A 235,055-nucleotide genomic window follows, 5' to 3' on the forward strand; every position below is an offset into this window, starting at 1 on the left:
TTTGACAGAGAGAGAGACAGCCAGCGAGAGACGGAACACAAGCAGGGGGAGTGGGAGAGGAAGAAGCAGGCTCCCAGTGGAGGAGCCTGATGTGGGGCTCGATCCCAGAACGCGGGGATCACGCCCTGAGCTGAAGGCAGACGCTTAACGACTGAGCCACCCAGGAGCCCCAAACTCTGTGCATTTTAGCAAACAAGTTGTGTTGAGGGGCATGAAGGGTATAATATTTGTAGGTGGAGACCCAAACCCTATCCCCGCTTTGATACTTGAAAATGCTTTGAAATTTCAAACAGTCTGATATAACCTGAAGGTGATAGGGATCCTTCTGGAACCCTGCCAGAATGCTGGCTTGGGGAAGAAACTCTAGTTTAGAGGCCCCAAATTATGGAATATCACCTGGCCTAGGACCAGAACCCTGGGCTCCAAATCCTGCCCCTAAATACCTGCATGTAGCAATTTACTTTTTCTTCCATTCACCTGTTTTCTCATCTCAAAAACAAAATCGTTGTCGTTGATTAAGGATCGATATAATGGAGTAAAGCATATACAGTGTGCTCTTACCTAATTATGGAAGCAATTAGGAAATCGCTTCCTATGGGCTCAGACTTCACTGTTTGTTTGTTTTATGGAAATGCACGTGGCTGCTCTCTTTCTGTGTCTGTTCTGACTCCACAGTTCATTGTTGGGCAACCTGAAGAAGAAAGAAGATTGTCTGTAACTTACGTGGGTAAGGTGACCTAGAAGGGGAACTGGAAAGGAGCACCCAAAAGTGAACAGCTGTCTGATAGTCACGTCAGGACAAGCACAAAAGAAACTCTCTTGAATAAATGTGGAAATTGACCACTGAAAGGGAAGAAGGCTTCTGCATATTTAATATATACAGTCTGGTACCACTTCCAATACTGCTGAATACATTTTTCTTCCAAGCAATATTTTTATCAGACACTTAAACTTTCTGCTGGCAACAGAGAGAGAACAGAGTTCCTGCTGGTAGGATAATTACAATCCAGAGAGTAAGATGAGCAAGTAAGCCAACGGTTGCAAATCAGTGGGGTAGGTGCTTGGATAAATTTGTGCACAAGAAACTTTGGTTGTACGCAGGACTGCTGTGTGTGAGGGACTGCTTCAGGGGAAGGGGCATTGGGAAGGCTTCCTGGAGGCAGTGACTCCTGAATCTCAAAGGATGAGCAGGAGTCAGTTAATCCAAGGAGTGGATGGAGGAAACACACTGATGGGCACCATTGGCAATATGTGAACAGATGCTGGCAAGTGCGCTGGGATGGAGTGGGCTGTGTAAATGTCAGGGCGGGCGTCCGCCAGGGATAGGGTTCAGTAATTGTGTATGGAGTGACTGAATGAGAGAGTTTGTCCAGCACCCTGCTAAAGCCCAGAGAAGTGTTTTCTACTGCCTTTTTCCTGAGCAGGCTGTTACAAGAGAAATGAGGTTCGTTTACCACAATTCATTTGACGTGACTATAGTGGTTGTAGCGATCACTGATTTGTTTCTCAAGGGCTACAAGTTGCCCTCTTGATAAGGGTCAATAATAAAATTCCTTAGTGTAAGACTGTATTAGAATTACATTTTTCTCACATTTATATTTTCCAGAATTTGAAGATGAAGTAAAGGTTTAGAGATTTTATCAGTAGGTCCTTCTCTCTGTAAAGTGGTATGGAATGATCACCTCCCCTCAGGCAACAGATTCCTCTGTGTTGATCAGATTTAGGTTCCAGAAAGGGAGCACTTTTGTAGAGAAAGGAAAAGTATGGATGTGAGAATGAAACCAAGCCTAGCTTTGAAGCCTAGTTCCCCCACTCACTAGCTGTGTAACCTTGGGTAAGAGGAGTAAATGTGCCAACATCTGGGAAAGCAATGATGAATTTTCCTTTGCTGTCCCCTCTGCGTGGGTAGTTCCATAGATTTCCTCTTTTTTTCCCCCCACAAAAATGAAAAATTTTTAAAGGGATAGTTTTTCCCAATAGTACCATCTCAGGGTTTCATTTTTCCATATTCTATTTTAATTCTTCTATGTACTCAGATCCTTTATTATATTGCTCACATTCACACTAGCCCCCCACTGCTTGGATTACTTTATAAATACAGTGTTTCAATGAGGAATATTGAAATTTGTTTGTTGGAAATTTTTTTTAAGATTTTATTTATTATTTATTTATTTATTTGACAGAGAGAGAGACAGTGAGAGAGGGAACACAGTAGGGAGAGTGGGAGAGGGAGAAGCAGGCTTCCAGCTGAGCAGAGAGCCCGATGCGCGGCTTGATCCCAGGACCCTGGGATCATGACCTGAGCCGAAGGTAGACTCTTAACGACTGAGCCACCCAGGCGCCCCTGTTTGTTGGAAATTTTTAAAAAGTTCAATAAATCTAGAAATCAATGTAGAAGTGAATTTCAGACTGCATGATAAATGGCTCATCACTCTCTATGGATTATGGAAAGGTCTGATCGTGGTTTTATACTCTACATGTATAGCTACATAATATTCTTCATAATCCACAAAGTCAGAATCACTGTACTCTTTTTACAAATAGAGAGATTGAGGCTCAGAGGGAGTCAATAGCTTATGCTAGGTTGTGTCTACAAAGTGACAGAGCTGGGATTCAAAGACAGGTTTTTCCCCATAGAACCACGATACCTTCTATCTGATGATATGCGTTCTTCTCATGTTTTATGACCTTACAGTTAATATGAATTCAGCAGTAGCTTTATTCCTAAGGTTCGTAGAGTTAATAGATGCTCATAATATGTCGTAGTTGCTTCAGATGATTTTTTCTGTGAAAGAAAGAAAATGTTACCGATACAGTGGAAGCCCATCTTTTCTTCTCCCTTCCTCCTGGGAGCTAGATAGTACCTTGAAGTTCTCACACATGTCTTAAATCTTTGACCACAAACGCATATCCGTAAATGTAGTCTTTAATTACGAATAATATAGCCAATTTCTCTTACATGTTTTCATATTTAAAAGAAGGAGACATCATTTCAAGATGAGCCAATAAAGCCGATGTATCACTTAACAAAAATGCGGGAGGAAAAAAATCTACCCAAAAAGCATTATATTTAAAACAGATGCTCTAGGATCTGAACCGATTGAAAGAAAAGAATATTTTCAAAGCACAGGGTGAAAAAGGAAAAATGGTCACTGCAAAAAAATTTCTGTTACTTTATATTTCAGGAGGGAGATATGTTAAAATAGTTACTTTGGTTAAAACTATCAAGTATGGAAAAATTGATACTGAAGGAGGAAATGGAATAAAAAGAAACCCAATGAGGCTTTTATACCCTTTGCATCCTGAGGACTGCAAGATTTCCTGACATGTTAGTTAAAGGCTCCATAATTGGAGAGCTTGCTGATGAAACAAATTAGTACAGGGCTTTTCTCCTTTGTCTTATTAAACTTCCTAAATCATGGAATTTAAATTATACGTGGAGATGCTCTGTCAAAACAGACTCTCCTGCTTCTCAAGTAATTGAAAGCACCTGGATGTTTGCCCCTGGCCCACAACATCTGGGAGACATCCATCTTTTTTGTTCCCCCTGCCCCCAAGTATATATACCCACAAAAAAGCAAATATCACTATGGTCTCCCAGGTAGATTTCAAATTTTTCCCTTATTCAGTTTTTTTGTTGAATTTTAATTTGTTGCTAAAATAATGCCATAGACATAGCAAAATAAAATCAAGGTGAAGGGAAGTGTAGTTTAAGCTCCCCTGCAGTTCTTGTATGTTTTTACCTGGGCCATATGTTTACCCTGGCTTCACGTCTATGCCAAGATCATGGCATTTCAGGGTTATTTCCCTTGGGTTTAGGATTCTTCTGTGGCATGCATCCTCTGAATCATAGCCCCTGGGAGCCAGGAAAATTAGGATGGAACTCAGGTGAGTTCTGCCTCCGAAGTGAAGACATCCCCAGGCCATTAGGCTTCTGTAGCCAAGGGAGTGCTTTCTAAAGCCCTGGGACTATTTAATTCTCCATGATAGGTCCCAGTCTTGACTTCCTCTTATTTTTAGCTTGTCGGGCCCTTCTTTTGAAGCGAGGTGGAAGCAATTACTACAATTGCAGGATAGAAGGGATCTTAAAATTTACAGGTCTGTAAATCTTTTGATTGTTTATTAAAAACATCCATAGAACTTGTAGCAGAAATAACTGTCTATACTGAAGCCATCAGTCACTGATTTTCAAATAAATATTTATAGAAATATAAGTATAATGCTTGGAATGACATAGAGCAATCCTATCTCCATTTTAGAATACTTAGGCAAAAAGGAAAGTAAATCAGTTGTTAAACTCTTAATCAATATTTAACTTGGAATATGTCCAACAGATACACGTGAGGTTGCTGTCGGTAAACATGGCTTTAGAAATAGTTTCCAAAGAGATTGATTTTTAAAAATGTTTTTTTTTTTTAAGATTTTATTTATTTATTTGACAGAGAGACAGCGAGAGAGGGAACACAAGCAGGGGGAGTGGGAGAGGGAGAAGCAGGCGTCCCGCTGAGCAAGGAGCCTGATGTGGGGCTCGATCCCAGGATTCTGGGATCATGATCTGAGCCGAAGGCAGATGTGTGACGACTGAAACACCCAGGCGCCCCTAAAAATGGTTTTGAACAGCAAAACAATATACTTTAAAAGGAAAAAAACCTCCCTGCACAATTGGTAGGCTTTTTAGCAATATAAACAGAACTCAAGCTTTGAAATCAAACAAAAAAGCTAAAAATATATCAGAAAAAGATTTACCTTAGCTTCAGGTGTATAATTGCGATTTCACGAGTCTATGTGCTCTGCTGTGCTCACACGATGGAGCTACCAGCTGTCACTGTAGGAAGCTATTACAGGATCATCCACTGTATTCCTTATGCTCCTTGTAGTCCCGTGACTTCTTCATTCCATCGCTGGAAGCCTGTATCTCTCTCTCCCCTGCACTGTTCTGCCCATCCCCCCACCCGCTTTCCTCTGGCAACCATCAGTTTGTTCTCCGTTGGTCTGATTCTGCTTTTGTTTGTTCACTTGAGCTTTTTTGATTCCACATGAGTGAAATCATATGGTATTTGTCTTCCTCAGTCTGACTTATTTCACTTAGCATATGTGCACCCATGTTGTCGCAAATAGCATGAGCTCATCCTTTTATATGGCTATGTAATATTCCGTGGCATATGAAATAATTTTTCTTTTTATCCTGAATATTTGTCCCTAGAGGGATGTGTGCAGGTTAGAGAAAGGTGTCACCTACACAGGCAGGATTTGCAAGTCTCTGCGAAAATCGGACCCTTCCTTATTGCTTAAAACCTCTTTGGTGAATTAGACAATTGATGAGAAAACATTAGACTAAAAATACCTCACATTAGACTGAACCCATTGTGTTTCGGAACTTTTTCACTGTTCTCTTGTAGTGAATTCTTGCCTCCTCATTCTTCAAATCCCAGCCTGAGGTCCTTCTCCATGAAGGCTTTAATAACACCCCCACATGCTTCCTTTGCACCCCTCTCTCAGTTTGATGGTTGGCTGCTTCTTTCATGCTACTTCCACACCTTGTATAGACCTTAATTGCCTGTTTATGACCACTGAATCACATGCAGTTACTGACACACTTGTAAAATATACTGTGAGATCTTTGAGAATAATATTTTTTTTTAGCCTCAAATCATTGCAAAGAACCTGTCATATGGTACACTCAATATAATCCATGCTTCACAAGTAGATAATGGGAAGGTGAAGAAAGGGCCTGGTGCGCCCCCTGGGTGGCCCATCAGCTTAGCTGATCATGACTCTGGAAGCTTGAGAGGAAGGATTACTTCAAAACCAAATTTGAGAGGAATGGGAAGTGGTTATTTAATCAGTAGTATTTCAGGTTTCTGAGGTGAAAAAGTTTTGGAGATTCGGATTACACAACAATTTGAGTGCCAAGGAAGAGGAGATATGAACCCAAAAAATCATAAGTGACCTAAAGGTCTCTCGACTGTGTCAGGTGGAGGTAATGGCCATGTTAATTGACTGCTCAAACTTTTTGGTCCGTAGTGTTTTGCAACATAAATCTTGCTTGATTTTCTCAGATTGTTTTCTCAGATTGATTTTCTCACATTGTTTATCCTTTATTTTAAAGACCAAGAGATGAAGATGAAAAGAAATGAAGTGATTTGTGTGAATTGAGCTGGGTATCTGCTGAGCTGAGCTGTTGAGGTTGGCAGTCAGCTGTCCTGTGTGAACCATACAGGCTGGGCACTCAGTCTCGCCATGACTGGTCCCACTGACAGTGCGCTAGGCTCAGAGGAAGCCACCGCATCCACATTCCACAGGGACTCTTTGGTGGCTGGTCCAATAGGCTGCTTATAGGAGGTCATTCCAGAGGAAATAAGAGAGGAAGAGTTTTCTCTCAGAGATGGCAAGTGTCCTTTGTCAGGACCAGAGTTCTCTGAAGCAGCTAGTCTTTTTGGTGGTAGACAAATCGAAATCTGTGATGAGGTCCACTCTTCATTCATGTTCCCTTGATGGGATCCAGGTTTGTACCTCTTTGTTCTTGCTTGCTTGGCCAGCCCTCAAGTTCAGCTGTTATATAAGGGAAAACAGAGTGGGCATATGCCCCAGCGGACATTATAAATACCACTCTCCAAGCCAGCTTCAGCCAAATGTATTGGATCAAAGTGTTGATCTACTGCCAGCTTTCTGTCTTCTGTATTGGCCAAACGTCGCCCGCCTTAGCCTCAGCCTCAGCAGTGCTGGCCACTATAACAAACCTACCTTTACACCAACTCAGAGAAGTCTCTCTTTGAATGCCCCGAAAGTCCAGTTTGGGGAGTATGACAGAGACCTCCAATTCCTCCCTCTGCTTGCCCGAATGGAGACCAGGTCTCCCAGCCTCGGGGCAGCTGGCCGTGGCCATGGAACTGAGTGTTGGCCAATAGGTTGTGAGCAGGAATAGCGCATGCAGCTTCTGGACTGGCTCTGTTTCAGCAAACCACTTTGCCTCTGCTTCTTTGCCCTCTTCCCAAGGACCTGCCCAGTGAGCTAGCTTCAACCACACTGACTTGTTTCATACTCTAGAGCGGGAATTCTCAATTGTTTTGGTCTCACGACCTCCTCAAACTATTAAAACTTATTTAGGACCCCAACTAGTGTTTGTTTCTATGGGTGAATTCACCACATTTAGAAAGTAGAACTAAGAAAATTTTATTAATTATTTATTAAGTCATTTAAAAGTAACTGTAATAAGCCTATTACATATTCACATAAATAGTATATTTTTATGAAAACAATGTATTTTGCAATAAAAATTTAAATTATGTATTAATTCATGTAAAATTATTATATCTAGTACGTGTTACTCTAAGTAATATTTTAATGAAAAAGAACTATATTTTCTAAGACAAAACATTTAGTGAGAAGAGGGTGATTATTTTACATTTTTCGCAGATCTTTTAGTGGCTGGCCCTAGTAGAAGACAGCTGGACTCTCACACACGCTGCTGCAGGCAATCTGTTGTGATATGTTCTTTTGGTTGAAGTACATGAGGAAGAGTTAGTGTCATGTGGATTGGTAGTTGGAAGAGGGAGGAGTGTTTTAGCAGCCATTTCAGAAAATTTTATTCTCCTTTGACATTGCACCAAATGACAAGTGGTAGTTTCTCCTTCTTTCTTAGAAATCAATAAAAAAAATTTATTTCAACAGAAAACTCTAATATTGTACTCTACATAAATGTGCTGGCTCCTCTCGCTTTAAATTTATGACCACAAACCTCAAGTGGGCCCTTGGGGGCTGCCTAGCAGGCCTCCTCCATTCTCCACTCAGTTCCCTTTCCCTTCTTTGGAGCTCTTGCCTCTCCTTTCACTGAGAACATTACAGTCAGGACAGAGCTTCCATATCCTTGTGCTTCTTCCAAGTAATTAATTAATTGTCTGCAATCCTAAAGGCAGTCTCTCCACCCATGCTCTCCAGCCCACTACGTACAGCCTTTACTTCAGAAATTACCCTTTGACAAGTGGTAGTTTCTTTTCCTTCTTTGTTTTTTTTTTTTTCTTAAGATCTTATTTATTTATTAGAGCGAGCGAGCGAGCTCAAGTGAGGCGAGAGACAGAGGGAGAGAATCTCAAGCAGACTCTGTGCTGAGCACGGAACCTGACGCCAGGCTGGATCTCACGACTCTAAGATCATGACCTGAGCCGAAATCAAGAGACAGATGTCCAATAGACAGAGCCACCCAGGAGCCCCAACACGTGGTAGTTTCTTTAAGATTAGTTGCATTGTGGAATCTGAAACTGTATCAAAGAACTCTTATCCACAGGTTCATGAAATGTCTATTGGTCTATTTGGTATTTTGAATGGATTCTTTGCCATTTATAATATGACACTATTGGTTCACTGAGCTATATAGATCTTTAAAATGTTGACATATTTTATTATATACCTCCGAAACATTCGAACTGTTTATTTCAGCACTAGTCTCAGAAAAACAAAGCAACTTAAAGAGAGAAACATCTCTAAGACTGGCAAGCTGTCAATTTCATGATACAGGTACAAATTTTCCAAAATTGTAATTTTTGCTTCAAAGCTCAAATTTTGTAACTGGCAACAAATACTTCCGTACGATGGATTCAAGGGATGGATTTGCTTTTTAATTTTCTGTCAAACACCCAAATGTGAATATGAATATTTATCTTTTAGCTTCCTTTCCACTAAAAAATCATGCTTCATGAAAAAAAAGTAGCTAGTGCAGCTTGAAATTCAAAATTGCACAAGTGCTTTTCTCTGAGACAAACATGTTACTTTGTTATGCATTAACTTCATGCATTCTGCCAAATCCCTCAGACAGAATGAAGAAGAATCAAGAGTTAATGAAAGTTATACTTTTTACTGCTTCATCAAAGACATTAGAAAGGGAAACCGGCTTGCCCTCTTGTGAATGTGTGGCAGTAGGGAGTTCAGTGACTGCTGGCCTCCTGGTACATTTCGGTGTCCCTGCCTTGATTCGTGCCAACATGTTTACCCGCCATTGCTTTTGTTCCATCAGTCCAAATAGGAATGCGGTGAAAAAGACATATTATCTTACTGTTACAAAATTAGCTTTGGTCTCTGGATCTCCTGAGCAGGTCTCAGGGACTCTAATGCTGCAATATTGGGGAAGACAAAGACTTTCATGTTCCTGGAAATCTCCCCAGTGCCCACACAGAGCTGCAAGAAGGTGCTAGATGCAATACCCCAATGGGGGCTACCCACAGGACTCAGACTTATGATCTACTGTTCTGAGTATTCTTTATTCCCAGCCGAGCTGAATTTTCAGGAATGGGAAAGTGAGCTCCTGATAAAACCTTTCTTCGGGGCCTGGGAGGATGGGGTAGGAGCAGCAAGAGGTATGGACTGGTGGTTTGCCAAAGTCCCTGCAGCCACAGGCTTTCTGGGAAGCATAATGGACCATGTTGTTCCGATGCTTCTGAAAACCCAGATGACAAGGGATGTCAGAGCTTACTTGGCCTTGGAATTCTTCCACCAAAGACTTTGTAGCTTTCCATAGCCTGATTTGGAGATTACAAACCCACCCCTCTGTCTGTTAGTCCTACAAGGCAACCCTGCCCGCATCCCACCTGAGCTCAAGGGATCAGACGGAGCTAAACGCTGGGGAGGCTTCCCGCGCTCTTGCAGCCAGCTCTGTAACTACAGCTCCAGAGGGCTAGCACGGCTCCTGCAGGCTTCTAGTGGTCTCCCTTGAAGAACAACACTCTTATGATTGTAGGTGACACTTGCTTCAAAGTAAAGGACACATGAGGGAAATGGGAGAAGCCGTGTCTGATCCCCTTTGGAATGAGAATTCTGATAGCATTTTGGGAGCTCTGTTTGCGGTGAGGGTCTCTTTGTGGTGTAATTCTGATGGTGTCTTGACTTACCTTGTTGCTGGTTTAGGATTCACCTTTCTTGGGTCTGCTAACTTGTTTACTGTTTGTCTTCCTGCATTTTTAGCTTCCAAAAAATCTGTGTTATTATTTTACTCTGAGTCAGCTCTGGGAGGGTGACGATAGACCCCTTGATCCGGTGTTATGACGCTCTATTGGTCATGGTCCCTACCCTGACAAATTTATTCTGTAAATGAGGACCTGGGACCACTTTAAATACTTGCAAAGTTTGTCCATTTGACAGACAAAGGTGCCTGGCCCAGGAGTAAACGGCGGTGGGCATCTAGCCCTGCTCTGCTCAGTGAGCTGTGCTGCCATGGGGCCAGATCTGCCCAGCGTGGGCTTCTTTTTCGGCCCACAGAAGTGTTGCCTTTCTCTGGCTCATACAAGGATACTTTGATAGAGGCTAGTGGCCCTGTGGGGACCCACATTGGCCCATCCTGGATCCTTTGGATGATGTTTTTCCTGCATGACCTGTTCATGTATGTTTTACTTGGAAAGGCTATCTGGAAGGCCTTCCAGATACAAATCCAATTGTTTGTCTTCTTCTTGCCCAAAGGAACAGGGCCCTGGAGGAGTGGGCCAAAAGCTATACTTCCTCCCAGCTGGACAGCTGGACTTTCTTCCTTCTACCAACTACATTGCCACAGCTAAGTTCTACCAATTAATCTTTTTCCTGTATCCACGTCTAACACATACCCTTGCACTCAGCAAAAGGAAGGCATTTTTTCCCCTGCGTGAACGTAGGAAGGAGTATCTGATCAGCCAGAAACCAAGACACAGCTGGCAAGCCCCAAGCACTCACCCGGAGACCATGTGAGTGAGGACACAAATGTGGTTTTGCTCTTATCACAACCAGATGACCCAGACGACGACAAGACCATGCACAGTGCTCGCAGCGACTCTCCTGTTGCCGCCACAGTTCCTGTTGTGCAAGCCTTTGTCCGGAGCTGCAGCGTGCAAGCAGGATCTGATACACACATTTCTCTCTTTGCTCTGCCCCTTCACGGCAAATGGTGCTCTCAGCTCTCTGCACATGCAGTTCTGAAGTGCCTCCAGGTCCCGGGGTTCCTTTCATTGTGGACTTTGTGACCAGTTCCTTTATTAAAAAGCCTAAAAAAAAAAAATGTCATCTGGGAGTATGGTGAGTTTCCTGCCCTTGGCTGGTACTCTCATAATCATGAAATTACAAAACTCTGGCAACAAGGAGAAAATCCTGTAAGCTTGGAGGTAGAGGAGGGGGTAGTTGGGTGAAGCATGCTGGCAGTAAATGATTTTGGTTTTCTTTCTTTCTTTTTTTAATTTTATATCCATTTGACAGAGCGAGAGAGAGAGTGAGGGAGCACAAGCAGAGGGGTGGGAGAAGCAGGCTCCCTGCTGAGCAGGAAGATGCGGGACTCAATCCTAGGACCCCAGGATCATGACCTGAGCCAAAGGCAGACGCTCAATGACTGAGCCACCCAGGCACCCCTGATTTTGGTTTTCTTTTTTTTTTTTTTTAAAGATTTTATTTATTTACTTGACACAGAGAGAGAGACAGCCAGTGAGAGAGGGAACACAAGCAGGGGGAGCGGGAGAGGAAGAAGCAGGCTCATAGCAGAGGAGCCTGATGTGGGGCTTGATCCCATAATGCCAGGATCACGCCCTGAGCCGAAGGCAGACGCTCAACGACTGAGCCACCCAGGCGCCCCCTGATTTTGGTTTTCTTAACGGCAACCAGGGAAGCTAGAGACTCATGGTGGCTTTTCTTACAAATTCTGAATGAAAATTATTTCCAACTTAGATTCTATTTCCAGGAGAGTATCCGTTAACTATGAAATAGACTGAAGATGTTTTCAGACAGACAGGGTCTCTAGGAATTTACCATCAACACATCCTTTCCCAGGGAACTTACTGAAGGAGATGCCCCACCACAATGAGAGAGTAAATAATAAAAAGGAAGACACGGGAGTTGGGAAACAGATCCGTGGGAGCTGGGGGTGAAGGGACTCCTCAACTGAGGGCCAAGGGAGACCCCAGGATGGCAGCTGTGTAGCTGGCATAGGGAGCCATCGAGCTCAGGGAAACACTAGCTAGCTCCAGGACAGAAGGCTCCAAAAGAAGAAATTCATAGAGTCTCGAAAGGAGATTTAGACAGTAGAGAAGAATATGAAAATGCATTAGTGATAAATATACAGCAAACAAGGCAAAAGATGCAATGATTAATACCGTAGAAGGCAAAAGCTGTTCAAGAATGAAACAGGTAATTATAGCACCGCTTCCTGGCTCAGCTGCAGATAATGTCAACACAGCCTATTGATCTCACCGCAGTTCATATATAAACATATCACGAGTACCAGGAGATAAGATACGTGTGATTGTGCGTGCGTGCGTGTTGGTGATAGTAGTGACGGTGGAAATGAGGAAGAGATGCCGAGGTGCCAACCAAACAATAAATAACATCTACAACTGAGAAATCAAGAAATATTACTATAAGCATGCTATCGAGATGTATGGAAGTAAACATTTAAAGAACCAGCTGGGAATTCTTTAAAGCCGTTGTCTCTGGGCAGCAGGGCATGGGAGGGATCTATGATACAGAGGATTGCTATTTTGTTTGTTGGTTTGTGATTTATTTTTATCTTTGTAACAAACCGTATAAACTTTAAGTTTTGTGCAGGTGTAATTTTGAAAAATATGAAACTAAATTTAAAATACATTAAGAGAACATATTTATAGAGAGTGTATTAATATAATGGAAATAATTTTGATTTTAATAATTCTGTTATAAGACAAAAGCAGGGTACAAATTGTATATCTAGTGTAAACTTACTCATTAGAAAAATAACAAAACCCAAACTAAAACCTAATTATGGGGGGGGGAAGATGTGAGAGTAATGGGATTCCTGTGATTTTCTTTTCTTTTCTTGAATTTGCCTTATTAATAAATAATTGTTCATAGGACAAAAACAAAATCCGTTAACAAGTGGATCTGAAACCAGAGAACTGGGTAGAAAACACTGTCCCCCTGCTGCCCTGGGCTTGCTCAAGGGCTCTCACCAGATGGCACACTCAGCATCCAGACAGCTCTGGTCTCGGAACTTCAGATGAAAATCCCATTTCCTTCCTGGGCATGGTCAGAGCTCTCCATTTTCTAATCACGCCTCCCTTCTTGACCTCTCTTACCCTTGACTGTGGTAGTTTGTTTGGACTTGTGTTTCCCAAAAACTATGTCCCGGTCTTAACCCCTGCTACTTGTGAATGTGACTTTATCAAGAAGGAGGGACTTTGATATATTGTGAAGTTAAGCATCGCAAAATGAGGTCATCCTGGTTTTAGGGTGAGTCCTAAGTCCACTGACTGGTGTCCTTATAAGAGAAAAGAGAGGGAAATTGAGACACAGAGACACAGGAAGGAAGGCCACGTGAAGATGCAGGACGAGACCGGAGGGAGGCAGCCACAGGCGAAGGAACACCTGGGGGACATCAGAAGCTGGAAGAGGCGAGGAAGGAGTGTCCCCTAGAGCTTGGAGAGGGAGCACGGCCCTGCCAGCATTTTGATCTCAGACTTGGGGTCTTCAGATCTGTGAGACACTAACACCCGGTTGTTGTAAGCCTCACAATTTGTGGTAGTCTGTGATGGCAGCCATGGGAAGCCTCTACAACAGGCTAATGCTGGTGGAGAAGAAACAAGCCTCAGATGTAGCGTGTTTCTCAGGCACTCCTCTCATTAACCAAACATTTACTGAGCACCTGCTGTTCCTTAGGCCCTATGCTGGCCTCAGGGCTGGAGGTGAGAATGTGGAGGCGCAGGCAGCTTGACGAAGATGCTGTGGGCCTCGTGGAAGCATCTAGGCTTCAGCTCATGAACCGGAATAGGCCCCTGTAGGACTGGAAAGAGGAGCTCTGTGCTTCGGAAAAAGAACTCAGGAGCTTGGTGTCGCAGGGTCGAATGGGTCACAACAAGGAAAACGTCAGTGGGGACTTGGGTTTTCACTTGGGGAGCTTGAACCCCTTCATTGAGGACACTCAGGTGGGAGGAACTAGTGATATTTAAAACAGAAAATTCCATGTGTCTGTTGTTTTCATAATATCAATTACAAGAAAGCCAAGCACAAGAAAATCTTGCCTGGTGGAATTACGCAGAAGAGAGCATGACAAAACGTTGTAAGGTGATGGATTTTAAGAGGTTAGTAATAGCACACCTACTATTTTGAGGAGCCTACCATGTACCCACCCCACATGCTTCTTAACTTGTTATTTCACTACATTCTCCAACAGCCCTCTAAGGAGAGTACTGTTACTACCTCTGTTTTAATCATGAAAATTTGAGGCTTAGATTCGAGTGAGGTCACACAATTCGTCAAGGGCAGAGCTGGGACTCTAACTCAAGCGCCTATGCCCCTTGACCTTTACACAATGTTGCGTTCCCTCCAAAAAGTTTAGTTAGGTGGACAGTAGAATGGGCCAGAAATTATACAAGTTGGGATGAAGGCAGTCGCAGTGAGTATGGGTGGGAAAACAGAGGTGAGGCCAATTTCAAAAGTTGTGTCTGTAGGACTCGGTGACAAGTTGAAGGAGAAAGGAGAGGGCTTGTCACACAAGCAGGGACATTGTCCACAATATTTTCTTTCTGCTTTTGAAACGTCTTCTTATATTCAGAATTTTATGTTTCATATATTAAGAGTGTTGCAGAATCATTGCCATACAATCTGCCTAAAGCAGTTCACTACATCTTAAGGTACGTTAGACACAGGTCAGGTCCCATCTGAGCCACAGACAGGATGTAGTCCCATGAAACTCAGTCAGTGAATTCCATAGCAGTGATGATACAAAACTCGAGTGCCCACACGCTAGCTTCTCTCCCGGATGGTTAGACTTCTCTAGAGCTTGTAAATCAATTAACATATTTTTACACAATACAATTATGCATCATCAATACCCTTAATTGGAAAATAAGTCCAATTTTTTTTTCCACTTAACTTCATCTTGGGAGATCCTGGGCACGTAGCTGATACATTTATAATTGGCTGTGTTGGTTTCTAGGCGTGCTTAACGAAGTATCACAGACTAGGTGGCTTAAACAACAGAGATTTCCTTTCTCACAGTTGTGGAGGCTAGAAGTCCAAGACCATAATCAAGGTGTCAGCAGGTTTGGTTTCTTCTGAGGCCTCTTTCCTTATCTTGCAGGTGGCCACCTTCCTGTTGGGGCCTTCCATGGTCTTTCTTTTGTGCCTACCTGTGTCCAAATCTCTTCTTATAAAGACATCGGTCATATTGGATTACTGTCCAGCCTGAAGACCTTATTTTAACTTAAGTACCTCTTTAAAGACCTTGTTTCCAAACCCAGTTACGTTCTGTGGTACTGGGGGTTAAAACTTCAACATATGAATTTGGGGGCGGGGGGTGGCAGTGAACATAATTTGGCCCGAGGTCAGAACCATAGTCGCACTGTAATAAGCTGTTTCTCGAGATGATGGGATCCAATCTCACAGGCCATTTGTACAATCAGAGTGGAGCCAAAAGTGACTTCACTGCAGGATGCTTAGGGAAATAACCTCCCTCTTCCTCACTGTGTGGCCTGTTTCCCAGGGCTGGCTAGGGGTTTCAGTCATTCTTTGGCTTTCTTGCTGGCCATGGGGAAATCTACATCTGATCTTCAAAAGGGGTGAGAACATGGGTGGTGGACGTTGCAACCATTTGTTTAGATACAAGTACATGGAGAAGCTGAACGAAATGTTGTGATCTCAGAGGGTGTCTTGGAACTGTCAAGAAACTTTGAAGGTCAGTCCTATGGGGCTTCTAGAAATATGCCCCTTTTTCGCCTAGTGCATCTCTCCCTCTGAAAGGTCATCACACATTCATCAATTTGACATCATGGAAGAAAGATTTCCTCCAGTCTTGTTTTTCCATATATGTGGTTCAAAGTCCATTTTTTTTAGGGGAAATATCGTGGAAGTGTATGTAGATCTCTTAATCACAAAGGAGGGGGGAGTGTTTTGCTACATTTTAATTAAAGCATCTATTTTCAACTAATTAGTTTCTAATAAAACAAAACACTATAATAACCTTCTATTGTTTAAACTCCTGCCTCCTCTCCCCAGTGGAAAGGTCCTTTTGCCTCCCTCTTCAGTGAATGGCCTTCTGTATTTGCCTCACCTATGGCCTTCAAAGCTGAAGCTACCTTCTAGAATTTTCTCTGGAGCTTCACCAGTCTACTGTCCATTTCCCCTAGGTCTCGCCTCTTGACAGCTTTTTGGGCCTTACACTCAGTATATGCATTCAGTAGATACAAAACTGAACTTCTTAGTGTCCCTCAGAAATCTGCTCATCCCTCTACGTGCCCTGTCTTCGTTCATGAAACTTAATCACCCAGTTCCTCAAAGAATTTAGAGGTACATTTGCTTTCTTCTCACCCCTCATCTTCCACATCCAGACCCCAAATCCTACGAACTTCTGTCTTCAATACATTTGTTTCCTTGCAATACTTTCCTCTTCATTCTCTTAAATTTAGATCCCAACCAAGCCTCGTGCATTTGCTTCCCTGGGTGTCTTGCTGTCTCCCACATCACTTCCTTCTTCTTCCATTGGCACCCTAAGCCTATAAAATTAATTTCAACTTCCTTTGCCAAACACTGCAGGCTCCCATCCTGAGCCTTGCCAATGATCCAGCATCCTATCCTGAAATATATCCTTTGCTACAACTATTTACAAGCAACTTACTGTTGCTTTAACATAACCTGATGTTCCCTGACTTGAGGTCATGAGAGCATGTGCAGTTTGTCCTTCTGGCAAACTCGCATTTCTCTGGCAAGCTTTACATCCTTGGGATGGCTTGTGTGGTCCCCACAGCCTGGCCCTGTGCTCCTAGCTGTGTGGCTCTTGGCATAGTTTGCAGCTCCTTCATTTTACTTAATCAACTGAACTGGACCCGTTTCCTTATCTGTCCTTTATATCAGATTTCCGGTTCCTTATACGCAGGGACAGTTTTATTCCCACTTGTGCCTCCAGCGTCTAGCCAGTGCGTGGCACATGACAGTCCCTTTAAGTATATTGAGTCAATGTGAAAGTGCTTTGAAAAGTTTTAAATTTGATGGAAGTATAAGGAATTTTTGACATCTGTAATGAGTTATTGCTTTATTGTAAGAAGAGTGATGGAATGAGGGTTAGAAGTACCTGCCTGTCTGTGTCAGTCTGTAGTAGTTAATTTCCTCAACTGTAAGCTGGGGATAGTGTTACTATCTAAGCCAGCTGTTGGGAGAATCAACTGTGATAACGTGGGCAAAATTTATTTCTAAACTATAAATACTGTTCTGTGAAAACGTGAACTATGAACTAACATCATCTATGCTCAAATCTTTCCAGAACTGAATGTATATATTTGTATTTGTATGCATATGTACATATATGTATATATGAGTTTTTGTGCTTTGTCTTGACTATTTTCCCTTGAATGGTGAGAGAGCAATTTCCTCATTTTTGAAGGAGAACAGTAGGTTTTGGGGGTAAGATTGGGTCTCAGTGAGCTGCTCATCGTCTATCAGTGTAACTAAATATAGAATTACCTATCAAAATTCAACCTGTTCTCAGAAATCATAAGGGAAAAGTTGGATCCTATTTGATTTGAGAGAATTGTTTCAAGCTAGAAAAGTCAGTGGTTGAAAGACCTGAGCAATATTTTTATTTTACCTGAAAGAACCAGAACTTTTCGGTATTTTGAGAAAAGTTGGGGTTAGCAGTGATTTTTGAATCTAGGAATGAAGAATGGCCCCTTTCCCCACTCCATAGACATTTTCTGATTTTACACCAGGTATAGAGGAAGTGTTCAATTATTAAGGTGACCATACCTCCCATTTTGTTCAGAACAGTCCTGGTATGTCCTTCTGTCTTGATAGAAATAATAAAGCATCGTTTTCATTCTCCAAACTATCCCAGTTTGGATAATAAATCATATATATGTTCATCCTAATCCCAGTACATATTGGGGAACGAACGAATGAATGAATTCCTAGCTTCATCCCACACAAGGAAAACAAAGACAGACATTTCAACTGTAGCATTCTGCATTATGTTGTTTTACCTGGAAGCATAATCCAGCCAAAGAAATAGATTCAGATTCCATAATACAGAAAAAGTGAAAAGGGGCCTCTTCCCTCCTCACTTCTCTTCTGTCTCTAAACTTTCCCTATTTTCTTCTTTAAAAAAATTAACATAATGATACAGCCTGACAGAGCAGTGGAGCCATCAGGGTTCCGGAGAGGGAGAAGCTCTTGTGATAGAAACAGAGAGATTCCAAGGATCACTAGATTTCAGTGGTCTTATCTTATTATGTGTGATTTTAACTTTAATCTGGCGATGAGATTTATAACATTTATTTCTAGAATTAACATTGGTTCCATTTGACCAATAATTTGAGTTGCCTTAATCTGACTTTAAAAAATGGGATTAATATTTTTATTATGGTTATGGGTATATTCTGTTTGTCCTTTGACCTTTCCATTTCAGAACACCTAGAGGTCATGGGAAAACAAGTCCTTTAACGTGGCTAAAATAAACACCTGCTGACCTCTTGGGAGAGTGGCTGGGAATAAATTCGCATTTATAGAAGTTCTTTGAGCAGGAACTCTAGGGCTCCTTTGGCAGGAGCTCAGGCAGGCACAGCAGCATCTCTCCTGGGGACAGAAAGTGTGACACAAGCAGTCCAATTAGCATTAGCAAGAAGCTGTCTGGCCAGGGAGCCTGCTGTGGGCTGCAAAAAGCCCTCAAAAGCAACAGGCTCTCGCTCCCAGGTATCTACTTAACACCCTTGAGCCAAGACAAAGGGAAGTTTATGGGGTAGGATCTTGCTGAGGGAACAAATGCCTAAGGGAATGGAGGAAGCTAATTAAGGAGGAAAATCAGAATCCTGCTGGGATTTCATTTCCTTAAGTGTTCCAATCACAGGCTGGTTTACCTGGCCCTGCAAATGTCATTTTGTGCAAATCCCCACCAAATGTCGGCCTTCTGTATCTGAAAACACCCCACAAGGACAGTGAGTGTCATAGGGCCGCCAACCTCAAATCTGGGATGCAGCAAACACACACAGGGCACCATGACTAAGAATGAAGGGAGGGGCTGTGTGATCTCATTTACTCGTGGAATCTAAAAAAGTGAGCTCACAGAAACAGAGACTAGAATGCTGGGTGCCACGGGCTGAAGTGTGGAAAAGGAGGAGATGCTGGTCACAGGGTCTAAACTGCCAGTTAGAAGATGAATAAGTTCTGAGGATCTAATGTACAGCCTGGTGACTATAGTTAATAGTGTATTCCATACTTGAAAGGTGCTAAGAAAATGAATCTTTGGTGTTCTCAACCAGACACGTGTACACAGAAACAGGTGTGTGGTGGGTGTGTTAATTAGCTTGATGGTGGTGACCATCTGACAATGTATACATACGTCAAATCCTCACACTGCGGCTGTGTGCCCTTCATAGAAGAAGCACAGGGCAGTCTGTGGAGTCTGGTTTGCAGACGGGCACGCTGTGCTGAGGGTGGAGGAAGGCAGGTAGGTGTGAGTTCAGGCTGATAGGACAAGGGCTCAGACTGTTAATGTTCAAAATCATTAGCCATCAGGGAAATTCAAATCAAAACCACACTGAGATACCACCTTACGCCAGTTAGAATGGCAAAAATGGACAAGGCAGGAAACAACAAATGTTGGAGAGGATGTGGAGAAAGGGGATCCCTCTTACATTGTTGGTGGGAATGCAAGTTGGTACAGCCACTTTGGAAAACAGTGTGGAGGTCCCTTAAAAAGTTAAAAATGGAGCTACCCTATGATCCAGCCATTGCACTACTGGGTATTTACCCCAAAGATACAGCCGTAGTGAAGAGAAGGGCCATATGTACCCCAATGTTCATAGCAGCATTGTCCACAATAGCTAAATCATGGAAGGAGCCGAGATGCCCTTCAACAGATGACTGGATTAAGAAGATGTGGTCCATATATACAATGGAATCTTACTCAGCCATCAAAAAGAACAATTTCTCAACGTTTGCTGCAACATGGACGGGACTGGAGGAGATAATGCTAAGCAAAATAAGTCAAGCAGAGAAAGACAATTAGCATATGGTTTCACTCATTTATGGAACATAAGAAGTGGGAAGATCAGTAGGAGAAGAAAGGGAAGAAGAAAGGGGGGGTAAACAGAAGGGGGAATGAACCACGAGAGACTATGGACTATGAGAAACAAACTGAGGACTACAGAGGGGAGGGGGGTGGGGGAATGGGATAGACCGGTGATGGGTAGTAAGGAGGGCACGTATTGCATGGTGCACTGGGTGTTATACGCAAGTAATGAATCATGGAACTTTACATCAAAACTGGGGATGTACTGTATGGTGACTAACATAATATAATAAAAAGAAAATTATTATTAAAGAAAAAAAAGAATGTTAAGGGGGTCCTCCAGTGGGTAAGCTGACCATCTTCTAGCTCAGCCTGACATCCCAGCTCCTCATGAAGAACATCACTCCATAAGCAAAGAGGTAAATCAGGCCCGGCTGAGTTGAGTGGTTTCTTGAGATCCTGAGTGAATAGCTGGTAGCTTCCCAACCTCTTGCCTGGAACCTGACTTTTTAGAAAAAGAGCTTTGCATTCTGTAATCTGAGATTGGTTCAGGGGGATAGAGGTCTCATTTCAGCGTGGCTGAGTGTCGCCTTACAAGTGACTTGTCCGTGCTTGTTCTGATGGTGCGGCAAAGTGAACATTTGTTGGGACCATTAGGAAGAGGAAGGCATAGAGTGGTTGCAGTTGGGTCTAGGGAGACAGACCCAGAGCTTAGTAGTGCTTTGTCCCTTTCTAGACGTTTCCCGTCAATGAAGTGGAACTAATAACAATTAGGGATTTAATGAGATTTAAACCCATGTGTTTTCGTAGTAAGCTCTCATTGAATGAGACCAAATGGTTTATGAATGGATTTGTTAGGGAAAATGAATCACTGTTGTACTGCTCACTTCCACCGTCTCTAAGGAGTTATCATTGGTCAATCATTAACAAATTGTGGTTTTGCCTGACTGTGTTCCTGTCTGCAAGCTCTTGTATAATAGACATAAATCTCACTAAGCCTCCTAGGACTGGTTTTGACCCCTGAGATAAGTCTTCTGAGGTACAGATTAGACAAATTCCATCATCATAGTAAAAATAGTTTCTAAATTTATTTTGAATGTCTATGTGCCAGTGACCATCATAATGTTTTAAATGCATTTTCCCATTTAATGAACTGTCAATTTTCCCTACGAACTGTCAATATTAAATGTATGTCCTTCATTAAGCAGATCAGATAAGCAGAATTCATCAGGGGAGTCTTTAAAATTGCAAGCCCTTTCCCCCAGCCGTAGTGATTTTTCCCACCAGCTTTACTGAGGTATAGTTGACATAAAAATTATGCGTATTTAAGGTATACAGTATGATAATTTGATATACATATATATTGTGAAATGATTGCCACAATCAAGCTAATTAATACATCCATCACCTTACATAGTTACCTTTGTGTGGGGGTGGTGAGGGTGAAACCACTTAAGATTTAATCTCTTAGCAACTTTCTAGTATAGAATACAGTATTATTAACTATAGTCACCATGCTGTACATTAGATCCCCAGATCTTTTTCATCTTACAACTGGAAGTTTATTACCTTTGACCAGCCTCTCCCCATTTCCCCCATTCTTACCTAGTCCCTGGCAGTCTCGTCTAGTCTCTGTTTCTGTGAGGTGACTTTTTTAGATTCCATATATAAGTGAAATTCTAAAGTATCTATCTTTCCGTGTCTGGCTTATTGCACTTAGCATAATGTCCTCCAGTCTCATCCATGTGGTTGCAAATGACAAGATTTCCTTTTATGGTTGTATAATATTCCATTTTCTTTATCCGTTTATTGATAGACCCTTAGGTTGCATCTATATCTTGGTCCCTGTAAATAATGCTGCAATGAACATGGGAGTGCAGATATCTCTTTGATATTTCATTTCCTTAGGATATATACTCAGAAGCAGCATTGCTGGATCATATCATAGTTCTGTTTTTAATTATTTGAGGAAGCTCCGTAGTAGTTTCTATAAAGGCTCTACTAATTTACATTTCCACTAACAGTACACGTGGCTTCTCTTTCTGTATAGCTTCACCAACATTTGTCTGTTGTCTTTTTGATAATAGATGTCTAGGGGTACCTGGCTGGCTCAGTGGGGTAGAGCACATGACTCCTCATCTTAGGGTCATGAGTTCGAGCCCCACATTGGACGTAGGGATTACTTAAAAAATTTCTAAGATCTGGTAATAGATATCCTGTGAGTTGTTATCTGATTGTGATTTTGATTTGCAGTTTTCTGATCATTAGTGATGTTGCATAGGGATTCAAAGTATCATTTGATTTACAAGAATTCAACGGAGAGTTGTTCACACACTTTGCTTCTATAAGGCAAGGTGCATTGACAGATTTGGGTTTTTGAACATTGTTCTTTCAGGTTGAGTTCTTCTGTTTCTTCTAATTCTTAATCTGGTGGGTCGTAAGGGAAAGGGAAAACCTCAGGGCCCTGGGAAGTGGCAATTAAAAGCTTAAATGGTCTCCCTCTCTTGAGGCTTCCAAGATGGTGCTCCCTGTGGTTAGACATGCTGTTGTTCCTTGGGCAACATGGAATTGCTCAGACAGGAAGAAGCCTGTGCAGACAGCCTGGATCTCTACGGCTCATTCCTGGGAATTGTGCCTTACAGTTCCATCTTTCTCTTAGTGACCTTTGGGGCTCCATCTTTGGCTTTGCCTGCATTACTTCTTTCTGCTTCCTCACCCTGTACTCTGGGCGCTCACATGCTCCCCTTTCTCTCCTTATCCCCATCAAAGTCTACTCTCTGATTCTTCTGCCAACACTAAAGCAGTGGTTTTCAAACTACGATGCAAAGAGCACACACAGAATTCCAACCACGGCTTGTAGAAACTGCAGATTCTGGGCCCCGTTCCCAACTTACCAAAGGAAACTCTCTGAAGTTGAGGCACAGGGAATCTGCATTTTTAAGAAGCAACACAGTGGTTGCCTTTGCACATTAATGTTTGATTGCCGATGGTGAAAAATAGCTGAAGTATGACCTCTTCCAGGCAACCTAAATTTTTAACAGAAATTGTCATTACACCAAAGGCTGTTAAATTAAAAGAAGAAAAAAATCTCTATAGCAATGGTTCTCAGCCCTGAGTTTATATTAAGATCCCCTGGGGAGGTGGTGGTTGTTGTTGTTTTGTTTGTTGAAAACAAAAACCAAAAACCAAAAAACAAAACCCATGCCTGGGCCACACTCTATCAGAATCTCTGGAGAGAGGACCCACGCAGCAATATTTTTTTAAAAGGCTTTCCAGACGATTCTAATGTAAAGCCCAGGGTGAGCACTCCTGCTCTGAAGAATGGAAGGGGGAATCGGGAAAAGCCAGCAATGTCTCACATGGAGTTTGCATTTGAGGCACATGGGGGGTTTTAGTAGAGTGGAGATTCAGATGTTGCCTGTGGTTTGCATTTCTAACGAGCTCCTCAGACCACACTTTCTGTCACAAAGCAGTAGAGACCTTGTTCTCAAGCTTTGCTGCACGTGAGAATCAGCACGGGCCGGTACCGTAAGCGGATCCCAGGCTCACCCTAGCGCCATTCAGTCAGAATTTCTGGGAACGAGTCCCAGGACTGAGTAGTTTCTAAAGCTTCCCAGGTGATTGCATTGTGGGCAGGGGCTGGGAATCAGTGCAGGAGAGGGCTAGCAAAGACGTCTGAACTCCCAAAGACGGCAGGAGGTTTCAACCACATTGACCCCCAAAGGGCAGAAGAGGTTTAACCCTTAATTGATGCTGTCACCATCTAGCCTCCCTGAATTTTCCCATCTTAATTTGTTTCACTTGGTTTATGGGACCGTTATTCTCTCTTAAGATCCCCACGCTCACCTCCGTGCACCTCCCTTGTTCCACCTTCATGGCGACCACATGCTTCTGCCATTTTCTGGTCCCCAGCACGAGCAGGGCGAGCTTCGCACCCCGTTATTCTGTCGTATCACGTTGCTTTGCTCTGACATGGGCTGTGCTGACTTTCTAAATAAGACATAAAAAGCCCCCAATTTAAAAACATGTGAGGTCATAGGAAATCTTTTTAAAACAAATACTTTGGTGCTCATGGAAACAAGAAGCTTAGTGACATCGTCTAAGAAAGTTGTCTGGAGAGACTTCCCACAGCTCTCAAATGGCTCTTGGTTATCAGTGGCTGGGAGCATCCCAACTGGCTGGAAGGGGATCGGTTTGATGCCATGGAAAAGCTGCTAAACGGGGAATTTTAGAATTTCGCTCGCTGTTCAACTCCATAGGGACAGATATTTCACTTTTTTCTCAGTGATCTAATAGAGATTTTTTGATTTTCAAACAAGCCTAAAAATAAATGCATGTGTCAACGCTATTTCGTGTGACCTTCATTTTTTCCCCGGTGTGTGCTAAGATGGGTCTCATCTGAGTTCTTTATGTGAACCCTATTGCTTTTCTCCTGAGATTATTCCAGCAGGTGACATAACCCGGGAAGCCTTACCTAGTGACTTTTGTGTCTCCTGTAGGGGTGGCACACGAGCTTCCTGCTTTCTTTGTCTGACTCTTCTAGGTTTTTGTCTTGGGGTAAAGGTCTCAGCGCTATATTCCTATTTAAGTTGTATAGTTGTTTTCCACAGAGGGGAGGGGATAAGTCTGTCACAACCAGAAGAAGTCTTCCAATCATCTTTTAAAGAAATTAAAAAAGCAGAAGAGGTCTTTTCATATTTACTGCCGCATTTGCCATTTTACTTCTGTATTGACCGTGTTGAGTTTTACTGCCCTTTATATTTTGTTGCTTTTATATTTACTGCCAAATGTATCGTATTAATTGCATAAGGGATCATTAGGTTCTCAGTCGGAAGCACCAACTAGTGTACACCTGAATTTCTGATTCTTGGAAAATATGAGATAATGCGTTTGCTATTTACACTGCTAAATTTTGGGCTAATTTGTTACACAGCAACACATAACTAATACAATACTTTAACGTAGTTATAATCACTGTTTTAAAGTCCTTTTCTGGAGGCACCTGGGTGGCTCAGTCGGTTAAGCATCTGATTCTTGATCTCAGCTTAGGTCTTGATCTCAGGGTTGTTAAGTTTAAGCCCCACGTTGGGCTCCACAGTGGGTATGGAGCCTACTTAAAATAATAATAAGAAGGAAGTCCCTTTCTGCTTATCCCATCATCTCTTTCATCCATAGATTTGTTTTTATTGTCTGATTTTTCTCCCTGTTTTCTAGTACAAGTTCTAAACAGAAGAGGGGGGGAACCGCAAGAATTTTCCTACTTCTTAACACATATAATCATAATTTTTAACAATTGTGGTAAAACATACATAACATGCAATTTGCCATTTTAACTATTTTAAAGTGTATAATTCAGTAGTAGTAAGTATATTCACAGTATTGTGCAACCGTCACCTCTATCTAGTGTCAGAACAATTTTTTTCACCCCAAAAGGGAATATCTACCCATTAAGCCGTCATTCCTGCTTTCCTCCTTTCCCCACCCCCTGGCCACCACTAATCTGCTTTCTGTCTCTATGGATTTGCTTATTCTGAATATTCCATATAAATGGAACCATACAGTATGTGATCTTTTGTGTCTGGCTTAAAACAACATTTTCAAGTTTTCGTGTCATAGCATGCACGTATCAGTACGTCATTCCTTCCTGTGGCTGAATAATGTTCCGTTGAATGGACATACCACCTTCGTTTGTCCATGTTCCGTTGATTGGTGCACATTTGGGTTGTTTTCACCTTTTGGCTCTTGTGAATAGTGTCGCTATGGGCATCATGTACAAGTTTTGTTTGATGTGTCTCAGAATGGGATTGCTAGGTCATAGAGTCATTCTGTGTTTAATTCATTGAAAAACCACTGAACTGTTTTTCCACAGTGGCTGTACCACTTCATATTTCCATTTGTGGGAATTTCTAATTATCCTTGCCCTTGTTATTTCCCATATTTTTGTATTAGGGCCATTCTAGTTGGGTGTGGATTAGTGTCTCACCGAAGTTTCAATTTGCATTTACCTAATTTCTAATGACATTGAGCGTGTATAATTTTTATTGGATTCTGGACATTGTGGTGATTGCCTTGTTGAGCGTCTAGCATCTGTTGCCTTCCTTTATTTTTTTATTTAAATTTTATTATTTTTTTTATAATAATATTTTTTATTGTATTACGTTAGTCACCATACAGTACATCCCTGGTTTCTGATGTAAAGTTCGATGATTCATTAGCTGCGTATAACACCCAGTGCACCATGCAATACGTGCCCTCCTTACCACCCATCACCAGCCTCTCCCATTCCCCCACCTCCCTCGCCTCTGAAGCCCTCAGTTTGTTTCTCAGAGTCCATAGTCTCTCATGGTTGCCTTCCTTTAATCTGTGTTGGATTTTATTCTGGAAGGTAATTAATTTACTTCTAGATAGTTTTTGTCCTTTCAAGGCATTTTTAAAGCTCTGTTAGAGCGGGTCTAAGGTAGTCTTTGCTCCAGGGCTAAGCCCTATTCTTAAGGTGTAGCCTTCTGCAGATTCTAATGAATGTCTTGAGTGTTCAGTGAGGTTTCTCCATTTTGGCTGATCAGATTGAAGTGTTTTCTAACTCTGTGAAGGTTCTAGTAGTTGTTCAGCTTACAGCTTCACATAAATGTTCTTTCCCTACTAGTTACTCTTGTGTTGTCTCAGGCTTTTAATGTACAGCTTATTATTTGGTCAGACACTCAAGGCAATCCCCATGCAGATTTATGGAGCAGTTTATCTATGCACCTGTCCGTGCAGTCTTTCTGGTGCTCCATAAAAATTCTAGCCAGTTTAAAAAAAAAAAAAATTCTAGCCAGTTTTGCCTCCCTGAACTCTGGTCTCTGTGTCCTCAGCTTATTAAGACCACTGTGCTGGGCTTGGATTCTTCCTCCTTTTGTCAATGTCTGGTAAATACCTCGCTACGGGAAGCTGGGATAATCATAGGATTCAACTCATTTGTTTTCTTCTATTAGGTGTCACAATCCTGTGCCAATTGTGTGTTGTCTAGAAATGGTTGTTTTATATATTTTGTCCAGTTTTGTAGTTGTTTACTGCAGGAAGACTAGTCTGGGGTATCGTTACTCTGTCATGGACAAAAGTAGAAATGTAATGTTTTGTTTTAGGTACTATCTCAAAGAGCTAGGAAGCTTCTTTCTCAAAGCCCAGTTTACCTGCAAACCTCCAATGCCTCTCATTAGTCATAGTGGAGTCATAAATTTGCTTGCTTCTGAATCAGTCTCTTTGGTTATCAGATTATGATAATTGTAAATCAATCACTATGGCAAGGTGGCCTTAGTCCTTGATTTCCTTAATCCAACCAAGACTCACCCTTTAAGGATTCAAACTGAAGGTGGAGTCAGGTGACCTCCTCTATTTGAAATCCATGGGGCAGGGGTATACTTATGAATGAGAACTATGGATAATGTTAGGGTGACAGAGGTGGGGATTAGATTCTGGGGTAGGCAATTAGCAAATATTCACTACATCCATTTTATAAATGGTAAGTGGAAAGACAGAGAAGTTAGGTGACCTGATCTGACATACCAGGTATAGTCAGGGACTGAATTAGGACTTAAGCCCTAACCCATTTGACTCCAAAGGCAATGAGGATGACAGAACAATGTAATTAAATAGATTTTATAAATTATACAACACTGATGTACTTTCTCTTATTTTAATTCTTCCATCAATCTATTGGGTTAAGCAAGGCAGATACAGGCCCCATTTTACAGATGAGGAAGCTGTATCTCAAAGAAATAAAGTGACTGATTAAAAAATGCATGGCTTGTGCAGAACTGGGATTGCCACCCATGCCCTCGTATTCTTTCCATGGAATATGATCATTCCAATATTCATTTAGTTACTTAGTCCAGTTTTTTGTTTTTTCCATTTCCCTCACCTGTTAAAGAGAATAGATTCCAGAACTTCATTGTGAACCATTTGGTTTTCGTTTCTTAATTTTACAGCCGAGTTCCTTTCACTGGGAGTCGCAAACCACATAACGAAAGATAAAATAATGTGTTTGTTTTATTCCTTTTCTTGGTGAAAGGCCTTGGCTCATAGGATAAGTTAGCTTTGTTTGGCAACTTGAGATAACCAGAAATTGATTACTTGAATCATTTAATCTCTTTATCATTTTAATCTTTTCATGCAGAATTAAAGATGGTCAAAGGTCAGAGACTACAGGCGGGAAGATCACTGTGCATGCTTTTTCTAAAAGTAAAGAAAACAAGTGAAAGACAGTATCCTGGAAAGAACAAGGGCTTTGGAACCTGGGAGACCTCAACTAAATCCTGTCTCACTACTTAGTCGCTTAATTATTTTAAGCCTCAGTTTTCTCAGTTATAAAATGGGGAAGGTAATAAGTACTTGGAAGGGTCATTTTAAGAATTAAATGAAATAAGGAAAATTCCTAATGTAGCACCATCACATAGTGATGTCAATAGCAGCTATTACTATTATTATTATTACAAAATAGAGAATTTTAGAAAATTCTGGTGCTCCGAGAGCAGTGTGTTAACATTTTTAGCTTTGTCAGATCCTTTCTTCAAGGCTTATCAAATGCATCAGGAAGAGAATCAGGGTCCAAAGTCTTAGAAAAATGGGTTGGACTGAATTGGTTACTTTCTCTTAGCCTAAAAACCGAAGTAGACTTAAACCCCTTCGTGTAGAGCAGTGAGCCCTGGAGCCGGAATGTCTGATTTACTCCCTGGCTTTGCGACCTTGAATATCTTTCTACGCTTCAGTTTCATCATCCATAAAATGAGGATGTGGATAATAAATGTGTCCACTTACAAAAATAGAATGAAATGCGATAGGCGGCCCCTGGCTGGCTCAGTTGGCAGAGCGTGCATGCAACTCTTGATCTTGGGGCTGTGCGTTCAAGTCCTACGGGGTGTAGAGATTACTTACAGATAAAATCTTTCAAGATGAAATGAGATAACCTATATAAAACACTGTGACTGACACCTACTAAGAACTCAAAAAGTGCTGTTTTATGTTGCTCAAATTGGATAAGAACCTGAGGTAGAGAATGAAGACAATTTCTTGGTTCTCCATGATCTCTGCATCGAGTTCCCAATATGTAGGCTTTCCCAACCACGTGGCACATTTATTAGCTTCTCCTGAATGTCTATGCCATCTTTTTTCTTTTACTTTGTTATTTTTATGTATTTATTTTTTAAATCTCTCAAGAGCTGGACTAACCCGGGTAGCTAGACTGCAGAGAAGCCTACTGAAGGTGTAACAGGTAAATGTAATGCAGGGCAGACTATTCCTGGACAAAGGCTGTGAAACCTTAAAAAAAGGATGGGGAAAATGACTGAGTTAGAAAGTGCAGCCCGCAGAGGAGGGTGAGAGGTACGAAGTGGGGCCAGAAGGAACATGGGGAAATGGCATTCAGTGCAATGGTGTGGAGCAAAGGTTTGAAGAAATTGTAAGAAGAACTCTAAGTTTCAGGGGAGGAATAAAAAGCATATTTCTAGGTCTGAGGATGGAGAAGTGGGTAAAGGGACTTGAGGTCAGATAACACATCCATCCAGTGGCAGCCCAATGTGATGCCAAGTGGGAAACAGAAGAGTCTCAAAAGGGTCTAGCACCCGGACATCTCGGAAGGAAACACCATTCACTGATCAGCTCTTATGGGCCACTTAGTGTCACAGACTTGTCACGGCAGTTAATCCTCACAGCAGCTCTACGGGGCAGGAACTATTATCAGTTCCACTCTGGTTCTAGTCATCGTCCCAAGGTCACGTGACGAGTCGATGTTAGAACAAACCATTTTGTATCATTCAGTTTCACATAGTTACCTTGCCTTCTGTAAGAACTGTGGACTGATTCCACTGGAGATAGCAGAAAATTTAGATAAGCGAAAATTCAGTAGGTTAGGTAGTAAGCATCGGCTCAGTAAGAGAATACGTATAGCTATAGTGCGGAGAAATAGAGAAAGTAAATTCGGCATATTGACAGCAATTATTGATAAGCTAGGAATCATCTGCACTGTAAATGCCAACTTGGAAACATCTGAAGTTATTTTATGATTATCCCATGCATTAAACTAGTTTGTAATATAAAATTTATGCTGCTTCCCTTCTGCCTGCCCCCCACGTGAGAGTACTCCCTACCACAGCTGGATTCTTAGGAATCTGAGTTTAAGGCATTTTTTAGAACTCTTAAGGAAAGCATGTAGTTCAGTAAGCACTTCCCACAATTTTCTGCCAAACCCGAAGGAGTTCCTGCTGGTCACGTACGGTGGCCTCTGGGAGCTCAATCTCTTCCCTCCACTTCAGCCAAGAACAGATGAAGGGTATTTACCAATTTGTAAAATCCATCCAGGTACCTGCTTACCTTGGAATCCACTCTTACCTCAACAAATTCAGCCTGATGAGAGAGATCTGGGCCAAGACATTCAGGTTATCTGCCTCCACATGCTCGAGGAAGGTGGGGGGAATCTTTCACCCCTAAGACTTTCCTTTTAATTGGTTCCTTCTCTAAATAACTGTTGGTCTGACAAAGTGACCTCAGAATTGGCCCGAGGCCAGCAGAATATTCTCCCAAGAGCAGGATTCAGTCCTCCAAGTCATCACCCTCTGAAAAGAGGTCACATAGATCCTTCTGAGGATCTCTGGAGACCCTTGGGGTAGGCATTTTTCATCTGATCTCACAAAATTCTTTTTCTTTTTTAATTAAAGATTTTATTTGTTTACTCAAGCGAGAGAGAGACCATGAGTGGGGTGGGGAGGGGCAGAGGGAGAGGGAAAAGCAGACTCCCCGCTGACCAGGGAGCCTGACTCAGGGCTCCATCCCAGGACCCTGGGATCATGACCTGAGCCGAAGGCAGACGTTTAACCCACTGAGCCACCCAGGTGCCCCTGATCTCACAAAATTCTTATCGATGACATCAACTTTGCCTCTTTACTTTCCTACAGGCCATGAGAGATGTACTATCGGCTCTTTTGAAGGCTACCCTGCCCCTACAACCAAGTTTGTATTTTCCATTTCTGTAGCTCCTGCCCTTTGCCTGGGTCAGTTTCCAGAACCACCCTTTAATTAAATTAGCTGTTTCTTTAGCTTTTCTATGTCTCTTCATAAATGCTTAAACCAACAAGTCACTATAACTGTTCTCTTGGAGGAAAGATTTTTCTCTGAGGTGGGTTCCACAGCCTCACCATTTATTTAAGATGGACAACACTTTTCTCAGGAACTGCTTTCTACCAGCCGACCCCAAATAGGATTTTCCTGTGACTGAGAGCTCGGGTATTCCTGAAGTTCTTCTTGCTTCTTCCTTTGTCCCTGGACCAAGGCATTAATTATCTTAATGCCACCCCCCCCCCATCAGGGTATTGGTGCAAAGAGAAGTGTGGGGTAGAAAGAGTGCTGGAGTTCTCTTCTAGTAGGACGTTACTGGTCACACTCCCGAATAACTTTTTCCCTGATGTGTAACTCATCCGAAACTGGGAAATATCCAGAGAATCAGCTGCCCCGCCAACATCTTCTACCCGTAGGATTTTGATGTGACCCAATTTTCTACTTTGGAGCTGTATTTCCCCACAGTTTGCCCCTGAGAGAACAGAGGTGGGGATGAGAAAGTTGGGATTGAGGCCTTGCAGCCAAGGAGCTTTGTGGAAGCTTTGAGGGTCTGTCTAGGACGAGGTTCATTCTCCCGTGTGATGGAGCAGTTTTTCACCCCGGAAATAAGAGGCCTAACACTAAAAACAGTGTCTGGCTTTTATAAGTCAGTCTAAAACCTTAATGAGACTCTAGTACTGAGCCGATGGGCATAGTGCTGAGGTGCTTTCTTTTAGTCCATGACCAGTCCCTGTGGGCAGGGTTTGGACTGCGGTCCCTGGTGAGCAAGAAGAGGAAGTGAGTAAGAGAAAAAGCTGATGAGGAGAGAGAAAGAGTGACAGGTCCCAGATTTCCTTTGTTTTCCTTGGTTTTCTTTTCTTTTCCTTTCTTTGGCTCAGGATGGGACGGGAACAATGATAATCTTAGGAGTCTACCCCGTTACTACCTTAAGGCAACAGATACGGAATCCTTAAACAGTAAGCAAAAATAACGGAGAGTAGACAACTTTTGGGAAATTTTAGTTTGTGGAAAGTACAGAGGGAGTTGTCGGAGTTCTTGTCCATCCTACCTGATGTATTCCTTTACTGCCTGCTCCTGCACCTGCCAATTCTTTTAACCCACATTCTAATAAGGGGTGCGCTTCAAAGTAAAATTGTTCAAACACAAAACCAAAAATAGCACGGCAATGTAACTCAGGTCAAGTTTGAGAAAGTTATCTTTCTCACACATTCTGTGGGTCTGGAAAAAAATTGAAGTACAAAAATTGTGGAGAACTTGATGTTTTGGTGTGAGAATAATTGTAAACGGGGAGCAAAGGTCATGACCTCCAGGATTTTCTACCTGAGAGGGAAGGCGTCTGCGTCCTCATTGCCTCTCCTCAGGCCAAGTGCTTGACCGAAATTATTTCTTGCTGAAAGGGTGCTGAGGGAAGGGGATCCCCTACTTTTGGAGCTTGATTTCTAACTAAAACATAGTCAGCTCAAAGTTCCGGCAGTTCTTTGTTTTATGGGGGTGGGGGTGGGGGAAATATTTCTTTGTTTTGGGAAGACCACCACAAATGCCTTATTTTGGGTTGGAACGGAGGGAGAACATGCGGTTGCCAGGAACAAAAAATCCTCTGCTATTCCTATAAAAGGTTGACTTCATTGTGGGCAGAGTTGGATCTTTGCAGATTTATTTCCTTTAGGAAAATACTGCTTTTCTAAATATGACTTGGACTGCACCATTATTGAAAATTATTTGTTATTCTTATGAAGTGCGTGTGTGTGTGTGTGTGTATGTTTTCACACTTATCCAGAGGCTATATATACATAGTATAATATATATTATGTATTTTAGATATTATTTTGTATTTGGGATATGTTATATATGTTGTCATATGTGGTATGTATTATACATATGAAATATACAGTATACTCTTTACACCTTGTATAAAATATACACCATACTCTTTACGTAGAGTACAATTTGTTTAATGCAAATCAGTTGTCAACTAAGTCAGTGAGGGTTCAGGGAATTACTATGCTTATTTTAACTTTTTCTGAGAAGACCTCTAATGAAGGCTGGGATTTCAAGAGCTCTTAGCACACAGAAAAGGGTCGTAACTTGACAAATGGTATTGGGTGGTGGAGCATAAACCGATAGCCATCAAAGATGGGGACATGGGAACATTGGAGTAAGAGGGGTAGCAAGAAGTTTAGCCTGAAAGACATGAAGATATTATGAGAGAGTAGCCTGGTAGGAATTAAAAAGGGAGAATTAAGCAGATAGTGTTGGACTCTGTATGCAGTGAGCTATGTGAGTTGCATAAATGAATGGGCCCGAAGCTTGGAATCTATAATAGGATCTGCATTTTAAAGCTAGATGGGACTTCGGAAGGGAACAGAGCACTAAATATGCGCCAAGCATGATGCTCTCATAAGTGTAGTTTCAGGGGAGGCAGCAGCTCCGAAGCTAGTTAGACATAGATTCAAATCGGAGGTCCGCCTCTTCTTTGCTTTGTGACCCTGGGCAAATTAATTAACTTTTCTGAGCTCCAATTTCCTCATGTAAAACATGGGGAGAGAAAGTCTGCCTTTGGAAGGGTTTTGTGTGAATAAAAATTTAAAAGGTCTCCGAAATGCATGGAATATTGTAGCTACTCCGTGAATGTCAATTTTCTGCTCTTCCTTTAATAGTTGAGAACACCGAGGCTTAGAGATTGGGTGCTGTCTTTAATAAGGACGTTTGGCCAAAATCAGGTTTCCCTTTTCCCTTGCCTGACTTTTCCCTCCCATTACACTTTGTCACCACTCAAATGTGAATGACCTCTACTAGACCACCTGGATGGATCTGGTGATGCCCGGTCACTAGACAGCTTCTAGAAAGGCAACTACTCCTTTCTGTTTCCTAGAAAAGCATAAACAGCAGTACTATTGTGCAGACGGCAAGGCAGACGGCCAATCAACTGTCCCCGAAGGTACATAATTTAATCCTGTGGTTGACTTCGAAGGGAACGGCGAGGTCCTGTGCAGTAGGGGTGGAAGGCATTCGGCAGGTCTGAGCAGAACGGTGCAGGGGTTTATTAAGGAAAAAGTGTTTCCTGATGAGCCACTAGGATAGTGAAGCTAAGCTTTGGGGTTATTGTGGATAGAAGATGAAAGCTATTTTTCAACTTTGAGATAATATGTCCCCCGTCATTTCCTGGCACAATTATCTGACATTAACAAGACACATGACTGAACTTTGAACTCACTGATTGGGATTTGCAGGGAACGGAAAGGTCCGAAAAGTCTATGAGGTCGTTGTCCGCTCCTACCTAAGCGCTCTGAGCCTCCAGAGTCGTCTTAGTCACTCTGGAGAGATTTACTAGGGCACCGGTCCAAGCTCCTTCTCTTTCCCCATTTGTTTTCTATGGCAAAATGTACAAGGATGGTCATGTCTGCGTATTGTACAAGTGAAGAACCATGTGACTTGTGGTTTTCTGCACTTAACTGGTAGCTCTTTCCAATGTGTAATAGGCACCCAGCTCCTAGGGATACAACCGGGAGCAGATACGTAGATCTGTTGGCGTGCGGACATGAGACATCGTACCCTGTGTTGGGACTGTGGTCTTGGTGGGCAGACGGGAAGCAGACCCGCTGAGTGGTGTATTCTCAGACGGTAACTGGAAGGACTGATGTCATGTTACAGTCCATATTTCACAATAGGGCACTAAGCCTACCTCTCTATCCTCTCAGAACTGCACCACGTGCACAAGCCTAAAAAAGGAAAACTAAAAGCAGAACATGAAGAATATGTTCCATGATAAGCCGAAGAGGGAGGTGAAAAGTTTAAGCAAATGAAAAACAGAATCATTGTCAATGGTTGGACATTGTGATTCAAGATACAAACGCATCCAGCCATTAAGCAACTGTCAACTGTCTTTTGGGGGCAAAAGAAAATACTACAGGATAGAAGATAGATGCTTAGCTATCCCCACACCCGTACCCCAGCATGATAAAATGCAGGCTTTTTTTTTTTTTTTTTTTTTTTTTTTTTTTTTTTTTTTTACCAATTCTTCTGTGCCGTGGAGACAGAGGTTTAACAGCAATGAAAGAGCAGACTCCTGCCACAGGGACATGAAGCTGGGATAATCAGAGAAGGGAAAAGACCATATTAGTTAGGATCAACAAGAAGGGGAGAGCCATTTAATTGGTTCCTAATGTTCCAAAGAACACAAGCCAGAGCTCTTAAAACCTAGTGGCTTATTTTTATTTGTGAATAGATTTGACTTTTTTTTTTTTTTAAATGGGTTTTCCATCTGTTAGTGGAATTCCAGTCAAGAAACTCAGATCCTGGCTCCTTTGATCTTGTGCTCACCTTTCAAAGCCATAAAAAAAGGTCTTCTTTCTCCTTTATGTAAAAGTACTTCCAGCCAATATTTAATATGAAAGAGATGTTTATCAGACGGGATGGGCATATTGAAGCCATTGGGGGGGGGGGGGTCTACGCTTTCTCTCCCTCACTTCGTTTTCTTTACTTTTCTTTTTCCCCTCCCAGCCTGGGTCTCTTGACTGATAGTTCCTGTTGTGAATTTGTACATCAGAGGGAGGTATAGGTGTCAATTAATCAAGTGATTATAAAAGTTAAGCGAGAAGAATAAGAATTCAAGGGAGATTGCTGTGTAAGGGAGAAATGTGCATTAATTCAATGGCAAAAGCTCTGACTGACAGCGGGGCTGTGGTTATTTCAGAGAGCTGACGATTTCAGGACTGTGTCCGCCAGATCTTGATGTGAAGTCCAGACTTCAAGGCGGTATTTGGAAAATGATTCTCAGTGGCCGCTGCTGTTACTCCCCCTCCCCTTCCTATCTCTAGGAAAGCTATCTGTCTATAAGTGATTTAAATTCAGCAAATCAAATAGGTCTCTTTGTGAACTTTTGCAAATAAAACAGAATTTGTTATTTTAAAAAGCCAACCGAGGATGATAAAATGGATCTTTTTTTCAAGTGAAAGAACTTTTCTCATTCCTGGATACAAAGCCTAGTCATCTGAGACAATTCTACTAACCAGTTAACTTACATAAAATAAGCATTTTTTATGCGAAGTAAACAGGGGTATAGAGTTCCTGCTTTTCCCAACATTTAAAGCAAAACACTCAGACTGAAATGCCTCCACTTTAAGGAAAAAGGATGTTTAACCAAACTTAATGTATATTTGCATAGCAAAAAGAAATTATTACTTAACAAAAAAATTTCCTTTAAATTACAGACTCTGGGAATACGTTTGGTTTAAACAGACTTTTATAGCCATAATTTCATTAACATGCAATTCTTCAGTAACTGTGACTACAATAAAAAATAGTGAATTTCTAAACAGTTTTCTTTTAGCTCTTTGTGTTTAATAAAACAAGAACCACAGGCTGTGTGTATTACTCACTTCTGCAGGCAACAGGTTTTGAAGAGATTTTTTTTTTCCTATTCTACTAACACAGAACTCTAAAAGCATATGGAAGAATTAAGCCTTTTTCTATAAGGCCCATCGGATGGAAACTTTCTTGAAAAATAATTAGTGAAATTGTGGTAAAGAATAAGGGAGGGCAGGACAATGTCGGCTTTTAAATATCTATTTATCACACGTTCCATATGATGGACAAGGAACGCTGGAGCAATAGGTCGGCTGTTTAAATGCCTCTCCCCAAATCAAAGAGGGGGGGCTTTATGGATCCCAGCTGTGCTTGCTTTTGGGTTTCCTGGCTCTTTACCATTCTGTAGTTTGTAGTCTACGTGTCCAGAGCTCAAGGGAGATTTCAGCCCAGCAGCTCTGGCCCAGCTTGGTATCCCCTTCTCCCCTCCCCTCCTCTCTGCCCCCTTCCCCTCCCTTCCCTCCTTTCCCTTCCTTTCCCCTCCCCTCCCCTCCCCTCTTTTTGGTAAAGAGTATCAGATACTTGTAATGCTCAGCATACTGCCATGATATACTTAAATTCCAGACCAAAGCAGGGCAGGATAGGAGAGAGAGACAGAGACGGAGGGAGGGTGAGAAGGAAGGGATGAAGAAAGAGTAAAGGGAAGAAGACTGAAAACCAGGAAGTGAGTGCACTGTATTATATTAAGTTCCAAAGAAGGAAAAAAGGAAGGGAGAAAGGAAGGAGCCAAAAAATGAAGAATTGAGAGGACCAAAGTTTATATACATATGTTTACTTCCTAAGGTTTAGTATGCATCATAATCACCCAGAATGCTTGTAAAATGAAGAATCCCAAGACTTGCTGACAGTTTTTGATTTGCCAGAGGCCCAGGAAACTGCATCTTAACAAGACACACCTTAATAGCCATAAGGTTGAATAAGAGCAAAACTGGTGAAGGGCAGTTTCTTTCAGGTATGGATCGGGGCCTATAGATGTTGCTGGAAGATGGGCTATATGGACATGATGAAACCACAGAAGCAGAAAGAAGAATGCACATTTCAGAGGGAACATTTCCGGGGAACATGGGCAGGGAAGTGAATAATGAGTCAAACAGAAGTGACACTAATGAGATATGAGAGAAGGGGGTTCAAAAGATGGGGTGAGTAGTTACAGAGATTCTTTTTAGCTTATGACATCCAGATTTGCCTCTCTTGAGATGAAACACAAGACAGGAAAAGGAGAAGAAATAGAAGAGGACCAAGTTGCATCAATTAAATTAGCCAAAACTTGTGGCTAAGTTCCTTGATTACTCGGTCAGTCATATGTCCCAACATTTCTTTTTGAGAGACGTATTGCACAATAAGGAAATCATAAGAAGTACTGTCAGGAAGAAACGACTGGTTGAATTTATGGACCTTATTCCCAGAAATTCTCCTGAGGTGCCTGCCTTTTGTGAGAGAGGAGGATGGAGTTTTAAAGTAACTCAAAGGAAATCCGACCCAGAGGAGCTAGGATCGAAAACTGTCAGTAGAAAGATGGCAGCCTGTTATTCCCTGCCTCGGAAAAGACAACTTCAAAACTTCAGAGTTCAAGTGCCCGATTTCAGAGTTGAGAGTTCAAGATGGTATTTGGTTTGCCACTGATGATTATAAAATTTCTGCGTATGAGGGAGTCAGATGCATTCATAGTGTTGGATGGAAGCCCAAAGTTGGGTTTGCAAAGCACTTTACGTAGTCTGAGAAAGTCTACTGTTCATTCAAAGAATAAAGGGGGATAGAGTTACTGGGTGGGGTAGGGGTGGCTGAAGCCATCCCAGTCTCCCTTTTGGTGTGCCAGTAATGAGGCTACTACTCCCCAAAGCAGACTCACATGAAGCCTCATTAAAATATCTATAAAACCACAGAGAAAACAAAAACATGAGTCAGAAAGAGACAGATAAACTCTTGTCTACATTCTGGAGGGGACTCAGTTGACTACACAGACCTTGAAATCACCTGTGTATCCCCTCCCATCTGCAATGAAGCAGGATGCCAAGACCCTGCCACCGTAGACTCTTGGTTTGAACAGCAGACACTCACTGCTGAATCCACTCCGTGTCCTTGGGTCATCCACAGGAAGGCACGTGGGAACATCTGGTTCCCCTGCGGGGCACATCCAGGTGTGAGAAGCCATCTTCCTAGGCACCTCCCTGTGCCGGTGCTGCGTGATAGCTCTCACACCTTTCCGAACATTGCTGGAGCTTCTAGGGAAGCAGTCTCCTTGCTCCAGGCCCTCAGTTCCCACGACATCTTTCGTAGATGTTTCTCACTGACCGCTACACTAGGAGGCCAAGGTGAGATCACTGGCACTTAACTTCATCGCACCTATTCTTTTTCTCCAAACTCCACTGCAAAAGGGAAGGACGGACTTTCACTCCTTCCTCTGCTGGCAGGGCCTTTGCTTCACGAGCCCTCTCTGTGTGATCCTCATAGCGGAACTCTCTGATCAAGTCAGCAATCAAGTAAGTGAGAGCTCAAAGAATTTAGAAAATCCTTTTCTTTCTGAGCAAAGCCATTTGACAGTGAGAGGCTGAACATTCAGTCTTGTTTCTCCTGCATTCCTGCTGTTCACAGTGCTAATTACCCCTGACCGGCATCCAAATGGATGGGTGCTCTTAAAAGGAAACCACATTAAAATTCTTACCATATTTCACAAATCTTTACCCAGTTTATCATTTTTTAAGTGTTGCTTGTCTTTATTTGGAGGCTTTTTAATTTGATATGTACCCCCCTTATCGAATAAGGGGAGCCAAGTGCCATCTCAGGACGGTTGGGCTTATCTTCCCTTCTACTTGGAGCCCTGACTCCCACCCCTTCCTCACCCCTTTGTCTGCGTTCCTCAGGTCTCTGTTCAAATGCCATCTTTACAAAAAGGTCTTTCCTGCCCATTCTGTCTCAACTAAGCACTCCCCTAATAACTCGGAGCTCACTTTTCTCCCATCTTCTTTATAACTCTGATTGCTACCTGATGGGTAGTTTATCTGTTGATTTTCTGTCTCCTCCCGCTGGAATCTCGGCTCCTTGAGGGAGAGCTCTGTTTTGTTCACTGTTGGGTCCCCAAGGCCTAGTGGGACTTTTCTGCATTTATTAAGATGCCCTTTTTTCTGCTTTGACCTCATTTGGGGATGACTTATGAATGAAATTATAAATCATTTTTAAACTCCTAGAAGTAACTTTATGTAGTTATTTTGAAATCTTGCACTATTGCCATCTGTCTTAGAATAGTTGCTTTTAGAATATTTTCATTTATAAGTCCAATTGATTAGTACTTTCTTTTACCGTATTAAAATCTCCTTGTTCTTCTAATAATTTTTGTTTTAGATAGTTAATGCAATATTGTTTGAACACGAAGTTTCATGGCTACGTCTTTTGATAAATTAGACCATCTATTCATATGAACTGTCCACCTTAATCTCACTTAATTTTTTCCTTGAGTATTACCTATTCTGATCTTTTTTTTTTTTTAAAGATTTTATTTATTTATTTGACAGAGAGAGAGACAGCCAGCGAGAGAGGGAACACAGGCAGGGGGAGTGGGAGAGGAAGAAGCAGGCTCCCAGCGGAGGAGCCTGACGTGGGGCTTGATCCCAGGACTCCGGGATCACACCCTGAGCCAAAGGCAGACGCTTAATGACTGCGCCACCCAGGCGCCCCTACTTATTCTGATCTTAATAATGTTCGTTACCCAGGAGTTTTAAACTATCATTGCATAGTATCTTCTGATTTCGTTTATTTTCAAACTTCTGTTTTCTTTTTGTTTTAGGTCTGCTTATTTTAAACAGATAATTGTTATTTTATTCAAACACTCAACCTTAAAAAAAACCTTAAAAAATTTTTTTCATCAATAACTATACCCATATGTGTTTTTTGATAATTTAGAAACAATTCTCAGACATTATATATTATTTCATATTTAAATACTTCAATGTATATTTCTAAAAGAAAATAACCCTTTAAAACATACCACAATACTTTAATCACACCTAAAAATTAAAAATAGTTCTTTAATATCTCAATATCCAGTCACAGTACAAATTTCTCAATTGTGTCATTTTAAAAACAACATTTATTTGTTTGAATCTGAATCCAACTAAGGTTCATACATTGCAAATGGTCAATATGTCTCTTAAGTTCTGTTAAGTCTAAAGTTCTACCTCTACTCTGTGTTTTTTTCTTACTATTGTATCTTTTTTTAAAGATTTTATTTATATATTTGAGAGAAAGAGAGAGAACAAGAGAGAGAGCATGAGTGGGGAGAAGGGACAGAGGGAGAAGGAGAAGCAGACTCCCAGCTGAGCAGGGAGCCCAACACAGGACTCCATCCCAGGACCCTGAGATCATGACCTGAGCCCAAGGCAGGAGCTTAACCCACTGAGCCACCCAGGTGCCCTTACTACTGTATCTTTTCATCAATTCCCCCAACTAAAACTTGCCCAAGTTGTCAAGAGAGAGCCTTTGGACTTGATAATGAATGGTACTCCTCACTGATTGCCTCCTACTTACTTGACATTCCTTGGGTTTCATTAATATACTGGACTGAGTCAGGTACAACAGATTATCTGTCCCTGCTGCTTCTGCTTTGTTCACTGCTTAATAGCAGTTTCACTAGATAATATGTATCATCGGTGAGAATCACATATAGTCATTTATATAAACTCTCTGAAATCCTCACTCTTCTACTATCACCTGTTATATCCTGAGGTTGGGGAAAAGGTGCTGTTAATGGTTAGGGGCCATTGGGACATCTTTTATTATATCGCGTGAGTCTGTCCTCACTTGTTAGCGTCTCTCTTTAGGAAGTGTGCCCATGAGTTTCTTTGTTTTCAGCTGTCAACCTGAGTTACCATTTTTTAAAATATATATATTTTAAAAGATTTATTTATTTATTTGAGAGAGAGAGAGAGATTGCCTGAGCTGGGGGAGGGGCAGAGTGAGAGGGAGAGAGAGAATCTCAAGCAGGCTCTCCGCTGAGCACGGAACCTGATGAGGGGCTCAATCCCAGGATCCTGAGATTATGACCTGAGCCGAAATCAAGAGTCGGACATTTAACCGACTGAGCCACCCAGGTGCCCCCTGAGTTACCATTTTTATAAAACTGGAAAAGTTTTGCTTAACACTCCATTAGATACATATAGCATCCAGTCTCCCGTATTTCTCTTCCATGTTCTTTATCTTCTCTATTAAGAATTCTACTTCTTTGCTTTTTGCTGGGTGCTAATAATGATAATTAACATTTAAGTATTTTATGTATCAGACATTTAGAGTTTGCCTAAATTACTTAGTTGAATCTTCATGGCAATCCAGTAAAAAAGACACTCTTATTAGCTCAATGTTATAGATGAGGACTAAATGCCTAGAAATTTAACTAAAACAGTTAATTAAAAGTTCTCTTTAGTTTTCACCATTACTACTGTTCACTGAGGTAATTTTTCCCCTGATTTTTCAAAAGAGAACCACTCTTCTTTTGGGTGGCAGATTCTTTTCTTTTATCTAGTTATTTTTCACTGTCCGCTCATTATGAAGAGGGTTAGAATGACGAGCAGTAGCCACCATGGGCTTTCTTAATGGTCTTGTTGGATCATGTTTACTATCCCTTGGTAGTTCTCTTTCCTCCACTTCCCTCCTTGGGTAGGGCAGGCAAATGTAAGGATCCGGGATGGAGTGAATTGGCTGGGCTGGGCCAGCAAAGTTTCTTCTTTTCAAGATAGAAGCAGACCTGAAGAACGGCCTCAGAACTACTGTTTTAGTGAATTCTTGGGTGTCAGAGCCCCACGCAGTTTACCCTATTACTTGACGCAAGTGAAGCTCAGGTTAAATGAGGTATATGGGGTACCCCAGCTATGCTTTCGACATCCTGTGGTTTGCTCTCTGGTAACTGACGGCTCTTTAGCTTGCCTATTCACACAGTCTTTGCTCCTGGGATCCCAGGGACGTTGACATCTTGCTGCTGGGAAGCAGGGAGGGGTTATCATGGTGCCTAAGCATGAGTGGGGTTTTACCGATATACTGAGCTATTCCCCCTCACTCCCATGTAGTTTTGTGGTAGAAATTTTACTTAGCAGAATTTTAAAAAAAAATTTAGTTCTGGTATAGTTAGCAGAGAGTATTATATTAGTTTCAGGTGTACAATATAGCAATTCACCATTTCCATACACTGCCCAGTGCTCATTAAGATAAGTGTACTGTTAACGCCCTTCACCCATTTCACTCATCCCCCCAGCCACCTCCCCTCTGGTAACCATTAGTTTGTTCTCTATATTTAAGAGTCTGATTTTTGGTTTGTCTCTCTTTCTTTTCCTTTGTTTTATTTCTTAAATTCCACATATGAGTGAAATCATGGTATTTGTTTTTCTCTGACTGACTTGTTTTGCTTAGCTTTATACTCCGTAGCTCCATCCATGTTGTTGTAAATAACAAGATTTTGTTCTTTTTTAATGGCTGAGTAATATTCCATTATATATCTTTATCCACTCATCAATCAAGGGACTCTTAGGCTGCTTCCAAATTTGGTATTGTAAATAATGCTGCAATAAACATAGGGGTACATGTATCCCTTCGATTTAGTGTTTTTGTATTCTTTGGGTAAATACCTAGTAGTGCGATTACTGGATCATAGGGTAGCTCTATTTTTAATTTTTTGGGGAACCTCCATACTCTTCCACAGTGGCTGCACCAGTTTGCATTCCCACCAACAGTGCAAGGGGTTCCCTTTTTCTCCACATCCTCACCAACACTTGGTGTTTCCTGAGGTTTTGGTTTCAGCTATTCTGATGGGTGTGAGGTGTTATCTCGTTGTGGATTTGATTTGCATTTCCTTGATGACGAGTGATGTTGAGCATCTTTTCATGTGTCTGTTGGACATCTGTATGTCTTCTTTGGAGAAATGTCTGTTCATGTCTGCTGCCCATTTTTAATTGGGTTATTTGTTTTGTGTGTGTGTTGAGTTGTATAGGTTCTTAATACATTTTAGAATCTAACCCTTTATTGGATTTGTCTTCTGCAAATATCTTCTCCATTCAGTAGGTTGTCTTTTCATTTAGTAGAACTTTTCACCCCACTCTACCTTAGAAGCCTGCTACACAGAAATGTCCATTTTATTTATTTGAGCTGTCCTCACCAAATGCAAACTGGAAATACACACCAGATTTGGCCACTCCGTATGAGCAGCTCAAGTTTAGTGGACTTTATATTCATTACTGTGGTACAATGGTTACTCACAGTGCTTACCATCCCCATAGCCATGTCTCAGAAAACTGGTTCTGTCCTATATTCTGCCCCACAAATGAAGGGAATAGGCGGGTATGTTTGACAGCATAGGACCCTCCCCTCTACCTCACTACATTGCAGTTGTCAGGGAGGACAGAGGGCATCTCACCCAAAGGTAGCCAGTCCTATAAGGAAGCCTGCAGCAAAAAAGTTTGTCCAACTAGGAATAAGCGGGGCCAATGGGATTCTCACTCTCAAGAATTCAAATGAAATAGAGTGAGAATCAGGCAGTGGCAGGAAGAACAGAAGGAAAAAAAGGGTGTAGAGAGAGAAGTCTTGGGGTACTTCAGGGAGCATCATCAACTTAGAGTTATAAAGAAGCAGAAAGCGTTTTACTTAAAAGACTTATCATTGAGAGTCTTTGATGAATGCAGTTGGTAGCAGGAGCAGCAAGACGGTAGAGGTGAGAACAGAGGTTGAGACAGCTGAGTCACGTTAAAGGTGGGTTTAAAGTATTTACCAATCTGCTGCTCAGACATCCAGCTCTGTCTCTGTGAGACCTCTCACAGCCGCAGAGTGCACCTGGACTGAGATGTGGCTGTGACAATCACACCCTTGGACTTTTGGGGGGAAGACGATCGGGTTCTTAATCATCAAACCACACACACACACTTCTAAAGGTGAGAAAATAGAAAAGTGGCACATATTTTATGGGGAAAAAAATTTCTCAGCTTTCATTTTTTTTCACTGTCTTTGATGAACTTAAAATTATAGGATGAGATATGGTATTCTGATCTGAAATATTTGGGAGACTCATTAGCGGAGCAAGTGCCATCCTCCTGATGATGGAGAACGATATAGACATACCTCCCATAAAATCCAAGCAGTCAAGTCTTAGAAATGAATCAGAACGAAGTTCTCATAGTCGAGGGGCTTCCCCCTTCATATTTAAGCAGAGAGGGTTTCCTCAATATTGTTTGAAAAAAGTCTCAGCTTTGTTGTTAGAGGACAAAGCAGTAAGGTGATGGCTGCAATGGTTTGTGAAGAATGAAGAGACACTAAAGGACCCTGGCCAGTTGGAGTGTGATTTAGGAGACATGGAATGGAAATTACTTGTTATGAAAAGGTAGATGAGGAAATGGTGAAAGATTCGGAAAATAGGAATATTAGAACAGAGGCTAAGCTGCTAATATTAAAAAAGAGAGAGAGAGAGCTCCAAAATACAGGGGCTTAAAAAATAGAAATTTGTTTCCCTGTCAAATAACAGTCTAGTGGTGAGTGGTCCTGGTTGGTGGCGCAGCTCTCCTGTCTTCAGTTAGTCACTCCAAGACATTGTTTCTTTCATCTTGTTGCTTCTCTGGTCCCTAGGGTGTTGTCCTTGCTAATTGTTTGAAATTGAATCAAGCTAGATGATGGAGGGCAAGCAATCTCCTTTTAAGCAAATGATGTAGAAATTGCACACATCTCTCCCACTCACACTCTTCCACTTCCATTAATGCGAACTAATCACATGATCGTAACTGGCTGCAAAGTTGGCTCGGGAGTGGAGACCCTGGCCGAACAGCCATGTACCCAGTGAAAATTCCACTAGTAGAGAATAAGAAAAGTAAGGGTTTCTGGTGGCCACTGGTAGTCTGCCACACCATGCTAATCCCCATGTAGGGAACACATTTCATGGAAAGTATGGAAACTCAGGTCAATGCCTTTCCCTAAGGCACAAAACATCTTTGTGGGTTACTGGCTAAAAGGCAAGTCTTTGAAATCTGTCACAATAACACAAATGAAACCTTTTAGTTACTACCTGTTGAAATTGTTTTCTTTTCAACTTTATCCCCAAGGATTCTGTGTGAAGGTACAGAACATTTTCTTTGACTTTCTACAAAGGGCAATCTAGACTCTCTCTTTTAATGCCCTGAAAGATTAGCTCTGTTCAGGGATATCCTTAAATCCCAACCTTTTTGTTTTTCTCCAGAGCCTTCTTCAAGTGCTTCATTGTTTCCCCTCACAAAGGAACACAAAGCAAACTCTCTCCAAAGGGGCCAGGGACTCTTAGTTCTTTCTTCCTGTTAGAACTCTTCGGGTAGCTCAAAAAGCTTAAATATGGTTTGGAATTTATTGGCTTATGTAAGTTAAAAGTTCGAGGGACAGACTACAGGTACACCTTGATCCAGGGGTTCAAATGATGTCTTCAGTCTCTGTATGCTACTTTTCTGAGTGTTAGCTTATCCCTTTGGCAAGTTCTCATTCATGGTGGCCTCCCATCATTTTAGGTGTTCAGTCTCACAGCTCGAATTGTAGCAGGAAAAGAGAATATATTCCTTTCTCATCAGCTCAAGCGAAAGTATCCTAAGATTGTACATTATTGGCTTTGAAAGGATCACTGTCTCATCTTTGAATTGATCAACGTGACTGTGGAATTGAATGCTTTCAGTGGCCAGGACAACAACACAGGAAAAGGTTACGTCAACACGAAACAGTAGAAAGGAATATCAGGGTGCTGTCGGCAGAAGAGAGCATGGATGCAGCGGCAGTGAGATAACAACAGATGTCCACTACGCCATCCATTTGCCTAGGGAGTTGACAAATCAGAGCCAGTCTTAGGATGACTTTTAAATACTTGCCTGTGAGTAAAGGTATTTTCTAAAGCCCTTGGAACTACTTGGTCTCCCTGAGGCATCCTCTTGCAGCGCCATACTCCAAATGTTTGTCATTATCATGTCCCCATGTCCTTTTACCTCGAGGGCAGGCTTATGCTTCCTCACTGGGACCTACTGATCATGAGTTCTAGCACAGTAATTGCCATTTTGCAATTGTAACTCCTGTAGTTTTGATTTTACAGCCCCCTTCCATTTTCTGTAACTTCATGCTGTACTTTATTTCTAATGCAAATGAGTGGCTTTTTTTTTTTTTAATCATGACCACCTTAACATAATGGGGGATATCAAGACTAGAGCATTCATCGCAAGAGTAATTTGTACAGGATTTCAGGAAAGAAAACCTCATTTATCTATCTATCTATCTATCTATCTATCTATCTATCTATCTATCTATCTACCTACCTATCTGAGGGAGAGTGACAGCTCGAGCATGAGCAGGGAGGGGAGCAGAGAGAGAAGGAGAAGCAGACTCCAGCTGAGCAGGGAGCCTAAAGGGGGGCTAGAATCCCGGAACTCTGGGATCATGACCTGAGCTTAAGGCAGACACTTAACCAACTGAACCACCCAGGCACCCCAAGCCTCCTTTATTTCTTAAACAGAATAATAGATCTCTCCGAGATATAGTTTTGACTGGTCCTATTGATAGGTGGTTATACACACTGGCATGTTCTCTAAGGTTTGCAATAGATAAGACATTTGCCACAATCATAGCAAGGCCCCGTCTACTTTAATGAGGACTAAATAGGGAGCAGGGAATGTAGTTTTGTCACTTTTCTCTTGGAACAAGCTAGATTAGTTGGGACTTAAACAATGTAGTGTGGGGTGAGGGGGTTTAGAACATGGACTCAAACTTTTCCCCCCAAGGTTGACATCCTACTTCTACCACTGCCTTTTTGACCTTAGGAAAGTTACTTCAATTCACTTTTCCCTAATTTCTTCATCTATAAAATGGAGATGGTCATAGTATTGACTTCACAGACTTGGTGTGGTGCTCAGATGAGTTACTATGTATAACATGTATAGAACAGTTAAAACTGCAAAAGTAATATACGAGCCATGGAAGTACACAGTAAGAGTTTTGTTTGCTAGCATTATTTAATTTTTTAATGAATATTCACATATACCTATTCAAGGAACAGAGTGAGGGAAGAATTATTCAGTAGCACGCTCCTTGAAGAGAACAACCAAAGCACAAAACCCACATTTTCTTTTTATGAATCCTGCCTAAATTATCCACATCTGAGTAAGAAAGTGGGAATGACATACTAATGGAAAAACAGGCTAATAAGCCTCCCCTAGTTTCATATTCTAGGGGTGGAATAATTTATGGGAAAGCTCTCAAGGCTTCTAAATGCTGCAATCAAATCACTATATGGAGAAAGCTACAAAATCAAATTCCAAACAATGAAAACATCAGTTTCTTAATGGAACAGTTCCAACCATCTGGCATTCATATGTTGTTTGTAGGGGCGGTTATTGTGTAGACATAATGACCCAATCCCACTTCTAGGCAAGAAGCTTTCATGAAGGAAGTTTACCCTGGCCATTTGTGGTGGTTAATATTACCAGAAGAGGGTTTTTTTTTTTTTTTAACTGTTCCACTGTTAGTGTTTCAAATTCACTTTTTTTTTTTTCCCCAGAGAACACAAAAAGAAGGAGCTGCAAATATATTTGTAGAGCACAAGAGGGTGGGCAGATTTCAACATCTCAGAAATAAATTTTTCTTCAAGGCAATTTTTAAAAAAGAGGTGCCCAGTTACATAGGCTGGATACAGTCTTAATAATCAAGTTATTACTTCTAAACAGATTGAAATTAAATACTGGATCATTCTCTTACTGTACCTTAAAAACTGATTTTGAATAACACTGGAAACAGAGATTAATGACATTTCATTTTTACTCGATTGACCTGCCAATTTTGTTAGCATATTATTTTCCCCTTTGCTTTGGAACTTGACCTACAGTCAAAGGTTCGTTCATTTACTTAAACTTAATGAATCCAACAAGTATTTACTAAGTTCTAGATATCGAGGCATGTATATGTAACAGAGTGTAAAAAGAAGAGTTTTTAAGAAATGGGAACAAGTGAGTTATGAGAAGGGCAGGTTGATATAAAGTGTTAACAGCAAGAGTTTTTTAAAAACTATAATTGGTTAAGATGAAAAAGAAGAAGGAAGATAAGAGGGAGATGTGCAAGCAAATTTAGAATTCAATGTAAATAAGATCTGTATTGGAGTGATTAAAGAGAAAAAATGCTATGGATCATAGGATCAGTAACAGGGATTTCCATGTTATAAGCTCTCCTAGGATGCAGGGAGAAAAGGCAGAGATAAAAAATGATAAGAGAGTAAGTGAATGGAGAATAGGGAACAAAGAGCCAGTGTATGGATGGGGCTGTTCCAGAAGGAGACCAAAAAAAAGAAAAAGGAAGCAAAGTCACAAGTAACTATGTAGTAGAAGAGAACTCTCCTGGACCTATTTTCTAAAGGTTTGTAAACCTACTACATAAAGACCTATTTTTGTAGATTTGAAGGGGTTTCTAGGTTACAACGTAGTTCTATTTTTCTTTTTTGGGAGAGAACAGAAAACGTTCAGAGACAGGCAAAGACTACAACATATACATCCCATAAGAGCCTTGTTGAGAAGTGTAAAAATTAGTCCCAGTGACTGAGTCATGTCTCAGGTTGACAGCACTTAAAAATTATCATTAAAAGAATAAAATAAATTAATTAAGCATTCAGCACCAGAAACTAAAGAGAGTTACAGAATAAATGCAAGGAAGTCACTAGGAAGGACTTCACTGTAAACAAAAGAGTTAATGAGAGACTCGGCAGAAAATGAATAACAGTGATAAATAGATCCTAGATTGATTTTTTTTGTGAAAAGTTAAAAAAAAAGACCTTTGGCAAAGCAAATCATTAAAAAAATTACATATTAATTTATAGTACTAGGATAAACAAAAGGATAAATACCTTAACAATTCCAGTTAAAGCAATTTTAAAATCTCAACGAAGTGAGTATTACATGACAATTATTTAAAGATAAGTATAACCTAATTTTATAAAGGCGGTAACTATGGAATATACTTGTTACAGGTTGCGTTCTCTGGGAAGTAGGTGCTGGGGCTGAGTTGGGCGTACAGAGAGTTCGTTGGGGAATAACATCTATGAAAGGACAGGTGGAGAAGCAGGACAGGGCAAGGGGAGGCATCAGACCATGATACAGAACCAACAGTTTTTTGCAGGTGGGATATGATCTTGGGAACAAAGACGGTCCATCAGAGCGGTCCCACACTGGGACTTGTGTCACCCCCTTGCTCAGTCATTGGCCATGGCCCACCATGAGATGACCATATTCTTGGCTATCACTTTGCTCCTTCATTGGCTGAAGGGATGTCCTGGGAAGAATGTGGCCTCACCTGAAAAGCCCCAGAGGACCCTGAAAGTGCTAAAAGCCATGGATGTTCTTTGCAGCTGGTCAGTGAGTTCTTTCTTGAAGCATCTTCACGTGTGCTCTGCGTGGATCCCCTTCTGCAAACTGGTAGCGGTAGCAGTACCTCCAGGGGTCAGGTGGGCCTCTCTTCCTGAAGATAAACTTAGAAGAGGGAGGTGAAGGGGACCAACTATAACCCTTATCACTGCTGTTTGTCTCAGGGCCACAACTGGTACTTAGCTGCTCCCCCACTCCTCCGTCCCCTGCCCCTTACACCTTCTAAATCCCCTCGTCCTCAGCTAACAGGTCCACCAGTCTTGATAACGCACCTCATGGTGGGACTCAAACTCTCGCTCCTCAGGGCTCTGTGTCCTGGGTAACCATGTTCTTTTTCATTTGCTATGTTCGTTCACGGTCACAATGCCTTGTCTCCTGGTCTCTACACACAGGTCTCTACCAGGGCCCCAGACTGCCCAGGCAGAAACCACAGCTTGTAGTTCAATGGGACTTTTGCTGTAAGACTTTTAGGCCTGATAAGAATACAGAACCTCCATCTTGCAGATCCCTGAATTGTATGGAGAGAAGCACAAAGTCCCACAGTGGGTCATCGACAGTGATGGTAGGTGGGGTTACTTCTTGCACCCTCTAATTTCAGGGACCTGTGTATTTTTCCTGTTGGTGATAAAGCATCACATTAAGTTCTCTGATCCAATGCATATACTGCATCCTGAAAGATAGTTCCCGATCCTTGCAGGGTCTTGTCTCCAAGTTGGTACTTCAGCTGTGTTCTTCAGCAGCTTCTCAATCCCTCCACAGGAAGCTTCTGGGTGGGGCTTTATGTGATAAGACCGTATGACACACCTTCTTCACTGTAAATTAAATGCCTTGGTTGCTGTTGTATGAGATTCCATGCCTGTGGATCAGGCATTCCGTAAGATCCGGAGAGTGATGCTAGCCGAGGCCCTGAGGGCAGGAACAGCAATGCCATATCCAGAATGGATGTTTATTCCTGTGGAAATGAGCCACAGCCCTTCTAGCACGGAAGAGGCTCAACCTAGTCAACGTGCCACTAAGTTGCCAGTTGGTCTCCTTGAGAAATGGTCCGTACTAGGAGCTCAGAGTTGATCTGTGCTTATGTCCATTCTTGGGCTTCGAGTAGGTGTTTGTAGCTGGCAGTTTGGACATTTAGAAGCAGCATCAGAGAGGTCAGCTTTGGTAAGTGGGCGTCTGTAGCCTCCTTCTCTGCCACGTGGCCACTTCATTCATGCGTCCATTGTGCTGTTGACAAAGGCTGGCTCAGCATTCCGGCTTGGGGAGAAGTATAGAAGCTCTACCTCTTCCCTCTCCTTTACGAGTCAGAGGAATTATGGAGGGGGGAGGGTCATGTTCATTGAACTCCATCTTGGAATAGATTATGAGACTGAAGATAATTTACACTTGACAAAACCTGTGCCGAATGGGTTAAGTTCACGCTCTCTAGGTCTACATTTCTACAAGTCAGTGCCATTCTCGCTCTGGGAGGAAGTCCAGCTATGGTTATTGTTGCTAATCTTTCAGAAACTTAAAGTCCCAGAAACGGGTTTTAAAGATAACTTTTCACAGATATTGTTTTAGATCTTTTCTTGGAAATTGGAGATAAGCTAACCTCATCAGCAAATTCTATCAAGGCTCAACAGCTATTGCTTCCTTCCTTCTGATCATACTACATTGTCCCAGGAGTTTTAAAGTGTTCTGTATTACTGTTTCAAACTCCTTATAGTCCATCTGTATCGTGCAAACTAGCAGTGACTTCTGCGAGGTTACCTCTTGTCTGCATAGTAATCCTCCCGAGGTTGTGGCCACATTTTGTATCAAATTCATTCCTATTCTAAAGTTTGTAATATTTCTAAGGTGCCGACATGAGGTGGCCAAGTGTTCTTAGCAATCATGGATAAGAACTCCGACCTTAGTTGGTGTTACAGGCTGAATTCTGTCTCCCCCCAGTTTTTTGTTGAAGTACTAACCTGCAGACAGTGACTGCATTGGGAGATGGAGCCTTTAAAGAGGTAATTAAGATAAAATGAAGTTCATAGGAGTGGGTCCTAGTCCAAAAGGACTGGCGTCCTTATAAGGGGATGAGGACACAGACACACACAGGCTGAGGGGAGACCAAGTGAAGACATAAGGAAAAAACTGTCATCAGCAAGCTTAGGAGAGAGACCTCAGAAGAAACTGTGCTAACTCCTTGATCTTGGACTTCTAGCCTTCAGATCAGTGAAACAATACATTTCTGTTGTTTAAGCCACCAAGACTGTACTACTTTGCTCTGGCACCTCTAACAAACTAATACAGTGGGTGTGAATCTCAGTCAGTGAACTTAGATATTCAAGTATTTTTCTATGTTTCAGATTAAATTCTAACTCTGGATCTCCCATTCTTCAGGGTTGGTGGGAAAGCATGAGCTCAGTTCTTCTGGAGTTTTCTTCCATTCTTAGGGAATTAGTTATACACATGTATCCAGATTGGTCATCCTTTCAGAGTTTTGTATAATGTTAGTGTGTTGGAAGGGCCCATCTACCATTGGTCTTTAGAGCTTGCCTCTGAGACTTCGTTTGTCCAAGTCCCCTGTTGCTATGCCACCCATGAGACATGAGCATCTGTTACTAAGCTATTCTAGGTCCCCTCTACCTAAACACATCTTGACTTTTTTCTCAAGGGTCTTGCTTGGAACATTTGCTAGGAAGAAGGACAGAGGTGCCCTCTGTTCCTGAGATACACAAACCTTTCTCTGTCGCTCTCCTACTCCAAGAGTATTGTTTTTCTTTCAGGTCTGTACAAACCACTCCATGCCTGTAAATCCTTTGATCCTAAGAGCTTAAGCTCTCTGCAAAGATTTTTGGCTCTTTTGTTCTCTGTTTTGCCACACACCTTCCTGGGCAATGAGCACAGAGCATATGACTATTCAACAACGAGAGGGAGGAAAATGGAAATACAGGGAAAAGAAAACATTGACTAAAAATCTTAAAATGTAGTCTTGTCATATAATTAGTATATCCCACTAAGGGCAGAAGAAACTCTAAAATATTGATTATGGAAATATATTCTATGGTTACACAGAATTAGGATACTAGCTATGGAAAATCACAGACTTTATATCTAGGAATAATCTATTGACTTATCATAAAATTAATTTTTCTTTGGAGGTGTTTGTTGTATGTCTTGGTTTTACATAGGAATATAATCACTTTCTGCTCTTAGGTGTTGTGGCGTATATATGTGTTTACTCACAACAGTGGCTGCCAGAGAATGTGATGGTGGAGCATTATTCCATGTTTGTTTTAGGAGTATTATTGTATGGATAGTATGGATAGATCCAAATAATTTCACTTGCATTTACAAATATATTATTTAGGCATAATCTACAAACAATAAATTACAGTGATCTTAGATGTTCAGTTCAATGAGTCTGGGTAATTATATACACCCATGTTACCACCACAGAAAGCAAGATACAAGACAAATCCTTCACCCAAGGAATTCAGTCAGTCTCTACTCCCTAGGCAATCATTGTTCTGTTTCTAACATCATCGATGAGTTTTGCCTGTTCTAGAACTTCATGGAAATGAAATTGTAGACTATACACTGTTTTGCGTGTGTCTTCTTTTGTTCAGCGTGTTTTTGAGATTCATTCATATTTTTGTGTATATCAGTTTTTTCCTGGTGTCACTCATTCATCTTCCATTCATGTCCGTTTTTTGTTTTTTTTTTTAAAACCTTTGGAATTTACCCCGTCTCTGCTTCTGGCAGAGTATATGTTGGTGGAGCCATTCAGTTAAATGTAATCAGTGCTTAACTGAGCAGAGTTTGTGCAAAGGTATAACATCTCTGAGTTGCCCACTCTTGATGAGTGCCCACTCCAGAAGGCAGTACATCAGAATTTCTCCTTTTCTCAGATCAATCCACAGGTGTCATTGACCTGCACACACATTACAGTCAAAATGTGTGTGAGTATATATATTAGTTAAGCCAAGCTAACCGATAGATTCCCAAGATTTATTGGTTCAAAGAACAAGAAATGTCTTTCTCAGGTAAAAGCCCAGAGAGGGTGTTCACATCAGTAGATAAGCTCTCCTTCATATGGACACTAAGGTGTCAGGACTTATGGTTGCCTATCATTTTCAACCCATGGCTCCAAGGTTGGTGTGGGCATCACCATTCCAGTCAACCAAGAGGGACTAAGACAATAAGGAAGCACATGTAAGGGAATTTTATAGGTAGTCCAGATCAGGCAGAGGTCACTTATGCTCATTTTCTACTGGAGAGAACTCAGCTATGTGGCCTCAACTACCTGTAAGAGAAGCTGGGAAGTCTAGTCTAGCTGGTACCCAAGAAGTCAAGAAAGGATATTATTATAGTCAAAGGCCTCTGCTACAAGATATATACTCTACATTTATCTGTAGAGCAGTTTCATAGCTTTGATTGGGTTCTGAAAGGGGTCTACATCATAAATGTTTCAGAGCCTCCTGTACCTCTAATATTGCTGCTTTCATCTTGCTCTAGAAGGTATAGTAGGCTATGAAGTCAAAACAACAAAGACGACAAAACACACATGACTTAGGAAAACCCTCTGCCCCACTTTTGCCCAGGGTGACACAGTGCTGTTCATATCCTTTGGACTACTCGTTGCAAAGCTTGGAGCAGACATCATATAAACTATGGGAACGCACAAGAATCCAGCATATTACTATCAGTCATATTTTTTTTTTGACAGAAAAGAGCAGACACTTTTTATGGTTTGTGCTTTTTGCGCCTTGTGTAAGAAATTCTTTTCTACCCCAAAATGCTAAAAATCTGGAGGTGTTGCCTTGTTTTTAAAATCATTAAGAACTTAAGTTTGTTTACAGTGTGAGGTAGGGATCCCATTTTTAAAAATATATAAAGAGAGTGCTAATTATCTCAGCGTCATTAACTAAACAGATCATCTTTGATTTACTAATTTGCGTTGACTTATCTGTCATTCATATGAATGGTTGTTTCTGAACCTACTATTCTCTTTCATTAGATTATTGAATGACATAATAGACCCTGCAGGTCTTTGTGGTTCTGTTTCTGAACCTGCTTTTCTTGCTCATTAGATTATTTACCAATCACTGCACCAACACCACATTATTACAATATGAAGCTTTTGATATCTGAAGGGAAAATTTTTCCTCCCAATGCTTCTTCAGAATTGTCTTGGTCATTCTTGGCCTCTTTCAATTCGGCATGAATTTTGGAATCACTTTGTCAAGGTCTACGAAAGACCCTATGTTACAATTTGGAGTAGATTGCTATTATGAGTGAGACCTTTGAGAATTTATAATATCTAATGGGCTGTGGCTTCTTTGTATATTGACCTTTTATTCAACAATGTTGGTAAACTCTCTTGTTCTATTACTTTATTAGATTTGCTTGAATTTCTTAGCAGACAACTACATCATCTATAAATCATATTTTCTTGTTTTCTGACCCTTATAGCCTCTCATTTCTGTGGGTGTCTGTGTGTGTGTTATTGGCAAGGGGCTTCAGTACAATGTTGAGTAGAAATGGTAAAAAGGAAAAGCTATCCTTGTTTTGTTGCTAACTTTAATAGAAAAATGTTAAATGAATTAAAATTAAGAATAATGTTTCTAGAATTAGGTTGTTGGTAGCAACTCTTTATTGTGTTTAGGAAATTCCTTCCTTTCCTGGTTTGCTAAGATTTTTAAAAAAAATAAATGAATGGCAAATTACTTTATATCTTCTAATATTAAATCATCCTTACATTATGATGTTAACATGATGTGCTTATGAAGTATATTTTTAAAACCCATTGCTGAACTGGGTTTGATAACATCATATATAACATTTTTTAATGCCTTTTGAGATTTGGCTAATAATTTTCCTTTTTATGTTTTTTTTTCTGATTTTGGTATCAAGATTTTATTAGTTCATAAAATCATTGAGATGCTTTCCTTCTTTTTCTAATCTTTGAAACCATTTGAATAGAGATTGTCTATGAAGATTTCCTAAATCCCCCCTAAATCCTTGAGCTTTCTTGTAGGTAGCTTCAGAAATGGGAATTCAGTTTATTTAATGGTTATAAATATATTCATGTTTTAAATTTTTTGAATCAATAGTTTTTGTAATTTATATTTTTCTAAGAAGTATTTATTTTAGCTAACTTTTTAATGTTCAGAAAGGATATAGGACTATACTATTCTCTTAGTATTAAAAAATTCTACTGAAACTCTAATTATAATCTCATAGTCTCTTTTTTTTCTCCACTGTTTTATTAGCAATTTACCTATTTTTGTTGGTTTTTTTGTTTTATGACTCTTTTTATGATTTCTTTGTATATAGGTCTCTTGTTAGCTCTAAAATTAGACATGTGACATATGTTTTTTCTTCTTCATTTTCTTTTTTTCCTGTTTGTTTTCTATCAAAGCCTTTTTACTTGGGTACGGAAGACTACAGGAAAGGGATTGCTAGTCCTCGATCTGCTTCACACTAGCCAGGCTATTCGTGCGAAACGTGTGATGAGAAGCAGGTGAGCACAGAGGCACTCCATTGATGGTTTTCATCTTGTTGCTAGGTAGCCCTCCCACGTGGCTGTGGCGCACACAATCCCCAACATCTCCTCCCTATTCCTGGAGACTCCTTATGCCACTTCTACCCTCAAGAGCGTTTTTTAAAAAACTAAATTGGGCTGCCTCACCCACCTCTGCTGCTGGCCTTTTAAAAATAGAAAGGTTTCCTAAGGAGAATGGTTTGTTTCCAGCCAAAGGAAAAACACCAGAGAGGCACCAATGCTCCCCCCCCCTTTTAAAAAAGATTTTATTTATTTGCCAGAGAGAGAGAGAGAGAGTCACAGAGCGCGCACAAGCAGGGGGAGTGGCAGGAAGGCTTTTCGCTGAGCAGGGAGCCTGATGCAGGACTAGATCCCAGGACCCTGGGATCATGACCTGAGCTGATCCCAGGACCCTGGGATCATGACCTGAACTGAAGGCAGACACTTAACCGACTGAGTCACCCAGGTGTCCCACAAATGCCCCATTTTAAGAAGGACGAAAGGCACCAAAAACTTTCCCAACAGCCTGTATTCTCTCAGGTATTGTTTCATCAAAATATATTTTTTGAACCAGTCTCTACATTAACTGACCAGGGGGAAAATTTCCAACAGATCTTTCTGTTGATAGTTTTGATTACTCTCTTGTAGAGAATTTCAAAGGCTTTTTTGCCAGAGGAAAGGTAACATGGGGAGGCAGAGAACTGGCATGACCAGCAATCCCTTCTGAGCGGATGATAGAGCCTAATGCAGTGACAGCCAGTTTTTCCATCCTAAATGCTTCTTCAGTTACAGCTCTTGGACCACTCACTAGATAACATCGGTATTCTAACAAAGTCTATAGTATCCTTTGAGATAATAATGTAAACTGTACTTGAAATATTCCTCATTAAAATTCTCTTCATTTTGCTGAAAATATTTTTTCTCACATTTGACGGCACCAGCTGCCTTTGAGTCTTCAGCTCTGCTGAAGTCATCTGAAGAAACCAATCTAGAGAAACACTGCTTGGTAGGGGATAAGAGACAAAGGTTAGCGCAGAAGGCACTGGGATGACTAACCAGGAAAGGGAATGGCCTGAACGGCAAGAGGGCCCCAGGCAGTTAAAACATTGAAGAAAGTATATCACGGCATGTTCATCTCTGCTGAAACAACATCACCCGTTTCAATGTTTTAAGAAGACTGTTCAAATATATTACCTTACTTTGGTAAGGACAACTTAGAACCCAATAAAATAGAAACACCAGCATTATTATCCCATTTTACAGCGGAGAAAACTGGCTCATTTGGAACACAGTATTAGGTTTGATGAATTAATCTCTGTGCTGAATTGAACTCTGTCTTGGATTTCATTTTCTCACTCCTTTTATACTGGGCACACAACCTACATTTGATTTGAAAGTTATTGTCCTCAAGCTGGCGGAAGAGCAATCTCATTCAGACAGGTCTGCGCTTGTTAGAAAGACAGGTCTGTCCAGGCTGACCTTGAATTTTGTTCTCCATTTCATTTTAGGCCAGATAAAGAGGAAATGAAGTGTTGTACAGCAAATAACTTAGAACTCTTGAATACATATATCTTTGTGGATAGAACTCCCCATTTGATGTGAGGACCACAGAGTAGGCAGTTAGATATTAAGGCAGTTAATATATAATCAAAGCACAAGCAGCAATATTCCTTAAGATGGTAAGAGATAAAATCAATATATTCAAAAATATTCAAGGGGAGTGGTAGGCAAGAAACTCATTTACATTTCGATTTATGAGGAGGGGCTAAACATTGAAATACTTTTTAAATTAAATAATCTAATGTTTATTGATAAAATTAATATAATACTTTAATTAATTTTAAATAAAAATGTAAAATATTCTTTTCACTAGATATTAAAGTTTTGATATTGAGAAACCTAGCAGTAAATAGTGTGTAATAAGGAGAGAGGAAAATTAGCTAAGTGATTTTCTGAGTTGGGTAGAGCTGTGGTTGAAAACAAAACCCTTTCAGGATGTTTTCTTCTCTTACCAATATATACTTTGTATTATACTTAGACTTTATAGTGGATATTTTCCTATTTGTCCAATGTAATATTTTTTTATAGTTTAAGATTGACACTTATTTGAGATGAGAGTATGTACATGCATTTCTGTGCTGTGCATGAATATATTAGCACTGTGCATGCATTAACATTTCTAATTTTTCACATTTTAAGTGGATTATTGTAAAATAAATCATAAATTGGTAGGAAAGGGGAGAAAGTGGAATCGCTTCAAGTTGATTTTTTAGAAAGGGGGCGCTTGGCTGGCTCAGTCTCTAGAGCGTGGGACTCCGCCTCCTGGTTTTAGGTTCGAGCCTCACATTGGGTGTAGGGATTAAGAAAGAAAAGAAAAGAAAAGAAAAGAAAAGAAAGAAAGAAAGAAAGAAAGAAAGAAAGAAAGAAAGAAAGAAAGAAAGAAAGAAAAGAAAGAGAAAGAAAGGGGATTTGAAACTGCTTCAGATAGTAATTGACTAGCGGACAGATCTTAGCCCTGAGCATCCTGTGAAAACCACAGGGCAACACAAAGTTTTCAGCAGTCGCGGGCAGGAGATGGTCACGTTCTGTTACAAGCATACCTAACTTGAAAAGTTAGCTTGAAAAGTTTCCATCCCTTACAAGAAGTCTTCCCCTCCCCGCCCACTGCGGTTTAAAGGGATCTCTCCTTTCCGAAAGCTCGAGATTACCGGGTGACTGCCACCAATGCAGCCCCCCATCGCTGTTGTGCGTTTCTTTCTCAGACGTAGTTATCCGTGCTGCCGAGCGAGTCCCCCTGCCCCACTGCTGTCCCCGTCTCCTACGTGCCCTTTCAGGCAAGAGCGCACTCAGCTTTTACTCCTAAACAGCCACTTTGGATGCGTGGCGGCTTTAGCAGCGGAGCGAGAGGCAGAGAATTGCCAAAACTCCGGAAATCCTGGGAAGCCAAGGGTAGGAAGCGGGAGGTGGGTGGGTGGGAGGTGGCGCGGCTGGAAAGCCCCCGATGGACTGGGTGTTGTTATAGGACCTGGGCCATCCTCCGTGCCTGCCACTTTCTCCAGAACGAACCCCAGGCCTTCGTCCGGCGCAGCTCCCGCCCACACCTCCAGGTGTGCATTCCCCGCCCTTAATTACTCTCCTAAAACTGATAGTTTGCACTTGCAAAGTTTCACTGGGAAAGCGGAAGAGACCTAGCTGAGGAGACCTAGGGGAGCACAGTCACACTTGTTTTGGTCTGCAGACCGAGTCAATGGAAAACCCAGAAACAGAACCGTGTGCACCTTTCTAGCAGGAAAGTCGACGCTTGGTCTTTTGCAGCCTCCCGTGAAAGGCTGTGCTGGGAGAAACTTTGTGTCTTCTGCAAAGTTGAGAAACTGAACTCCGAAAGAGGCCATACTTCAGGGGTTTTGCGGGCCCGCGATGTTTTCCAGAGCTTTTCGAGTGGGAAGAGTAGAGCGACAAAATGAGAATGCACCGTGTGGGGGAGCCCACCCAGCCCAGCAAGCTGGCGGGCGCTGAGGTGAGCGCGGGAGGGTGAGCATCCGAGCCGGCGGCCGTAGATCTCCCGCCGCGGGTGGGTCACGCGGGGCTGCGGGGTGGGGTGGGTAAGATAGTGACGGGAGGCTTAGGTGCCCCTCAGCCCCCGCCCTACCTCCGGGGCGGGGGGGGTCTCAATGAATGGGGGAGGGGGCGCGGAGGGGGTGGGGGCTCCCGGGGCTTCACACCAGGTGACGGAACGAGCTAGGGGGGAGGGAGTCGGGGGTACGGGAGTTGCTGACTTGTGCTACGTGGAGCCGGCCGAAAAGAAAGAAGGCGGAGGAAGAAAGGAGGCTGGCGTCCGCGCCGCGGCTTCGGCCCTCCCTCGGCGCCCCCTCCCCCGCCGCCCGGGCCAGCGCGCCAAAGCGCAAGCAGGCGGCCCGAGCGGCGGCTGGCGCTCCCCGGGTTGCGACTCCCCCGTCCGCCGCGGAGTGCTGCCCGGATCTTGGGCGGCCTGGGCCCCGGCGCCGCGGAGCCCTCTCCGGCTTCCCCGGGGGGTGGGCGCACGGGGCGGCCCGGTTCCGGGCGACCGCCAAGGGGGCGGGCGGAGGGCCGGGCGCCGGCCGCAGGGAGCGAGCGCGCTGCGGGAGGCCAGCCCGGGGCCGGCGGCGGGCGCAGGTAAAGGGGCGGGCGCGGCACGGGGCGGGGGACGGCGCCCCCTGGGCGCGGAGCCAGTGGCCGCCGCGTCGCCTGCGCCGCCGCAGGGCGCGCTCGGCTCGCACTGTCCCGGGGCAGACAGGCTTTTGTGGTTGTGCGTGCGAGTGTGCGAGCGAGTGTAAGTGTGTGTGTGCGCGCGCGCGCTCGCCTGTGTCGGCGTTGGGTGGGCGTGCGCGCTTGCGAGCTGGCCTGCAGGAGGCGAGGCTCTCCTGGCCTCCGCCGCCAACCAGTTGACCGAACCCCGGGAGGGAAGTTGCCGCAGCCGCCCGGGCCGCCGGCCCTTCCGTCCCCCGGCCAGGTCAGTGCGCCCCGGGGCCCGCGCTTTGTGCCGCGTCTGCGGCCCGGACCCGCCCAAGTGACACGTAGGTGGCCGCGGGTTACCTGGGTCTGGGTGGGAGCACGAGAAGGCTTGCAGGGGATGGAGGGCTCGAAATTACCCCAAAGCCGGGTCCGGGTGGACGTGGAACGCCAGGATTCCCCGTGCCCAGCAGCGCGGAGCTCCCGCACCACTAGCTTCTCACGGACGACTCCTTAGTCTCTCCCGAGCTGCGGACTTTCAACTTAGTTTCTGTGCAGCCGCCTAACAAACACGCTCAGCAAGTAACTGGGAAATTGAAGGCAAGGGAGGGACCTGGCTTAGAGTTGGTGGTTTTGAAACCGACAGGCTCGTTTGGTTTGTGTAGGACTAGTTTGTTATGAATGGATATAAATTTTATTCTTGTTTTTTCTTTGCTGCCATTTGGCTTTTGATGTGTAAGGGATGACGGCATCCAGGACTTGTTGCTGCCTTCAGTCTGGGGCCTGAGATTGTTGCTCACTGTCGCTACTTCTCTTTCTTTTCTCGTTTGTTGAGATCTGTGCATTTTTCATAAATGTGGGTTTTCAGTGAGTGCTCGCTTGTTAAAGTTTCACGGTTTCGCATTGGAATAGGTGCATATTTGCAAACCTGAATATCGGAAACAGGTAACTGCAGTTATTAGGATAAAATCCTCTGTTCCTTCAGGCTCTAACAGTCCGTGTTTTTCACCTATTTGCATAAGTATTATTTGCCCAGTGTAAGCATAACTCTGAAGTCAGTGGTCTGTGATTCAAAGCCTGCGATTCTGCTTAAAGGGAGACTGCACCGGGAAACCTAAGTTCTCCTAGGAGGTGATTCCCTTGCCAAATAGAAGAGTAAGTTCCAAGGGAAATGGGTGTATACTGGAGTTATGACTGTTTGGACCGAACTAAATTGCATTCTCTCTCTCTCTCTCTCTCTCTCTCACACACACACACACACACACAAACGCACGCATCTAGTTGTTTCTGTCCTTGGTTCTCTAAATCTGGTAGGAGTGAGCAAATTTGCCTCAAATGCAAAATTGTGAATAACGATTAGCATTGTAAGTATGATAAGGCTGTGTTTTACTTGACACCGTTTAATTTGAGGATAAAGAAACTAAGTAACGAGAAAGAGGTAGTGCGTGAGGGAGAAGGCATGGGCAGAATGAAGGGCCTGGTGGGAGGGAAGAGTGGGCTGTCATAATCTGAGCCCCTGTGCTCACCACGTCCCCTAGCGGTGCCACCTTAGCCAGTCAGGTCAGCTTGTCCTTCATCTCACGGTACTCACCTGGAAAATGGATGGATTTAATGATCTTTGCTGTTCTTTCCAGCTCCCCCAAGTAATTAGAAACCGGCCATTGGTTATCCCATGCTAGAACAGTAGGAAGAGTAAAGTGTGAATGGGTTATTCCAGAAGGGAAGTGAGAGGACAAGAGGGCAAAGGTAGAAAAAAAAAACCTGCAGTAGGGGATTCCTGGGGTTGGGGGGGGGGGGACCTTGACCTGGGGGTTGATTTTCCTCTATTTTTCTTAACTCCTCCACAAGGGCATCAATAATACTCCCCCCACTCCCAGTTAATCTTTCATTATTCTACTAGTGAGTGAACATGCTTAGCCTTAAAAGTGATGTGGAGTGAGGGTGATCTCTATCGTGGGACCTGCCCAACTTCCCATTTGCATCAGTGTCTCTTAGGCTCAGCAGCTGCCCCGTGCTGTGGGCACTCAGCAGATCTCAATTTCCCTGTGAATGATGGGGAAAAATACAGAGATGGGTAGGGCAGCCCTTTCAACCAACTTGTGTTTGGAAACTTCTATTTTTGTTTGAAGCTAATATTTACCAAACAGAAATTTTTTTAAAAAATTATACCATAGATTTTTTTTCAAGGCTTTACTGAATGGAACTGTTCTGTTAGACCAACTGGGAAATTCAAAGAAAGTAAAACTCTCACTTGCTAGGTCTTTTTGATACATAATGACATTCAGTCTGAAGTTTGTGATTGTTAGGGCCAAGAACCTTATTTCAGATGCTTAGTAAGGAAAGTTGCAATCTGGGCAGAATACACTGTGTCATTTTCACTGGGAAGCTCCAAGCGTTCAGCAAATAACAAGACTTAAAATTAAGTTTGAGGTCAAGTTTTTAATGTCTGTGCTTAATGTGTGGCTTGTCTTCCTTTAGTTTTTTTGGTACTCATATGCATACACACTTGAGGAACATGATTTATTTTAAAAGTGAAGTGTGATGTAATAAAACTGGGAACATAAGCTCTTGGTTTAAAGTCTCAAAGTTTGCTCTGGCCTTATACTATTTGGTTTCTTGTTTTTACATATCATGTTACCCCCCCCCCCCCATTGCGTTATTACTTAAATACCTCATGGAGAACTATTATGGATGTCTTAGAAAGTTGGGAGAAAAGGAGAAAAATTTAATTGGATAAGCAATTACTGAATTCCTCCTATAGAAACAGATGCAAAGATGCTTAAAAGGAGGCTTTAGAAAGAGCGGCAGTGCAGAGGGAAAACAGGCAGCTAACTTCAATACATAGTAGCTGGATTGCATAACTAGGTGGTGGCTGCAGAATCCAAGAACCCTTGGCACGCTCAGGAATGGAAAATGAACTTCTGACTCTGGGGAAGACTTCACAGAAGGGCCTGGAAGGGTGAAAATGATGCGTCTCTTAAAAGATGAATGGTGGAGAATGAAGATGGAGTTGGAGTCTGGGGTAACGAAGGGTGGAAGGGTAGCAGGCGGTAAATTAGGGGGGACCTTGGATGTTATTTTAAGAAGTTGTGCTACGTGGGGTTGGGAAGGGCTAAATATTAACCCCCCAAATGCAGGAAGACCATGGTGATGCCTGCTGGGGGCATTGTGAGGGGCGAAATGTGTGGCAGGCCTGAGTTTTGATTCTTTTACGTTTCATTTTAACTCATGGCTCGTGAATGTTAGGGCACTGCTGTCGGCTTATCCAGATTATATAAAAATGATAGAATACACGATACGTAGTTTCTTCCTCCACAGTCCTCCCAAACTGATAGTAGTCTTTTGAGAAATTTAATTTAGCAGGAATTAATGATGTTCGTGAGGCCTTTTGAGCATGTGAGTTAAAAAATTACTCTCCAGGCACAGAGCTGACCAAGAAAGCATTTTGTTTTGTTTAGGGAAGGGCCTGCTAGTTAATGCTAATTTAAACATGACTCTAATGGCAACCAACATTCTTGACCCTGTTTATCTTATACATAGTATTTAACCACAGCGGTTGAATATTTGTCGTACAGTAGAGAAAGAATTATTATTAGTTTTGAAATGGGGCTAATGCCCTTGGAAAGGGGAGGAGGAAATGATCCAGAGAGGAGGTGGGGAGAGAGCAATACTTTGGTACAGCCGTGAGGGCTGACCCACCCCCGAAAATCCTTTAAATGTAATTCCAAAAGAGTCGCTTAATGGTGTAGATTTATACTTCTTTAAGAACCTCCCTTCTGATCATCTGCTTTTTTTCCTCCCTAGAACTCTAGAGCTGAGGTGTCTAGTTCATAACCTCTCGGATAGGAAGAATCTCTGTGGGGTCCACCTGAGAGAGAGGCATTCGGCCGCTCTGTCGGTTTCTTCTCGTCCCACGATGCCTGCATGTCACAGGTGGGAGTGGACGGCTTTTCAGCTGTATGTCACAGGTGGAGCTGGTCTGGCTAAGTCTTCTAATTGCCTTGCATCTGGAGAGGCTGGGCTACCGAGGAGCCTTAATAAAAGGAGATTAGATCAGCTGCTTTTTATTATCTTCTGAATACAATTTGAATGAAGGATCCTCCCACCAGTTTTTATCTTTTGCAAGGGAACTTGGGTTTGGCATGTTCAGTTAATTTGCAGGAGCCCAGGGTTAGTATACTGTTTCTTAGAAGGATACTTTTTTTTGTTTCTTTGGTTCTTAGGGAGGGAAGAAAGAGAGGGTGGTGGGGATTGTGATTTTATTTAAATGCCCTGACATTTTTTCCTTCAGGTTGGTATGATTTCAAAGTAGCATAGTTATTACTGACTTACGGAGATGGGGCAAAGAAAATTGTCCTGATAACTTTGATGTTAGCTACTGCCATCTGATCGGTGCTATAGAAACTTTAGCCTTGAAGTGCATGTAAAATTCAAATTTCTTTCAGCATTGAAGGAGGACTGTTGTACTGTGTGCATGGATTTAGGTTATAGTTGTTTTTTTTTTTTTTAATTTTTGTAGTACTGTTTTTGAAAAAGTGCTGGAATAGACAGGGCAGACTCTTTAGTCCGGTGCTAAAGCAAACGTGTGTAAGCCTGAATGAGCTAGATCAGGCTGTGTTTGTTGTATTTAATATGGAGATAAGGGAAAAGAGTTTCAAAACCAGCCTCTTTCTCTGAAAGAGAAAAAGAAAGTTTGACGCACAACACCTGGTCATGGGTCTCTCTGGGCAGGGTGGGGGGTGGGATGTCCCAGGTTGAAACTATTAAAGGGAATTTTGTTCATTATGGCCATCATAGGTGCCTAGACCTCTGAAGGTTTAGGACTCACTACTGTAGGGAGTGCTACTGTGAACCATTTCTTTGTAGCAATTTTCCCTTTATCCATTTTCTTAAATATCAAAACAATGGACTAGATGTGATTTCATGTAAATCTGTCATCCTGGGTTTTCTTTCTCTATGTTTAAGTGGTTCTCCTTGACCAGTCTCTAAGCTGCCTTCATTCTTGAAATTCTGCCCTAACAGAAGGATGGTCCCAGCTCTTTGGAAGGAGAAACAATTCAGGGGCAGAGGAGACAAGTTCTCTTCAACTCTAGCAGCACTGAAGTGACTGCTTGCTGTATTATAAGCACTGTGCTAGATAATCGGTGCTGGGAGTCCGGGCAGGACTGCTGCCCTCCAGGAGGTACAGACATGTTAGCGGATTCGGTGTAACAGGTGATTCGGTGTAGCAGGTGTGATGAGCGAGATGAATGAGAGAAGCGCGTGGCCGTATGGGAGCACCGAGCGGGGACACCTGACCTTCAGGGGCGTGGTGGTGGTGGTCAGGGAAGACTGCTGAAGGGTTGGGATTTGGAAGGACGCTAGGAGATAAATCAAGGAACCTGAAAGAGAAAAAAGAGATCAAGATAGAGGGAATCAAAAGGCTTTGTGTTTCCAGATTTTTTATTATTGGGTAAGTCACTGTTTCTCTTTTTTTACATCTGTAAAATGTGAATAAGACCTGACATTATCTGCTTGCTAATTCTAGTTTTCTTTTACTTGTTCCTTAATTTAATCTTTCATTTGTTCATGTATTTGTACCATAGTCGATAGATATTTGTTGCGCACTACCATATACTGGGAAACAGTAGAAAACAAGATGTGTAAGGTTCCTTTTCAGGGAGTTCTCATTCTGTCATACTGTTTTAATGCAAGTTGCTTCAAATATGGAGCATGCTCGTTGAATTATTCTTCCATTTGAGTCTCAGTTGCTCTGGGTACGTTAGCCTTTCCCTCGTAAACAGGAGGAGACAGAGCCGGGTATTCTCATTGTCATAAACTTGAAATGATTTGCTGAGATTTACCTGTTTGTTTCAAGTGTGGAGACAGATGCAGCTGTGTCTTACCTGTAACCTTGGCTTCCATCTCGGTTTGGATATTTTAATTTTTTTAAAGATTTTATTAGAGATAATGAGCAGTGGGGGAGGGGAGAGGGAGAGGCAGAAGCAGACTTCCCCGCTGAGCAGGGAGCCTAACATGGGCCTTGATCCCAGGACCCAGAGACCATGACCTGAGCCAAAGGCAGACGGTTAACCAACTGAGCCACCCAGATGCCCTCATTTTGGATATTATGTGACCCAACTTGTGTTTGAGTTTCTATATTCAGTTTATGATTTACTAGAGTAATCCAAACCTAGTGTTCACTGGGGGAGTCGGAGTTATTTTGAGGTTACACTATCTCTGTACTTTGCCGTTAGTGCGTTTTACTTCTTTAGATCACTGAGGGAATGAACACAGTAGAAATTGTTCTCATCAGAAGAGTTTATGAAAAGATGTGGATTTTGTAATGATTCAAACAATATAGATTTGTCTAAAGTAAATGTAATAACCTCCCTCCGCCCCTTTAACCTTAAGCATGTGATGTAGCTCCTTTGTCCACAGTTTGTTACGTGGCCTTCCGTCCTCGTACTTCTGCTGCTACACATCTACCAACTTGTTTGTGTGTGTATATATTTGTGTGTGTGCATCCAGGTCAGTCTATACACGCAGGCACCTGTGTGTGTGTGCACACCCTCGCTCCTGCCTCTGTTTGCTCTAGAGTCTGTTCTGAAGGCTGCCACCGTGGCTCAGACGTTTGAAGTCCCAGGAGCACGTGAGGCTCTTCTTGAATCAGTGCAGTATGGTATTACTCAGCGAGGTTTCTATCAGAGAGCGATGACTGTCTGGCTGTCATGAACAGGGAACAAGAAAACTATTTCCAGCTGCGTGACAACCGAGACAACAAGTATCATTGCAGAGAATGTCATTCTCACAAGGACGCTGCTTCATCTGGGTCTCGGGTGGGGGGAGGAGGGGCATTGCAGAGCACGTGTTTGGCTTCTGCGAAGCTTTTATTAGGTGGAAAACAAGGCGTCTGCGGTAGGCCCATCAAGCACTCCAACACAGAAGACAGGTGGAGTTCCTTCTTCCAGGCAGGTTTCCTGGTGCGAGTGTTAAGCGAGGACCCCTCCTCAAAGGCAGCAATCAGACGGGAAGGGTGGAAGGCTCTCGCCAAGGGAGACTCACAGCTGGAACAGAATTGCCTTTTGTGAAGGGGCTGCTTTGCCATCTTGGGCTGTGATTTGTTGGGAGCGGGGTTATTGTCCCATCAAGAAAATGAGGCATTCATTCTGTATTCAGTATTTCATTGTCGTTCCATACAGAACTGCTTGCTGTCCTTGGAGGAGACACAGAGACCTGAAGTTCAAAGGCTAGGGCAGGATAACAGACTTCCAAATTCAGCAGAAACTGGTTCCCTTGTCACTCTGTCTGAGACCCTATCAATTCACTTTCACGTGGCTGAAATCTTGGAGCACTTCCATGGTTAAGTCCTTATGCTTGGCCCAGGACACTAAAATAAAAAATAATAATAATAAAAAACCCACCAAGAAATTATGGTCCCTGCTTTCAAGTAGCTCATAAAGATGGAGAGCCGTGGAAACAAATGCTTAGGATTGGGCAGACGCTGATAAATATTTTAAACTGAGGTTTAAACAAAGTGCCCTCTGAGCATCTGAGGGTGGAGAGAGTAACTGTGCCTTGGAGTAGAGGCAGGATTTGCAGCAGGATACTGGCCTCCGTGCACAGGTTGGCTGAGAAGCTCATTCCACACGGAAGCGTAGAAAGCCCAGGTGCTGCGTGTGAGTGACCGACCGGTTAGGGTTGGTGGCAGAGTGGTGGTATGCTTTGGGTCAGTCTTGGGCCAATAGAAGGGGGCAAAGCCATTGGGGACCAAAAAAAGAAAAGGGCATGTCGATGCCATTAGCAGATGGGACGTGACAGTATAAGAATTCTTCCAGTGAGGCTTGTTGGTGTGAGGCAGAGATTTTCAGCTGGTAGCTGGAATTGGAGTTTGAAGCTTAGCCGAGAGGTCTGAGCTTGGCAGTATTGGGAAATAATTGTTATATGTCAGAGTAAATACCAGTGAAATTTACCGGATAATCTGAAGAGAACTTTTAGAGTGAGAAGACTGGTATATACTCGTTTTTTGAAAATATAAAAAAAATTCCCCCCAGCTTTATTGAGGTATAATTGACAAATAAAATAGTAAGATACTTAAAGTGTGTAATGTGATGATTTGATGTACACGTACATTGTGAAAGGGACCCTCACCGTCACTATACTCAGTGTTTTAACAAGAACAAGATGTACTTTGGTTCTTTAGGCTATTTTTCTTTCTAGCAGGTGATCGAAATAGTCTTACAGGCTATCACACATTCACTGAGCACCCACAGTGGCTTCTCTTGATGAGGTGGTCCTGGGATGATACAGCAGATGGAGTTCCACCTTGATGTTCCTTTGGGGGCATAAAAGCTCCTGAAACAAATCATTCCAGCAAAGGAAAGGACAATTCTGAAACTAATTAGAAGACTAGTGGTGGTTTGGGGTCTGAGAGGAATTGCAAAATATAGTTTTTTTAATTTACTGCATGACGACAGCAGTGAGAGTCCTATTACTGTCATTGCTACAGCAAAAGACAGGCTGAGAAACTCAGCACAACTCTGCAAACCCCACTAGCCTAAAGACCAGCTGTAGAAGCCCCCACAGGTTTGTCATGGGAATTTATAAAATCTGGTCTAGTACATGTAAGCTTCCATTGCCTGATTAAAGTAAAAGTAGGATACAGTATATAACTTTGCTGTTTACTTGGTTTAAAAAAAAAAAACCCACACAAAAACCTTTTCTAATTAACAGAATATTTCTATTTTGTATAATTATATTGGCATGGCTTCCTGCATGTGAGCTAGAACAAAGATAAATTGTTCTTAGTCGTTTTCTCTCTAGGCCAGTATGATTCTTTAAAATTCCACTCTTTTCCATTTGATAGTAAAAACAGTATGTGGTCATTTTAGAATTTGGAAAGTACAGGAGACTCAGTCCTAGTGCTACCCCTTGAGAATAACTTCCTCATTCCATTTTGGGATCATTTCTTAGGGTTTTTCAAATATTTGATCTACCAAATAGTTAGCATTCCGTGTTATGCCCTAAGTATGCATGCTGTTAAAATCTTAAATTTTTAATTTCCAGTGATGACATGGTAGTCACCATGTTTCATATGTATCATGTTTAATTATTTCCCATCTCTGCTTGCTTTTCTCTCTTTTTTTTTTAAAGGGTGTGTGCTTCTCTGCCATCTTTAGGTATTGGTGTTCCCAGAGCTCCAGTCTTCCTCTCAGCAGTCTCCATGGGTGAGCTTATCTCCACAGTGGACTGCGGTTTCCAGGCCTTTGCCTCGGACTGTGGCTTCTGCCTGGAGTTCTCTGTTCCCTGGTATTTCTATGTTTGCTCTCTTTCCATTTTCAGGTCTCAAATGCCACCTTTTTAGTACAGCCTGCCCGAATGACTGCATTTAAAATTGTATGACCTTTCCCATTTATCCGACATACCTGATGGGTTTTTTTTTTTTTCTTTCCTCCACTGTATTTTCTTTTGACTTCTTAAATAAGGGAAAGTGGTTTTTAAAATTTTTCTTAAAGTTCCTGCCATTTTCCCAATGCTTAGTACGGTCCCTTGCACACAGTAGGACTCAGATTTTCTGAGGAAAAGGTCTTTTGAATGGACATTTTTTTAATTAAAAATTAATATACAGAGCACGTTCTAGTCCATAACCTGTGGTCTTGAGTGCTTGGGATTTACAGTCTAGTGAAGGAGGCAGCCTTGAACAAGTAACTGACAGTGTGGTTGGAATGATTGAGAAAAGCCTGGTGTCCTGGAAGAGTGTTGCGGGGAGACCAGCTTTGGGAGGGTGGGAAGAGTTTCTCTAAGAAAGTGGTATTTATACAGAGGTTGGAAAGATGAGTTGAATTAGTTAAGTGAAACTGGGAGGTGAGGATGGAAGAGGAAAAGAGACCTTGATAGAGAAAAGGAAGGGGTGATTTGATTGGGAAAATATTAGGGAAATCAAAAATCTGAGCCTCACTTCAGGAGTTGAAATTAGGTCATTTGTTTTAAGTGATGAAATTGCGTGAGGGTGAAGATTGATCAGCTTTCACATTTTTGATACATAGTACTTAATTTCAACAATTTTGAATTATCAGCAGTATTTTTGCTAATTTTGCCTGTCATTGAGGGAGGAGGAATTTTCAATCTAAAGGCAGCAATGTTTTTAATGGACCTAGCTTAAATTCTGTTTTGTGCTAAGAAAAATGCTGTGAAAGTGTAAAACAATACAGGCAAAGTAAACATTCTTGTTAATACCTGACTCCGTCGGGAGTGCTACTGGTGGTTCAGTGTGACGTGGCTGATTATTGCTATATTGCATACATGTAAACTTTTGCATAAGCTACATTTATCATGGTAACTAAGTGAGGTTTGTACAGTTTCTCTTTCTGTTCAGTTGAGGGTTTTGTGTTGTGACGTTTGAAAAGAGCAGGATTTTCTCTATGTGACAAGTACAGATAGGTTTATTAATTCAGCCACTCTAATAATATTCACATTTTCTTTGCTCTGGTTCTGTGCTGGAGCTGACTAATGGTCCTTTAGTCTCTATCTACAAATGGGCTTTTGTCAATTTCTTTATAGCACTTTCTGTGTGTTAGCATAATATTGAATAAAGATTCCTGTTGGGCCTTTATTATATGTTTATTAATGTAAAATAATCCTCTGTGCATTTGGAACCACGCCCTACTTTTTCCCTGAGATTAATATAGCCAGTCTTCTTTTTTGTCTTTGTCTGAAAAGACTTCACTCATCCTTTCTGATTTTAAACTTTCAGTGTCATTTTATTTAATGTATTTTTGCCTATAAACAACATTTAGTTGGATTTTGTTTTAACATACTTCTTATAGGAAACGCATGGTGTTTACATTTATTGTTATAACCAACATATTTGAACCTAATTCTTACCCTTAAGTTTTCTCTTTGTTATGGAAGGTACCATAGCCTTGAGCAAAAAGTACTGGCTTGCCTTTTTCCACCGATATTTAGCCACGTGGGCTTACATAAATTACATAATGTCTTTAAGCCTACAGATTTCTATTTGTAAAGCAACCACACACACACACACACACACACACACAAATCGTGAATTAATGGTTTAAAAATGTTTGGCACACTATTTTCATTGTTGATAGGTTCAGTCATGTGAAATTGTTGGTAGTTGATTGCTCTTGACCTGTAAAAATGGCAGGTTTTGTATGGTTCAATCTAGTATTATGCTTCTTGCCTTTATTTTCTCTCTGTGTGTATTGTTTGTTTGTACATCCATAGTATTTTGAACTGGCCCAGTCTAGTTTTCAATTTTACAAGTGATTGTCTCTGTTTTTCAAATATATTCCTAAACCGGGGTTTCTCTGGTTCTCAGAGTCAAAGAACTAAATTACTTTGATCCCACTCCTCTGCACAGCAAAGAATTTAGAATGCCTTAATTATTCTTGCCTTCTTTCCCCTTCCCAATTTCCATTATACATTTAATACATAAATTTTGTAAGTTTCACCTCCGAAATTATAAGTATAGACTTCAGATTTTTGTCTTCTATTCTGTAATAAAATCTGCCACTATATTTTTGTATGTGTCTGTTTTGACCATCATTAGCTCTCAGGGCCATTAGGCCCCTTGCTTTAGCTGCCTTGAAAGGTGTCTCCTGTGTAGTTGGGGGATGTCTTCATATTTATCCGGCCAATGGCATCTTCTGCATTCCTGAGTTAGACTCAGGATTTTTCCTACATTCATCAGAGCGTCTGTCTTGTTGAAGTTCAAAAGATGCAGTGTGCATCTTACAGATTTATGTGGTCCAAGAATGTGCTGCATATCCATCTTTCGGAGTGTAGTGGAAATAATGGCTTGATTTTGGCTTTCCCCTCTCTTTCTAGTGCTGTTGCTGATTTTGCCATTTTGTGCGCCTTCTTGAGCATTTTAATGGGAAGCTGGGAGGAGTTGTATTGGGACATCGGGTTTAGTGGCTTTCAACGTTTCTTTGACTATGCCCCAGGGTTAGCAATGGTTATGTATGTGAATAAAACAAGTTTCATGAAGCTTAACTAAAACAGAAAACTATAACACTTTTTGTTCCTCTGTTTTCTATTATGGTCTGTTCATTTTCATTAAAAAGTGCTAGTCATAACTCAGAAATTTTGAAAACAGTGATCGGGTCTGTTGCTGTTCTATGTGGAATTAGGGCCATTCACTATTCAGCATGTCTTCTTATGTACAATACCGGCTCCTGTGCTGGTAGCTGGGAATAGAGCAGCGCATAAAGCAGTCCTTACCACTGGAGGCATGAAGCATGGAGTCTAGTGGGAAGGGGGATATTGACCAAATGATCACTCAAATATATACTTACAAAATACGCTGACTATTAGAAGGGAAAAAGAACAAGGGCTTTCAAAAGAGATTAAATGGGGAACCTTATCTGACTTTGGGGTGAATCAGGATTTCCCTGGGGAAGTGACATTTGATTAGATCTGCAGGATGAGAAGGGGTTAACTCTGCAGGGCTGAGGTGGGCTGTGCACACATGGGACTGTAGAGTCATGGAAGAATTGAGTCATAGACGCGAAATAGAATACTAGAAGTGAATGATGGATAGAAGGCGGGCCTTTTGGTCTGGTGAGTCGGCAATTTTTTGTGATACTTAACGGGCCTTCCTCTTTGTGACTCCCCCCCTCACCCCCAACTTAATAAAGTTCAGGTAGGAATAGAAAGCATATTTTGGGGAGATAGGTGTAGGTGTATGTTGAAGCCGTTTTATGTTAGAGCAATTTTGTGTATGGCTAAGAACAGCTAGTATTTATTGAAGGCTTTCTCTGCGTTAGGGACTGTGTAAAGCTCTGCCTGGATATGTAGATGCAGTTTCAGTTGGGTTAAAAAAAATACTCATATAGGGTTGTTACCAATTTAGTAACTACCCATAATTCAGAAGAAAGTAAAACACTGAAATTAAGTTGTGGTAAGTGAGGACCAGGTGATTAGGTGAGAGTTTCATAGCTTCTTAGTGTTTTTTGTTTTTTGTTTCCAATCATGGAATTGGGAATTATTGCTGTGAGGATTTTTTTTTTCCACTTATTTTGCTACAGTAGGATTTTTAGGGTTCTCCCCTCACCTTTTCTAAGCTGTGCGAAGAGCTTTTTTAAAAAAGAAAATACGTTACACTGGAAATTCATCAAGTAAGTTTGACACTACCTGCGACAGATGGGAGAGGAGGAGTCAAGTGCCAGTTTTGCCGCCACTCTCCTTGGGGCCTTTGATCGTACCCACACTTTCCAGGCCTTCAGGTCCTTAAAATAGAGGGCTTGGTCAGACTGAAAAGGACAAGTACCATATGATTTCACTCAGAAGCAGAATCTAAAAAACAAACGAACAAAAGCAGAATCAGACCTATAAATTCAGAGAACGAACGGGTGGTTGCCAGAGAGAAGGAGGTGGGGGGGGTGGGCAAAGTGAGTGGAGGGGGGAGTGGGAAATACGGGCTTCTAGTTATGGAATGAGTTAAGTCATGGGAATAAAAGGTCAGCACAGGGAATATAGGCAGTGATCCTGGAATAGCGTTGTGTGGTGCCAGATGGTAGCTACCCTTGTGAGCAGAGCAGAACCTGGAGAGAAGTTGAATCACTATGTCGTACACGTGAAACTAATGTAACATTGTCCACTGTACTCAAGGAAAAAATTAAAAATAGAGGACTTGGAATCAGTTTGCACTAATCATTCTCATTATATTCGGTGACTCTATACTTTTTATTTTCAACTTTGCTCTGGTTGTTTAATGTTCGAAGAATTGATGACCCCATGCCATTGAGCTAATGTCGTCTGACAGGCTCAAGCTAAATGCGGGGAGAACTCCAGGTATTTACGTCCTTATGGGTATTTTAAGGTCAGGCTCATCGGACAACAGGGCTGGTGCTTCTCTTGGCCACATGGACGGGTGGGCAAAGATTAGGACTTTCCCGAGCAGATCCTTACGGCTTTACAGTCCTGGGTTGCAGTTTGCCCATACTTGAAATTAAATTTGTTTTTTTAACCTTTGAGAGTCCGTGAAGATGAAAAATCATTATTTTTGGTTTATTTTCTGAGTATTTGCTTTGGAGGAAATGTGCAGTATCTAAGTTACATATAATCCACATTTTATAAAAACCCATTGAGCAATGAGCGATGTTATTTCCAAGAGATTTAAAGGGCTAAGGAATCACATGGAGGACTAATTCAGTTTTAATGACTATTCCAAGTTTAAGAAATATTTGATAAAGATGTGGAACAGAAGAAAAGTACTTGACGACTCCATTTTTCTAACACATGTATTACATCAGTTGATTAAAGTACATTTTTTTGGTAATTTCAGAATTTTAAGTCACAATTTTACTTAGTGCTTTATTTCGCTTGTTCTTATTTTTGAGTAACATATACTTGAGGGGAAAAAAAGACGAGCTGCATGCTTTGTTGAGCTTTATCTAATTCCTCATTCATAATATTTATTCAAGAAGTTCAGGTAGCTGTGCGTATTTTATGTAGTGTATTTTGGTGCTGATTCATCAGCTCATATTCCTTTATTTGCTGTTGAATTATCTTCTCTTTAAGCTGATACTGTATGGAAACCTGGCCAGGACCTCAGGGCTCCTGCTCTGGGACAAGGCAGGGGCAGGTCATGTAGTTGGCGTTTGGGATCCAGGTTGGGCATAAATCCAGGCAGGTAATAGGCACGGGTATTGCTTAAGGCTAGTGCTGGAAATAAGTGAATCAGAAGGGTTTGGAGTCATGGAGTTAGGTTAAGTTCAAGGCCGGCAAAGCCAGAGAGAGGCGCAGAGTGTTCTCATACTGCCTAGTGTTCTCAGGAAAGGCGTTCTTGATAGCTCTAGGAGAGAAGCTGTGTAGACAGAAAGCTAAAGCTCCCGGGCTAGGAACATCACTTGAGCATCTCTGCTTGTTCAAGGGGATGTCAGCCCTCAAGCAGGGCTTTGTCACCGTGACCTTGGGAGATGGAGTCTTGGCAACTCATCAAGCATTTCGCCACCTCGAAGGGGAAGACCACAAATCACAAATTCTTATCTGATTCAGGGATTAGGGACCTTGTAGAATACCTTCTCTAGGAGCAAGAATCAGCTCAGGTTTCATGTCTAAATATATTACTCCTGTAATAGTTACTGTAAAACATACTTAACATTCCATTAATTTTGGGAAAAAAGGTTTAAGCGTGTCCATTGCTGTGATGACAGAGGTTAGTGGACTGTTTGAGGCTAATTCTCATACGGAGAACGCACTGACCTAATCATTTACTTACCAAGGTCCTTTCCTTTTTTGTCGCATTTTGATGGTGGAATAACTCAGCTAATAAAAATTTTTCAGTAATCATATCTTAAAGTATTTAAAACTGTTCAACTCCTTTAAGAAATGTTTTTATATAAAAACACTGATTAGAATATTCCTTAAAACGCTAAAGAATTTTCCGAAACCAGACATTATGAAACCATTGCATTATGGCAATATTTAAATAAACAAACCCACTCATGTTTGCACTTCCCTAATGTAGTATATTTTTCATTTAATCATGTTAATTTTATGGCCTATTTCCACTGTGGTCTATTTTATGGTCTGCTTCTACCTAGAGTTAACAAATGTGTTTTTGTTTCTCCTGACCATTTTCTTTTTTAAAAAAGTTAATTAATTTTTTAAATTCAAATATAATAAACATACAGTGTTATATTAGTTTCAGGTGTACAATATGGGGATTCAACAATTCTCTACATGACTCGGCGTTCATCACAATAAGTGTACTCTTAATCCCCTTCACCTATTTCACCCATCCCCCCACCTACCTCCCCTCCGGTGACCAACAGTTCTCTATATTTAAGAGTCTGTTTTTTTTGGTCTCTTTTTCTTTGTTTTGTTTTTAAATTCCACATACAAGTGAAATCATGTGACTATCTGACTTATTTCACTTAGCATTATACCCACTAGGTCTATCCATGTTTTGCAAATAGCAAGATTTCATTCTTTTTTATGGCTGAGTGATACTCCGTGTGTGTGTACATCACATCTTTATTCATTCATCTATATATGGACACTTGAGCTGCTTCCACATCATAACTATTGCAAATAATGCTGCAATAAACATAGGGATGCATCTATCTTTTTGAATTTGTGTTTTGTTTTCTTTGGGTAAATACTGGATCATAGGGTAGTTCTATTTTTAATTTTTTTGAGGAACGTCATACTGTTTTCCACAGTGGCTGCACCAGTTTGCATTCCCACCAACAGTGCATGAGGGCTCCTTTTTCTCCAGAGCCTTGCCAACACTGTTGTTTCTTGTGTTCTTATTTTTAGCCATTCAGACATGTGTGAGGTGATATTTCATTATACTTTTGATTTGCATGTCCCTGATGATGAGTGATGTTGAGCATCTTTTCATGTGTCTGTTGCCCATCTTTATTCTTTGGGAAAATGTCTGTTCATATCTCCTGCCTATTTTTAAATTGGATTACTTGATTTTTTGGTTTTGAGTTGTATAAGTTCTTTATATAGTTTGGATACTAACCCTTTATCAGATATGTCATTAGTGAATATCTTCTCCCATTCAGTAAGTTGTCTTTTTGTTTGGAGTTGTTTCCTTTGCTGTGCAGAAGCTTTTTTATTTTGATAAAGTCTCAGTAGTTTAATTTTGCTTTGTTTCCCCTGCCTCAGGAGACATAGCTAGAAAAATGTTTCTATGACTGATATTGAAGAGATTACTGCCCATGTTTCCTTCTAGGAACTTTATGGTTTCAGGTCTCACATTTAGGTCTTTATTTTGAGTTTATTTTATTTTATTTTTTTTTAAAGATTTTATTTATTTATTCGACAGAGAGAGACAGCCAGCGAGAGAGGGAACACAAGCAGGGGGAGTGGGAGAGGAAGAAGCAGGCTCATAGCGGAAGAGCCCGAGGTGGGGCTCGATCCCATAACACCGGGATCACGCCCTGAGCCAAAGGCAGACGCTTAACCGCTGTGCCACCCAGGTGCCCCTATTTTGAGTTTATTTTATGTATGCTGTAAGAAAATGGTCCAGTTTCATTCTTCTGCATGTAGCTGTCCAGTTTTCCCAATACCATTTGTTGAAGAGACCATCTTTCCCCCATTGTACATTCTTGCCTCCTTTGTTGTAGATTCATTGACTGTATAAGCATGGGTTTATTTGTGGGCTCTTTTATTCTATAGAACTATGTGTCTATTTTTGTGCCTCTATTGACCATTTTCTATTTACTGTTAGGTGTGGCCATATAGTCTGAATAATTATATTTTTTAATGACCTAATAGTAATTCATTCAGATTAAGTTGTCAAACTGTTGTTTGTTTGACCATTGACCTATTTTTGGATGTTTAGTTTTCTCATTTCTTTGCTATTTTAAAAAACATGGCACCCAAAGGCTTCTTATGTTATTTTCTGAGACTAATGAAGAGTGGGACCACTAATTTGAGAGCAATATCATATGATTTCCAAGTATATTAAAAAAAAGTTTTCTAAAAATCTTTTAAAATTATGCAAGTAATATGTGTTCATTGTCGATATCGAAGAAAAATGTAAAGAAGGTAAAGACTAGCTGCAGTTACCACTAGGAGATAGCGGTTGTCAACTTTTTATGAGATGTCTCCTCCTAATCTCTTGGTACATTTTATAGGGTCAGAATCTTACTGGGTACAATGCATATACTATCCTCTGTCTTAATAGTACGTCCTAATTAGAGGTGACCCTAATTCCAGCAGTAGCTCCACCTCTCACTTCAGTGAGCGCCTTTGTGTGCAAGACTTTTTCTGCATTTCAGACGATTTCTTTCTTTTTTTAACACTTGTTTTTTTAGAGAGAGATCACACATGCACAAAGGGGAGAGGAGCAGAGGAAAAGGGGAAAGAAGCAGATTTCACGCTGAGCGTGGAGCCCCATGCGGGGCTTGATCTCAAGACCCTGAGATCAGACCTGAGCGTAAACCAAGAGTCGGAGGCTTAACCGACTGTGCCACCCAGGGACCCCTCAGATGATTTCTTTAGAGTAGATTCCTAGTTACAGGCTTACTGCCTCAAAAAGTAAGGGTGATTTTTATGACTAGTGATGAGAAATGATTAAATTACTTTCCAAAACAATGATAACACTTCACACGACTAACAGCTGAATTGCAGAAAAATTTAAAGATTGAAATTTGTATAAATGTGGATTTGTAGAACTTGGAAAATGATCAGAGTGACAAGCTTTGATAATAATCAGTCCTGGATGACACTGAGTGGAACTGATCTGACCTCACTAGGGGATATACTTCTCTCCTTTGTGGTGATATTTTCACTCCCCTACAGTTTTATAGTCTAACAGAGAACATTTTCTTGAGGTTTCTCTTGGTCCTGTTCCCTTTGAATGCACAGATTTTAATATGCCATAAAATATTTTGGTTTTAACTGCATTCACCGTATCAACTGATTGTGGAATATTCCTGGTTAATCGGCTTCTACAAAAGAATTGGTTAACTACTAGCAAACGGAACAAATATTCTAAAAACGGATAGCAAATAACTAAAAATTATGTAGTGTTTATACCTGTACTTGTTTACTGTGTTTTTCTGAAACTAGTCCTCATAATGCCTTCTAGATGCCATTGGTATTAAGGACAGAGGCCACTGTTATTTTTCTGGGGAAATTAAACGACCTTCCTTAAGAAGGAGGTAGTTTACCATTTCATCCATAACTGGAAGTAATCACAGGTGATGTAATTCAATTTGACAATAAATGATTGCTTATTAGACTCTGGAGATACAAAATGAGTGAGAAAGGTAGGCCTTGTTTTTAAAAAACTGACAAACTGTAGAGGTGGGAACTAACTGAGAATACTGTGTTAGTTACTTGTGTATTTCCCTCCTGAAGAAAAAAGTTTAATATGCACAGGGAGGAAATGCAGAGAGAAAAAGAGAGTGCGAATTCAAGCAAAGACCAAGATGGAGGGCCCCTTGAGGGGTCCCACCCATGTATTAGGAAAGGACCGCACATTTCACTCTTTTTCCTAGTAGGTGACATGGAGAGGGGACATGATCAGCTGTATGATCTGGACAACCTGTGAGCATCAGGACTAAGGAGAGGATGCAACTCTTCATGGTGCTGGGAGGAGAGAAGATTTTATCTATAGTTCTTGAAACAGATATGTTAGTATAATTAACAATGTCTCCAAGCCCAATGTTTATAATGAATATAACAGTGGGGTTAAAAAAATAGTGTTGCTCAATATGGGTCAAGGGTGTAATGCCAAAGCTTATCTCAGAAAGGCAATTCAATGGAAGTCAAAGCAAGATAGTTCAGACAAGTAGCTCTTTGCTGGTGTGGCTGTGTCCAAGGATAGACCTTCCACATTCCTTGTGGAACAGTGGGCTCGGTACCTTTCAAGATAGTGCCTGGGAATGTTATTTTTCACAAAATATTTTTGGTAAACATTGAGTAACAGTGAGTTCAGCTCAACACTGCATCCTTTCCTTGTAATCAGTGAAGTGTGCTTTAAGCGTCAGTCCCATTGAGGGCAGAGTGAACATGGACCAGACTATGAACCGTAGGTAGTCAGGCTGTGAAAATACCCACAGGCATGGTCTGTAGCTTTTTCCATCTCAAGAAGTAGAAGGAAGAGAAATGAAGGCCCTGACATTATGTGTCTTTGGCTAAATGAACTTGGCTCCTTACGCATTTTATTTAGTTCATGGTTTTAAAAGGTAAGACCGCGAGCAGTCATTATGATTGGTTCTAGTACAAGCATGGTTCCTGTATCATGCACATTTAAGACATGTTTCTGTTAGATACTTCATTGATTTATGATACCTGGTTGGTTCTATGGGTATTTGTGTTAGTGACACCTGCCAAAGTATGGTCGCGGTGTAATGTGAAGTATTGTAGAAGTTTCAGAGGCAGCAAAGAACAGGTAGTAATTAATCTGGGTGGGGAGGAGGTTCATAAAACGTTTCATTGAGAAGTGATTCTGAGGCTGAGACCGGAAGGATGACGTAGGTGTTTGCCAGGCATAGAGTTTGGACAAGGGAGGCTATTCCCCTTGAGCCAAGTGAATGTGTACAGGCAGTTGCAGGGATCAGCATTATGTGTTAGGGAAGTTCTAGGTGGATCCAAAGTGAGGGAGCTTAAGGAGCAAGGGAGGTTATGGCTGAAGCAGGAAGTAGCTGGAAGACCCTGTATGCTCTTCTCCAGGAGGTCTGACTTGAGGGAGTAGGGAACTGTGGGAGGGCTTGAAACAGCATTGGCCTGGTAGATTGCTCTTTCAGGAAGATGGTTCTCCACACAGCCAAGAGAAATGGGAAGTGGAAGCGACTGGAATATCCTAGGGGGGATAATGTGAGCCTGAATTAAGGCAGTGATAGTGAGTTTGGAGGGAAGGAGGCAGAGGTGAAAGATATTTAGGACGATGAGGAGTAATAATGGAATCACCAAACATTCACCAGCATGGAGAAGTCGGAGAGAGTAAGGAGGGCATGGGAAGTGTATGAGTTTGCTAGGGCTGCCATAACAAAATACAGCAGACTGGGTGGCTTAAACAATGGAAACTTTTCTCACAGTTGTGGAGTCTAGAAGTCCCAGGATCAAAGTGTTGGAGGGTTGGTTCTTCTGAGGCCTCTCTTCTTGACTTGCAGACGATCCTCTCCCTGTATCTTCATGTCTTTCCTCTGCGTGTACACGTCCAAATTTCCTTTTCTTGTAAGGACACTTGACATATTGGAATAGGGTGCACCCTGATGACCTCATTTTAACTTAATTACCTCGTTAAGGACCCTATGTCCAAATAAGGGCAGATTTTGAGGTACTAGGGGTCGGGACTTCAACATAATTTATCTTTGGGGACACAGTTCAGCTCGTAACAGGGAAGCTCCTACTGATTCTAGTGTGCATCCAGGGTCGAGAGGCGTCGTCTAGGCTGTGTGTGGTGGGTGCGCCAGAGAAGGTATGTGAAAAAATGTTCCAGATTATTCAGGTGATGGGCAGTAGGGGAGAGCAGGAGGGGAAGGGCAGAACTTAAAGGGGGTACTTGCCTGATGCCTACTGATTTCTCCATGATGGATGTGAAAGTTATGGAGTTTGTTTGAAAGGATTAAAGGCTTAGAAGAAATACCATGAGAAATGGAAGAGAGCAGAGAGAAGTGACAGCATTAACGGCTGCTGTTGTAGGCTCTGCTGAGATTAGAATACATTGATTAGCAGTGACATCTTCATTCTGTCCTTTAGTTTTCTCCACGGGACCCCTGGAGGCTGTGAATGGGAGCAGAACAGGCAGTTTGGAGTGTAATCAGAATTGGGGTGTTAAAGGGCAGAAAGGAGCCTGAGAGGTAGCAGGCTAGTGTGTGGAGAGCTCGGGGGGTGGACCGTGGCATTTGGATTGGACAGGGCTGTTGAGCTGGGGGCATGGAGGGACGGGAAGCTGGGAACTTGACATCCAAGGGCAGATATATTGTATGTGAGTGAGAACAGCTGTGTGGATGTCCAGTTCCAGTTAGAAAGGGGGATTTTGAAGTGTCCCGGGATGATTCTGGGTCATGAGGGACTAGGCAGAGAGGTCAGACTTTTGAATATGTTGAAATTGCCCTTGATAATGATTTGCTCGATGACTGAGTTGTTTGGAGGAGGGAATGGAGGGCGGAGGGATTTACTAGATAATCCTTAAGTTCCCTTCCAGTTTCATGATTTAACAGAATGTCATTTTTTGAGTCACTGTTTGTTTTTTTCCTTTCCTTTGTTACTTTGGAATTGGAACAATCTAGAAAGCAACCATATGACAATTCCTTTTTTATTGATCCCCTTGTAATTGTAAATGTTTGACAGATTATGGAATCCACTAATGCTTGGTTCGTAGGGTTCACACAGGGTGAAGTAGTGCATTGGTCAGAAAATGTCTCCACCAAACTGCTGGCTTTTGAGGCCTATCATGGGCAGTTATAACAGGAAAGAGAGGAGTTACTGAAATTCTTTTTAAGGTAACATTAATTGGATTCATCTTTTACCACATGGTAAGGGTCATCGTTATTACATTTACCATTCCGGGTTTGGACTTTAGCCCCCTTTATTGTGGATTTGTTGGTCCCGGGCATTTTCACATTGAGTTTTGTGGTAAGATGTTTTGTCTGCAGTTTGCATCTGTATTTGGCAGGAGAATGAAGTGTAGTTTGAAAAACTAGGACCTAAAACAACAGAAAGAATTGTGATGGGCACAGTTTGTGTTCAGGGTCAGGATTTCTCCTTGATATTTGAGGAAATAACTTTGATCCTCATCTCTGCATATGAAAGTGACTCTCGGAGTTTGGTTCTTGTTGCAGCGAATGCAGACTTTGATTTTGAGTGTGCTCACCTGGGGAAGAATGTTTTCTAAATCACATAAAGCTTCGTTTGACGACAGGAGAACTTGACAACATTCTAAGCGTGGAACAACAGAACCTTCATGAAGCCCCGGGCTGAATCCTACTGGCGTGTCCCGTACAGTCACAGGAATTCCCCTTCTATGTTGCTTGGCATTTCCTTCCTTCTCTCCTCTTTTGGCAGGTTCCTCTGCATGGAACGGTTTCTCAGCTTTTTACCACTTACCTCCAAGGATCAAGTGTGAATAATTGCTTTCGGCTCTTTCCCCAGATTTAGCCCCATCTCGTACTCGGCCCCTCTCCTCCTTCTCCTACTACATCCTGGATAGCTGTTCTCCTTTTAGGGACAAGCTTGGACTGGAACCAAAAGAAATGATTACCATTATTTGGTTCTAATCCTAGTTGAGCCATCAGTTGAAACCAAGTTAGATTGTACTGGTCATTTCGTTTCTGCCTTTGTAGACTGCCAGGAGATGGAGGGAGAGGGCGAGGGAGACGTGTGTGGTCAAGCAACAGCAGCTTAGCAATCATGGGGTAGGGCACTGGTGCGCACCTGTTACTTTGCATCACAATCACCAGAGAATATTTAAAACTCAAAGTCCCAGGCCCTCTCACACAGGTTCTGATTCATGCAACCTGGGAAGGATCCAGGACTTTGCATTTTTAAGCACACTCTATTGGCGGACCACATTTGCTTTGAGAAACAGTGGATTTCAGAGCTTTAATTTTTATAATTCTCCGCTTCATGGTAGTAGCATTTTTTGAAGCAGGGTCCATTTGAAATGGCTGTTACACCGAATTGTAGACTTTCTTTCGTTGCAGTGTGTTCTCTGTACACCTCCTAGATGACGATTAACATGAGTGCAGATGAGAGATTGGTTTCGCCATCTTATGGCTTGGGCACAACCATCCAGCAAGGGTTCTGTATTGTCAGGTGTTTTAGCTGTCACCCTTTGAGAATAGCTGAGTGGAGAGTGGAAAGTTCTCTGAAGGATGCGTGAAATGCATTGTGAGAAATGAAGAAAAGAAAGAGGCGGGTGACCTGACCGCTACGTTCATCTGCCTGCTACACCTTCAAGTGTTTGAAGGATGAGGTTCAATTTAATTACAGGAGAGCAGGTGGGTCCCGTGGATGGGCTTCTCAGTCAGGATGACTTGAACTACATCTAAGAGAATTTCGAGTAGGCAACCTGCTTGAGGACTTCATGGCTGGCCTTGGAAGGTAGTGAGCTTCCCATCATTGGAAGTTTCCAGCAGCTCCTGGAGAATATAGACAAGATTAAAGCATTGGGTAAGAGGTAGAACTAGACTAGAAATTTCCTTCCATTTGGGAGATGCTATTAATTTTATGAACAGCACACTTAAAAGTTTTAGGACACTATGCAAGAATCCTGGGCTGAGGAAGACTAGGTAAACTATAGTTTATCGATTGAGTATACACACATATACTTATGCACACTAGTGATAAATGCCAGGCTAGTTTGGGCTTGCCTTTGAAGTTTATTATTTGCAGGTGTAGAAGCTTTTAGTTTTTGCTTGTAACGTTTCTGGAAGCAAAGTGCTCTCTTGAACTGTCTTTGATGATTCGATGTTTATACATCAGGTCTGCTGTGAATGTGGAAAGCACTGCAGATTCACTCCTTTAGAGATCAGAGGAAGACTGGATAGAATAAGTTAAAAGTTGTGTTCTGAGACTTTGTATTCCTGTCCTTTGGTTAGGGAATCTGCTTGTAGAAAGAGAGGGGGAGTCGTGACATTTTGTGTGAACTCAGCCAGGCAATGTGAGGTTTTCCTGTCATTTGCTAAGAATAATGCATATTGAAAGTCTCATGAAAGTATGTTGCCTGTAGTCTGAATTTTTATTCCTGAATACATAGAGATTAAAATCTGGTTTTTCGGTTGAAGATACTCTATGCCAACACACAAATCATGTATCTGATGTGGATTTCGACGTCATTTAAAGAGAAGTGGCAGCCGCCACGCATTATTAGCTTTGCCCCTTTTCCTTAGTCGCATTGGTCTTTCCTCCTTATGTTGAAAGGCCCTAGTCAATGTTGACTTTCCCCCTCTAAGTGCCAATAATTCTAAATTTTAATGTGTTTTAAGATAGGTGGTTTTAGTTCCTGTCTTATTTTCCCGGTTCTCTTGTTTGCACTGCTCTGATTCCCAAGACTCAAAATTGGGGCCAGATGTGTGTCAACACTGAGAAACCCTGACTAGCCCTCTTGTTCTCTCTCTCCCCTGATATTAATGCAAGAAGGAAACTGCACCACCAGGGACAGCCACTGCTAGCTTTCTGTTATTTCTGCCTGTTATCCTCCTGCAGATCGCTTGTGAGATCTGTACCTATTTTTGTTGTGTGCTTTCAACTTTTAACGTGTAAGTCTCTGAAAAGATCGTATGTAACTGTTTTCATATTTGTTCTCAATTTTGATAATTTTAAAATGGGGTTTTCTTGCACAAGGTCCTACCCAGAATTCGAAGACCAACTGACTCACCTATACATCCATATACATATGTTATTTTTTTCTGAATTTTGAAACAACAAATAGAAATGTATAAACTGTAAATGATATTAACAATAAAATAATAAATGAAGGTTTGTAAAATATAAAAATTATAGATCATGTAGTAACTTGGCATTTTTGTAAAGCCATGGTTAATGTTTCAAAATACCAACTCTTTCCTTCTGTATTTGTACATAAAATTTATCTGTATTTATACATATAATTGTTTAATCATCGATTAGAGAAACTACAGGTAAAAATTCAAATTCTTATAAGCTGAAATACTAGCTATTGACATTTTGATATGTTTCTCCATATACTCGAATATAGATGTTCAGCATTGTTTTAAAAAGTTTTAGTAACTTATTATAAAAGTGATACATACATGATTCAGGATCCCTGGAAAAGATTAAAAAGCACAAATCAAAAATTGACAAAGTTTTCCACTTAAACACACGCTAACCATTTTAAAAACCAGTTCTAAGTACGTACACATGTCTATAAACCCACACTTCTTATAAAAATGACCCTAGAGCATAATAGACTTTTTTTTAACTTAGGAATATATCAAATATGTATTTTTTAATTGTATTTATTTGAGAGAGAGAGTGAGCACATGAGCAGGGGGGAGGGACGGAAGGAGAGGGAGAAGCAGACGCCCCTCTGAGCAGGGAGCCCACTGAGGGCTCCATCCCAGGACCCTAAGATCATGATCCCAGCCAAAGGCAGACACTTAACCCACTCAGCCACCCAGGCACCCTCATATCAAACATTTTTGCATCAATATATGCTGTATTTGTTTTGGTGTAGATTTCCTTTTGATTTTGCTGTTTCTTGAATCTGAGAATTCGCATGTGTCACCAAGTGTAGGGCATTTTTGTCCATTATTTCTTTGAATAACACTTGACTGGTGTTGGCTTTCTGATTCTGGATCTCCCTTTATGTTGATGAGACTCTCACTATCATTCCTACCTCTGACCTCACTTTCAAATCTTCATCTCTTTGTCTCCGGCTTCCATTCTGTGTTATTTCTTTGTAGCAGTGGTCCCATTTGCTAATTTTCCCATGGGTTGCACTTAATCTGTTATTTAATTTACCCGTTGAGATGCTAATTTGAAATACTGTGTTTTTCATTTCTAGAAACTGGGTTTTTTTCAGAGCTGCATGGTCAGTTCTTGGTCTATCACACCTTTCATATATTCCCTTTGATTGTGAAACATACAAACATTTTTTGTTTTTTTAAAGATTTTATTTATTTGAGAGAGAGAGCGCGTGTGCACACGCACGAGCAGCGAGCGGGGGTGGGGGGCAGAGGGAGAAACAGACTCTCCTCGGAGCAGGGAGCCCAGTGTGGGACTGGATCCCAGGACCCCGGGATCATGACCTGAGCCAAAGGCAGACACTTAACCGACTGAGCCACCCAGGCGCCTATAAACAGTTTTATTTTATAGGCTGTATCAGGTAATTCCATTATCTGTAGATTCTGTAGGTCCGACTCTGCAATTTGTTGTTTTTAATGATTCTTGTATGTGTTGGCTTGCTTCCTCATGTGTTTTGCTTTTTTTTTTTTTTTTTTTTAATGTGATCTCACGTTTCTAAGAACTTTTCCTTTGGGACTTCTTTGAGAACTCAACGTGAATCAGTTCGGAGAAATCTTGCATTTGCTTCCACTGGATGCCTTGAGGGCCCCATGGGGTCCTGTCCACGTCAGTTTAAATGTTCAGCTTGAGATCTTTTGAGCGACTACACAGATTGTGTGAATTCATTCCTCCCCAGTCTGTTAGGGGCAGGTATCTGGTTGTAAATTCTCAGGGGAGACTCTTTCCTACTTATACTCAAGTCTGAGACAGTCCTGTTTCCTCACGTGCTTCCTATGTGATATGGGTCAGTATTTTTTTTTTTCCTGAATCACCTGTTGTGAGTGGGATGTCCCAAGTTTTTACAGAGGTCTTTGATTTGCCCCTTTTCACTTGCTTTCTGCCTGTGAAAGTCAAAATTAGAAGTCACCTGGGATGGGGATGTAACTGGTTTCTAGGTTCAGTGCTCTTTCACCTTGACTGACTTAACACATTTTGCCCTTCCAAGAGGGCTTCGCTACCTTTTTGGCCAGCTTGGCTAGGCATTTATGAGGCAGGTGTGGGTGTATGTGTGTATGTTGTGCATAGGTATACAAATACTCAGCAGTTTGAGATGATTTTGTACTGGGAGGATATTGAGGGTATTTTGTCCTTAGTATTCCTGGCAAGGAAGTCTAAAGTGGGACTTCTTAATTGTAGGACACATGTCATCCTTCAGATACATTTTTTACTTAAATGATCCCCTTCCTTGGAACATTAAGGTTGCTTTCAATTTCTCTGTTACAAACAGTGTTGTAATAGATGTCCTCATAGAGTCGTCTTAGCATTAGGCCACTGATTATTTCCCCAGGATAAATATCTTGAGGCAGAATGGCTAGGTCAAAGAGTATGCTTGTTTGGTTTTTGATAGACATTGCTAGAGTCCTCCTGAAGAATCAGGATGATTGTTCTGTAATGAAACTTGTGATCACAGTATTTGAAAGTGCCATACTTTATTAACATTGAGTATTTTTGACCATGTCTTTGAAAGGTGAATTATAACTTTTTCTTATGCTCATGGACCATTTGTATTTCTCTTATAAATTTTCATTCATGTTTATCAATTGTTTTTCTATTAGGATAGTTATTTGTAGGTTTATTTTTATTTGTTTAAACTGTATTCATATATAATTCTTTTAAAACTTTTAAGATAGTAATGGCTTTCATGTGATGTAAAACATTTTCCAGTGTGCATTTCCTTTTTTTTTTTAATGAAGTGTTTAATGTTTAGATAGTCACCTCTATCAGTCTTCTATGGTTTTTGCTTTGGCATTATGCTAAAATAGCCTTCCCTTTCTCTAAATTACATAAATGTTCTATTATGTTTTCTTTTAGGTCTGTTAAAGCTTTATTTTTCATAGAAAATGTATTTGTTTATGTGATACGAAGATCTGTCACCTTAGACCAGTGCAAATTTTTATTCATGTTGATTTGTCTTTGTACCTGTCTGGAGGTACTATTGGATAAAGTCAGAGTATTTCGGAATGTTTTTCATGTTGAGGCTGTAACTTTTGTCAATAGAATTGGCATAATATGGAATTTTGTAACATAGACGTTTATACAGACAATGGTGAACTCCAAATTCATGATGAAAAAAGCAGGTGAGTGTGTTAAGGAAGAAGGAATGAGCTTAGGGATGTGTTAAGAAGTTTAAGTATAATGCTTAGGGTCATCTTTCTACCAATTTGTGTATGTTTTTTCTTTGTCTTCCTAGTGACCATTGGGAATGTGTGGGATTGACCAGGAAGGCTCTTGTATTGTTGGGGTTTGCAGTGATTTGAGAAAGCGGAGAAGACTGTGTTACCAGCACTTTGTTTCTTGTGTGGTATGGCCTTTCATGTGATGTGGGTGCTCAATAAGTATTTGTTGCGTGAGTGAATGAATGAATGAATGAGATCCACTGGCTAGGAAATACAGTTAAGTTGTATTTAAATACTTTGCACTTTGGCGTAGACCAGTTTTTTAGTTCATTCTTCATTTCTCATGGCCATGTGTCTTCATTCACTTTTTTCTCTTCTTACTCAACAAGCCTTTATTGAGGACTGTGTGTCAGGCAGACTGGGCATTAGTGTAACAAGATAATTATGGTGCTGACTGTGTCCTCAAGGAGCACAAAGTCCAGCAGCTGTGTCATAAATAGTTTCGTGATGACTGTTATCTCTTATGTGCAAGGTGCAGAGATGACGGCATATATGAGGCTACACCAACTCTCTTCTGGCAGTGATGTCTGTGTGTGTGACTAAGAAGGAGACTTCGGAGACTTGATAATGAAAGATAAAGAGAAGTTTACTTTGTGTATCGGTAGTGGAAGAGGGCATTTTTCATTATCCATGAAAATAGATATGAAAAGGCTTAAAATAATATGGTGTGTTCTAGGAATTTCAAGTAGTTTGATTGGTAAATAATGGAAGACTTGCTCATACATGAAGCAGAGGCCAGAATATGGGAGGTCTTGTGAAGTATGCAGATGAATCTAAGTTTGTCTCCTCCCTTCCAGTTCTTAACAATCGAAAGGATTTCCACAGGCTTTTCAGATAGATCACTATGTCAGATTAAGTTGGAGAGGGGCAGAGAAGGGCAGTAAGATTAGTGATGGAGAGTCTTGAAATTGTCCTGGGGAGATGACCTCAGCTAAGTAAGTGACAGTGGGCACTAGAGGAGAGAGAATGGATTAGAATCTATTGGAAAGTATCATCAACAGGATTTAGTGGCATGTTCAAGGTAGGAAAATAATAAGTGGGTCTGGAATATTCTAAAATTTGAGGCCCTTAAATTATATATAGGTCAGTTGGAGTGTGGGAGAATGTTCTGGAATGAGGATGCATAGTTAAGAGACATCCGCCTGCAAATGTCTGTGAGATTCATTGGTATGAATAAGGTCATCTAAGAAGAGTGAGCAGAAGGAGAATAGAAAAGGGCTAAAGAAAGAACTCAGAGGTGCACCAACATTTCCAGATTGGCAGAAGAAGAGGATCTTGCAAAGATAGCTGAGAAAGAGCCGTCAGAAAGTTGTTTAAGAATCAAGGAAGTATGGTGTCATGAGTAGGGCCAGTTTCAAAAGACAGTGATTAACAATGTAAAATGCCACTAAAGGGTCAAGTAAGATAAGGACAGAGAAATGTCCTTATTTGGAGGAAAGTGTTCTTTTCTCAAAATTTGGTGAGGGCAGAAATCCTGGCACATCATAGAAGGATGCAAAAGCAATGAACACGATCAGTGTTCTTGGCCTTAGAGAGGGTGGTGGGGGGAACAAAATGGGGGGAAAGGAAGAAGTAGTAGTTGGGGTCAAGGGAATATTTTTCTGTTTTCTTTTAAAAATAAGAATTACAGTATGTTTTTATTCTGAGGGCTGGGAATGGAGGAAAGAACAAAGCTGAAGGTACAGGAGAGAGAATAAGAATGAAGCAAACTTAAGTTCAAAACTAGATATGGCCAGTTGAGGACTAGGATGGATGGGGAGAAATGTCTTACAAAGCCCGTGTTGGCCAAAATTGGTGACTGTTACTATCATTGGAAGGTGAAGGTTTTCAAGGCATATGCTTTAGCAATGTTTATGGGGACAAAGAACTATGTCAGCTGTCTACTGGGCATATCATAGTCTTGATTATGACTTCATGGAACGATGAGTTGGCTGTTTCCTCCTAAGTCTGACTTGTTGGGATAAACTTTATTGGAATCACTAATGGGACTTTGGCATGACTAACAATATAAGATTACTCCAGCATCTTGCCTTCACTCCCATAAAGACTGGTTTAGTTTTCATACGCCAGCTCACATATGGATGCCTTCAGATGGGTGGTGCTCTTGGGAAGGAAGGGAGCTCCTGATCCTACCATGATGTATGGAAATCTGGGTAACTCTGCTCATTCAGTGATTGCTGCCAGCAGTTTGTAGTCACTGAGTCCCAAATAATAGTTCACCTTACTGCATACCCCCGAAACAGAAGGAACTTTTCCTTCTAAGTAGGGAAACTCTTCCAGGCATTCTCAGAGATGCCTGAACATTTGAAGGCACTTCCCACTAAGCAGATTTTATATTAGGTTTCCCCAAAGGATGGGCTCTAGGATGACTTGTGTGCCATCCTGCTTTTTGCCCTTAGGCCAGTCTTTCTCTGAATCAGCACTTGAGATGTGAGTGTGCCCCTGTGAACTCTCTTCTACCTTGGAGAATTCTGGCTTGCCCACTAATTCTAGGGATTGGGGCCGCCATAGTCTGCCCGCCTCTGTTTGCGAATGTATCTGTGTGGTTGAAATACTTTCCTATTGATTCCATGGGAACTAAGGATTCCACTTATAAATGGGTTCTCGATGACCTACTTGGATTTCCAGAGTTTCTGATCTAGGTATGCAAATTAGGCTTCCTGTAACACCCTTGGTGCTTTAGACTTTGGGTAGACACATCATTCTAGAGCCTGGTCCTTACATTCCTCTTTCATTTACAGTTTGAATTGCTTTGTTCTATTACCCTTGGCAGGAAAAATCCTATCTGTATTTATGGCTTTAGATCCTCTGGTTTATTTAACTTTGATTAGGGATAAGAGAATGCCCACCTATTTAGCTCTCAAATCTGATGGATATTGGTTTGTGTTTATCCTCACTATTCTCCCACTGTTAGTTGATGTCGTGTGACCCTTTTCTCCATTTTAAAAGGTTATTGCTTTCTGAAATATGTTCTGGTTTTGTTTAATTAACTTTGACACACAATGAATATTATCTGGTAAAATTAAGTTTATTTTGCCTTAAAATAGCTACAATACATACTCGTATTACAGTGATTTACTGTTTAGTGTGCAGTGTGGGGTGGCTTAGAAGTAAGTTCAAAAATTGATTGCTCAAGGGAATTTTACAAGGACAGCATTATATAGGAATATGGATGAATATGTCATTAGAACCCTGTTCCTCTTAAGGGATTTACTTAGGACAGCTCAGTGTTTCCATGTATTTGACTTTTATATATGAAAAATTAGGAAACACAATGAATAAAAATAGTTGATTATGAGCTTATCATCACTGCCTTAATGTATACTTTGTTCTAGCTAGATTTCATTCGGACTCCAAAATGACAGAACTCTCTGGAAACTACATTTTGTAGAAGAGAATAATCCTACTTCAATTTAAATTAAAAAGTAACAGAGCTTTTTTCCCACTTCGCAGTTTCTGTGGACAGCATGCCAGCACAGTCCGGTAGAAATTTTTGCAGTGATGGAAATGTTCTGTTTTGGCACTATCCACATAGGACGCGTGACTATCATATTGGACCGTGTAGGCCCTGACTTTGGACTGAAAACCATCCCCTGTCACTAGTGTATAGCTCCACTGGTTTTAGAAGGCTTGTTCTTTTGGACAAGCACAGCTCCACAGTGAGTGGTACAGTGTTTGCTGGATCCCACCCCTGCCTCTCCCACTTAAGCACGTGCTCTTGTGCAGTGAGCAAATGGCACCATTGGCAAGGCTGATTCCTCCCCTCACCCCCCTGGGCTCACATGGGACAAACCCTAGCCCCGCGCCCCAAAGACGTCTCCCCACTCAAAGTGGGGCCCATTCTTTCCCGAGTTACAGATCAATACTAAGAGACTTGGGTGTAGTGATAAAGAAACTCTTCATGTGCAAATTCTTCCTGTACCCAGATCTCTTTAGAAGAGACTTGTGTTCTCCCATATTCAGGAGGCCCTGAACCTACCAGTGGATTCTTATTGTGCCTACTGACTTAGGAAAAAAAGTTCCTTGCACAGGATTTCTGAGAGTGATGGGAGAAAGGGGAAAAAGTGAATGGCTACATGGTTGTTTCAGAAAACAGAGCTTCACAGTATAGGGCTGGTCCCTGCTGTTCTCTTTGGTACCTACTCTTTATTCTGGAAAAGGCGGTAGAGTGGAGGAGGTCTACACCTTCTCGCTTTTAGTTGTTCTTTTTTGGCAAAGCATTCAGTGGACATTCACTCCTTTTAACTCATCCCCACCCTCACTGTGCTTCATAGATAATACACTGTATTTAATAGATATCACCACCAGTTTGTCTGTTTCTTTCTTTCTTTCTTTCTTTCTTTCTTTCTTTCTTTCTTTCTTTCTTTTAAATGGCAGGCTGTTATTCTTAGTTTCAGAACCATGTTGAGGTTTTCACTTGTCTTTATTTGTATTTTAACTGGAAATTGGGTGGAGACGTATCACGGAATTGGGGCTGATGTCATCTTTATTCAGAAGTCTGTTTATGACCATTTGTGTGATTTATTGATTTAACCAAAGCTTTTGATCCTAATGAAATGGTTCTTGGGTCGAACTGACTGATCTCAAAGATTTTAGACTTCAGTATTTAAGACGGTTGATCTAGCCACCGTGAGAATCATGTAGTATATAGGAATCATCTTTAGACGGATCAAATTCCGTTTCCAAGTGACATAAAATCTGTGTCCACATCCCTCTGCCTTCTTTTAAATTTATGATTAATGACTTAAGCCTTTCTATGAACCAGCTATTTCCTTTACGGTGGTATGATCTCAGGCTCATGACCAGGAAATGAATTTAAGATGCCTCAGACCTGTTGGCTGGTCCTTTTCTTAAAGGAGAGCTTGCTGTTGACTTTGTCCATACGAAAGCTGTTGCTTTTGGCAGATGCCTTTCACCATTCAGATGGACAGCATTAAATCGCTTCCTTCCATAGGTCGATTCATATAATGGTGTGGTGGGGACATTTTGCAGCTCTCTTATTCTTGTGGACGCACAGTGAGATTGAGTCCTGCTCAGAAATACCGTGTTCTTAGCTTCACGACGTATGTTTTTGTGCATGTCCTGGATTTATAAAGGCAACACCTGCACTCAGATCTTTTCATCGCGGACCCGTGGAGTTTCAGTTAGTGTTTATTGAATAATTCAAAAGCTCCTTCCTAAGAAAATTTCCAGAAATCCTCATAATTGGATAGGTAAAATTGCCTTCAACTTGAATTGCAGTGTAATTTTTTTTTAAAGAAAAGACCAAATTTGCTTTTCATGTCTCGTATCAAAAGCACGTGAGACTGTTTTTTATTCAGCAGCCCCGAACACGTTAGCCACTTAGCAGAGACTGCAGTCCTGAGTTATCTACTTTCTAGTTGTATCAAAGGCCATTCAAGGTAACTGATAAATTAAAAGAACAGTCTCGTGAGTGGTTCTCAAAGTGTAGTCCCTCGCGCAGCTCCGCGAGCATCACTAGAGAGCTTGTTACTAAGTGTAAGGTGTGGGCCAATTGCAGACCTACTGAGTCAGAAACTCCGTAGGTCGGCGCTCAGCCATCTGGTGTTTGAACAAACCCTCCAGTGAAATCTGGATGTTGTAGGCTATAGTTTGAGGACCACTAGTCTCATGCATTAGTTAACACACACACACACACACACACACACACACACACACACATCTTTATCCATTCATCTATCAATGGACACTGGGCTGCTTCCATAATTTGGCTATTATGATCAATGCTGCTATGAACATGGGGGTACATGTATCCCTTCGAATTCGTGTTTTTGTAATTTTTGGGTAAATACCCAGTCGTGTGATTGCTGGAATGTCAGGTAGTTCTATTTTTAACTTTGTAAGGAATCTCTATATGTCTTCTACAGGGGCTGCACCAGTTTGCATTCCTACCAATAGTGCAAGAGGGTTCCTTTATCTCCACATCCTTGCCGACACTTGTGGTTTCTTGTATTTTTTATTTTAGCCATTCTGACAGATGTGAGGTGATATCTCAGGTGGTTTTTTTTTTTTTTTTTTTTTTTAAGATTTTATTTATTTATTTGACAGTGAGAGAGACAGCCAGCGAGAGAGGGAACACAAGCAGGGGGAGTAGGAGAGGAAAAACCAGGCTCCCGGTGAAGCAGGGAGCCCGATGCGGGGCTCGATCCCAGGACCCTGGGATCATGCCCTGAGCTGAAGGCAGATGCTTAACGACTGAGCCACCCAGGCGCCCCTCTCATGTGGTTTTGATTTGCATTTCCTGATTATCGGTGATGCTCAACATCTTTTCATGTACCTGCTGACCATCTGTATGTCATCTTTGGAGAAATGTCTGTTCATGTCTTCTGCCCATTTTTAATTGGATTATTTGGGTTTTTTTGGTATTGAGTTGTATAAGTTTTTTATAGGTTTTGGGTATTAACCCTTTATTGGATATGTCATTTGCAGTTATCTTGAGAACCATGGATTTTTGTCTTCTTTCATTGAGGATTGGTAGAGAAGAAATGGCCATATTAATATTTTTCTCTGTTTTGTGCCACATAATGACTCTTACTTAGATTTAGTAGAAGAACATAGTCTCTTTCTCTCGATAGTTAATATGCAACTCTTCATTTTTTCTTTTGCTTTAGTTACCAGAGAGCTCGGTAAAATTTTGCACTCAATTTAGAAATACCTATTTCCCTTGTCCACTTCAATCCATGAGTCTTTTTACCCCCAGCTGTATTGAGATATTATTGATCTAATAACATTGTCTAAGTTTAAGATGTACGGCATGGTGATTTGCAGGTCTATATCGCAAATATAGGATAGTTAACCAAACCATTATCTCATACCTTTTTTTTTGGTGGTGGTCATGACACGTGAGATTTACTCTCAATAAATTTCAAGTGTATAATATAGAATGTTAGTTATAGTAACCATGCCATACAGATCCCCAGAGCTTATTCATTTTATCACTGGAATTTTGTACTGTTTGACCAGCATCTCCCCATTTCCACCACTCCCTAGCCCCTGGCAACTACTATTCTACTCACTATTTCTGAGTTCCGTTTTTTAGATTTCACAAACAAGTGAGGGCTTGCAATATTTGTCTTTCTGTGTCTGACCGACTTCACTTAGCATAATGCATTCAGGGTCTATCAGTGTCACAGAAGGCAGGATTTCCCCCTTTTTATGGCTAAATAATATTTCACTGTACATATATACACCACATTTCCTTTAGCCATTCATCTGTCCATGGACAGTTAGGTTGTTTCCGTGTCTTTTTCTGTTGTTAATGGTGCAATAAAAATAAGAGTGCAGAGATTTCTTTGAGATAATGATTTTATTTCCTTCAGCTGTAGGCCCGGACCTGGGGTTGGTAGATCATGTGGTATTTCTAATTGAGGAACCTCCATACTTTTTTCCACAGTGGCCGCACCAATTTACATTCCCACCAAGGATTGTGCACAGGGATTCCCTTTTCTCCACCACTTCACCAACACTTGTTATCTTTTGTCTTTTTGATTATAGCCATTCTGACAGGTGTGAGGTGACTTCTCATTGTGGTTTTGATTTGCATTTCCCTGATGGTTAGTGATGGTGAGCATCTTTTCCATGTATCCGTGGGCCATTGTATGTCTTTGGAAAAATATCTATTCAAGACCTTTGCCCATATTTAAAATCACTTTTTATTTTTTTTGCTGTTAAATTGTATGAGTTCCTTGTATATTTCAGATGTTAATCCCTTATCAGATAGATGGTTTGCACTTTTTTTTTTCCCCGATTCTGTAGGTGCCTTTTCATTTTGTTGATTATTTCTTTTTGCTGTGCAGAGACTTTTTAGTATGATATGGTCCCACTTGTTTATTTTTGCTTTTGTTGTTTGTGCTTTTGGTGTCGTATTCAAAAAAATTGTTGCCAAGGCCAATGTCAAGGACGCCATTAAGTTTTCTTCAGGTGGCTTTGTAGTTTTGGTCTTATATTTAAGTCTTTAAATCACTTTGAGTTAATTTTTGTGAGTAGTGGAAAAAGGGATACAGTTTCATTCTCTGTTGCATGTGGATATCCAGTTTTGTCAGCGCCATTTGTGGAAAAGTCTGTCTTTTCCCCCACTGAGTATTCTTAGCTCCCTTGTCAAATATTAGTTGAACATATATGTTGTTATTATTTCTCAAGCCTCAGTTCTGTTTCAGTTGTTTCTGTGTTTGTTTTTATGTCAATACCATATTGTTTTGATTACTATAGCTTATGATAAAGTTTGAAATCAGGAATTGTGGTGCCTCGAGGTTTATTGTTCTTTTTCAGAAACAATGGCAATTTGGGGTCTTTTGTCGTTCCACATGAATTTTAGGATTTTTTTCTATTGCTATGAAAAATGCCATTGGAATATTGATAGAGAATGCATTGAATCGATAGATGGCTTTTGGTAGTATGGACATTTTAACAATACTCTTACCCGTGAACACAGTGGATATCTTCCATTTGTGTCTCCAGTTTTTTTTATCAGTCTTCTAATTTTCAGCATATAGCTCTCTTTATTGACTTCATCAAATAATTATTTTATTGTTTTTGATGCCATTATAAATGGGATTGTTTTATTTATTTTTCAAATAGTTGGCTGTTAGTGTGTAGAAACAAATGATTTCTGTATATAGATTTTATATCCTGCAACTTTATTGAATTTATTCTAACAGTGGTTTTTTTGTTGTTGTTGTTGTTGTTTTGGTGGAGTCTTTGAGATTCCCTATTTATAAGATCATATCATCTGCAAACAGAGACAGCTTTTTTCCTTTCTGATTTGGATGCCTTTATTTTTTTGCCTAATTGCTTTATGTATGTAGCAGTGGTGAGAGTGGCCATCTTTGCCTTGTTCCTGATCTTGGTGGGAAAGCTTTCAACCTTTCACTACTTGAGCATAATGTTAGTTGTGAGTTTGTCATATGTGGCCTTTATTATTTTAAGGTATGTTCCTTCTATTCCCAATTTGTTGAGAGTTTTTGTTACGAACAGATGTCACATGTTGTCAAATGCTCTTTCTGCGTCTGTTGAGGGGATCGTAAGATTGTTATCCTTTATTGATGTGGTTGTATCATGCTTACTGATTTGTGTATGTTGAACCATACTTGCACCCCAGTGTTAAATCCTGCTTGATCATGGTGTATGATCCTTTTCAGGGGCTATTGGATTTGGTTTGCTAAAATTTTGAGAATTTTTGCACCTGTGGTTTTTGTTTTTGTTTTTTTTAAGATTTTATTTATTTGAAAGAGAGAGAGAGCATGCACACGTGAGCACATAAGCAGGGGGAGTGGCAGGCAGAGGGAGAGGGAGAAGCAGGCTCCCCATTGAGCAGGGAGCTCTATGTGGGGCTCAGTCTCAGGAGTCTGGGGTCATGACCTGAGCCTAAGGCAGACGCTTAACTGACTGAGGCACCCAGGTGCCCCTTGCACCTGTGTTTATCAGGGATCTTGGCATATGTTTTCTTGTATCTTTATCTGGCTTTTGTATCAAGTTAATGTTGGCCTCATAAGATGGGTTTGAGAGTATTCCTTTCTCTTTAATTGTTTTGGGAAGCGTTTGAAAAGGATTGGCATTTATTCCTCTTTAAATGTTTGGTAGAATTCACCAGCAAAACTATCTAGTCCTGGCCTTTTCTTTGTTGGGAAGGTTTTGATTACTCTTTCTGTCTCCTTACTTGCGTTTGATCTCAAATTTTCTATTTCTTTTTAGTTCAGTCGTGGTAGGTTGTATGTTGCTAGGAATTTATCCATTTCTTCTAGATTGTCCAATTTGTTGGCATATAATTGCTTGAACTCATGACTCTTGTTCTTTTAAAACCTGTAAGCTGGCTGAAACTGGAGATGGACGGGGTCCAGAACCTATGTAAATGGTGGACTGTCTGCCCTTTGCTTTGAAATAGACTGATTTGGAGAACGTCTCCCAGCTCCGGATCCCTGTTTCCTTTGTGTCTTCCTGCATATGATGAATGGACTACAGTTGTCAGTATCCTGATTGTGAAAGAGTTAATGTTTTCCATTACCAGGCACTGACATAGGCAGTAGGGGAAATCTGGTTCATTTTGTTTCAAAATACACCATACCTCAAATAAGTACAAACAGCTGCAACACAGGATCGGGGCCAAAAGAAATCAGTGTGGTGTTATGAACTCCAGCTGAGAGGAGTTCATGTAACATGGGTCTGAGATCAGGCTCCAAAACGAAAGCATCAGGCCCCAGCAGGAGAAGAGTCCTCTGTTGTCATCCTGGTCACCTCCACAGCCACCACTCAAACTGGGACGGCTCTTCAGAGAAGTGACTGGTTCCCCTTCCCTCCGGATCCACTTCTCGGTTGTGGACTGAACACTCCACATTCAGTTTCTTGGAACCCAGAGCCGTAGTAGTGTACAATGCAGAAATCTTGGAGCACAGCAGATTTAAAGATCTGTTGCCTGCTTATTTTATCTCCATGACTTGGCTTAAAACGGCAACCACACGAACCCCGGCCCTACAGCACACTCCTTCCTTCCTGAAGCCCCAGGAAATTCTTGGTCAGGTAGAAACTGCTGCCACTGAGTCTGGTTGGTTGTTTTTCCTTCTTCCAGATTTTTAGGTAACATCAGTTGAGCAAAAGTTTTTTTTTTCTTTTTTCTTTTTCTGATTCCTTTTCTACCAGCATTCCCTTTTGAATTTTATCATGCGTTCTCTCCTCTTTGGCTTAGCCATGTCCTATCTTTTCACACTTGTGAGATGTTTTTCTGTAGGACGCTCTCCATTCTTTACATATTTGGATGTCCCCCTGTGATTTTTCTGGACAAGTAGGACAGCATTTTTCAGACTGATGATTAGATGGTCAGAAGTCTTTAAAGTGGTGTCTCCAGCTGGTTTTTAGGTCGTGTCTCCGGCACAGGGGTTCTGTGGCTACTTGGTGGTTTTATCATCTTTGCCGTTTGTAAAAAGGCTTCTTCGCCTTTCCATTTTCTGCTGCTTTCATGATCAACAGCTTCAACAATAATTTAAAAAGATAACCACTGTCACATTAAAAATCCTTGCATAAGAGGAAAACAAGACTTACAGTGCCATTCACGTAAGTTAGGGAGGGGCCCCTTCTTGTTTGTTCGTTTTCATAGTTACTAAATCATTGCAAACGGAGGAGAGTCCTTTAATTCCCTTTGCTCCACATCCCTAATTTCTTCAACAGGGATGATAATGTTTTGAAATGTTACTCATGACATTGTTATATTAATGAAGGAGGCCAGCCTTTCCTTACTGACCTTTCAAGCTGGTGAAAGCATCTACGTGAATTCTCAGGAAACGATGGTATTTACATATCCTCCGCCCAGCTGGGAATAATTCATGCTGTCGCACAATCCTAGTGTTCTTTAGATTTCCCTCCATACTTAACTGCTCTAAAGAAGTCTGTTTTAAGGAGAGATTGCCAGGAGGGACTTCACTGAGCAGCAGTGGTGTATGTTGAGAGCCGGAAAGGAAATCAAATGAAGTGCCTCATTTTTCCCATGGCAAGAAAGATAACTAGAATTGTATTCAACAGGTATTATTTTTTTCCTCCTCAGAATGTTGGCTAGGATGTCTAAGTCTAGACTTAGAATGTACAGGAATTTTTTTTTTTTTTAAGGTAACTTATCTCCAGTTTAATTAGAGATTAGTGAAGGGAACTAGGTTTCTTATTTGGCTCTTGAACTTTGAAAATAAATAAAACGTTCATATTTTTGAATAGCCCATTGTGGGCCAAACAACATCTGGAAGAGATTATTCTCACTGGTAGGCAGAAGAAATTTCGTAATCCACCATCTTCAAAGAACGTGGTACCTTGTCACATTTCCCCCATAGCCTGAAAACAGAAGACAGACTCTTAAGACCACATTGCTGGGGCATCTGTCTTTTCCTTTGTTTTGTGTTGCATGTAAATGTATCTCTTTGGTACTGTAAGCAAAACTTGGTCCTGTGATGCTGCCTGTACTCTTTGCTGTGGTCCAGACTTCTCCTTTTTCAAAAGACCTATTTGACTTTTGGCAACACGCCGCTTAAATGCGGCCATTTGTCTGAGACATCTTTTCCTGTCTTCTCTAAAATCAGGCGCATGTGTGTCTGGGGTAGTCGTGTAATTTGTAACAGTAACTCCTAACCAGATTAAATTTTGTAAAATTCAGTTCATTCTCGGGCATGTGTATTCATATGTTAAATGGTGACACATGGGCACTCCTTTCCAATTAAACACATTTTCTCTTAGATGGCGGGGCTTCTGCTGCCCCAGCTCCTCCCCTCCTCAGCCTCTACGTCTCCCTCGTCTTTCAGACTTACAGAAAAGTTGCAAGTAGAATACAAAAGTATGAGGGACCTTTTATCTCACCAAGTCAATTAGGAATGACTTGTTGACATGGTGTTGACACCCTCAAATGCTACAGAATGTATTTCCTATATATAAGGACGTTCTTCACATAGTCACAAAGCCACCGTCAAAATTAGGAGATGAGCATCATTATTGTATCTAGTTTTCAGATCCTACTGAACTTTCCCCAGGTTATCTCAACAATCTCCAGTCCAGAATCTTGCACTGTATCCGTTTGTCTCCTGTCATCTTTAGCATGGAACAGTTTCTCAGTGTTTTTTCCCGTTTTATGACCTGATCTTTTAAAGATGATAGAATGGGGTGCCTGGCTGGCTCAGTCAGAAGAGCCCGCGACTCTTGATTTCAGGGTTGTGCGTTCAAGCCCATGTTGGGTGTAGAGATTATTTCAATAAATAAAACTTAAAAAATGAAAGATTATAGGAAAGTTATCTTGCAGAATGTCCTTCCATTTGGGTTTGGCCCATCTTTCCTTTAGATGAAATTCAGATTTTGAACCTTTGGCAGGAATATCACGGAAGTGATGCTGTGTTCTTCTCAGTGCATCCTGTCAGGTGGCACACAACGTCAATTTGTTACAATTTCCCATGATGTTTACTCGGATGACTTGATTAAAGTCGTGTCTTCCAGACTTGTCCACTGGAAAGTTACCGATTTCCCTTTGTAATGAATACGAATTTTGTGGGAAAGCATTTGGGTCTACGTAAATATCCCATTTCTTGCCAAACTTTTATTAGTTTATGTGCATTAAAATGAACTCCTGGATTTCTATTTAAAGGGTTGTAAAGCTGTTACTGTCATTTATTTTGAAGCTCAAAATTTTTTATTTTAGGCCAAGGGGGTGCCCTTCAAGCTAATTTCCCTGTTCTTTTAACATGTCCCTATAATTCTTTGAGTGCTGTCTTTCTGGCAAAACAAGATATTCTGAGTGATATCATGTACCATCTCAGGGCTTAGTAATGTGTATGTATTGTCTTTGTATGCTTTTCCTAATGGGGAGGGGGTATATAGCACACAATTTCAATACAGTTTAATTTTTATTGAATAAAAATTGTATAAATTTTTATTATATAAAATTAAATTGAACATAAACAGAGTTTTAGTAACTCACTTTGGCAAGTATCGTAGTATGAGATGTTTAAATTGTTTCTAAAATTTCCCAATCATATATGATAATGCATTAAGCATCCTTGTAGCAAGATCTTTCCCCTTAGTATTAATTCTTTACACAGTATCAATTCCTAGATGCCTTTGTTAAGGGACCCTTTGCTGTTACAAACTGTATTTCTGGGCTGAATCACTGCTCTTATCACAGCTGTAGACTTCTGTATTCCGGCCAGCTATTTGGATACTTTGCTCCCCCTCCCATTTACTCTCTTTTCTTCCCCTTTTCCCTTCCCCTCACCTCCAACTGACAGGAATATGCATGTTCGTATTCCTTCAATTGTAGACCATTTGGGAATTCTGGCTTTAGAAACATGCACTTGCTCTCAGAAGGAAATATCTTCCGTCTCCTCCAGTGGCTCTGTTTGGCAGAGTCTAGCTTGACCTGAGGCTTGGCTATCGAGGTTGAAATTCTCCTTGTCTTGAAACTGAGGGACCACAAATACTCCAGCATGGCTCAGAGGCTCCCTCCCTAAACATTCCTCAGTAAAATTTACCCATGCTGTGCTGCAGGGTACTTCTTCCTAAGTCCCATTAGTCTTTGCACTACTCTGGGTCCCTATGCAAATGGCTGAGGGTCATGGCGTGAGATACCAAGAAGACCAAGAGCTTACACAACGTAGGCCTTGGACTGTGGAAAGAAACAGGACAAAGAGAAATTTGTCCTGCCTTTCAAGAGGATTTTCTCTATCCTTTTAGATGATTTGTCTTCCTTCATCCCCATCCCTTCCCTCCCCCTTTGTGGTTGAGTGCACACACTTGTTCATTTTTCTCTAACTCTGAAAGCTGTAATTCTAGCTCATTCCTGATCCACTCTTCCGAAAACTACAACCCCCCTCCCCCATTTTCTAAGCAATATAACACAAACTAGCTTGAGTTTGAGATGATAAACAGAGTATGGCCAACACATCTTTCGCATTAGTAGTGACAACTGTTCTGAGATTTTTCTGTCATTTGCGTTCTAACAATTCCTGGTTATTTTGATACATTTCAGGATAGTATCTCTCCCAGTCAAGAGCGCTGTTCAAAAGTGAAAACCGTATGCCTGTCAACGCACTCTTTGCAATCAGAACAGTGAGTTTCTTTAGATAATTTTGGGCCAATTTCTTCAATCTGTAGAATACTGGACTCTGAACAGATAAGATGCATGTTAAACTGGGCGATGGTGGTGCTTTCGTCTCTCTTGCTGTAGGCAACATGTATTCCTTCCTTGGAATGCGTCAGCTGAGTGCCATATGGAAAGAATGATAGACTTTTAGGCCAAATGTAGAATGAAAGGTCTGATTGAAAAGCTGGAGAAGCAAATGGAAAAACTGATCCTATATGTAGGAAAAGAAAAGATTTAAGAACATGAAACATATTGTCTTCAGTGAATATATTGAAGCAACATCTTGGGCCTGATACTCTGAAGAAGAGAGGAGAAGTTTCTGCTGCCACAGGTAGAGATGGTATTTTAAAACAAAACATGAGGAAATGATTTGGTTTCTTAAGTGCTTTTCTGATTTCTTTGTTCTAACTCTGCATGGGAAGCAAATGGACCCTGAGAGCGATCACAGCTTTCTTCATCCCAGCTGAACCATTTGCCTCACCGGTTTTATGGGAAGCAGTGGTAAGGCTAAGAAATTGAGCTAAAAAATGTACAATGGACCTTTAGTGGCCCGTTTTTTTTTTTTTTCCTTTCTTCCCCTTTTCCTTTTAGGCTCTTTGAGCCTGAAATTCTCTTTTTATTGACTTTAGAAATAAAACAGTAGTGATTAACTCTCAAAAGGTGAAGAATGTTTTCCTATTTCTTGCAATTTTCTGGAGTTTTGTGTGTTTTGTTTTTTTTTTAAGATATTATTTATTTATTTTAGAGCAAGTGGAAGAGAGCAGGTGCAGAGGGAGAGGGATAAGCAGACTTGCACAGGGCCTGATGCAGGGCTTGATCTCACGACCCTGAGATCATGACCTGCAGCGCAACCAAGAGTCAGATGTTCAGCCGACTGAGCCACCCCAGTGTCCTGATTTTCTGGAGTTTTTGTCGTAGTTCATTACAGTTATATGCATTTCAGTTATATGGCTTCTGATAGTTATAATAACTGCATTTTAGGCCCTGTCATGATGACAGGTATTTACATTGACAGTCTGCTCATGCTGAGGCTCTCCTCAGCACCTGATTTTTATTTATCCCATGATCAGTTGCATTATGACATTGGGTGGATTTTTCAGCGTGAGGTACATCCTGGTTATATTTAATAAAAGTGCCTTGTTCTTGCTATTGCAAGCAAATGACAGTTTGGGCGAACATATACTTTTCGAGTCATTCCATATTTCCGACAAAATCATGAAAGTTGCTCCTATTTTATCTGTTGTGATCGTGATGGTGGCTATGTCCTGCCCAATTTTTTTTTCCCCTTATGATTTGACTTCCCCTCCCCCCCACTTGATTTTTATTTTAATGGGAAATTCCTTTAACTCTTGCAGTTTGGTAACTTCACAGACCTGTGTTTCAGTTGCAGGTAATGTACTTCCTATTTTCCCTGGAATGTGGTACCCCCTTTAAATTGTGGTAACAGATACATAAGATAAAATTTGCTGTCTTAACCATTTTCAAGTTTATATAGTGTTAAGTATATTCACACTGTTGGTAAACAGATCTCCAGAACTCTTCTTCTGGCCAAACTGAAACACTGTACCCATTAAACAGCAGCTCCCCACTTCCTCCTCCCCGCAGCCCCTGGCAAACCACCCTTCCGCTTTCTGTCTCTATGAATTTGACTACTTTAGGCACCTCATATGAGTGGAATCACGAAGTACTTATATTTTTGTTACTGGCTTATTGCACTTAGCGTAATGCCCTCAAGGTTTATCCATGTTGTAATATATGTCGGAATTTTCTTCCTTTTTAAGGCTGAGTAATATTCCATTGTATTTACGTACCACATTGTTTATCCATCCACTTGCTGATGGGCGCTTGAGTGCCTTCCACTTTTTGGCTCTTGAGAAGAATGCTGCTGGGAACACGGATGTACGGATATCTCTTTTGAGATACTACTTTCAATCCTTTTGCTAATATATCCAGCAGTGCAATTTCTGGGTCACGTGATGATTCTATTCTTAACTTTTTTTTTTTTTTTAAAGATTTTATTTATTTATTTGACAGAGATAGAGACAGCCAGCGAGAGAGGGAACACAAGCAGGGGGAGTGGGAGAGGAAGAAGCAGGCTCATAGCGGAGGAACCTGATGTGGGGCTCGATCCCAGAACACCGGGATCACGCCCTGAGCCGAAGGCAGATGCTTAACGACTGTGCCACCCAGGCGCCCTTATTCTTAACTTTTGAGGAACCCCGATCCTGTTTTCTAAAGCGGCTGAGCCATGTTACCAGTAGTACACAAAGTACCACCAGCAGTAACATAAAGGTTCCGATTTCTTCACATCCCTGCCAATACTTATTTTCTGCTTTTTTGATAGCAGCTGTTCTAATGGATATGAGGTGGTATCTCATTGTGGTTTTGATGTGCATTTCCCTAATGATTGGTGATGTTGACCATCTCTTCATGTGCTTTTTGGCCATCTGTGTATGGAGAAATGTTTGTTCATGTCTTTTGTTCATTTTTTAATTGGATTGTTTGATCTTGTTGAGTTGTAGGAGTTCTTTATATATTCTGGATGGTAACTCCTTTTTAGATTTAGGATTTGCAAATATTTTCTCCCATTCCATGGACTGTATTTTTACTTTTGATTGTATCCTTTGCACAGAAGTTCTTAATTTTGACTTAGTGCATCTTATGTTTTTTTTTTTCCTCTTGTTTATGTTGTGGTGAGCTCTTTAAATCTTCTTCAACATCTTTTAAGAAAAGTTTGCTTTTATTGTTAAGTACTATTGTGCCATTTGTCCTCAGATCTACCAGTTATTCTTACAGTGAATCTTTACTTTCTGTGCTCCATAGCCATACTGTCTCATCAGTTTAGTAAATTCCATTATTAGAAGTATGTATGGTTTTTCTCAAGCTCATCTTCCATGGCATCGACCTGGTTTTCTATAGTGGCACTTCTCCCTGTTGTAGTTTTAAATTTTTAGTGTCGGCAGTAATGCTATTTTTTCTTTTCTTTTTCTTTTTTTTTTTTTCGTAAGTTCTACATGTTTGTAACTTGAAGTGTCAAGTAGCTGTATGAGGCTTACTTAAGAAAAGGGTTCTTTTCTCCCTATCCTTTTACCCTCACCATAGCCAGCATTTTCAGTTCTTTTAGCTGCTTTGTTTCGTATTTTCATTGCATCGCTAGGATCTTTACTTACGCTTTTTGATGTATCAGTTTTAAATGTTTCTAGCTGTCCCACGGGGAAGATGTGCCACACACACGTTCCCATCCTGTACCTCTTCATCCTAATACAGTTAGGTCATGATTTTGAATAACTGATTCATTATTCAGTGTTAACGCCATCGTGACCTTGTTAATGTTGTTAGTAGTGGAGCTATCTAGAATTCTCTGAATCCTTTTCCTCTTCTGCAAATCCTTAGAAAGTTTTAATCCTTCTTTTTATGTTTGTGTTCTGTGTGCTTTGTATTCTGTGTACTCATTCAGTCCCAAACTCTGTCAGTTCTAGAAGTCTGCTCTCGATATATCCAGATGGACAGTTATTTTGCCAAAGCTACTTTTTGAGCCCTATTACCTGTCAGCCAGGATCTCTTTTCTCCGTGATGTCAGAAATTCCTTTTGTTTTTCTCCTGTGTTGAACTCCTATTCCTGTATTTCATGCCTTTCGTTTTCTTATTTTTCTCCGTTTTGCCGAAGAACATCCTCCAATGCAATTGTAGGTCGCAAATCACTTGCCTCGTTGCCTCACTGTCTTCCGGCTTCCTGGTTGCTGTTGAGAAGTCCAGAGACTTTCCGATCCCTAATTCTTTGTTCGTGAGCGCCCCCGCCACCCGTCCCCAATTTCTGACTGGTGACCAGATTTTTATCTATCTCTACCGTTTAAAAATTTCTCATAATGTGCTTAATGTGGGCATAGTAACATCAGTTGAGGTGGGCAGGTAGGCACTCAGTGGACCCTAATAGTCCACAAATTTATGACTTCACTTTAGGAAACGTTTGAAGTTATGTGATTTCTCCCCCCCCCCCCCATTTCCTTTATTCTTTCATTCCGGAATTGCTTTCCTTTAGCTATTGGGTCTCCTGGACTAGGCCTCTATTTTTCTCCTTCTTACTGTTCTTATTTTCCTTTTTTTTTTTTTTTAATGATTTTTTATTATATTATGTTAGTCACCATACAGTACATCCCCGGTTTTCGATGTAAGGCTCGATGATTCATTAGTTGCGTATAACACCCAGTGCACCATGCAATACGTGCCCTCCTTACTACCCATCACCGGTCTATCCCATTCCCCCACCCCCCTCCCCTCTGAGGCCCTCAGTTTGTTTCTCATTATTTTCCTTTGTTTTTTTGCTCTATATTTTAGACAAGTTTCTTGATATTCCAATCTTTCTACTGCATTTTGAATGAGCATTGGTTAAGTATCCTACTTTTGTTTCTGTGGGTGCAACGTTATCTTTCTGGTGCTACTATTGTTATGTTTTCATCTGCTTAGAATCGAGAGAAGAGCATTAGTCCCTAGATGATGGAAGGCCAAGGCTGGCTTCTGATGCTATTTAGCTCTGGTAGGGGGAGTAAATACTAACAAAGACAAGCCATAGCTCTGACTTTCCTATATCACATCTTCCTGCTCCTCCGGGTTTGAGATTCAAAGTGTTTTGTGGTTTTTTTTTTTTTTCCTACTTGGTTTCTGCCAGACTATAGAGCTCTCTGTGGAAGGATACACAAATTTCAAGTGTGAAATTTTTCCTACTTCCTCTAAAAGGCTCTATATGTAACGCTTTTCTAAAGCTTTGAAGATAAATTTATTCTTTCCTGGTTGTAACATTGATGACTTCTTTCCCCCTTTAGTACTTTTCATTCATCTGTTATGTTTTGGGGATGGCAGCTTTGAAATCTTTACCCATGAAGCCCCTCCCCCACCAAGCCCTGGTTTATCTTCTGCTTCATGAAAACCGTCTTTTGCTTAATTTTTTATTGTTTTCTGCTTTATCGACTGTCTTCATTCAAGTTCATAATTCAGATTTTTTTCCCTTTTTTTTGGTTAACACAGACTCATTCTGACCTCATAATTTTTTTTTTTTTTTTTAACTTTATTATTAGGTTTATTTATTTATTTATTTTTTTTTTAATTAATAATGATTTTTTATTATATTATGTTAGTCACCATACAGTACATCCCCGGTTTTCGATGTAAGGCTCGATGATTCATTAGTTGTGTATAACACCCAGTGCACCATGCAATATGTGCCCTCCTTACTACCCATCACCGGTCTATCTGACCTCATAATTTTGAAAGTTTTTTTCTTAACGTAGTACACCCATTCCTTAAGTAAATATTTGCTCTGATCCTAGAATCTCCCCTTCTCTTGAGCCATGATATTTTTCATTTGCCTGGTAGATTTGGATTTTTCTCTGTTGCTTATCGATAGAGAGGGAAGTCTGAATATTTATTATCAGGTATTGCCCTGTGTTCTTTCAAGAGACTGAAATGAGTCACTTTGACTCAAGTCCAGATAGAGGAAAATGGTTAGATTTATAGTACATTAATTTGTCAATTAGAAATTCATCTTCTTTTGAGGCCTAGGGAAGGAGCCAGCATCAGCTGCAGAAGTAAACAAAGGGGAGTTTGCCTCAGAACCAAAGACTTTCTTTTAGGTGTTTGGTGTGGCACTCAGTAATTAGTAAGGTCATCGTCACTTGGCAAGGTTGCCCATGTCAGAAGCCAGCTGGTAGAGTTTTTCCCCACATGTTTTCTGGGGCAGTCATCATGGCCACATGTAAATCAGAAGCAAATCCAGCCGGAGATGTCTTGCTCAGTTGAAGCCAGGAACCCCTTCTAAGGAGTGAGTGTATTTTAAATGTACTCCAATGCTTCTTGGCTTCATTCCCCCCACTCCTCATCCCTCTGAACTAGGAGTATCATTATGAGTCTGTTAGGGTCTCATTTGCTTCTTTTCTGTTCATTCAGTGCAGTTTCACATGAAGGGGATGTTGTGCCTTAGTCCTTTTATCAACCTCCCATATTGATTCTTTCTAGTATATTTTTCTGAAAATTCAAGCAATAGCTGGGTTCCATCTGTGGCTTCTAGGGCTGATTCAGGATATTTCCCATTCTTATAGTGAATTGGTGATTTCTCTAGTAATCTGGCACAGAGGAATGAGCCTATGTAGCTTTCTTCCTTATGGATTGTATTTTGTACATCTGTTTTGAATCGTAGGGAGGGATAATGAGTTAATTCATACCCAATGACTCTAGAGGAAGAGATGAATGGGCCAGTAAATAAATAAGTGATGGCTGATGTTTTGCAAGTGAAGGGCATGAGAAGTGGTTTGTGGTTTGGGGAAGGATGGTTCAGATCAGAAGAGATGCCTAGAACGAAGAACGAAGAGAAGTAGAGAAGGAGGAGAACGGCAACAGTAATGACCCAAGGGCAGCTGGGGTCAGCAGGGCCCACCCCCTTCACTCCATGGCTTTCTCTAGCTGGGGCACAGTCTTCCAACTCAAGCGACGGAAATGAGAGCTGGATTGATGGCAGGTTGCAAGAACTACAGGACAGGTGTCCAGATACTTGGAAGAGTTCAAAGAGGGATGGATTTCTTTAGAAATTCAGTGCGATGCCGTGGTTGATGTTGTGAGTCTGTGGGATAGCAGGGGACTAGTGTGTCACAGGGAGATGGCTTACTTGGTTAGGGACAGAATGGCAGTATTAAGGATGTCATCTTGTCTGTCCCCCATGATCTGTGCAGTTTGGTAAATAAGCCGGGAAGTACATAGGTTTTATAAATGTAATTTCAGGACTTCACTGCCACAAGAGAGCTGGTTTAGACCCTTTGTGGTAATATTGCTTAACCCTTGTATTTTTAGAGTTAAGTAACTATATGCCATTTCATAAAAGACTCTTGTCATGTAAGAATAGGTCCACAAAAGCCTCACAGCTCGATAGGTCTGAAATGCTTTAGGAGAAGGCAGTTAACTTTCTGCCTTATTTTCTTGCTTGCTTCTTGAGGATAGGAAACTAAGAATCTGCCCTGTCTCTTAATGTATCTCAAGGATGTGTAACGTAAATCAAAACGAGGAATGACATCATTACCGTTTTTTACAGATGAGAACAGCAGCCCAGGAGTCTCTGTTTCAGAGTTTGGGGAAGTTAGTTACTCTGCAGAACCTCCGACTTCCACCCTGCTTTTTTCAGGACCGTCTGAAATTTGTCCTTAAACCCTCAGCACTTGCCCTAACTTATGTTCCCATGGGGGGCTAGTCTGTGGAAAGAGTACGGCCCTGGAGTGGGGCCTGGATCAGGTGTCCGCTCCCTCATTTCCGGGCTGTGTGGCTTTGGTTATGTCTGCTACGCAAACGTTTGAATCCTCGGGGTTCTTGTCCACGAAATGAGTTAACAATATGTGCCTCAAACTGTATGCGAAACGAGTTTCTCAACGCTCAGCATCTCCTAGGCTTTCATGACATCCCAGTGTCCTACCTGCCCCCTTTGCTTGTTAGCAGTGATGCCATCTGGCATATTTGTCACACCCACTTCTATATCCTTCCCCCACCGCAGGCTAGCTGCTCTCTATTCACCTTTAGGCAATCTTCTGTGCCCTGAGTACAGAAAGTCTTTTAAGGTCCTATTGCTTAATGACTTAGCTTAGATATCGGACCCGAGCACATAGTGTGAGTCTTTCAGAATAGAATCTCACTTGTCTGCTTATTTTGGTTTTTTTTGGTTATCATGCTATTTATATATTCATCTCTCCACCCCACATATGATAGAGTAAGACGGTGTGAATTATAAATACATGAGAAAGAAAGAGGAAAGATTTAAAAAAGTAGGGGGGGCATAAAATGATGCCAAGAATAAGTTCAGTACAAACAGTGCACCATGGGGGTCCTGTAATTTTTCTCAGTGTAGGCTTGGCACTCAAGCGAAAAGGCCCCTCCCCTATACACACACCCTTCTCCCAGGCTGTCCACTTAGATTAGCAGTATGATAAACAACGGGTCTTTTCCCGCCCCCTCCCGCCCCCCCCGCCCCGAGCTAGGATTAAGGAGAACATTAGGGCACCTAAGGAATTTAGTGTTGCGTGTTCTTCCAAAACAGTTTGACAGCTTTATTCCTTATTTGTTAATAACTATAATCACTCGAACAGCAAAGAGAAAGTAGGAAGGAGCCATAGTTCTAAACAAAACCTAAAGCGATTGTAACTATAGTATGAAGGATAATATGCAAAGACAGGGTAAAAATCAGAACTTCAAGTTCATAGAAGTTGCTGCCAAACCTAGACTATTACTTAGGACACGGTTGTGAGGTTTTGTGACCTGCCCGGTATCCTCCAGCTGGTACAGAGTAGTGTCAGAGGATTCGGGGTTCAGAAGGCTTGGATTAAATGTCCAGCTCAAGACTTGAATCTTTACTTCTACTAGAATGAAAAGTATCATCTTCCAGTAGTTGAGAAGTGTTGAGGTATCGTCTTGCCTGCTAGTGAAATGAGAAAGTATATTTCCAGACAAAAACTCCCTGAGGTCAGGGGCTGGCTCAGTTTTATTCATTATGCTCCTGGTTCACTGTAGATGTTCAATAAATATCTTTTGAATAAAAGAAAGGAGATTAGGTGGTCTGAAAACAACCTGAAAATGGGAATTTTCCTCAGAAGGAAAGACTTTCCATAAATTCTTAACAAAAATTTCCCTGTGGATCAAATTGCAGTGTGGAAACAGTCACATCGGTCTTTGGACTGAACTGGGGCCATGCTTTACTGCAGAGAATTCAGCATCTTTTTGAGTTTCCTTAATGGACATATTTGTAACAGAAGATTTGTTTGTATTTTGTGCCTCTCTAGTGTCCTCTCTCCAAGGATGTCAAGAAGACTGTAGAAAGGCACTTCTCCCCACTCGGGGGCAAGACTAATGAAGCCCCCCACCACCAGTTGGAGTACTTGATTCATCCTTGTACTGACTCCTATAACTTTGGGATGTCTTGCCTTTCTTTAATCTTAGTGGTGACTAAGTTTCCTGAGGAAATGTTAACATGGAACATACTGTCTTATGTTCCATACGAGACTGGGAATCAGTTGTGGCTCTGATCCTGCTTCTGTTGTTAATGAAACGTGTGACTGTAGTTTCTTTCTTCTCCACACCTCAGTTTTCCATCATCAAATGGGTACACTTGAACTGGGTGATCTTTAAGACCCCTGATGGTATTACTCTTCTTGCCCTTTGTATTTAAACTGGCAGTTATCAGTCGTGGGTCACTTAATTCCTTTATTGTCAAATGATAGAATGGTGTCTCCCCTTGGACCCATCTCCCCAACTTTACAGCTTGAAACGGCCTCCTAAAAGCATTTGGCTAGCAAGGAAAGCTGGATTCAGACTTCTGAAAATACATCAACCTGACCTGGTTTGGCTGAGTGGTACGGGAGTCCTGGCTCTGAGATGTTAGATGCTCCCTTCTGGGTTCTTCTTTTCCTTAAGTTAGGAGTTGGTACGTGGTACAGGGATTTTTGCTTCCTCTGGCCAGTGGTACTTGACTCCCATGCCCTAGTCCTTTCAGGCTAAATGTGGATTTTCCTGTCCTTTTCCAGGTACACAGTTCCGTCTAGCATGACCGTGATCTGATCCACAACAAACGTGACTTGGCTCCTGGGTCTGGTGCTGCTGTGCTGGGGCCTGGTCGCTGCCCACAACTACAGAGCTGCCATGGTCGCTGCCTCCACTTCCACCCCTGTAAATTCACCACCCCAGGTAAGTGATTCAACCTGGCGTAAGTTTTAAATTGAATTTCAGAAGGTGCGTCTGACTCTAGGGATGGTATGCAACCTTCTAATGCTCCTTTGGCGGGCATTTGGATAACTGCGCTTTCGTGAGGCAGGTGCTGTTGAGTTCGTAAAGCAGCTGGAACAGGGAGCACGTGACGGTCGTGGACCAGCCTCCGTGCGTGGGGGTCTTAGTTTTCAGTGCTTAGAATGCCTGGCTGTTCCTTTCGGCATCAAACTCCCAGTCAAGACAGTCAAAGGTAAATCCTGCTGCTTTCCGGAAACTCTCTTGGCTTTTTTAGGGTTTTAATGAAATAGAACAGATCTCCTCTTATAAGTTTTCTGAATGCAGTCTCATTGTCTGCTTCCTCTAATTACTGTTTTGCCTTGACCTGTTCCGGGAGCTTTGGAAAGAAGACGCCCCTCCAAAAACTTGCTTAGGGTAGTCACGCGTTCCTTTTTCTGTCCAGTGAAGAGCAGTTACGTGGCAAGGACACTGCCTGCAGATTATTTGACAATCTGATCTATTAGAGTAGTAACCGGATTCTTTCCGTCTTAGCAGGCAGTGTGCTGACGTGGGGAAACAGCCTTTGCAAGCATTAGGCCTGAAGTCACATCCTGATGGTTGGATGACCTTAGTCATGCTAACCTCGCTTAGCTTCAATGTCTTCTCCTGTCACGGTACCTCGCAGGATGGTTCTATGGGCTTAAGTGATAGGATATATGCAGAGCACATGGTAGGTGTTCAGCAGTTTCCCATCTGCTCTTCCTTCATCTTCTCCCCCTCCTTTTAGCGTGTGACTCCCCCATCTCATTCATGATAATCATTTTTAAGCCAAAGTTAAAAAATATATACCTTTGAAAAAAGAGCCATATTGTTTGAAGTTTAGATCTTAATGATACAGAATGTTTTTCCACACTTTTTTTTTTTTTTTTTTTGCCCTATATAATTTTTCAGGCTACTAGATTCTATACGTATTTCAAGTTAGGGGTATGTGGAGAGGGGAAGGAAGAAGGAGGAGGGAGAAGGGAGCGTTTTTACTTCATCTATCTATAAATGCTTCTTGTCTCTTCTAAAAAAAAAAAAAAGACCTTGGAATTTGATCATATGGATAAAGTCCTCCTGTTATTTAAGATTTTAAAGCATTTGGTATTTTCCAGAAAGTTTAGTGTTACCGCCATCGTGTGTATTTCTCTTGCTGCCAAATGGATCTTAATTTTTCAGCATTTCATGGACTTGGGCGGTTTGGTTTCCATTCCCCTCAGTAGGGTTTTTGGGGAAGCAGAGACTTCGTAAGTGAGTGAGAAGATTTAGTGCCCGTCGCCCGGGGTCACCACGTCAGAGTCCACTGCGGCGGTCCCCGTGCAACACCGTTCTGAGTCTTTGCTGAAGGGAGGTAGGCCCAAGCACAGGTTTTCTGGACAAGGATTCCAGCACCTCAGTCCCGCTGTTGGGTTTGTCAGCATCTCCAGGGGAAGCATCCTATCCGCGCGCGGCTCTTTGCTCTTACACGAGCTACTATCAGCTGGCAAGCAAGAGAATTATTTCTCAATGACTCATTTAATTAAAAGTTTAACACCACCCAAGGTAGAAAGACGTCGTATTTAATATAAACACTTGGGGAAAATATGGGCTCTTGGAAATCCTCTGTGGGAAGGTTAATTGGTACAGTCCCTCTGGAGGGTAATTTGATAGCATCTATTAAAATTCTGTCCCTTTGCATCTGCCCTCTTCCCATCTCAAAGACTACGTTAGAAAGACACCAAAGAGACATGCATAAAGATATTCACTGAAGCATTAGTTGAAGGCCAAGAAGTACACAACTTCCTGAATATATGGTAGTGGAACGACAATAAATTTAGGCATGCTGATATGATTTAAGTACCATGTAGCAGTTAAAGAAATGATAAATACAGATCTCAACACAGCTACATCTCCCTAAGATACCTGATGGAGGGAAAAGAAAGTAAAATGCAGACTAATTCAGGAAGATATCATTCAAACTGTAAAACAAGATCGTATGTTTTTAGGGATCATGTGGTACATTAATGTAGGGCACACAGTGAAAGGTCTAGAACCTGGCATTGTCAGTGGGAATGACGTTTTCCCCAAGAGTGCAAAAATTGGATCTTGGGAGATAGAAGAAGTCCCTCTAAGGTTTAACTCGACCTGACGACATCCTATTCCTTAACATTTCATTTCTCTCATTAGGGAGAATTTAAATCTAAGTAAAATTTTCTCGTTGAGAATTGCCAAGGGGGGGTGGAATCAGACACCGGGCTAGATGTGCAAGGGCGCTCCGGTCACACTGCCTGGGGTTTAAATCCTGGCTCCAGCGTTTACTACCTGAGCCCGCGGGGGTGGGAGAGAGGAATCCACCCTGCGAGGGCCGCGGTTTCCTCATCTGCAAAATGAACATAAAAATTACAGAGCCAACTTCATAGGTTTGCTTTAAGGATGAAATGAGATAATATGGATAAAACTTAGAACAAAATCTGGCACTTACTGCTCAGTACATCTTCGTTAATAGTGTTCAGTAGCTCACTTGTGGCAGGCCTGGGGAATCCAAGAATAAATAAGAGAAACAAGGCTTTTGCCCTGCAGGGTTTAGAAATGCAGTGGGAAACATACAGACGAGGAAACAAAAAATTAGAGAGCCGTGTCACACCTGCTAGGGTAAAAATATGGGGACTTTTGGAGTAAAGTAAAGCAGCCAGGAAAGACTTGGAGAATCAGGGAAGGCTTCTGGAAGGAGCTAATGTATCTGTACTTTGACAGGGCAGGACAAACAGCACGTGTGAATCAAATGTCCCAAGGGGAGAGCGAGAGCACAGCCTCTGGAGGTTCGTTCAGGATAGTTGCAGTCTGCTGGGGTGTGAGGTCCTAAGCAGAGATGTTCTACAGCTGGCTCTGCCAACTCCCAAGAGCTGATGGTTCAAGTTTCAGGAACTGTGTGAGCCAATTGACTTCATGCTTATAGCTTGTAATCAGACAGGGTGGAGTATTTAACCGTGGAAATTGGCAAACACAGTCCCTGACTCTTAAGAGCCCATTGTTAGATATTTATCAGCATGCTTCTGGTTGTAAAGGAGGTAGGTGGGTTAGGTTACAAGGTTGGAGAAGATTCTTGCAGCGCCTTGCAAGCTACGTTGAGGAATTTAACCTTAATCTTGAAGCCTGTGTAGCTTTGGAGTCGTGGGGCTGGATTCAAACCCTGACTTTTGACAGTTCCGTTGAACAAGTTCATTCATTAATCTCAACGAGGGTAGCAAGTCCCGTTATTCTTAACACGAGCTGGGAACAAGTAGCCTCTGATTGTTGGAGGAACCCAAGCCCACCTAGAAGAAGTCAGCTATAACTAGGGGATTAGGACCCAGGGAGAGGACTTACTCTCCTGGAGAGCTGCCGTTCACTGGGTCACTTCGTTCCCAGAGCCTCTGGTCAGTGACACGCCTTCTGATTATCTGTATGTCCGTTCTTCACATGGAACTTGCGCAGTCGGATTTTGGTCCCAGGCTGACTCGCCCTCGCCCCCAAGTCTGCATGGATGTCTGCTCTCCCATTATCAAGGTTTCTTCAGGTTCAGAGAAGGTAAAAGTAATTTAAATACACCATCTCCTCAGGCAAAGGCGAAATAAGCAGTTGACTCAATCGGCTTAGCCTGGTATCTTCTGATACATCCACTTGCATTCTTTCAGAGTGAATTCAGGGACCTGTGTAAAGATAAACCCACATTCGAATGTGAAAGGCCTGACAATCCTTTTCTAAGGCACAAACAACAATAAAAAAAAAAAAAGCAGCTTTTGGTTTTGTTTTCCTCTATTCATTTGGTAACAAAGAGCATTTTTCTAATCAAGGCTGCCTAATACTAGATATAAGCTAATTAATATGAACAGATAGCCTGTGATTGTTTCAAACAATAATAGGGAAGAAAGCTCCCATTGTCACTCGGGCGGGGGTTGCTGTTTAGTCAGTGAAAGATAGGCCTTGTGCTTTGAAGTGGGACAAGTTTGTGTTCCCTGCTTTGCTCCTGACTAGACTGTAAGGCGGATTTTTGTTTTCTCCTGTTGAGAAAGCACCTTATTCTTACAAAGCTAGATAAATACGGAGGCGAAACTGCACTAGCAGCGGCAGGAAGACCGTATGTAGCTAAGTTCCTGCTGTGTTAGTCCAGGCACCGATAAAGAATTCCTTGCCCAAGGAAACCTTTAGGGAAATGTTTGCAGACGGGAACACGTTCACCATTAGGTTAAATTAATGTGTTCACATCCTGCAGATAGGAGCTGGGGGTGGGGTGGAGTGGGATAGGAAATAAAAAATCTTGCCACTCTTAATGGCCAGTTTCTGTTTCTCGAATTCTGGTTAGTGTTGTTTGAATTGTGCTTCATCCAAGGACTGCAGGTAGAGTATGGATTAAAAGTTTTATTTTCCTTTTGAAGGGAAGGGTCAAGTGGTTCACTACATGCATGAATGGTTTGACCTCTCTCAAACCCAGGACTGGTGTGGAGAATTTCAAAGGTATTCTGATCCCACACCTGGGATTCCAGAAAGGGAGGACTCTGTTCTAGCCGCATTTTACAAGGTATTTCATTCTGTCTGTCATTTGTGAAGTGGCTGTCTTGGTTTTAAGCCTGGGAAACAAAGATATTTTGATCCCTGCAAGTGATGTCCTGTAGCTTTCATTAAAGACATGAGATTGGGTAGAGAGGTACTCCGTGTCTTCACAGATTCCTGTCTGGTTGTTACCCAGTGTTCTGATGGAACTAACACAAGTAGGTCTCTGCTTGTCTCTTGGAAGACAGGCGTTTCTGAACATTACCAATAGGTTCCTCTAACAAAATCCATCATATTTTCAAAATGTATATTCTAGAGGTTTCATTGCTGGTATTAGAGACTAGGTACTTTTGGAGTAAAGCAATTGAATTCCATACGAAGTGGGTTGCATTTTTTGAGATTGAAAAACTTCTGTTTTTTAGTTTTTTAGAACTTTTTATGATGGCAGTTTTCAAACATTCACAAAAGTAAAAAAGAATAATATAATGAATCCCAGTAGAGACGTCACGTAGATTCCACAGTTCCTTGTATTTTGCCATACTTGTTTCACTTCCTGCCATTTTGGGAGAGGAGCCGTTGTAAAGCAAATGTTTGGCATCGTGTCCTCTCACCTCGACCCTTGTCCATCAGTATGCATCTCTAAAAATAATTCACTTCTATAACCACAATACCATTATCACATCTAACAAAATTAAAAACAACTCCTTAATGTCATGTCATATTCCTCCATATTCAGATTTCCCCAATCGCTTTTCTCAAAAGTGGTTTGCAGTTATGTTATCTTTTAAACACATCAATCAGATCAGTTTTCTCTATAAGACTATTCAATCACTTTTTGAGGTTTAAAAGGCAGTTCCTTTTCCTCCCTTTAGTCTCTAAGTGGGAGGTAGATTGACCTATGGGCCATAGTATTTCACCACTGAAGAATAAGAAAAAATGAGACATACACTGAAGGCTTTAAAGTAAAAGAATGATTGTAATTGCTAAATTGTCAGTCTCTAAAGGATCACAGATGGCTGGATAGTGCTTTTAGACTAAAGTGTGAATAGTTGGAATATGAAATATATTTCCAGTGCCACACGGTGAAGACCCAGTGTGGTCTGGCTTCATCTAACATGGAATTGAGAAGACAGAATGCCTGGGCTTTGATATAGGTGAATTTGGGTTCAAATCCCATAGCGAGGGCATGTTTCAATATAGGTATCTCTTTTAGTTTTATTTCTTTGAATCTCTAAAATTCAAGTGATATACACTGCGCTCCCAAGTTTCAATGGCAAAGTATCTGTGAGGTACATCAACCCCTTAGTTAGATATGTGGCATATATTATGTCCTTCCTTTCTCCCCCCATAATTATTCTGAGAGTTCTTTACAGGGAGAAGGTGGTTACCTCTACATATGGTCTGTGTATACGATGTCCTTCTGTAATGTGCCAGAAGGCCCATCAGAGGAAAGCCGAGTTGGATAAACAGTCGACGGAAAACGCCAGGGAATTGCCAGGAATAAATGCATGCGTAGATAAACACTGAGATCTCTGACTTACTCTGTCTTGAACCGTGTTTCTCTTAGAGGTAAAATTTCTTCTCATATTGCAGTCTGAATTCATCTCTGCTCTCTTTTGTGTTTATAAGCTCAGATAAAGCTTGAGAGGATATTTTATTTCAGAATATGAGGGCACATTTCCCACCCCCCCCAAACTAACTTAAGTAAAATACAGGTGGGGGAAGAGGGATAGGGCGTTAATTTGCTCACGTGACAAGAGGTCATGTGGTTTTTTAAAAACAATGTATTTATTTATTTTCTTGAAGTAATCTCCACATCCGGCGTGGGCTCAAACTCACAACCCAGGAGTTGCCTGCCATACTGACTGAACCAGCCGGGCACCCTGAGGCCATGTGATTTTATTTGGAGTGGGTCCAGACAGTGGTGATTGGGGAATGTTTAACAATTATACTCATTTTAATGAGCTTTGAATTTTAATTCCGTTAGAGGTAACGTATAGTGTTGTATTAGTTTCAGGTGTGCAATATAGTGTGCAACATAGTGATTCAGCAGTTGTGCATGTGACTCAGTGCTCATCCTGACAAGTGCCCTCCTTAATCCCCGTCACCTATTTCACCCATCCCCCGCACCGGCCTCCCCTCTGGTGACCTTTGTTCTCTATAGTTAAGAGTCTGTTTCTTGGTTTATGTATCTTTTTTTTTTTCTTTGCTCATTTGTTTTGTTTCCTAAATTCATCAAATGAATGAAATGCTATGGTATTTGTCTTTCTCTGACTTATTTGCTTCGCATAATACCCTCTAGGTCCAGCTACGTTGTTGCACATGGCAAGATTTCATTCCTTTTTATGGCTGAGTAATATTCCATGATATATATATATATATCTCACATCTTCTTTATCCAATCATCTGTGTGAGGGCACATTTTGAATTTCCTATTCATAAAACTGTACAAAGGTATCTGGGTACAAAGACCTTTCATGTTTGCTTCTTTTTCTTAACAGTATTTTCTTCCTGATTAGTTTAGTTTTTAATAATTAATGAAGCTGCCTCTTTATCCTTCAAAAGGGATGTGGTTTTCTCACTTTTCCTGCCCATTCTGATGCTGTTTGCCTATTTTCCTTTTCTCATGCCTAGCCTCTCCAGCTATTTTTCTTTGAACTTTTATTGCAGCTTTTCCAGGAATAAACACTAAGGTGGGGCCGGGCCCCGATGTGTTTCCCAGCAGAGGAGAGCATAATCACAGAGTCCAGATTTCTGTCTTTGGAGAACCGTACCTTGCCATAAGGAGACTGTCATTTAAAGAATCAGCCTTCGTCTGCTGTGTGTGATGATACTGCTATTTCATAATTGTATGGCATCCCTTAGGAACTGCCCTTCAGTTAAACTTACCTCACGTCATAAATGGTAATCCTAGCCAGGCACAGCTGGGAGAGAAGTGATCAGGGATTGTTACCTGCTCCGTAGAGTCAGACAAAATGTTCGTGATAGGGTCATGAAGTAGAATGAGTTCTCAAAAGTCTATGTTAGCAGTAAAGTAACTTTCAACGATTCAGACCCACTTTGGGAGCAAGAACCTCCAGGCTCAGAGGAGGAGGGATAGGATACGGTTGAACTAGGTAGCTGCCTGATGTCAAAATATTTACACTTAGATGAACCCCCACAAGCCAGCATGGGGAGGTTTTGGAGGCTTAGTTGTGGCCTGGACAGAAGATCCATTCATCTGGATTCAGCTTTGAGCCCCAACTCTGAGGACTTTGCACGCTCCAGGACTCTGTTTAGCATGACCTTCATTGTAGTTGATCAGGTTACCAAAGAAATCTGGCAAAAACAGGGGAGGGTAGGACCCAGAAGAACCCCAGCCCTATGGCTTATGTTCTGGGCTTATCTCTGACATGCTGGATTGTGTGGGTGACCAGTGGGAACTCGGGACTCAGCAGTCGTGGTCAGGCAGAGATCCTGCTACCTCTGTGAAACACGTCACGGTGGAGACTTAGCTGCTCATCAGCCATTGTTTCATTCAGGATTAGCTTGGAAAACTAGGACGACACTGAACTTGCAGATGCGGATTCAATCCTGTGACAGTGGAGCAAGAAAAGATAGAAGAAACAAGGTGGCATGATAGGGAATCTGTGAGGATTATAGTTATAGTTTCACCGTGATGTTTAGCTTTTTCAGACAATGTATCAGGAATAAACATTGATTCTTAGAACTTTTTTGCATATTTTCCTTAAAATTATTGAAAAAATCAAAGTATTAAATGCTGCTTTTGGATGTACATTTTATTGCTTTCTGTAGTCACAGAAAAAGAAAGCAGACAAGCTCTGTAGGAATAGAAGAGTACGTAAGTGTAAGTGGTCGAATACAACAAAGACTTAAATAGGTAAATCCTATTTTTAAAAACTGAGCACCTGAAACATATTATTTATCAGTTATAGCCCAATAATTAAAGAAACAACTGTTAGATGAGAAAATTATCCAGGCAAGCCATATATAAGTACATGAAAAGTATCAAGCACCTAAGAATAATTAAAAAGGTGTAAGAGCTCTTTGAGATTCCTTATCAAACTTTACTAGACATTTGAGAAGACTTACATAGATACTGTGTCAGTGGATTGTAAGACTCATTGATTTGACGTCAGTTCCCTGAAAATGCATTTTATAGATTGAATGTGATTCACAATAAAAATCCTAAATTTTTTTGGAAACCTCACAAATTAGTTCTAACACTTAAATAAAACTGGAAAAGTCAAAAATAACTGATACAATCTTCAAGAAGAACTAGGTGGGAAACTAGGAACTAGATGGAACTAGGTAGGATATCTGCTCTTCCAGATACCAGAATTTGCAATAAAGTTATAACAAGGCAGTGGGGTATTTGCATAGGGATAGATAAAGCATCAGAAGAAATAGACACCAATTCATACCCATATTGCTGTAAGAAAAACAAATTGAATTGGAACAAGATAATAAGGAAACATTCTACTGTTAGGCTATGAAAAAGAGGGGCTAGCCGAAAATAATTTTTCGTTTTCTTCATGGATGAATTACATAGTGTTTTCATCTGTGAGTTTCAAGAAAGTTGTGTTTGGAGGTGGTCGTTGGTTTATGAATGTCAAACTCTCTGGGTTACTGAATTCAGAAGTTTCCAGAGAACAGATCTCAGAGACTGAGTAATAAGTACTCCATCCTTAAAAGTCGGTGATGCTTTTCTCTCCATTTTTACAGATGAGGAAATGGAGTCCTGAGAGGGGAATGTTATATAATCGGCATTTGAACTCAGATCTCGCTGATTTTAAGGCCTAAGCTCACAGCCACTACAAATCTATGATGGCTATCTTCCAGGAAGTAGGAAATTGCAAGTGAAGTACCGTCCCATATCCAGGTGTTATTCTTACCTTGGGCCTGGTGTAGTCTAGCAATAGTACTTGTCACTACTCTTCCCTCTCCTTCTCTCCCCTCCCCCTTTTTTTGACAATGCAGCCCAACTCAGACCCAATTAGCTGTGTGGGTTTTTGTTGTTTTATTTTTGGTTTTGTTTTTTTAATATGTCAAGCATACAGAAAAGCGTAGAGACCGTTTTACAGTACAGGGGTAGATCTATTACCCAGCATTGTAAAACGTGAACATTTTGGTGTAATCACTTCAAAAATCTTTGGCTCTCGAATAAATGAAACCAATAATTACAGATGAAACCGAAGCCTCTCGTAGTCTTTGCCAGTGTAATTAACCTTCCTCTTGGCTCAGGTCACACATTGAGATGTGTCATCTCCCTGCATGTGCTGGTGGATATATATACATATGTGGGAAAATATAAACAGTATTTAGTATTTCTGCAAGTTTTTACCGTTCCTAGGAATGGTGTACTGCGTTATAATGCAATGCACACACGGCTTTAGCCATCAGCATACGTAAAGCTCTCCTTTGTTCATTCTAACTGCTGGAGAGCATACCTTTCTGTTTAGATTGCAATTTCCCCATTCTCCACTTGACGAATATTTGTTGCTTCTGATATTTCAATGTTAGAGAAGAGTAGCAATGAAAAATCTTGCATATGTCTCCTTAGGCACATGTGTGAGTTTTTTCTGGGGTTAGAATCTCTCAGTCACGTGTATGAACGTGTCCGACTTCAGTGGCTCTTGCCAAACTTTTTCAAAGCAGTTGTACTAAATTTTACTCCCGCTGACACCGAATGACTGCCCTCACCAACTCTTGATGCTTTCAGATGTGTTGATTTTTGCCAGCCTGAGGGACGTAAGTTGTATCTGACTGCAGTTTACATTTAACTCTCTCTGATTCCTTGAGGAGTAATTGTCTTTGCATGTGACTCTTAGCCACTACGGTTTCCTCTTCTGTGAACTACCTGGCCTTATCTCTCTGCCTGTTCTGTTATTGGATGGTTTGGCTTTTCCTTTTTGATATATAGGAAGTGTACGTTTCCCTGTAAGCCTTTTTTGTGTGCATTGACAGAATTTCTTCTAGTCTTCAGCTTTTCTTTTCACTAATTATAAAGTTCTTTGCAGCACAGAAGTCTCAGACGTCTAATTAGTCATGTTTTGTCAATGTTTTGGCCTTGTTTGGAAAACCTGTTTATGGATTATAAATATATGCCTTATTTTCTTCTGAAAGTTTTAGAGATTTATTTGTCACTCATGTCTTTATATTACCGGCAGTTGATTTCTGTGTATGTGGCATAGATAATCAGTTTATTTTATTTTTTCGTGTAGATGAACAGTTACGCTGTTTTCTCCATTGATGGATAAAGCATGTCTCTTGTCAAGTTTCTGGCTCTCTATTCCATTGGGCCATTCATGTATTTCTGTGACGATATCACAATGTCTTAACTACTATGACTTTAAAATAAAATGTGGTATTCTATAAGGCATCTAGTTCTTTGTTTTCCAAGTTATCCCAGGTATTCTGATTCTTTTCTACCTCCATATCAGTGTTCAGGGAACCTGTCAAGCACCATGATGAACCCTTTGGGATTTTTTATTTTATGGCACTGAATTAATGTATTAATAGTGGGAATATTGACATCTTAAAATCTTTACTCATAAAATATTTTCTCTGTTTAGGTTTTCTTGTAAGCTTTGGATATTTAGACTTACTCTTAGATACATTAGATAGTTTGTTCTTGTAAACAAGTTCTTCTTAAAATAATGACCTAAAAATATTTTTTCTGGTGTTTCTATAGGAACACAGCTGATTCATGTGACTTGATATTTAATCTAGCAAACTTGCTAAACTCTTCATACAGTCATCTTTGCATTTTTCTATGTAACTCGTTATCTCATTTGTGAAAAACAGTAAGTTTTTTCTTTTCGAATTCTTTTTGGTTTTTTGTTGTTGTTGTTGTTGTTTTGTTTTTCTGTTTGGCTGTGACCACCAGTACATGCTAAAAAGCAATTGGTAATTTGTTTCATTTCTCTTTTAAAAGGGAATACTTCCATCAACAATGACAGTTGCCATAGATCTTTTATGAAGTTAAAGAAGCTCCCTTCTAATTCTAGATTGCCAAATTATCATGAAAGGGACAACAGTTTGCCAGACACATTCTTCTCATGTCTATTCAGATGATTGGCTTTTTTTTCTTTCCTTGAATTTGTTCATGTGGTGAATTATATTATTAGATATTTAAATGTTAGATCATCTTTGCATTCTGGATTAAACCCTATTTAGTCTTGATTTACAAAATTATATTTGTGTATTATATTTATATGATATATAATTAAATGTATGTTCTAGTATTATAATATATAAATGTATAATATATGTTATGAATATGTAATATATTTAGGAGCTCTTTTTATATTCCTAAAAAATATTGGCTAACAATTTCTTTTACTCTTAATTTCCTTGTTTGTTCTTATAACATAGTTATGCTGGCTTCATACAAAGATAACCAAATAGACTTTGAAAATATGAAACCAAAACAGTAGGGGCACCTGGGTGGTTCAGTTGGTTAAGTGTCCAGCTCTTGATTTCGGCTCAGGTCATGACCTTGGGGTCATAAGATCGAGTCCCACATTGGACTCCACATTCAGTGTGGAGTCCACTCGGGACTCTCTCTCCTCTCTCTGCCTCTCCCCCTGCCTGCTCGCGCTCGTTATCTAAAATAAATCTTTTTTTAAAAACCCACTAACAAGTGATTTTAGGTGGGTTTGAAACACGTGGAAGGACAATGCTGAGCGGCAGTAACACATAGGATGGGAGCAGAGGCATTGCAGGGAAAGCTTGCATCGGAAGAAGATCGCCTTTAGACTGCATGTCAAGCATGCATGTTCAGTCTGATACTCTGATAATCTTTATCAGATATGCTTGGGGCTTACCCTGCTGTGTGCTGTTCTGCTGGTTCTCACATGTGGTATTCCTCGGGCATCCCTATTCTTTGGGGTGAGGAGTTCGTCTTTGGTGTGGCTGCGCTGCTTGCTAACGCTAGGCAGTGTGGAGCAGGAAGGGGTGGGGATGTCATGCGCTCAGGACCATGGTTTGTGGTCTTTCTCGTTCTGTGGCTTCACAGACTTGACAGGTAGTTGAACTTCAGATCGCAGCTCTGTGTGATTTATAGGCTTGGGGTCATGACTCCGAAGGGAGACTTTTATCTGTTTCCTAGCCTGGAGCTTAAGCTGAGATAGATAGACTTCCTTGTTTTCCCCACTGCAACTGAGTAGATTCCACCCCCCCCCCCCTGCCCATCTACTCTCTTACTGATAAGGAGATCTCCAAGCCTTCTAGCTTCGTAATTGTTCTCAGTTTAGCTCACCGCCTCCATCAAGGCTCAGGGCTCATCTTCTTCCCAGTAATATTTCATGCCCTGTCTCCATACTCTGACAGTGTGTGCTGGGGCGGCCTATCGCCTTGGCTTGTGGTTCTCTATTTAACTCAATAATGCATTGAGAAGAGTATTGTATTTTCTCCATAACCTCTTAAACATTTTAGTGATTTTTTTTTTTCATTCCTTCCTCTTAGGACCAACTCAACATTTTCTCTTTGGAAATTTGATAAGCATAATGTTGCCCACTTTCTCTCTGCCCCTTGCAAGGGGATGTAGCAGATTCATAGTATTTTCATTGATGTGCAGTTTGCTTCCCATAGTTTCTCTTTAGATATGTGCACATCCTATTCATATACGTTGTTACTTTACAGGTAGTAGCATTTTATGTACCTTTTCGGGTAAACTTGAAAAAAATCTTGTAGTTGCCTCTTCTCCACCTCTAGGTAAGCATTGTAGCTCGAACCTAAGTGGTTCAGTCAGCTAAGCATCTGACTCCTGATTTCAGCTCAGGTCATGATCTCAGGGCCATGAAATCGAGGCCCGCGTAGGGCTCCGGTCTGAGCGTGGAACCTGCTTAAGATTCTCTCCCGCCCCCCCCCCGCCCCCCCAAAAGAATTCTAGCTTTCAAACATTTTTAGTTTCTATCCGTGTTGTTTTGTGGCCCATTTTCTAGTTCTCATGGCAGATCATTTCACTTTTTTGTTTCTGATTTGAGGCACTAAGTGGGGTGAGAACTATTTTTCCTACTAGAGACAGCAGTTAATTCTGTGCTCCTTTCTTTTCTTTTTTTTTTTTTTGGAAGGGAGAAGAAATATGTAGGAGGCCTGATTATTTTAGATTGTGGACCTTGAATTGCAGGGCCCTTAGAAAGCATTCATACCTTGCTTTACAAATAAGAAAATCACCATTCCGGGCAGTTACGGGACTTACTGAAGGCCAGTTAGCTGTCCCCAGCATCAGAATCGGGAGCAAGCATTCACTCCATTGTTGTACTTTAGCAGAAGTGGGAAACTAAGCTTGATTTATGTCTTATTACGGGTCCTTTATCCAGCGTAGATTAAAATCTCCCTTTTGGAATGTCAGTTGCATACACACTTACTTTTTATCTAAATAGTTACTAAATCACAAAGGTTTAATTACCAGGCTGTGAGCTTGTGTCAAGTGTTCTCTTTTCCACCTAGCCAATGAATAAATTATTGTCTTTCAGAAGATTAAAAATCACACTGAGTGGACTGTGAGAAGATCTGCACCAGGCACCCGGGGTATCATTTGGGCGCCCCCGTAAGGCGTAGCGTCGTGCAATGCCCTGCCCCTACCTGGCATTCCGTAGATGTCTGTGAGTGTGCAAACAAGTAAATGAAGTGCCTAGTGAAGAGGAACACCGTATGTGCCTCTTTAGAGTTCGGACTTGGCCGAGTTGTTATGACTTCTTTGGAGATCACATGATAGGGTGAGCTAAACTTCTCAGATTGGGAACATCTGCTCTGCAGAGCGGCCAAGAGGCCTCCTCCCTCCGCCCCATCGTCCTGAGATGTAATTGGTAGATGTGAAAAGGGCATGAATGTGGACGTCTCTTTTTAGCATCGAGGACAATATTTTTGGAATAATCCTGTTTTATTTACATCTTTGTTCCTTGGGCAGTGCAGAATTCTGCAGTTTCTCTGATTACAGAGAAATTTCTGATTACAGTGATTTGGATTTTAGCATAATAAACTTTTTAAAGTATTGAGTTTTGTCCGATCGTATTTTTGTTTTCCCTAGATTTCTTACGATAAATATGATAATTATTCAATGAGGTGGTTTTTAAACATTTTTGAAAATTGTTATGCCTGAAATAACGGGTCTTGATTCTTTCTTGAGAAAGAAGAGAAAATGAACATTTATATACTTCTCCCTCATTTCAAGCTCTTATTGATAAGTGATTTTAATTCCAGATTATTTTTATAAGTACACTGTCAAGAATTATTTTTGATGTTTGCTTTAAGTTTTGGAACCACATGAAGAGCAGCGACTGAGACTCCTATGTTTTGGGGGTTTTGATGCTTGTTGCCACTGTTTTTGCTCTCTCGTGTCTTTTAGGAAGGAAATGTAGATGATATTCTTTGTGACCTGCCACATTTCTGAGACCATTGTGTATTATCCTCATATGGGAACATCAGTATAGTTGGTTGTGGAGTTTATGGACCTCATGTTCTCTATTTAATGGAGATTTTGATGGCTTGTGTTCTGTCCTCTGGAATTCTTCTGTCTCAGTAGCTTGGTGATATCCTGTTTTGTCTCTCTTTCTCTGGATACTTGATTTGTTTGCTTTTTGTTTATTTTTGTTGGTTTTTAAACCTAAAGAATTTTTACCTTTACCCTTGAGATTGCAAAATCTAACCAAGCTATATCTAAATTCTAGTTGCTTTTAATTAACTCTGTTTTGTAATTTATATAGACACAAACCAGTAATCTGAGGACTTTCTTCCTAAGCAGTAACTTATGTTTCAAGCTATCTTACTCCAGCTTTGTCCTAGTCTTTCTTGGATTCCTAGTATAACTAGATGTTTCCTTCTGTGTGCCTCCTTTCCTTTTTTCTTGTCATCTCTGACCTCTGAGTGCTGGGTGAATTTCTTCAGTATGTCTTTGACTTGCCATTTCACGTTTTCTGGAGTTTTTACACTTCATTGTTTGCACTGCTGTTTTTAATTCAAAAGTTGTTTTTCAACTCTTTGGTGGGCATAACAGCAGTTTTTCAAAGATGCCCATTACTTAGCCTTTGGAACCTGTGCATATGCTATTTTACTGGTCAAGATGTGATTCAGTTAAGGATTTTGAGATGGGAAGATTATCCTAGGTTATCTGGCTAGTCTCAAGTGTAATCACAAGGGTCCCTAAGTGTGGAAAGGGGGAGTGGGTGGGAAGGGTTGGTGTTAGAATGATGCGATGTGAGGACAACTTGATTGGCTGTTGCTGGCTTTGAGGATGGAAGGGGGCATGAACCAAGGAATGTGGACAGTCTCTAGAAATTGGAAAAGACAAGAAAAATTTACCGTTTGGAAAAGACAAGAAAAATTTACTGTAAAATCTTTGGAAAGGAACACAGCTCTGCTAACACGTTGATTTTGGCCCAGTGAGAGACCCACTTTGGACTTCTGACCTCCAGGATTATAAAATAGTAAATTTGTATTTAAGCTCTATGGTGATTTGTTACAGTGGCAGTAAGAAACTATTACACTCTCCATGTAGTTTTTACTGGTTTTTTGTTTTGTTTTTTGTGTTGATGATGGCTTGTTCTATTTCCAATGCTAGTACCCTAACAAAGTACTTTGAGAATACAAATCAGAAATACCCTATAATTTAATCTTTTTCTTTTTACCTCTTTTTTCCCCCCATAAATGTGCTCAAGGGGAAGTGTTTTCTGTTCTTCAGAATGGTCCTCTCCTTTGAGGATGCATTTTTGTCTTACTGTATTTGATTTTTTTTTTCCTGTTTACTGTATTGCTATAGGCATGACTGCCTGAGTGAATTATAGTCCAATCATAGTTGAGTTAGAGTCTCTCAGAGGTCGGTTTGGGTTTCCTGCTAAGTCCCTGAGGTCCTGAAGAAGTGAGAAAGCCTGTCGCCATACCCTGTGGCGGCTGTGTCGGGGTCTCCTTCACTTATACTCTAGGCCGCCTGCTTTTTGCAGGTGAAGAGAGAGGAGATTTCATTCCTCTTTCAGTTCAGTCCTGTTACACTCAGTCTAGCTGACATTCCTCTGACTTTTTCTCAGGTATATTCTACCCTTACTATTTTCATTCCAGGTCTGTGTTGTGCTATCTTAATATTTAGCTGGCCATTTTTATGAAATATAAAGTTCTTACCCAGAATTCTCTTGATATAGATAATAATAATTTAGCTGAACTTTCCTATTTCACAGGTGATAAAACTGGGGTTCAAACAATCATGTAAATTATGTCATTAAATGTAGTATGGTGTTGACTATTCAAATTTTTGAGAGATGAGAGATGGTGGAGGCCTTGGACACCTGCCGCTTGCTGATGAGACATACGGGATACCACCAGAGAATATCTGTCAGTTTTCTTCTGCTTAGTATATTGTGGCTTCAAAAGACAATTGCACTTTCTTATGTTTTCGTCCTTACCCGTTTAGTTTTCCTAAGTGGGGAAGAGCGAAGAAGCGCACGTCCCATCTCTTGACTTTGTTAGCAGTTGGTGTTTGGAAGTTGGAATGCTGTGAAATACTATGTGCTGGGTATTTGAAAAATGTATTTGTTCAGAGAAAGTAAATGGTTATAGGGGCTGAAGGAAAGAGAGGGCTTTGCATTTATTGTTAGAATATTTTTTTGTGTGTATTGTATGTCCTTTGCAGAAAGGAAGCTTATAAAGTGTAAACCTTTCTGGAATTTATTAATGCAGCCGATGTATGGTTAGCATCTATTCTAACAGTTGGACACTATACGACAGTGAACAAGAAAGTTAGAAATTCTGCTCCCATGAGGTTTATGGCCTAGTATGAGGAAGTGTTAATTGAGCAATTATTATGCAGTGTGCTAAGTGTTGTTGTGGGATAAATGCAGGGAATTGTAGTAGAGAATACCTTGCCTAGACTTGGGAATAGCTAGGGAAACTGACTAGAAAGAACCTTTCAATTGCATGAAGAATGAGAGCAAGGGAGCCAGGTGAAAATTAGGGGACGATTGTTCTAGGCCAATGGGAATCAAAATGTGGTCCCTGGACCAGCAGCATCAGTGTCACCCGGAGCCCTACTTTACATCTGCTGAACCAGGAATTTTCAGGCTGTGGCCAGCAGTCTGTGTTTAAGAAACCCTCTGAGTGATCTTGATAGAGAAAACCACTGTTCCGAGAAGCAGACATGAGGGAGAGCACAACACATTACCCAGAGCTGAAGCAGAGAGTTGGAAGTCACTACTAGTTTGAGTTGAGGCTGGAGGGCAGGTGAGCAGTGATAAGGTGGTTGAAGAGTTTAGGTTTTTATCTTAAGTGCACTTGTAAGCCATTGAAGCATTTAAATAGCTTGGTCAACTGTGTCTTTTAGAAAGATCACTAGAAAGGAGATTGGCACTGGGTAGAAAGAACACTTAGGAAACCACGGTAGTAGTAATGCTTGTGGTGGTAATAATAATCATATAGTAATAATGCTTAGGAAATTACTGTAGTAATAAAGCAATAGTATTGCTACCACTGTAGTAGTGATAATTCCATGAAGATGGAATGAAGTAGATAGGTTGAGTAGACGCCTAGCAAGGAGAATATTCAGCATTTGGTTATTAAGGGATGAGGATGAGGGGAGAAGAAGGCATTTCCAAGTTTAGCCCTCAGGCCACTGGAGAGAGAGTCGTTCTCTAGCCTCTCTAGCCTCTGGAACAGAGAAGATGGGAGGAGCAAGTTGGGGATCATGAGTAAGGTTATGAGTTTGAGTTTGGTTTTGAGCACAGAGACTGAGTACCGAGTACCTTAAGGTGTAGTTAATTCTAGATACTAGCAGGCAATTTGATATTTGCCTAGAGCTTAGGAAAAAAGTATGGGTTAAATACATAGATATGGGAGTATTGGAGGTATATGAGATCATTTAAATCTTGGGAGGACATATTAGAAAACTCGGTGAAAACGTGTTGGCTGAGTATATAAGTAGTGTAGAAATATCAATATTGTGTAGAAAGCATGGGGACCCCTCAGAAATGACTGAGAAGGATCAGCCATAAAGAAGAATCAAAAGCCAGGAGAGTATGATGTCATGAAAGCCAAAGAAAGAGAATTTTCTGAAAGGGGCTTCTCAGTCACATATCTAATGCTCTGAAGACAAGATTGGTGTTACTTTGGGGAGTTATATGGGACTAAACAATTTAAGGGAATGGATTTGATGGAGGAATTGGGGCAGAAGTGCCCTATTATAGTTCATAGAAATATTAGCGACAGAAAAAGCAATTGGCTATGAAGGAGAAAAATTATCAAAGCTGCAAGGTGAAATGAGATCATGAGGAACTTTTTTTTTTTTTTTTTAAAGATTGCAGAAAATAAACTTTCTTGAACATAGATAGGAAAGATTCAAGGGAGGGGAGAGGAAGAGGAGGAGGAGTGAGGGGGAGTTGAAGATACAAGGAGGAGAAAGGAAACTATTTCTAGAACAAGGTTCTTGAAATAGAAGTTCACAACAATAGGTGGCAAAAGGTACGCCCCTTCCATTGTAACAAAAGAGGAAGAAAGGATGGATTCTTGAATTGGTGATTTTGTCTTTTGTCAAAAGAGAACAGTAGGTAAGCTTAAATTAGCCAGTGTGGAGAAGATGGAGAATGACAGGGGAAAATCAGACCCATTGTGCTCCTGAAGTCTCCATTGAGATTAGACATCAAGAATTTAGGTCAGAATCAATCTGCCAGATATGTTGACTTTCTTGAACATTTCTCAGAAGCCTTGGTGTAGGTGTGGAAGTGGCAACCAATTGCATTCAGCCAAGACTGGTGTTATTCCGAGACTGTCATGGAAGTACAGTGGGGCAAGTAGACTAAAGGAGGCAGGTCTCTTCTTCCTTATCTGAAGTTACAAAATTCAAGGTCTGACAACTGAAGATTTTTTCATAATTCACTTAGTGGCAAAACCTGCTCAGAATGAATTTATGTGAGGCTATTTATAACTTTTATTTAACAGGTATAATGTGTATATTAATATATTTTGCTATAGAAAATAATGTGATTATGGAATGAGGCTCCAAATTTTGATGGGGCTATTACATCATCTAAAGATTATCCACCGTGTAACTCTTCTTAAAACCAGGAAAAAAAAAATTGAATTCTGAAGGATCTGACCTCAGAATCTTCAAGGAGAGAATGTGTTTCAGTGTTAGCAAGAAAGAGATTGAAATAGATACTATGAAATCTAAGCTGTATAAGGACAAAGGGGAAGACAGGGAGAGTAACCCAGTGGGGAAAGGTAGGATGTTTAAGGAAATAGATGACTTCAAAGAACTGATGTATTGAGGATCGGATGAGAAAATTGAAAGAATGGGAAGTGTGGTGAGTAATTAAAATGTATCATTCATTTCCAAAGGGAGACAGTTCTGAGTAGTTACAAAGTTCAGGGTGTGACCATGGGAGTGGGCAGCTGCGTTGTAATGGAACAGAAGGTCATTAGGGATGAGGTCAAGAAACTAAGAGGCAAGAAAATTAGATGAAATAGCCAGAGGACTGGCAAGATTTGGGGTGGAATGGGACATGACAAGCCAGGTTCTCAGATCTCCAATGAATGAGACTTTTTGGAAGGTACATAAATTACCAAAATGTGTAAGACATGGTCTTCACTCTTTTCTTGGGCCATGATCTCCTTAAGAAACAGACAGCTGACAAATAATGATACACATGGTAAGTGTAATGATAGAAACATGATCTAAAAGCTCTTAGAGTCTAAATGAGGAGAGACTAAGTGTCTGGACAAGTCAGAAGACAAACCGTTTAATAAGCATTTCTCACTCTTGGAATGTTCAGTGTTCGGTAAACATTTATGCACAACCTGTGGCTATTCAGTAGAACATCAGATCAAAAATAGTGGTTAAAACTCATATTTGCTAAGTCATTGGCTAAACGTACAAGATAAAAAGAAAAAGTTAGAACATGAGCTGTCTTAAATAATTTCTGATTCTAGGAATCTCAGAAAAACTCAAGGCTTCAAGAAAATGGTTTATTCTCTTTGTTGTGTAATTTTCTTGTTTTTCCTTTGTTACCTTTTAACTTCTAATTTTATTTTAATAGTTTTATTGACTATATGGTTATAAACTTGCTCAGTCCCTTTTGGATTCAAGTGAGTATGATTAATAAATGAGTGTATGCCAATTGATGCTGAAAAATGAGAAAACATGTAAGAAAACCTTATCACTTCCCATTTTGGAAAAACTTGAAGTACACTTCACTTTTTGTAGAGCGGTGTCAAAGTGTCAATTGCTCTTTGGAGGTTACATTAGGTAACATATTAGGTCCTCTAAAGAGAAAAAAGTTCTCAAACGTCATAGATTGGTCGACAAATGCTATTCTGGGGACAAGGAGTCATGGGGGTAGACAGTGCTGACCACAGGAATGTCGAACAGCAAATGTTGGCTTTGGGCAAAGTAGCTTTGATGCATAGTGACCTCTTTGAAATGCTGGTTCTGATGGTCCTTGTGGGGACTTGCATTACAAAGTGTTTGTCACAGATCGAACATACTATGTGAGAACAGAAACACAGAATAATGGAGCAATAATACCCTATGTAAAAACCAACTGTGTTTACAGATGCCCTAAATAACAGGTCAAAATAGGTTTCACGATGGTAAATATTCCAATTGCAATTCCCTGACAGTCTCGTGTATTTTAAGCAAGATTTCTGGGCCGTGTGGCTTTTCTAGTAGACTTCAATGACCTGCAACCACCAAGTACAGACCTTGTCATTTATTTAACTCCGACCGTCTTTAATCTTGAGGACAGTAAGGCACTGAAAAGCCCTGGGGTTTCAGCATAATAATAGAATGTTATGCAGGATCAGATTTTCAGATTCTTTGCTTTTGTGTGTGTGTGTGTGTGTGTGTGTGTGTGTGTGTGTGTGGCCACATTTACCATACTATACATCTTTAAATTTGGATCTGTGGTTTCTTCTTTCTTTTTCATCTTTCTTCCTTTCTCTTTTAGTTCACAGCCATGAATGAACCACAGTGCTTCTACAATGAGTCCATTGCCTTCTTTTATAACCGGAGTGGAAAGTATCTTGCCACCGAATGGAACACGGTCAGCAAGCTGGTGATGGGACTTGGAATCACTGTCTGTATCTTCATCATGTTGGCCAACCTCCTCGTCATGGTAGCAATCTATGTCAACCGCCGCTTCCATTTTCCTATTTATTACTTAATGGCTAATCTGGCTGCTGCAGACTTCTTTGCTGGGTTGGCGTATTTCTACCTAATGTTCAACACAGGACCCAACACTCGGAGACTGACGGTCAGCACGTGGCTCCTCCGCCAGGGCCTCATTGACACCAGCCTGACAGCATCTGTGGCCAACCTACTGGCTATTGCAATCGAGAGGCACATTACGGTTTTCCGCATGCAGCTTCACACACGGATGAGCAACCGGCGGGTGGTGGTGGTGATTGTGGTCATCTGGACGATGGCCATTGTCATGGGCGCTATACCCAGTGTGGGCTGGAACTGCATCTGTGATATCGAAAATTGTTCCAACATGGCGCCCCTCTATAGTGACTCTTACTTAGTCTTCTGGGCCATTTTCAACTTGGTGACCTTTGTTGTCATGGTGGTTCTCTATGCCCATATCTTTGGCTATGTTCGCCAGAGGACTATGAGAATGTCTCGGCATAGTTCTGGACCCCGGCGGAATCGGGATACCATGATGAGTCTTCTGAAGACTGTGGTCATTGTGCTTGGTAAGTTTTGTCTTGGCTGTTAACTTACTTAATGGATTACCAGTGTCTTAATATAAAACCATATTAATTTATGGTAGACAAATGAACATACAGGAATTACAAAGGGGCTGAGGCACTTTATAATAAATGTCTGGGATGAAGTCAACATACAGGTCTTTCTATAATTGCAAAATTGGTTTTAGGGAAATGTCTCAGTGATGTGCTTTAAATGATATGATGTGAAAGAGGTCATTAATGAGTTTCGGTATCAAATATTGAAATTACCAGCTGTCAAAAGGTTTCCTTACGGCCCCAATTGTATTACGTTTGCCTTGTGGTCTCTTTATTACAGATTTTCAGATGGTAAGTGCTTCTATATACTATGAATATGCTCTCATATATAGTTATTTTTATGAGACTCTTTCAAAATAAGTTATCTTTCCCAATTTGTAGTTGTAACTACATACAGGGAGGTAAACACGCAAAGGTTCTGTATGGATTTGCTGCACAAAATAGCATTCTATGACCAGATTTATGGAAACTTACGTTTTCATGAATTTTCTGTTTTCAGTGGTGGAAATTCACATTTCAAGGTGAAGAGCAAGATTTTATTTTCTATACACTCAGATAACTTTTGCCTTTTGCTGTTGTTTTTCTTAGATGTAAACTCATGGTAAGGATCAGGGGATATATTTATTCATTTGTGTACTCAGAAAATAGTTCTGAGCACCTAATACGTTCCAGACCCTGTGCTGACTCCTGGCCAGGCACCCAAGAAGAGGACGAGCACAGAACATTTCTTTTTGAGCTCAGAGTACCTGTTTTAGAAGTTCGCCCAGTGAGGGGCACCTGGGTGGTGCGATAGGTTAAGCATCTGATTCTTTGTTTCAGCTTGGGTCATCATTTCAGGGTCGTTAGATCAAGCCCCATGTTGGGCTGCATGCTTAGTGTGGTGTCTGCTTGGGACTCTCTCTCCCTCTCTGCCCTCCCCCCCACCGCCCCCATGCTCACTTTCTCTTTCTCTCAAATAATAAATCTTTTAAAAATAAAATAAAAGTTCACCCAGTGAGAATTTGTTTAAATAATTATCCCATTGAATTACATTTTTTCCATAGTAGGCTACATTCAGACTAATGTTTGCTCACAATTTAAAAATATTTTTAAAAATCTTTAGCATTTCATCTTTTCCCATGGGAATTCAGTGGACACTTCCTCTAATGCTTGTCGTATCAATTTGTAGAGCAGTGTTGAATGAATGTAACCTGGATTGGTGGCTCCTCAGAAACTCTGGGACTTCTATTAATCTGAGCCGCTGGAGAGAGAACCCTGATTATGGCTGACTAAGCTGACGTTCTGGTTGGCACATCAGTCTCCTCCACTTTGGTTAGGGTGAATGCCTCCAGGAGAACATACCTGAGTATCCTGCTTGTGACCCTCTGGTATGCCTCTAAGAATAAAAACAAAGCCTTGAAATTGCTGACTCGACAGAAGCCCTGCCTTAGTTTACCATGATATGTTATTTAATTTCATACATAAATAACGGAGATACTTTACTTTTTCTGCATTGACTGAAATATTTATTTACTGATGTTCTGAATGTTGGTTGAAACTTTTCATATGGGTGTACTTTTTCTATTATTATCTCAAGTGCTGCTTATAGTTCATAGAAACACCAGTAAACACTGTCTGCTGAACTTGGACTAGGCACCCGCCAAGTTCTTGTTTTAATTTTACCCTTTTTATAATGCCTAGCACCTTCTGGTGTGTAGTAAGCTTTAATGATTCATATAAAATTAACTTTTGTGCCTCATTGGATTGTTTTACAGGCTAAATGAGAATTATTTTGAGGGTTTAGGGGGCAACAGTCTCGATCTGCCTCTAAGTGCCCCTCCCGCCTCACCATGCCAACCCTACGCATGAAAATAACACAAATAATGTTGCCCTCTGAGGTTTAAACTAGTAGCCTCTGTAAAGATTGAATATGTGTGACTATCTCTGGAATAAATAACATTATTTCTATAGGGATGTGATGGAATTTTAGAATATGGAAAACTCTCATCAGGGTGATAGGTGAAGAAATTTGCTGAAGCAAGACGTGTATGTGATTGTAATATGGGAAGGAGAAATTAAATGGACTGTAGCCTTTTTGAAAAAAGCAGCCAGAGTGGGAGAATGGGTGGGGTGAGGGGTTGGGTGGTTGGAAAGCTTAGACTAGGGAATTTCCCATCCTCATCAGTCGGATGTCTGTCAAGGTGATGCCTGATACCATTCATACAGTGTGTTCCTCTGCTCGAATCCTGTGTAGTCATAACGATTACGTGGCGGACTGGCTTGGTCTTACAGAAAGAAATCTAGTCTGCTTGAAGCTCTTCTCACTGTAAATTCGCTTATTGACCATCAGGTTTTGTGGGTTCACAGTCAGTTTTTAAACATCTGCCTTTTCTGCCAGTTTGTCAGCTTTGTGACGGCCGGCAGGGATTGTGATGACGTGTTGTCCATCTTGTCCACATTACTGGTCATCGTATCTGACACAAAGTAGGTGATTATTAAGTAACTGTTGCATGAGTGAATGTGGTGCAAAACCGAGTCATTGAGCCTCAAAACCGAGGACCGGGGAGAGCCACGGTGAACTCACTAGGCTGGTGCCATGGTATTCAGCTGTGTGGCAGAAGCCAGACCTAGCTACACTCCTATCACGTTAGGTGCCCTCCAGTCAAATGCGACGGCTTGGGAAGTGACTCAATAATATGTTTATTTTGCTTTCATTTATTGGGGAGGGGGATTAAGGTTTAATTAATTTTGTTAGAAACCTTCAGTTTCCATTTTACCACGTCAGAATGACCTCGGGGTTTCTGACCTGTTCAGTTCTCATGATCGACAAAATATGTGCTGGTCAAGTCAAACATCTTTGAGATGTATCATGGCAATACCAGTAGCAATTTTTCAGCACAAGGTTGTATATAAGCTACTTTTGAGTACTGAATCTTAATGTTTTTATTTGTCAAATACTTATGTACCATTAATCATGTGCCCAGCCCTACTCTACCTGAGAAATTAGTATTTGGAAAACACACACACACACACACACACACACACACACACACACAAAAGAAAACAAACAAACAAACAAAAAACAGCCCTACAGAGCATAGGTACCATTGTCTTCACTTTGCAAAGGTGAAACCTGAGGTATGGAGAGAATGGGTAACATGCCCAGGGTCACACAGCTAGTTAAGGACAGAGGCTAGAATACATTTCAGGCACTCTGGTTCCAGAGCCTATGTGGGGTGTTGTTTTGTTTTGTTTTGTTTTATTTTTAACCTCCGTGCAGTCCTGCCTCTCTATAAGAAAGACAACTACGGCACAGGCTGTATTTTGTTATAAAGTTCCAACAGCTCTGTGCTACTTAATTGAAACATTGTGATCCCATCCGTTGCCATTGCTCCTGCCTAGCTGCCTGGTGCCTTGTTTCCTGTGATGAGGAAATCTTGAAGGGAACATTCCTTTCCTTCTTTTCCTTCTGCTAAAGCAGCTCATGGTGGTGGTTTTGTTAGTCCCTTTCTCCTGCTTGGTGTTGGAGCACCAGGAACCAGCTGCTTCTGATGGAGGGAGTGTTTTGCTCAAGGTGTGGTTCACTTGAGGGTTCACGGTCCCAGCAAGAAGTCATGTAATCCTTCCCCAGGCTTGAATTCTCCCTACTTGACTTGTTCCAGGAATTCCTTTTGAGTGTGTTCCGTAGCTGAATCAGAGTGGCGGTCGAGAAGTTCTTCCTTATTTGACCACAGTCTGTCTTGAGTTGTAAGTCCTTGCCTTTCTTGATGTATTCCTCGTGTTGACCCTTGTGTTGGGGATAATTAGAAAAGCACAGAACCAGGATTTGGAAGGAGAATAATATTTACTGTGTGGAGGTCTTGGCATCTTAGTCCCCGGAGAAAGTAAGGGACATAAAGCAAAATAAATCCAGGTGGGGCTTATCTCTTTGGGGAGCAAAAAGGAGTCATGGTTTTTTGTAGTTTGATCTGCTCTGGCTGGAAATGATCACCACTGAAGCCAAATTACTACTTATCACCTGTGTACCCCGTGCCGGGTATACTCTGCATGTACCATTTATCATCTTACACCAAGGAAAGTTGTACTTCCCCTGTTTTATACTGAAGGGAACTGAGTTAAGATGGGGCAAGGAACTTGTTTAGGATCACCCATTTTGTAAATGGCAGAAGTGGAATTGGGCTGTCAGGTGGTCGTAGACCATGACCTACCATCACAGGGAACTAGCTGTCCACATGCCATACAAGAAACTGTTACTGGTGGTAATAATAGTGGTGGTGACGAGCGGAGTTGAACCCATTGTTTTTTGTTCGCTCTGATGAAAGATAATTTAGCCAGTATCCTGTTAGCAAATCTTTTTGTACTTCTCAATTTAATTCAACAAACGTGTTGAGTGCTAATTACGTGCTAAGGGATAAAAAGACGAAGAAGGTAAACTCCATCTTTCCAGAGCTTGGGTTGTAGTAGAGAAGATAAAGAGCTATGGAAGCAGCTGGGGCCACGTGCTAGTAGAGGTATGGACGTGGTCCCAGGTGGAGGGAAGGGAGGCCTCCCATAGAAGACAGTATGGAGCTTGCCATTCTATAGGATGGGGGCAGAGAGGCTAAGCAGTAGCAGGAACGTTGCTCCTCCCCTTTGGGGAACTGAAGTAGTCAGGTGTGATTACATATGGTGGGCGTGCTGGAAAGTTTTGACTAGAGAGTCAAAGCCTTCATAACATACCGAGGCATTTAGGCTTCCGTCTGTAGGTGATCACAGGTGGTTAGGGGTTCCCCAAGATAACACCAATTCCTTGTAGGGGTTACCATATGATTTATCATCCAAACTGAGATGCTTTTGGTAGTGAACACAGGCACTAATTGTTTGGGACACAGGAGCAACAGGTGTAAGCCAAGTCTGGTCAATGTAGGATGTGTGGTCACTCTGCTTCTAGGTTCTGCTTTTTGTTTGTTTGTTTATATTCTTTCCACATTTTATTTTGGCCTTTTAAATGGAGATTTCAACACTGGATTTGATCCATTATATAGATGGTGAAGAACTTTTGTTTTTTGTTTCTGTTTTGTTTTAAAACAAGGATCTTTCCAGATTTAGAATTTTAGAGCTGAAAGAATCCTTGTAAATTAATTACAAATAGTACCCAAAAAATTACACCATCCAACTGCCTCCTTTTATAAAGAGAGAGACTGCAGCTCCCAAGCTAATTGAGAAATTTAGATCTGAGTTCTCTGGTGGCCCAAGCCAAGATCCAGGTTTGTTGACTTCCAGAAAGGTTCTGTTCTTACTGCATATGTCTCCATGTTGTTCAGCCCCATCCACAATTTCCATCATTTTCTTCCTTGTGAATGTCAGCATGTATTTATGGGGCTAGCCAGCCAGGACAAGAGTAAACATTGTGGCTGTAAAGGTACCTGGCACCCACAGAAAGGGTCACCTTGAATTTGGCCTCATTATAACCACTGGTAATCTTTGTCATGACACTTGGACAAAAGTCCTTGGAAACTGAATTACTTACACAGTATGTATTTTTTACACATATTAGCATCCTGTCAGCTTTCTTAATAACAGGAGTTGTATTAATTTCTCATTTATCTTAGTTTTTTATCAAGTTTGTTTTACCCATGGGGTGTGGCTGTGTGTGTGTGTGTGTGTGTGTGTGTTTTCTGTTAATATTCATCAAGGTAGATGACTCTGGGATCTATCCTGATTCTGCCATTAACCATCTGGGTGATTCTGGGCAAGTTACTTTCTCTGTGCATTAATTTCTTTGTTCTTTCATCTGTAGGAGGAAGTTAGCTAATTTGATTTCCAAGATTACAGTTCTCCTTATTACTCTGTCAATAAAATGATAAGGACATAACTATCGTGAATCAACCATGTAGAATTCTCTAGTAGAAAACACAGACATAGGAATGGAATAATAGCAAGGGATTATGCTCTTTCTCCATATCACCTTCTTTAATAATTAGATATCTATTCCCCATTAAAGGGAGTGGCACATTTATAGAGGATAATCTCAAATGACTTGTTTTGCTTTCCTCTCCCATAGAGAGCTCTGTGCCGGGAAGAGAAGGCTTCCCAGTTCATCCCGTTGCTAGAGGAAAGGAGTGGATACAAGAGGCTCTTAGTCCCTGGCCACTGGTGACCAGCTACACATCCTGTTTCTCTGCAGAGGAACCAGAGCCACCCCAAGTCTCCTAAGGTCCCTGTGGCATCCCTATTAAGACCTCTTTGAGGTGGAACCTAAGAGAATATTCATGAGAGCCCCGATTGTCTGGCCAGCCACGAGGCTGGCTTGGCACTGTGGGTGTGGTCGGGAGAGACACCCTACAGAAGCCCCACAGTGCTGCCCAGACCCCAAATCCTCGGCCCTGGTCAAAAGTGAAAACAACTTTCAAATACCAGTTCTTTATACCCTTTTGTTGCCCAACTCCATTCAAATATTTTTACTCAGAAGAAACTTTTAAACAGAAACAAAAAACCAAAAATACCACATTAACCTAACAGAGTTTCTTTTGAGGTGTGGATGGAGCAGAACATGAAGCTCTTTCTTATTTTAGGTCTGATTCAGACTTTGTATTCCTGGGGCTCCGGTCCGTCCCCATGGGAGTGCTGCACAGACATTTGTCCTTGTCGTTAAAGGTCCTAAAAGATGCCGGGATTCCTTGAACCGTGCGTGATGGCCCCTGGGAATCACTGTTGCTGAGGGCTTGAGAGCTTGGGTTTGGAATAAGGTAGGCCAGCGTTCAGAATTCGAGTTCTGACTCCTCTCTTACTGGTTTCCTAACCATGAGCGGATGATTTAATCTCTTTGAGCCTCAGTTTCAGAATCAATAGAAGAAGGATCGTAGGACCTTTCTCAAGTGATTAGAAGCACTCGATGAGCTGGCTCACGTGAAGCAAAGGTAGGCAGGGTCCGGCTAATAGAAAACACTCAGTGGTAGCAAATATCCTCATTGCTCTAAGCTCTTGTGGGCATGTGCGCCCTGCCCCTTTCTCTCCTTCTGCCACACCCACAGACCAGCAGACGTGCGACAGTGGATTTGGTGGTCGAGATGGTGCTTCCTTTTTAGGACATGGTCTAAGAGTCCTACTGCGTTTTAGCAGGTGTGGGCTCCAATAACAGTCTGTACCTTTTTTTTTTTTTTTTAAAGATTTTATTTATCCATTTGACAGAGAGAGAGACAGCCAGCGAGAGAGGGAACACAAGCAGGGGGAGTGGGAGAGGAAGAGGCAGGCTCCCAGCATAGGAGCCTGATGTGGGGCTCGATCCCAGCACCCTGGGATCACCCCCTGAGCCAAAGGCAGACGCTTAACGACTGAGCCAGCCAGGCGCCCCAACAGTCTGTACCTTTAATTCGGGCTGGCCCTTGCTTTTCCAGAGATCCGTCTGTACTGCATCTGACTTCTTGAGCCTGGGCTCTGTGTACTGAAAGTCCTGTTGGCATCATCAGTAATGGCGGTTTTGACCTGCTCACTCTCTGAAGATTAAACGGCATTAACCTTTAAAATGCATTTTGAAAAAAAAAATAAAACGAATTTTGAAACGGAACAGGCCACTCTGCCAGTGCCTGTTAGAAAGGGTCATCAGGGGGCTCCTGGGTGGCACAGTCGGTTAAGCATCCAACTCTTGGTTTCAGCTCAGGATGTGATCTTAGTGTGGTGAGACTGAGCCCTGTGTTGGGCTCTGCGCTCAGCTCAGAGTCTGCTTAAGACTCTCTCTCCCTCTAATGCTAAGTGAAATAAGTCAAGCAGAGAAAGACAACTATCATATGATTTCTCTCATCTATGGAACATAAGAACTAGGATGATCAGTAGGGGAAGAAAGGGATAAAGAAAGGGGGGGTAATCAGAAGGGGGAATGAAACATGAGAGACTATGGACTATGAGAAACAAACTGAGGACCTCAGAGGGGAGGGGGGTGGGGGAATGGGATAGACCGGTGATGGGTAGTAAGGAGGGCACGTATTGCATGGTGCACTGGGTGTTATACACAACTAATGAATCATCAAGCCTTACATCGGAAACCGGGGATGTACTGTATGGTGACTAACATAATATGATAAAAAATCATTAAAAAAAAAAAAAAAAGACTCTCTCTCCCTCTGCCCCTTCCCTCCCCTCCCCTTGTCCCCTCCACCCCATACCTCCCCTCCACTGCTCTGCTCGTGCGCTGTCTCTCTCAAATAAATCTTTAAAAAGGGTCCTCGGTTCCTTCAAATGGACGTGCTGTCCTTAGGGCACAGCTGGCAGCCCAACCACCATTTAGGGTACCATTCTGTTTGCTTTTGACCTACAGTGAAGGACCATGTTTGGCATAAATGGAAGAATAGCCAGAGGATAGGGTCATGACACCTTACTGCTGTTTCCTATTCAATCCCAGCTTTACAGTGTGACCGCCTAGGAGCACTTTAGTTGGGGCCTCATCACTGTTCACCTGCAAAGAAAAGGATAAAAAGATACTTAACTCCTAATCTCTCATTGCTACTTCATTGGTCTCCTTGGAGTACCATTATGGACATTCCGGCACCTAGCAAACTCGAGGTATGTGTTGAATAAATAAGTGAAATAGGTCTTTTATTCTGGATAGAATTTTACAGGCTCCCTAGTAACAATGGAAACACACCTGTATAGCTTGAAATTCAATGTAATTTATTAGTGAGCCTCATTCAAAGGAGCATTTGTTATAAGGTAGTTATAATGAGGCAGTTCTGCATCCTGCCTGTCAAGGACATTTTTTTTAGGCTAAGTTCCAGTGTGAGTTTGTTAATAATAGTTTGTTTTGTCAACAAACATGTATTAAATGTCTAATAGGCCCTCTGTGAAGGAGTCGGGATGCAAAGATGAGTGAAAATATGGGCCCTGTTCTCAAGGAGCTCTCGTTTTAGTAGATCAGGATAGAAAATTTAAATAAATGCAAAATAGTGTGGTAAATAAAATATGCAGGGTGCTATGGGAATGCTGCCTTCCAATTGGGCAGTGTCAGGAAAGACTTCATGATGGTGATTAGGAATTACATCTTAGATGATGTGTGGATTACCACGTGAACCCCAGCAAAGAAATAATTTCAATAAGATACTCTTGGTACTCTGAATTGAGCTAAATATTCAGTCACCTCCTTATATTGCAATTAATATGTCACTTAGATATCACAGTAACTCCTGTTATTCTTGCAAATCTGGGGGCGGGAAGGAAAGCTTGCATAATTTTAAGACAATATTGTGTGTATCATCTTCTTGCCTACGTTTTTATACTGGTGTAATACATTCTTTTTTTTTTTTTTTTAAATAATTGACCGTAGTTAGCAGTTTCACATGACATTGTAAAGTAAATGAGTTTGACTAGCTACTGACCTGTCAGGAAAGGGATGAATTTCTATCTGTGCAAATCAGCATCCTGTGGGCAGTAAGAAGGGCTCTGTAGTGACATGTATGTTTCAGGACCCGAAAGATTATTGCCAGGAAATATCGACACCTCCACTTAACAGTAAACACACATACGTGCATGGGAATTGCCAGATTTAGCAAATAAAAATAATGTTTATGGGACATGCTAACAAAAGTACTCCTTGTTTATCTGAAAGTCAGATGGAACTGGGCATGATACATTTTATCTGGAAACCCCAGTACACACAGGGGTGGATGGGAACGGAAGCATTTTAGCTGGCAATCAACTCTCTCTGCATAGATTTTTCTGTCTTACGAGTTTCCATATCATCCTGACATTGATTTAAGTACATGAAGGGTTTTTCGTATTTATTATTTCTGATTTTTATTTTGAGTTGTCTAGAAATAAAGGGACATATCTGACTTATAGAATCTTCTGTCTGTGTCTCAGAGGTTACGTAGGCTTATGAACATACCGTATACCACATACATCCAGGGCGAAACTGAATTATTCTCTCCTTTTACATAGTCTTCGTCATGCTCTTTGAAAAAAAAGTATTTTAACCAAGTTTGTTTTTCCATATAAACAAAGGATTTTTTTTCTTGTGTTTGTACCTTTGATATTTTTTCCTTTAAGGTCTAAATTACAGCCTTCTGCCGCTGAGAAGCTACTTTTTATTCATGTATTTTAGTGCAGATGATAGTGTCTAGACTGAGTGTGGTCATGGCTTTACTTAAACCCTGGCAGGTCTCCTCCGCCAATAGAGGAGTTTTTGTGATGATCCAAAGCAAATAAGAAGTTCTAATAGGGTGACACAGCACTAACAGGGTCTTTTTGAAGAAGTGGGATTGAATCTGGCATCGGGAGACTGGAAATTCATGGCTTCAGCTATTTATCCTGCCCAAGCAGACCTTTGCGGACACAACGAACACTGCATTTTAAGCAGGGTTTTCCATGAGTTCATTCTAAATGGGTATTTCTGCACTTCATGCGGCTGGCGTGAATTCATCTGTTCGAGTTATTTTCCTTTCTTTTAGGAGAGGGAAGATACACTTAGGAGCCCAGCCTTACAGGACCTGCCCAGGAAACTGATGAAGTGAAAAGTTGACGAGCTTTTGCTGCAGCCAGCAAGCGATTCACCGTGTTACGCCGCAGGGATTTGCTTTGCTAACCTTGCTGCGCACGTGGTGCCCTGGAGCGCTCCTTTGTATGTTGCCCCTGCCCCAAAGGAAAAGCCACGCTACAGGAGCTGGAATTAGTGAGTTTCAGAACAAAAACAGGAGTCTGTATTTGGACATTCTACAAAGTACATATATAGCGATCAAATACACAGAAGTTGCAGAGATGAGAGGCTCTAGCTTTGTTTAATTTGGCAAATTCTAATGTCTTGCTTGGGGGTGGGGGGCAAGTGAAGACGTTTTCATAAAAATAAATTATTTCCAGGGTACCATGCACGTACTCTAGCATATTTCCAAGTACCAGTACATAACAACATTTTATTTAAAATGCAAGAGAATGGTGTGGAAACGAACTGTGAGTAGTAAGTGTAGGATAACAAGACCATATAATTCTATAATGGAATTTCTTTAACATTGTAGTTCAATCTGATTGGGTTCTGTCACTTTAAAGGCTAATGCCTTGCGTAAATTTAAAAGACATTAGAAGCAGGAGCAGAAGAAATCAGAAACAGAATTAGAAAATGCACTCATTTATACGTTGATCTGTCTATAATACATTATATAGTAAGTCATCTAACTCTTGCAGTGTAATACGTGTCCCGTGTGTTGTCCCTCAGCAGTCAGACTTACAACTTTAATAATAGTGTTGTAGGTAGCTTTATTACTCTGTAACTTACTGAGGTTATGGAATACTTGGACCCATTGTTTTGTGTAGACCTCAAAGACATTTTCGTACTGTCTTTATAAGTATAGATATTTGAATCGGAGTAATATTTTTGTTGAGAATATGTTTTCTGGAGTATATATTAATCTATTTTAAGTACTTCAACAATGTAATATATAGCACAATTAAAGCATCTCTAGTTTGCTACATTTTTTCAGATTTAAAAATCTGAAATTTTTAAGAGAATCATGTTTTTGTATAGATTATAAAATGACTTCATTTATCAGTTTTTTTGAACATACCATATTTTAACAAAATTCTACCATTGTGAGTTTTCCATTTTTCCTCCCACATTGACTTTTCCTTGGCCTTACTTGGTAGCTAAATTTTATAAAAAATACTTGATTTCAGAGGGGGCTAATTAGTAATAAGTGTTATTACAGCTTAGCTGTTAATTTTATTTTTAATTAAGTTTTTCTACCAATTTTAACTTTTCCTGAGTCAATATTTGTGGTTTTGTTTCTTAAAAAAAAAAAAAATGACAATAGTGGTCAACATTTGAGGGCTTACTAGATCAAGACTCATTAAATCTTACTACTTTGCCCCAGATATATATATAATATAAAGATTTCAAGTAAGAATCTTAAACTCTCTGAATTTCAATTCCCTCATCTGGCAAATACGGATAATATGTATTTGTGAAGATCATCTATGATAGTGACTGTGAAAGCTCTTTTTATAGGAAGTGTCACATAAATGTAAGTTATGAATGTTTTTGCAGCTGCTGCTTATAGAGCAGTAACCAGAAAAAAAAAAAAAAAAGTTTGGAATGCTAAGCAAGAAATGTGATGTAGTGTGGTTGCAAAGGCCTGAACTGTATTCTGACTTCCAATCTGCCATGTACTTTGGGCAGTCCACTTAACCGTTGTGATGGTTTCTTCATCTGCACCACGAGGGGCCTCACTCTGTCGTGTCTCTCCACGTGGGGCCCGAGGACCACCAGCATGTGAATCACGAGGGCTCCTGGTTGAACAGGCTGATTGCTGGGCCCCAGCCCAGACTTGCAGAGGTAGAGTCTCCGTGGTGGCATCCAGTCATCCATAGTTGAGTCACATTGACCTGGCATTAAACCTGTCCTTGCTCATGTCTAAAATCTATTCTTCACCTTTCCTACTAAAAGAGACACGTTATGGGTACCACTTACACAGTGAGTTAGAATCGCCGATTGAGCCCATGCGTGTGTGTTTGTAGACTCCCTTTGCAAGCGGTAGAATGAGGAGAGAAAGGTGATGGAGTTTGGCGTTAGGGAGAAAATGGTGTTACTAAGATAAGACGCTTGGCTCTTGAAAAGCTTACTATAACGAAGATTGATGTTTTTGCACTAAATAGACTTTACTCTCAAAATATTTGAAATACCCATGCTGATTGTTACCACCCAAGGAAAATTGGGTTAAGGACTGAAAATGCAGCTGACTTACTCTGAAGATCCCTTGAGAAATCATGGAAGGTCTAAGATTTTTAGTAATTTTCTGTTTGAGGAGAAAGTTTGTATCCCCCCAAGAGTGGAGATAAAGCAACCATGTTCTTTTTTGGGGGGGTTAACCTGATGCAGTGTGTCTACATGGAGACCTTCACAGAGGACAGATCGATTATTTAGTAGTTCACAGGTTACATAAAGAATATTCTGTCCCCACTATTCCTTTATTTTCTTCTAGAGGCAGCCTGGCAGAAAGAGTGTGGCTTTAAAGAGCATAGGATGGATGTGTCCGTGGGTTAAAAATCCCAGTTCCGCTGACATACCAACTTTGACCCTGAGCAATATTTTTGACCTTTCAGAGCTTCTTTTCCCTGTTGGGGGGAGAGCATTACTCATCACTCTCTCCTCAAATGGGGAGGTTATTTTGAGAATTAAATGAGGTATGTTAAGTGCTTAGAATGTTGTCTGGCACCTGTTTGAGCGAACATGCTTTCCCTGTTGTTCTGCATTCATGAAAGTGCCACCTGCGACTGCCTGCAATTAATCTTTTGAACTGTTTTCCCAGGACAATGATTTCTTGGAGCCATTTAGCTGCTTTTATGGGCCTGTATTATCACTGGTGGCATTTTTTACCCTGTCTGCCCTTAGAAATGGAGCTGAGAGCCCTGTATGGGGATTCAGCCCATTAGTTTGTCCATTCATCTATCCATGTAGAATCCGAAACTTGGTGTGGAGTGAGACTTACAAGGATCATGGTATTTATACCCTCTTACAAAGCCAGAAGAACACATGGTCTTTCAGCCTCTGCTCAAACACCTTGGATGTACGGAGCACTCATGTCTCTCTAGAGACCAGACTGTCCTCAGATATAGCAGATATAGATGAACTATTACAGAAATTTAGCCACAGTCTGGGATGGCACTGTTTCCTGGGGTACCACTCACTGGATCTAGTTATTGCCCCTTAGTACCATAAAGAACACTGCAAGTGTTACAAACCAATTCAGTTCACGTGACCTGTATTGCCTTTTGTGTGTTGGAATAACAACTACCAAAATGTGTAATCCCTACTCATTTACCAGTATGACCCAACTACAAGACAGGATGGGAGTAAGGTTGATGACACATGCAATTATGAGGCATCCTAAAGCCCAGTCTGGTAGGAAAGGTTCCATGTGTACATAGATGATTATTAGAAAAGGCAGGTGGCGGGGCGCCTGGGTGGCACAGCGGTTAAGCGTCTGCCTTCAGCTCAGGCGTGATCCCGGCGTTATGGGATCGAGCTCCACATCAGGCTCCTCTGCTATGAGCCTGCTTCTTCCTCCCCCACTCCCCCTGCTTGTGTTCCCTCTCTTGCTGGCTGTCTCTATCTCTGTCAAATAAATAAATAAAATCTTAAAAAAAAAAAAAAAAAGGCAGGCAGTGACAAAAATGCCAAAAAAGAAGTACAGTTAAAGCTATCTGAAAGTGGAGAGAAGGGAGAGAATCCTATCAGTACTATCCAGCTTTCTGCAAGTGAGCTTGAGTTACAGTGTAGGTGATGACGGAGGAATGAGGTACTGTTGGACTGCACTTACCTTTTTAGATACTGCATTCCTTTTTAATATTTATGACTTTTTTTCTTGGTTACTAACACATACTCATCAGGAGGGAAGATTAAGAAAATTAAACAATTAAAATTAAGAACATCTAGAATTCCAAACCACTTAGAGAAAAACCAAGATACTAAAAGGAATATACTGTTTCTTTCCAGTCCTTTATTTTAATGAATACTTTACAGTTGAGATTATACAGTATTGTTGCTCAATTAAAAAAAAATATCCTGTGCTTATTAATGCCATTGAGTAATCTTTGAAAACATGAGTTTTCTTTTTCTTATTCAGTATAATCGGCACACAGTGTTCTGTTATTTTTAGGTATACTATATAGTGATTCAGCTCTTCATTACTCAGCATCCATCAAGACAAGTGTAGTCTTCATCCCTGCCACCTATTTCACCCACGCCCACACCCACCTCCCCTCTGGCAGCTACCAGTTCTGTGTATTTTAAGAGTCTGGTTTTTTATCTCTTTTTTTTCTTCATTGTTTTGTTTCTTAAATTCCATGTATGAGTAAAGTCATACAGTATTTGTCTTTCTGACTTCTCTCACTTAGCATCACACCCTCTAGTTCCACCCATGTTGCACATGGCAAGGTGCGTTCTTTTTAATGACTGACTAATATTCCTGTGTGTGTGTGTGTGTGTGTGTGTGAGAGAGAGAGAGAGAGAGAACACACCACATCTTCTTTATCCATTTGTCATCCATTGATGGACACTTGAGTTGCTTCCATAATTTGGCTCTTGTAAATAACGCTGCAGTAAACATAGGGATGTATGTATTTTTTCAAATTCGTGTTTTCATTTTCTCTGGGTAAATACCCAGTAGTGGAATTACTGGATCCTATGGGAGTTGAGCAGGGAGCTGGATGTGGGACTCGATCCCAGGAGCTTGGGATCATGACGTGAGCCACCCAGGCACACCTGAGATAAATATTTTCTAATGCGAGTCTTTACTCTCCTCTCTGAGATTTTATGAATCTTGATTGCTAGTGTTCTCCATAAAGTGTGTACCAATTTACACTCTTAACACAAAGGAATGAGAATATTTTGTTACATACATGCCGGTATTTGGGTGGACTTTTTTTTTTTTTTTCTCAATGGTGCCATGTCGTAACCATTTACATTACTTTCATTCATGAGCACAGACAGTAGCAGGCCTGGAAAAGAAACGGAAACTTTTCCAGGATTGAGAAACTGAGAATAAACAAAAATGGGAATGTATTTAGTCCCATTTACATATCTGTACTACTCTGAAGTATGTTGTTCCATGTAAAAGTCTGATGTATATTCACTTCTCTAGAAACCTACAGGCCCAACAAGTGAGCAGGACAGCGCAGGGATAAGTGTCCCCTCTGAAGAAGCAGCGAGCTGGGTTCAGTCCTGACCCCACTGCATAGCAGCTTCATCTCGGGCCGCGGATTCAGTCGCCCCTTGCTTTCATCTCTTTGTAGGGCAGAACAGAAAAGCCTCAAAAGCTTAAGTCAGATGATTATATAAGATGCCAGGAATGCAAGTACTTGGTCGAGACTACGACAAAATACACAGCTTGCTGTTTGTATAGAACGATGATACTGCTGTGTTGACACCTAAAGTGCTTGGATTAGTCCTCATTGTGGTGGATCTTTATTCATTTTATTGTTAGAAGAAGAGGCAGAGCAGAAGGATCGGGACCCATTATGTTTTTGGGACTCAGTGGGACAGGTTTTCCTTGGACTGGGTGGGGCTTTCATCTCAGGGACCCTGAAAGTCTCTGGAAACAGCTCAGTTCTGAGATTCCCCCAATTTTCTGTCTTCCCTAGATGACTTTAGCCCCGAATGCAGAGGTTCCCATAATTTCTCAGTGTCCTTATATCCATTTCTTCACAGTGCTGAATAAATATGTAAGTTTAATTTATTAAGCAGTTAAGTCAACTTAATGAGTATATACATTTCCTGGGTTACGTTTCAGCTTGGGTTGTGGTCTTGGGGTCGTGGGATCGAGCCCTGTGTCAGGCTCTGTGCTCAGCAGGGCGTCTGCTTGAGGTTCGTTCTTTCCCTCCCTCCGGCCCACCCCCTACGTAGCCCCCGTCTCTCTCAAATAAATAAATCTTTAAAACAACAACAACAACAACTAAGTACACGGTTCCTAATAAACTAACTAGCAGCCATTTTGAACAACAGCAACAACAACAAAAATAAATTGAAAGAAAGATCATTTTTATCTAATTCTTAGCAGTAGCTGAGGGCTGTGTGCACCTTTTGGGCACCATGCAACTTCTCGGAACTTGAACTCAGATACCACCATCCTCATTTCCTGTTCCACAGTGAGTTTTAGGCAATCTTTGATTTTTATTCTAGGAGACAGTATTGCAAAAACATGTCACAGAAAGTAATTTAATGCCATCTAATGTTGAAACTGTGAACTACTTGAAGCTGGCAGTTTTCACATGGTTTCTGACAGATGTCAAGTGTCACTGATTCCCTCAACTTAAAATATCCAGCAGTGCTCTTTTTTAAATTAACCGTGGAACCCTAAGGTGCACTTTGGGAACCAGGGCCCTACTGTATTTCTGTTTTCTGGTTTTACTGCCGTTTTGTTTTCTTCTGGCTAGTTGCCTCCTCTGGTTCTCTACTTCCTGTTTTTATTTATTTCTTGGTTCTAGCTGCCTCATTTCCTTCCTCTTAGCATAGGGCCATTCTCTGTCTAGTCTCCTGTCAAGCAGCACTGGTCTGTGGGGTGGTTGCTGGACCTTGACAGCCCTAGATGCAGGCCTGGAGGTCCTGATTCGGCTTGGTAGCAGGCCGAGGTCAGTCACGGGGCTCTAAATCCGACAGGACTTTTTCAGTTCACAACTCTGAGGAGTGTCCTTTCCACTGTAGGCTGCCTAAATGGTGTGCCAGTGATGTGGCTTCTCTTTAAATGTCCGTCAGTGGCACTCTCCCGCGGTGTGGGTGGACATGCCCTCCGCACCGGACCTCCCAACCCCTCAAGGGCAGTCTTTGCTTTATAGCAACAAAGAGCTACCCAGACCACATCTCACTGCTGCTGTTCTTGGCCTGGCAACCCAGAAAACGTACTTGAAACCTCGTGGGCTCTGGATTGGACTGCTTGCTCTTTTGTGCCCTAGGTTCACCGCTTTACTGCTCCATTTTCCGAAGCTCCGTATTCCTCATCTACAAAATGGAGATGATGATAGGCCTTAATTCACGTGCGAATCCAGGGAGAAAATGTGTGGTGCTCTTAGTGCCATGCCTGACATTCGTAAATTATTAAGGCACTGAATAAATGTTAACTGGTACTGATATTTTTTTCTGACAATAACTATGAAATGTACTTCCAAATATTTTAAATTTTGTTAGGAATAAGGTAACCACTCGTTCTTTACATTTGGTGACTGTCCTTGCCAGTTTATGGGAGAAAGCATCAATTATTAAACATGAAGAAGCATTTTGCATTCTTGTAACATTTGGTTTCTATGAACTTAAAGTATCTGTTAAACTCTTGGTTTCAGCTCAGGTCATGATCTCAGGGCTCTGGGATCGAGCCCCACATCACGCTCCCCACTCAGCGTGGAGTCTGCTTCTCTCTCTCTTCCTCTCTCTAAAATAAATAAATCTTAAAAAAAAATTTTCATGACATTATACATGCACACCTCATAGGTTTGGCAGTGCAAAAATTGTTCCCATTGCAGAGGTGATAAAACTGAGTCTCAAGAGAGTGGTCATTCATTATTGCTGAAGGTTATTCAGTGTTTGCTGAGTCCACACCCTCACTCAGGATTTGTAACTTCAGAATTAGCACTCGATATTTGCTATGTTGCTTCCTTTTAAGATCTCAAAAGTTAGAAGTGAAAAAGGAAGGAGAGAAGAAAAGAGGGAAGGGAAGGAAGGAAAAGAAAAGGGGACTGTTACTCGTGATTTTTGTAAGCAATGAAGATTTGCCGTTTTTGCTGGGTCCGGTACATCTCAGTGTGATAGTGGTTTTAATTAGTGTTTAGGAATCACAGCAGTTTGAAGGAACATCGCCAATGCTTGTTGCCAGAAATAATTTCAGAAGAGAAAATGCTTGGCCTTTTACTGCATACCAAAAACCCTGTATTCACCACACAAAAATATATATAATACAAGGGGGCACCTGGGTGGCTCAGTCCATTAAGTGGCCGCCTTCAGCTCAGGTCATGATCTTGGGGTCCTGGGATCCAGCCCCGTGTATCGGGCTCCCTGCTCAGCGGGGAGCCTGCTTCTCCCTCTCCCTCTGCTGCTCCCCCTGCTTGTGCTCGCTCTCTCTGAGAAATAATAAAATCTTAAAAAAAATTTTTTTAATTTCAGTTTCTGATGAACAGAAAAATGCCTCAGAAAAAGAGACAAACTTTGTCCTCTCCCTATCTTTCTTTTTTTCCGCAAATGTTCACATACCTAACCCATTCACCCGTGCTAGAGCCGTTGCTGCCTAACCGCTCTTTGGGCACAGTGGCATGGAAATACATCATCAGGGTATAATTTTGCACACAGCAGAGAGAACATGCTATTATGGAACCAAGTCTCCGCTGGGTAGCCTGGTGGTAGGCTGTGTTTTGATTTCAGTGTTAAAATGGACGTAAAACCCAGGCTGCTCCTCTCAGTTCTGTAAGAAGCTTGCTGGTTCCATGCTTGTTTGGTGGTTTTCATGTCCAAATGGCGGGTGAGGGAGAAGAAATGGTCTTCTCGCTTCAGGCTTGAAGGCATTGACTTGAATGTGCTGACTCATGGTAGTAATCTAAAAATGGAGTTTGATTCTCTGCTTGGCTGACTAGGAAGTTGTGGAAGTCGCAGGTTGGCCAGGCTAAGCCTTTCCTGGCCTACTGGAGGCAGGTTTCTTGGGGGCAAGTAAGCAGTGAGTCCTCACGAGGACACCCTGTGGTGGTTTTCCAGACAAGTGTCATGGACACGGTAGAAGCAGCTTTAGTTTAAGTATCTGCAACATTTAATGTGAGAGAGCTCGACCAAGTATGATGTGAACAGTTAAGAGTCTGGTGTTAGTCATGCCTCAAGAAAGTGGTTTAAAAAACATTAAAGCTAAAAAAAAAAAAAAAATCTAAGTGATACATACCTAGAAACTCTCGAGGGAAAAAGAGTCTGAGTCTCCATTCCACTTGTTTTTTGTTTGGCTGATCCTAGAAGCAATTCCCATGCAAACTGACTGTCTTGAGATGTTGGATTCATTCTCCATGCGCGTAACAATCGCCACAAACTCGGTGGTAAAACACCCATTTATTACCTCAGTTTCTGCAGGTCAGAATTCCAGGCACTCCTTCAAGGGTTCTCTGCCCAGGGCCTCAGCAGGCTGAAATGAACTGTTAGGCTGGGCTCTGTTCTCCTCGAGAGGCTGGACTAGGGGAAGGTCTGCTTCTGAGAGTCCTCAGGTGCAGCCTGAGTTATTTCTTGCTGTCTGTAGAATTCACAGCAGCTTCCTTCTTCAAAGTCAACAAGGAAGAGAGAGTGAGTCTCTGCTGCTTCTATTCTAGTCTCTGGCCTCTAGATTTTTTTTTTTTTTAAAGAGTTTACTTGACCAGGTCTAACTGACCCAGGATAATCTCCTTTTTGATCAACTTAAAGTCAGTTTAATCACACCTGGAAAATCCCTTCACCTTTGCCTTATGACAGCCTAATCAAGAGCGTGACTCCGAGAACCGTTGCCATACTGTGTTTGTTAGAAGCACATTACAGGCTCTTCCCACACACAAGGGGAGGGCGCTGTACAAGGGTATGACCCACCCATCGAGGTCCCCTTGGGGAGTGCATCGACCAAAGATGTGCCGTGTGTTTTAATAGGATTATAGTTGGAAGAAGAATTGACTATTGAAAAGCACCATTTTAAAAGGAATCCATGTTACTGAGTGAAAGACTAAAAACTATGTGTTTAAGTCCATATTTTTTAAAAAGTATTCGCACCGGAGCTATCTACCTCTCCTAAAGGAATGTATCAGTGAACACTTCCGTCTGGAATTTTTCTTTCCCTTTGGCTGCTGGGAAATTACTCCTAACTGGTTGTCTTGCCTCCAGATGCATTCCTTCCCTTGTCCTTCTTCCTTTCCCTCTGTTTGTTGGTGTTTGAAATGTCACAGCTCCAACCTGACAGTTGCCTTTGTCCCCCCACCTCAAGGAGAGCTGGAAGCTTTACACCCCGACCGCTGACTTCCTGAGCACAGTGGCACAGAAACACGTAATCACAGCGTAATTGTGACCCTGCCGAGAAGCCAGCAACTCTGTTGGGGTCAGGGTGTAATCTGAGTGTCTGCCGAAAGGCCTATGGGGGACAGAACATTGGCTTGTTTGGATCTCGCTGTTAAAATAGAAATGAAAATGTATTTTCTTCTTCTTGGTCTGTAGGAGACATGCTGGTTTCATTCATGCTGGGCGGTTTTTATGTTCTGATAGCAGTATTATATAAACAGTCCTACAGACGTGTGCAGAGTATGCGCCCGTGTTTGTTTATGCTTTGTGGACAAGAAAAAGAATGTAAGGCAGCTTAAAAAGATGCATACAGTTCAGAGGACAAAGTTGAACTAAAAATAAGCAAGAAAAAGAGACAGGTAAGAATAAATGACAGAAAGGGACGTGGAGTCAGGGAAGGACATACTTTCTAGCAGTTCATGCAGACAAACACAAAAGGTTCATGATGTGATGTCCAAAGGTAAAATCAGGAGAAATAGCGGCTCTGAGTACTGAGCGCAAAGAGACCTTTCTCCTGGGGGTCTTCATCTGTGATGAACACGTCGGCCGTGGCGGGGTGTGCTGGACAACTTACGTGTTGACGTGCGGTGCCGCGTCCCATAGGTCATTTCTTAGAACATTCTTCTGTGAAGGCTGGTGGCCTGCTGCCAAGGTACGGTCAGCGAAAGCCTTTCTGTGGGGCTTGACTTTCTCATCTATCGGTTGACTCAATTTGGAATGAAATGTAGCTCAGGACTTCTTAGTCTCCTTAACGCTTCCTGCCCTGCACCCAAAAGTTGAAGAACTTTAAAATTTTACTTTCTATCCCTTGGATTAGGTTTTGAAGTGAATTTGGTTCATCTTCCAGCTGTAAAGTCATTACGTTATTGAGAATGAACACAGCCCAGGGTATTCGATATCTTTTTCCAGCAGCCATTAAAAATCTTTATTTTAGCTCATGTGGAAGACTGAGGGATGCAGTTCTCCATGCATATTGTATTGCAGTCCTTTTTAAAGTTTTTTTTCCCTTCTGATTATATTTCTTGATAACACCTGGACACTTCTTTTTCTAGTTCAGTATAGATGGATTGGAGTCAGTGGAATTTTCTGTTTATTTTTTTTGGTGAGTTGTGTGTAGGGGGTGGGGTGGTGATTAACATTCTCTAGAGAAACCTGAGGAATTTCAAAAGTCACCTGCCTTATTTGGAGACTGTTCCACCTCTGTTGTGAAGAAAGGAGAGGGAGACCCCGTGGCCAAGTCAAGGATCTGGCATAACAATGAAGGATGTCTTGCAGAGCAAGGGATGGGCCCTCTGGACCTCCTGGCACTGAATCACGAGGGCTGCATGTGGTATTTATTTACTAATCACTGATTTAGTCCCAGTTATCAAAGTAAACCCATCTGGTGTTGATGTTTTATAATATACAGGAATATTTGAGTAAGAATACAAAACTCGTCCTGAATTTGACCACCGCACTTTTGACATATTTCTATGTCGTGTGTTTGTTCCTATGACAGTGTTAGCTTTGTAGCTCAGAGCGAGGGCCTCTGGAGGCGTTGAGATCCTGCCCTACCATTTGTTAGCCGAAGTGCCCAGAAAGGTTTCTTGGGCTCGCTGAACCTCAGTTTTCTCATAAGAAGGAGACCAGGAGCTATTCTCACAAACAAGATTGTTCTTGAAGCTTGGTAGAAACACATGCGTTAAAGACATTGTGTACATAATGACAAACCAGTTAAAAAGTCAGGGAGATACCTGCCTAAGAAATTTAAGGGAAACATGAATAGAATGGAAAGGGCGAGAGGTTTGTAAGTTCTTGGGTGTGGAGTTTGCTTTCCCCTGGGAAGAGGCAATTTTTGAGATGATGGCATTCTCTGTGGGCAGGAACAAGGGGAAAAAGCACTAGGGGAACTTTTTGTAGTCCTTCATCTCCTGCCAAAGATAAAGGACTTGATACTTGTCAAGTTTGGACACGTCTCATTAATACAATCTAATAACAGCCAGCCTTCCTGGGGAGGAGTATCGCAGGGGCCCAGCTGAACTTCAGAGCCCCTCCCTCCACTTGTGGCATCTTACCTTTCCTGTCCGTCCTGCAAAGTAGTCATGGCGATCTTCCTAATCGATAATTCAGATGGGTCCCCCACTGCCTAAGAAGGAAAGCTGAAATCTCTTACCCTAATGTTTGCATCCTTCCAGAATGATATTGCAGCCTATTCTGGAGACTTATGTCCCATAATTCCCCTTCACTTACTGCGTTCCATCCAAAATGGACTATTGTTCCTTGGGCAGATCATGCAGTCATCTGCAGGTCTAGTCTGATTATGCTATGGGCTTGTAATGTCTAAAGCTAAAACTGGGCATGCTTACTTAAAATATATTGAAAAAACACCTTTCATCACTACTTTTGCAAAATGTGGACTCACACTTAGAGAATCGTGTGTGTGTGTGTGTGTGTGTGTGTGTGTGTGTGTGTGTGGTGACAAGTTGGTGCTGATTTTCACTTCTCTTAGGATGAACCTTTCTGATTTGGCTCTAGGACTGACTTGGAATCGTGGTAAATGCTGCCTGTACCAACCCATGCTTAATGTGGTGGCCGCTCTGTCTGTATTTGCCATGTGACATGGTCGGGGGGGGGGGATACCCTTGAGTCAGATAGTTTAACACATTATTTCCATATGGATAGATAAACAGATAGCACCTCTTGTCTGCTAGATAAGTTTCTGGGTCTGGGAATACGATGGTATGCCTGAATTTGAACACAGACTTCAATTGGAGTGGTAGCTTGACGAATCCATTGACATCAACTTTAGGTTCCTCATGTGGGAGACAGGAAAACCGATCCTACTTCCACCCTGTGTTGAAGAGTAAAGGCAAAATGTCTGCCACGAAGTCCTCATTCAGTGCTTGCTAACTTACTTGCCTCATTTCTGTGCCAGACCTTCCGGCGGCTGGAAATTTGACCTTGTTGCTCAGGTTGCTCAGTCCAGTTTCGCTTGTTGAGGCAAACCCTAAAGAGGCAAGATGAGCACCCTGAAAGCAACCGTCTCTCATCAGGAGGGTGAAGAAGGAAGGACCGAGTGTCCAGGTGACATTGAGAATGGCGTCTCTAACCCTTCTCTCTGGATAGTTTCTGAGTAATGAAAAAAAACTCTGATGTTGAGACATTGTCCTCATCAGGAGACATTATGGCTATACGTTAATTGTTGGTTCACGTTTCGACTTTGCCAGTTTCTGTAGTTGATGGAAACCTGAGTATCTGAACATTAGCTCCATTGATAAGATTACAGTGCTCTCCGAATGAGGAATGTCTGAAAATGGTTTTATGGTGAAAGGAGAAGCTCATATAATTTTGCCTCTTCTCTCTTCGCTTTTAGAAGTAGACACAACCGAGGACTCTGCTGTCAGCAAAAAGGCCTTTGACCTCTATTAATTCTCATTTTTGGGAAACTCATTAAAAGACAGCAGTTTTCCTTTTTCAAGGTTTTTTATTCTGTCTCTGGGTCTGGGGTCAGACATTTGCATCTATAAAGAAGTCAAGAATTGCCTTGGAGGGAGGGAGCTTCTGGGCACTATCCCAGCTTCCAAGTTCAAGGTTCTGTGATAGGAAGTTCTTCTACTCACCTTCATGAGGAGAGGGTCACAGCAGAGAAGCCTAGCCTTATGGGTGGTCAAAAACAGGGTGTGTTTGGAAAGAAGTTGCATTTTTCTTTCCATTGTCTTGTAAGTATTTAAAACCTGTGATTTAACTGTTTTCATTTCTGTTTCGCTTTTTTGCTTTTCTCTCTCCCTTCCACCGTCCACAGGGACCCAGGTTGCTTTTCATCCATCCACCTACTCTCTTTGGGTTTTCTGCCTCTGAGGTTTTCTTTAGATTGATACAGTGTCTCTCTAGCCTTTCTGGTTTCTTGTCCATCATTCCTCGTATAAGCACCTAGACCTTTTGTGTCTTACTGTTTACTTCGAATCTCAACGGAGAAACAATAGAGGAGGAGTAAGGGGAAGGCGCAAAACAGCTCACCATCATACACATCGTCACCACCCTGGTGTCTGGTCTCTGGTTCTCCTGTCCCTTCTGAAACGGAAATTGAATGTCCCACTGAACTTTTCCTGTGTATGGAGCACACCACCTCTCCTCCGGGGATGCTGGGCATGCGCTCCCTGTCCCTCAGCAAGGCGCTTCCCAGCTCCCTTAGCAGATGTCCCTGAATTTATGAGGCTTTCTGGGAAATTGTATCCAGGTCAGGGAGTTTCTGGTCCACAGAGGAAAAGGCATTTCTTCCCAGTGTCTATTAACCTGACGTCCTAATGAGTCTCTCTCTGACAGACCAGAATGTTCTATTCAATGCGGTTATTAAAATGTATTTATCCACTTAGGTTATTATTCTACTTTATATTTCCCTCTGGGTTTCTTTCAAAGATATTATGTGATAAGGCATTAATTTATATAGGGGTATTCTATCTTAAAACTGTAATAATTGAAATTATACTATTAAGGTAATTTAATAGTAAAGTCTAAGAGTAAAAATGGTCTTGACTATTAAATCATTGTCATTTAAAGTAATGTCTTAAAATATTTTAAAATAGTAATTAAAAGATTTTAAAATAGCTTACTAAGAATTTCTTAAATATTTAAATACCAAATATTTAATATTAATAGTAATTTAATTCCTAGTTTAAATGGAAAATGTTCTTCAGATACGCTTAAGGAGAAAAAATGGGAAACACCCACTGATCTGTTATTTCCCCCAAAACAAGTAAGGGACCATTGATGGGAGGCTGGATTATTCAGGATAGAAAAGAGTTTAGCCTTGATCCACTGTAGTATAACTTCCTTAAAAATCCACGTTAGCTTTGCCCTGAAATCAGAAAAGGGGAGCATGTGTGTGTTAAGGATGAGTCTTTCTTTTTTTTTGGTATGGAAATTTTAGAGCAATTGAACAGATACGTGTGAATTGGAAATCTCAAATATCATTTGAATAGCAAGTCACTCTTCTCTCTGTAGGTCCTGTTCTGCTCTAATCACTGAATTATTATAATGTCCATTTCCTTCCATTGTAAAGAAAATTGGGAAATAACTGAAAGAGTCACCTATAGTCCCATCATACAGACAATAATGTTCCCTTTTATCTAAGAAGGACTTTCTGTTGTCCTGACATGTGAATGACAGGAGAAAATAAAGAACAGATCAAGCCATTTCCTGCAAACACCTACAGATGTTACCTTACTGGACCCTGATTTAGAAGAGTCTAAGGTCAATCAGATTATTCTCCCCTTACGAATGATCTTTTTATTTTGGCCTCAGTGGTTGTACGATTCTTTCTTTATCGTTATGCTCCTTTCTCTGTACTCTCTTCCACCTAAGAGGCTTTTCCATTGGAAGCCTGGAACTTTACCCCTCACCTTGAATTTTCAGTGCGAAGGGGGGTTAGAACCATCAGTGACTTGATGCCTGCCAGATCCCTAATGAATCATTCTAGGTCGGTCTCCACCCATGTCTGTTAGTCTTAGTTTCTCTCTACCCCTCCCTTGATAGTTCCATGATGTTACTCACTGGACAGTGTATTATCAGGAACATTTGTTGTCTGTGACATCATTGCCATCAGATTCGTAAGTAAGATTATAATCTCTTAGATAATAAGTTACTAGATTAGTGTTCTCCTTTTCTCCCCTTTGTCGGAGTGATATGATCAATGCATTTTGAATATTTTCAAACACGTATTAGCTGTTGTGACTAGGTGTCTGTATTGTAGTAACAGATACTGTATAGATATTTATAGAAGTCTTACTCTTAACTTTAATTTTTTTAAATTATAAAATTATAAAAATCTAAATCCATTTTGCATCAGTGAAAGATTTCCTCATATCATATTTTTTAGAAACTTCCTTTATCCTTGAGTTGGCCCTGAAAGTGATTCCAATCCTACTTTAGAGACTTGGTCTTAACGTGTATAATAGATATATCTTATATATCCATTATATTGTTTATATTTGCTGAGTATATTTATACATTGTACATAGAAAAGCCTTTTAATTTAAAAAGTGTTGTCCTAGAAGAAAACTGTTTCAAAGTACTTCGATAATAGGTTAACAACTCTGAAGAGTTGAGAGTCACATCCAAGAAAAATATTTAAATATGAAAAAAATTTTACCACAGAATGATTGGAATGTGTGCTTTTGTTAGATAATTTTTTGAGGTGACCATTTTGGCATATACTGGGTTGGTATTAGAAAAAGAGAAGATAAGGGGCGCCTGCGTGGCACAGCGGTTAAGCGTCTGCCTTCGGCTCAGGGCGTGATCCCGGAGTCCTGGGATCGAGCCCCACATCAGGCTCCTCCGCTATGAGCCTGCTTCTTCCTCTCCCACTCCCCCTGCTTGTGTTCCCTCTCTCGCTGGCTGTCTCTATCCTGTCAAATAAATAAATAAATAAAATCTTTAAAAAAAAAAAAAAAAAAAAGAAGATAAGCTTTCATTTCTACTATAGGCTAAAATTATGGAGATGATTTTTGGGGTTTTTTTTTTGGTGGGGGGGGTGGAGGGTAGGGGCAAAGGTAGAGGGAAAGAGAGAATCCTAAGCAGTGATTAAACCCCAGAGAGCGGATGCCGGGAGGCTGACTCTGGGAGGAAAGAAAGCCCATCCCAGACCACTCACCCCCACCCCCGCCCCCACCACCTGGCTCCTGGGCCATCCACACTGAATAGCTGCCTCGCGTTTGCTATGTGTACTGATTGTGTATTAACTTTACAGTGGAAGGAAATGAACGTAATAATTCAGCGATTAGAGCAAAACAGGACCTACAGAGAGTAGAAGAATGGCTTGCTATTCAAGGAATATTTGAGATTTCACATTTACATGTATCTGTTTAATTGTTCGAAAATTTTCAAGCCAAAAAAGAAAGGCTTATCCTCAACACACACACACACACACACACACACACACACACACACACACCACTTTTCTGATTTCAGGGAAAAGCTAACATGGATTTTTTAAGGAAGTTATACGCAGTGAATAAAGGCTAAACTTTATTCTATTTTGAATAATTCAGCCTCCCATCAGTGGTCCCTTGTTTGTTGTTGGGAAATAACAAATAACAAATCAGTGGGGTTTTCCCCTTTTTTTTTTTTCCTCCTTAAGCATGTTTTAGGACTATTTCCCATACAAATACCTTTTTTGTTTTGATTTTCAGAGCACGTTTAGAGACATCGGAATCATAAGGAATAACACGGGGTGAATGGGAAGAATGGGGATTCATAGTTTATAGTGTAATCAGATTTTATCACTGGAAATGGCCCACTTTGTCTTTTTTTTTTTTTTTAAGATTTTATTTATTTATTCGACAGAGAGAGAGAGACAGCCAGCGAGAGAGGGAACACAGCAGGGGGAGTGGGAGAGGAAGAAGCAGGCTCCCAGCGGAGGAGCCCGATGGGGGACTCGATCCCAGGACCCTGGGATCAGGCCCTGGGCCGAAGACAGACGCTTAAGGACTGAGCCACGCAGGTGCCCTGGGCCACTTTGTCTTATAGGCATACCCCTCCAGCCGCTTCTCTTTCAGAGATGTGAAAACTGAGGCCCAGTAAATTCTGCTGATCTGCATTCCCAGTTAGATTCAGATAGCGATCCATCTAGACCAGGACTTTTCCCTGAATGACTGTATACTTTTATTTACATGTAGGTACCTGATGTGCAGAATCCCAGGTAGAAGAAATTCAGGGCTTTTGGAATTGCCTCTTGATTGGTTTGCAGTGTTTTTGAGTGTATCTCTTTGTATTTTTCTCTTAGTGGTTGCTGTGGCTAGTACAGTATACGTGTGTGATTAACATGGGGTACTGATGTCAGCATTTCACCACTTGGCAGTGCGGAAGCCTTACTTCCATTTAGGGGCCTTTACCTTCCCCACTTTGATATGTCAGAGTCTTGAGTATCAGGTGGTGGTAGAGTATTTGTTTCAAATACCTAACAGGTTTTATAAAACTCAGGGGGAGGACTGTCTATTATATACAACCATATTTCTGTTCCTTTTGTTGTCGTTCCTATGTTCCAAGATTCCTTCTTCTATCATTTCCTTTCTTTTTGAAAAAAAAATTTGTTTTCAGCCATTCTTTCGAGATAGGTCTGCTTAGCAACAAATGTTTTTCCTTTTCCTTCATCTGAGGATGTTTTTATTTTCCCTTCACCCTAAAGGATAGTTCTGCTGGATATAGAATTTGAAGATGATTATTTTTTTGTTTTTTCAGCGATTGGAAAATGTGTGATTTTTTTTCTGGCCTGCACAGTTTTAGATGGGAAATTTACTGTTACGTGAATTGGTGTTCCCTTACTGATAATGTGTCATTTGTCTCTGGATAATGTCAACATTTTTTTCTTTTGCTTCTGTTCTCAAAACTTAATTATGAAATGTGTTGGTGGGTTTCTTTGGGTTTATTCTCTTTTAGTTTCATGCAGTTTGGAAAGTTTAAACCATTGATTCTTCTCATACTCTTTTCCACTCTCTTTGTCCTGTCCTTCTGGGGCTCATGATACAGGTGAGTGTTGGATCTTATTGTCCTGGTTCCTGCCATTGGTTTTGTTTGTTTTGTTTAATCTGTTTTCTCTCTCTTGCTCAAATTCAGTAGAGTCTATTGATTATCGCCTTCACTGATATCTATCCTGTCAACTCTACTATTGAACCCACTAAGTTTATTCTTGTTATCACAGATTTATAACTTCAGTCCTTTCTTATAACTTCTAGTTCTTTGCTGTGATGTTTCTATTTTTACAGTTGTTCTAAAGAATCTGCAGTTGTACATCGAAGCATTTTTTGATGACTGCTTTGACAAGGATGTCTATAATTGTAACATCTGATTCATCTCAGTGTTGGCATCCATTGGTTCTTTACTCAATCACATAGTGATTTTTCCTAGTTTTGTGGTGGTGATTTTTTTTCATTGTGTCTGGACATTTTGGCCATTATGTTCGAAGGCTTGTAGTCCTATATAAGTCTTTACTTTTAGCAGGCAGTCATCCTGTTTAGTTTTAGCATGGGGATCTTGTCCTAATTTTGAAGGCTGTTGCTTCCAATGACGGTTACATTTTTAGAGACTTTGTGGTGTTCTCTTGGTTGGCTTGGTTTATCTGGGGATGGTAGAGATCCCACTGGTCCCTGTTTGTTCTGCCTGAGTGGATGGAGGGGTTTCCCTGGATAGGGCCTCCCAGTGCCTCTGGTGGGGTCAAGGAGAAGAATTCTTTGGCCATTGAGGACAGGCGTGCTTCCTGGTACCTCTTGTGCTGCAATCCTCCCTTCTTCTCACCTCCCTCTCCCCTGACACTGCAGGGAAGGAGGGCACTTCGCAGGTGAGGCCTTTTTTGTGGCAGTGTCCCCTTTGCTGGTGCTGCCAGCTGCCTGCTGTGTCTCATGGTGGGAAGGGAGTCTTAGGCCTAGTGAGTAAGGAGAGTGCTATCCCCACCCACTTATTGTTCGTGGAGCTTCTGGTTCATCCCCCTTGCCAGTGCTTCTGGTTAGCCTGGTGGTGGCTGTGCGATTGTTTGCTCCTCGCTGGGCTACCTTGTGTTGCTAGATTGGGAGGGTGGAAAATCTGGGCTTGGTTGGCCTCTTTCTGTTAGGTGGACGTTGCAAGGCCATTCAATCTTAGGGTCTCTAACCAGTTCACCTTCCTTTTTCTACTTTTCAGAGGGTTTTTGTTTTGTTTTGTTGCCTTTCATGGTTTTTCCCCAGGGTTTGTATTTATACTTAGCTGAGAGCTACAGGGAGAAAGTAGTCTATGCCATCTTGTCTGGACCAGAAGTCTTATTAGGGGACTTTGTGGAGTTGGGAGGGACCCCTTAAGACTACCTATAATAGAAAAAATGAATTTGGTCAGTGGCTTCATTTCAGCAAAAGTATTCTATCTCTTTACGTTTCTGCCTCTCATAGTTCCCTGTTTAGGAAACCAGAACACAGTCTATCCTGTACCCAGCCCCCTCCACTTCTGTAATCATGCTGCCATCATAGGCTTTTATAAATGGAAGTTCTTGTACTTTCGAGACTGTGGAAGAAGAGTTAAAGTGAAGCCTCAGTTTCAGTTTGCCGCTCTTTGTGGTGGGAAAGTGAGTCAGCAGATACTCCATCCTTAGGCGACCACTTCTCCCTCTACCTTCCTCCTAATCGCCTCATGTCGACCTCACCAAGCTTAACTTCCCGAGCCTGGGAAAATGGGCCCTTAAAGACAATTAGTTAAATCTTGGACATCAAACTCGAGAAGGGAAAGAAATTCTAAGTGTAAATGCCATCTGGGTTCGTTCATCACCACTCTTCTCTTTCAGAGACAGTTGAGCGGATGTAGGCTTTTACTCTAAAGGGAAGTTTATAAGAACAGATTGAAGAAAGGATTTGTGTAAAAAAATTTTTGGAATGATAATTACCTTAGTCACTGATTATTCTGTAACTGAAGGTGCCCCAGCCCAGGAAAGCATTATCCAGTCCAAAATGTCCAGATGTCATTAGCCCAGGTTGAGAAATCCTGAACTAGGTTGATTTACCTACTCAAAGCATGCTGCACCAAGCAATTTGGTCTAAATTAACTGCCTAGTCTAGGCCTGCACTGTCCAGTAAGGGTGGCTGTTAGGCATGCGGCTATTTAAATTTAAATTCATTAAAATGCAATAAATTTTAAAGAGCTTCTCAGTCATACTTGCCATATTTCAAGTGCTCACTAGTTTCAGTGCCTAGTGGCTACCATATTGGATAGCTTAGACATAGAACATTTCTATCTATCATTGCACAAAGTTCTGTTGGGCAGCAGGGTCTTCTAGACCCTTGCTACCCAAAGAGTTACATGTGGACAAGTAAAATTAGCATCATCTGGGAAGTCTTAGAAATTCAGACTCCCAGGTTTCTCCCCAGACCCACTAAATGAGAATCTGTATTTCAGTAAGATTCCCAGGTGATTCGTAGGCACATTTAAGTTTCAAAAGTGCTGGTCTACATGACTTTCTCTTGCCTTCTTGTTTCCTGTTTCGTCTCCTCCTATGTCCCCCCCACTACAGCTTCCCTTTTAGTCACATAAATGCCTTGCTTTCCAATCTCAGTTTCTAGGCTCTTTAAGCCAGAACTATGTCTCATTTCATCTCTGCATTCCAACCGCAAAGACACTTAACACATCATCTTGCACGAAAGAGCTGCTTGGTATTATTGTTTCTGGATTGAATTTTGTTGAACTAACTTCCGAACAATCAGTGTAGGGTTTTTTCCTTTTAACCAAAAGAATGGCTATTTTCATCTTTTACTTTATAATTTAATTTGGGCATTTCCTAGAGTTTCAACTGTGAAAAAATATATAACCTTTTCAGATATCTGAAAATTTCATAGTGAATTTGAGGTTCCTAGTGATTTCATGATGTGAAGAAGAGAATGCATATGTATGTATGTATGCTATATTCAGATTTTTCTTTGTAACAAAATGTAGCAAACCTTTTCATTATTTTTTCCTTTTCCCTTTTTTTTTTTTTTTAAGAGAGAGTGTGTACCTGCATGCGGGGGGAGGGGGGAGAGGCAGAGGAAGAGGGAGAGAATATCAAGCAGGCTCCACGCTAAGTGCAGAGCCCGACGCAGGGCTCAATCTCAAACCCCCAAGGTCATGACCTGAGCCAAAATCAAGAGCCGGGCACCCAACCGACTAAGCCACCCAGGTACCCCCAAAACCTTTTCATTCTTAATATTAATTGCAAACATCTTCAGAATCATCATTTGTTCTGATGGAATAATTTGTATTGCATTTTTAAAAATTGTCTGATGTTTGTCTAAGTCAGCTAAAGGTTGACAGATTTTTTGGTTACAAATCAAAGTCTGTTACTTTACATGACAGTTACAATGACAAGGAATTGTTCTTTCTTTGCACTAATGCAATGAAAACATTCATAGGTTGTTTTGGAGTTAAGGTGACATACAGTACATGAAAGGCTGGGTGTTATGAGTATTGTAGCTTATAGCATAAATATGAATTAACTTCTGTAGAAAAGGGGAAAATTGAACTTCTAGTTTAATTAGCCTTAGACTATTCGGGCTGTAAGCGATCTCCTTCCTTTTGCAAATAAGGATGCTGAAACTCAGAGAAGTAAGAATGCGGGGAAGGATGGGCCTTTGGCTCATGTCTTATGGAAAGGGCAACGTTTCTTCTAGACTTCATTATCTTTATCTCATAAATGTGTGCAGTAAACCAGATGATCTTTGAGTGCCTCATAACTTTTAAAACATCTTAAGTACAGCTCTCTTCATTTTAAAAGTAATGTTCTTTTTATAGCTTTATACTGCCTCTCGTGAACTATTTCTGTCTGCAGAGGGGTGGGATGAGGGAAGCAATGAGTGAATAGGCAGGGGGTGGAAGGCCTCACGACAATACTAGTATTGCAGTTAGATTTAAATTCATGTTTCTTTGCCCATAGCAGCCCACAGGAAAGAATTTTTACTTCCTATATAGATGAATAAAAGTGCCAAATTATATGAATTCTCTGATGTCATAGTTCTGCAATTGACAGCTACTGACAAAATTAAACACCTTTTTTTTTTTTTTTAAATTCCTGAAAGCATAACTAGCACTGGGAAAAATAATTTGGTCCAGAAATTTTTGTACAGATTGTCTAGACTTACAAGCGAAATGTTGTTTTAGGACATTATTCCCACTGAAGTTAGGGCCATGGCTTTCACTGGACTCTTGAAGGGTTGATGTCACAGAAAGGATTAAGAGCTATCAGTCTTTTCAGCTTCTGAAATGTATGCCTGAAGGCCAATGAAATGTGACTCGTCCAAGACTACAAGTCTAAATTAGTAGGATTTCTTGAATCCCTTGTTTCCCCTGTTAAATGTTTTCTTCCTTCCTTCAGAACTTCTGTGATTGAGGATTTTATGTAATCTTTATGAAATAATCCCAAAGTTTTCAAATTCAACAGTAGTGGTCTAGAAACTGCATCATTGGTAAGTGTAGTGTGGGTATCTGCTTAGTTAAAAAAAAAGAAAGAAAAAGCTAATTTTAGTGAGCACCCAGTTCTTTTTCTTTCTAGGTATCCTCAGTGTCTCTATCTTTCTGGAATTAATTCTCCAGTTGTCTTTTTCTTCTACCTTATGTCTTCTGATGCTCAAGGAAAGGGGTGATGGGGATGCTCTCAATCGAAGAATGCAGGTGCTTATAACACGCCAAAGAGAGCTAAGTGACATCTCTTTCCCCAACAGATGGAACTAGCGGAGTTTTCTCCCCGTGTGATCTGTTTGCAATTCTGATCTGTCGGAGCTTTGCAAATATGCTAAGGGGGTTGAAGGATGGGAAGGCAGGATGTAGGAAAAAATGTTTCTGCCTGATAGAAACATTGCGTTAAAAAGTTGCATATTGATGTACAAGTTACTGAACCCAGCCCCCCACTTCTAAGCCATGTTTAGATGTATTATGTATTTGTTAAATGTGCATGTGGTTCCTGACTCTAGAAGTCTTCAATCTATGAATCTCGCTCTTATTTTACTATTATAATAGTTTCATCTTTTTGGAACTTTCTAGTCTTCTATAATTCCATCCTACTGTGCAATTCTTTGTTTTTAAAGCAGGAAACACGAGGGGAAATTTAAAAAAAAAATCAAATACTTAGGTACAAACTACAAAATTCAATTTCACATCCTGAGACGCCTTTATAATGTTCCATGTGTAGGTTGTCCCTGGTAAGTTCAATCAGGCATTATAAAAGATACGGCGTAAAAATGTGTTTAAAAGGTGTAATTGCACCTCAACACTTTACGTAGTTAAGCTCAAAAGACCACAAAAGAGTGGAAGATATAGCAGGTATCTGAAAAATAAAGGTTTGTTAACAGGAAGCAGATGGTAATATTTATGAAAAATGAGAGCCCTGGAAGGTATCAGCAGAGTTTTAAATCTTAAGTGGTAACAAGACTCATCCCAAAGGGGATGGGGGCTCTTCATGGGCATCACGTCCCTGGGTTAACTTGGGAAAGCCCGTCTCTCGCGCCAGGGTAAACCGGAAGCGGGCGGTTGACTAACCCTTTCGAGCTACAGGTGGGCAGATGAATCGACACAGCTTGTCTCTTCCCTGAAGGCATTTTTCTGTCTGAGGAGAGCGACAGAAATGGCCAGCTCCTCTCGGCTTCCTTTGGTTCAGTACTGTTGCTGCTCTATTTCTTAGAAAATTATTTTTTATCTGGTTTTTTTCCCCCTCATTAGCCAAAACTAGCCTGTGCTGGAATTCCCTCAGCACACCCCCTGTGTCGGCAGCCCGACTGTCTCAGGAGGGTGGGTGCCAAGCCCACAGAGGAGGCTGGGGCAGCCCAACAAGTCCCCCACTCCCCTCCTAAGCTGTAACCTATGAGAAAACAGAAATATGAGGCCTGTGTCCACTCCCTAAAGAAGTTCCCTCCCTGCCTTTTCTGTTTTCCTCAAACTCAGCTGGGTCCCGCCCTGTCATTAAAAAAACAAGTCCCTCTCATCCAGTTTCCCAGCTAGGAATCTGGCCTCTGCCTTGGGCCTTGACGGGGAGGGGGGTGCATCTCAGTCCTGCCCTTCTTGATTGGGGGCCCACACTGTCAAGTAGCCAGGCCCCAGCGTCTGCCCCGGAAAAACTTGAAGCAAGCTGCCCAGAAACTCCACTAGGCTGGGCTGCGGGCAGCTGCGTCCCTGCTCCAGAGCTCTGAGCAGGCTTAGACGAGAGAGTCACTTTTTTTCTTTTACTGGGTTCCCAGGCTCTCCAGAGCCAGGATTTCATCCTTTTCTAGAACCCCTAGAACAGCGTACCAAGGCCAAGGTAGCCCATTACTGTTTAGCAATTGTTCTCTGTCTGAAGCACAGTAAAGTCAAGGATCCCTTCAACTTTTTACTAATTTGTCTCTTAGCTCAAATCCTTTTTCAAATGAGATAGGGCCTAAAAGGAAGAAACTAAAAGAAAATACTTAATTGACTTAACACTTAAAGTAGAAAGAGGATCGGTCCTACAATTTGAGAGCCCATCAAGAAATGCCGGTGGGAGCCTTCAGAAATTTCTCAGACAGGAGGAAGAAGACAGCCTGTGGTCAGTCTGTGGCTGGGGTGAAGTCAGTGCAGCTCCCCACTTTGCTACTTCTAGGCCTGGAGAACCAATGATAGTTCAGTCCAAATATCTCTATTTCTTGTGGGTTTACTCCTTGGGTTTTTCCTGAAGGAGGACGAGAGAAGAAAAAAATGAGGGGAGTTTCTCAGGTGGCCTGTTAGTCTAGTGGTAGTCTCCTTCAGTCCTCACAGAAGGGAATTAAGGCTCTGCAGGATTGATGAAGCTGTCCAATGTCACACCACTAGTAAGGGAAAGGCACAGTGCGTGACCTCAGGCCTATCGCTTGTCCACAAATATATGAATATACACCCTTAAAGTCCTCCAAATCACACAGCATGGGAGATTGAACAAAATGTTATCCCTAAGAAACCTCAATCTGTCTTCCTCCCCACAACTAGCTTCTTGAGTGCCGTGGGACTAATGCCTGAATATCGTCCCCTATTCCCTTAACAATTAAATATGCTCCTTGTAAGGAAACTGAAAATTACAAAGATATTGACATTAACATTTAAGATCTACACTCCCACCACCCTGAGCCTTCAAGGTAACTCCTGTTAATGATTTGGTGTGTGTCTTTCTAGACTTTTTGTAATGTGTGTGGAGCATGTATGCACAGAAGTACCTATTGCAATTTTATAATAAATGGAATGGTGTGTGGTGTAACTTCACAGATATATAGCGTGCGTATCTTCCTATGTGGGTAAATACCTACGTGGAGCAATGTCTGTCTGTCTGCTGGCTGTTTCCTACTCCACTTATTTATAATATTGCTGGCTGTTGAAATTTATGATTTGCTACCACCACAAATGGTGCTTCATTGAACATTCCGTATTCATAAATTTTATGTGCTGCTTCAAATATTTCTGGATGATACATTTTGGGCTCGTTAGATGGAAGAGGACATTTTAAATGTGGACATTGCCAAAAGGCCCTTCGAAAGATTGTCCGGTGACTTTCCTGTCAACACTGTACGGGTGTGCCCATTTATTGATCACTCGTCCATCATTAATAGGATTTTAAATCGTCCCCAGTCTGCTAGCTCTTCTTTTTAAGATAAGAACATCATATTTAACACTGATGAGCTTTCGTTCTGAAGTCAGAGGGGCTTGCTCACTCTTCATTCCTGCATCAGAAGACTCAACCACCAAACCACAGGCCGTGCGGGACAGCCGTGCACCTCCCCAGCACGAAGCCTGCACCCCTAGGCTGACCGCCTGGTTCCGAGCAGGCCGGACGTGGGCTTCCTGCCAGTGGATGGGAAAGAAGAGACTAAAGATGGTCGGTGCTAGTCTTGGTCAATCTCTTTCTTCATCTCAATCACTTTTCCTCTTCCCTCCCACTCCCCTTTCCCCTTTGTGGAAGGATAATTGGCATATAACAAACTGCACATTTTTAAAGGATACCGTTTACATATACTTGACAGTAATCAATGTTTGATGTAGCATTCTAAAAATACTCTGTACATGAGCATGGGACGGGTATGCACATATGTGCACACACACACAGGGTATAGACTATTAACTTTATCTTTACCAACATGGTTGTTAATAAAAATCTGGTGAAACATAACAATTAATGCCAATAGTCCCTTTTCTCTCATCCACAGCACAGCTGCCTAAAAGCATTGTCTATTCTTGCAGTATCCAGTTTCTCCTGTTCACTCTTGAATCCACTCCAGTCAGGCTCTCATCCTCAAGACCCACTGAACTCTCATCAGTGACCTCTTTGGTGCTAAATCCTTTATTTCAGTTGCTTGCAGGCTTCCTGACTCCTCTCTCTCTCTCTCTCTCTCTCCAGCATCCATTCTATTAGCAAATGAGATAAGCTTGACCATCAGCATACATCTGTGATCACCTTCCCACGGTCAAAGCCATCACTGTCTCTTGTCTGGATTTCTGCATGAGCCTTCAGTTGCTCTCCTTGCCTCCACACCTGTTCTCCCAGTTTCCAAATGCTATCCCCCTCTAAAAGAGATTTTATTTATTGTGTTGTCTTTCACATCCCTTTTAGAACCTCAGCTCAGTGAGAGGAGAGATTTCTTTCTTTCTGATTCACTGTCGTATCCCCAGTACCTAGGAGAGCACCTGACATATAGTATACACATATATGTAGATGAATAAAGAAAGCTAGTAGACTGTAGCCTTAAGGCCAGTAATTCAGCTCCTGACAGTTACCAAGAATCAATTGGTTTTTGCTCCTAAAGCTGTTCAGGCCAGGTTATTATAATAATAGAATAACTAAACATCATAGTATTGGATAAAAATGAGTCCAACAAGATGTTTCTGGGAAAACTAAGGTGGATATTTTGTTAATATTTAATGAAAGCAAGTTGCAAAAAGAAATTGCTTTAGATTTGCTGATGACAAAACTAAGTTTGGAGAAAACCATAAAAAATCTGCAAGATTTTTGCATTCAAACTGCTTTACAAGAATTTTAAAGTTTTGACTCCACTTCGAAGGAGCCAATTTGGAAGTAATAAGTGAGGCTTTATTGGTGTGGCTTTGTGTGGAAGATGGTGCAGAGCTCCAATTAGCAGGCCCGTATTCCCATATAGAGCCTTGGCTCTCTATGAAAGGATTGGCAAATGAGAAAACAAATTGGTATTTTAAGTTCAAATAAAACATGCAAGTATCATGTTTATAATTTCATGTTCTAAACATTTTTAAAATTTGATAGCTTCAGTTGAGGCTTATTATAGGGCATCTGTATTTGTATTTGCACATGCTTTTTTGGTTGCTGTTGTTAAAGCATAATTGATAGCATATTATACATATTTCTCTTTTTTTTTTTTTTTAACTTGACAGTGTATCTTGGAGATCATTTGGTATCAGTCAGGATAGAATATCTTAACTTTAAAAAGTTGAAAAGGATTCTACTCTATGAATACAATGTAATTTATTTTACCTTCTTTACCTGTGGTTACCTAGACTATTTCTTATTTTTAAAAATAAACAATGCCGAGAAACAAGTGTTGGCGAGGATGTGGAGAAAAAGGAACCCCTGTGCACTGTTAGTGGAAATGCAAACTGGCGAAGCCACTACGGAAAACAGTATGGAGGTTACTCAAAAAATTAAAAATACAATCACCACATAATCCAGTAATTCCACTACTGGGTATTTACCCAAAGAATATGAAAACACTAACTTGAAAAGATATATGCACCCTTATGCTTATTGCAACAGCATTTACAATAGCCAAATTTTGGAAGCAGCCCAAATGACCATCGGTTGATGAATGGATGAAGAAGAAGTGGTATGTCTATACACAATGGAATATTACTCAGCCATAGAAGAGAATAAAATTTTGCCATTTGTAACAACATGGGTGGAGCTAGAAGCTATAATGCCAAGTGAAATCAGTCAGAGAAAGACAAATACCATATGATTTCTCCCATAGGTGGAGTTAAGAAACAAACGAACAAAGAAAAACAAAGACAAATCAAGAAATAGTCTTAACTACAGAGCAGAAACTGTTGGTCACCAGAGGGGGGGTGGGCGGGGGGTGGGTGAAATGGGGATGGGGAGTAAGAGTATCCTTACCGTGATGAGCACTGAGTAATGTTTAGAATTGTTGAATCACTATATTGTACACCTGAAACTAATATAGCACTCTATGTTAACTATACTGGAATTAAAATTTAAAAGGCTGCAAAGAATTCCTTGCACGTACGCAATTGTATTGTGTGTAAGTATATCTATACGACAAATTCCCAGAAGTGATATTGTTGCAGTTTCTTTTGAAGGCTTTAGAACCGATACTTTTTTTTTTTTTTTTTTTTTTAAGAACCAATAGACTTTTGTCCAGGATTTATGTCTTGGAATTTGCCTTGTGATATTTAATCTTGTTTAGTTTTGAGCAACCACTATTTTGCTCAGAACTTGTAGTTAAAATAATTGAAATTCATGTAGAAAAATATGTTTATGATTTTAAATCTGGAACTCTTTAGCCTAAATCCCCACTTTCCAATTGAATGATTGCTTTTATAACTTTTTTTTTTAACTTAAAAGTTTTTGATAATGAGAGCTCTCTTAGGCACACAGCTATCCTATTCTAGCAGAACAGACTGTCTCCCTCCTATTTTGCCAAGAATCTGTGCTTTATAAATATCAATCCAGAACATTTAGCAACTGTAGGAGGATAGCCAGTATCGAAAAGAACAATTGTATTTACCATTTCTGCTGTTATTCTTTTCATCTCTTTTGGCTATTAAAAAATGTATATATGCATATACATATATGTATATTTATACACATAATTTTAAAATATTTTTAGGTTGCAAGAATATTTCACAAAATTTTCTGAATTTGCTTTTAGGTTAAATCCCCCCCCCCATTTTGTTAGTAAGGATATGAATTATAAATGAAATTTTCGTTACATTTCTTTGTCCTTGAAGTTTGTCTCTTGAGTAATACATGTCTTGCTGATCCATGCCAGTAGTTCATGAACTGTAAAGAATAAAATCCATAGGATTCTGTCATCAGCTACATTCTGTGAATATTTTCAATCAGATTTTAGTACTCATTTTGCAGACTTGCATCATTTTGGGAGAATCTTAATTCATAGAGGAAAAATTAAATATGTTGCAAAACCAATTATAAATTCCTTGTTTATGTTGCAAAACTGATTATAAATTCCTTGTTTATGTTGAACTTTTGCTAGGGAAAGATTCTGGGGGGTGGATTTTATTTATCTTTTTAAAGGAATAAATATTATGCAAATTACCTTGGTAACAGCTGGACCACAGTCATGCAATATGTTTAGTATCACTTTCTGAGTTGATGTTGGTCTGGAGTTGACAACATGGATTTTCAGTGAGATTTAAGACTTATCATTTTCAAAAATAAGGGGTGAAGTTTGCTTTTTAAAAAATTTGCAATCACTAGGCTTAGAAGGCAAAACAGATTTCACTATTCTGAGAATGGTGAATTATTTTCTATGTGAAGACTGTGTTAAGTGGCATCCTTTTTGTTTGGGTCTCAGAGTTTATGTGAAAGAAAATAAATCTCATTGGTTTTTTTTTTTAAAGACACTAAAATGCAATGACTGTTCTGTATGTGGGTATGAATATGTGTGTGTGTGTATTTCCATGCACACACATATACACATGTTATGTATGCATTCCTCTGGTGTGTGTATGTACATACAGATAAATTGTATTTATTTTTGTAAGTTTGAAATCTGTCATGCAAATGCTTTGGTAGGTATTTGGAGGAGTACTGTTTTGTGGTTATAGTGGGTGGTAGTGCTCTGGTGAGCCAGTCTTATCCTTAGCTAGTTCACCCCAAGACAGAGCTGGGTAGAAGTCAGAAAACATGTGTAGGGAGGAAGGGGAGAGATGGTGATCCATTTTAACATAGTTTCATATGCACTGGTTTTGTTGAAAGTAAATTCAAGCATATCCTGTTTTGTCTGCTTATAGAGACCTTAGGGGTCCTATACTACTCTGGGAGAATATTAGCTACAGCTGGAAGTGGGGTGTGGCTGTGGCTGTGTAAGGACCTATAACTCATTGCATCTTTAGTTGACTAGCTGTCTCTTGATTTCTTAGAATTTGAAGCTAACAAGATGGCCATGCTCTTTCTGTATTATTTGAGCATTACTGCAACCTCATATTCACTGTTCCTAGATAAGAACTTTCATACAGCATTTTGCCTACCCGTTAGATGGCATCACTGGATATTTTAGGGATAGGACAAAGCTGGCTCTGATGGCAGTTGACTTCCCAGGGGGTCCCCTATTCAGGAAAGTCACCTGCATGGTGAACGCACATTCCAGGAAGCGTGCTGTCCCTGCCATGGATTTGCATGTCCTGCAGTGTCTTACAGTGAAAGGGAAGTCCTCCAGGAAACACGAAACAGCTTCAAATAAATTATAGTTAATATCCTCACTGATTCAAGGGGATATTGTATTGACCAAATTAGGGTACATCACTACATAAAAACACCAATCAGATAACAAAATAATGTTCCTCAAGATAAAAGATCTACTTCCCTTCCCTTCCCCATCACTAATAAACAGTCATTCCATGTTAATTTCACATGCAATCAGAAAAAAGGCCCACATTGAGAATTAAAAAGAAACGACGCTTTAAAAGTGCAGGATCATATACTAATGTATCTCTAGAATGCAGGTTTTAAAATTTCCTATTTATATTTTTCCAAATTTTCCATAAGGGAAAAAAGATGTAATAATTTAAGGAATTAGTTTCATACCATTATTTTGACATCAATCACTGAAAGGAAAGCAGCTGTTACACTATGCTAGGAAGAAAAATTAATGAGAATTATCCTTATCCTCTCATAAATTATGAGTCTTCCTTGAGGTAAGCAAACTATTATAAATTATCAAGACATGAGTGTGTGAAAGCAACACACCAGTACAAGCATGACACTTGGAAAAGTGTGGTGAATATTCACATTTAATATTATGCATGGATACTGATGATGATGGTAAGTGGTTAGAAGTGTACTTTATATTCTAAAAACATGGTAAGACATTGTATGTCAAGGGGTAGAATATATTCTCTCTCCCCGCTCCCCGATTGCTAGAGCATGGGTATGAGACCTAATCACAGCCTGTCAGATGCCTCTGCATGGAACTGTGAGTTCTGAGGGATTAACACAAAGGTGTGTCAGGTCCATTAGTGATTTTTCGAGGTAGCTACTGCAGAATCCGGGGTCTGAAGGGGCAGCAGCAGCCTATATTACTGACCCAACATGTTTCTCCAGAACTCCGGAGATTCCATAGATAATCTGATATCCATCAGGATTGTTAACAACAGACTTGTTTACATTACAGTAACCAATGAGGATATGGTGAGACTTTTGCCTCTAGGGTCCACCTCATGCCCTGTGGAATGCGTTGTAGCACCTTTTCGAAGACCTTGCATTCTGCTGGCATCAATGTTTCTTTTCCAAACCTTATTCAGTGACTTTATTACTAATTAATTTTCCTTGTTTTGGATCTGTCTGTTGGGCAGTTACATGTGTGACAGATACATTAAATGTCCACTGTGTGCCTGCTACTGTTCTAGAGCTGGAGATCCAGACACGACAGAGACTGCATTTACTTCCTTCACAAAGCTGACCTTCTCAGATAGAGGAAGGAAGGTAGAAAGAAGGAAGATAGAAAATGTATCAAGAGAATGTTGGGTATAGATAAGCACTAGGAAGATGACAAAACATGAGCGAGTGTAGTGGGGAGGGTGTGCCCCATTAGTTAGGATAACCAGGGAGAGCTTTTGAGGAAGTGATATTTAATAGTAAATGAGTAGATGGGAAGGTCTCCAGAAGGAGTGTTCCAAGGTGAAGGAATCATAAATGCAAAGGTCCTGAGACAAATGAATTTGGTGCATGTGATTAGAATCTAGTGAATGAGGGATGAGTGGAACGAGATGAGGTAGAAGAGACTGGCGGGGGCCAGTCCTATGGGGCATTACAGATCACAGTAAGGATTTCAAGAAGAAAGCCTTTGTAGGATTTTAAGGAGGCAAGTGGTGTAATATGAATTGATCCATGCTTATGAAAGAGCACTCTGGCCATTCTTTGGGGAAGAAGCATGGAGGAAGAGGAATTGGTTAGGAGTCTGTTGGAACAGGCAGATGAAAGGTATTGCTTACTTGGCTAGGGCTGTAGCCATGGAGAACTGGTTTCTCCCGGCTGTTGTCAAGCTCAGATGTTCTATAAGAGGCGATGCTGGCCTGCAAGCCACTTCAGCATGTGCTTTCCAATGTCCAGTTTCAGGATGAGATTTACAGTCTGTTGTAGGATATGGAGCAGGTGTGTGCATGATACTCTGTGTTCAACGTCGAGGAGAGCATCAAATACCGAAGCGAGGTGGGGGTGGCGTTCTCCTGTGTATTGGAAATACAGCATTGCGTTGCTAAAGACAGCTATTAGCTAAAGCTTTTATCCAGGAATATTCAAAAGAAAACATAATGACGATTCTGTTCTGCTTTGAAATCTATATGTTGTTGTTGTTTAAGATTTTTTTAATGTAATCTAAATACCCAGTGTGGGGCTCAAACTCACAACCCAGAGATCAAGAGTTGCACGTTCCACACTCTGAGCCAGCCAGGCGCCCCGAGGGTCTGTATGGTGCTAAGTCCTTCCTTAAAGGATAAACACGCTCTCAGGAGTGAAGGAAACATTAGAGTACATCACACGATGAATGAAATCGTGCAACTTTAAATGTATGAAGCATTTACTATGACCATGAGGAAGTAGAAGCACTTTAACTTCTCAGTGTTCTAGGAAATGGATCTTATAAATAATCTAGGTTACTCTTGTAGAAAAAACTTTAATTTCAGAGAGTCATTTATATCTCCATTGCAATGACCCCTTGACTGCTAGACCCAGGAATAAGCTGTTTAACCTGTGGTCTATCATCTAACATAGCCTTTTTTAAGATAGTTTAGAAGGATTTCTTAGCCAGTTGTTTATGTGTACCTTAATAGAGAAATCATAACATAGCTACAGAAATTGGACTGAATTCTGGGATACACAATTTAGTGGCACTGGAAGGAGTGTATGTATTTGAACACTTATATTCCCCTTCAACCTCTAACACAAGCTCCTGAGATTAGACTGTTTCTTAGATCCTTTGAGAAAACGAGAAGAGCGAGGCCAAAGAAGAGATCGGCTGGAACACAGCACAGGTGTGGAACTGAGATAACCTTGACTTGTTTCAGATCTGCGGGATGTCTGGGTTGTGTTTTTTTGGTAAAAACACAAATTTGCCAGCCAGACTGGAAATGTTGTCTGGTTTTTCTTCATCAGAAACCTTGAGCTCTCTCCCTTCCGGTCTTCTCTGTCAAAGACTTTCTCTCTTTCACTTTGGTTCTGATGTTCCGTATGCAAGCAGAGTTCAACTAGTTAGGGAAAAGGCACTCTAGAAAAAAGACTCTAGTTGTGAGACCAGATGGTAAGCATTATTGAGCTGGTGAGGTCGTGTAGCTTTGAGGGAAGGTGTGGTAATACGATCTGGTTCTGCAGCTGTGACCCGTTGTTCCGAAACAGCCTCCTTCCTCCTGCTTTTTCCGTCCGCATGCCAGCACCTCTCCTTCCGTCTTTGTGGGCACGGGGCCCTCACAGATTGATCTGACAGAGGTGTAGGAAGGGAATGAAGCTTGCTCTGAGAAGAGCAACTTCAGCTATTTTATCCTAACCCACAGATACTTTTTGACTATCCCTCTCCCCGTGTTACTTGTACCATCGGCAGAAAGTGCAGAATGTATCCCTTTCCCAGGACTCAGCCTGCCGTTGCACCTGCCACGTCCTGAAGGCGTCTGCATCTGAAGTCCGGCAGGTGCCTCAGACCACAGATCGGTGACCTCGAGGTCAGCCTCTCTGTTCTCCTCATCTCCCCTCAGAAAACCCCCATCAACCCTCTTTCCTGTGTTTCCTCCTTCGTGAAAGGTAGCAGTGTTTTTCCTTCACCCCAATGGAAAATCTAGGAGTCACACCCAGGCTCTTCTTCTCTTACCCATTTCGTGCAGTCCATCTCCTAAATACTTTACTGATCCTTTCATACTCACCCCCATTGCCACTGCCCCGATTTAGGCTTTCATTATTTCTCCTCTGGAGTTTGGAAACATCCAATGTTTTTGTCTTTATTTTTACCCAGATTATTTTCTTCTTCCACTCGATGGTAGTGTTCCATATTCCGTGAGACTCTGACTAGTGAGGCCAATGACATTAAAATCTCATGGAGGGAGTATAGGCGAAGATCATTCTGTCTTCTAAGCCCTGCGGGCTCTTGTAATATGTGGCTCGGCCTGAGAACTAGTGTGCCACACTGGAGAAATTTCAGATGTCTTCGCCAGATACACAAGGCCTTCGTGACCTTGGACATCTTATCTTCTGCCACTTCTGCTCCTGGTTTTATAATAAAAAACCATGAAGGACTTATGCTTCCTCTTACTTTCCTACTGTTGCATACGATTCCTTGGTTCATGCCTTGGTCTGTGGGGATATGTCTATGGAAAATGTTCTGGAAATATGCAAGCTATTTCCAGAACAGTGAGTGCTTCATCATTTTATATGCCATCCTGGTATAGGTGTTGAGCTGACCCGTGAGAACCTTCAGAATGACTTAGGGCTTCCATGCTTCTCTGCGTTTCCTCTCTTTGCCTTCTTATCCTCCTTGTACTCAACTGCAAGGTCTTGGACTCTCTTATGAACAGGGTGGTATCATCTTGGAGCTTTTTGAAATGCCAGGTCTTCTCCAGTCCAAAACGTGCTTCCACGTGGTGCCCTTGGAGGAAATCTGCTCTGGTGCTGTGCTGCACCAGCCTTCACTCATGCTGCCTGCAGTGCGTGTAGGTCGTCTGGTCAAGGGGATGCACAGAGAGCTTTGACATGTTGTTTCTTAATGTGATCCTCACCCCATCCTATGGAGTAGGCAGGGAGCTGTCACTTTTCCACTTTACTGATGCAGAAATAGAAGTCCTTTTTACTCGTCTTAGCCTGCTGTAGGTGTGCACTTGACTCTCTACAGATTAGGTGTTGATAGGGTCCGTAATGCACGTCTCAAGTCCTATCACCCAGTTGAATTATGGTTGGCTTCTTATTACCAAACGGGCCTAGATGTAGTTTGTTTTTGTTTTTAGAAGCTTGGGGGTAAATCCATAATTTGAGCAAACTTGATTTCACTCACTATTTTTTTTTTTTAAAGATGTTATTTTTAAGTAATCTCTACACCCAACATGGGGCTCAAACTCACAACCCCGAGATCAAGAGTCACATACTCTCCTGACTGAGCCAGGTGGGAGCCCCAGTCACTGTTGTTTGGAAGCCTCAGCACCTTGGGATTTTCCAGGCCCCGTGTTCCCCCTCTGTAGTCCGTATTCACTTTTGGTCATTTTGTCCTTGGCACCTCTGTGGAGGGGAAGGGAAGGGAGAAGAAGGCAAAACTGTATGGTTGGTTTTAGATGTTGATTTTTGAGGCCTGTACTGTGAGTCGCTCAAATTACTCACGGAGCGTTGAAGAACCGGAGTATTGGGACTGTGTGGTTGGGCCTGATCACTGTACTGAAAACAGTTCCTTTCAGTGAAGAAGGGAGAGGACTCTGAGTTCCTCAATGAAGCGTCCACATGTATTAGCTCCTGGGTCAGGCTGGTGTTTCCCACTTCCCGTCTCTGATCTAACAAGTTTCCTTGCCTTTTTTTTTTTTTTTTTTTTTTTTATCTAAAATAAGACCCATGGGTTAGTTTCCAAGACTCTGGCTTTTATTGAAAAGACCTTGCTCTTTTTGAATGTAAAAATTGGAAGAAGTTATAAACAACAAATAACTGTATCTGAATTCTGTCGCTTAAAGTCTGTGAGAATAGGACAGTCCCTTCTGCTGCCCGGGAGGAGAAAAAGATCATTTTATTTAAAATAAATCTGTTGAGATGCATGTTGCTGGTATCTAATCAAGTCCTGAATTTGAGTTCAATTAGAGCTTTGATAAAAGAAAGGGAAAGGAAACTTGCAAGAATGCTCTCCCATTCATGGAGGGCCTGCATGTTCTTAGTTTCCAAGTAAATGGAATAATGGGGCCATGCATTTTCCATCCAAGCATTTTCCACCCTGAGAATAATTCCCTTCCTGGCTTCTCAATGAATAATGCATTATTTCTGAAACCCAAGAGGCATTCCTTTGATTTCCCTTTATGTTTAGCTTTCTAAGTGATTTTCAAGCAAGGAAATTCAAGGACTTGGAATGAATGCTTTATTAACATTTTTACTTGAAGTTCAAATAGCTCCTTGGCTATTATCTCCTGATATTTGAAATATTTTTTTTTCCCTAAGGAAAGTCTAAGGTATTGTATTTATTAGAAAATGAAGCACCTTGGACAGTCTTCAAAGTGAACAGCAGTTTAAAACCAATACACATTTGTGTTTTCGAACAAAGAGCTTTATGGGGGTACTTTTCTCCTTTATTTTCATTTCCCTGCTGAATAGGCTCAAAAAAGAAAGCTCGCATTCAAAACCGGGCTGTTTGGAGACTAAATCTCCTATGTTTACATTTTCAAAGCTCACTCCTTGAGGCTGGTCCAAATCCACAACCCTGGTCCAAGCCTGGGTCCACCTAGGCCAGTGATTTCCCTCTGGAGGTTCAAATGCACTTCAGGGGTCATCCCTGTTCCCTGTCTGTTTGCTATGGAGCCTGATCACATGTATGGGCTGAGCTGTAATGGGTTGTGATGGTGCCCCCTGGTTCTGTTGACCCATGTCCTCTTGGCCGAGGATCCCCAGCAGATCCTGGGGTAACACGGTGGTAGATTCTGGTGCTGTTTCACAACTTCCCATTTCCCCTGGGAGCCAAAGGAGTGACTTGAGGATCAAAATCGGCTGAAATTAAGAATATAGTCTGTATTTCCATTCTTTTGATAGTTCTAGTAAAATCGTAACAATTCAGAGTAGTTGGGAAGAAAGACAGTTGATCTAAATTAGTTAACATCTAAAGCGTAAAATTTGGTTTAAAATATTTAGTTTTATTAAGTTCAGAAAGCAGGAATATCACCTAGTATTTTCTCAGTTCCTTCATCTGTATGATGGGATAATGGTTTCTCTCTCATATGATGTTGTACAGATTAAATGAGTTAGTATTTTTAAAGTGTACAGAACAGCACCTTTTAAGTGATTGTTGAATAAAAAATAAATATCCGTCTTATTGTTAGAAATTTCTATTTCCAAATAGGCCCATGATACTGAGCAGATAATAACAGTATTATTGTTGTTACTGCTAAAATATATACTTAACGATTATTTTCTTAACACTCCTTGACTCCTTACAACGAGCCTGCTGAGGCAAATATCATTTCTATTTTCCACATTAAAAAACTGAATAATTGCCTAAAATCACCCAGTTTTTTAAACAGCAAAGCAGGGATTTGAATCTATCCATCCTGAATTCAGAAATTGTGCCTTAAATTGAACATTGAAGGCCACTTGTCACAGGCTTGCCTTTTGCCCCCAAACAGTGTTCTACTAAAATCCCTACCGTCGGAGGTGTTGAGGTGTGTATCCCCAGTGCAGTCTTGCAGGTCTCAGTTGCTTAGCGACTTCAGTGTTTTGCTCAAAGTAATCATCACCGTTGTCTCATAAATACTCGATTTTAGTAGGGTCCGAATCAATGAGATTTTATTTAAGTAATTCAGCATTAAAACTTTCTTTCGGTTTTTTGTTTTTGGGTTTTTTTTTCCCCCCCAGAAAATGAGCATTTCGTTTCAGATGATGGTCTGGTGGCTTTGAATCTCGGTATTTTTATGTTGAACCAAAATCATCTCGCATTACAGTTGCTTTGCTTAGTAATTCTATTTTTTGTTCTTTTTATAAAATCTTCTCGGTGCCCGTCCTTTGTAGGTGCCTTTATCATCTGCTGGACTCCGGGACTGGTCTTGTTACTTCTCGATGTGTGCTGTCCACAGTGTGACGTCCTGGCCTACGAGAAATTTTTCCTTCTGCTCGCCGAGTTCAACTCCGCCATGAACCCCATCATCTACTCCTACCGCGACAAGGAGATGAGCGCCACCTTCCGGCAGATCCTTTGCTGCCAGCGCAGCGACGGCGCCAGCGGCCCCGCGGAAGGCTCTGACCGCTCGGCTTCCTCCCTCAACCACACCATCTTGGCCGGAGTTCACAGCAATGACCACTCTGTGGTTTAGAAGGGCGACCACGAGGAGAAGCCAGCCGTCACGGATTGAGAGAAGCACGGCCCCCCCTCCCCAGATGCCAGGGCAAGGTGGGGAGCGAGAGAGAGGGAAAAAAACTCAAGTACTTAAACACTAACCAATGGCAGTATTCGTCCCTAGACCCAACCAGACCTGAGATACGTGGAAAATTAGCTTACACGGCAGCCCTCGTCTGGAACCCTATTCCTTTTCAAAGTAGAAAGTGGAGATCTTGCAATGGAATTCATAAACAGACTCCGGAGCGTCCGTTTAGACTACACTAACTAGACTTGCAGCGATTTTGTGTGGTTTGGTGCAAGTCAGAATAAATTCTGACCAATTGAATCCACAACTTCATCTACGTACAGGCTTCCCTTTTTTATTTCTAAAGGATACATTTCATTTAATAAACATGTGTATGCCTATCAGCATGCTTGTGATGGAGAAGACTATAGGCTGTTTTTAAACTATCCTAACTCCATTTTTTTTCCTTGTGTAGGGAAACTGTAAATTGGAATGATTTGGGGGGAAGCATGCGTGTCATGTATGTATGCAGTATGCCTTACTTAAAAAGATAAAAGGGTATTGATTTTAAATCTTCTAGGACATAGAAGAACCTAGCTGTGAAAGCCAGTATTAGTTTAGGTTATGAAACAATGCTCTAATCTTAGTATCACCTTCTTATCAAAGTGTTATAACACATTTAAACAGGGAATGTAAGTTTCTTACCAAAAGAAAATGTACTCTAAAAAAAAGTCCTAGAAGATGAAGCAACAGTAATATTGTTCCCACCTATTTATAATATCCAAGTACATTCTAATAATCAGTACATCAGAGGAATGTTTTAATAGCCTGTGTTTTTCTGTATTATAAAATAATACATAGTCATTGTAGAAAACTTGAAAAATACAGAAATGTATAAAACAGAAAAAAATAATTACTGGTAATATCACAACCCAGAAGTAACCACCATTAACAGCTTTTCCCCCTGTGTATGCAAATATGTATATTATATACCTTTTTATATAATTGGGATCGTACATAAACAATTTTATAACCAGTGTTTTTTTTCTTCCACTGCAGAGTTGCCACATTTTCCTATGGCATTAAAAATTCTACAAAAACATAATTTTAATGGCTATATAATATTCCATTTAATGGATGCAACTCCGTTTATTTAACCATTCCCCCCACTGTTGACTACGTAGGTCATTTCTAATTTTCGCTACTATAAATAATGCTGCAGAAGTTTTGTGTACATACAACTTTGTCCATATAATTGATTATTCACTTAGGACATATTCCCATGAAGGATTTTTTTGTGTGTTAAAAATGTGAAATGTCTTTTTATGCTCTTACCTTTTATAAAAAGGGATTTCCTGCTTTGTGCCACACGGGTGGCAATGAGAGGAAAGCCAGTTAAATTGCCTTTTTACAAAGGAAATGCAGTGGTCACTTTAGTTGAGAGTGACTTTTTTATATCACAAGATGGACTAGAAACAGTCAATTGTCACAAATAACCAGGACACCCTAACGACTATGTCTAGCAATCCCAAATTTTGTTTGAGGAGCCAATGTCCCGCTCTTGGTGGCCACACCTGTCATGTAGATGTGAAGACCATGCGAAGACATCAAACATCCCAAGTGAGTAGAGGATCTTCGTGGTAAATGGCTTGGGACCCACCTGTAGCAAATGGGTTGAGTGTGTCAGTATGCGACTGGGTACTGTGTATTCTTTAGGGATCACCTCCAGTAGACTGCCCCCGCGGTAGGTGATACCTGTTCAGCGAATGGTCCAGATGATCTCGTAATTGCACCAGTTTGTTAGAAAAAGTCACCGGTGAAGTCACAGTCATGAAGCAGGTATGGGAAAGTCGGCAGGATGTTCAAGAGAAAGAGGTCCAGAAGAATCATTTTGTCTAGGGAGGAAGAAGTCAGTTCGGTCAGCATTCGAGCAGAGGGCAGACTTGTACGGCGCCCATGGTGAAAAGAACATGGGGAACCAGCAGGCAGAAAGGTGTTTGCACATTCGTTATACAAACTACAGAGCATTTTATGTTGGAAGTGAATGAAATGACTTTGGACTTTCATGTGCGTATATTCTGGACTATTTGAAATTAAAAACATACTAATTGGACCTTAATAAATTCATTTTCAGTCAGTGTTTGGCAGTGTGTGGTTGTGGTCAGTGCTGTTTCTCTTGCTCAGACGTCTTCCAGCTTGTGCTGCATGGTGCCTGCCTTGTGTGAACAACTTTATTTCCCTGCCACCAGGGCTTCTGAGCTCTTGAGGTGAAGCCACCATATGCTTCCTCAGCTCGTAACGGCTGCTTTTCAACGTCGGTTATAGTAAGTCTTATTCTTAGTGTGAGTTTCTTTTGGAAAAAGTGATTTTCTGAAAACTTTCTGGTGACTTGAAGAAAAACTCTCACTAGGAGTTTATGAAATCACAGTGCTCTTCATGCTTATTGATTTTTTTCTTTTTCTTTTTTTTTTTTTTTTAAGATTTCTTTATTTTAGAGAGGGGGGAAGGACAGAGAGAATCTCAAGCAGTCTCCCCACTGAGTGTGGAGGCCCACATAGGGCTCGATCTCAAGACCCATGAGATCATGACTTGAGTGGAAACCAAGAGTCAGGTGCTTAATCAACTGAGCCCCCCAAGTGCCCCTTCATGCTTATTGATTTTAACAACAAAAGTCATAGGTATCTTCCAATTATATGCCAATCATATTTGTTTCAGTATATTGCTAAGATGTTGGAAAAGATAACAAAACATTTATTCAAATGAACGTCTCGGTATTTGGAAGAGAGTTCTGAACCTTTAAATTTAGGTGGATGTAAGATTGTTAGAAATCAGATATCTTAGAACTCTTCTTCACAAATTAGCCACCCCTGATGTATTTCCTTTTTTAAATTAGTGAAACCATAATTTCTTAGACCCAAAACCTCAGCTGATGTACAATTGATCAGTCTTACTGTTTTTCCCATTTTCTTTCCCAATTAACTATTAGGTTCCACTCTCTCTTCCTTCTAATTTATTCTAGTCCTTCAACTTCTGAAATGTTATTCTGTGATATTGTTTCTAGTCCTTTTTCTTCTTTTAAAAAAAGATTTTATTTATTTGAGAGAGAGTATGAGCCAGGGGGAGAGGGAGAGGGAGAACAGACTCCCCACTGAGCAGCTCCCTGAGACCATGAACTGAGTCAAAGGCAGGTGCTTAACTGACTGAACCACCCAGCTGCCCCTCTAGTCCTTTTTCTTAAACCCAGCTGGTGACTCCTGCTAGATTAAAACTGTAGAAACACTTCTTTATCGGGTCCCTTCGTTATACCAAGGGAAGAACATTTTTATGGCAAGACATTTTGAAACAAATTCTTTTTTTTTTTTTTTAAGATTTTATTTATTAGAGAGACAGCCAGCGAGAGAGGGAACACAAGCAGGGGGAGTGGGAGAGGAAGAAGCAGGCTCCCGGCGGAGGAGCCTGATGTGGGGCTCGATCCAAGAACGCTGGGATCACGCCCTGAGCCAAAGGCAGACGCTTAACCGACTGAGCCACCCAGGCGCCCCTTGAAACAAATTCTTTTAACACCAAGTGAGCTTCACCAAACCCCAACCCTTCAGAAGAACTGGGATGTGTGTGTGTGTTGGGATGGGCTTGGATTTAGACATCATCTGACAGTAGAAATGTGTATAACTAAGAGCCAAAATGGGTCAGTAATCTTCCAAAGCAGTGTGTGTTCATTCTATAACATTCACCTGTACCTTGATAGTCTATGCATAAAATTCTGTAGTTCTTCTCGTAAATTCATAACGTTTACTGATTATTTATCTGTTTAATGATATGGCATGTAAAGACCATTTTAAAATCTAAAGCAGAGATTAGGAAACTAAGACCGATTGGCCGAATCCACGGTTTTTGTTATGAACTAAGGATGAGATTTACATTCTTAAATGATTGGGGTGTGGGGGAGGAATATTTTGCAGCACGTGGAAATTATATGAAACTTCAGTGTCAGTTCTATTGGAATACAGACCCACCAGCTTATTGTACCAGCTTATTGTTTATGGCTGTTTTTTGTACTACAACAGCAGAGTTGAATAGTTGCAACAGAGATCATCCCTCGAAGTCTAAAGCATTTACTGGCTGACCCTTTACAGAAAAACGGTGCCAATCCCTGATTTAGAGAATTCCATTTTCACTGATGCTGCCTTTCTCATTTGACTGTGTATTGTTGGAAGAGGAAGAAGTTGGGCATCCCATGATCTCTCGAGCTCTAGACTGAAGAAAAAATTATCAGTTGCATTTTTTATATTCAACGTAATTTTTATTTTGAAACAATCTCAACGTTTGCCAAATTTACAGAACGTTTTCCTGAACCGTTTGGAAGTCGCCAACATGATGCCCCGTCATCCTTGAATAGTGGGTGATTCCTACAGACAACATTCTCTTTCACAAGCCGAATACAACCATCAAAATCAGGAAATTAACACTGATAAACTACCATTTAATTCACAGCCCCATTCAAGTTTCACCAATTTTTCCACTCGTGTCCCTTGCAGTGAAAGATTCCAGTCTAGGATCACTGGCCGTATTTAGCTACCACATCTCTGGAGTCTTCTTCAATCTTGAACAATCCCTAAGTCTTTCCTTGACATTCCTGACCTTGACATTTCGAGATCACAGGTCAGCCATTTTGTAGAATGTCCCTGAATCTGGGTGCGTTTAATATTTCTTTATGATTAAATTCATATTACTTTGGTAAAATAACAGAAGGGCTGCTGTGGTTCTCACTGTGTCCTATCAAGTAACCCGTGAGGTTGATTTGTTCCTTTCCTGGTGATGTCAACTTTGATTACTTCATTAAGGTGTTGCCTGCCAGATTTCTTCACCGTGAAGAAATTTTGCTTTTTTCTTTGTAATAATAACATTTTGTAAAAAATACTCTATTCTACATGGAATTTTAATGTCTAGTCTTAGCATCCATTGATACTTCTTGGATGAATGAATCATTACTCTGTTGCCAAATGATGAATTTCTAATTCTTTTTTTCTCTCTCTATTTTTGGTTAGCTTGCTGCTGTAAGAGAAAGTTTTTGTTCTCTCCCATTTATGTAAACCAGTATGGGCTCATAGATTCCAATTTTATTCAGTTAGTTACAATGTTGCTAACAGTTTAAACTTTCCTTTGGAGATAATTGTAGATTCATATGCAGTTGTAAGAAATAATATGGAGAGCTTCCTCTGTCCTTCACCCACTTTCCCCCAATGGCAGTATCTTGCCAAACCATAGTATAAAGCACAACCAGGATATTGACATTGATACAATGTATAGAGTAGTTCTCTTACCACAACGATCCCTCCTGTTACACTTTTATAGCCACAGTCCTCTCCCTGACCCCCATCCTGCCTCCTAGCAACCACTAATCTATTCTCCAAGTTTTCAGATACATTTTAACCTTTTCATACTGAAACTTCTAAAACTTCTTTATAACAATGGTTGCATGTTGGGGGCTGGTACTTCCCTAGAGGTTGTGTGTATATGTGTCCAGAGAGTTTTGTGATTATAAAAATTACACAAACTTATAAATAGTTCAAGGAATACAGGAATGAATAAAGTAGAAGTAAAAATCCCTCTTGAAAGATGGAAGCTAGACCCCAGGTCTCTGTGGCACACGTTACCTAAGACCCAGAGACCCTCACAAAGTGATCTTATATTTTGTTTTCTGGAATGCTCTCAGTGTCTCTGCATTGACATCAGGGAAGCCGGAATGCAGTTTGTTTTGGTACATTATTGTTTATAATTGGTTTGCATTTTGTCTCTTGAACCTGTCAGCAAAGGAGTCTTGCTTTCTACTCCCTACCTCGCGTAGCACAGCACAAAGTAGTGCTTTAAACACACTTGTTCAAATGCAGTAAAAGGTGTGAACCGTGAATAGCGGCACTCTGGTCCAAGAAACGGCTCCTTGGTTCCACAACCCTGATGAGGGTTTTCCCTCACGTTTAAGAATGCTGCAGTTACAATTAAGCAGGAACGATAAAAAACCAAGGTCAAGGCTTTTGAATTAATGTTTGATCAAAATTGGTTTGTACTTTCTGACTGTGTCTTGTTTACCTTAGTATGCTTTGGGAAGATTTTTAATATTAGTACATGTTGGATTTGTGATGTGATCAGCTTACAGAAGAGACTCGTATAATTTGTATTGTGTTCTTTGCAAAGCCCCTGTTGCACATGAGGAAACTGGGTCTCAGAGGAGAAATCGGGGACCTAGTATTGTCTATAGAATTATTTGAACATAATTACATCTGTTTTATACAGCAATCCATAATTCCTCGTACGTCCTCGTCTTGGCTCCCAAGCAAATGACGAGTTCCGTGAGAGATACGATGTATTGCATTATTTTAAATCTTTTAAAGAACTTGGAACAGTAAAAGCAATAGAAGGTAACAGGTCCTAAACAGGTGCATGATTTGTTCTGTGGGGTTCTCGTGCTTGTATGGGCATGCAGGTATGACTGTATCCCAAACTAGATTATAAATTCTTTGAGAATGAGATCATCTTGTACTTCCTGCCTCCTTTTTATGATACGAGTGACTGGAACAAAACTACAAATATGGTGCCATTTATTTAGTGGTTCCTGATTAAGAACTATAACGGCATAATTAGACGTGATAGTCACCGTGATCTCATTCTTTATTGGTTCACAAGGACCTTTGAGAGCCCTCCCTAGACTAGGCGTGTGTGGTACTGCTGTGAGTGAGATAGGCAAGATCTTTAATGGAGCGTAGAATTTAGTAGGAATGAGGGAGAAAATGGGGAGAAATAAGTCAAAAATAAAATTAGAATTTATATTGAGTTGTGAGGAAACTCTGGCATGACAGAAATTAAAGGCAAATAAGAGGGATAAAGAGGGCGGCGAGAGGGACTCCCTTTGTAAGAATAGTCTAGGAAGGCTCTATCTTAGCATAGGAACTGTCCCCTCAAAGCCCTCCCCTTGGGCCTGGGTTGCACAAAGGTGTGGCTCTGTCAAGCTCCCAAACTTGCATCCCCTATTCTGATAACTAGTGCACACCCAAACCACCCGTTAGAGAAAGGGCACACGTCTAGCCCAGGTGGATAGGAATTCCCAGCAAGATGCATAAATGCTTGGAGAGAGATTGCATGTCATTTTGGAAGGAAGAGCAAGTATAGACTGTGAGATTGAGGCTTAAAAGATAGGCATGATGTCTTGAGCAATTTAGAGAGTCATTTTATCCTGATAATTATGGGGAGTGGGTTAAGTAAGTAAAGGAGTGGCACAGTCCGGTTTACACTTCAGAGGAAATTTACGACAAGGAAGCCCAGAGGCAGAAGACAAGATCAATGGCTGTCCCATTAGCTGGGATGAAAGGTGAAGGTGGTAACGGAGCTGCAGAGAAGGAGGTGGCTGGACTCACGAGGGCTTGGTGCCTGGAGATTGTGCGGATAAGGTCATAACCCAGCTGATGACCTTGGCCACCGGACGGAATGGGATGTGATGTGGTGAGATAAGGAACGTAGATGAGGAGCAAGTTCCCAGGGAAACGTTAATGAGTAAAATTTGAGGCATCCATGAGCTACCCAAGGAGAAGGACGCAGTAGTGAAGTGGTCATGTGATACACGGAGCCCAGGGTACCTCTCCGATCGAGGATCCAGATTTAGAGTCCGAAGTCTTCTGCTGTGGTCCTGCCACATTCCTCCTCAAGCCAGGAAGCACGGAGCCTTTGATATGTTTAAGAGGAAGAAAGAAAAGAAAGGAAACGGGAGAAATAAAAGAGCGGAACTTAATATCTGAAACTATTACCCAGGAATAAGTGGAGAGGTTTCTTTAAAACAAAATAAGGTTAGCTCTGTATAACGTATTTGTGTTTTTTACTTGATCAAGAGATTATATCCAAGGTTGGTAAAGATGTAGCCATTTAATGTGTAATTGAGATCGAGATTTTTAGAGCTCATCCGTATTTTATTTCCCCCTCTTTCCAAGCCTTTTGGAAAACTACATTGGTGCTAGGTGAGTCCATTTGACTAATTATGGCCAGGGGACGATGAGTAGATGTGACAAATGTCAGTTCTAGGCTGCGAAAGTAAAAAGCCCTTGTGCTACTCTCCAGATCTTTTCCCTGAAATCCAAGCACGGAGATGTGAATATGAAGAGGCTGAAGTCCCCATCAACCTGAGACCTTGATCAACGAGGCAGAGAAAATCCCCACCACGTGGCTCATTTGTTACTGCAACATAACCAACTTATGTTGACAAATAGTATTACATTTTGATGACTATTAGGATTCTAATCTTTTCTGGATCGTAGGGAGCGTACATTAAAATTTTTGACTTTGGTGGGGGATACCAACATACATTCCAAAAAAGTCGTACCAGTTTAGAGTCTTACAGTGTACACACATACAAAAACGTGAACCTAGACAGACTTTACAGCCCTCACAAGAATTAATTCAAAATGGATCAGAGACTTAAGTGCCAAATACAAAACCCTGAAACTCCTAGAAGTTAGGATAGGAATAAATCTAGAGGACCTTGGCCGTGGCCATGATTTTTTATTTTTTATTTTATTTTATTTTTTTTTAAAGATTTTATTTATTTATTTGACAGAGATAGAGACAGCCAGCGAGAGAGGGAACACAAGCAGGGGGAGTGGGAGAGAAAGAAGCAGGCTCATAGCAGAGGAGCCTGATGTGGGGCTCGATTCCATAACGCCGGGATCACGCCCTGAGCCGAAGGGAGACGCCCAACCGCTGTGCCACCCAGGCGCCCCATGGCCATGATTTTTTAGACACAACACCAAAGGCATGACCCATGAAAGAAATAATTGATAAACTAGACTTCATCAATATTAAAAACATCTGCTCTGTAAAAGACACAAGAGAATGAAAAAATAAGCCACAGACTGGGAGAAAATATTTGCAGAAGATTTATCTGATAAAGGACTGTTACCCAAAATATACAAAGAACTCTTTAAACTCAACAATAAGGGGCCCCTGGGTGGCTCAGTTGTTAAGCGACTGCCTTGGGCTCAGGTCATGATCCCAGGATCCTGGGATCGAGTTCCGCAATGAGCTCCCTGCTCAGCAAAAAGCCTGCTTCTCCCTCTACTGCTCCCCCTCCTTGTGCTGTCTTTCTCTCTGTCAAATAAATAAAATCTTTTTAAAAAACCAAACTCAACAACAAATGAATCCATTTTAAAAGTGGGCAAAGGACTTGAACTCATACCTCACAACACAACTTCTATGGATGGCACATAAGGTGTGAAAGGATACTCACCATCCTCTGTCATTAAGGAATTACACAGTAAAAGAAAACGGAGATACCACTGCACACCCATTAGAATGGCGAAAATCCGCAACACCGACAACAAACGTGACGTCTGGTGAGGATACGGAGTCGTAGCCACCTTCGAGCACTGCTGGCAGGAATGCAAAACGGGACAGCCACTTTGGAAGACAAATTGGTGGTTTCTTACAAAACTAAACTGACTCTCAGCATCCGACCCGGCAGTCAGCCTCCTTGATACGCACCCAAAGGAACTGAAAACTTCTGTCCGCACAGAGGCCCGCACATGGATGTTTATAGCAGAGATACCACTTTTTAGTTTAGTTTTTTGTTGTTGTTTTATTTTAGAAGCCCGTCTGTTCAGATGGTTCTTGGAGGCACCAACTTCCATCTTTCTGTTGTCCGAGGAAACTGTTTTGTAGTCGCAAGCGAGCTTCATCGTTGGACCGCGTTCTCCGGACCGTGCCCTCAATACGAAGCCTGGCGTCATTTGCCATTTTTAGAAATGGACAGTTTCGAACAATTCTGGCTCCTTTATATTTAAGTCTTTTCTTTAGCTCATCTGTCCCTTGTTGCCATTTACTATAAATGACAAAAGGAAGACAAACAAAACCGCCAACACTCTACCTGGAAACCTCCTCATTAAACCACCCAGTTGATGGGTACCTGTTCTGCTTTCTATGTTGTTGCAGGTGTCAGTGTTACTAAACTTTCTGCTCCTATTTTTAAAGGATCCCTTTGGGGGCGCCTGGGTGGCTCAGTTGGTTAAGCGTCTGCCTTTGGCTCAGGTCATGATCTCAGCGTCCTGGGATCGAGTTCCGCATCGGACTCCCTGCTCAGTGGGGGGTCTGCTTCTCCTTCTCCCTCTGTCCCTTCCCTCTGCTCATGCTCTCTCCCTCAAATAAATAAATAAAATCTTTAAAATTAAAAAAAAAATGAAAAGGATCCCTTTGTCCCCAGTTTCCAATACCATTTTTTTTTCACTTGTAAGTCTTCACTGGCAGCAGTCTTAAAGGTCACATTTATGACACAAGCTTTGGGAATTTCACCTTGTCACTTCTTTGATGTTACTGGAATATATTATTGAATAATTTCTTCTGCTCGAGTCCCCCAAAGCTCAGTCCTGTGCCTGTTCTCTTCCTTTCCTATCTTTTCTTACCAGGTACTGTCATCTAGTTCTATGACTTTAAAAACACCTCTCAGCTGACAACTCTTCAACTTTTCTCTGTCACTGCTGCAAGGACTCCAGACTCCCTACCTTAAGGTTTTTCAGGATGTAAGAAAAATAAAAGCCCTAATTCGTTTTTCAGGTTCCTGTTAATCAGAGCTGAATGTATTTCTAGTTACATATTAGTTAGATCATATCATAGTGTCTCTACTTACGTTTAATATTTCAAAAATAGGATCATACTTCACCTTACCTTTTCTAAATTCCTTTTAAATATTTTTGTGCTCCCCAGGGAAGCACCTACGAAGTGTGTGTTGTGTTAAACATTATGGCACATATTTGAGAAAGAGTGGTAAACAGGGAAGACGCAACACCCGTCCTCACAGAGCTTCCAACCCTGAAGAGAGGGCGCCCATTGGGAGAGTGAGTATTATAAGTGAGATGAATATTATGGGGGGCTTTACCTTGTCTAAGAGTGGGGATGAAGCCCCAAGCAAGGCTTCCCTGACAAAGTCCCTTTAAAATTCATAGCTGAGGACTATAGACATCGTCTAGGTGAAGCGGGGAAGCAAAGGTTGATGGATCGTCATGCATAAAGGTTTCAAAGCATGCTCTCAAGTACTTGAAAGATCATATACCTGGAGCATGAAAAAAAGGGGAGCCAGAGTGAGATGATTATTAGGAACTATGTCAGGTGGAACCCTGTAATCTGTGCTGAGTTTTTCTTTTGAGTAAAGGCCAGCGAGCCACCCAAGGGTTTCAAGGCAGGGAGAGAAATGATGGAATGTGTTGATTCGAAAGTTTACTGACTGGGTAATAGTTTAGATGGGGGGATGTGTCGATCAAAGGAGGTCGGTAGGATGCACTAATGTGAAAAATGCTGTTCGCTTAGACTAGGCTGTTGACAGTAAAGATGGACAGAAGTGGGAATATTTTAGATATATGTAAGAGATGAAAGCAATCCAGATTTGGTAATGTGATGGAATGTGTGTTGGAAGGGGAAATGAATAATAAAACTCTCTCGCCTCTGACTTACCACTTCACGGTAGTGGGGCCATTTACTAAGATAGGAAAGCTTAGAGAAGGAACGGTTTTGGGGTGAGGGTAAGGAGAATATGAGGTCATTTACAGATGTGTTTGGTAGTGGCTGCCTCGGATATCTGCGAGGAGGTCTGTTTACTTCTGAAGCAGAGAACTGAGTGTATGTTAATAAGTTTCTCTTTTTAAAAGAAATCACTTTTTCGGGCAATACTTGATATCCTTCATACATTTGTTAGTGAATATCCCTCTGATATCGGTAACAATATTAAAAAAAATAATGAGTGTACTACCTGGTCTAGCAGAACTAGCAATTTTCACTTTTAAAAAAGTAAAAATCTGTTAAAAATTTAAAAGATACCACTTTTGTGTTGATTATATTCCCCCTCTCAGTGTTCTTGTATTAGTATTTCCTTTTTTTCTTGATTAGCTTTGGTAGAGGTTGTTGTTAGTATTTTCCAAGCAATAGCTATTGGGTTGTGTTATTTCTCCTACTACCTTCTGATATTTGAATTTAATTCTTGATTCTATTTTTGTTAATTTTCTTTGATAGCCTTGCCATATTTTGTGACATGTGAGTTAAATGCTCCATTCACATACAAAACATTTTATTTTTGAAATTTAAAACATTTTAAAAATATTTATTTATTTACTTGAGGAAGAGAGAGAGAGAGAGAATGAGTGGGGGGAGGGGCTGAGGAAGACAGAGAGAATCTCAGGCAGACTCCCTACTGAGAGTGGAGCCCCGCTTGGGGCTCCTTCTCACGAGAGATCGTGACCTGAGCCACAATCAAGAGTCAGGGGCTCAACTGACTGAACCCCCCAGGCACCCCACAAAACATTTCAAAGATGTGAATTTACCCTGAATCCTGAATTCAGATTTGGAAGCATCTATGCAATTTAATTTTTAATTTTCATTTGATTTAATTTAATTTTGATTTTTAATTCAATTTTAATTTTAATTTAAAAATTAATTTGTCATGTAGGGGCACCTGGGGCACTCAGTTAAGTGGCCGGCTCTTGATTTGGGCTCAGGTCATGATCTCAGGGTCCTGGGATCCAGCCCTGCATCTGACTCTGCGCTCAGGAGGGAGTCTGCTTGAAGGTTCTCTTTCTCTCTCTCTCTCTGCCCCTCCCCCTGTTTGTGCATGCTCCCTCTCGCTCTCAAATAAATAAACTAAAAAAATTAATTTATCGTGTAAAATTGAAATTACCCTTGCACACAGAATAGTAGAGAAAGGAATGATATATTCAGAATATAGAATTGTGCAGATAGGTGAGCATGTTTTTAGTTTTGGAAGTGCTACGGGAAATAATAATGAAGGAGTACCCTAAGTGTTCATTTCATTAATTTATACACATGTATTGGAACAGAAATGGGATGATAGTTTCAAGTATCATCTATATTAATGAGGCACTGGCCCCAAACCAGCTGTTTGACAGGAAGACTCCTAGGACTCACCATTATGGGGAAGGCAAACCCAGCTGAAGCCCAATGTCAAGCCGATGTCCCCACTGGAGATAGCCCTCTCCTCAATGCCCACGGCACAGGTCTCAAGAGGGAAGCAGAATGGTGCAATGCAGTGGCTTTCAACACTCTCCAGAGCCAGTACCTACTTTTACTGACAATTTCCTGTTTAAAAATTATTATCATGATATGAGAGTCTTAGGTAATGCAATCTTCCTAATTCATAAATTTTTAAAAAAATCTATGTAATCCTGTAACTGTAATATAGCGTAAAATGTAGAAAAGGAAACGGATTTACAATAAAACGATGTCGAGAAAGGCACCACCGTAAGGAAAATAACATCATCAGATGTTTACACAAGTTCTGATGAGTAAGTTTAGATTTTAGAGAAACAAGACATTATTCAACCAAATATAGTAAACCCCATCAGTAATACAATCAGTGGAGCCCAACAGATTTAATTACATTAACCCACTGGCACATTATTTAAAGGTCAATGAAATGATTTAAGGCAAACCGGAAGCAGTGAGCCCTCTGAGATTGTCCAGGGTTGCCTGTTTGGGCCAAAACTATCTCCTCCCAACTGTAGTTTGGAGCCTCCTGGTGGCAGTGGTCCTCCTCCAGCTCAGTACTGATGGGAAGAATTCCAGATCCCGTTCTCTGAATTCTTTGAACTGGGTTGCAACATTACTGGTTCCCTTACTCATTAATGAGCGAAACAGTATCTTTGTCGTGTATTCATTTTCTTTTTCTATGAGAGTCATGATTTCAGAGCCTAAAAAAATAACCACTTAGCACTATCATCCCCTCAAAAAAAAAAAACAAAAAACCATGGTGTTTTGAACAACCACTGAAAAATCTGGTGGGTGGAAAGAGGCTGAGAGTCTGGAAGGGAGAAGGTAGAATGTGCATGAACTCATGGGATAAAGACATGTCAGGAACCACAGACACCAGCAATGACTGCTGTAAACACATGAGAGCAGGACGGGACCCTTGACCCCCGGGGCAGAATCCGAGGGCCAGACCTCTGACACCAGGTGGGACCAGTCTGCAATCCTGGTGAATCTCAGAGACAGACCTCACCTCCTATGTCGAGCGTGGGCATATCCAGGAGGTTCCTTCTGCAGCCGGATGTCTCAAGGGAGAAGTTTCCGAGATAAAATAAAGGAAAAAATGGAATGAGGAGACTGAGTTAAGCTTCAATAAACCAAGTTTTAAAATAATTTTCGAAGTCACCCTGCATGATTGAGATTGATTTTTTTTTCTACCACTAAATGGAAATAGGACTTCAAAAGATTGAATTCAGTTATAACGAAATAAAGACACATTTTTACACCTCCGGGACGTAACTATAAATTTTAACTACATCATGTAAAAATTGGATCACGGCATACATATTCTATCTTAATTTGGTTTTTTCCCCCCTTATTCTGGACAACTTTCATGCACATATATACACAGATATCTCGATTTTTACATCGCTGCATGATATTCCACTGTGTGCATGTACCGTAATTAAAATAATGCGGGCTGAACATTGAAGATTTTATGATTTTTCCCCTCGGAAAAAAATGCTGAGATAAGAATCATGTATCTTTGTGCACTTGTCTAATTCCTTCCCTAAGATAAATTTCTAGAAGTGAAATTGCTGATGCAACAACTGAGTATTTGTGTTCAGTTTTTCATGCTACTTCCTGGGTGTCCTTGAAGAGTTCCAGTTATTAATCCATTTCCTTACGCCTTCATCGATATTCGTACTGAGCAGTCTTTTGATTCTTAGCCAAACTGGTATGTCTTCATTTCTCTCTTTTAATTTTGATTTCTTTGGGGTTTTTTGTGAGATTGAGAGTTTTTTTCATAAGTTTATTAATTTTCTTTGCATACCCTTTTCCTGTTTTTTATGAGTTATTGGTCATTTTAATTTGGAAGTTATTTATTTGTTATAATGGCCCTTTGTTTTTCTTATATATGATGAATGTTTTTCCTAGCTTTGAATACAATGTGTTTGGCCACACAAAAGTTCTTCATTTTCCCTTAATTCTGTATTATTTTCGTATGGTTCCTGAATTTTATGACAAAATTAGAAATGTTTTGTCTTCCATTTTATAAATGTATTTGACTATCTTTTCTCCCATTTATTTCTGTGCTTCTATTTTTTTTTTTTTTTAGTGGTTAAGTATTCAATCTCACTGCAATTTAAGTGTGTGATAAAAAGTGGAGATGTACTCTTGTATTTTTGAAGAAGAGAGATTTTTTTCTAACACCAGTTATGGCACTGTTCCTATGTACATATGTATGTGTTATAAATGTATATGCATTTGGGGAAAAGGAAAGGATAAGAAAGAGAAAACATAGACTGTTGATCTTAACTCTTTCAGTTTAACAATTTATGTTTGATAATTTAATATTCATTTTGATAATTTAATGTTTATTTTAATTATTACAGTGGTAAATGTTTTCAACTATGACACGGAAACTTACCCATATTATTTTTGTGTGTCAATATTCTTGTAGGTATTCTTACACATTTCTTCTTTTTTTTTTTAAAGATTTTATTTATTTATTTGACAGAGAGAGACAGCCAGCGAGAGAGGGAACACAAGCAGGGGGAGTGGGAGAGGAAGAAGCAGGCTCTTAGTGGAAGAGCCTGATGTGGGGCTCGAACCCAGAACGCCGGGATCACGCCCTGAGCCGAAGGCAGTTGCTTAACCACTGCGCTACCCAGGCACCCCCTTACACATTTATTCTATTTACAATTTAGAATTAATGTGTCAGATCCAAAAAAAAAAAAAAAACCCTGAAAAATATGAGTTTCTTGCTAGAGCCGCATTTGTATTTTCTTTCTCATAAAGTTTGTGATTGATAGATTTAATATATCATAACTTATGCTCTTCTTTAGGTATCAAGTTCAGATAGTTTTTTCATAGTCTCTTATTATGATCATTATTTTGGACAAACAAAATACTTAGGCTTCAAATGACATTGTTGAACATTTTTTTATTCACTTGATAAAATAGAATTTTTTGTTTGTTTAAATTGAGACTTCTCAAAATGTTAGTATTTTTTAAGCCTGCTGTTTTCTTCTTTGTGTTTTCTAATTCTCTATTATTTTGTTTTGAGTTTGTAGCTTATCAACAGAAAAAGGCTTGATTTTACTTTACTATTTAGTCCATGGAGGCTTGTATGGTAGAGGTACAAAGTTTATTCTCTTTTCTCTTTTAAAGATTTTATTTATTTATTTGTCAGAGAGAGCAAGAGCGCACAACCAGGGGGAGCGGCAGGCAGAAGGGGAAGCAGGCCCCCAGCTGAGCAGGGAGCCCGATGAGGGACTCGATCCCAGGACCCCGAGATCATGACCTGAACCGAAGACAGATGCTTAATCGACTGAGCCACCCAGGCATCCCTCTTCTTTTCTCTTTATTAGGCTTTTGTGTATGCTTATAATCTTTGTCCTAATTTTCCATCTTGAAATTATCTTCCAGTTTCTTCCAAGTTATACATTCATTTTTATTTTTTAATAATTTTTTATTATGTTATGTTAGTCACCATACAGTACATCCTTAGTTTTCGATACAATGTTCCATGATTCATTATTTGCATGTAACACCCAGTGCTCCATGCAATACGTGCCCTCCTTAATACCTATCACCAACCTATCCCATTCCCCCACCCCCCTCCCTTCTGAAGCCCTCAGTTTGTTTCCCAGAGTCCATAGTCCCTCATGGTTCATTCCCCCTTCTGTCTACCCCCCCTTCATTCTTCCCTTCCTTCTCCTACCAATCTTCCTGCTATTTCTTATGTTCCATAAAAAAGTGAAACCATGTGATAATTGTCTTTCTCTGCTTGACTTATTTCACTTAGCATAATCTCCTCCAGTCCCATCCATGTTGCTGCAAATGTTGGGTAATCGTTCTTTCTGATGGCTGGGTAATATTCCATTGTATATATGGCAGCCCACGGAATGGGAGAAGATATTTGCAAATGACACTACAGATAAAAGACTGGTATCCAAGATCTACAAAGAACTTCTCAAACTCAATACACGAGAAACAAATAATCAAGTCAAAAAATGGGCAGAAGATATGAACAGACACTTTCCAATGAAGACATACAAATGGCTAACGGACACATGAAAAAATGTTCAAAATCATTAGCCATCAGGGAAATTCAGTCAAAACCACCTTGAGATACCACCTTACGCCAGTTAGAATGGCAAAAATAGACAAGGCAGGAAACAACAAATGTTGGAGAGGATGTGGAGAAAGGGGATCCCTCCTACATCGTTGGTGGGAATGCAAGTTGGTACAGCCACTTTGGAAAACAGTGTGACGGTCCCTTAAAAAGTTAAAAATAGAGCTATCCTATGATCTAGCAATTGCACTACTGGATATATACCCCAAAGATACAGATGTAGTGAAGAGAAGGGCCATATGCACCCCAATGTTCATAGCAGCATTGTCCTCATAGCTAAATTGTGGAAGGAGCCAAGATGCCCTTCAACAGATGACTGGATTGAGAAGATGTGGTCCAAGTTATACATTTAAAAATGTTTTCAGGAGCATGTTGGTGTCTGCGTCCTGCGCAGCACCTGGTTCCTTCCCAGTCTGCGTCCTGCGCCACTGAGCTGCCCGCTGCACATCTGAAATGTACAAAAAGAATGTTTATATGCTCCTGAAGAGATGAATTGGTGGAAGTAAGTGAAATGAAACTAACGGGATAGGATTCGGAACCAGGTGAGAAACTTGAGACAATCCCAACCTGGGTGTAGGTCTGAGAGCCTGCTCGTGTACCAGCCTCACAAGGTCCATCACTCTGGTGTTGCCTTAAAAAAGAAACGAATTAAATTAAGTTAAAAAGGTGTTTTCCAAAAATATTTTAACCTCTATCCATAAAAAGAATTTCCATGTGTATTTCCCTTTTTCAAGTTCAGAAATTTACCAGTTTTACTTCCTTCCTACCCTTTCCTCCAAAAACTTCATATAGCTTTAAAAATCTGCATACTTATTTTCAGATCTTTTTTTCATAATGAAATTTCTCTTTGAAGCATCTTTACTAACATATGCCAGTAAGTCCTTAGGTTGCTCTGCTGATTATTTTGCTCGTTAGGATTTTTTATACCATATCTTCCTCTTTCTTTACCTCTTTATGCTGAATCATTTTCCTTCTGGCCTCCATGCATGTTTTTTTTTTCTTCTAGAAAGCGTACTTTGTGACTGCTTGTATGTGGGGAAACATGTTTCAGTTTTCCTCTCACATGAACATTTTTAGCCCAGTTTATAGCTCTTGGGTAATAATCTTAAGAAATTTTTAACATTGCTCAATTGTCTCTAGTGTTGAATGTCGCAGGAGTGATGAGTGGTGCCAGTCTGGCCCATTATCAGAGTGTAGCATTTCACCTTGGAATTCAGAAATCAGAAGCCTCTGTCTCAGTATCTTTCCCCTAAATGTCTCTTGCATGCTTGAGAAGACCTAATAGTTTCTAACGGTTGAAGGCAAATTGGATACGTTTCCATTAGACAAGCATATTGATTATGTGTTAACACCTGTTGCTGTTTTGCTGTTTTCTGTTTTTCTTGTCACAGCTGAGACAGATCTCTTGAGATCTACTCTGATGGTGCATTTGTCGTCTTTTCTTTGGAGGATCTATGAATTTCTACTTTCTGGATTTTGAGGCTATTTTATTAGGAGTACTTACATTTAAAATTATTTTCCTAGTGAATTAAATCTCCTACCATATGGCGTGGTCCTTGTTACCTCTCATAATGTCTTTTAACTGAATTGCTTTCACATATGATATCAATATAATTGAATGCTTCTGTAACTTTTCTCATCAGGACTCCGTGAGTCCTTGCAATGTAAACCTCAATCAGCTCGGAGAACATTTTTTTCTATTACTTTTTTTTTTCATTTGCTTTCTAGTCTCCTTCTGGAAGACCTAATTATGAAGATGTACAGTCATCTTCATCTATCTTTCATAGTATCGACCATTCCTCTCATCATTTATATCAATGTCTCTTTTTGCTCCAAATTCTGGAATAATTCTCACTAAAATGAAAGCTCTATGGGAGCAGTGATTGGTTTGCTTCGTGTTATATCCCCAGTGTCTGGATGTGAGAACAGAGGATAGAAGAGGTACTTAGGTAATATTTATTGAATAGGCGAGTGAATTCTTGGGGTGCTGTTCTAAATTGTTTTTGGAGTCCAGTGTTCATTCTACTATTTTTGGCTTCTATTATTTATTTTTAAATTACATAAATCATCTTTTTTCCCCATAAGAACTCATTTTTGTTTTCTGACTGCAGCTTCTCCCCTAGCACCCTACATAAGTCTTATGAATCCCTATAGTCTATTAAATTGTACAGAAAATACACACTGTGATTTTTAAAAAATAGTTTTCCTGTGTTTGCTAACTCTTTCTAAGAGGAGGAGCTCACTACTAAGCTAGTGATCCTCTCTATTGCAAGGTACTTTTGATTTTTTTTTTTTTTTTTTTTTTTTTTTTTAGTTTATCAGTGAAGAGTAAGCTTGATCAGTATTGGAGCTCATCTGAGCCTTTTAGCAATTACATATGTCACCTTTTGGTGTCCCCAGTACGGCTCAACCTGACCAGTTACTGACTGGAGGTGTCTGTGAACAAGCTTTTCCCTGGGTATGGTTAATGGATGGAGATTCTAGAATTCATGCAGTGTCGATCTGCAATCAGGAATTATTAAACAACGTTAACGTCACTGCTACTCTGAGGACCTGTGAATCTCATTCTTGGTGAAGGATAGGGTTACGGAGGAAAAGAAGTCAACATTTAAAGCTTTGGAGGCACAGGATTTCTTAATGAAGTTCAGAACTTAAGGCTGGGACGGAGTGTGCAGACACTGCTGTTCCTTAAAGACAGAACACCTGCTGGAGAGGTGCCAGCAGGACTCACCAACGCAGCCGAGTTCTGACTCTGACTTGCATGTCTAATTCCTCACCGAGAGCTCTGCCCGCATTCCCCACGCTGGCCGCAGACCCCAGCTGGGGTGGAGACTCCTCCATTTAGGGTGAGGGGAAGAGGGCCATCTACTGGTGATCTGGAACCGGGAGGATTGTTACCAGAGCTCCAGCTTCATGCCAAACAGCTGGGACAGAGCTCCAGGTGTGACATCTGATTAAATACTCCGGTTGATTGTGTTTGCTTCTCAGAAATTTTCCCATCCAGGGACACCTGGGTGGCTCAGTCAGTTAAAGCTTCTGACTTCAGCTCAGGTCATGACCTCAGGGTCCTGGGATGGAGCCCCACGTGGGCTCTCTGCTCAGCGGGGAGTCTGCTTCTCCCTCTCCCTCTGCCCCTCCCCCTCCCCGCTCCTGCTCTCTTTCTCTCTCAAATAAATAAATAAATAAATAAAACCTTAAAAAAAAAGAAATGTGTCCATCTGTCAGAGTTAAGTTTAGTAAGGGGGGGGTCTACAGTTGTTGACTTGAAAGATATCCAAGGGTGCTTCAGATACCCCAGTAGAAGAGAGGGGGAAATCTAGGCTGTAAATAAAAAGAGCTTCTGGGATCCCCACTTAACATAGCAGTGTGTGTGTGTGTGTGTGTGTGTGTGTGTGTGTGTGTGTGTGTATGTATTGGGGGGGCTAATTTTGACCAGAGGGGCAGGGAGACGTAGTCAAAAATGATTAATTTATGGAAATCATATTAGCATCCCACCTTCCCCATGAGAAAGCCCTTTTACCACCACAGCTATTCCGCTCCACTGCTCTCTGAGGAACACTGTTCTCTGCCTCACCTGCTCCTAGAAACAGTGGAAGGATATAGAAAGCCCTCACTGGGGACGGGAGCATGAAGAGGGGGAAGAGATATAAACTTGATCTTCACGGTAAGTCAGAGGCAGGATGAGGGTTTCAAATTGGGTACCATTTATTGCTTTTTGAATTGCACGTTTAAGATGGAATTTTTTTAAAAAATGATTATTTTTGGCTGTTTTGACTGTGCTTTGAATGCGACATCATCCAGAAGTACTGGTGCTCAAAATTCATAATGGTCACAGCTCTCAACTTTGCTGCCATAGCCCTGTGAGTGCCTATTCTTAATCCAGAGTTCAGAATTCTGGCTCTTTCCTTCAGAATAAGGGCTCTCTAAGCCTTAGCACATGAACAGCCAGATGCTGTTCTCTCTGATCTCTCTGCCTTTATGGTAGGAAGAAACTGTATTCATGTTTACTGCATAAAATCATGTGTCACTGTGATATTTTTTAAAAAGATTTCATTTATTATTTATATGTTCGAGAGAGAGAGAGAATATGAGTTGGGGGGATGCAGAGGGAGAAGCAGACTCCCCACTGAGTGCTGAGCCTGACCAGAGTTCAATCCCAGGACCCCGAGATCATGACCTGAGCTGAAGTCAGACACTTAACCTACTGAGCCACCCAGGCACCCTTGTGCCATCTTCTAAAAGAAATTGATTATGACAGAAAAACACATCTTCGCTTGCTTCCTCCTCCCACCCTCGACCCTACATTCTGCATTATAGTTACAGGCGGTGCTGGGGATATTTGCACCAATATTGAAAATTCCTTTTAGAAACCTTCAATTAATTCCAGCGGGGAGATAGTCAACTGGAGAGACAGTCACAAGTATCCAGAAAAAAAATTCACTTCTTTCCTGGAAAACACAACCTCAGAGGTGAAGTCGCACAGAGCAGGTGAGTTCATTCGAATCAAAGCTGATGGGCAGTTTTCACATCAAGCAGGTGAAGGGTTTACCGTAAGTGGGGTTGGGACTAGCTTCTTTCACGCACACTCATTTAAAGCTAGAACAGCTGTAGAGTACGGGGCTACCAAGCAGAGGAGGCTTCGGAGACGAGGTCTTAAAATTTATCCCCCGAAGATGAAATGAAAATGAGCCTTCTATGTATAGAAACACTCAATAAAAAAGCAGAATACCTCTGCCAATGAACTATTTCAAAGTCTTCAGCGGAAGACCAAGGTATGTCCCCTGTTTAATCCAGAAAACCAAGCATGAATATATAACTGGCATATAATTGAAGTAAACAGTAATTTTCTCAATTGTAATGTATTGGAAGGACGGTAGTCTGTGTGGAGTCTAGAAACCTAGAGCCAAAGAGTGAGTCATTTCTCTCCAGCCCAGTTTGGAGAAGGGGCTCTGCGGACTGGAATGAGCAGTGGAGCCCTAGATAGGATTATCTCTCTGGGGAGATGCCAGACAGGGTTTACACACTCCTTTGTTCTAGGGCAATGCTCATTGAGAAACTTTCTTTTTCAATTTCCAGTTTTAATTTGTAGATATTATTTTATATGAGACATTTATTATCTTCATCATAAAGTTATATTTTTACACTTAAGCGTTTTAAAAAATAGAAACACTTAAAAAAATCACTTCATTTCACTTAACCTAACCACCATTTTTTGGCCTGTCTTCTCTTCCGGTCTTTCCTAGGAATATGTATTATGAGAATAGCGTGCAAACAATTGTGTTTTCTGTTTTTCATTTAACCTCCTGTCAGAAGCATGTCCCATACAGCTAAATCCTAAACCAAATCATCACTTTTACTATCTCTGCATAAGTATCCCAAGTACCACGAGTGATGCTTGTCTATGTTTGCGACACGAAAGAATTCACTACAGAATTTCTGCGCAACCACGTGAAAAGTTTTACAATAGATGGTGTTCATGCCAGCAGGAGTCTCACCTGTGCCTGGGGCTGCATGACCCTCTAAACAGGTGCAGTGGTACCTTTTCTCGAGTGTAGGAACCGGGCACCCAACTTGCCTGTCTCCGGACGCACACAGGGATTTCCTGCTCTCCTTGTCTGTCAGTTTCAGTGATGAATTTGGACCAGGGGCCAGTCTTTTGATTTTGGGCTATGGCCCTAAGACCGTACCTTTCAGATTTCTGCTCTCACACACGTCTCTGACCTAGGCTTTCGGAATATTGAACCCTCAACACGGCCCAATGCCCAGCATCCTTGCTGGTGGATGAAGAAAAACTCAGATAAAAGCATTGGAAAAATAAAAGTATTTTTCTTCAAAGTTTTAAAAGTTACTCCAGATGTCAGGAGAGCTGAGCTTCTCAAATAACTTAGGTTAAAGTTAGCTTGTTCACGGCAAAAAAAAAAGTACCTTCCTTCGCATAAGGGTTATCTGTACAAAAAAGTTCCCATATATGCGTCGGCATCAGTCTTGTAAAAGTCAAGGGTGAACTTGTTTTGGTTAGAGGATAACCTAAAGAAAAGAGCTCAGGCTTTATTTGGGGGAATAGTGCTAGGCGGAGTGTTCTTGCCATTAAGAAAACTTCGCTAGAATGCAGAGTCTTTTCCCCCTCCGACTGAGGTTTGTGACGTGCTTGGTATTGTTAGCTGCAAGAACACACGCCAGCTTTGCTTTCCCATTTGTCTTGGAGAGGAACTGGGTGGGAACGTGTAAGGATGCAACGGGAGGACAGAGAAGGGACAAATAAACCACATTGGCTGTATCGTTTATCGACAGTACGCCACCTGACAGGCAACCACAGAATCTCAGTGGTATAGAGCAATAAGCCTTTATCCCAGTGCCTGTGAGTCCTCGGAGGGCGTGCTGATGAAAGCTGGACTTGGTCAGCTCAGCTCCCTGGAGAAGTTCTGCTTGGGAATTTCTCTCCTTTTCTTTTCTTTTCTTTTCTTTTCTTTTCTTTCCTTTTCTTTCTTTCTTTTTTTAAGATTATTTATTTATTTGAGAGAGAGAGAGATAGCACAAGCAGGGGGGAGAGGGAGAAGCATGCCCCCAGCTAAGCAGGGAGCATGAGGTGGGGCTTGATCCCAGGACCCTGGGACCATGACCCAAGCCAAAGGCAGATGCTTAAACAACTGAGCCACCCAGGCGCCCCTGCTCAGTGAGTTTCTTTTATGCTCCTTCTGGGGCAGACTCACGTGTTCTTCTCATGGTGATGTCAGAAGGTTGTTTAAAGGGACTTGGAACTGGCACATGTCATTGGTGCTTCTGTGCTATGGGCCAAGGCAAGGCCCAAGGCCAACATCAAAATTAAAGTGTGAGTAAGTGTAGTTCACTGATGAGGCCGTGGCAAAAATGTAAATGCAGAGAATGGTGAAGAATTGTAACCACTCATGCAACCTGTCACACTGGGGATAAAGGAAGACTTCCTGTGAAAGGGACAAATGAACTGATCCTTGGAGGATGGAAGAAGAATAGGCCTAGGGGTTTGGAATGACACGCCAACAGAAAGAAGAGCGGGTAGGAAGGCGAGGATACATGGAAGAGCATGATGTGTTTGGGGAAAAAAAGAAGTAATTGAGGAATAGGGGAAGGTGATTGAAGATGAAGTTCTACAGATAGCATGAGACCAGCCCATGAAAGGCCTTGTGTACAAAGCAAAGGAACTTTAATAATTTGGGGCCATGGAAAGCCATTTTAGAGACTCAGATTGCCTTTGATAAAGGTAATTCTAGGAGAAGTACATAGGAAATTTTGGCATGGTCCAGAAAGGTGTCAGGGAGATCAGTAGAGGGAGTAGAGAGGCTATTGAAGGGGACGTCTTAAGATCTTGAATTAAAGCAGTGGCTGTGGGAATATAGAGGGGGTAAAAGGTGGAATCCACAAAATTTGATGATCTAGTTGTTGGAGCTCTGAAAAGCCTTGCTCCTCAAAGGGTGATACACAGACGAGCAGTGTCAAGTTCACAGGAGGAGCTCATTTTCCGATTTTGGGGGGTGGGGATGGGGGCAGGATAGATGGTTAGCTCCTTTGGAGTCTGTTACTCTTTGGTCTCCATGGTTTGTTCCAGGGGAGATGACCCGTCTAGAGTCCTGGGTCTCAGGATCAGGGGCTGGGACTTGATTCTAGATTTGGATGAGGCTACTCAGGGAAAGGGATTTAAACCCAAATAACTGAAGTACCCCACACTTGAGTATTGAAGTCAGATCCCAGATGCAAGGAGTGAGCTAAAGAATAAGAAGAATCATCTGCCCGCCAGGTAGGAGGAAGCCCAGAAAGGTTGTGTTCTGGAAGACCAAGGAGGAAAGGTGATCAGCAGGGGACAAAGCCATAAAGTGGTTAAGTGGGATTTTAATAAAAAAGGGAAGGTGAAAGGTGACATCGATGAGGCTAATTTTAGGTGAGTGATGGTTTGAGTGGCTCAGCCAAGGTCACACATAGTGGTTAAGTGTGTCATCTGGGATTCAGACCAGGGTTCTGCTCCAAGTCTGTTTTCCTCTGGTAACTCTCAGCTACTGATCTATTTCTAAAGATAAATTAATGTATTGATTTCTTAGCCACCAGAGTCTTTGAGGGAGGGGGGAGAGTAAAGATGCATAAATGAATGGTGCATATCAAAAAGTATCTGGTAAGTTTAAGCGGCAGCTCTTGGATATCCTGATAGCCCCTGGTCGGACGGATAACCTGGGCTCCTAGATACGCAAAACGGAGGATTCCCTTCAGCCCGGATCCCAGCAGTCTGCGAGATGCTCACGACACGGCCACTCTGTAATTTCCTCAGGGCCGCAAGGACACGAAAGGGCTCTGGGGTTCTTTCTTTTTATTCCATACAACTGGAGGTTTTTTTTGACTACCCGGTCAGGGAAGGAGGGGATACATAATGCTGGTCCTGGGCTTTTCCACTCTCCCTTTGCCTGCGTTCTTCCTTTTTCCATGTGGGCGATAAATCCTGTGAGTAATAAAATGTCAAATCACCGTAACCTAAAGATCCATGAAAAATCCTCTCCTTTTCCTTCCAGTTAAAATACTGACACACAAAAATAAACGATCCGTCCAACATTGTGGTTTCAAGTATTTTTCCAGGCAAAATAGGCAAGGGAAAAGAATGTAAAGAATCTTAACGGGTATGCATTCTTGGGAGGTGAAGCAAGACTTAATGATTTCCAGTTTATGGGGACTGTGCAGCCTCAAAGACGGATTTGAGCTCTCACCCCCCTCTCCCCCGGCTCCTCCCCCGCACCTTTATCTTGTTGTTTAACTTTTCACAGTCTTCCATTCAATTCTTAGATTACTGGAATGTTGTATTGCTGAAAATAGATTTGAAGCTGATAGTCCAGTATTTTCCTATTTATGTAATCCGTTATAGAGAAATAATTACTTTGCATTTTCTTTTTCAAGAGAAATCTTTTTTTTTTTTTCTTTTTACTGCCATTGCATTGGTTGAAGGTTCCAGAATAAATTTAAGTTAGGTAGCAACAACGGGCATGTTTTATTCTTTGTTATTCATGTGTGCCTTCACTGTGTCACCGTTCCGTGTTACAGCTGTTGGAGATAGGTGTGTCAGCATCCTTCTATACTTGTTTGGGGCTTTTCTTCATTTTTGTGTTACTTTTTGTTGTTGTTGTTACTTTTTCCCCCTAGAAATAGATATTGAATGTTATTGAATGCTTTTTGACACATGATTTTTTTAAACTATAATTATTGACATGATATATCAAATTACTCTATTTAGATTGAACCATTCTTATACTCCTGGAATGATTCTCACTTGTCCGTAAGTTTTCATTTTTTTTAAGAGTTTTATTTATTTGAGAGAGAGAAAGAGAGCGCATGAGCGCTTGAGAGCGAGAGCCTGAGAGCACACGAGGTGGGGGAGAGGTAGAGGGAGAAGCAGACTGCCTGCTGGGCACATGCCCGGAGCTGAAATCAAGAGTCAGACTCAACAGACTGAGCCACCCAGGTGCCCTGAAGTTTTCATTTTTGTAATAGCCTATGTGGATGGTGGAATAACACAGTAGTCAGGAGAAGTGTTTTAAAGGCGGACTGCTGGAATTTCAGTCCCCGTTCCTCTATTTACTAACTGTGTAAACGTACACAAACATTTCTTAACCACCCTGTGCCTCTGTTTCCTCATCCCTACCATGGGGATATAAGCCCTTACACTATAGGGCTGTTATCAGGATAAACAGATTATGCGAGTGAAGTATTTGTATGATGCCTAGGATACCTGGGGAGGGGTGGGTGGTGACAGCTGAGAGGAGTAGAATTTCCTTTTGGAGTGATGAAAATGTTCCAAAATTAATTGTGATGGGTACACACCTCTGTGAATATACTAAAAGCCATTGAGTAATACACTTCCTTTTTTAAAAGATTTATTTATTTTTAGAGAGAGACAGAACACACGGGGAGAGAGGCAGAGGGAGAGGGGGAGAGAGAATTCTAAGCTGACTCCCCTGAGCAGGGAGTCTGATGCGGGGCTCATCCCATGACCCCGAGATCATGACCTGAGTTGAAATCAAGAGTCGGATGCTTAACCAACTGAGCCACCCTGGCAGCCCAAATAATACTTTAAATGGCTGAATTATGTATGTTGGTGCCCAGCTTGTCGCTAAGAATATTAATGCTGATAACAATATTGAGTGTTGGAAGTGAGAGCCTGGGTTCTCTAACGGGACTGCCTTCCCCAACTCAACCACCTCCCCTCTATGCCACCACAGCAGTGCTCTCAACCTTTTATACTCTTAGGTTTCCTGTGTAAAGTGAAAATAATAATGGTGTTTACCTCTTGGGTTGTTACAAAGAGTAACTATCTTAATACACTTAAAGCACTAAGGACAGTGTCTGTGAGGGAGTAAGTTTGCAGTAAGGGTTAACTTTTATTTAAAATACTGGTTAGTAAATATTTTACTTAGGATTTAAAAGATCTTTATTCTAAATTGTATTTGTTCATTGTTCTGTTTTTTGTTTTCTTTTTACAAAAATAATCTTGTAATAAAGGAGATACTATGTTATCATTTATCCATTTAAGAAATTCTAGGCAAGTAAAAAGAAATAAGATGAGCCCACAATCCCATTGTTCTGAGATAGTCATTGCTATCATGTTGGGATACAGTCTTTTTGCTTCTCGCTCATTCTCTCTCTGTCCCAGACGAAGATGTGTACATATGTGTTTTGTTATATATTATAAATTAAATATGTATATTACATGTAATAGATCTATTACTGCATGTAACACAATTTATAAGGATAATTCACAAAATGTGATTATAATTTAAAATTAGTTTAAATCCTTAAATATATCTATATTTTGTTCTACTCTGTAATTTGGTTCTTTGTATGTAATTTATCTGAGGGTTACTTAGGTTTGTGCAAATTGATCGAATGCACCTCCTTGCATTGCACATGCGGGAAAGCTGAAACCTGCAGCTCCCACACGTCTGAGTAAATAGTGTTTCTGATGTGATTGAGACTTGACTTTGCCAGTAAGTTGAATGGGGAGAAAGGTGGGGTATGTGACATCCGTTTCAGCAATATGGAAATTAGCAAAAGCAGTATGTTGTCAGATCTAGTGACCATAGAAACGGCTCAGCAATTTGGACCACCAATTTGGAGTCGTTCCTGGAAATAGAGCCTGTAGCCTCTTTTTTTCCAGTCCTCTTAGTGATTCTGTAAGCAATTTAGTACTGTGCAATAAATTCCTTTCTGCTTAAACTAGCTGGAGAAGATACTGGGTTTTTGCAACTGAATGTGATAGATGCATAATGGTTCCAACTTTATTTTTCCCAAATATAATTCACTAATAAATCCATTCTCTTCCCGGTGATTTGAAATATAACCTTTATCATATGCCAACTACTCATATATATTTTAGTCTTTTTTTTTTTTCTCCCCTAGTCTCCCTTCTTTATTGATCTATGGCTATAGCAGGATTCTGGTCGACCAAGGGCAGCGGGCAAATCACATGTGTCTCTGCCCCACATTGTTCTTTTTATTTAACTTAGTTTTTTCTATTCTGCAATGCCACACTTTTTTGATTACTGCTTTAGGTAGTCTTTAATATGTGTTTGGATAAGTGTCCCTATTAATCCAACATTTTATGAACCTCATGGACTTTTCTTCCAGACGGATATGTTTGTCAAGTTCTAAATTATCTTTGTTGAATTTTAATTGAATTCAGGAGATAACTTACATCTTATGATATTAAATAGTCCCATCTCGAAACACGTCTCTCCACTTAGTCCTTACTTCCAACTTTTTGTGGTTGCTGCTGCTTATACAGATCTTACAGATTTCTTTTTATGACCGTTCCTGGGTATTTTCTATTGCTTGTGATTGAGACTGGTATAATCGGCATTGTATGTTTTAACCAGCTCTATCTGGAATGTGTTGATTTGTACATGTTTATTTTTAACTACCTCCCTGAACTCTTTCATAGATTCTTATAATTTTCAGTTACTCATAGGCTATCAGTCGTATCTGTAAAATGATGGTGTTTCCTTCTTCCTAATATTTACACCACATCTTGTCTTATTGTGTTGAGTTATAATTAATACAGTATGGCGGATGAGATATCCTTTTGAAGGCTCCCCTTCCTTAATGGGTTGGGTGGTTTTCTTGAGACTCAAGAGGGGGGTTCTCTGTTCCGTTCCCCCTAGACTGTGATGCAGCACATACTTACCCACCCTTCTGCCCTTCCTTCCAAGATTCCCTTGCTTAGCATGATCTTACTACCCCATATTTAGCCACAAATGATCTCATCATTTTCCCAGTGGAAGATAACACAAATTTATATCAATAAGAACACTTGTTTTCTGTGTCTAGAATCTTTTTCTGCCATTCATTTCTCCTGTATTTCTGTGGCGAAGCCATGGTGGGCAAAAGCTATTTCTGACTATGCCAGCCATTAGAATATAAAAGAGAATTTGTAAAGATTTGAAAGCATGGAAATATCCAGAGTTAATAAGAGTGGAGAAAAATAGGACCCTGTTGTTGCGTAAATGAATCCCTACGAACTTGCTGGAGAGCAAGTTGGCAATATACTTCAAGATCTTTACAATGCACATATGCTATGTTAATTAAAATTCTTTGGTTGCAAGTAACAGGAAGCAACTTGAATTGACTTGTAAGAAACCCCTCCCCCCTTTTCTTTAAGACTACAGAACTATCACAGGCAATTCAGCGGCAGAGTTGCCCTTGGATCTTAAAACAGGGTAAGAACCAGGCTAGAGAAGGTGTTAGGGACTCAGCTTTTGAGTCCCAGGTCTCCCTGCTCTGTGCTTCTCTTCCTCTTATCTGCATTTTCTCGTTATTCATGTTTGTTCTTGCTGTTTCTTGCTGTGGAGTTTGGCTCTCAGAGGGACTATGCATGGCTTCTGACACCTGCTATGCACTCCTCCAAATTCTCTGTCCTTGACCTTGAATGTCCCTCTTTGCCCATGGTGTTTAAGTTTCCTTCTTTGGCCACTTGATCTTCTGAGCTCTTAACATTAAACTTGAGTCTGTCCTCTGCATTCGCTCAACATTTACATTTTGCCATTCTGTCTGCCGTCTTCTTGGTCTGACCTCGGTCTCAAGCTGTTCCAACTGACTTAGTAATAAGCTTAGTAAAAATTACTAAGTAATACTCATCAAGTAATAAGCTAAGTAATACAATATGACGTTGTATCACTAGATAAAGTGCCTGAGCTACTACTTCAACATGCAGATAAGTGATTATGGTAACTTTTTTCCTCGATTACACATTGACTCTCAAAATACATTACTGGCCTTCTCTGTAATTAAGGCAAGGGTGTAAGTGTGAGAACAGAGATTTTTGTACCAGTTTTGGTGTGGGGTCTACTTGAAAGAGAAATAGGACCTGTTCAGGCATCATTCTGGTTGAGGCTGCCAGTCTCTGCCCTAAGATAGTAAGGACACAAGCCAGCTGACTTTCTCATTTCATCTTTCTTGGCTTCTGATAATGAAGTGACTCAGCCTGGGAGCTTATAAAACAATGAGTCATCCAAACTATAGAATGAAGTGTAGTACTTTTTTGAAATCACCTTAGTCATCACTGACTACTCCAGTCCCCCTTTCTCTCCATATGCCTATCTATGACAGGTCTCTATCTTTAGGTACCAGTTCGTAGGTTATTGGTTAAACCCTGAACGTGGAGTGATCACTACGACACTGGTTTTCTCTGGACACCATGTCGCATGGAATATATCATGTTAGTTATTTCTTGATTTTATATGAGACGAAATAATTTCACAAGCCAAAGTTTGTAACAGATCAGCAGTCCCAAGGTTACTCTTTAAGGTCATTCCTGCTGTGACTACATAGTTTCATCAACTTTTTTATTACTTTGATTCTCCTTGGGTTCTTTTCACTATTATAAAATGTAGGGATGCTGGAATTCTGTCTGCTCTGTAATATTAATGGTTCGGGGCGGGGGGAGGAAAGCCATTTAAAAAATTCCTGAAGCTATAGTGGGAGAGGGTTTGGAGAGTTTTTTGGCTTTAGGCAGGGAAATGAATATCTTTCGAATTGGATGTTTCCTGAGAGACTTGCCCCCATTAATCAGAAAGCCTTTCTTCGATGGTTGCTTTCTATTTACAAATATTTAATAGGTCCTTGGAAGCAGGAGGCAAGGTTAAGAGCTGTGTGCTTGCAGCTCTTTTATCCATTTCTGGGATAATGCTTCTGTTTTTCTAAAAATGGAAACATTCATTAATTAATATTCAACTTATTTGTGGTCTTAATCATCATATCATTGTGTGGGCTGATGTCTTAAATGTTAACATGTATGCGGGAAATATTTCTAAGAAACAAGACAGGATACTTAATACAATGATAATCTATTTTTATGTATGCTAGAAGCAACTGGATATAATAATTTGAAGTCATTAAAAATGTTCTCATTCATTCTTGATAGGTTTTCCAAAGGACTATTAGTAGTTATCCTTACTTGTTCACAGAAAGGCCGTTTAGAGAAATAAACCATTCCTCTCTTTAAAAATTGGCTCTGATTAACAGGCTTTCTTCTTTTTTCAACTAAACAAATGAAGTTTTAGAATGTCGATTAGTTTGTAGTTAACTTGCCATCTGTGGTTAACAGATTATTTTGTAAGGAAAAATAATTGCTTTATTCTTTCAACTAGGATTCTTCTCCATAGCCTGAAAATTTAAAAAATATATATATATTTTGGTTTTGTTTTGGTGAACTATCCAGTACACATTCTCTCCTGATCTTCTCATATGTGTGTCAGTTGCTGGTTCTTGTCCAAATGTGGAATTCATTTAACTAAGCACTGCCAGGGCCTTTTCTGTGGGATTCCCCCCTCCCTCCCTTTTCTGGAGACTTCTGTTCCTTCTGAATGTCCCTGTCTGGGAAAGATTATCTTGGCAAAGGAGGGGGACATTGGGAAATAAGAGAGGGCAGCTCTTTGTTGCCAAGCAGAAGTAGTGCCTCACTGACTTCAGAGAAATGTGAGTGGGGCTGGTGGGAAGCTCAGAGAGTCCCGCAGTTTTTAAGAAGTGTAAGTGATCTCATTCTTTTTCCTTAAATGACTCCAATCCCATGAAGCAGGAGCGATGCCTGAGAGCTTGACATTCAAGCTCTTTTTACAGAGCCACGGCTGCACAGATAGGAGGTCCAACAATAGCAATGTGTGATTTGGGGGGACTAGAGTGATCCTACCGAGCACTCAAAAATGAGTCGCTTGATGGGTTGTCCAGTTTACAGGACCTTGTTACTGTTGCAGAGTGGTCTTCAAATGGCATATACTGGGGGCCAACCTGGTTGTTAAAAATTTAAAATACTTCAAGGATCCTCTGGATCGTCCCCAGATCCACTAACTAAAGTGTTATTCATCTAGCAAGGGGGGCGGGGCTTCCTTGGATGGTGACCTTTCTAATCTATCAGTACCTGGGCCGTATCAGTTGGTAAATATTTTAATGATCACTCCTCATAACCAGTCTTCTTTCCAGTTTTTCTTTCTGCCAACCCATTCATTCATCTTTTTGTTTTATTCATTTACTCAACAAAGCCTTACTGCTGTCCTGATAAATGCGAGGCATTGTAGATGCCAGAGAAACACTAGTGAATATGACAGATGAGGTCCCTGATCCGGTGGCATTTACGTTCGAGTAGAGAGAACAAACAATCACCAGGGACACAAAGATGTAGACGCGATCCTTTAGTAATGATGGGTGCCATGAAGGCAGTATAACCTCGTGAGATACAGGAGTCCCGTCCCCATGGGTGGTTTCCCTTTCAGTTTCAGTTACCATGTCAACTGCGGCTGGGAAGCAGGTGGACATCCTCTGACGACAACTCAGATGGTCAACAGCAGCCTCACTCTATGTCACAACACCTGCGTCACTCACCTCCCCCGGTCTCCTCTCCTGGGCATGTTCTCTCACATCACCTAAGAAGGGTGAGTACAGCACAATGAGATATTTTGAGAGAGAGACCACATTCACATAACTTTTATTACAAGCATATTGTGATAATTGTTCTATTTTGTTATTAGCTATTGTTGTTCGTCTCTTACGAATTTATAAATTCAACTTTATCATAGGTATGTTTGTGTAGGAAAAAACGGTATTTGTAGGTTTGGCACCATCCCTGGTTCAGGCATCCACTGGGGGTCTTGGAATGTATCTCCTGCTGATAAGCGGTGGGGGGGTGGGGACCACTATACCCACCAAGGTAGGGGTTCCTTAGATGGAAGGATTAGCGAAAGCCTTCCTGAGGGGTGGAGTATTAGCTGAGACCCTACTAGCTAATTCTTCTTCTTCTTTTTTTTTTTTTTTAAGATTTTTATTTATTTATGTGAGAGAGAGAAAGCCAGCGAGAGAGGGAACACAGCAGGGGAGTGGGAGAGGAAGAAGCAGGCTCCCAGCGGAGGAGCCTGATGCGGGACTCGATCCCTGAACGCCGAGATCACGCCCTGAGCCGAAGGCAGACGCTTAACGACTGCGCTACCCAGGCGCCCTACTAGCTAATTCTTCTGATGTCTGCTGGGCTCCATAGTGTGTCTAAGAGTTGGCAGGCTGCCAGCTGGGGCTCTGCTCCATGTACGTCCAGAATCCTGGCTTCGGCATTTCTGTGGCAATGGCAGAGTAGAAGAAAGGGGGCACATTTTCCCAGATTCTGCCACATTTGCTAGCATCACTGGCTAAAGGAAATTGTGTGGACAAACCCAGAGACAAATAGGGGAGGTACCAAATGTTAAATAGCGAGGGATGTGGATAAAAATGGGGTCATCAGTGTGGTCAGTCAACTATATATTCTTCTGTTAACTTTTCTCTTTTAGCCAAAATATTTATGTTTTTAAAAACTTGCTGTTTTTCTCTCCATTTATACAGCAACGTGTTCTTGGAGTTTCAGATGCAGTCTCTTAGTATCTTCTTAAAGGTATTCTTATCTCCATTATTCTTGGAGAATACTAATTACCCTATTTTTTTCTTAGATTTTCTTAGTTCTGTGAAACATGGCTTTTTTCTCAGGGGTCATTATTTTTTTTTAATAATATGCTCATCTTTGTCCTTCTCAGTTAGTGCTGTGGTTTGTCTCAGATGTCTGCTGATGCTTAGATCTCTGTTCCCTTTTTGTGTCGGATTGGGTTGATTAAAAGAAGGGATAGCTGTGAGCTTTTCCAATCAGTCTTTCTTCCAGTTGGCCTCTCCCCTGGATGGGAGAGCTGAGTGTAGGTTTGGTGTACTTGGCAGGCTTTAATTTAGAGAATAAAAGCAGGCAGATACCCAAATGAGGATCATTTTACTCTGAGGTATCAGTGTCCACATGGGCAACCTTGATTTTATCCGTATTTAGATGCAGTTATTTTTGAGAACAGCCTCTAGTTTTTGTTGGGGATTCCGTGCTGGTGCCAGCCATCCTTCTGGACGGCCAGGAGCCTGGGAAAGGAGTGAACAGCCAAGAGGAGCAGCTGTTGCCTTGGCAGAAAGAGACTTCTATTTTTCTGTCCCTTTCGACTCTTTATACCTGCCTCTGCCTAGCCAGCCTCTCAGGGGGTTAGCCAAGGAGAATGGCTTCTATCGTCCCTGCAGTTGTTCTCTTATTTCTTGTGCTCTGTTATCTGTCAACATAATGCCGTCTGCTTTCCATCTTCCAGAAATTTATCAGATCTGTCGTCTACTGAGGCCCCGGATAGTGAGAAAAACACATGTGTTTCCTCTCCCATCTCGAACAGGAAGCTCATCTAAACATTTACAACCTCACCATAAACCCTTCCCAAATTAAGATTACCAAGCAGTAAATCCTCAAGTTAAGGAATACTAGTCATTTGATTTATATTAACATTGTCCATTTTCTATCACTTATAGCACCGTATGGTTCAATTTTTCCTTTATAACAACAACAGAAGGATATAGATTTTGAAGATTTCTTTTCAAAAGGCAGAGACTCATACAACCCACCAGTCTTGGTTGCCTTTTAGCGCTACAGCCATTCCAGGGGCAGATTGTCCAAAGGAGTTCCGGCTCAATCTAATTTCAGTGGAACAGTCTTTCCCTTGAAACTGTTCTATGGCTCTTAGAAACTTCTTTAGTCTGTCTGGGGAAGACACATTTAGACATGAATAAGGATTGTTTTGAAATCTCTCTGCTGAAAAAAATTCTCAAGTAAAGTAGACCCTTTTGCCCTCACCCTCCAACCACCCCCCCGCAACTGCCCCCAGCAAAGAAATTTCCTGGAGATACACTGTTATCAAGCCAAGGATTCTGCCCAAGAGATTCCGGGCTCACAATTACTTCAGGCAAATTGCCCACCGCGCACCCTGGTCAGCAGCCAGGGGTTATCCAAAAGCATAAACCTCTAGATCAGTCACCGCCATCTTTGAGGTGTAAGACATAGGGAAGGTGACCAATTCTTTCATCCCTTTACCTTGAGGTTTTGGTAGGAGCCTTCTCCTTTTTTTTTTTCTTTTTTTTTCTGGCTTGGGGAAATGAGAAGAAAATCCCGACTGCTTACAATGTCATTGTAAATGGTTCTAATCGTGTTCGTTATTGTGTGCCTTTCTTTCCCCAGAACACTGGGAATTCATCTCTGGCTGGAATTTTGTTTGACCATTGAATCATGAAAGGCATAGAATTATAATTCCTGGAACTGAAATAGCAAACATTTTGGCTTGTTTTGGAATTTATTAATTTCAACGAACCAGTACATACTAGGGGAAGAAAAGCATATATACTAAACCAATTAGTCCTTTAATATACCTACATTATAATTGTAACACTGCTGTGGATAATTGTACACTCTCAATATTTTCCAATATTTGAACTATTTCCAATTGAACTCTTATTGTAATTGAGGGTTTTGTTTTTGTTGTTTTGTTTTGTTTTTGGTTTATGATCAGTATAAGGTAGAAACTCTGGGATGAGGCCAAATAGCTTACACTATGGTCTCTGGTTGGACACACTAGTATGGAACCCGTTGTATAAGCCTCAGTGGTCGCCAGTGCAGGAGACAGCCAGCTTGCTTCTGGAGGCACCAGCAAGGATCCAGGGGCACTGTATATAACCTTGGACCCCCTTTCTAATTTTCACGAGGCCAGAATCCTTTCACTTACCCAGATCCCATCCTGAAAAGGGGCAGAGGATGAGTGACTCCATTTGAGAGCTGGAGAATTTCATACAAGGTGATGGAGTTCCTAAATGATTGTTTAAATAATGTTAGGGCACCAAGTTTACTGTGGTCAACTAAAAACATAGGTTTCCTCTCTCTGCAGCAGGTGGGAATACATGAAGAAGCAGTAAAAAAACAAAAACAAAACCAAAAAAACCTTACATTTTCTCTGTACTGTGGTGTGAATAAATCTGTGACTCTGATAGTAATATGTATTTAAGGACCTATTTCTCCAGACAGGGATACAAATGTGTTCACATGTCTTATTTTTTCCAATTACGAATTCAAACACCCACACATTTTTCCTCTTGCGTTCTCTCCTCCTATGTCCTCAGTTGTCCAAGGAAGGACCCCAGTCAAGACCAGCTCTGCCTTAGCATTCCCGAGGAGACCGGGAAGTGGCTGAATCAGTCCATCAGACCTCCTGCTGTAATTGTTGCTGGCGGACATCTGTTTCTGCTTGTCCCCTGTTGCAGCGATGTCTTCACTAGTTCAAACCCATCCCTGTGCTTGGCAAGGGTTTGGACAGACAAAGCTTTGCATGGGTCACTGGTCCAGAGGCGCGTTATCACTCTACCCTCATGCTGTTAGAGAACCAGCCTCCCCTGCCACATCTCATACCCTTGCCTTGAGCTCCAGGACCATCCCCCGCCTCCCCTTCCTTCTGGTCGGTGTTTTTGTGGCGCTTTGCTGTTCTTTGTTGGCAGAACTTGGTCAGACCATCACAATCCATTCTGACCAGTTCTCCAACTTCGAATCTCAGCATCAGGAACTGAGTTTCCTCTGGGAAACCATTGGCTTCCTGAAAATTACTCTGTCCTACCTTCAGGGTATATGAAGGAGTGTCTGGGAAAAGCAAACTCCATCTAGTGGCAAGAGGTTCTCCTTTGCCATGAAATGAATGACCCCATTCTACATTTGTTTAAGGAAGCCTGGCCCCGGGGCGCCTGGGTGGCACAGGGGGCGCCTGGGTGGCACAGCGGTTAAGCGCCTGCCTTCGGCTCAGGGCGTGATCCCGGCGTTGCGGGATCGAGCCCCACATCAGGCTCTTCAGCTATGAGCCTGCTTCTTCCTCTCCCGCTCCCCCTGCTTGTGTTCCCTCTCTCGCTGGCTGTCTCTATCTCTGTCGAATAAATAAATAAAATCTTTAAAAAAAAAAAAAAAAAAAAAAGGAAGCCTGGCCCCTCAAGTGGTATCTCCTGTTTCTGCTGTTTGAAATGCATCTCGAGAAAAGAGACACATATACAATAATTTTTTATATAGTGCTATTTAAAATATGCAAATAATGCAAAAGGTATAACAATTCAAATACTGCCTACGTGATGGTTTATTGAAATATTACTTCTTATTTTCTTTTTGCTGCTGGAAAACTTAGAGATACTTAAAATAGTTTTCCCTTCTGGATTTTGTTCCCAGTTTCAAAGCCTTTGTTTCCTTTGCTGCAGATGCTTTTGCGTTGCCCCTTGCCAACCCCCAGCAGAGAGGTGTGCATGCCGGAACAGCCCACTCTGGGTTAGAGGGACGCAGGACGGGGTCTGTGCCAGTGCTGAAATGCTAGGGCACCTGACACCTGAAACATGGTTTACAAGCAGCCATACAGGCCCTGGGTAGGCATGTCTCTTTGGCTCCCTGGGACCTCTCACCACATGAAGAGGGTCATCGCTGGAGAAGGACCAGAGTGAGGCCCTCTTAATTGTGGGGCGTAAATCAGGGGCCCCTCCTGCTCGGGTCTATGGTTGGTGCTGGTCTGTGCTGTGGATTATTCATAACGAGGGAGACTCACTGGTGCCAGTTGATAGATTACATTGTTTTGTGCCAAGCTGGGAATTTTCCTTGCTGAGCAAGTCCTTTTGTGGTGTTTGTGAAATATTATCAAATCGGCTTTTTTTTTCTTTTTCTTTTTTTTCCAAATCAGCCTTGAGAACTTTCCCAAGTGTGAGCAAAGATGTGAAATCCTTGACAAGGGGAAGAGTTATGGTTTACCAAACTTCAGCTGGGATACTTTCCCTTTCTCATTTCTGGCACGTTGGAGGCATAGACCTCCAGGAATATTCTTCATCAGAGCTATGGGAAAAACTTGATTTCTTAAGTGCTGAGAACCCAGGCTGCATCCATGATAGAAATCAGGGACACACTGTGGTTTGTAAATAGTAAAGAGGGGAGAAGATTGTCTCCCTGCTTCTTCTCTTACCTCTTTCCTTGTCTCTTCTCGGCCTTTGTGACACTTGGAGGACTCCAAAAGCCTGGGAAAATGTGCCACCCGCCTGACTAGGAATCCGTAGTAGCTTAAAAAGATTTAATGAAGGAGGGAAACGTGTGCTGCTAGTGTCACACAGAAAAATGGTGGAACCAGGGAGTTTTCTTCTCTTTTCTTCGGTAGTCAGCTCAGGTTGGGTTTGGAGGGTCTGTTCTTTCCCCTGAAGTTCAGCTGTTGCTTCAACAAAAAAGGAAGGCAGGGTCTGGGACCGACCAATACGACTGATGTTACCAGGATCTATGCCGCGTCTGCTAGCAGTACTAAGGGAGGCGGTCAATATAAAAGGCTCATGTGTCATGGCTCTTGAACGACGGGATTGCATCCACAAAAATAAACCCAATAATAAGAAGTATTTCCAAGTTGAAAAGTTCAGAAAGTCAAGGGACTTAGACGTTGAATTCAAGAGTGTGATTTCAGCATACCATTTAACCCTTTAACGCCTTCCCCTGTTCCATATCTTGATTGAGTCAATTGAAAAAAATCCAGTGAGAGGGAACACTGTATTAGCAATGGAAACCAGAGAAGGGTATCATCTACAAGTCAGAAACTCTGAGGATTTTTTTGTAAGACAGGAGTAGGTGAATCTGGATTGGTGGCTCATGATGGAAGACTATTTAAGAAGCAGTTAGAAAAGGCCTTCATCCAGCAGAATTCTGTAGACTCCTTTAGCCCAGAATGGCAGAGCTGAAGAAAACAGTGGTACTGCGGATGCTTTAAAGCTCCACTCAGATCCCCTTTCCCAGACCCAGAAACCCATCCCCCAGCTGCAACCCAACACCCTTCTCTAGCGGACTGTCCTCCAATGACAGGAGCTATCTCATATGGTGTTGTCTGAAAGGTCCCTTGCTACAGCCCTCTCGCCCTCTGCCCCTGCCCTAGGCTGGCTCCTAGCCAAAGGCAGGCCAAAGCACAGGCCTACTGGTTCAATCTCCTTTGCTCCTGGGTAGGACAACCTCTAGGGTATAATTCATGCTCAAGAGCTCCCCGTGAGGTCAAGCTGAGCCACACTTCAGCTGAAACCACCCCTTTGCCCAATTCCTTTGTTGCCCAGTCCTGCTTCCCTCCCTCCCTAAGGATTTCCCCTGAGAACACTCCCTCAATAAATCACTGGCATGGAAATCCTCACCTCTGGCTTGGCTTCTAGGAAACCTGACTTAAGACAGTGACCTAAGACTGCATTCTCTAAGGGTGGGATCCTGGGCTCAGATCACTCACTGACAGCAACAAGGACCCCGTCGTGGGGTAGGCAGAGTATCCATAGCCCTTGGTGTGAGAGCAGTGGAATGACTAATACATTCATCTGCGGTGAGCAGGTGGGAGTAAATACACAAGTTTGTGCAATGCCTCGGCCTCATAGCACTCATTGCTGTTTGGAATGATCTTGTTTAAATCTTTATTTTCATGTTTTTGTTTGTTCTCAGCTAGAATGAAAAATCCACCACATCCCAGACCTTGTCCCTCTTCTTCACTCAGGTTTCCCCAGTACCTACAACAGTGCCCAGCATTTAGTAGCTATTAAGTGACTGGTGGTTAAATGAATGAACAGAAGATTCATAGATGGGCCAGAAGAAGAAATGACTGAAGAGCAGATTGGTTATTAGGTTTGAGAGTCAAAATATTTGCTGATATGGCCCAGGCCCTGACAATCAAAAAACCATCATCCATAGGGTGTGGAGTCCCCCCCTTGCCAGCTGGTAACATTTTAGTTAGTAGATCTAGGGAAATTGTCTCTGTTTAGCTTCTCAAGGGTTTAGCCAAGAAAAATGCTTTCTGCCTCCACTGTATCATTCTTCTCTTTCCTGTGTTCTATGTTCTGTCAGCATGACTCCATCTACTTTCTATCTTCCAAAAACGTGTCAAAATCTACAGTCCACTGAGGCCCGAGGTGGTGAGGAAAACAGATGTGCTCTCTCTCCCATCTTGAACTGGAAGCTCATCAAAACATTAAAAATCCCACAATAATAACACTTACCGTAATTATTAATACATTAGGGCTCAAGTCTGCCATGTTATTTGTTGCTTTCTGTTTGTTCTGGGTTTTTGTTTGTTTTCTTTTCCTGACTTCCCTCATTGAACAAGTTCTAAAATCCCATATTGATTTATCTATAATGTTCTTAAGTATGTCTCTTTGTGTAGTTTTGTCATGGCTGCTCTAGGTAAGACATTACATGTATGCAACTTAGAGTCTATTGGTGCCAACATTCTACCAGCTCAAATGAACTTTGCCTCCCTCTCCATCCCTTTAGCCTCCCCTCCTCATAATAGAATTGCCTTAAATACTTCCTCTCCATACATTTAGGACCCAGTGGGGGTGAAAGTCTTAGCTCCCACCTGGACTCAGCCTTTTCTGACACCACTTGGGCAGGGTGGGATTGCCTCATTACGAACTGGTGAGGGTGGAATTTCAAGCCCCCACTTGGATTTTGCTGGCCTGGGTAGGGGTGAGGTCAGTTTTCTGCGGTGTTTGGCTGAAGTAGAACAATTATTGTTTAAATGTTTTCTGTCTTGCTATGCTGCCCTTCTCCTCGTCCTTTGGCTAAAGAGAGCAACTTAGGGTTTTAGTCAGTCAGACACTTCGTCTGTCCATCCGTCTGTTGGTGCTTCTGGGTTGCCAGCTTTTTGAGCTCCAAGTCTGAGACATTTGAAGCAAAAAGCACATCTAGGGAACTCACCACGTGTCAGTCCTTGGGTCTGTCTTCTTCTTACCCGATCTGCCTTCTTTCCTTTATAATCTCCTTATATTTGTTTTATACGTGAGGTCCACGAGCTTTAGCTGTATTTAGTGGGAGGCACAGGGAAAAGCACATCTACTCTATCTTCCTGGAAGTGGAAGTCTGCTGTATAGATTTTTATAGCCTTTGGATGTTGACTCAAATAAATATATTACCTACAAAAGATAATTAAATAAAAATAATGCAATGGAAACAGTAAAAAGCAGATTGGATCCTTGAGATAAGCGATGTAATGCATTAGAACATCGATTAAGACATTTATCCTCAGTGATATAAAATTAATACAGTGATAATAAAGATAACGGATATGAAGGGCCATCTGAGGACACGCATTCTTCGAGGGATTCCAAAAAAAAACTAGAACTGAACAGATGAAGGACAATCAGTAGGAAAGAAATTGTGGAACACACTTGACAATTCATAAAACGACAAAAAAAAAAAAAGATTTGAAAAAAATCCATGATGTCTCTGGGAATTTTTTAAAAAATCAAAGTAAAATAAAGATACAAATGTTCTCCCTTATCAAACAGGCTATTAAAATTTGATGGCACTCTCAGTTAGCCAGAGTATGAGAAATGGGTACTGTCACACATAGCTATTAGTTCTTTGTACTGCTGCAAGATATCTGGAGGGTAATTTTACAACATACCTTAAAATTCCTTAAAATGTTTATTGAGTCTGACCCAATTTTTTAGTTCTATTACTGTGTCCTTAGGAAATACGGAGAAGAGATGAGCAATGATTTAGCTATAGGATGGTTCCTGGCAGCTTTCTATATAATAGTAAAAATTAGACACAATTCTATAGCAAACCCTTGGAAGGATTTACTGTGCATCAGGCATTTCCTAAGCGTTGTTTGCATATTAACCCATTTAATCCTTCCAACAACCTATGAATGAAGTGTTATCATCTCTCCCATTATATAAGTGAGGACAATGGAAGCACAGAGGGATTCAGTCAGTTGCTGGGATTTGCATCAGTGCCTGGTTCCATGCCTCACACCACTCTATCGGCTGTCTGTCTAGATAACACTTATGTGACATGTATATTCTTACACAGCCATTAAAATAATGTTGTAAATGTTCATATTTAAAATATAAAAAATGTTCCAAATTGATTATTAATGGAACACTGGTGACTTACTAAATAACAAGGCAATCTTGGGGGAAAAATGTAAGTGTAGATTAAAAAAAAAGAAGATTTATTTTAGAGAGATTGAGAGAGCATGAGCAGGAGGGGCAGAGGAAGAGGGAGAGAGAATCTCAAGCAGACTCTATGCTGAGTGTAGAGCCCATTGTGGGGCTTGATCTCACGACCCTGAGATCAGGACCTGAGCTGAAACCAAGAGTCCGTTGCTCAACTGAGTGTACCACCCAGGCACCCCTGTAAGTGTAGATTTTTAAAGTGCAGCATCTAAGGGTCAAAGATTCATATCAGAGATTAATGATTCTTCCTTTAGAGCTCTGGTGCTTGGAGTCATCTTGCTGATTGCATTGGAGATGCAATGATTTACCGAGTAATGATAAGTTCTGGGCAAGTGCCCGATAAATTCACATTTGCTGCCATAAGAGGTCTTTATAAGAAAAGCTGAATTTTCTCCAAATTTCTCTAACATTGGATGAGCAGATGTATATTTCCTTCCAAAGTTGTCTTAAGTATTTTAGTATTAAAAATTATGTTTTCATAAAGCTTTGCAAAACTGATCTCATCACTGGAAACTGGGTTTGTCAGCCATAGAAACTGAGATAAGTATGTTTTCCGTAAACTATTAGAGGCTTATTATTAAAAATTATCTTAGAAATTGTGATTCCTCAGGCATTTTCTGGTCTTCTTTGCCCTCTTAGAAACTGAGTTTCCTCTTGGTTCTTTGCTCTCTCAATGTCATTCCTCTGTAGGTCTTTCTTGCTTCTTCTGCGGTTTTATTCCTCATTGCCTGTCCCTTCTGAGAGGCTTTGGGGAATAGACTGAAATCAGGGTGAGTCTCTTTTTAGGATGGCATAAACAAAGTGACCCGCACAGAGTGATATGCGACAGGATGTCATCTTCAGAGTCTCCTGGAAGGGTGACTTAAATGAATAAAGATAAAACGAGTGACTTAAATGAACAAAGATAAAATGAATGAATACATGACACTTCATGGACTCTCTTAAGATCCTTAAATGTAATACATCCCAATAATTAAAAAAACAACAACCGGGTAGCAAAAATGGAGATGACATTAAATCGTATGTTTGGTCCATACTTGTGTAAAGCGACAACTGAAATAAGGAGCATCATACTAACCACCATGGTGCTAACATTGCTAAAAAAGAAAGTCAGAAAGTAGCGTCATGCCAACACTTCTAATTTTAATCACAGCTCTAAATAGTTAAGAGCACACCCAGAAAATGATAGTGTATATCTAAGTCTGGGGTTTTTTGTGGTTAACATCTCTCTGACATAACCTTAGATAGCAGGTGGTTTCTCTTCCTCGGGGCACAATTCTAAATATGGCGTATCCTTTCCAGAGGCTGTGGTTTGAGAGAAGAATAATGATGGTGACCTGTGTAATTACAGGTATGATGACGAAGCTTATAAGAAAAACTCGGCCTTTGTGAATCTCTAAGAAGTTTTTAATTAAGAGGGACTCACTAAGGAAGATAGTAAAGGTTTAGAAGTCATGTAATTATTTTCCTTCGCCTTTATTTTGCTTTATATTGAGATGACATGATCTTTTAGAAGGCAAGGCAAACATCTAGACACACACTTTTTCTGTTTATAATTATATAATATGCCGAGATAATATACTGAAAACTACTTGTTTCCACGGTGATCTGTACCAAAGTTGAGGTTCATAAGTTCATGCATCTTGGCGACAGTGCTACTTAAATTAATCTGCAACAAATAAAACAATAGTGACCTGAAATACATTTGCTGTAAAGATGTGAGTGCACAAGGACAAGCCAACCCTCCCCACAGGAAGGCAGACTGTGGCTAAAGAGGGGAATTGAGTACAGCATCAGGTGCTCTCCTCCTGAATCCCCGTAGAGTGACACATAGACTGTGTTAAAAAGGAAACATGCACATCAGTGCTGCAAATCAGGAATGGGTAATAGGTACATGCAAGAAACTGGTGAGTTTCTGCAAGCTGTAATGGGAACGGGTGAGGATGTCGGACGTTCTTAAACCAGGCCAGATGTGGCCTCTTGAGAATGAGTAAGTCCTCGGCACCAGGACACTAAGCGTGCACTCATTCTAGAGGGGCTCTGAGACTCCTCCCTGACACGAAAGGCAGTCCCAAGCTGTGTAGAGGTTTTCAGCTTTGTTCCTAGATCAGGCCCAGAAATAGAGCAGAGAGGAAGGGGAGGAGGATTTAAAGATCATTTATAACAGGTCGTCAGAAATGTGAGTATGAAGCTGGGGAGAGAGGATGGAGCTAAAGATAAAAATTTCAGCATATTGTGGTATTTATAGCCTTGCATGAGATGGCTGGATTAGATCATTAGGTGAGAGTATAGGTAAGAGCCATGCTGCCCAAGGATCAGACCGTGGCATGTTCCAATATTCAGAGGCTGGGAGAAGAGGGAGGAAAGAAAAATCCAACATAGAAGATTAAGGAGGAGCAGGTAATTTCTGAGCTGTTAAAATGATTCCAGAAAGGCTTCTTGATCAAAATGGTAGACCTGAGCTCTTTTCTTTCAACCGAAGAGTTCACTGATGCAACAGTCAGTGTATATGAGTAAGAGTACATCCGCATGTGTGCTGAAACCAATCTAAGTGCCATCACTTTGACAAATATTTGGAAGGCAGGAAAGTATCTAATATTCTTATTCATAAATAACACAGGCACAGGAAACAGTAAACCGCAGCCTGCAGGATGCTTGAGCCAGCTGTCAGGGGAGGTGGGAAGTGATTTCACCAGAGTAAAGACTCCAGGCTCTGAGTCAGCAGATACAGAGGGCAGGGATGGGCTGTGGGTTGTCAATCAGGGTGGTGAGCGAGAGGCTTGCATATAGAACAGGTAGACTGAGAGGCTTCACCACCAGCTGGAGCCCCCAAGAAGTGCTCCCTGAATAGGCTGGAAGATTTGCCTCAAAGAGGTCTTTGGTGTGAGTTTTGAATCTAGGTAGAGAGGCAGAGTAGAATATGGGAGGAATCTTAGACTCTTACAGGGGATTAATGAGGTAAAGGAAAAACAGCTTTTTCCAGAAGTGAAATATACCGAAGTTTCCTATTCTCAGAGTAGAGGCTTTTCATCACCCTGGCCACTGGGAGCTCTCACTCAGCCTGCCTATGCCCTTCTCACGAACTGCATACTCAGAGCCCACAGGTAGCCATCCTGTTAAAGAGAGTCCTGCTGCATAAACAGACCAGCAAATCTGCAGAGGAAGCCACTCCTGCTACCAATATGAATCAGAACAACTCTTCCTTTGTAATTGTGTGTGTTAAATCAATGATCACGAGACACTTACGGAAAACAAAACCGTGAGAGAGGACAGGCAGAAGAAAGGAAGAAAAAAGTAAAGAACAGAAGAGTGCATAAAAATTCTGTGACATTTTAAATGATATTTTATCCATAAAATAGAGGAAATGAGAACTAATGGATATTAAAATACATTATAAAATTGAAATAATTGCATATCATTATTTCTTTGGCAACACGTATTTACATCATCACGTTATTTTAGACATTGTTTCTTGTTTTTCATTAGAATCAATCTATTGTCAACACTCAAATCTTAATTTGTTGCAGAACCAAATGCAAATATTATAGATTCTGACAGTATAGAAATGGGTGTACAGCTGACAATGTGCAAGGGGGAGGGAAAAAGTAGTGGAAGTATGGGAGTTCTAACTGTATCTTCCACGGTCCAGAATCAGTGGTGGGTCTTTGTTTAAGTGTATCTTTAAAAGTATAATGACAAACAATGTAACTGATAGTAAGTTAATTAACATAGCTCAGAAACTTGAGTTAAAGTGTTCTGAACTGCCCATCTTTTATGAAGGGAGATATTACATACCTTTCCTAATTGATCGATTTAGAAAGAATATTTGCTAGAAAGTAAGTGTATTTATTAGACTTGCAGTGATAATCACCAGAAGAACTAAAACCAGAAATGGGTAAAGTGATTTGCACATAGGCTAGGACTACAGATGAATCAGAGGAGGGGATCTTTTTTTTTTTTATTTGTATCCTTCTTAGGAGTGTGTAAAAAAAAATAGGTGTGTGTATTGCTATTATTAATAAGTAACCATTATTATAAAATAAACTCACCAGGATCATAGAGGAAGAAACTCCTAAGTTTTTGAAACTATCATAATCCTGATACCAAATTCTAACAAAGAAGAAAATAATAAACTTAATTTTATGAGCTTATAAACGCTGATGCAAATCATTGTTAACAAAACAGGTTTGGTAGTTAATTGAAAGATTGATGTGACACATCCAAAGAGAGTTTATTCCCAGAACATAGGATATTTCAACATTCGGAAATCAATTCATACATTTCTACTTAATAACAGATTAATGAAGGAAAAAGCCACAATCATCTCAATAGATTGAAAATTCAACATTCTTTCCTGATTAATAAATTCTTATAGTAAAAGACAAATAGAAATATATATTTTTGATGTGATAAAAGTGGTTGAATCACGCATGACAAAATTTAACTCCTTAGTATATAAAGTGCTTTTACAAAGCAACAAGAAAAAGATACACCCAATAGAAAAATAACAGTAGGAGGCAAATCACAGAGTAAATCAATTATCCCCAAAACAAAAAAATATTCAACCTTATCTCATTTAAAGAAATGTAAGCATAAGCTACAAAAAAATTTTAAGCTATTATATTTGCAACTATTAAAATGCTCAATACTGGAGAATTTTAAAGAAACAGGCTCACTTTCTCATCTAGTTGAAAGATGTGTATGTTGATAAAATAATTCTGGAAGATAATTTGTCAATATATTAAAAAAGCATTAAAAGTGTATATATACCCTTTGATCTAGAAATTACATTTCTAGAAGTTATATCTAAAGAAATCACTTGAGGGGCACCTGGGTGGCACAGAGGTTAAGCGTCTGCCTTTGGCTCAGGGCGTGATCCCGGCGATCTGGGATCAAGCCCCACATCAGGCTCCTCCGCTATGAGCCTGCTTCTTCCTCTCCCACTCCCCCTGCTTGTGTTCCCTCTCTTGCTGGCTGTCTCTATCTCTGTCTAATAAATAAATAAAATCTTTAAAAAAAAAATAAAAATAAAGAAATCACTTGAGATAGATATTCACAAAATTTAATAAGATTAATAGTCAAAATATCATATTTATAATGAAAAATAAAAATAAATGTCCAACAATGGAATAATAGTTAAGTATTGTAGGTCCATATGAAAGAATATTATTCAACCATCAAAAGTGACGTTGCACATGAATGCTTGTTGATATGGAAGATGTTTATGATATATTCAGTGAAAAAACAAAGCTCAAAATAACATAACAGTATGATCTTGTTTTCATTTAAAACAATTCTCTAGCTAGCCAGATATCGAGCTATCATTTATTTATTTACTTACCTACTTATGCACCTATCTGAACAAAGCTGGAACAATATTTACCATGATGTTAATGTATAACTGACTAGTATTTTTTCATTTTCTCTATTGTACATTGTATATTATTATTTTTTTTTTCAAAAAATAAACAAGTATTGCTTTTGCAATAAAGTAAATGTTATTTTAAGGTAAAAGTATATATATTTCTCCCTTTGTTTAAACTATGACAAAGGTTTAATACTCTTTTCATAAAATGACCCTTGCAAGTCATTTAGAGAAATGAACGGCACAGCAGAAAAATGGGCTCTAGATTCCCAAAATAAAAACCATAAATGACCTAGGAACAAGAAAAATTCAACCTCACTAGTAATTAAAAAAATAAAATCAAAGTGAGATAATCTTTTTCTATCACCAAATAGACAAGTCTTCTAAAAAACAGAGAATTAATTCCCTGTGACGGCAAATGTTTAGGGCTATGAGATCACTTGTACAATGCCGATGGGAACAATATTTCTAGAGAATATGATAATACATAACAAAAGCCTTAATGTTGTGCATGCCATTTGGCCCAGACATTCCCTTTCTCAGAATTTCCATAAAGAGATCATTATGGACATGTACAAATAAGGATGACCGTTACAATATTATTTGTAATAGTGAAAATTAGAAAAGACTCAAATGTTCAAAAATAACTACATTATGGTGTATACATACATTGGAATATTATTCAGAAATTAAATTGGACTTTTAGAAGAACAGTTAATGACATGGAACAGTTTATAATATACAGTGAAGTGGAAAGAAGTGTTCTTTCTCTGCTTTATCCCAAACCAGGGCATGTGTTCTTTCGGTGCCACCTGCAACACCCTGGTGCTCTTGTCACATCTGATACTCAACCACTTAAGATGGCTTGTTGGTGCCTGTCCCAACCCCTGGTAACAATGGTACTGTGTCTCTCTCTTATGAATTTATATAGTGATTTTACAGTGGGAAAGATCTACATTTGACAAAGAAACAGTACTGGTAAGTAATGGGTCTGTGTTCCTGAGATACAGAACTTAATGTGAGCATGGAGCAAATGACCTTACATAACTTGAAAATGTACTTACAACTAATGAAAAAATAAACATGCCATTTATTTGACCTTTTGATTAAATCAACAATGCCAAAATATACTTTTTTTGCTATTCGAGACTTGGAGAGGAAATTAATAGTATAAGGGTTATAGTGTGTGTTTGAAACTCCATGCAAATTAGAAATTATGTCCATAGAGTCATTGAGATTCAGTTGTTCCCTCTATAATCTTTGGAAGCAGCACAGTCAGCCTCTTTTGGTCATGCACTAGGCTCTGTTGCTCTGTGTGCTTGGGTCAGTTATACAATCTCTCTCTGCCTGTTTCCTCACCTAATAATGGGCATAATGATAGTACTGACATTGCAGGGATAGTGTGCAATTAAAGTTAAGATATTTAGAGACCTTAGAATATATATGGTAAGCATTCAGTAAATGTTAGCTGATAGTATTATTTTTATGACTACCATTATTATAAGGGGATTTCTGCTTATTTTAAATAGTTTTCAGTTACTTTAAGTATTTAATAAATTTGAATGGTTTCCATAATATTTACTTGCTTACTCATTCACTCACTGTATTTCCTGATATCTTTATGATTTGTTTGCTTTGGGATTTTGAATATTAGAGCCTAAAAACACACAGAGAATCCATGAGGCTGTAGAAGCCATGAGGAAGAGACAGGAAAGTCAGGGCAGTGATTCAGCAGTAGGAAGGGAAACAGAGAATAGATCAAAGTGGCAGATGATAGAACCAGGCTACAGACACCTGGCTGTGAGGGGCAACATGACTCCTGCAGCACAAGCCACACACTAGGTCCTCTGAGTATCTGTCCTGACCCTGACTTTCTGTGGCATAGCTTTTCTGGTTGGCTTGACTTCATGTCTTTCTTTTATAATAAAACTTTCTCAACTGAGGAAACCTGAAGACATCTTAGAAGTTTGCAGAGCATATATGACACACATGCACAAACCATGTCAAGCATGCCATGGATATATACAAGGAAGATCCACATGGGATGCTGGCCCTCTCCAACTTTTCTGCTTTACTGGCCTCTTTGCCTTTTGTTTTGGACACAGACTGCAACCTTATTCTTCAACTAGCCCTTTGGATGACTGTCTTAATTTGGGGCTTCCAATCTTGACTTTGATCTAAAGCACCTCTCTGGGTCTCAGTCCTGAATTCTGACTTCTCTATTGATGAATCGGAACTCTGAATAAGCATGTCCTCACATTGTCATAGAGATGGAATCCGCTTGGGCCTGAAATGGAAGGAAGATTGTGATAGAGTCTGATTAATGAGCAGCTGGATTGAAAGGCAAGGGACGTGAGCAGGAGGGTTTTAGAACGTAAAACTGAGAGACTGTCAGGGGCGAAGAAGAGGGCAAAGTCCAGGATAATTTCTCTGTTTTTGTCTTGGCTGTCTAGAGGGACTAACAAAATGGCACGTTTTCCAGCAAAGAGGACAAGTTGTTGTATGGAGGCAGATTTGGAGATTTCAGGTGGATTCTTCCAGCAGACAGTTGAAAATCTACTTTTAAGAATGCAGACTATTTCTCCATTGTCCTAGCTACCAATTAGTTTGAATTAAAGTAAGTTGGTCTACAGATTGTTATTTTCTCCTTCCTGTTTATTTGCTTTTCAGGAGAATTGGGGTTCATACCATTTCAGAAATAAATTCATATTATTCATGCTGACCTTAGAAAAAGATGCTTCATGTGGTGGTCCTCTGAAAAATCTGTGCACCA

At 41.0% G+C, this 235,055-nt stretch overlaps 1 protein-coding gene and 1 long non-coding RNA gene across 3 annotated transcripts; one reads left to right on the forward strand and one right to left on the reverse strand.

Annotated features, from left to right (window-relative positions):
• Nucleotides 1-22,876: 22,876 nt before the first annotated feature.
• LOC123803381 (uncharacterized) lies at nucleotides 22,877-61,053 on the reverse strand. The gene is made up of 3 exons (XR_006782867.2): nucleotides 60,875-61,053; nucleotides 23,819-23,962; nucleotides 22,877-22,998 (listed from the first exon to the last, which is right to left on the reverse strand). It is a non-coding gene; the product is annotated as an uncharacterized LOC123803381 (long non-coding RNA).
• Nucleotides 59,346-184,542, forward strand: LPAR1 (lysophosphatidic acid receptor 1). Of its 2 annotated transcripts, XM_045814785.2 has the most exons (7): nucleotides 61,066-61,666; nucleotides 61,793-61,875; nucleotides 63,377-63,561; nucleotides 64,316-64,444; nucleotides 112,798-112,957; nucleotides 134,455-135,202; nucleotides 184,108-184,542. In XM_045814785.2, exons 5-7 carry the CDS (start codon nucleotides 112,913-112,915, stop codon nucleotides 184,407-184,409), a joined length of 1,095 nt encoding a protein of 364 aa, XP_045670741.2. In that variant the 5' UTR covers nucleotides 61,066-61,666; nucleotides 61,793-61,875; nucleotides 63,377-63,561; nucleotides 64,316-64,444; nucleotides 112,798-112,912; the 3' UTR covers nucleotides 184,410-184,542. The 2 variants fall into 2 exon arrangements, with proteins under 2 accessions (XP_087725611.1, XP_045670741.2); XM_087869485.1 differs by lacking the exons at nucleotides 61,066-61,666; nucleotides 61,793-61,875; nucleotides 63,377-63,561; nucleotides 64,316-64,444 and adding exons at nucleotides 59,346-59,819; nucleotides 127,006-127,248.
• The last annotated feature ends 50,513 nt before the right edge of the window (nucleotides 184,543-235,055 follow it).

The sequence above is a fragment of the Ursus americanus genome, chromosome 18 (genome assembly GCF_024610735.1).
Source record: "Ursus americanus isolate L20-20 chromosome 18, mUrsAme1.1.p, whole genome shotgun sequence".
In the NCBI taxonomy this organism is placed as follows: Eukaryota; Metazoa; Chordata; class Mammalia; order Carnivora; family Ursidae; genus Ursus; species Ursus americanus.

Excerpts from the sequence above, each read along its gene's own strand:
- LPAR1 (XM_045814785.2), top strand. The coding sequence starts at position 112,913 with ATGGTCGCTGCCTCCACTTCCACCCCTGTAAATTCACCACCCCAG. Across the intron at positions 112,958-134,454 it reads CTGTAAATTCACCACCCCAG|TTCACAGCCATGAATGAACC; the intron begins GTAAGTGATTCA and ends TTTCTCTTTTAG. Across the intron at positions 135,203-184,107 it reads GACTGTGGTCATTGTGCTTG|GTGCCTTTATCATCTGCTGG; the intron begins GTAAGTTTTGTC and ends CGTCCTTTGTAG.